The 288,358-nt window shown below is 41.5% G+C and overlaps 3 protein-coding genes across 12 annotated transcripts; all 3 read left to right on the top strand.

Annotated features, from left to right (window-relative positions):
- The first annotated feature begins 24,287 nt into the window (after nucleotides 1-24,287).
- Dab2 (DAB adaptor protein 2) lies at nucleotides 24,288-78,942 on the top strand. Of its 6 annotated transcripts, none has more exons than XM_057789650.1 (15): nucleotides 24,288-24,524; nucleotides 54,021-54,209; nucleotides 55,125-55,264; nucleotides 56,601-56,699; nucleotides 58,567-58,698; nucleotides 59,596-59,676; nucleotides 60,072-60,098; nucleotides 60,349-60,402; nucleotides 60,805-60,867; nucleotides 65,867-66,520; nucleotides 67,501-67,654; nucleotides 72,975-73,604; nucleotides 74,095-74,204; nucleotides 74,972-75,039; nucleotides 76,999-78,942. In XM_057789650.1, the coding sequence occupies exons 2-14, from the start codon at nucleotides 54,119-54,121 to the stop codon at nucleotides 75,032-75,034; spliced, it is 2,298 nt and encodes a 765-aa protein (XP_057645633.1). In that variant the 5' UTR covers nucleotides 24,288-24,524; nucleotides 54,021-54,118; the 3' UTR covers nucleotides 75,035-75,039; nucleotides 76,999-78,942. The 6 variants fall into 6 exon arrangements, with proteins under 6 accessions (XP_057645633.1, XP_057645632.1, XP_057645635.1 ...); XM_057789649.1 differs by having other exon boundaries at nucleotides 54,021-54,215; XM_057789652.1 differs by lacking the exon at nucleotides 60,805-60,867.
- Nucleotides 78,943-94,352: 15,410 nt separating this feature from the next.
- Nucleotides 94,353-120,769, top strand: C9 (complement C9). Its single transcript, XM_057789392.1, has 9 exons — nucleotides 94,353-94,418; nucleotides 95,053-95,197; nucleotides 95,448-95,595; nucleotides 103,607-103,745; nucleotides 108,129-108,404; nucleotides 111,612-111,852; nucleotides 113,510-113,659; nucleotides 115,018-115,196; nucleotides 120,542-120,769. Exons 1-9 carry the CDS (start codon nucleotides 94,368-94,370, stop codon nucleotides 120,767-120,769), a joined length of 1,557 nt encoding a protein of 518 aa, XP_057645375.1. The 5' UTR covers nucleotides 94,353-94,367.
- A 13,378-nt stretch (nucleotides 120,770-134,147) lies between these two features.
- On the top strand, nucleotides 134,148-264,750 carry Fyb1 (FYN binding protein 1). Of its 5 annotated transcripts, none has more exons than XM_057790178.1 (19): nucleotides 134,148-134,205; nucleotides 185,862-186,993; nucleotides 220,566-220,722; nucleotides 233,461-233,507; nucleotides 234,818-234,837; nucleotides 235,346-235,380; nucleotides 236,640-236,760; nucleotides 239,179-239,338; nucleotides 240,511-240,655; nucleotides 242,507-242,529; nucleotides 244,016-244,085; nucleotides 245,040-245,177; nucleotides 246,848-246,873; nucleotides 248,771-248,837; nucleotides 251,773-251,872; nucleotides 252,326-252,488; nucleotides 257,894-257,927; nucleotides 260,196-260,227; nucleotides 262,469-264,750. In XM_057790178.1, exons 1-19 carry the CDS (start codon nucleotides 134,203-134,205, stop codon nucleotides 262,489-262,491), a joined length of 2,496 nt encoding a protein of 831 aa, XP_057646161.1. In that variant the 5' UTR covers nucleotides 134,148-134,202; the 3' UTR covers nucleotides 262,492-264,750. The 5 variants fall into 5 exon arrangements, with proteins under 5 accessions (XP_057646161.1, XP_057646160.1, XP_057646163.1 ...); XM_057790177.1 differs by having other exon boundaries at nucleotides 240,511-240,673; XM_057790180.1 differs by lacking the exon at nucleotides 245,040-245,177.
- Nucleotides 264,751-288,358: the final 23,608 nt, after the last annotated feature.

Genomic DNA, 288,358 nt, shown 5'->3' with positions numbered 1-288,358 from the left:
ACACACAGAGAGAGAATAAATAAATAAATACAATTTGAAAACAAAAGCAAAAATGACTTAGGTTTACAAACAGAGTGACAGCCAGGCAAATGACTTCATATCTAAGATCCCATTAGGACTTCAGTTTCTCGCTAAAAGAGTTATTTCAATTACTTGGACTTAAACATATGTTGAGAGAGGTGTGTTAGCTTCCTGAAACAGTGAAAACACATAAGATATAAACTTCAAGCAGGGCATATATCTCAATGGTAGTGTGTTTGTCTAACATGTGCAGGGCCCTAAGCTACATGCCAAGCACTATAGAAGAAAAGAATATGAAGAATTTTTGCCAGGCATGGTGGTGCATGCCCATAATTGCAGCACTTGGAAGGTAAAGGTAGGAAGATTGGAGTTCAAGGTCATCTTCTGCTACTAGATCTCCTGTCTCAAAACAAAATTATTTCTGTCATTCTAAAAATAAGAAAGATTTGTTTGGGCTCCTGGCTTCTGAGGTCTCAATTTAAGGTCACTTGATCTACTTATCTGGATCTTTGGTAGCAGTGAATCACGGCAGCAGTGTGTGGTGGAGGACCCATGGTCACCCCATGACCTGTGGAAAGGGATGGGGAAAAAAGAGAGAGACACGCACACACAGAGAATGAGAGCAGGCCAGGATGTCAGCATCCTCATTACAGACAATACTGATACCTCAACTTCATTAGGCCCCTGCTCCTCTCAGCAGACAATGGGCCTTTCTTGATCTTATTCAAATCATAGTAATGGAGTGGTTAAATTTTAAAAATCCTATCTAAGAACTTTCTAAAATTTTTGAGCTTTATTAAGTCACTTATTAAACTTTGAAGCAAAAATAACTGGCTGCGTAATATTTTCTATAGAAAAAATTACTCTGGAGGCAAAAATATCCACTTACTATTTAACAAAATAAAAAAATTACTTTTTGAATAAAGACACTCACATTTAATAACTACCACCTGTACTATATCCTTATAAATTCAATACCACTAAGAAATACGTTTTTGTTTTGAAGGCAGGGTCTTACTAGGTATCCCTGACTGACCTGGAACTCACGATGTACATCAGGCTGGCTTTAAAGTTACAGATTCCTGCCTCCCAAATAAGGGGATTAAAGGAGTGTACAAGAAAAACATTTTTAAAGAGGCTCCCACAGTACCTGGAGATGGTTCCGTAAGTGCCTGACATGAGAGTCCAATCCGCTGTGCCCATGTAGCAGGCTGTGGTCCCAGGCCTGGGCCCCAGAGACAGATGGATCGCTGGAGCTCACTGGCCATCTAGACTAGTCAATCAGCGAGCTCCATGATCGGGGGAGACTTTGTCTAAAAAAAGAGAGACAGAAAGATAGACAGGGATAGAGGAGATGCTTGTACTACACACACACTTGTACTACACACACATGGAGAGAGACACAGAAACACATACAGAGAGAGATAAAGACAGAGAGAGAGACTGAGAGAGACAGAAGCAGAGAGAGACAGAGAAGTTCTTACACACTAATAACAAGCCATTAAAAGCTTGGCTACCATGTAAGAAAATGAAACACAAATAACCAAAAAAAAAAAAAAAATAACAATCTATACTCATCATTTATAAAGTTTAAGAAAAGGCAAAAGTCAAGTGTGCTTCCAAGATCCAGAGCATGGTTTAGTAGTGTAACACCCCCCTGGCTTGTGTAAAACTCTACCACTCAGGGTCAGCAACCACCCTGAGAGATAAAATCACCCTCATTTGTAAGTAAAAATGTGAGCTGGGCTGGGGGATAGGCTGGGAGATACCTCAGTCACTAATGCAATAGTCTCAGTCTTGATAACTTGACAACCTGAGTTCTCTTCTCAACACTCACAAAAAAAGCCAGGTGTGAGTACCTGAACTTGTAATCCAACACTGGTGAGGTGAAGATACGCAGGGCCCTAAAGCTCAATGACTTGCCAGCCCAGCCTTACTTGGCAATCTCCTAGTCAGTGAAGGAGTCTGTGTCAACCAAAGGTGAATGTTGCCCGAGGAATGACCCCTGAGGTTATCCTTTGACCTCCACACAAATGGACACACACACACACCCATACACAAAAGAATATAAGCTAGAACTAACTTACTGGGAGGTGCTTTACCAAAACTATCATGTTATAAAGCATATATACTGTTGGTCTTGGTATTCCCATTGCAGAATTAAATATGCACATGCTTCTGCACATAGACACGAAATCGACCATCCACAATGGCAACTGTAGTGATGTTTGCTTTATGAAAATTGGGTTTATTTAAAGAGGAACTCCAAAGTTCATGTGATGCTGGAAAGAATAAAGCACTTCTGTCTATTGATACAAAAATCTAAATCATATTAATTAAAACTTAAAGAATAAAGCCAAGTGCAGAACACTTTGTGAGACATTCCCACATCAGAGACAGGGGGAATCCCTGAGTTCACAGGTCAGCCAGTCTATCATATTTGTTGATCTCTAGGACCATAAGAGACTTGAGCCTTTAGAGACTCTGTCATGAAGAAAGTTGATGGTATTTCTGTGGGGACACCCAAGGTCCTCTGACGTCCACACAAATGTGTGTATAGGTTCATGTGCACCCTCACATATTTGTAAAAGATAAAATGAAATGTCTACATTCTCACTGGTGCTGATTTTCGAAAATGTGTTTGTCACCAGAAAATGTTTATTATGTAATTTAGCTGTCACTTTTGCAAAGAAAATGTCCATAGAATTATGAGTTCTGTAACCTTTCTTTGATGGCTCAAGTCTCATTTCCAGAATGTCTCAAAAAGAAATATTTTATCCCGAGAAGAATTTTTTTAAAGACAATTTATTCCATGTATAAGAAAAACAGAAAACCTCAAAAATAACAAAAGAAATATTACAAGAATTTTGTCTAAGAAATCTGGTAAGAACTGAGGTTTTCCAGACTGCCTCAAGAGAGGCACAGGTTCTGTGTGTCAAAGGGTGCCACAAAATCGTGACAATTTGTTCCATTCATAGTTACTCTGCCAGATTTTGCTACACAGTATGAGAGACGTTAATAAATATATGTCACCCTGTCATTCCATCACAAAACGCTCCCCTCACCAAACAAATAGGCTGGTTCACGATTACAATGCCCGTCTGTGTGCAAGAAACATTCAGTTTGTAGGTGTATGTTGTCTACTTAAGGCACCATTTCATACAATACATCATAGCTGGTTTGAACAACCATGTGCCTGTGTGGAAACTCTCTGGAGTGCTGATCTGATGGATAGGCCACTGAATCACCTGGACTCACAGCCACCGTCAAAATATCAAACGGAATCTGTGTTTAAGATGAAGTTCTAATTAGACGGACCGACCTGGGTGTTGGCACCATTTCTGACACCAAAGCGTGTAGTGAGGTGGCTTAGGAACGTGGAAGGTCCAAATGTGTCCCAAGTGTCCCATTTCTGGCTCTCGGGTTGTCAAGGAAAGCATTCCTATCCTTATCTCTCCAGTTTAAAGGAAACTTCTGTGATACTAAAAGCCTATAAAAATTCACAGTGAAGGATTAAAATAAATGCATCATTTAAAATGGGGAGCTCTACCTGTCCAGGATAGTATAGACACAACAGGCTAAAAATGCCTAGTTAGAGGATGGCAATGTAGTTCAGAGGTGAAGTATATGCCCAGCATGTGCAATCCCCTGGTTTTGATCTCAACACAGCAAAAGGAATAAAAGCTCACAGTTAACATCTGTATTTATTAACAATGTCTCCGGACAAGCAGCAAGTCAAGAGCTTCCTGTGTACTTAGGTGGGATTTTCTTAGGAGGAAATACATGATTCAGTTCCTGTGGATGAGTATTTTAATCTCAAAGATCTGTTTACTCCGCATCAGGGGTTTCTAATTGGGTGGACCAACATGGGTGTTAGCTGCATTTCCAACAACAAATTGTGTGGTGACGAATTAGACCTTTCTGGAATCCATGTTTTGAAAGTGGCTTGTTAACTTCTCTGTTTTCATAATGACTTTTTTTTTTGAGAGTCTCTCATGACTGTTCACTTAGAATTTAACAACCCCAGAGAAAATGGAGGATAAGAAAATTAAGATTCATAGTCCTCAGCTCTGAAAAACAAATTAAAATTTGAGATCTTAATGAAAGAGGTGTGAGCAGAAAAGTACATGCAGCCAGAATATCAAGTGAATTCTATTTAGGGCTGAGTCTTCTGCTTGCTGTTGTCTCATGCAGACCAGGTAGATCATGAGAAGATACTTTCATCTATAGATCCCCACTCTGGGTTTTCTTACAAGTCCCCAAAGGAGAGCTTTTAAACACAAGTGAGCGTGTGATGTTGCTAAAATTCACTCTCTCTGACAGTCACCAACAGGGGTTATTTTTTCTCTTAAACTTAACATTCTGCAATTATAAAATAATAATAATAAGTTTGTAAATATTGACCCTTTCTTGATTGTACCCACCTTGGCTGGTTTGGGCCTGGGTTTTGCGAAATCAGGGATTTTACCCAACAATAGCTAATTTGGGTTTTGGTTTTTTTCACTGCGGCCAATAAGAACACAGAGGCCTTCCACTTTCCAAGTTTTCCTGACTGACCGATGACACATTCTGAAACAAGAGTCCTTGTTTTCTCTTCTCAATAATTTTTCCTCCTTCTGGCATGGTGGCCTATGAACCCTAGCTGAGACATGTAATGTTAATGCAACCAAACAATGGGTCAAATTAGCTTTTTTCTCTCAACTTTATCATAAACTGGGTCAGTCTGTTAAAGGCCTCAGCAGTCTGCCTCACTCATTTAGAGAAAAAGCCGGCATTGCCTACACTGCTCTCATTCTTCCTCCATGAATGTCTCCCCCCTTTATCTCCTAGCCAAAGGAAAAGCTTAAAATGCTTATAGCTCTTAGAGTTATTGCCATCCACACTTAGTCTAATTCTCATTCAGAACTCCAGTCCCTCTGTCCCTTCATGTAGTGTAGATGTTGTATCTGTTTATTTTACTGTGCCCTGTTTCACTGACTCTAGGACTCTTATAGTTCTGAGATATCATTATTTTTATGTACCACTAAGGACAAAAAAAACCCTACCAATTAAAAAATCTATGCAAAGGTGGGCATGAGGGAGCACAATCATAATCCCAGGACTTGGGAATCTGAGACAGGAAGATTGTGAATTTTGAGCTTGCCCGGGCTAGCTGCATAGTGAGACCTCATCTCAATTGAAAATTTTCTAGTTATCATCAAAAGTGCAATATATTTTAATTTACAATACCAAAGTCATCCGCTTATCTCTCCTATTGGGAACATCTTCCTGGCTATGGTTTTCTGTACCTGCAGAGAGGGAGGAAATTAGGAAAGGATGCAATGACGTCAAACTACACTAATCATTTCTATGATATTTAGACATATAAAAATTCTCTTGTAATATGCTGCATTCCCTTTACCCTTTATTATGTTTCATATTTTTGAACCTCTAACCATTTTATCCACTTACATAGTTAATATATAAAGTTCTTGTCAGAGTAATACAGATGCTATGTAGGTGGAATTCCTCTGTATCCCAGTGGCAGCTGCCAAATCACCACTCAGAGGCTTAATATTAATTATAAATGCTTGGCCAATAGCTCAGGCTTATTACAAGGTAACTCTTGAATTTTAAATTAACTCATTTCCATTCCTTTTCTTGCTGCCACGGGACTCATGACTTGTTACCCTATTTTGTTAACATCCCGCTTCCTCTTCATCTGGCTTGAGACTCCTCTGCCTCCGCCATCCTCCCCAGCATTCTCTCTGCCCCCCAAATCCTGCCTAGCTACTGGCCAATCTGCTTTTTAGCAACACAGTTTCACAGTATACAAGAAGATTATTCCACCGCCATGTTACTGCTCCATTTTTGGTGTGCAATGGGCGCTTGGAAGGACCAGGTCATATGAATTCTAAACCACAGGGAATATAATTTACTCCCTGGTCTGTCTTGCCTCAGTCCTTGTTTCCATCACACTAGCTGTTTCTGGGATTTTCCTTAGTGAACTGCTTCTACCATGCCTGTGAGATTCTGATTCCTTTGTCCTAATGAAGGGATGGTTACACTTTCACCCATGGCCCATCATTCAATGGTGTCCTCAGGTAGATACCTGCTAAAGCTCCGACCCTGTTACTTTGCCTTCTAAGCTGATAGCATTTACTCACTTGATAAGTTTGGTGGGGGCTTTAAAGAGACCCAGGGCAGGACAAGCATATGAGTTCAATCATTCTTTTTTCACTAAATACTGTATTTACAATTTAAATTCTCACTTTAAGTTCAAACAATTCTCATAGCTCATACATAAACTGAGCACATTTTCTGAACCTTGAATTAATAAAATGATATAAACAGAAGGAGAGAAGCTAAGACCAACCCTCTACATTAAGAGCCATCCTGAAAAGTCCAAAGTAGAAAGCTTATGTAACATAGAGTCTTTGCTTTTTTCTGATTTTATATTTGTAGTATTAATCAAATTTCCAGGCATAAGGTAAAACAGAATAGCAATATATAAGGAAATCTAGAACCCATGCAACACCTCCATCCCACCTTTCTCGGCTATCTCAGTGTGTGTTTGACAAAGCCTCCAAGGATTCATTAATAGACTCCCAGACTCTATCAAGCTGTAAAGACTAGTGATCCCACTCTTAGCTCAGGAGGCTGTGCTGCTCCAGCCTGTTGTATCTGTCACTGCACACAACAGAAATAACAGCTGAGGCTGCAGGCATCTGCACTAGTAAGTAGTTGCCTGGGTAAGTGATGTCCCATGTTCTTAGACCCAATTGAACTCTTCCTTTTCCCTTGTAAACTTCATAAATGAACTCAAATTGGGACCATCCTCTGAAAGATTGTCAGTCAGTACAAAGACATTATATGAAATTCTCAAAAAATTAATTAAATAATAATAATAAGTCAGGCAGTGGTGACACACACCTTGAATCCCAGCACTCAAGAGGCAGAGGCTGGCAGGCAGGTCTCTGAATTGAAGGCCAGCCTGGTCTACAAAGTGAGTTCCAAGTCAGCCAGGGCTACGTAGAGAAAACATCTCTCAAAAAAATACATATAATAAACAAACAAAAGCCAAGAACAGTGTAACTGAGGACAAAACATGAACCCAAGCTCTGGTCTCTATACAAACACATACACATAGACAGAGAAGACAGAGACAGCGACAGGAACAGAAAGAGAGAGATAAAATGAAACAATAAAATATGTCTAAAAATAAACTAAAAAAATAATAAGTAGTGACTTTGGATGTCAACTCATAGTAGACTACTTGCTAGCAAGTGCAAGGTCTAGCGTTCAATCCCTTTCACAGAAAAATAAAGAAAAATTTTAAAAACATATGCATAGTGTTGGTATAACATAAACAGCAAGATAGCTATATGTGGCCATTTTCAATTAGCGTGTAATATATAATTGCATGTACTATACTTTCATATAATTGTCAGTGCAGAGGTTTGCTTGAATAGGCATCACAACCATTGAGACATCAGTCGGAACTTCATTATAATCTTTTCGTATCACTGGTTTGTGTGCATCCTGTTGTCTACCAGAAAGCACTATGTATATCAATGTATGTTTGCATTTTAAGATACATTGAACGTTCAGTTTACTAGATGCATGTGAACATGGTATTTGTGGGCATGCACGTGTGCAAGTCAGAATGAATACCATTCATTTCACACTTTTGCATAAGACTAATACAGGGGCTTTCTCAGATGATTTTCATGCGAGGGTTTAGAGCGTATTGATCGAGAAAGGAGGTTAAGTTTGGTGTGTTGTCAAATGAGGAAGGCAGGCAAGGAAGAACACAGAGAAATACACACTGAAAAACACATTCATAACAAATAAGAGCCTTGAGCCATCAATGTCAAGACAAATTCTAAATTATTCACCCTAAAGAATTCCCAGGGAGGCCGGGCGGTGGTGGCACACACCTTTAATCCCAGCACTCTGGAGGCAGAGGCATGGGAGTCCCTGTGAGTTCGAGGCCAGCCTGGTCTCACACATACTAGACAAGCATTGTGCCACTGCACTTTCTGGGTCCCCAGCCTGAAGCTGAGTTCTTTAGGATCCCAAGATTCAGTGGCTTGGGATGTAATTTTTTAAATAAATTATCTCTATTTATACTGCTTAAAAAATATTCTACAATTTATTTGGCCTCCACCCATTTTGAGTTTCTCCAAATGTAACTCAGGCTAAACCAATTGACAATCTAAGGCCCCAAAGCCTTTTTAGAGGAACTCAGTAACCACCCATGCAAGTTCCAATAATACTGTCCCAGACAGGGATGGGGAAATGGAAATCTTACAAAAACTATTCCAGTATTGCCTGCTGGACAAACTCTGCCGTCCTCTAAAAACACTGAGAGGGGAAGGAGGTCTGTGGAGTCTGATGTGGAAATATTTTTCAAAGCTGGGACCAGATGGACCAGGTTGGGAGAGCAGAGCCTGCCTCTCTCACAGAACGTGGGACGGGACGGTTACTTTTCTGTAAAAGGGGCTGCATGCTCGCTCACTATTTGCATATCTGCTGTGGATTTGTGCTTCCCTTCATAAAACAGTCCTTATTGAGGGGGTGGATCAGTAGAATGGGTCTAACCTACCATTTTCCTCATCTATTTTGAAACTCTCTGTATGGGAGTTAACATCTCCTCAAAAAGCATTTGGAAAATTCCTGGCTAGGCCGCTTGCTTGTTTTGTGAATGACGTCTGTGGTCAGCTATAATGTATCTGGCATGCTTCCTCTTATTGCTGCCTTTTTCAGGCATGTTTTTAAAATTTGGGCATTTTTATGGAAGTGATTAAGTATTTTTTGGCTTCAAGCTGGTGCAGAAACTGTGGAGACAGAGAGGATCCTCCCTAGCTAGGGTCGAGTGTGTCCGTACCCTTGTTCTCATAAACACGCGCATATGAATGCAGCATTCTCAACATGTTTCATGGTTTCTCTTTGAATCAGCTTTTTTTTTTTTTTTTTTTTTTTTTTTTTTTTTTGGTTTTTCGAGACAGAGTTTCTCTGTGGTTTTGGAGCCTGTCCTGGAACTAGCTCTTGTAGACCAGGCTGGCCTTGAACTCACAGAGATCCGCCTGCCTCTGCCTCCCGAGTGCTGGGATTAAAGGTGTGCGCCACCACCGCCTGGCCCAGCTTTCTTTCTTGATAGGCATTCTCTCTCTGTCTCTCTCCGTCTCTCTGTTGAGAGAGAGAAAAGAAGAGAGAGAGAGAGAGAGAGAGAGAGAGAGAGAGAGAGAGAGAGAGAGAGAGGAGAAGGGAGGAAAGGAGAGGAGAGGAGAGAGAGAGGGAAGGAGGGAGGGAGGGAGGGAGGGAGGGAGAGAGAGGGAGAGAGAGAGAGAGAGAGAGAGAGAGAGAGAGAGAGAGAGAGAGAGAGAGAGAGCAGAAGAAGGGAAATGAAAGCCCCTATGATTTCCATCTCATTTTAGGTTTGCTTCTAATAGAGGCAGCATTGTTCACATGCCCAAGCCTCCTGCTTTTCCCCAGAGTTAATGTTGTATAAATGTTGTTCCAAGTCTTACTCGGGATGATTGAGGTATTTTTGTAGCATGTCACCTCCCAAACCATCATTAGCGTTTACAGTCTTAACAGCATGTGGGCTCTGCTTTACTAGCCTGTGTAGGGGTGTTCTTTCCCTGGCCCAGCCTGCCTCCCCCAAACACATAAAGCTGAAGGGAAAGTCAATTCTGGAATGTAGATCAAAGCTAGCCTTTAGTAGTTCCAAAGAGGATCTCCCAAAATGAACTGTTTCTTGCTTCGTTAAGTCAGTTTTATACGGTGTTTTGTGACCAAAATGAACAATTTTGAAAAAAATTAAAAAGCTGTAGTTTCCCTTGCTGGAAAATTCTGTAGTGCTGAGAGAAAGGGCAAGAGAAGAGACGAGCACCGGGGTTTATGTTAAGAGAAACTTTATGAGGATTTCTACAGATATTAGAAAAAATAAAGATGTCTATTCAGGGTACCTTAAAAAGAAACAAACAATCCTTTCTGTGTAAACACTTCTCAGGCTTCTCTAGGCATCTGTCTGTACTGTTATGATCCAGTAGTTGGGTCTGTGGATTGCACACAAGTAAAAGTGGCCATATGTAGACACACGTTAAATAATATAATAATTATTCAATAAACATATATTAGGAGCTCTTTTTAATCTGTTTATGTTAGCTACTTGCTAAAACATAAGCAGATGATCTAAGATTATTGAGCAGATTATAATCTCCCTTCAGTTTCACATTGCCAGATGTTCTGGGGTCTATCTATTCCAGCTCCATAGACACAGTATAGTGCAAATACCAACATCTGATTCTACTGGAGCCTTCATTTCCAATGTGAGTGCAGCTGAAAACCATGAACTGCGCCAGGTGTATCAGCACACGCCTTAATCCCAGTACTCAGGAGGCAGGGGCAGGTGGATCTCTGTGACGTCAAGGCCAGCCTGCTCTACCTAGTAAGTACCAAGACAGCCATAGCTGCATAGTAAGAAACTGTGTCTAAAAAAATAGCATCAAAAAAATCACAAATGGTACAAAGAAACATCAAATTATGATCTTTAACTCAGAGACTTGAGGTGTGGCTCAGTGTTGAAAGGTCCTAGGTTCAATCCCTGTCATCTTATGAATGAATTGAAAGCAAAGCCCTGAGACACCTAATTCTCATTTGTACAACAGAAAATGTATCATAACATCAAGTATTTCAGAAGGGAAACTTTTTCATGTGTATGCACATGCAGTGTGCATACATGTGTGTATGTGTGGTTGCACATGTAATGTGGGTGCAACTGCACATGTGTGCATGTGGAACCAGAGGTTGAAGTTGGTTGTCTTTTTCTCTCACTTGAACCCGCAGTTCACGTTAGCTCCTCTGGCTAGACATTTTGTTCTGATAAGGCTATCTCCACTTCCTCTATGCTGGAATAACAAGGGGTCCATGGCAACAAACAGCATTTAAATGGGTTCTGGGCATTCAAATTCAGGTCCTTAAGTCTGCACAGCAAATCCTAACTGTCGAGCCATCTCCTCACAGAACACAGAATTGAGTGGTTCATCATGAGTGGTTTTACTTCCTTTATTATGATCTAGAAAGCAGGTATTTCCAAATCAGCAGAATGCTAATGTGACATTTTATTTTAAATCTGTTGTTTGCCGCAGGATAGGCTGTGTGGGTATGCCATTATTAGACAACAGATAAACTACAACTCGGTCCAGTGTGGCCTCTTTAGCAAAGAGAAATAATTGTTCCAAAATGAGGAAAGTCAAACTTTCACCTCCCTTCTTATGAATATGATTTTATTTCCTTACTAGTGTTTGTCTTCTTTTCAGCATCTTAGATTGTATTTTTAAAAGATCTATTCAGTTAAGTAATGAGTATTTTTTCCTTAGCTAACATAATATTTTTGGCTTTCAAAATACATGATTTTTTTTTTTTTTTTTTTTTTTTTTTTTTTTTTTTTTACTGAGTTCAGATTTACAGCGCAGTGCAGCCTGGAGACTACTCAATAAAAATGAATTGCACAAATTCTCCAAAAAGAATACATCAGCACCAAAAATTTTCTGATCGAAGGGGTGCCTTTACCACTTGGTTGTATCCAGATTTACTTTCTCATAAGCAGCCTCACCTCCTGTCCCTCACAATGCCAGAATGGAAGGTTGTGTCTTTCTCTGTTCCACTCAGCAGTACTATGACCGCTGGGCGTTCCTCAGCTAAGAAGAACCAGATGGCCATGAAACACTAGTGTTCTCTCCAACTCTCTTCTGGATGAGTCTTTGGCACAGGGCACAAGTGTGCTGGGTTAATACTACCATAAGACTTACATACTTACTTACTTAGCTGTAAGCCAAACATTGCCCCTAAGCCAGATCACCTTCACATCACAAGGAATCAATTTTCTTTTTCTTTTTTTTTTTTCTAGGAATCAATTTTCTTAAGAAGAGAAAGTTCTAGGGACAAGAAGAACTAAGGCATATGATATGTTGCAAAAAATAAAACACCAAAATAGTTTGCTGTCTTAACTAAAGTGTCTTAGGCAAATATGCCTTATAGATCTCACATTATAATGATTTTTTATTATAACACCTTAGAAATACTTTGAGATTACACATTCAGAGAAAAGAACAAAGGTCCAAACATCTTAATAAATGAACACATTTCAGATCATTTGGAAACTAGAACAGATAACATTTACAACCTTTTTAAAAACTGGATTGTGCCACACACTGGTGGCACACACCTTTAATCCCAGTACTTGGGAGACAGAGGCAGGTAGATCTCTGTGAGTTCGAGGCCAGCCTGGTCTACCAATTGAATTCCAGGACAGTTAGGCCTGTTGGCACAGAGAAACCCTGTCTCAAAAAATCAAAAACCGAAACACAACAAAACAACTGGGTTGTTCTTCTGGGTCTGGCAGTCTTTCCACTCCTTCTTCTGCACTGATCCCTGGGCCTTAGGTGCAGGAGTTGTGTTGTGATGTCTGTTTGGATTGGGTTCCACAACTGCGCACTTTGATCAGTTGTAACTTTCTGGTGTGGAAAGATTGCAACAACCAGATGAATGGAGTGTTTTCTACACAATCGTGTGTCTCCTAAGATCATCAGAAACTCTATCCATGAAGTCTCAGCAGCATGGCTGCCTAAACCTGACCTGAGAAATCAATAGAAAAGTTAACGTGAATATGGACAATGGAATGCTCAGGTAGCCTCAGCCATAGAAATAGCTTTCCCCAGGGAAGAGCCCAGCAATTGGTTATCCAATACCTAATGCTCAGCCCTGAAAACATGCACAGCAACATTATACGGACTGAGAAGATTGCATGTGGTCATTCAGAGGGGGATTTGGAGGAAAGGGAAGGGGGGAAATGATGCATGTATATATATATATTATATATATTATAATCTCAAAAGATGTTTTTAAAAACTGAATTGTCTGGTGTGTGTGTTTGTGTGTGTGTATGAGACAGGTTATAGCTCACAGTAACCAGGAATTCATCACATAACAAAGATTGGCCTCAAACTCCCAATCCCTCAGCCCCATCTTCTCATCTAGAATAGCAGGTGAATGCTACCATGCCCTGTTTCTCCATTTATGAAATGTTTTGCAGATCACATCTGTTCTTTAGATTATTTATTTATTTATTATTAGTCACAGCTCCCCCTCCCTCCTCTCCTCCTACTCTCCACTCCCCCCACCTTCGTCCTCCTCCCCCACCCCCATCTGCTCCTCAGAGATTGTAAATTCTCCCCCTGGAAGTCAACTAAGTCTGTCCCATTACCTCTTTGAGGCAGGACCAAGTCATCTCGTTGTTCCCCCAACCCCAATCTCTCCATTTGCAGGTCATGTCTCACAAGCTAGAAAGATCGTGGATAGGATAAAAGAGTCACAAAACAATGTCACAATGAGGCCGGGCGGTGGTGGCGCACACCTTTAATCCCAGCACTTGGGAGGCAGAGGCAGGCGAATCTCTGTGAGTTCAAGACCAGCCTGGTCTACAAGAGCTAGTTCCAGGACAGGCTCCAAAACCACAGAGAAACCCTATCTCGAAAAAAAAAAAAAAAACTATGAACATTGCAAAAAACGTTCTCTAACTGGGCGGTGGTGGCATACGCCTTCAGGAGGCAGAGGCAGGCAGATCTCTGAGTTCAGGGCCAGCCTGGTCTACAAGACCTAGTTCTAGGACTGGCTCCAAAGCAACACAGAGAAACCCTGTTTTGAAAAACCAAAAAAAAAAAAAAAAAAAAAAAATCTCTAACTTCTGAGATCCAACTCTGTCATCTGCTAGATAGAGACATGATGATCTAATTTGCAAGACAGATACAAGGAATACAAAGATCAAAGTTACACATGAGTAATTCAAAATCAGAGTCCTCTTTATCAAGATCAAACTTGTCACCAAGTTCTATCTGCTTCCTGTTCCTGCCCTGCCATACAGGTGCTTCTAACATTTGCACAAGGAAATAAAGAAAAGTTCCATTCCTTCTGAACGTCCGCAACACAGTCAAAATGTAGAACCCTGACTTCCAACAATGCCTTCGGAAGCTGGTCTTCTTGGAACTTGGTTTGAACAGTGGGATCCTGGCTTCCTGAAGCCAGAAAAGCAAAAAACAGGCTCCGGAACATCTGCTCAGACAAGCATGTGACAGCGACGCCGGTCCCTTCCTAAGGCCCAGAAACCAGCAGACTTTGGACCTATTTGTTCCTCGCCCTCCATGTGGTGTGAACCAGACAGGAAAGCCTGGGTCATCTCGTAAATCACCTGACTTCAAACTGAAATGAGTAACCCAGAGAAACAAGCACTTCGGGAGCACAGGGGCACCCAAGGGGCTTAACCTGCCTGTTCTGATAAGACCTGATGTTGAATGATTAATATCACCTTATTCATCCTTGACCCCAGGAAGTGCTCCTTGGCACACGTTCAAACTTCACCTGCGAAGGAGAACCAGGAAAGAAAGCCAAACGCACGCTCAGTCAGTGGGCAAATGCATAAACTTTTTTGAGATAAATCAATCTAAGAAAGTCTAGAGAATGGGGCTACAAAAGCATCTGTAGCATCCAGTTGATAAGGCGGCAGCAGTAGGTAGGGGGTAGGAAACGGCAGGGAACAAATGAAAGAATGAATGAGTGAGTGAATGAATGAATGGGCTCCATGGAAACAATGAGAGCATGATCTTGATCTCCTATTACAGAACACTTTGATTATACACAATTGTATGTTGACTCCAATTCACAAAAATCAGTCATTCTGCTTTGCCAATCTTGGGTAAATTTTTGTTTATTTTCCTATTTTTTTTTCTTTTTCTTCTATTCCCTTTAGATTTGGGGTGGGGGCTGAATTAAGAAAATCCAAAAGTTTAGGGTTCAGGAATTTAACTCAGTGCTGGAGTACTTGTCCACCAAGCGTGAAGCCCTGGGTTCAGTTCCAGTGGAGGTGTGGAATTCAATATATAGCATTCCACCCACAAATCCAATCAGTCTCTACTAAGTAAATATGATAAATTAATAATAATCCTTATTATCTATTCACATTTCAATTTCTCCTTCTCAAAAATACCTTTGAGCAGTTGGTTAGAATCTTCAAGAAACACAACTGTTCACTTTTGCCTCTTCTCCGCTCCCTTTGGTGGACTCCCTCAAGCAGTTGGAGGAGCAGATGATTCCTTCTGGAGAACATGCCCCGTGCTGGATTTGGGTGGAGTGCATTCATTGAATTTGCTCCTTTCCCCGTATACTTACTTCCTCTAAACAGGCAGGTAATCTGGAGTTTGACTGAATAGATTCCACACTATTTTCACAATTACCTGTGCAATTTCTCCTTTCTCGCAGAAACACTCTTTTAAAAAGCATAAAGTATAAGGAATCAGTGGGGCTTGTTCATATGCCAAGAATAGACTATAGCAGAGTTAGGCAGTAGGGTAGCTCAGTGGTAGATTTCACATTTCATGCATGAGACCAAAACCTTGGGTTCGCTGTCTAGCACACACACACACATACCCCCAAAAGAAAAGAGCACAGCTGTTCTACACTGTAAACCTAGTAGAAATCGGATTTTCAGATTGAGCAGTATTCTCTCACTCTTTCTTCTCCATGTTCTTCTACCTACCATCACTTCCTCTTCTACCTAAACTCTTTCAAGCCTTTATTGTTCAGCTCCATTCTATGTGCCAGTGCATGACTATCTAAAATGTTGCTGTTGCTTTTTGTATTTTAAACCACATGCAAATGGCTCCATGCCTTATTTCTCCCTCTGTAGCTTGATCTGCCAACTCACTGCAGCTATACCCACACAAACAGCTCGTGGCATCGTCCATATCATCGCTGCTACTTCTAAAGTGTCTCCAATGGGGAATACACCAGTGCCACGATTTGCTTCTATTTTCTGTCACCACGCTCAAGCTGTTCTTACTTTTGGCTATTTTTACCCCTAGTTTATTGAGATGGAGCCTGATAGTGTAAAGTTTATTGAGATGGGGTGGGATAATGAAAAGCAGGCTGGCCTTGATCTTGCCATGTGGGTAAGGCTGGCCTTAAGTTTGTGGTCCTCCTGCCTCCACCTCCTTGGCACAGGAATTACGGGAATGCGTCATCATGCTTTGGTAGAATTCGTAAACGTATTTTTAGGAAAACGAGAGGGAATTCTTCCAAGGCTGTTTGAGAAATGAAATTTCTGAGTTTGGGGGTAAGCTTAATTTCAAATGCACTTGATATTTTTAAAGATTTTAAATATTTGGAAAATGTTGCATTATCATCAGCATAGCACTAGGTGTTTGCTAAATACCATTAACCCTTTCCATGCCTTAGCTTATCTAATCTGAAAGCACCTTGGAAGGATGCTTCAGAATTTCTCGTTTTAGAACTCAATGCTAGTTCTTTTTTCTTTTTCTTTCTTTTTTTTTTTTTTTTTTTTTTTTTTTGCTTTCATTGGTTAATGAACAATGCTAGTTCTTGAGCCACACAATTGCTAAACCATGGAGCCAGAATTTGTGTCAGTATATTGTATCTAGAGTTATACTAAACTTGCCCGGCAAAAATGACACATGCCTTTAAGCCCAGCACTAGGGAAGCAGAGGCAGGCGGATCTCTGGGAGTTCAAGGCCAGCCTGGTCTACAAGAGCTAGTTCCAGGACAGGATCCAAAAGCTAGAGAGAAACCCTGTCTCTAAAAACCAAAAAATAAATAAAAAAATAGAGTTATACTAAATTCAAAATACAGTGTGATAAAAAGGCCAGATATTCTAATCAAAGAGCACTATAGAACACACCAGAGACTTCCCAGAATGGAGTATGACTTCCTCCTCACTGGTCACACCTGCAAAGACCCTGTGTCCAAAGGAGCATGCTGCAGCTCTAAGGAGACATTATTTTTAGGGAGACATTAGTCAACTCAGTTAATCTCCTCTTGGACAAGCAGAGGAGCATGATCCCCTTGTTCATATTCAGGAGGTTTACACAGTTCTCTTTCCTAACCCACTGCCCAGGCCTGAGACCAATCTTGTCCTGGCTACCTATGCCCGTTATGATAAGGCCACACTGGGAGATCTCGTGGCAGTTCTTATTGGCATGACTGTCCTCTTGCTGTCCCTATGGCTCTGCTGTGGACATCCTTTCACTTGGAAATGTCTTTCTCATGAAAGAAAATTCATTCCTGGGCTTGGCACACAAACACTGAACTTTAAAATCTTCTGTTGACCACTAGAATTATGGTTTGTACATGGGAGTAAGCGCAGAATAATTTTAGATTATTCAAAGACTTGGATCATGGTCGAGCTCTGTCCTTAAGTCTGTAAAGGAAGTAAATCAAGGTGTCTGTGCTAAGAAAAAAGAACACTTGGACTAACCTGTTTGACCATGATGTTGTGAAGATATATATCAGATGGGAACAAAAGACCCAGATAAAATCTTCAGTTAAAATGAGCAGAAAGAATGTGGAATGGCCGTAAACCTACAGTACTGTGAAGTTTAACTTTATTTTATGGTATGAGGTCCTTTGATGATCTAGTAAAAGCTACAATATACTTTTGCTAGGCAATGTGCCTGTCTACACTCACACGCACACACACACACACACTCACCACCTGTGTTTCTAAACATGGGGGAGTTAAATTGCTCTGGAATACAAAAAGTGGCCTATTCCCACCCTCTAGTTACACCGTGACTTTTAGCTGAATGCAGGGGTATACACCTGCAATTCCAGCACATGAGAGACAAGAGCAGAAAGACTGCCATAAATTTGACACTGTTCTCCTTCACATAATGAGTTCAAGACCACCCAGCTAGGAATATAAAGTTGAGATCCTGTCTGAAGGACAGGAACATCTTTTAGCTAGGATCGGTAGTATGCCCCCACAGTCTCAGCCCCTAGGCAGGACGGCAAAAGAGTACTTGGGTCCAAGAGTTTGAACCCATTCTGGTAGCATGGAGAGACCCTTTCTCAAATTTAAAAAAAAAAAAAAAAGTCTCTGGAGTCTTTTTTGCAATATGCCCATTTCAGCAAAATTTACACATTTCTCTCCCCTCCCCGCCCCCCGGGTAAAACTTATCTGATGAAATGATTTCATAATGATGGCTGTGTGGTATTAGTAGTGGAAATAATTTCTTTCTTTATTTTTTCTTTTTGAGACAAGGTTTTTTTGTAGCCCTGACTGTCCTGGAACTAGCTCTTGTAGGCCAGACTGGCCTTGAACTCACAGAGATCTGCGTGTCTCTGCCTTCCAAGTGCTGGGATTAAAGGCACTCGCCACCACCGCCCTGCTGGCAAAGGCTTTCTGATAAAGAAAACGTTTTTAGTGAAAAAAAAAAGGGGGGGGGATTTCACATATTTTCTGTATTATTTGCTAAGCCCTTTTCACTCTAAAATCCTTTCATGAATATAGATCTACTAGACTCTCACTAAAAGCCAAAATAGGATCAGGAGTTAGGGGAATAACTGCTTTACAATGAAAAGGTAGGCTAGTCACCCTTCCAGTAAGAAAAATGTGGAACTAGGGCGTTGCCCCAGACCTGATGCCAAATCCTCGCCTTCTTTGTTAGAACATGGAGGCCATTGTGTGTCTAATGCTCTTCCAGTTTTGAAGCTGCCATTGGGTACTTGGCGGTCAAAATATAGTGTGACTTCAGAGAAAGCAGAATTGTCCCATGTATCCATTGATCTGCTTTCTGGGTAGCTTTAAATTGGGAACAAGGTGGCGCTGACAATTCCCTTCATCTCCTCAAGCAGAGAACCAGCTCCTTCCAGGTCTTACAAAGATGGCTGGGAGCCCTGACCTCTGAGCTTTGTTGGTTCTTCCATAGCAAGGGCCAGGCTGGAAAACATAAACCCGTGGGTTTATGTCAACACAAATGGCTACTGTCAGCTCTTTTTTTTTTTTAAAACAAACATTGATAGGTGAGGGGGCAGGGAGGGAAGTCTTAGCCAGAGCCAGTACCCTGCCTGAGGCCTCAGAGAGCCAAAGAGAAAAAGAAACCTGCCTCTCCAATCTCCACTGTTCTCACCTTGCAGAGAACAGCAAACTCCATATCCTCTTGACCTCATGGGGAAAAAGTACAGTGTTTCTCAATGTGTTGTCCCCAAGACCACAGTACCAGCAGAACCACACCAAAGTGCTATTGAACAAATAAATTTCAGGCCTTCCTCACGCCTTGGATCCCTGAGCCTGCGTGGCATGTGTGTAGGATGTATATGTGTGTGTCTGAGGGTGTGTGGGTCCATGGGCAGACATATAGAACTGTAACACTGTTTCAGCTAGGCTTATTGGCTGCTGAGCTCTGCTATCTGCCTGTATCTACTCCCCAACCCCCAGTGCTTGAGTTAAAAGGACTCACACCCATGCAAGGCTTGTTTTACTGTGTGTGGGTAATAGAAATTCGAACTCAGGTCCTCATGCCTACATACCAGACATTCCATCCACTGAGCTATCTCCCAATCCCTAATAATCCCTTTCGAAAGACCTCAGACAGTATCTTCACAAGAACCATTTTAGGAGGGTTTCTCCTCAAGTTCTTCTTTTTCTCATCTTAAAGTTATATCATATATTCTTTTGATTGCACGAACCTATACATCTACAATTTCTTTGATGAGCCAATGAATCTCAGTCTGTGGACTTTTTTTTTTTTTTTACTTTTGTACCTGACTCTCACCCTATCCTTTCCCCTCAATACTTCCCCCTCTACCAGAACTCTGGCAATATATATATATATATATATATATATATATATATATATATATATATCTCAGACTACTTAGTTTCCAGTCCTTTAATCTTCAACACACGTGAACACAAACTACACTTGACACACACACACATAGAGGTACTGCATTTTATATGACTAAAATAGAAATCCTTAAGATTTCTTTCCGATTTCTGCTTTTTCACTCAATAAAACCCAAAAGGAAAGGTTCTAAACTCTAAGAATCAGTTTCAGTTTGCTCTTTTAGATGGTTTCGTATGGTTCTGCAATGGGTATGAATCATAACTTAATCCCTTCCTGCTGACGGATGCACTCTGTTCCCAGCTCCCTATTCCTGTAAACATTAAAGAAATTAGCAGCCAGGTGGTGGTGGCACACGCCTTTAATCCTAGCACTCGGGAGGCAGAGGCAGGTGGATCTCTGGGAGTTTGAGGCCAGCCTGGTCTACAAGTCTACAAGAGTTAGTTCCGGGACAGGCACCAAAGCTACAGAGAAACCCTGTCTCGAAAAAAAAAAAAAAAAAAAGAAAGAAATTAGCATCTTTATTCATCACCATAAGATAGAGGACTGTGCAAGTGGTTGCTATCCATATTCTTCAAGGATTATATGCATTTCATCATTGGATTTGCAACGTTAAATATATTTTTATTTTTGATAACTCATATTAGGTTGCTTGCTAAATAATATAATGCCTACTTGAGTGATAATTCATATTAAAGTACTCCTCCCTTATTACCTGTTATATATACAAGTGTATAGGTATAGGCCTAGGTATACAGGTAGGTGTATAGGGAGCGAAGTGTGACTGGTTATAAAAATGTATAATATATTGAATTTTATTCATTTATTTGTGTACGTGTGTGTGCATGTGCACACGCTCTTGCACGTGTGTGTGGAACCCAGAGGATGACATTTAGGAGTTGGTTCTCTCCAATCTCGGTGAGTCCTGGGGATGGAACTCCAGTGTCTGCATGTGTGAGGTACCCAGAGGACAATGTTTATGAGTTGAGTCCTGTGGATAGAAGTCCAGCTGTCCGGCTTTGCAAACAGCCCTATCTTGCTGACCCAACATTGAATTTTAAATGATCTCCATTTCATGGTGTTCCAATTTCCCCAAGTACCCTGGTGTTGCACATCAGAATCTCTCTATGACTACACGACACATGCAAAGAGTGATTTCTGCAGCATTGTAAGGGATGTAAGGAAGAAAACAAATGACAGTAACTAGCAAAACCACCAAGAATAACCCACCTTTCAAATCTCAGAAAATCTTAGAGAAAGAGGGAGAAGGATGGATAGGGAAGGAGGGGAGGGAAAGAGAGCGAGGAAGATGGGGAATGAGAGAGAGAGAGTAGAGATGGATGGATAGATGAATGGATGAATAGATAAATGCATAATCAAAACAAATACACACTCCTTATATTTGGCCATCCCTGGCAGCAGCTGAATCTGGTGGGATCTGTTTTTCTGCAGTGTTAAATATATAGGATCAGGCAGGGGCAAGGGACACTTTAGGGAAGGAACAGCTTTTTTTTCTCTTTTCTCTTCCTCACTTGACAGCCTTTATTATACATATATGAAAAAAGGAAGGGTCTCTTGCCAGACACATCTCAATCAATTCTTGTTTCCCTTTTGAACTTATTTATCCTCCTGCCTCAGCCTTCAGAGACGGTAGAACTACAGACATATCCAATCTTGCCAAGCTTGATTTGTTTCACTTGATCATGTCTGTTTTTAACAAGCATCAAAGTGTACAACTTCTTTGAGGCCAACTCCAAAGTCCCATTTACAGTTCATGAAAAAGAGCAAGATTCAAAACGGGCAGCTGAAGAAAGGCCTGAGCAGTAGAAAGGGACAGAGCGAGGTGTAGGGGAGAAAGGCCCAGCCGTTTGAGCTAAGAACCAACAATTGAATCATGGGAGAAAAGACATGCATAGGATAGCCTGCATAGGCAGCGCTGCTGTGGGAGCACATTCCAGGAAAATCTTAAGAGATTACTTTAATAATAAACCATGCATTCTTCAGCAAGCTGTCACGGGATTAACTACCCCTGTCTAGGCTGGGAGCACAGTCCAGATTCCACCCTACCCCACCACAAGCAGGTTTTGTGCAAATGACAGTCATTACGTGGGGACCGTGGTTTTTAAAAAACATCGCATTTCATTTTTTTTCCTACCTTAGTTTTCTAAACAAATTTTGGTGGTGATAAAAAAAAATCGTGCTTTCCATAGTTGAACATCTGGGTGGGCTCTGACGTGCTTTTCCTTATGTGGAGATGTTCATTTTAGACTTATTGAAAAGTTAACAACATAGAGGTGACAGGAAACATCACCTCCTGGGATAAAAAGAGTTAAATTTATTTTCATTTCTTTCTCCCCCCCCCCCATAATGTGAGCAGGACATTGAGCTACTGCCAAGACCAATATCAGCACCCTAGAGATATAAAAATACACTTCAAACCAGAGTTCTTCAGTGCTGACTCTTTAGATTTCTGTATAAAACAAGGCTGTCCGTTTTGAGTTGCAACTTTGAGCCTACTGCGCTCAAATGAGCTGTTTGGGCCCAAGTCTCCTCTTTACGATGCAGTTCACAGCAGAAGAAATCATTTTCTTTCTCTGGTTTCTAAGGTAAATCGCTTCTTTTTAGTGGTAGCAAGTTAACACATCTTAGAAATAGTCTTTGAACTATTCTGATAAAGATAGAGAGAGACTTGGGTGGGTGCTTCCAAGCTGAGAGATAATACATGCTTTTTGGAGACCTATTTCTTTTGTATTCTCAAAGCCCCTGTTTCCTTGAATGGACTACTTTTTTTCTAATTTCTGAGCCTTTTGAAATGAAATCATTTCTCTAGACGTCTGGATGTGAGACATCAAGTAGGATGTCCTCAGAGGCAGCAGAACTAAGCGTAATGCACTCACAGACCTCTAGTCAGTCACAGAAAACCTTTTCTTTTTCTTTCTACAATCATAGGGGAATATTGAAAGTTGCCAGCACAGCCCCGTCTACTGTGCATACCCAGGTGTGGAGGGAACACAGAGGTCAGGAGGGCAGCATACTGGCCCAGCTGTGCTGTTCTGTGTCTCTTGTTCTCCCTGCACATGGGCCTTTCCAAGCCTGACCTACTTGCAAGCAGAAACTGCCACTCACATTGAGCTACCTCAAATTACACAGTGGCTTTGCAGCTGGGGCTAGACACGGACCACAAAATACATCCTTGGTGTGCCATAAGCCCAATTTGAACCCTTGGTTTGCAGTGCTAAGATGCATATCCATTGTGTTGCTTACTCAATAAAATCAATAACCCATTCCCTCCAAGTGACAATTTGTCATTTTTATAGTTGGTATATTTTGCTTCCAACAAATGGGGTAACAGGGAGGTGAGGGAGGAGGGGGGAGAGGAGGAGGAACAGGAAAACAGACAAGAGGAGGAGGTATAGGAAAGACTAAATAAAATAAGAAAGCAGGGAAGAGGAGGAGGAAAAAAGAGGAGGTGGAGGGAATCTTCCCAAAGTGTAATTTCCTAAGTTCTTAAAAAGCACCATACTGTTTTTGCAGATATTTGACAATTGTTCCTGGCTTTAAAATATGCAGGAAAGAAGTCGCAAGCTTCTATATGGTTCCTAGGGTTCTCTCTGCCATGTGTCTATAGCTCAGCATTGATAGGGACATTTTTCAACGTCTCTTCTCATAGCTCGTTTTTCATGCAGGGATAAAAAAGAAAAGAAAAGAAAAGAAGAGAAAAGAAAAGAAGAGAAAAGAAAAGATGTATGCTGGGCAGTGGTGGTGCACACCTTTACAGCCAGCACTTGGGAGGCAGAGGACGGCTGATCTCAGTGAGTTTGAGGCCAGCCTCGTCTACAAAAGGGAGTTCCAGGCCAGTCAGGACTGTTACACAGAGAAACTCTAGAAAAATAAAAAAGAAAGAAATGCTATAGAAACTAACAGACGACGTCATGCTGTCTGCATGTGGGTGGATAAGCACTGAAAGATCATTGGATCGTTAGATCACTGGATGTGTTAGATAGATGGTAAAGTGTTTCATTTAGGCCAGTTTCACAGAAAGAATATGGTCTTGCATCTGTATGAGTGGTGTTAAACTTCAATATTAACACATCTTTTCCCCGGGCACCCATAGTTTTCCCTCCTATTTAATAAGCACGTCCACATTTGCAATTAACAGACACTGATTTCTTTAAAGGTGACAATCCAGTCACGTGCTCAGCTTAAGAAAGGACAGATGGAACCTGGGACCCATCATCCCTTGAAGGAAAAGTCCGGAGTAAAGGCTTCTCTTTGTTCAAAGGCCCCAGGCGGTTTAGGATGGGTTCGCGTGCCACGCCACTTGAAGTGGCAATCCAGAGAACGGATCTGTGAAATGCAGTTTAGCGGATCCCACCCCTTTCAGAGTTTCCCTTTCCTGTCCTTACGTGCACCCTTCCTGGCCCCCGATAGTGTGGGGCTCCTGGCCCTGGCGGTTGCACAGTCCTTTCTCCAGGTCCGGGCGATCGCCCCCAGCTGGTCGGACGCACGGAGCGCAAGAGGCGCCGGTCTCTGCGGCTGCAGCGCGAGTTAATAAACAGTTAAGTTTGGAAGACTCCGTAGCACGTTGAGGGGGAGTTACCAAGCCCAGGCAGCAAAAACATCCCGCCACATTCCTGGGGAGTCCTCAGCTGCCAGCATCTGATTAGAACCATATCTCTCTCTCCCCGGGAGTGGCCGCGCGGCACCGAGGCTCCCTGCCGGCGGCTATTTAAGCGGGGCCCACCGAGTCCCCAGCGCTGCAACCTAGAGGCTCCGGACACGGAGAAGTCATGCTGGCTCCGCAGAGGCACTAGCTAGCCCGTGAGTAGCTCTGCCATCCTCCTTCCCTTTGGTTCCATTTTTGCCGACCTCCTTCCCTCCTTTGCACGCTCCTCTCTTCCCACCCCTGTCTTGACTGCCGACCTTGGGCGATGAGGGGAATATTACAAATCAGACGGTGTTCTCCGGGGAAAGCAGCGGTTTTGTGGCCTGACATCTGTGGAATGCTTCCAAGGAATGCATTTTACCTTTGGGGTCGGACTCCAAGACGCCCATCCTGTGACATTTAAAGAGCCCATCCGTGTGAGTGTGGGGTGTGTGTGTGTGTACAGGGCGCGGAGTGCTTAAGGGCTTTGGGGCCATCCCAGGGAGAATGCCGGTGTGGCCGCTGACCACCTAATTAACTGCTGAGGGGTGTTCGGTTTTGCCTTGTGACAAAGGCTGTACGTGGTCTGTGCCTCTAAGGAGCTATTTTCTGCTGACTGACAGCACAGGGCATTAAAAATGTGAACTTTGTCTTAGACCAGCATTCCTAGGAAAGTATCTGCCCAAGCGACTTAGCAAACTTATTTTAAATCCCTGAAGCGTTTAAACGCTGTTTTCTTGATGGTTGGAAACTAGTTGGAAGGATTAAGTAAGAATTCGAGAAAAAGGACGAAAAGCATGTGAAAACCTTGGAGCCGCAGTCAACGTAGCGGTTCTTTTAGCAGCATAGAGCAGAGGCTGTTATTTCTTCCTGTTCCCTCTTCTTCACTTAATCCCGAGCTTGGAATTCTGCTCCGTAGTAGGTTTCAGTCGGGAGCTGCTTGAATCCAAAGGGAAATTTAACTGGATTCAAAGAAGCTGGACGTTATCTCCACCTCCGGGCACCCCCACACCCTTTCCTCTTTCTTCTTAGCTTGTGTTTGGAAGGAAGGGAGCCACTGTAAACCGAGAGGAGCAGAAATGAGCCTCCAGACACATGGAAAGATTTAAAAATTATGAAAGGGGCAACTTCATGAATAGTAAATGTTGCTGTAGCTCTATAAAGTGACTTGATGAAAATATTTCTGGGCCTCATAAGGCAAAGGCAAAGCGGGAGCATGAAGGGGACCAAGGTAGATACAACTTGAACGTAAAGTAGTGGCAGAAAATTTGCCAAAATATCTCATAGATACCTGGTATGGATGCTGGAATAGTCCCGATGAGATACATAATCCGTCTTTCTTGCAATCGTGAGGCCTGGGCTCTGCACCCAGAAGTATTGACCAACTGTTCCAAAAGGAAGGAATAGCTAGAATTCAGGATTTGCTGCTACTAAGTGGCTTGTCAGGGTGCTCCCCCATCCTGGGGTAGGCTTATTCTAGCCAGGTACCCCACCCACCCAGGCATCTACCACTCCACGCCCTTCAACTGAGGCAGGGCACACACCGGAGCTGAAAGGAGTTAACTGGCTTGAGAATCCGGGCATGTGGGGAATTCAGGCTTTCTTTGGGTAAACAGCTCGGGGTCTGGGAAAAGCAATGCTACAGCAAATGAAACTCAGAAGGTGAGACAAGCAAGATCCCTGGAGAAAGGAGGTATTATGACCTCCTCAAACACGTATTCCAGACACACACCATGTCTTCCATGTTCTCCATCTCTTTGGCCTCCAGCTCACCGGATTCCTCTGCTTCTTACTAATAGCAAATCCCTTCTCTCTCGACCGCCAACGCCAGTCCTTTAGTGCAATCTTTACCCTAGAAAGTGTTTCTAGGCTGGTATGTTCTCTCTTTCCCCTGAAGTCTTAGAGGAGTCCCGGACCTTTGACACGCCTGGCAAGCCACTGAGCTGCCTCCCTAGGCCCTGAGTAGATGGCCTTCCTTTGCTGCACCTTAGTCTAGATTAAACTCCCCAGCCTCTGGCCTCTGTCCCCTGCATGCTAGGATTATAGGTAGAGGCCACCACACCTGGCTAAACTATGCCATTTTAACTGTGGCCAGACGAGAGATAGTGGGGGAATGGGAGGAATCTCTTCTTCCTTAGCCTCTAGTGCAGATGTGTTTACTGGGCTGGTAATGCTGACACCAGGGTGGTTTAAATCCATCTGAGGCCGTGAAGGGCTGGGAAGGTAACCACAGCGTTGCTTTTAGGCCTTGCTGATTTGTGAAGAAAGAATCAAACACAGAGGTAGGTTCGTTCATTCATTTTTTTTCTTTCTTTTTTCCTTCTTTCCTTTTTTTTTTTTTTTTTTTTTTGAAGTTTTGAGGCAGCGTCTCAATGCATTTCTCTTCCCAGGCTGAACTTGAACTTTTAGTCTTTTGAATTCTGAAATTATGGGCAAGCATCACCCCCACCTGGCTCAGAGTCTGGATTTATGCTAATGACGTATTATAATTTTAAGGGTCAAAGTCTAACCTCCTGTTCTTCAGGCCTGTTTTATTGTCTTTCTCCACAGGTTAGATGGATTTTAGTTGGCTTTGTTGGGGGTGAAGGGTATTGATTTTAAGACACTTGTTGGGCATGGTGATGGTGTAAAGTCTTCTGGGAGCTGCTGACCAGTTGGTCTGGTTTGCTCAGTCATATCCCTGTTACCTAAAATTTAAAAGACAAGGAAAACATGGCTTGCTGGGTGGCTCGTGGCCCTCAGGAAGCACTGTGGGAAGCTGTTCCTGATGAGACTATGAGGAAGTTGCTTCTTCGTTTCTCTCCTAGTCTGAGCCTAAGCCCACTACTGCTGTGATCAAGCTAACTTGGAAATGCCATGTGTTTCTTTGCCTCCTTCTCTCCACTTGGGGGATTACTCATTCCTTTTCTTGAAGATAAAGCGGGGATGTTGTCATGGGTGAAGGCCGCTGAAAGGAGTTCACCAGGGGCATAAGTTGCCCCATCTGGAAGACTGGCAAGGGGACTAGCCTAGGGGTTATATAACTGATCTACACTATAAGGTTTCCTACAGCGGACAGAATTAGAATGGGAAGCAGACTGGCAGTGTGAAACACCTGAGGAGCAGGATGTGGTTTCTTTGTTTTGGTTTGGTTTGGTTCTCCCTGGAGTTGTAATTGTCATATAGTTGAAGCGCTATTGCTGAATTGCAGAGGTTGGCCGAAGTCTCATTTAGAAGACAGTATTTCCATCAGATAAGTGTGTTTAAGGGAAACCTAAATTATGGGAAGATATTCTAGAGGGTTGGTTAATCTTGTCAATCAGAAGCAAACTGTCAGGTCTCTTCTTAGAGAAAGCCCAAAGTCCTGCTTAGGGGCACAAATGATGGTGGGTGTCTTAAAGGGCCAGCAGTTCGTGCATTCATACGCTAGCTGCTGTTCATCCTTCCGCCAACAGCACTGTTGGGTAGTGGTTAAAACTATTTGTACCATTGCTTAGTAAAATGACCTTGGGCACACAGAATAACCTCTGTAATTCTGTTTTCTGAGGAAGAACAATAGTACTTAGGGACCCTGGGAAGATAAATTAATCTTTATCTTTGGGATACTTTATCGGCTTATTTCTGCCCCCTGAACAACTGATAAGGGACTTTGTGAACACTGAAGGCAATTGGAGAATTTCTTAATCAAAACTGAACACCATTCACCCTATCTGAAAACACTGTTAATCATTCAAGTACTTGATACTAAGGGAGCTTGTACGTTTGCTTGAGTTCACGCTAGAACAGACAGTTACTCTCTGTTCTCAGCGTGGAAGCCTGCTATTTGGTTTGGTCAGAATGACCTCTGGTCTCTTTTCAATCTTCCCTGCACTCTCCCAGACTCCCTACAGAGAAAGAATGGTCCTTCTGAAGTCAGCATTCTAGCCAAGGAAGTGAGAAAGGGAGGGACCACCCTGACTAAACTAGTGACTAGGCCAGGACATTGGGGCCCCAATACTATCATGGCCCACATAGCTGGGCAGGTTGCCATGGTTATTCCCTTTCCTGCATCTTTCCACCACCCTGGGAGGAAACTTGCCTCTCTAGGGCAAGCAGAATCAGAACAAATTGCTTCCTGGCCTAAAAATGGAAGTTATTCAGGAAAGTAGAATCTCTCTCTGCTCGTTGCCCTTCCCTCACCCCTCAAACTTATTCTAATTCCAGTATAAACTTTTTAATCTTTGCTAGCTCCTCTACACCATCTAGATAACAAAATGTGCTGGCTAATAACATTTCAGTTATTACTTCAGGATGGAAGTTGCTTGGCAATTTCTGTCTCTCTTCTAACCTTCTCAGACTAGCTGGGGGCAAGTGGCCTTTGGCTGATTAAGCTGGTAAGAATTCTCAGTAATGGGACATGCCAGCTTAATGTTTAGTTCTAGGGAAGTGACCAGGAAGCAGAAAGTATGACGATCATCTCAGATTTTCAAGAAATGTCAAAGAAATGTGTAAGGGAAGAACAGGAAGTGAGAATTCTAGAATGTTGTGTCTGTAATACTGTAAGAGGTAAGACTGTTTTGCTAGGGTGGGGCAGGCACCTCTGTGGATAAAACCCTGGATTCAACCTACAATGCTACAGAAATGACAGAAAATGAAATTAAAATGCTATCAAACCTGGAAGAAGCTTGAACGACAGGCAGAAGGTTTAAGATGTTTCTCTTGGTAAAAGCTGGTCTGTTTTTTCTTAGTAATATGATGAGATGCATGGGGCTAAAACACGCTAGGATCTGCAGAGTACATACACTGTGCCGTTGGTAAGCAGATTCATAAAAACCAAAGTCTCCCTCTCAGGATTGGGCACTTGGTTTATGTTTCATAGCTAGAAGGAGCTTTCCTGAGACAGTTTCGCAGAGTGAGGTCTTTCTCCACTCCGGATTGATTGAACCAAGATGGCAGGAGGCTTTGCCCAGTTACATTCTACTTACCTTTGAGTTGACCTAAGAGTAACATTTGTAATTCAGGTTGGGCTTTTGTTGTTGTTGTTTGTTTTTCGTTGTTGTTGGTTTTTTTTTTTTTTTTTTTTTTTTTTTGGTTTTTCGAGACAGGGTTTCTCTGTAGCTTTTGGTGCCTGTTCTGGAACTAGCTCTTGTAGATCAGGCTGGCCTTGAACTCACTGTGATCTGCCTACCCCTGCTGGGATGGCGTGGGCCACCAACGCCCGGCTTTTATTTTATTTTTTTATTTTTTGCTTTTGTGTTGTTGTCTTTTCTTTTTCTTTCTTTCTTTTTTTTTTTTTTTTTTGGTTTTTGTGTGGTTTTTTGTTTGTTTGTTTTGACACAGGATTTCCCCAGCCCTACCTGTCCTGGAACTTGCTTTGTAGACCAGGCTGGCCTCGAACTCAGAGATTTGCCTGCCTCTGCCTCCTGAGTGCTGGGATTAAAGGCATGCACTACCACCTCCTGGCTTGTAATTCAGTTTTATGATTCAGATATTCAATAGAAAACATAACAATGTACCTCAGTTCCTAGAGTCATAGGAATAATAGAGCAAAATTACTTAAATATAATTATGTTTAGCTACATCTTGGATTGCAAAAAGATGAGAAAGCACATATCTACCACATTTTATCCATGGCTTTCTTGATCTGAGGAAAGTGAGTATAATCCTTAGTTTTAGCACAGTGCCTCACTTCTAAATCCTTCTACCTAGGCTGAGGTTTTTAAAGAGTATCATTAATCTCCATGTATTAGGAGACTGTCTCGGCCAACATCTTTTTAAAAAGGACTCAAGTAAGCTACACCATTACCCTTAAACCAGGGTTTTCTCTAGCCCACATAACTTTTACATTCTTCTCCGTGCCATGTCCAGAAGTGCAGACAAGAGCCTCCACTCTAAATCAATCTACTTCAGTTGGGTTTTAGAGAGCTCTGGGTCTTAAGAAAGATCAATCCATTCCCCCATTTAACTTTCATTATACATAACTTGCAAGAAGACAAAAAAAAAAGTCTGGACTGCAAAAATAACTCTTTTCCTAGAGTGTTTTTGTAACATGCCCGAGACCTGTTCAATCTCCGTTCTGAAATAGTTGTAACTCAGGCAGCTAATGCCAGCATTGGGAAGTGGAGGCGGGAAGATCAGAAGGTCAACCGCATCAGAATTATGCAGTGACTTTGAGGCCATCATGAGTTACTTATCTCAGAAAAAGATGCCCCCATTTCTTAGCTCCGTTTCTTAGCTCCAACATGATTAGCTTGTTCCACATCAGATCCCGAGAATGAATTGAGCTTAGGTTGTTTCTCTGAATATTTACAAAGGATCCAAGTAACGCATGGTGCTGAGTTCGCAGCGGAGAAACAGCAACCCCAGCGAGTAGGAATAAGGAAGAAGTCTGCTGCAGGTGAGGCCACACACACAAAGTCTAGAGTTCTGCCAACCTGCAATGGAGTGGCAACCCTAGAGTTTCTCAGAAATGCCACTAAAAGCCATGCATGTGATTTATTGGTAGAGCTCTTACCAAATATGTGCGAGGCTCTGGATTTGATTCCCAGGTTTTGTTTGTTTTTGTTTTTGTTTGTTTGTTTTGAAAAATAGCTGTTCAATGTCCCTAACCCTTAATTATCACATTCACCTTGCTAAACAGTCCTAAGAATGACCGGTATGGGTAGAGATCCCGCCCCGACCAAAGCACACCAGTGTCCTCAAGAAATGAGAGTGCTGCTTCTGAGATGGGCAAGGTTAGTGGTTCAGAACACGGGGTCTGAACTACAAATGACCGTGTCCACAAACCAGCTTTGCTGTAACACAAGAGGTACCACATCTGAATTTCATTTTCCCTCTCGGTAAAGCGAAGGGACTCAAAGTTACAGCTAAAGGGAAGTGGAAAGTTCCTGAGAACGGCTGCTGACGCAGACGGGCAAACCCTTCTGAGGCTGCTGTCCTCAGTCAAAAAGCTGGGCTAATGCTGGGAAACGGTCTCATCCTCGTTGTTGGTGTAGTTCAGATCTGCTCAATTCTGACATAACACATAGCGGCTGAGAGGTAAACCAACTTTCTTTCATGTTTTGAAAGCATTTAATATGGGGGGGGGGTCAAGCAGTAGAATACGGCAATATTTTATAGTCCAAAGAGACGAGCAACTGTTAACTTCCATGGTTCCACTTTGGTCTGCTCGGGACAATAGAGACTTTTTGAAGTTGAGTTAATGTATACATAAAAATCTGGAACATAAAAAGTAACCCTTTCCTTCCTGGGTCCATGCCAGACATAGATGCTCTCCTACATAACCTCAATTTTCCTTTTTCTCTCTCCCTTCCCTCCGTCCTTTCTCCCTCCCTTCTCCCACCCTCCCTATGGTCTTCCCTGTAACCTTCTCTATCCCCCTCTCACCCTTCCTTTTTTCCTCCTTCCTTCCATTTCTCGGTCCTCCCCCCTCCCTCCCTTCTCTCCTTACTTTCTTTTATGAGACAGAATCTCACTCAGTAGCCCAAACTGGCATCAAACTCCTGATCTTCTGCTTCAGCCTCCCAAGGGCTGCATGGATGATAGGCACTGAAACACCCAGTTTTTACATTTTGTGTTTTTAACTGCTCTATTTAGGACCAAAGTCTGTTCTGATCGCCTAGATACATAATTCATAAATTAATATGCTTCTACGTTATCTTTTAGTGTTTTAGAAATAAGCCAAATGCATTCGCAACTCTGTCAGAAGTGTTGGTTAGTGAAGAAGGCTGGACCCATTTGGCTTTGGGTTGCCATGGTCAAAGGAGTTATTCACTGTGCTGAATCAGGATTGGAAATCACAATGGATATACACGCTAAGTCTTCTAATCTCTGTGCTTTAAGCAGGGCACGTTTTAGCTGTGCCTTAGTTACATCACCACTGATGTTGTTGCTATTGTTGTCATCATATTTGTTTGCTCCCAATCCCCTACAAAATTAAATATTATAAGTGCAGACCCATTTCTGAAGTGTAAAACAAAAGTATAACTGATAAGATGACTCTTCCATCAATAGTTAATGATGTTCAATGTTGATTTCTACCAAGATATAGGTTGAACTACAGGTAGGACTTTTCTTTTGGCGGCGGGGGGGAGGGTTCCTCTGTGGCTTTGGAGCCTGTCCTGGAACTAGCTCTTGTAGACCATGCTGACCTCAAACTCACAGAGATCTGCCTGCTTCTGCCTGCCAAGTGCTAGGATTAAAGACGTGCGCCACCACCACCCGGCTTCAGGTAGGATTTTTCAGAAAACATCTAGATAGATAGATAGATAGATAGATAGATAGATAGATAGATAGATAGATAGACAGATAGACTTGAATTGGAATGATAACTGATTTTACTTGGAATCCAAATTGTCTTCTGAAGTATAACTTGATGCAGAGATGTTTAATTAATTGCTTCAAAACCTGTTGGGGAGATGGAATTTATTTAGCTGTCTGGAGTTATAATAACTAAACATTGGTTGAAATTCACAATTGGATACAGCTATTTACCTTATGCAGGCTAGCAGACACATGTTAATTACCATCCACAAAGAAATTTAGCTGAGAGTGGCACATGCCTTTATTCCCATCTCTAGGAGGCAGAGAAAGGCATTTACCTGTGAGTTCTAGGACAGTCTGGTCTACATTTATATGTGTGTGTGTGTGTGTGTGTGTGTGTGTGTGTGTGTGTGTGTGTGTGTGAGAGAGAGAGAGGGGGGGGGGTTAAAGAAAATGCTCATGTGATGACACATGCCTATGGTCCCAGCACTAAGGAAGCAAAACCAAGAAGAGCTTGAGTTCAAGGCCAACCTGGGCAATATAGTGAAATCCTGTTGACAATAAAAATGAAATTTAGAGAAAAGTATAACCAACCAACAAAATTTTGTTTCAGTTGAATGGTGTGGGGTATTTACACAGGTCCAGATGAAGACAAAACAGTCAGTGGTTTGTAATAATGGAATTAGCCTTAAAGGGACTAAAGGAAATTAAATATGCAAAGGTAAAATGAGAATATACAATGAGAAAATACGCTGAAGGAAGAAGTAGACACGGGAATCGTGTAGGTGGGAAGGAACAGGGTGTGCTCAAATCACTGTCTATTCTGACCAAGAGAGTACATGTGTACAGCCAAGTGATGACAATGTGTAGAAGGAAAACATGGAGCACAGCAGTCAAGGAAGTGCGGTCTTTATTCGCTAAGAGGATCTCTTCATTTAAGCAGAAATACATGTTGATTCAGGCAAGTTAACCTGTTTAAGCTAGCAAGAGAAGTATGAGTGTGGGTTGATTAGCAGTTGAAGAAAATCTGACCATCAAAGTAGGGCAAAGATTTGCCTGAATTAATATAAAGGAGCAAAGGGGAAGTGAGTATGGTTGTCATATACTTATTTTGATTTTTTTATGAGACAGGTTCTTTCTATGTAGTTCAGGCTAGCAACTAGTTCACTGTTTAATCTGAGCTGGATCCAAGTTTATCAATCTTTCCCGCAATTGACCTGGCCAACCCCCAATCTCTGGTGCTGGAATCACAAGCCCATGCCACCACCTCCCATCTGTGCACTAGTCTTAGTGCTTGAAAGTACTATGCTCTTTACCAGGTTCTATAAAGCTTAGAAAAGTGGAGTAGAAGCCAGGTGGTGGTAGCACATGCCTTTAATCCCAGCACTCAGGGGGCAGAAGCAGGCGGATCTCTGAGTTCAAGGCCAACCTTGTCTACAAGAAGTAGTTCCAGAACAGCCACCAAAGTTACACAGAGAAACCCCTGTCTCAAAAAACAAAAAGTAGATAATTCCCTCACCTCAAACGTTTTTATTAAGTTGAGGGAAACGTTCTATATGACTCAGAGCAACAATGAGTCATGGTCACTGTGAGAAAATGATACAGCGAGTGAGAGACCGGTAGAGACTTCTGAGACCGTGAACCTTGAGTAGCCTTTGAATGACAGATTGTAATTTAACTTGGTGAAGGCTAGGACAGCAGCATCTGAAGCCTAAGAGCATGACACAACCATATCACTGTTATGGGAAACAGAAGAGAATAGCTCATCTAGACAGCTGGTGGCTATGACTTTGATTGACTACAACCTGGTTAAGGACTCTGAAGCTTGCATTGAGTACAAATGTAGGTATTGTGCTTGATTAGTACAAAATCAGGCAGCCTGATCCAGTTGGCACATCTACATAAGTCCCCCATAAGAGTTGACCTGGCACAACTAGAGTCATTTAAAACATGGGCTATCATTGGACTCCTTTGAAAAGATGGACAGTATTAAATCACTGCACCCATTGACTTTAAGTATTTTAAGTATATTAAGGAACAGCATGGTATCTGTGTAGAGAAGGTAAAGAACATGCCATGAGCCAGGCACACACAGCATCTATTGACTGTGACAAGGAAGCAAGGTTGGGAAGGAACTCTTGGCTGGAGCTCAGCAAAGAGGGAGAAAAGTGGGAGATGAGAAAGAAGCAGGAAAATAAAAGACAACTATGAGAAGGGAATCAGAATTTTGCCAGATCCAGTAGACATGTGAACGATCCAGGATGAAGTCTGCCTCATTCCAAGTTGTAGACTTTGTAGAAACATCCAGGGACAGAACAAATTCTCTGTCTCTTCCCAGTCCATCCACAGTGACGCTGACACTCAGCTTCTGGTGTGAGAACTCCTCTGCAGAATAATGGATGCAGGCACGTTCTGTTTGAGAGTCTGCATGCAGAGGCTTCCTGCAACCAGCACCTATGAGGTACCAGGATAAACTACTTTCTTGATAAAGACAGTTATAACGTGAGGTTAATGTTTTCGTGAGGTTAATGCTTTCGTGACTAGGTAGTGCCCTGAACCAAAGCTAGCTGGAGGGAAGGGGAGGGAGAGAAGGTTGTATTTTCGTGATACCTGTTTCGTTTAAGTAAGGAGTTTGCTTCATCTGAAAATGTCTTTCTTGAGGTCCAGTAACATGTTTGGGATAAGATGTAGACATTGATATCCCTCCGAGTGGTTCATGCTTCTCCTGGGTGAAACTGAGTTCCAAATGGATGTAATATTTCCTTCTGTTTGATTATGAAACTAGGGATGACTCAGAACCCTGGATTTTAAGTTAAATTTTACAGAAAACACCACAGATACTCTTAGTGAGCCTACCTTGCCCAGTTCTTCCTTCCAGAGGTCATTGTCACAAGGTGTTCCTTGAGATTGTTGCAGTATGGCTACAGGAGATTTAAAAATCGATGGAGAAATCGTCTATACATTAAAGTGACCTCATATCAATAAGATCAATTCATATAGAATTTCTTGAAGTAGTATTAAATTTTTTCTTACTAAATGCTAATAGCAAAGAAGATTTTCGTGCTAACTAGAAACATCTCCAAAGCATTTAGCATCAATTCTAACAAGCATTTTCTTGTCCTATGCTACAGGTACCTTAAGAGTAAAGACCACGTCTTCTTTGTCATTGTATACATAGCATAACACAATGATTGGCACATAGTTGGTATTCAGTGAACAGCCAGATGGCCAAGTGAATAAGTAATTCAAACCACTCTCATTTATGACTTTCTCGTCATTTGTTATAGATTGAACATAACAGGAAAATATCAGCTTCCCTTTATCTATTAGTATAAATGAAACAATTCTGAACACTGGCAGTTTATAATAAACACTATCCACATGTGTCATGTGTCCCTGGTTTATATCTGCTTAGGTCCTGAGAAAGACAGACAAGGTGTTAGAAAACTTCCCCAGATGATGCAGCTGGCATTTTCATTATTTTAACTCCCTTCATACATACATACATTTATTTATTTATTTATTTATTTATTTATTTATTTATTTATTATGTATAAATATTCTGTCTGTGTGTATGCCTGCAACCCAGAAGAGGGCACCAGACCTCGTTACAGATAGTTGTGAGCCACCATGTGGTTGCTGGGAATTGAACTCAGGACCTTTGGAAGAGTAACTCCCTTCTGTCACTGAACTATTCATCACTCCTCAAAGGCCTGCTTTACCTGGTGGATGGAACCTCCTGGCTAATCACAGTTACACCTTGTGGTTTCCAGGCTGATATTCCATCCAAGGACAGCTTTTCATTCTTCCTTCATTTAGCACCTACAGACGCCCACCAAATGGTTTATTAAATAGCCAATCAAAATTGAATACAGGTGACCTAAGGCTCAGAGCTGATTACTGCTTTGACTTAACATAATTTCTGTCCAAAAGAAAAAGAAAACTTAAATTTATTTATTTCATTTTGCTTTGCATTTTTGAGACAAGGTCTGGAGCTGTGGCTCAAGATGGTCGGGAACTTACTATGTAGCACAAGCTGACCTCCTCCTGCCTTAGCTGGTCCCACCCGACTCCACTGTTGGGATTATAGACATAAGCCACCACACCCAGTGAGAAACTTAATTTTTAAAATGTGCTTGTGCAGCTGAACTGTTATTTTAAATGCATTTCCCACTAGCCTTTCTAAAATGCTGATGACGTTAGACTGCCAACCCAGTACTCCCTAGACTGCCCCCAGTGTGTCCAAGAACATAGCTGGAAACCAAGAACAGGTCCTAGCTTGGCCAGCTTCAAAGTCCCACCATTAAAGCAATTTCCCAAAGTTTAATTATTTGATTCAAAACTTACTGCTCAACGGTTAAGATGCTTGCTTATTCATCTGAAGTTCAGACCCAGGCAGCCATGCCCAGCAACTCATGGACACCCGTAACGCCAGGTACTGGGAACCAATCCTGTGTCTTCTAGCCTCCCCAGGCATTTGCATCGTTCAAACACCACACACACACAGGCACACACAAACACACACACATGCACATGTGCACACACACACAGGACACACGAATAAATCAGAATAAAATAAATTCTAAAAAATCATCTTACTATTGAAGTTTTAATTTATCAGGAGTTTTCCTAGAAGCTTTAGGTAGGCATGAGTTAAATGGTGTCCAAGATGACATTTTAGGCTGACTCTGGGCACTGCTCAAGACATCCAGATGCTCTTGGTGGGTGTCATGGAATCCTAATTATCTCTCTTAGGTGCTAACATCAGTCTCAGTACCTGATCTATGCTTGCATCCTAGCCGTGTTCTCCGTCACTGCAATGCTCCAAGTTCTATGTGAATATTTACTTATTTATTTATTTTTGGTTTTTTGAGACAGAGTTTCTCTGTAGCTTTGGAGCCTGTCCTGGGACTAGCTCTTATAGACCAGGTTAGCCTCAAACTCACAAAGATCCTCCTGCCTCTGCCTCCCGAGTGCTGGGATTAAAGATGTGCATCACCACCACCCAGCTCTATCTGAATTTTAAATATTGCTATCTGATACATGAACACACACTCAGGAAATATGGTTTTAAAATAAAAGCACATATATGTCACATTCTAACTATGTAAGAATTAGCAATGGTCTACCTTTCCATACTAATCTTTCCTCAGTACTGACGTTTCTAGATTTTCTTTTGGTTTTTCAAGACAGGCTTTCTCTGCAGCTTTGGAGCCTATCCTGGAACTCACTCTGTAGACCAGGCTGACTTCGAAATCACAGAGATCTACCAGCCTCTGCTTCCCAAGTGCTGGGGTTAAGGTGTGCACCACCACCGCCTGGCTAGATTTCCAACAGTTATAAAAGAAACACAGAATGGGAAAACATATTGCTTCGAATAAGTCATAGTGATGTGGTTATTTTAGTTTATAGCTGCCTTTGACAAAAGATATCCTTGTTTTGTTTTCTAAGATGACACTTCAAAATGTCATTTCACTTCTAAAATGGGCATTAAGGAGACTCCTTTTTAAAGATACAGTGGGTCATGAAATAAAGGGCATAATATATAATTGACCTTTGGCTTTTATAAAAGCCACATTTAGGACGCAGTCTATTTGAAGTCTGAGGGTCACTGGCATCATTGCTCCTTTAGAAGGGATGACCTTGAATCTGACATTTGAGATAGTTAGACCTTAACCTTTTGATGAAAAGGCCTTCCCAGGAGATTAGTCAAGTTCTTAAATAAAAGACTCCGGCAGTGTCGAATCACATTCACGCGGCTCTCATACTACAAAGCTCTCTGACTCTTTGATGCCTTCCTGCGAGTACTCAGATTTGTCACTACCACAACCTCGAGGCCATCACTCAATCTCAAAGTCTCCCCAGTACTGTCTAGACAAAATAGAGTGCTGTAAGCTCACCGTAATCCAGCTTGACCCGACTCTCAACCTTTCCCCCTGGCATCAAGAGCACCCAGCCCTGTATCCCTACTCAGTTGATATAAATACTCTTTCTTCCTTGCTAAGAATTCTTCATTCCCAGATAGATTTTCTGTACAAGTTGCACCCAGCCGTGGGTGGTTGGGGGGTGGTGGGGTTGGCTTAATCCTTTCTTTTGACTCTCGCTCCCAGGCAAAGATTGGGGCAAAAGCATCAGAAGCAAAGATTTTTAATTATACAAGTCAGCTTTTCCGATCAAATAGGAATAATACCAAAGCATCACGTGACAGCATTCTGGTATTTGATATTTGATACCTCCAAACCATCCCCAGTGATACTCTGCACAGTTCTTGGGCTGCTCCGATTTTCCTTAACAAATCCCCTTTGGAAAGCTTATTACTTAATATTCCATTTACTTTTTTTTTTCCTTCTGCAGTAGTGCAGACTTGTCAGGAAAGAGATCTCCATATATCCAAGCTCTAGGAGAATTCCCACCGTACAACAGGAATACAAATTTGTTATGTGATTTGCTTTCCTGGTGTGTATCAGAGGCTTATTCAAAGGGATGCACCCCCTATTTAAACAGGGTTGTGTGTGGCTCCAACTGGTCTCGAACTCACGATGTAGCTGAGAAGGTTGTTGAACTTCTGATCCTCTACCCTCTTCCTGTAGAGTAGGGTACAGATGTCCACCACCACACTGCTTTAGCGATGCTACCAACCACCTGCAGGGCCTTGTGCATGCTAGGCAAGCACACTAGCAACTGTAGTAGGGGTAGACTAGAATTTAGTATAGAGAACCCCAAAACCAGAGAGATTGATTCTGGGAAAGAAGCTTTTTTCATATCCATGTCTAGTAATTTTCTTGAAATCAGAATTTTGCTTGTTTGAGAAGGATAAAGCAAACTAAGCCTCTCTCTCTGCTTTTCCTGGCACAGCTAATTATTTGCATGGTTCTACAAAATGTACTGAAGACATTGTTAGTTAACACAGGAACGGTAAACATTCACCAAATTTTTCAGACTTCACCCAGTCTGTGGAGTTTGGAAGGGTTCCATCCCAACCTTAGAGATTCTGCCTTAACCTCCTTGTCTATAATTTTGAGCCTTTTTAATAAAGATTGGATTAGGGACTTAATAGTGGCTTTCAAAAGAGACTTCTCTTTGAATAGGGCTATAGAGTTCAGCTAAGGAAACAAGGCATGGAATTGCATTCTTGGATACTAAAAGTGCCTACACACACACACACAAGAGTCACATCAGATGCTACATGGACAGGAGACTTCAGCTAATGCTTGCAGACCAACTCAAGTTACCTTGATTTGATGACCTTAATAGAGATGACAAAGAAAAGCTACAGACGGAACACCAGTCTATCTGGTCCAGGATTCCACCTCACCCCACCCCCATTTTTTGATTAAATATGGAAGTACCCTTTGCTTAACAGGTACAGAATCTTGCAACTTCTCTTTAGCAGAGGACAGGGCTGTGACAAAGCACTCAGGCTAGTGAGCATTTGTCTAAGCCCTGCGTGTTTTACTGACCAAGGAAACCCCATTTAAAGTGAAGCTGGCATTCCTGTGGGCTCTAGCTAGCAGCCCTTTCGGTTCACCACGAACAGGCCTATCTAGATCATCAATGGCCAAGAGGTCTCAGCTGAAGCCTAGAAAAGTGGTCTTCAATAAAGAATTAGTATTATTATAATACTATGTACTGAAACCATATACTTAGTAGACCCCCATGGATAGTTCCTGGGATCCTAAGGAGGTAACAAACCTGATCAACATGGGGAACATTCAACAGCACAGAGAAAGAAACACTTCTCTCTATCTACGTATTGTAGAAAGACACAGGGCTAAGTCAGATGTGTGTGCTGTGGTGTGTGTGTGTGTGTGTTCTGGTGCTGTTTTGTTATTCTGATTCTTTTGTTTCGTTTTGCTTTGTATTGTTTTGAGAGAGTCTCACTGTGTAGCCATGGCTGGTCTGAAATTTAGAGATCTGCCTGACTCTGTCTTCCAAGTGCTAGGATTAAAGAAAGGCATATGTCACCACACCCAGCAGATAAACTGTTTATTAAAAATAGATAAAAAAGAGATAAAAAAAATCTCTTCTTTCCTAAACCCTGGAATACTGCTAGAAGAGATGGTTTAACAAATGACTTAATACATTGACAAAAGATGAATATATATATGTATATGTATATTAATTCATATATTAATATATATTCTTATATGTGTATATGTACATATACATTTATATAGATTCAGTCTATTTCTGAACTCTGGGGCAAACTTGGTGGAATTTGTACAGAATAAGGTTATTCTTGAGGTTCCTAGAAATTTACAATCAGAAAAGGAAGCCCGTAAACCCTGCCTTCATTTCCTGGGAAGCCTTAGTTCTCTGAAACGCTTCCATCCATTTCCCTCTTTCTTGTTGAGATTATACAACCACGTGGCCTAAGGTGACAGAACTGGATCCCTGGCGGCCACTGTAGGTGCAGCAATTGTTTTAATGATTAGCACCTCGCAGGTCCGACTCCGCCCTAAAGTCACCCCTTCATAGGGTCCCTTCGGTCACCTTTCCATTCCTGCTGATTGTGCTTTCGCCACCCTGCAGTTCATCTTGCACTCACTCTGAGAAAAATAATAAGTTTATTGTTTTGTTTAAATAACCATAAGCACAATTCAAAGGCAGATAAGTTAGCTATTTCAGGACATTTTTGTATCATGCATTCTAAAATTTAAAAAGACTGGGATAATATTAGTATATTACCTCAAGAAGCAAGTTTCTAAAGCAAAACCTATCCCAGAACCTGATAGAAAATAACCTTCTTATTTCACTGGGGAGAGGTCTCCTGAATTTTTAGGTAATATTGTGGGAGCTTTCTAACCTTAAGTGTGCTAGGACACTGGTGTTAATATAATAGGAAAGAGGACTGGTTCTCAGGTCCCTGGTTCCTCTAGAAACCTAACACTCAACAAATAAATACAAAGTTCCTTACTATTTTATTTTATTTTGTTTTATGGAGATGAGTTCTCTCCCTTGCCCAAGCTGATCTCCAACTTTTGGGCTCAACTATTCCTCTTGCCTTGTCCTCAAAGAATCTGGAGCTGAAGGTGTACACCAACACCCCCAGCTCCTAGATATTTTTAAGTGATACCTTCATTCATTTTATTTAAAAGCAACAAAATTTGCTCTAAACGAAACCAGCTGAATCACTGTAAGCCATCTCGAAGGTGATATTTAATATTCTGAGCACACAAGATGACAGTAAACAGTAGGTTAATTTTTAAAAGCTATCATTAGCCATTGAAGTCAGCACAGTCACCAGTATTCTTGGAGATGAAGCTTAATGCCTTGTTGGCAAAATCTTACCCAGCTAGAATAGATTGTATCAAACAAGGAAATGTGGGCAGGGCACATTTCTCATGGAAGATTATTGCCAGCCCTAAGGGTAGACTGAACACCAAAACAAAGGGCATATTCTACCCAGGAGGCCACCTAGAATCCGGAGATGGCGCGTCTGAATCATACATAGCACTTAAACCAGTCTTGGGTTAAGTCTCCTGAGACTTAATGCTGCCTTCTTCCAGAAGTCTGGTCTAGACACAGATGTGTAGTGGGCACACAACTTAGTCCCACTGACTATAAACAATTACTGCACACATCCCAGTTTGACTGCTCGGCACTGACGCGACCAGGCAGCTGGACCCTTCCTCTTTTAACATCTTAAAAACTCAGCGTGTGTCTGAAACTCGAGTTGCAGAAAGGTGGAGTCGCACAAGCATTGGCTTTCTGGATTACGTGAATATGGGCCTCTGCCTGGGAAGGGAAATCTCCTTGGGATTTATATCATTCAGCCAGAAAGAAACCAAATATCAGGCAGTATTTCTTGCGCTGGTTTGTGGAAGAGGAGAAGCTTAAGATTACTTTCCCCTTTTAAAGCACCCTGGTGTGGTTATAAAAGATCATAATTCTGCTGGGGTGTGTGCCTCTGCCTTTCTAACCTAAGGTTTCAAATACAGATTTTTATAAATAGCAGGCTTTCTTTAACTCCTAACACTGAGTAGAGTTCCAGGATGACTAATGGAACTGGAATAGAGTGAAATGTGTTTACTAGGATTGTGCACGCGCACACCGTAAGAGAACCTCCAAGAGGTGAGCTTTGGTTGTATCCTTAGGTTCACAAAGGTGGGAGGCTTGTCCTTCCAGGTTATTTCCTAAGGGAATGAACACATACACCTTTGCTAGCCTTGGAAGCCAACTGTTAAGTTTCTTTAATAGGATTTTGTTCAAAAACTAGCTGGGAGCTAGGAAAATAAGCTTTGGCAGCAGCATCTCACCTAACTTAAGGATAGCCACAGAAACAATAAAACACTAAGTATGCAAAAGGACTGTGAGAAAAAAATGCAAATGCTCTTACTTATTCCCAGAAACTCAAAAGTGGTATGATTGTGTCTTTTTCCTCATCTGACTCTTTGGTTTCATTTTATTTTAAGTTTTGAGATTGCAATTTAATCCCTTTCCTTCCTCCCGCATACCCCTGCCCACTCTCCTTCAAATTCATGACCTCTTTTTTTCATCAATTGTTACATGCATTTGCAAATATATATATCCCTAAATATAACCTGTTGTGTCCATATAATGCTACTTAATAAGTATGTCTTCAGGACTGACCATTTAGCACTGGACAACAAATTGGTGAGCTCTTCCCTGGAGATTTACTTCCCAGCTCCTAGCTTGACATGGTTGCCTGTAGTCCTTTGTGTAGGGTTGAAGCCTCAAGGGTTTCCCCCGACCCCTATAGTTTGGCATGCCTATTAGTGTCTTCCTTGTCCAGCTCAAGTTTGAGCTGTCATTGATGGCACTTCATTGATAGAGCTTGTGATGTAACTAGGAGAAACAATCTCCCTGAGTCTTCAGCTCTTCAGTCTTTCTGCCCCTTCTTCCTCAATGAACCTCAGGGGTGGGAGTGTTCTGTAGATGTCTCCCCAGGGACTGAGCTCCACAACACTGCATTTTGATTGGCTGTGGTTTTTAGTAGTAGTCTTCTGTCTGTTGAAAAGAGAAGTCTTGCAAAGTTCAAGCACAATATCCTTGTGACATTTAGTTGTGAAGTGCAAAGTGCTCACTGTGGGCTTATATTGGTCTAAGAGACTTTTATTCAAATTACTGCTCAAAAGCACTGTGATAGATTCTAAAATGTGCATGCCCATAGTTACATTTTTTTTTTTTTTTTTTTTTTTTTTTTTTTTTTTTTGGATTTTTCAAGACAGGCTTTCTCCGTAGCTTTTGGTTCCTGTCCTGGAGCTAGTTCTTGTAGACCAGGCTGGCCTCGAACTCACAGAAATCCGCCTGCCTCTGCCTCCCAAGTGCTGGGATTAAAGGCGTGCGCCACCACCGCCCGGCTCCATAGTTACATTTTTAAAAAAAAAAGTAGGAAAGCATTAAAATTCTTTATGTAAGTTGTTCGCTCTTCAGAAAACTTTCTGCCAGGATTTAGGATGAGGACAGCACAGAAAGAAACAGCATTACCATCTGATGATACAAGATGGAGTTTTTCTGTTCAGAGTCTTTTTGTTGGTGGTGGGTTTGTTTGCTTGTTTTTTACATTAAGGTGGGGTTTCACTAAGTAGACCAAACTGGCTTCCAACTCAAAAACCCCAGCTCAGTCTCCAAAGATATTCCAATTCTAGGCATGCACTACATAGCAGAGTTGTTCTAAAGAAAGGATTTTAAAGTTGGTTCAACTCACCCATCCCGATTTTCCATGAACAGTTTTACTTTTTGAAAACCCTCTTATCAAATATGGTTGATACCACTTCTACAGCAGTCACTGTGGCACAGTGTCTCCAACCCTATTGCAGCTACCAACGACAAGTGCCTGCTAGATTTGTATTCCCCAAAGAAAGCATTGAAGTGGCAGAGGTCGATCTGCTATTGCTGGTTCTACGATATCGTCACAGGGGTAGGAGAAGGACTCAGGAGCATTCTGGAACATGGGCTTTCTAGTCAAAATTCATTCCACATGGTGCTTCCTACCTATTAATGACCATATTAGAGGGTTCAGCGTCCTAAAGGCTCATTTCACTGGGGTTAGAGAGAAGTTTGACATTTGAGGAAAGTCTTCCCTATTCACATCTACCCTAAAAGAACTCTCCCTTCCCAAACTCCTCCCGCAGACTGCTTTAATTCATTGGCCTCTTCCCAGAAATGCTTTGGCTCAAAGTCCAAACTTGCTCTTCAAGTTCCCAGCCACCGTTGAGTTCCAAAGTTCAAAATACACAAGGAAGAGCAGTCTGTGTTGAGCCCCCATCTCCCCAGAAAGCCATGCTCTCCTTTCTCCCAGAGTCTTAGACTTCTTTCTTGTGGTCCTTTCCTCAGAATTCACAGGAATCACTCACTCGGGCCTTGTCGCAGAAAGAAAGACAGAAAATAAAGGAATGATGTAGTTTAAGATCATTCCTAGTCTGAGCTCAGAACCCTTGAGTTCCAAGACACAGTGATTGCCTTGCTGACCCCTTTCCCTGTAGTGCTGCTGATATACAGTGCAAAGGTTAACAATAGCTTGTAGGAAAAGAAATACTGCATTGTCAGCCATATTTATTATTTGTGTCCAATAGTCCCAAATGCAGAGTTCTGGCACAGTGTAGTGTCCACTAGATAGAGAGCCCCACTATGCTCACCCTTGAAATACGCCAAGTGCATAAACCATATCCTGGGTGTAGGGGGCAACTATGAGCCCAAACAAACAGTGCTAGCAACGTGAAACAATGACAAAGGTGATTTTTGAAGCTCTCTGTTTCCCAGAAGCCAAAATTTCAATACCACTTCCTTCTCCTTGTAGAATTGAATTACAGGACAAGGCTAGATTCCGGTTTTCCTGTTTCACCTAAGCAACAGGAGGTCAGGCTTGGGAGGGGTAGAATGTTGCTTCTCCTACAATGATTGGTCAAGACAATTGAAGCTAAGAGGTATGCACACAATGCAAGTGCTTTATTTGTTTGTTTATTTGTTTGTTTGTTTGTTTTGAGATAAGGTCTCACGTTGTAGCCTAAGTTTGCTTCAAACTCAAAGGAATCCACCTCAACCTGCTAAGAGCTACTCTTACAGGAAGGGATATCTCACCTGGATATGGAAATACTTCTTAACTTAAACCTCATGTCCATACTAAAAACATTCCATATGAGCAGAAAACCAGAGGGACATTCCACCACTACCCTCTTAGAATCTCAGTAGGTGATGCAGCCCTCCTTGCTGGTTTCATAGAGGTGTGTTAGCTGTAGCCAGGTTTCCCAAGGTACTAAAGCAGACTGTGATTAGTGAAATTACTTGTTCTGTCGTCCCCCCCCCCCGCCCCCCGCTAATAGGGAGAAGCATTTAAGTGCATAAACAACAGTCCATGCACTGATAAAACTGACTAAAAAATACTCTTGAAAACTAATCATAAAGTTGAGACTTTGGTCTCAGCTGTGAATGCGCTTCAGATGCTCCCAGTGAACTGGGTGGCCTGGCTAGTCTAGAGAATGGGCCTTAATATGGGTACACAAAGCTCCCTTAACACTTAACCCTCCCAAACACCAATTATGATAATTACTTCCTCCAGCTTGAAAGGAAGATATTGCTAATACAAAATTGTTTTTAAAGTAAAATGGTGGGGGGGGCACAAAGTCGGGAAAGGTCAAAAAAGCCAAAATTATTGTAAGTTACCAATGTCACAACTCGGATTTCCATTTCATGCTGGAGAGAGAGAGAGAGAGAAAAGAAATCAAAAGGCCAAGGTGCTGCACGGTAGAGAGTGTACCGAACTAAGAATAAATTTCAAGTCTTTGATCTGTGAGTTGTGTCTCAGACCTAGCCAAAACAACCAGATCCAAAGGCCAGTTTGACCAAGTATGATTTCTGCTGCTTGGGCTGGGGGTGGGAAAGAATCCAGGGACAATGTAGAATAAGAAGGTGCAAAACTTTTAAATTATTTTTCTGTTTTGGTTCAAGACTATGAAACATTTAGCTAAGTTGTTTTCTTGGTCTTTCCTTGATGTGCCTACTAAACGGCTTGGGTTGGGTTGGGTTGGCTTGGTTTTGTTTGGTTTGGTTTGGTTTGGCTTGGGTTGGGTTGGGTTGGGTTGGCTGTAGTGCAGTGGGAGGACCCTAGAGACTTGCATGCTGGCACCCCTCTCCAACTGAGACACATCACATCCCAAGTCCCAGAAGGCTCTCTTGGTAGAGCTTCCATGTAATAATGAGCTTTGCACAGTCTGCTTTTAAAAAAATTGAAAACCAGGCACAGTATACTCTCTAGGAATAGTGCATTCTGGGAACTAATTTTCTCCTGGTGCTAGCTCAATCCTAGCCAGCTTTTTAATTTTTTTACATTTTTTATACCCCGTTTCCTAATCACTTAAGAAAAAGAATCCACTAGGCAGAAGGAACTCAGAATAAGTCCTGTCTCTGTATGCCATGAAAACATAAATTTACAGGTTCTTAAGCCAGAGTGAGGTGGGAGAGGGCTGGTTTGTGCTTTGGTGCACCCACTCACCTTTTCACCTGTATCACTAACTAAAGTGTATCTCTCCATGTTTCGAGTTACTAACCATCAGAACACTTGCTGTGCAAAGAGCTGGTGTTGGCTGCCATGTGATATTATACAGTACACAGTATTGGGATCATGGGCTATGGCTTAACCATAGTTGTGTTTGTTGAACACTGGCTTGTGGTTCTGTTGTTTGTTTACTAGTTTTTAATAGACTCCTATATGCCTCTGGCTGACCTGGTATTCATGTAGCCCAGGATAATCTCAGGCTCATAAGCAATCCTACCTCAGCAGGGAAAAATGCCTCAAACCACACAGTTAAAAAAATTAAAGGCCCCAGGTGGATGAGACATTGAATCTTAAACTCTGAACTAATGTGCCATCTCTCCTCTACCCCAAATTGACTGTCTAGGGAACTAGGGCACATTTAATGTAAGTTTGACTTGACTCTAAATAGAAAGAAGTCTTCCTAGTTCAGGGCTTTGTAATCTGACTCTTACACCATCACCTCTCAGAGTACATGCTACTGGAAATGCATAACCTGTACAGAAATGCCTAACTTGTATATTAGCACAGGTATGGGGTCCCTACCAGAGTCAATATTTACAAGAATGCCTCCCCAGGACTCTTTTTGAGTGTACATTAACATGGTCTAATTACCCAAGTCAACAAGACACAAAAATCTTTTGGCACCTTTATTTTTCATTCTCATGCGTCTGTGTGATATGCTTTCACTTGCCTGCACACTAAACAGCGTGTGTGGCGGTCAAAGAATGACTCCATGGAGTCATTTCTCTCTTTCCACTTTGGGCATGGGTTCCGGGGATTGGATTTGGGCCATCCAGTTTTCCTGAGCCATTTCTCTGGTCCACAGAAATCTTACTGTCTGCTCAATTGGCCTTTGAAGAGTAGACTGACGTGTTAAAAATCATAAAGATGGAAGCAGCTAAGGGAGGAAGTCATTCAACAAGTGTGAGACTTCGGAGCTGTGTCTCAATGCGTTTTCTCAGAGGTTACTTCAGAGACAGTGGAGAAGGTGTCTGCTGCCTGTTGGTCTCAAGGTCTGGCCTCCAGGTTAAGACTGTCCTGTTCAGTACTCCAACTGAAGCAGGCAGCGTGTGATCATGGAAGCAGTACCTTCCTTGTCCAGAACAAAGTGCTGCCTCAAAGCGAAGATGTTTATGCTGCTTTCTTCTTCTTCTTCTTCTTCTTCTTCTTCTTCTTCTTCTTCTTCTTCTTCTTCTTCTTCTTCTTCTTCTTTTTCTTGATTTATTTATTTATTATACATAAGTTCTGTCTGCATGTATGCCTGCAGACCAGAAGAGGCACCAGATCTCATTACAGATGGTTGTAAGCCACCATGTGGTTGCTGGAAATTGAACTCAGGACCTCTGGAAGAATAGCCATTGCTCTTAGTGCCAGAGCCATCTCTTCAGCCTGACACTGCTTTCTCCTTGAGTCTCCTTCATTCCCTTCAGTATGTCTATTTCTTGCTGTTCTTGGTGGCAACTATAACTGGTATGTTAAAAAGTCCTTGGGATTGTGAATTTTTGAAAATATGGGTTAAAGGTAGGTGGGATTTAAGAACAGCAAATAACTAAAGAAAAACATTTTATAAGGAGGAAAACAAATTCAGTTTTGAGTTCAACAGTTTACCAAAAACAGTTAGGTTTTGGGTTAATGAGTACATTTATTATTCCTAAAACAGAGGCATTTTTTATACAGTTTTCAGGATAATGGTTTTAAGATCTTGGTGGACAGACATTCCCCTGCATCTACAATGTCTTGGTTCTAATATCCTCCCCTCTCACATAAGTCCAAACATTCTTTGATGTTCAAAACCCTATGTATATTGTTTACTTCAAATCATCTAGCATATTTCTCTATTATATTTCAAATAATCCCTAGAGTATTTAAGATGCCTAATATAATGCAAATAGTTACTATGCTGTTGTATTTAGGGAATGATATTTTTTTTAAAGTCTGTACATGTTTAGTACAGATTTTTTCTGTGTATTTTTGTTCAGCAGGCTTTCGAATTCACAGTTGTAGAACATTTGGATGTGGGGTGCTGAATGCATTAGGTGTTTATACCATATTACTCTGAACTTTGAAATAAGATTCTCTACTATGTGTGAAATGGGGCTACTGTCAAGTCCTTAACTCAAGTTATTCTAGCATTTTGAGACAACCAAACAAACTTCTGCCTGTCTGTATAATCAGAGTAAGAAGGTAGGTGAGAGGTGCAGGTCAGAGGACCTGATAAATAGTGCCATGATGTTTCTTCAGAACCTCACAGTCATTAAGGAGTACCAGTGAGACACCAGTACAAGTCCTACTGACAGAAGGGCAAGCAACTCTAAGAAGCTCTCCATTAAATTTATTTGCCCTTATAAAACCTAGACTAACTATTGCCCACTATGCTGATTTTTTTTTTTCAGGTTGCAAAATGCTATGAGTCACTTTAAGGACAAAACAAACTATAGCTGACTTTTATTAGTGCCAAGGACACAGTCATTCAAAGATGACTCACGCATCCTTCCGCTGTACATCTCTTAGAGCCCTCTCAGAAACCAAGAGAGATGTTGCAAGCTCCACAGTCATCTGACTTCAGTGCCATGCAAGGAAGCCATTTCCACATTCCTTCAGGGAGTTTTGTTTGAAGTTCAAAATCCAACTTAGATGTCTTCACTCAAGTGGAAGGAAGCTAGTCTCAATGGCTCAGCAAAGCGTCACTTACCATTTTCTGTTTTACATGTTGCTTCAAGGAGCCCAGGATACAATGTTTCTCCCAGATATATATTCTTATTTCTATTTTCAATCTTCTAATGAAAAAAAACGTCCTTTTCTAGAAAGCTAGAAAAATCAACTCTGTTTAGATATGACCCATGTATACATGTTTGGGATTTCATCTGTAATCTTTGTCTTTTACTGATTATTATATGTTTTTCTTAGATAACCTCTTCCTTCCTTGATCACAAATCGTATAATCATGCTGCAAATGAAAGACTGAGTAATTCAAAGTACGCATCCATTTTATTTCAAATTTATAGTAGTCTTTCTTCCCTATGTTTCTCTTTGGTTACTATAACTGTCATAGTAAAGGATATACAATAAAAAGAAGCCAAATACCTTTGGAACAATAGCAATGCCACCAAAGTTGTGGTGGCACAAACCTGTAATTTAACACTTGGAAAGGTGACAGTTTCAAAGCCCACAGTGTGTTTGAAGCCAGCCTGAGCAACTTAGTGAGAATTTGACTCAAAATACTACAGTGAAAAGGACCAGAGAGCAGGGGGTGAGATATCAATGAACACTTTCCTGGTGTATGTAGGGTCAATCCTCAGGGACTCCTCCTTACAAATGTTGTCTTTGGTGTCTGAGGAAAAGGAATTGTTAAAACACATGGCCAAATAGTTCTACTCACCTTCTGCTCTTTCTATTTGACACAGGCAGACAAAGCGTGAGATGGTCATGGCCTTGAGTTATATCGTGACATGTCTTATGTGTCTACACCCACTTGTCTTGCCACCGTCCCCTCTCCCTTAGGTGGACAATTGTGCTTTGTGAAACTTATCAGATCTCTTTAAAATATTAAAACCTTGGGATCAAAAATGCTGAATTGAATGGGCTAAGTCCTTTTTTTTTTTTTTTTTTTTTTACATCCTGGAAGTAGCTCTTATACACCAAATTGGTCTCAAACACACAGATCTGCCTGCCTCTGCCTCGGGAGTGCTGGGATTAAAGGCGTGCACCACCACCACCCAGAGTGGGCTGAGTCTTTTTTTTAAACCTTATATTAGCAAAGTCTTTTCTTGTCAGAAACAACACCCTGATGTAGGGTGTGACAGTACTTTCTGCGATGGACAATGAATTCTGATGTCCATGATTCTTTCCCAGCCAGTGATTCCACCTGGTTTGGATGCCTCCTACCTCTGTGGTCCATGGAAACACTGTTGAACTCAGTGTCATAATGGGAGCAATAGAACAGGTGTTTCCAATGGAACTCTTCATCCAATGGAAGTTTCTCACCTCATCACACCCTGGAAAGCGGTGAAGTCCAAAAAGGTTTCCATCCACTCCTAGAAGACAGTCTGTGTCTTTGAGACACATTAGCTACCCTCTAGAATTTAGGGCCCTCAGACAAAACTTCTCATTACATTTCTAAAAACAAGCCACAGATACTAAAGGGAAGGTAGAGAGTTGGTGAGAAACTAGAAATTGACAATACACACATTCACACACATGATAAGCAAGGAAGAGAATTTAAACTGTTCCAATAGCCCAGGCTACCATCCATGTGCATGGCTCCCACATGCCAAATGAGTCTTTTCCCTTCAAGGGCTCTGTGGTCCTGAAGATTTGGCAGACAGGCATGAAGTTAATCTGTGTGAAACCATACGATGAGCATGCACGTTTAGAAGGGAGAGTCGAGAGCTTCATTCAGAGGAGACTTTGGCCTACCTACTGTCTTCAGGGACAATAGGTACATGAGGGAGCAGGATGTACCTCAGAAGATGGGAAAATGTAAGGAAGCAAACCACTCACTTTAAGGCCATTCGGAAAGAAACAGTGGAAAGAGCAGAGGGTAAAGATGATCAGGAATTAAACACTCAAAGGCATTACACGGGAAATGAAAATAGCTGTCCATTGCTAAATTCAAAGGAGGGCTTCCACAGGAAATTTTACAACTTTTTTTTTTAATTTAGAGAATATTCATTCAACTCATTTAAAAAATATCCTGTGGCAGCCTAATTAAGTAAACACAAGTAGGATGCAGAGCTCCAAGAAAGGCGTAGATGTATGGTGTATGCAGTAAGGCCACTCTAACTGATGGAAAGCAAAGTAATTAATTGCATGTGTCAGGAGACCATCAGCAAAGTGAGTGGCTTAATGCAAGAGAAATGTATTGATCTAGTACTTCGAAAGGCAGTAAGCCCAAAGTCAGGACATGACATAGTTGGTTACTTGTGGAAGCTTAGAGGTAAACCCATGTTGTGCCATGCTCCTAGCCTCAGGTAGATGTGAGCCGTCACTTAGCTTTTCTTGGTTAGCAGACATATCAAATTAAGCTCTTATTTGGATTTATATTCCTATTTGCTTTGTGAGTCTCTGTCCCTCAGACCTCACTCTGCCTTTTAAAAGTAAGGACATGTGTCATTGGATTTAGATCCCTTGCCAAATCCAGCACAATCCCGTTTTATTGCAAAGACTATGGGTACTAGGTCTTAAGACATAGTTTTATTGCCCACTACGTAGACATAATAGGCACCTTTTGTAACAAGATTGTGATTTCTAAGATAAGATTCATCAATGGGATGTCAAGGGATTCTGACACTGAACCAGACTGTGTGGGATAAAAAACCGGTTCTGTCGCTTGGCAGGCAGTAAAAAGTCTGTGCCTTGGTTTTTCGTGGGAAGATGAATTAATGCTGTAATACGTGTTGAGGATTTTTAGGAGTTAAACAGGAAAAACTTCAAGGCTCTTTCTTTATCTGCCATGTCTACGAAACAGCATGCATCCCCATGGGTAGGTTCGGACCGTGGTGTTGTCATACATGGGGGACATAGTGCAGAAAGACGAAAGTTCCTGTGGTAAGGGAGTGTTCCTGTCTAGAGACAGTGTTATAGTAAATTTTTAAAGGAGAGTGTCTTTCCTCTGCCTTTGGTCTATAGTTTTAGAATGTTCACCCTCTCGGGTTCCTCTAGAGTATATAGGAACAGAAGACCATGTGGTGCAAAAACCTTTTGAAACATTAGTTTACGCATGTGTGCTGGCTGTTTTCTCTACTGTAATCCACAGGGGGGCGCTATCGGAGCCTGGGGAACAACTGTTTTGAAGATGTTTGTGTTGAATGATAGCATAAAGGCATTTATTAGTGTGGTCAGTGAATTGTGCAAGAGACACCCTTAAGCATTCTGATACACTAACATATCGATGGAGAAAATGGAAATGATTTATTTATAATACTAATTTTTCAAATAGCATATGAAATGTTTCATTATGACATTTTGATACATTGTGCTTTGTTTATATCACTCCCACTACCTTTTTCTCCCAATCTTCCCCACCCAATCTTCTCCTGTCTGCTCTTTCCCCTTCCTCTTTTACATATTTTTCCTTATGCTTTCATGAACATATGTATGTTTTATGTCATATATATGATCTAGCCCTAATATATTTAAATATAGACTCCATATACAAGAGAAAGGTGTGATATTATTTTACCCTCCATGTTCCTTCTCATGTTTCCATCCTCCTCCTTCCCCAAAGTCCCCATTCTACATACATGTCATAACCACATATGACAGAAGATGCAGTGTTTACCTTTCTGAGTCTGGCTTATGTTGATTATCAGGTTGATTCCCAGTGCTACTGAGCCCCGCCCCCAGCACCGCCATCACACACCATAACGCTATTTAAAGTTCAGAGCTTATACAGCCCTGGAGATCATATGTAGAATCGTAATAGTGGCTTATTAAATGTCTCAGTAAAGTAGTAACTCTGCTCTTTTCTACTTTGGGGGTGTTGGGGATAGAAGCCAAGCTGCAGGTATTCATATACCGCTGGAGCAAACTGCCTTTCTAAGCAGTTTTGTGGATAACTGAAACTCTTAACACCCATTTTCAGACATCAATTACCACCTAATCGAGTTCAGCAGGTATGTTTCTATTTTGCTATGAACTCTAACCAGTTTGCAATCCCTGTCTTTGATACCGGAGTCTTATGCCAAAGTTCTAACACAAGTTGCTGAGCTAGGTAATCATTAAATGCTACCAGAAATCAAATGCTTGAAGAAAAATTTACCAAACAATCTTTTCCCATTCTGGGGAGCTTCAAAGGGAACAACCCTGCCTTCAGAGTTCAGCGTGATGGAGAAGGATTGGCAAGCGTGTGCAGCTACCAAGTCTATACCGGCAACAGATGGCCCCTGTGGACACGGATGTGTGGAGTCTGGGTTTGCTGTAGTTTGGTCTCACCGAGCCTTTCCTCTGCCTACAGGTGTGTGCCGAGGGTTATGTTCGTTTGAGACCTGCGCGTCAAGGATTGCTTGGTGTCAGTGAGCGTCTGCTGCTGGGTTTTCTGTCTGCCTTCTCGTCATGTCTAACGAAGTTGAAGCCAGCACGACCAATGGTCAGCCTGACCAACAGGCTGCCCCGAAAGCTCCATCAAAGAAGGAAAAGAAGAAAGGTGGGGGTGAGTGTCTCCTGTTCGGCTGTCAAATGAGCTTACTCTCAAGTTCTAAGAAGGGAACTTTTCTTTTTTGGCACAAGTGATTGGCATGTCTCTTGTGTGGCAGTCCTTATCTCTGCACCTCTGATTATACCAACTTAGGTTCAGTTAGGAAAATTTCATGGCATTTTCTTTAATTATGTGGGGTTTTTTATAATTATTTTGTTTAAATGCATGGTTAATTATACACCCATAACTATTGTGTAATTATCTTCCAGTCATCTCTTTACCATCTTGTTTTACTAGCACCACCAGTTTTGAAAAATCAAAACTTTTGTTTTCACTAAAACACTCTTGGCTTTACGTAGTAAATAGTGCTCACGTCTTTAGTGTGCCAGAGCTGGAGAAGGGGCCACGAGCTTCCTGCTCTGCTCTGGCTGCTGCCTTCAGCTCCAGGAATGAGACAGCATGGGAAGGGTTAATTATTCAATTACAGCCATGGTAATTTACCCTCAATTCGCTTTTGTTTTCTGATGGTTCAAAATGTTAGAAAATAGTTTTGTGCCTTATTTTCTTTTCTCTTTCATTAAAAGAATATGCCATTTTTCTAAAATTCACTCAAAACATTAAAAAAGCTTCGATGAAAAATATTCCCAGCTCCCAATTCATGTGTTCTCATGAATTTCTCTTCTGCATTTTGTATCTTAAGGAAGTAGTTTTCTGGTTTTTTTTCCCCTTTTACTCTCAATTCTATATTCAATATTGAGAGATTTTGCTCAAAAGAAGTAAGAATGAGACAGTGGAAATTCCATGTGTGACCAATTACTGTGTAAAGATTTATGCTATTTGGGGGGGGATGCTGAGCACATGTGATCATACCTAAGGGGGACATTTAAATATAAGCTTTATCCTGCATTGCTTTTTACTTCTCAGGCTCCGAAAAGACAGATGAGTATCTGTTGGCCAGGTTCAAAGGTGATGGTGTAAAATACAAGGCCAAGCTAATTGGGATTGATGATGTGCCCGATGCAAGAGGAGACAAAATGAGCCAAGATTCTATGATGAAACTCAAGGTAAAGAAGCCATTATCTGTCTCAACCATGCGTCTAAAAGGGGATTCTATTAGCTCCTTTCAACCCAAATGTTTCCATTCACATATTGATCCACCAGTGTTTTCTTTTCAGAGAAGTCGTTCATTACTTGAATCTGTTGAGTCTTGTTGTAGACTTCCCCTTTAATCAAGGGTCACAAGATTTTGGGTGCCCTTTCATTTGGGTAAACTCAAAACTCAGATGAGCAAAACCCGTCCCTAAACTCTCCATCATTAAATGATTTTTAAAAGCCATGGGCAGTTGTGTGTGATATGTCTTATTCTGCATAGAAGACACAAAAGAGGGACTAGGAGGACGACTCCATGGATAAGGTTCTTGCCTTTATTTAGATCTCCAGCACCCCTAAAAATGCTGCATAAGTGGGTCAGCCCATTTGTAATCACAATCATCAAGGGTAGAGACAGTATTCCCATTGCAAGCTTGGCTAGAGAATCTGTGAGCTCTGTGCTCAGATGAGTCCCTGCCTCAGTATATGAAGAAAAGATCAACTAAGAAAAATGTTCGCTAGCATCTTCTGGCCTCTATACACATGCATACCATGCACATACATACCCCAAAGTAATAAAAACTAAAAACATTTAAAAGAAGTCACAGAATGGCTATTGGCTGAGGAAGTATGTGTATAAAATGCATATGTGTCCATGTTCATGTGTATGTGTGTGCACATGAATGTGGCCAGAGGTTGACATTGAGTGCCTTCCTTAATTGTTCCCTACATTATTCTTTGAGACAGAGTAGCTCACTGAACCTGGAGCTTATCAATTTGGCTAAACTGCCTGACCACAAAACTCCAGGGATCCTCCAGTTTCTGCCTCCCTGGCACTGAGATTACTGGTCTGTGTCATAGCATCCAACTTTTTATGTGGGTTTTTGGTGATCAAACTTGGAGTCTTCATGTTTACATAGCAAACATTTACCAAGTGAACCATCTTCCCAAGCCCAGTGTTTCAGAATTTTTCATTTCTATACTATGCTCCTATGTGGACCTAATTAAATAATGCAGGGTTTAGGAGCCATCTTCTGTGTATGTATGTTTGTGTGTGTGTGTGTTATGGATATTACATTTATGAGTTTGCATACACCAGACAAGCATGCTTTCACAGAGCTACGTCCGCAGCCCTTGAAGAAATAACATATATCTTCTACTGTTTCCATTACCCTTGATCAAAAATGCTCCCTCCTTTCTCCAATGCCATCCAAGCTGAAAACAAAGTAGTTCATCTTCCAAAGTTTTTGCCATCAAAAGTATTCTAGGATACTTTACCATCTATTTCCCTTATTCTCTCAATCTCTCCAGGGAATGGCAGCGGCTGGCCGGTCTCAGGGACAACACAAGCAAAGGATCTGGGTCAACATCTCCCTGTCTGGTATCAAAATTATCGATGAGAAAACTGGGGTAAGAATTTGTGCTTGCTAGCAGTAGCTGACCACCTGAGTCTGACCTGGGGAAAATTTCCTTTTCTTCCTCAAACAGAGAAAAGAATAATATCACACATGGCTTCTTTAAAATAGACGATAGGAAGAAAGGAATCAAGATATCCCATTTTGAAATTCATTTCCTATAAAGATGTGAAGAAGCCCCTAAACACAAGGGTGCAGCTGCTGTTGCATGCTATTTATTTTGAGTTTCAGACTAAACGAGGTTAATCTCAATATCTGACTTATTTTAATGGATTGGTCATGTGTGAATTTGGTGACTAGTTCCAAACCTCTAGAATGTTTTCATCTCTCTTTCAGCTCTGTCCTTCCCAACCTTCAGATGTCAACATTTTTGGCTGTTGTTTTAGTTTTGTGTGTGTGTGTGGTGGGGGGGGGGGGGGGTGGCAGTGGTTGATCTATCATGTGGAATCAGTTTTGCTTCTTTATTGCTTGTTTAGTTTATTCTGGTCAGTACCCCAAAGCTATAGTATTTCAGGCCTCCTGTGGCACTTTCCCTTTTTTTCTATAAAATGTTGTCTTCTGTAACTCTGCTGCTCATATCAAGTCAACATGACAAGATCTCTATTCATCCCTTCCAAGAGGCACCTGTTATCTAACATGAAAAATCTGCCTGCAAGACTTAGGGTGAGGGCGCCATGGTATATGCCCACTCAGCTCTCTGGTCCTTAGTTCCTCGGGTATCATTGCCTTTTATCATTATTCTTCTGCCCTTAGTAACTTTTTATCTCAAGCCCCTCGGACAATAGTTGCCAGTTTCTCTCATAAGCATTATTTCTTTCTTTTCCAAATATGATCCCTTTGGTACATTAATTTTAATATTCATTTAAATGATAAATATAGATTCATAACATTTAATAAACCATATGACATTTTAATTTGTTTCATAAAAGCTTCATTTGGCAAAAATGTCTTTGAGACTAAAGACCCGCTGTCAAATCAAACTCAATGGTTCAAGAGTATCTGTTGACTTACCTGTTCAGTGATCTTAGGCATTTGGAAATAAACTTCAAGACATATTTTGCCACCTACAGATTTCTTTCAAGAGTTGAACTCGTATGCAGGCTAGAAAGGATCAAGAGAGATGGGGAAAATCAGAAAATTAACTAGAGTCTCTGTCACATTTACTTCTCATAGCAAGGTCCCTCCAGGACAGGATGAAAATGCTTATCAGTTGCATTTCATAGCTCAAGGGTTTACTGGGTTCAGTCATTTTAATAAAATACAGGAGCCCGCTGGACAGTTTTCCAGCTTAGGCTGTTCATTTAAGTTTGTCATTTAGTTAGGAAGTTGGACCTACTTGAGTTTTGTTTGACTTCAGTTTTTCATCTTGCTGTTTATTGTGGTAGTAGCTCTGATTTTGGTATGTTCTCACTTGGTTCTTCAGTTGGTCAGATGGTTTTGACATACTATTTTGTTGTGCTGCCTGGGCTGGTCTTGAACTCATAGGGGAAACTGATGACCTGTCTCAATCTCCCAGGGACTATAAAGGCCACAACACCCAGATTCACTTGGGGTGATGATGATTACATATTCCTCCTTCACTTTAGAAATTCTTGAATTCCCCTCAGTCTTTCCTTGTGTATTATGTCTTTTGGATAGAATGAGAGTCAAGTACTTAGATTTTTAGAAAGAGTGATCTTCTACTTTTGTTTTCTATTAACTCTTCCTTTTGGAGCCCTTTTTAGCAGAAATAAATCAGATCTAGCCTTGAACCAAAGGCTTTACCCTCTTGGTGTATGCCTTCTTATAGCCCTCTGCTAGGTAGCTGTGATAGCCAACAAGTCTATATCACTCACTGTTGTTCTTTTATGTTCCCTTTCTAGGTAATAGAACATGAACATCCAGTAAATAAGATTTCTTTCATTGCTCGTGATGTGACAGACAACAGAGCGTTTGGATATGTGTGTGGAGGAGAAGGCCAGCATCAATTTTTTGCCATAAAAACTGGCCAACAGGTAAGTTCTAAGACATAGTACACATGAGGACTAGCCCTCTGTTGAGAGTAGGGGTGCTTGTTTCTTAACAAGAAGAATTACTCGAAACAGTTCATTAAGTCATTGGTTCTTTTGGTCAATCACCACTCAGACTGTAGTGGGGAGCTGTGGGCTGTGTTCCTGCCGCCCCAGCTCCTGGTCGCCTGGCTAGCTTATGCCCCAAAATAACAACACACAACCTCTATTCATTTAAACACTGCTTGACCCATTTCTCTTCATGTGTGTAGCACCCCAAGGTGCGCTTACTGGGAAGATTCTAGCCTACGTCCATCCTGGGTCAGAGCTTCATCGCATCTGCTCTGGAGCACACACCAGCATGGCGTCTGCCCCAGAGAGGAGAGAAATGGCATCTGAGCTCACTTCCTCTTCCTCCCCGCATTCTGTTCTGTTTACTCCACCCACCTATGTTCTAACCTATGAGGGCCAAGCAGTTTCTTTATTTTTAACCAATGACCTTCCTCCATCATCAGACAATGACTTATGCCTAAAGAATCTATTTAAAATGTCACTGATACTCACATGTGTGGCAAAGAAATTGTGATAGACTTTCTAATAATGCTACTAATAAATTTAGAATAATATTGAATTATTCCCAGAAACCTTGAAGAAACTCAGACTGTCGTGGTTCCTCTTGTTTTGTCTTGAGAAAAAAATTCTATTGTGATAAATATATTCTTAACGGTGGTGAAACATTTCTTAACCTTGTATCCTTTAGTTATCTGAGGGTGGTGATCCTCTATAATCCAGAAGATAATTATAAGGAATCTCAATAGGAAATAGAAAGTATTAATGGTAACTGAGTGTGGTCAAAGAATAAAGATGAGAACAAAACGCTGTTAACCCTTTCTGTTGCTTCAGGCTGAACCTTTAGTCGTTGATCTTAAAGACCTTTTTCAAGTTATCTACAATGTAAAGAAAAAGGAAGAAGAAAAGAAAAAGGCAAGTTCTGTTTGATAGAAGTTCTGCTGGATCAATACTATACTCAGGGTCTATTTAGTGTCATATTCATAAGCCCTGTCTGAAGAGATGGACTTCTTTCCTTTTAAGTATAGACCTGTCTGTCGTTCTTAGCAGGGCAATTGTGGGATATCATGTTTAGGAACATCTGTTCTCAGCCTCTGGGTCCCTGTAACATTCACATTAGTTAAAGGACTTGACAGAGCAACCTAGCTTAAATCTGGAAATCTCGTATCTATGTGAAGGGGGAAAGGGAACATATAGCAAAATATACAAGACTTCCCCTCCCCCTTTAACTATGAATCTGGCAGTATTTGCTCCTTTATTAACTCTCATCCCAAATCCCAAGCTCAGTAAATCTTTGTCTTTCTTTTTAGGTCGAAGAAGCCAGCAAAGTGGAAGAGGTAGAGCTGCCTCTTTACTTCTCTTGTGTTGTGTGTGATGTGTGGAAGCCATGCTGGCTCCATGCAAGAGCATTCTCCCCTCCTGACTTGATCCTCTGGGCCAGTGACCACTCTTCTCATGGAAGCTCAGTAGCTAAAGTTATTGGAGAACAAGCTATAACAGCTTCGTGAAATAGTCAGGCGTGGAAATGAATGTTATGGGGTGACTTCATCAGTTCAAATCCTTTTAATAATTGCTTGTTATTTTCAGAATGGGAGTGAGGCCCTAATGACCCTTGATGATCAAGCTAACAAACTGAAGCTGGTATGTTTGGGATGTTTTGTGATCCTTTGAACATGGGTTTCTACCTCCTGCAAATGTTGCTAATACTGGACCTATATTGAATCCATAGTAAAATTCAATTAGGACAAATATTTTCCTATGCATTCAAGTAATATCTACGTTAGTCTACCACATAGTCTTTTGAGTAGATCAGCAGACTCTAATATAGTTCTTCTTTAAGGTGTTGGCCAGAGTGATTGATGAGCTTGGAAACAAGCCTTCACTTTCTGACATATGGAACTTAATATCAAATCTGTGTGAAATCGATCGCAATCCAGTTGTTACAACTATTTCCCATAGTTTAGGACACAAACAGCTACAATGATAGACAAAGTCATTGTTTTGAGTAGACACATCTGAATCTAATCCAAATACTTTTTTAAGGGTGTTGACCAGATGGATTTGTTTGGGGACATGTCTACACCTCCAGACCTAAATAGTCCAACAGTAAGTGTTTTGCTTTTAAATTTGCAATGTAATTGAAATAACATCTATAATCCCAAATTTACAATTAACTAGAAAGATTGAGCATTTCATGGCAACTTGGAATGTCTTGACTTTTCCTCATGAAATAGAAGTGGCTACTAGAAAGATCATTTGATTCTTAAGTCACCATAAGAAGCTACCACTACTAATTCAGATATATTAATATAACATAGAGGTTAAATCTGTGCTACTCAACCATTGTGCTTCTTCTTGGTAATAATTTGGGATCAGAAGGAAAGACTAAATTATAATTCTTGGCATAAGTCTACTTGAAAGAAGTATATGTGTTAAATGATAAATCCTAAATTGTTTAAGTTTTATTATTTCTTTTTCTTTTCTTTTTTTGCAATTTATCCAGCATGAGTTTGACATGAAATCAGAGTTAAACAAGGAGCCAGGCATGGTGGCTCATGCCTTTAATCCAGGTACTTAGGAGGCAAAGTCAGGCAGATCTCTGTGAAGTTGAGGCCAGTCTGGTCTACAAAGCAAGTTCCAGGACAGTCAGGGCTGCACAGAGAAACCTTGTCTTGAAAAACAATAAACAAACAAACAAAAGAGTTAAACAAGGTTCATCTTATGATTAACAAAAGTCTTTTCATTTAGAAAATTGTGAGTTTTTATAGAGCATTACCATAGAGCAAGTCTTCTCAATATTAATGAATCTGTGTCAGTCATGTGAGCATATAGCAATATTTTCCTTTATTGATATGAAAATGTTGATCCACCAAAAAAAAAACCTCATTTATGCTCAGATTGAAGGTCATATTCTTCAGATCTTCTATAAAACAGGCTTCACACAGAAGTAGTCATGTCATTCTGAATCAACGTTTGTTATTTATATCCTAGTTTCCTGAGCACCTGCTATTGGCAAAGCATAGTGGCAAAAAAGACACACATTAAGTGTTACCATCAACCATTCTGTCTAGCAGGGACAGTGTTGAGACTAGTGACAAAGCCAAGGGAATGATGCTCACCAAACATGCAGGCTCAGATAATGTTTCTTTTTATTTATTTATTATGTATTCAGTGTTCTGCCTGTGTGTATCCCTGCAAGACAGAAGAGGGCACCAGATCTTGTTATAGATGGTTGTGAGCCACCAGGTGGTTGCTGGGAACTGAAGTCAGGACCTCTTAACCTCTGAGCCATTTCCCCAGCTCCCATTGCCCCGCCCCATAATGTTTCTAAGGAAGGGAGTTAATAACTTGAACACCAAGGATAAGAAGGCAATGGCTAGGCAAACAGTAAATTATTGCATGTAGAATAATGGAGGAAATGTTTGCATAAGACTCTTTTCAAATCAGGAAATTATCAAGTAAGTTTTTATGATGTGCAGAAGATCTCAGGAACTGAAGTGAATCAGAGAGAAACTGAGAAGGATTCTCACTTCCCAGAGTACTACAGAGAAGCCCAGCATGTACACCCTCACTGCATAAACCCACAAGTCCACTGAAGGATGGACTGTGTACACTAGTCTCTGTACCCATGAGTGAGAATCACACTGCGCAGCATCATAAAGTCCTTGCAGAACCTACAATAGAGGAGATAGAACTCCTGGGTAGTCTTTCAGAGTGAGTCTTTCCCCTCTTGCTTGTCCATGGAACTTTCATTTTTATAATCCTTCTTAGTGTTTTCAGGGCAAGATTTTTGACATCTTAGGTTAGCTAAAGCTGGAAGGACCATCCTAGTTCTGGACTCTTTTGGATCTCTCAACAGTCTTGGCAATTCTTTATTAGTAGATAAAAGAAATCAATATCTGTACAATCATCTTTCAAAGTGACACACCGAAATGGGCCCTCCAAGAGAGTGGAAAGCTCTTGAGACACAAGTGGAATTGCAGAAGAAGCAAGAAGGCACTTACTGTTTAATTGACTTTTGTGGACTTCTGAAGCGTTCCGTCGTACCAAATGAGAAACAAAATGGATGATCCTTATTCCTATACTAGAGTTCTCACAAACTAAAAATGTTTTATTTGTAGAAATTCAAGCTTTAGTTTAAAAAATAAGTTAAGATGATAAATTTAATTAAAGTAGATACTATCTGGTAAGTTTTTTTAAAAAAAAATGGTTAATAGGGCTAATTATATGTTGGCTAGACATTGCCAATATATTCTGTTGCATTGAATCCATATGCAGAGGTCACAAAATAGATGTTTCTCCGACTTATAAAACTAGCATGCTTCAGAGGTTTTCAACTCTTACAACTGCTCTGGAAAATGTAAAGTATAGAAAAATATATAAATTAGGCTCTCTCAGTTATCCCTAGTGGCTATGGCTCCTACCAAACTGATGAACAAAACTTTTATGCACTTCAAATAATATGCTGACATCTCTTAGAACTTAAATTTTTTTGCAAAATTTCTGGAACACTATGTTTCACGGTGCTTTAGAAATAAAGAGAAAGGGGGGAGAAGGAGAGGGAAGACAGTACAGAGACCCAGAGACAAGAAAAAAGTGAAGGAGGAAGAGTAGGAAGTATGATCTTTTAGTTTTAAAAACCTGACCACTTGAAAGACTACAGAAAATGATCCACCATCATAGAGGTTAAACCTGGCATAAGAGGATTAAATTTGGGTACGAAGTTTAAATAATATGTGTATGTATACACATTTATACCCCCAGAAATGGCATGGGGTAGACGCAGGTAAAACTGAAATAGAAATATTAATAAGAAAAGTATAAAGAAAACTCTGAAGTAGAGCTGGTCACTGAAGGGTATAGAGCAATAGACAGTAGCTAGGGCAAATCAAGTGGGGTTCTGCCATGCAGCATTCCGAAAGTGGCTCTAAAGACACTGGTTTTAATGCACGTATAGAGTGGCAGGAAGCCAACAGCGGGGTTGAGGCCTCAGCTAGTAACCATCTCTGGGAGGCTAGGTACCCAGAGAAGAGCTGTAGATCTGTGTCCCAAGGTTGCCATCTCCGCACCCCCTTGCTGAAGCGGCTTGAGCCACTTCCAGGCCTGTCTGAGGTGCTCAGGTGGTAGCCCAGCGGAGTGTTGACAGTCTCCAAAGCACTCCGGAAGCTCTGACTGTGGGAATAGACGAGCCTTCCCTCCATCCAGTTAGTCTTTTACTTAGACTCTTATGCTTGGATTGACAACAGCCCTGACCTGAGGAGAGCCTTATACATTTTGCTCGTAGGGTGACTCTTCAGAAGTCTAAAACTGTGGCTCCTGTTTGGTGTCCTAAGACCTTGTTCTGAAGTGTCTGGAAAAGAGAACTCTACCAGCTGGGAACACCCAACCATGCTAACCTAGAGGTGGCTTTTAGAAAACAAATAAATACTGAAATCAAGCTTCCGGAATGCATCTTATCCCACCTTTTGATTGCTTAAAGATCCACTCATTAAGAAGCCTTCCAATTCATTTGTTTGATTAAAAGCTTTTCAATTTAAGCTCTTTCTTGTGATGAATTCTTCTAGGTATAAAAAGACAACCAGGCTTTAAAAAAAAAAAAAAAACAAAAAACAAAAAAGCAAAACCTGATTTCATATTTTCCAGTAGAGAAAGTAAAAAGAAAAAAATACAGCTTGAAAACCTGATTTTGTGGTCTCTTCTATGGTCACAAAAGAGAAACAGGACTTTTTTCTTTTCTTGAAAAGACAGAGACTTTTGAATGCTTTTTATCCTTATTAGTTGAAGAAGTTCAGATTTCTTTTGAATCGTTCTTGTCCCAGTGATGAAAATGGTACTCTACCCAGGTTACCACTAGATATCTACTTTAGCTTCCTTCCAGCTGGACAATGTGTATTGTTTCTAGTCTATGGCCGGCATAGTTAAGTATTTAATGGATCAAAATCAGACAAAAGTCTTTTCCAGTGTTTTAAATCGCAATTACTTATGAATTAGAATAAAAACATGTCAAATTGATTAAATTGGTAGCTTTGATGCTAACAATTTTCATAAAACAAATGAAGAAAACTGGATAGTTAACATCTATATTTTTCTAATGCAATAGAGAAAGAGGAGAATTAGCAGAATTGTGCGTTTTGCATGGTTTGATGATTGTGTCCTAAACCCTCATTAAACCCTTTCAGTTATTAGCTAACTGACTTCAATACTAAATAGGCGAGATCACTCCCACAATAGAGGAAATCGGGTAATATATTGAAAATATGTACATCGACATGAGGTTAGTGTGTGTGTAATTGATTAGATGTGCACAGTATTTTGCGTGTCACACAAAAGGTGTGTCCAAGAAGGGATGAGGATGGCAAAGTTGAGAGGTCCAACTTGACCATTACCATTAGTAAGATCTTAGTTCTTTCAGACTCACAGACCGAGATAAAAATGGAGTATCTCGTTTTTCTCCCTCAATTAACTTTCTTGTCACAGCCATAACCATGAAATCTGGAGCCGTGGAGTATAACTTAGTGGTGGTAGAATGCCTGAGATACTCAAAACCCTGGTTTAATTCCCAACACCATACATGCATGCACGTGCATGTACACACACACACAAACACACGGTACACATATGAATATTAACCAAGAATTTGCTCATTTAGAGAGGGAATGTTAGAGACTTCTGGAAAAAAAGGACTATGAACTGCGTGTTTCACAGGTAGCAAGCTGGACTAGGTATTTGAAATCAGTTCATAGGTTCAAACAGTATATTCAGATAAGCATTTAGAGTGAGTCCCAATTAATTCAAAGACGTCAGTTAAACCAACGCAGATAATGAACCTAGCCCATTTGAATGTATGGACTAAGGAGAGGATGAATTTAACAAGATTTCACTAAAGGAAGGGCAGACCCCATGGGGAACTTACAGCTCACAAGCCCAGTGAGGAACTAATTCCCAGCGAGTAAACACTCTGGGGTTCATGGGAGATGGTAATAGTCCCAAATTCTAATAGGAACCCCGGTAATCCTTGTCATTTTGATGTAGTTTTCTCATTTGAAGTTATAACATGGACTAACACTGTCTCTCTCTCTCTCTTTTTTTCCCCCAAATGTGCTAGGAAAGCAAAGATATCCTGTTAGTGGATCTAAACTCTGAACTCGACACCAATCAGAACTCTTTAAGAGAAAATCCATTCTTAACCAATGGCGTCACCTCCTGTTCTCTCCCTCGACCAAAACCTCAGGCATCCTTCTTGCCTGAAAATGCCTTTTCTGCCAATCTCAACTTCTTTCCCACCCCTAATCCTGATCCTTTCCGTGATGATCCTTTTGCACAGCCAGACCAATCGGCACCCGCTTCGTTTGATTCTCTCACATCTCCAGATCAGAAGAAAGCGAACCTGAGTAGCTTGTCTACTCCGCTGAGTAAAGGGCCCCTGAACGGTGATACCGATTACTTTGGTCAGCAATTTGACCAGATCTCTAACCGGACTGGCAAACAGGAAGCTCAGGCAGGCCCGTGGCCCTATCCAAGTTCGCAAACCCAGCAAGCAGTGAGAACTCCAAATGGGGTATCTGACAGAGACCAGAATGGCTTCCATATCAAACCTTCCCCGAACCCTTTTGTGGGAAGCCCTCCCAAAGGACTCTCAGTACCGAATGGCGTAAAGCAGGACTTGGAAAGCTCTGTCCAGTCCTCCGCGCATGACTCCATAGCAATTATCCCACCTCCACAAAGTACCAAACCGGGAAGAGGCAGAAGGACTGCTAAGGTGAATTGTCTTTTCCGCATCCCCATTAGCAGAGTGCATGCTCGATACCAAAGGGTGGTGTGACGCGAGCTCTCTTCCCCGCTGCTCTTTTAGTTTCCCTGTGTGGCTGTGAAGTAGAAGGTGGGATGAGACACACCGACCCTCCAAGAATATGCCCCTTTCTAGTCAACATTCTTCCTCCGCTTCCTGGCAGTGTTTGTCACATCTGCTTTCCGTTTGCATGTCTTGTCACTTAATACTAAACTAAACACAAGTTGTTTTTTGTTTTCCATTGTTAATGCTGCTATGCTTCTGTGCCTCTGGTAAGTTTGATTGTCACGTTCTGGGACGGGAGGGGGAGAGGTCTTGTGATTCCCTTGGTCCTGCCCCCACACTAACACACCCGGCACACCCATAGTCTCGGATGTCCATGGTGGCGGTATATACAAGTCTCCAGTCTGTCTCCTCTTTTAAATGTAAATGTTGATTTAATAACCCATTGACTTAGAAGCTCACACAATCACTATTACCAGCTCCGTTCAAAAGCGACTCCAAGTGCAGTATCTGTAAGCGATTCCTCAAAGCTCTCATAGGAGGTGCAGACGTACCTAATGCTGAAGGTAGTCACATCTCTATGGAAACTGATTTAGATCTAATGGAATGATAGAAAATTATTTAGGATACTTACACTGCCCTTCCTTTCCCAGCTGCAAATTTTCGCCAACAAGGAGACCAGACTAACATGAAAGGATAAAATAAGAAAAATAGATTTGATTTTGCAAGTCGAGGTGGTATTATCCATTAATCTGCTCACTACAGCCGTCTTATTCCCACCCCTACACACCTCACCTTTGCTCTTTTATTTGCTAGTAGCCGTAATCATTTGCCAGTAATAAAAGATTTTCCTTCATGCGGAGGTTAGTTTTGGGGTAAAGAGTAGGAGACAGATGTGTCTGCCTCTGGCCTGAGTAACTCTTCTCCCTCCTTCCCCTCCTTGTCAGTCTTCAGCAAATGACTTGCTTGCCTCAGACATCTTTGCCTCAGAACCTCCAGGCCAGACGTCACCCACAGGACCACCTGCGGCCCCTCAAACCAACCCTTTGGATCTCTTCAAAACAAGCGCTCCTGCCCCGATGGGGCCCCTTGCAGGTCTAGGTATGTTCCCAGGGTTGGAATCAGACATGGCTCTGCTACTATCACCCACAGTGATGATGCACAGGAGGAAGGCACTTCCTGTGCTGGTGGCATCATAGGGGAGGCCTCCAGCAACGCCCCCCTCACTTTAACCCCTGCACAGATCACATGCCGTGACATTCCTGCCTGGTAACTGGAATTCAGCTCTCTGCGCTGCCATGGGACAAGAAGTCCATTTTCAGTATTGCATGACCCTGAACAGCTGGCAGTGGCTTTCGGGAGACAGTTGTAAGGGATTCTGAAGTCAGACTGGCTTCAATGGTGAAAAGGAGATGAACTGAGGGAGCCTTGTGTGCTGTCTGCGCAGCAGAAGCAGGGGCGTGCATGCTTTCCATACCATTTGCCGTGATAGGTGGAAGTCTGTCTCCTCTCGAGGCTCAGCTCCTCTTATGTGCCCCAGAGCGGGTGTTGGTTAAGCAAGAAGCAAGGCTAAATTATAAAGTCAAATTCTGGGCTCAGCTCTGCCCCTAGCTCTAAGTAGGCAGGGAATGGGCACGGATTCTGATCTGTTTTTGAAGACTTACCCCTTAGCAATTCATAATGAGTAATTTTTCTAGAAGTGCATCTAAGTAGATCTAGGAGAAAAGTAAAGCTAGAAAGAGCATAGATGGAGTTTTCTTAGACAGCAGGGTATGCTGGGGGTTAAAATCTGTTTCTGACTTTTTGGCTCCCCTGAGTTTTTGCTGCAGGATGACGGTAGAAGCAAGCACATTGACTGAGGGCTGGTCCTGTTACTCTGCCTGCACAGCCTCTGGTTCTTTTCAGGCTTCATAGCTCAGTTTCAGGACCCCCAGCAACAGTCTGTGCCATCCTGCCGGGGGTTCCCTTTGCTTGCTTCTTGTCACCTGTGCAAACTCAAGGAGAATCTGCCTTGGGAGGTGGGGGACCAAGGATCAAGGAGGACTCTCTGACCCGTTGGTAAGATCTGAACGGAGATCATGGCTTTCCCTACCCTCTACAGAATCAGTCACCAAGATCCCTTTTCCTCCTTTATTTCCCGTCTTCTCTCCTTTGCTGTTTTCCTCAAAGAGAATTTCTGTCTCCCACAATAAGTCTGTCTAAACATGTCTGGAACAGGGCTGAGAAGGCAGCTGTCACCAATGCTGAGTGGTTGAAATCCAGGTGAAGGTGGGAAGTCAGTGAGTTCCAGGCTTCTGCTTGATGTTAGAGCACCCAGAGACACTCGGAATACGCTGTGCCCTTCAGAAGCTGCCTTTTCTGGCATTGCTCTTTTCCCTATGCCCACAGTGAAGCAGCTGGTGTCTTTTCCTTCATAGAAAGGCAGAGAACTTGCATTCAGGGTCTGTGACTAGATCACATCCCAGAGCTCTGGAGTTTCCTATCAATGCCTAGAAGAATTCTAGCAGCCAATATTTAACAAGTCAGCCTGAAGATACAGCTGGACCCTATAACTGTTAATTTATTCAGACGAAGTGAAGCCTTTTGGCGATATGCCCCTGTTGAGGCCTTGGGGTCTACAACGGCAGAATACTGATGATTCTTCCAAGTTTGGACGTGGAACTCAAACTGAGCCCCACAGTGTAGCCCCTGTCCATTGGCAGTGATCCTCAGCCAAAGCCTGGAAGGTAGTAGGTCTGGCTTCCGCTGGACCCAGCTGGGGGACTGCCTCCTCTTGAGATCTGGGGGGCGGGGAGAAGGCACTACAGGAAACTGAGCCCTCGGCTTTGACTTGAACCCTGTGTTTTGATCTAGATTCAGAAGGTAATAAAATTAATGCTTTATGCCTGCACTCTCTTTTTCCTCAGTCCTTGCCCCTACTTTCTCCAGCTGGGCCCATAAATGTTTTAGAAACATAATGGGCGGAGTCTGGGAGATGGGAATGAAGGCTGGCACAAAAGCAGACTTACCAAGCACTTCCTAGCAAATGAAATATTTTTCCTCTTTTACAAATGGCACTCCCATTGATACTATCTATGACTAGAGTTCAGAGTTTTTCAAGGAAAGACAAGTAATTCAGGATGAAGGATGGTAAATGGGGGCTTCCTTTCATATCTTTATTTTTGCACTTCGCAATGTTTGAAACGATTAATAAAATGACCCTTCCATTCACAATATTAATGTGTTTTGAAACATTGTCAATTACTTTGTTTAAACTAAACCCACTTTTTAAAAAGACAAACAGCTATGCTTTTATGCTTTTATTAATCTTGAGAAGTAATTCAAACATAATCAAAATTAAAAACTTTTACCTACAAATAAATTATATTACTCTAAGATCTTACAGATCAAAGTCTTGCAATGCATCTGCACAAACATAAATTTAACTTTCACAACAACTATGTGAGTTAAGTGTTTCTTCTCTTTTTTTCTTGATTTTTATTGAGCTCTACATTTTTCTCTGCTCACCTCTCCCCCTCCCCTTCAACCCTCTCCCAAGGTCCCCATGCTCCTAATTTACTCAGGAGATCTTGTCTTTTTCTACTTCCCATGTAGATTAGATCTATATATGCCTCTCTTAAGATCCTTATTGTTGTCTAAGTTCTCTGGGATTGTGATTTGTGGGCTGGTTTCTTTACTTTATATTTAAAAACCACTTATGAGGGAGTATATGTAATAATTGTCTTTCTGTGTCTGGGTTACCTCACTCAAAATGATGTTTTCTATCTCCATCCATTTGCCTACAAAATTCAAGATGTTATTTTTTTCTGCTGTGTAGTACTCCATTGTGTAAATGTACCACATTTTTCTTATCCATTCTTCGATCGAGGGGCATTTAGGTTATTTCCAGGTTCTGGCTATAACAAACAAGGCTGCTATGAACATAGTTGAGCACATATCCTTGTGACACAAGTGAGCATCCTTTGGGTTTATACCCAAAAGTGGTATTACTGGGTCTTGAGGAAGGTTGTTTCCTAATTTTCTGAGAAATCGCCACACTGACATCTAAAGGGGCTGTACTAGCTTGCACTCCCACCAACAATGCAGGAGTGTTCCCTTTCCCCCACAACCTCTCTAGCATAAGTTGTCATCAGTGTTTTTGATCTTGGCCATTCTTACAAGGTGTAAGATGGAATCTGAGTTCTTTTGATTTGAATTTCTCTGATGACTAAGGATGTTGAGCATTTCCTTAAGTGTATTTCAGCCATTTTAGATTCCTCCGTTGAGAGTTCTCTGTTTTGGTGTGTACTCCATTTTTTTAAATTGATCTTTTGATGACCAGATTTTTGAGTTCTTTATATATTTTGGATATCAGCCCTCTGTCTGAAGTGAGGTTGGTGAAGATCTTTTCCCATTCTGTGTGCTGTTGTTTTGTCTGGTTTCCCATGTCTTTTCTTTTACAAAAGCTTTTCAGTTTCAGGAGGTCCCATTTATTAATTTTTTTCTCTCAGTGTCTGTGCTGCTGGGTTATATTTAGGAAGTGGTCTCCTATGCCAATGCATTCAAGTACACTTTCCCACTTTCTCTTCAATGAGGTTCAGTGTGGCTGGCTTAATGTTGAGGTCTTTGATTCATTTGGACTTGAGTTTTATGTGCGGTGATAGATATGGATCAATTTTCATTCTTCTACATGTTGATATCCAGTTATGCCAACACCATTTGGTAAATATACTTTCTTTTTTCCATTTGGTATTTTTTACTTCTTTGTCAAAAATCAGGTGTTCGAAGGTGTGTGGATTAATATCCAGGTCTTTGATTCGCTAAACCCACTTTTAAGGCTTAAAAAGAGAAGTTATGTCACAGTTTCTGTGAATGTGTCCCATAATGCAAATAAGTCCTGACCCCCATGTGTCTGTGAAGCTAGTATGTGAATTAGCTTCCCATTGCACAAGTAATTGTTTCTTGTGCCTTGCTGTGAAGAGGCCAAAATGGGAGAATAATGTGCTGGGGTCAGGGCCAAGGTACCTGAGTTTATCCCTATGGGCATGGACTGTGAGCTTCCCATGTTTCATTATATATGTTCTTGATTCCGTTCCCTCAATGAGAAATGCTGATCCAGTAAGGTAGCCATTCTATGGGAGTGGAGCAGGTGTGCTCCTGACCAGATGCCAGCATTCATGATAATGAACGGATCAAAAAAGAGGACCCTATAACAGCCCCTAACCCCATTTCAAAATTCTTCTCACTCTGGGGAAAAAAAAAAAACCCAACAGCAATAAATCTTTTCTATCCCAAGTTTGAAGCCTTTTCTTGGTTGGATAGTGAGAGAATGTTGTGCTCTGACCCTCAGAACAGGTAGCACCATCCATGACTGAGGGTGAGGCTGGACTGGAGTTAGCGGGTGGTTACTGCAGAGAGAATGAATGACCTGTGTTAGAATAGGATGCAGGGCATGGATCCACCTACGGAACAGAGGCTGGAGAGGCCTGGGTTCTCGTGAGGCAACTGCATTCTGAAGAACATGACAGGGAGGCAGGCCCTGGAGATAGTATTCTGACAGGAGACCACAGTCATCCACAAAGGGGCTGCTTCTCCTATCTTCCAACTACTCTGCTCTAACTTCGTTTAGCAAGTGACACATGGCAGTAAGCATTTTTATTGGAAGAAGCCATCCCGGGATAATAGTCTTTCTTCCATTTTTATGTGTAAAGTCTAAACTATGTGGATCTCGGCTATGTTTTATCTTCCCTTTATGGAGCTGTGTCAAGTCTGACAGCATTAAAAAGGAGGGACCCTTTAAAATAGGAGAGATGCTTTTGGAGAACTTGTGTCCATCCATGATAACTGGCTCCCATAAGTCCTCAGCAGGAGCCAGCTGTTAAATGCAAAAACTAAATAGTGACTCCACAGTGAATTGTCTTAATTAACTACTTGATCATCACTGATTTGCTTGTTTGTCCACTTGACAAATCAGTTCTTACTGTCCGCAAGTTCTGTTCAGGGTGTTGGAGGTTCATCGATGCATTTTTGGTAAGCATCCATTTATTCATGAGTAGGAACTTACAGGATGTATTACTCTTCTAACGAGGGAAGAAGTGTGGTCGAAAGAACAAGCCACAAGCATTCGAATTCCAGCTAAACGGTGCGAACGAGTTAACCGTCAGAGTGATTTAATCTCTTGAAGCCATTATTTCTGAGTCAGATTCACAACTTCACAGAGTAGTTTGCCTTGGGAGTGGTCTACAGATACAGCCAGAAAGTCATGCTTCTTAAAAATCAAGAATTCTTGTCAAAGGGACAAAGACAGCCAAAGTATGTTATACGGATGTTTGAAAAGTCACAATTAAATTCATGATTTCATACAATTAGTACATCATTATAAAAATAAAGTAATTCTCTTCAAGCTTGCCTCTTGATAACATCTCTCTCCCTCTTCCTTCAGGTGGTGTTCCAGTAACACCCCCTCAAGCAGGACCTTGGGCACCTGTCGTCTTCAGTCCTTCTACAGCTGTGGTCCCCGGAGCCATAATAAGCGGCCAGCCTTCAGGTTTCGGTCAGCCGATCGTTTTCGGTACAACCCCAGCGGTTCAAGTTTGGAACCAGCCTTCGTCGTTTGCGGCCCCAGCTTCCCCTCCGGCCCCCGCAGTCTGGTGTTCGGCTGCGCCCGTGGCACCGCCCAATGCTTGGTCATCCACAAGCTCCCTGGGGAATCCTTTCCAGAGTAACACCTTTTCACCTCCTGCCATGCCCATTCAGCCCTCGCCTGCGCTGCCCTCTGTTCTGGCCACGCCTCCTCAGCCACCTCCCAGAAATGGCCCGCTAAAGGACATCCCCAGTGACGCTTTCACTGGCTTAGACCCACTCGGGGACAAAGAAGTCAAGGAAGTGAAGGAAATGTTTAAGGACTTCCAGCTGCGGCAGCCACCTGTCGTACCCTCAAGGAAGGGGGAGACACCTGCCACAGGGACTTCAAGTGCCTTCTCCAGCTATTTCAACAATAAAGTTGGCATCCCTCAGGAGCATGTAGACCATGACGACTTTGATGCCAATCAGCTGTTGAGCAAGATTAACGGTAAGTTTGCTCACTTATCTGCCGACTAATGTTTCAGCTGCCTTAAAGTCGCATGGGAAACTCAGAGGACCCTTCTATTTTCATCAGTAGTCAGCCTCCTGCTTGCTCTGGTGTTCGGGCCTCTGGTGGTAATTTAACCTCCTTTTACCTCCGCCAATCCCAACGACTGGCCCAATGCTGCCCCCCAGTGACCGTTGTTGAAAGGGCTTCCGAGAGCTATAGAAATGGCATTTGGAGAGCTGAATGGTAATTATATATATATAGCCCACATTCATGGCCAACAAGCAAGGGACTTCTGAGAGTCCTCCACTTTAGATAAAGTATAAATGTAGCTCTCTGTTCTGATAGATGAATAGAGTCCTGGTATGCGTGGTGATTTTTTTCTTTCACCGGTGTAAAGATTTAAGTTTCAAAGGTAAGCCAGTCAGGGAACACGTGTTGTGTGGGAGCAAAACTTGTCTACTAACTGCTTGGGTCCCTTGCCTTCCAGAACCACCAAAGCCAGTTCCCAGACAGGGTCTCCTCTCGGGTACCAAGTCTGCTGACAATTCACTTGAGAACCCCTTCTCCAAAGGATGCTTAAGTTCATCACAGCCCTCCGTAAGTACCGAATGCTAGAAGAGCGTGCCACATACCCCTGCAGCTTCCTGAATCTACCTGTCCCATGCAACAACTCTTTGCTGGGAACGCCTATTTGCCTATGAGGTGTTCTTAGGAAACTTCACAGTGTGAACATCCAGTCAAGCTGGAGTGAGATTTGTCTTCCACAGGCTTTCCCATCTCCTGAACTTGAGGAATAACACTATCAGAAACCTCCCCTTGGATTTCACTGAACTGGTCTTGTGAAAACATGGGAGAAGCGGACTCAAAATAGTCTCTTAAAGACCTTTAAAGATTAATTTTTTTTTAATCTCCCATCAATAGTTCTATACCTTTTCCAAGCGATTCTTCCAAGTAGAGGGAAGCAAATGCAGAGTCTCCACAGCTTTGACTTTGAACAAACAATATGTACTATCATCTTCAAGCAAGTAAGACAAAGGTCTCTGTAGACACGTACAATGTCTGATTGGCTTATGGCCCAAGTCAGTAGTTCTCAACCTATGGATTGCGAACTTTGGGGGTTGACTGGCCTTTTCACAGGAGCTATATATCAGACATTTATATTATGATTCATAACAGTAGCAACATTTCATTTATGAAGTAGAAATGAAATAATTTTATGGTTGGCATTCACCACTGCATCAAAGGGTCACAGCATTCGAAAGGCTGAGAACCGCTGTGTTAAGTGTTGCTTAAATGAAACAGGTTTAATCACATGTTTTTTCTTAAGATTGTAATAGCGTTTGTTGTATTGTTTTATCTCTTAGGTGGCTTCTCAGCCCGCATCTTCTGATGCCCGCAGGAGCCCTTTTGGAAATCCTTTCGCCTAGCTTCTGTAAGTGGATGAACCTACTTAGCATTTTCTTGCAGTAGGGTGAATGGGGAGAAACTGTGATACAGAGGGTAAAGGATGAGGTTTTGTTTTTAGAATTGGAAAGAGGCTACGTATGTGTAATTTGGGAGTAATAGGTATGAAAATCAATACTCTGATAATTTAATAATAATAAGGCTGAGCATGTAGGAAATTAATTCTTACAAAGAGTAGTCAAGCTTGGAGATAAAATCTTCTGTCCTGTGTTTTTGATAGTTCAGGTCTATATGGAAATAAATTCAATAGAACATTGCCTCAAACTCTCTTTTTATCAGAGAATGACCTTGTTCTGAATCTCCTGCTTCCACTTCCTAAGTGCTGGGGTTAAAAGCACGTACCACTACATCAAATTTTATGTAGTTCTGGAGATCAAAACTGGGCTCCGTGAATCTGGGGTTAAAAGCACGTACCACTACATCAAATTTTATGTAGTTCTGGAGATCAAAACTGGGCTCCGTGAATGAAGCTCCTTCCAGCTACATTCCCAGACTTACTTTAAAAAAAAAATTCCTGTTGGCCAGGCGGTGGTGGCACACGCCTTTAATCCCAGCACTCGGGAGGCAGAGGGAGGTGAGTTTGAGGCCAGCCTGGTCTACAAGACCTAGTTCCAGGACAGGCTCCAAAGCTACACAGAAACCCTGTCTTGAAAAACCAAAAAAAAAAAAAAAAAAAAAAAAAAGAAAGAAAAAGAAAAAAAAATCATGTTGAAGGCAAAGCATCCTCATAACAATTTGGCTTTTCTATAAAATGTCCAGGTTTAAAGGACTTTCTGAAACCAATGACAGTACAACTTCTTTCATCTCTTTCCTCAAGAATAATCTCAGACTGGTCCCTGAGCTGTGATGTGTTCCTCTGACCCCAGTGACAGCTGTCAATGTTGTCTTCAGAAGCAGTAGAAGTGCAAACTAAGTGAGAGACTTGACCATCCTGACTCTAGTGGACTTATTCTAGGAAAGCTGAAGGCTCTGCCAGGGCTCCCTGTGATCTGTTCTTCTCACCAATAAACGACACCAGTTGTGTTCTGATCTCATGACACCAAAGAGAAGGGAAAAATTAAGCTAAGTCACATGACATTAGACAAGGCACAGCCAGAAGGGTAGAACAATAAACATGAATGAAATGAATCCAAGCCCGTTTTATTTCAATATTTCCTCAACCAATCAAGGCTAAACTCTTTCTTCAGTTATCTGTAATAGATAACTTCCTCACATCTAATAATAATAATATTTGTTTCTCATTATCTATGGAGAATGCATTGTGAAGTTCCCTGAGGATTTCTGAAACCATGAATTACAACTTAGTACCAACCTGTTTTTTTTCATTATACATAAATGACTAAAATGTCATTGGTAAGTTAGGCACAGATTGGGTGATGTATCATTTACTTGCCCTGTTGCTGCAACAAAATACCTAGCAAAAGCAACCTAAGAAAGGAAGGGCTCATGGCTGATGTCCATCAAGACGAGAAAGTCATGGCATAAGGTCAGCTTGTCTCATTGCATCATCAGTCAGTAAGCAGAAGCTCATGGATACTGGTACTCAGTTTGCCCCTCCTTCTTACTTAGCCTAAAATCCCATTGCATATTTAGGATGGGTCTTCCCAATTCAGTTGCTCCGGTCCAGGTAAATCCTTGCAGGTATAGATGGTTTGGTATAGGGCCTCCCTCATTAGTTCTGACTGGTCTTGGCTTTGCTATATGATTTTGGCTAGCTTTGAAATCTGGTGCCTCCTTCCCCAGCCTTCTGAGTGCTGAAGTCATCAGCACACACTATCACACCTAGTGGATGGATGGTACTTGTCTATTCTATCTTGCCATCAGCTCTGGGACGTCCTATCCCTAACATTTAAAAATGATGGTGTCATCTGTAATACACTGTTATTCAACCCCAATATCCTAACCATTCTTCTCCATGTTTCTCTAGGACATTGTCAAGCTGACTACCCAGAGGGACAAAAGACCGGCTTTAGCCAAGGACAAGAGCTGAGAGCCAGACACGTGCGGACCTCTGTCCTTGTTCCTTCCACCTTTGACATATTATCTGTTGCCTTACTTGTCTTTGCCTCTTGTAAAATGCCTTATACTTTCTGTCTAGGCTGAAGCTAAACCGAAACTATGGTTTTACATAAATTAAGCTCCTAAACTCTCTATACTATAAATGAAGTAGCTTCCCTGCCAAATTCTTGTCCTTTGTGCCCTGCGACCCTCTCAGAATACTCCCCCTTCTACCCTCCACTTGGGAGGTGCGGCCACCTTAACCCTTCATTTGGCGCTCCCCTGAGGAAATGCCCAAATCCTCATAGCTCCAAGTCATTTGGTGTTCCTGGTGGGCAGAATAACTTAAACATTCTGTTACTAGGACAGCAAGATACCTTGCTTCCCATCCCTACTCAGAAAGGTTTTTTTGGGTAAAATGAAAGCAAGACTTCTCAATCACAAACGAGGACCTGTTCAAGATGACCATTTTGTCATTATCAGACAAAATCATGCCCTCAGAGGTGCTTATCATCGATTTGAAACGGAGAAAATTCTAACACCAAACATCAGGCATTATTCAAGGTGAATAAAACAGTTTCTCCCTGGGGCCTCACATTGTTTTCATTCCAGACATTTTGCAGCTGTTTGACCCTGCTGACCTTATGGCCTGAATTTTCCTTGATGATCCTAATTTCATATCATGTGATTTTTCTTTCTCAATAAAAATGATTATTGTGGCAATTACTTTTTAAAAAGTATAATTTCTTTTTATTCTGATGATGTCTCCCAGGACCTAGGAGATCCCATTGTTAATCTCCTGCTGGTTATTTTAAAAGAGAAAAATGTATTGTTTATCTCTCCCTGTCTTTGTCTCCCATCCGCCTTTGGGTCCATTTTGCTCCTGGGTTTGTATAAACAAGACCCAGGAACAGATTTTCCATAGGTCAAAAGGCGTTGAACGGCTCATCGATTTGGAACACACACACTCGCCTTCAGTCCTTGTTAGCCCAATGCCTAGACTTTAGAAGGTACACCATCCTCATCCTCCATATGGAATAGGGCATCATTCTCTTAAACTTCCAGAGAGCAATTTAACACAGGAAAGAAACTGGACTCCTCAGCAATGAAGGACTATATTCTGAAAGCTAAATGTGACTGTACCCAACACACTGGGTCCTTACTGGAGGTTGTTCTATGCCTTTATCAGGTAACTGCAAACTTTCTTGAAACGACAGTAATATAGTTAACTAAGACAATAATTGAAGAGAGGAGAGAGGGTGATGAATGAATATTTGAGGTTATCATTGAAAATCTGCCTGCAATATTTTCTGCATAACCTTGGAAACCTATGCAATGCGTTTTCATTTTCAGTCCTTTTGTTATACAGTACTGAAGGGCTTTTTCCTGCCAAACTCTTTAGTTTTCTTTAGTTTATGTTGAGGTTTTTTTTTTGTTTTTGTTTTTTTTTAATTCTTGACCTTTAATGCTCAGGTCTTATGGGTGTTGATATAATCTTACCTTTTGGTAGAAGAAAATGACTGCTCAGGATTCAAGCAAGAAGCTGGTCTTGTGAGCCTCTGTTGATTAGCCTCAAGTAAACCAAGCTGAAGAAGTCCTCTGGGTTTCTGTTTAATGCTAATCGTTACTTATCTACCACATATGGGTTTTTTTCTGTCTAACTTCCTATTCAGTTATTATAAACAGAGACTTGAAATCATACTTTAAAATTCCAAATACATAAAGATGTGCTAACCTGGAGGTAACTATTTCTAGATGGCCGAATTTTTGAAAATGATGATCAGCCACACAACTGTTTTGTATGTACCTGTCTTCTTGTGCACTTTTCTGTATGCAAATAAAGCTATGAATTTACTCATTCAATAAACTGGAATCACAAAAATCTCATGTCGCTGTTAGCTCCTTCTAATATTTGACCCCTGATTTAGATCGACTGTCATCAAGGTATAAATCTCACCAGCTAGAAGGTGGAAAGCTGCTGGTTATGCATGTTTCGGGTTTTCACAGTGATGAGAGTGTAAATCCATGATGTAGAAACACAAGCAAATGATCCAGTCTCTTTCAATGTCTTATTCCCGCTCACATCCAAGTGCATCTCCTTTCTGTGGATTTAATGGAGTCGGTGTTGCTACAGATCACGTGGTATTCACTGGACAGTGTCGGTCCATTCCTTTTGTCCTTTGCCTCTCTGTTACTTGGTCATGTTTGACCCCACCAAAACACGTGTGTTGGAGTTTGTCTGGGTGGGTGCTAGCCATGTAGAAGACCGGCGGTGTCAGGCTGGCAGGCCAGTGCTCAGTTGAGGACACTCAGTCATGGTGCCCTGGTTCAAGTTCAGGGATCTCATTTCAACAAAGACCTGGAACAAATCCTAAAGTGGGTTCTGGGAAATACAAAAGACTGGGTTTTGAACCTAAGAACTCTAAGAATAGGATTCTAGGGAGGAACCATTTTGTAGTGCACACGTTCTATTATGGGATGTTTGGATCGTCTGCCTTCTTTCCCCCTTTTACGGAAAACAGTTGGTGACTGTTCTGACAACCGTGAGGTGGAATGTGGAGACACACGAGGCTGAGATGAGCCCAGATGAGGGTGAGCTGATAGCGGGCCAGTCCAGACACCCGAATACTAACACACACCACAGGTCATCTGGTTTATCTGGGGTTCTGCTGTGTGTTTAATGATCTGAACACACTCTCTTTGGTGTGCCTCCATGTGTAAGCACACGCTGAGGTTAAACATTGCTCGTGTATGAGGAGACATTCAGGTAGTGCGGTAAGAACCGCTGCTGGAAAAAGGGGGATTACTGAAGTAGCCCTGAAAATGAGAATAAATCTATTCCATACACGCTTTAGTAGAAATGGCATTCAGATCTATCCCAAATGTGATATTTTCTCGTAATCCTAGAGCTTCATTTAAGCACTAAATGTGCCTAAGAAAAGATTGGGTGTTAACAGCCAGGACACCCTATGATTTCTTACACACACACACACACACACACACAAACCCACAAAAGGAGAAGGTACTGATTTTTATTACAATAACCACTCATTGGGGAAGTGCTATGCTCATCATGAAAAATAATTCCACTCAGCTGATACATAATCCAATGAGTTAAATCTGTAGCCATTATAGCTCCTATGAAGCTGACATCCAGGTTTTAAAATGACTGAAGTTGCTCTAGAGGGTAGGGAGATTTTCTAATAGGCATTTTGTGGCAAAACCGTTGTAGGAGGCATCTTTTCCCACCGTGTCGGACTCCTGCATCAAATCAGGCAGCATTGCTACATCTTCCTGTGCTGAAAGCTAGGCAGGAAAGAACAGGACGCTGGAACTCAGAAATGTGGTTCTCTTTGGGACTCCCTGCTGAGTGACGACTCTGACCCAGATGCCTGGATTAGATTCAAAACAAAGTCTTTTTTACTGAAAGGTGGGAGTTGCCCAAAAGTTCCTGGTAAATATTTAAGCTATCACCATTTAAAGAGATTGCTCAACAACAAAATACCTGGTGCTTTCCGGGAAATGGCATGTTTTTAGCTAATTCTTTTTTGCTAAAAAATAACTAGAACTCCTGTTCTAAGTTTAGCAGACACACATGGCTATGAAGAAAGCTCCAGGTCTGTTAACATGTCCTCATTACAGTGATGCTGATGGATCAGGGCCAGCCGCTTGTCATCTCACCTCCTGAGTACCCCAGCCTGTTTGTCCTTGCTATACTGGAGTTACAAGCTGAATTACAAACTTGTACCTTCTATTGAAGTCATAGCAGTGCTGGGCTCTACAGAGACACAATGTGGGTTTTGCGGTAACCAAAGACAACTGCAATAGTTAAAAGGAAAAGCAAACTAAAAGTCAAAAAAAAAAAAATCCAATTCTAAAACCCTCATGACTGTGGTGCTGTTTGTATAGGTTTTATATCAGTACTTTCTTCAGTCACTGATATATACAATGGTTGACTTCAGCTATTATTTTAGTTTGATGTTGGTGGGTATTTTTGGTTTTTGTTTTTTGGGTTTTTTTTGGGGGGGGGGCTTTTTGAGACAGGGTTTCTCTGTAGCTTTGGAGCCTGTCCTCTTGTAGACAAGGCTGACCTCGAACTCAATGAGATCCACCTGCCTCTGCCTCCTGAGTGCTGGGATTAAAAGAGTGCACCACTACTACCTGGCCTGTTGATTTTTTTTTTTTTTACAGGGTTTCTCTGTGGTTTTGGAACCTGTCCTGGAACTAGCTCTTGTAGACCAAGCTGGTCTCGAACTCACAGAGATCCACCTGCCTCTGCCTCCCGAGTGCTGGGATTAAAGGCGTGTGCCACCACCGCCCGGCTACTGATTTTTTTTTTTTTTAAAAAAAAAAAAAAAAAAGAGGAATAGACTGGATGAGAGTAGAAGGCCTTTCTCCAAATCTGTGATGGAGCTATTGAGAATTAAACTCATTTGCATATGTAGATAAGTTGGCATGTTAAAAAGTTCCCATTTTCATCTCTGGTGGCCTTTACATTATTTTTGCTCCTCCAGTTTAACTCATTCTAACTGTCCCTTTCTCTAAGATACACACAGGGCACAAGTTTCACTTCAAAGTGTGTCAGAGGCTAATAGATGTCAGGATCCAGGAAGAGCTAAAGGCATCGTAAAAATAAAAACTACGTTATTCATAGAGTGTACACATTATATCATATACATCAGCTTTTAGGTTGTTATTATAATTTACTATTCCCATCATATCCCTATATTGTATAACCCGACGATAAAATCAAATAGCAATCTGGAATATCCTCCCGTTCAAACCAATCAACCAAGAACTCCTTTTGCCCTTTACCCCAATCTTCCAGAAAGAGGTGATTTTACAGTATTTAGTCACAACAGCTTACCAAATTTAAGACTCATGATCTAATCAACTAGCATCATCTCAGTAACATAAAAAAGCATCCTACGCTAACTTACTTCCTTAGGTCCACAGACATCCTGAGAGGGTCCACAAAGATGATTCAAGAGTCCGCTGTGCACTGTAACATAGCTGATAGATCTGGCATCATTAGCTAAGGCTCATGGGAAATGACCCTCTGACATGGATTCACTCACTGACTTAGCTACAAGCACGGTACCTATAAGAATCATCTTAGAGCCTGACAATTTCGGATGGCCTACATGTCGGGCAGGCACATGGTCTCCACAGTAAGCTCACAAGAGGGGTAAAATTAGTTCAGTTAGTTCTCAGGCTCTGACTGTAAAAAGGAGAAAGACCAGGAAATGGTGATGACATCCCTGTACTACTCTTTGTGGCACAGGTAAGATGGTCCCAAGATTGCTAGCTCTGTGACCTGTCATCCCCTCAGCCAGATGCCTGTTTTACCTCTGCATACGCCAATGCTTGAGATTTTCTCTTTTGTCTCTGGAGAATTCTGTCAGCCAGGTGTGGTGCTGTGTGCCTTTAATCCCAGTCCTCCAGAGGTAGAGGGAGGCAGATCTCAGTGAGCTGGAGATCAACCTGTCTATGGGGGCTACACAGAGAAACCCTGTCTTGAAAAATAAAAAATAAATTGTGTCAGAGAGCCATGCATAGTAGTGTGTGCCTGCAATCCCAGCCCTTGGGAAAGGGATGCAGATGAATCAGAAGTTCAAAGTCATCCTCAGCTGTAAAGTGAGAGGGTTTAGGTCAAATCTGTCTCAAACAAAACAAATGTGTTAGGAACAGCAGGGTATGGGCTCATGCCTATAATTCCAGAGCTTGGGTGGAGCCAAAATAACTGCAGGGAGTTCTAGGCCAGCCTGGGCTGCCCTGGCAGACCCTGCCCCAAACAAACAAAACAAAAGATAAGAATGGTGTCCTGCTCACATTTTCAAGTCACGAAACATGGCCCACAAAACTCCAAATTACATTCTCTCTTGCTCCTCAGATTGTGCATTCTCAGTCCCGACCCTCACTAGAATGATTTGAGAGGCCCTATTAGTTGAATCTGAGTAAGATAGGGAGTAGCAGACTTCCCCGTTTGCAACATCCCAGGTCATTCTCTTGTGCAACCCGCGTTCTCAGAGAGCTTGCCTGACCCACATTTTTCCGTTCTTCCAGAACCTCTCCCTCTCCACAACTCTGGGAAATGTGGAGATTCTCTTTTACGGCAGAGGAAAATTCTATTCTTTTAGCGTGTCCTTCCATTAAAACCAGGCCCAATCCTTTTAGGGGCTGTTGCTAAAGTCTTGTGGTGCTCACACTGCAGTTTCAGAAGAATCCATTACACATCTAAGAAAGAGACGTGTGAAATTTACAAAAAAGCTTTCATTTCCACACTTCACCTCGCTTGTGTGGGAGCCAGCCGCACATCAGGATTTCAGAAGGAGGGTTGGTGAGAGTGTCCCTTTTAGAGCCTTGTCTTTCACGATGTCATTCCTGTAGCTATTTTGAGTTTAGGCTTCTTAGAATAATCCACAGGCCTCTCCGGCAAATTATACCTCTCTCTTCAACTTTCCTTCCAGAGTCTCCCAAGGAAAGAACTGCTAGGATTTTGTTTGATTGATTACTTTTATTTTTACTGCTTCTAGTTTTTAACCTCTCTAGCCTTTTTTTTTTTTTTTTTTTTTTTTTTTTTTTTTTTTTTTTTTTTTTTTTTTTTTTTGGTTATTGCACAATGACACCTGTCAATAAGGGGAAAAATAGCAGTCAGGAATTACAATAAATGACTCTCCATTGGTTGGACTTTCACCTAGGCAGCACAAACGGTCATGTACAAATAAAACCCTGAACATATACCAGCAAGAATTGTTCCCTGTCCTCTGGTGGCAAAGCCATGCTTCACAAGACCCTAGAGCTGCCTAGGAGGAGCAGCATGTCTCCAGGGAGGGCCATCACCTTAGCGATGGCCATTTTCACCTTGGAGATCAGTGCACAGACCCCAGAATACACACTAAGGTGAGTTCACGACTTGACTGCTTATCTCTGGAATTCCACTGTGGAATCTGCTATCTCAGGGTCCAGTTCTTAAACAGCAAAGGAGGAAAAAAAGAAAGGTTAAATAGTGATATATAAAATGTTCAGGATTTAAATTTTCTGAGCAAGTGAGGAAAGCCAGGGTGTGTCTGCCAGTTTGCAATGGAAGCCTGCTGATGCCTCTGGGTCTTTGTTCTAGAAGGAGTTCAAATGTTAGGACTGAGATATTCTGTTTAAATATTTAGAATTAGGAAATAAAACCAGTTGTCACCAGTTTGTGAAGATCAGTGCTGACCAGGGTCTACTGTTTGAGAAGTTTACAATGAAGGAAGTTAATCTTTCCGTCCCTTATCTCAAAACCTAATACTTTTTAACTGTTGGCTAAGTCGGTTGTGGTGACCCATGCGGGTAGGATTTGCTAAAGGAAGCAGAGGCGCAGGAGGTCCACAAGGTAGTTCGAGGCCAGCCTGGGATACATTAACTGTTGGCTGTAAGGCCCTTTGACCCCCACATTAGGTAGAGGTTAATGATTTGTCTCCTGTGACATACCATATTTTGTGTCCTAGATGTTAGGGTCTACTTGCTCTACCCAAGAATTGCCGTGGTTCTAGAGCCAACAGCTATGGCTCCATCTCTGCCTCTTAGTTTCTTTCTATCTGATACTACTTGGGATTACAAAACCCGTAAGTTATGGTTTGCACGTGGTGTGAGGATGTCTTCAAACTGCATTACTGGAAGCTCAGTCACCTGAGTGGCATGAAAAAGGGCCAGTGGAGCCCTTAGGGAGTACAAGATAGTTAGGTCTCAGGACTGCACAGTCATGAACGGACGGACTATCTCTGAGGAATGGACCAAGGCTAGCAAAAGTGGCCCCTAACAGATCTGTCTGGCCAGGCCCTTCATCAAACCCTTGTTTCCTTACCTACACACGTGCTCCTTCTGAAGACAGGGACTTCCTTTCCTGCTCTTGGTGACCATGTTATATGATACAGCCACGAAACTCCTCTCCAGATGCCCGACCATGCTGTTTGTGGTTCGTGGCCCTCAGCTTGTGAGCCGAGTAAACCCCTCTCCCTTTGTACATCACCCATGACATGTACTGTGTGTCAGCAGCACAGAGTGTGACACCACATTACATACACCCAGGAAATGAGAGAACAGGACATTAAAAGCTTCCTGAATATTCTTGCACCTAGGACTGCTGGAGATTAAGACTACACGAGGCTCCCTTCCTTCCGTCTAGATGTCACAGGACAAGACACAAACCTGTGAGATCCAACGTGCCATGATCATCTCTGAAGGTAGAACAGAAACACCCCCAATGCCTACATCTGCCTAGACACGGTTCCCAGTTCCCATCGGTTTAACCAAAGTCTGTTTTGACTTTGCTAGCCCACTTCCCGCATCTTTGCCTGCCTTCTGTCTATGTGGGTTGCGTTCAGGATTGCATCTTCCAGGAGAACACTCAAGAAGGAGATGCTCAGATCCTCATGAGCCCTGGGACGAGTGCCGAGCCATCTCCTCTCCATTCCACCCACTTCCTCTGCCGATGTTAGCTAAGTGGTATCACTCTGCTCAGAAAACATTTTCATTTGGGGGGTATCTTAGCTCAGAAGGAATGTGTGCAAACACAGTCACTGAAAGCCACTTCGGCTTTCTTGTACTTAACCTGACCCTCTCTTGGGTTTTTTTCCCCCCTTTTAATTAAACAACTCAGATTTCTGGACTGTAGCTCAAAATTGAAAGGCTGTAGGAAGACTACAGTTACTTTGAAGTTCACACTCTAGGTCTGATCACACTCAGCTCTTCCAGGAAGGACCAGAGGGACTCCTGGCTGGCCCCAGATCCTGGCAATTGCACTCCCCAGTTCTGCTGAGCACCCTACCCTCATCCAACCATGCCCTTCAGCCTGTGCCAGAATGTCCCCATTCGGAAGACGCTATACTGTGCCCTTGGGTGGAGGTTGAGGTTAAGATGGAGGGTTCAGAGACGTGGGTAGCTACATGAGACCATTTACTTGAATATCGGCAGCAATATTTCTCATGCTTTCTAAGCATATGTACATATGCCTACAGCTCACATCAAGCCCCCTTTGTAGACCAGTTGTGCAGGTTGGAATGACTGACTCATATTCTCTGTTATTTTTCCCTGGTCCATAAGACACAGGTTGTGGTTAGTTCCTATGGCTGCCATAGCAAAGTCTGAAAACTAATTTTGTTTAAACAAGCCTTCTGTCTCCCAGGTTGGAGGTCTGAGATCAAGATGTTGAGAGAGACAAGATCCACCCCTCTGCCATCATTCTGGGCCTTTCCTGGCTTCTGGTGGTGGCCTGCCATCCTTGACTTTCTAATCCTGTCTCTGTCACCACAGGGCCATCTTTCTTCTGCATAGATTTTCCTGTTTTATTTCCCCTGACCACCTTCCTGCCATACTGGGGTTGAATCCCGGGGTTGATACTTGCTAGAAAGCACTCTACCACTGAACTATATATATGCCCAGTCCCCAAATCTGCCCCCTCTTCCCTCCACATATGCCACCCAAACAAAGCCTTTTCCCATAAGTTCTGGAGATCAAACTCTGACCTTAATGCTTGCTGAGTCATCTCCCCAGAGTCCAGATTTCTCTTTTTATACGGACACCAGGCTTATTGGTGGTAAGGCCTACTTCCATGATAATCATCTCTATCCAGATCCCATTTACAAGTAAATTCTCAATCTCAGGCATCAACCAGGTTTTACCAGAATATCATTTGACTTTTGGAGGGAACACAGTTCACTCCATACACTTAGGATGGCAGACTCTACCCAGCAGAGTTTTCATGTGAACATTAGCTATCACGTGTGTAAAGTACTCAGAGCTTCTGCCCCCAGGCCTATGGAAAGGATTCAATAAGCATTGGGTATATTTTATAATGATTTCGTGGCTCTTTTTGCTTTGAGCGCCCCCCTTGTTCAGGAAAAGGGATTGGAGTTACAACAGCCTTCCAGGATGTCACAAGGTTCTTGGAGCTTTGCTAACAGTAACTACTAGGGATTTCTAATCTCACTGCAAGGTGAATTCCCAGGAGAACAGGTCCTGAGCGAACCATCATCTCAGTCTCATGTGTTTCTCTGGGTAGAATGGAAAGTTTTACATCCTATCCGCGAGGGAAATAACAGCTCAGAGTTTAGCTTTGGGAGCCAGACTTCTTTCAGAGCCCGGTCCCCATGGCTCCAAGGCTGTGCACTCAAGGCAGACCCTGCTTCCTCCAAACTCAGGCGTCTCAACAGACTTCATGTTACATTTGTGTAAACGTGTTCCTTGTGTCTCAGCCACTAGTGTATGACAACCAAAGCGTCTGTCTCGTATCTGTTGCTGCTAGAGCTAATCCTGGTGTCTAGCAAGTCATCAGTAAAGGCTGTTTTCTGCTGAGTCTTTGGAAATGCATAAAATAAGTCTAGTAAACTCAGGGATGAGTCTTAAGTGGTTAACTCAGGGCAGTCGGCTAGATTATCCTTTTATCTTGCACACTGTGTGAATTTAGCAAACAGTCCTGATTAGCGAAACTTTACCCACAGCTAACGATTCCTCATACTGGAATGTCTTCCTGCGTGTGCCAAGCACACTTCCTTGAGTGTGAGCAGCTACAGTGGTTGCCCTTCTCTGTAAACTTCTCTCCCTGACCTGACCAGAAGATGGAACCGTCCTTCAATGCATTCCTGGCCCAGAGTTAGAACCCCTACCGGGCTGATGTACATTGCTTTGATCCAGGGAGTGAGTGCCTTCCTAGCTGAGAACACTCAAACACTTGCTAGGCTGCCCTTGATAAGCACAGTTCATCTGAGAAGCCAGAAAGTGTTTGGGGAACACTTCTGTACTCAGCCTAATAGCTCAGCAGGATGACAGGCAGGCACTGCCTGCTGGGCACACGCAGTCCTCAAGCAACACAGGGTTATCTGCTGAGTGAGTCAGAGGGGCTGGCAAGGCAGTGCTGGGCTCAGAGGGTGGGAGGTAGGCAGAGTTATTCGAGGTCATTGATCTCCCGTCTGAATATTTATGCAGCATGCTTATTCAATAACACTGTTTGCGCAACTTTTTAATCTCCCCCACTAATTCCTAGGAGTCCTGCTTTAACTGTGTAATGGGAGAGCCAGGCACCTGACAGAATGAAGACAAAATAGCCAGGAACTAGCACAATTTTCCCTTTATTTCTGCCCCATTTGGCATCGTTTCATTTTGTAAGCTTGCTGTTGTTCCAGGTAAAAATTAGGCTGTCCAGTTGATGAACTTTATCTAGGTGGCTATATAAAAATAAATTGTGTTCTTTCTTACTATGTCTCAAAATGTCTAAAAATCTTGAGGTTATTCCACCTAGAGATTATTGACCAAGCTATGGCTGCTCAGCTTATTTCAAGGATGATTTGTATTGAGGGAGGAGAAAAACAAAAAGTCAGGAGCAAACTGCACTGAACCAAGCACAGCAATTGTTTGCTCTAAGCTAATAACAGTTTGACGTGGACGGAGTAATGCAGTTTTCCAATTTTATTTCCCATCTGTAAATCATAATAAAGAGCACCTATTATTCAAAGTCAAAATAAAATGCTTATGAGGAAAGAGCCTAGAAAGCCGTAATAGAAAACACACCCTGACTAAGAAGGTAAAGGTACTTGACCCCAAACCTGATGACCTGAGCTGGTTCACCTTAACCCACATGGTAGAAGAAAACAAACGACCTGGAAAGTCGTCCTTCGTCCTCCATATACACACCGTGGCAATACCCCCCTCGATAAATAAATAGCCAGGTATCTGTCCCTGAACTTGAAATACAAGAAATGGAAGCTACCAACATTAATTTGAGGTTTAAATATTAGGTTTATTTGCTTCGTTAAAACCAGTTGAAGTTTATAGCTGAATTTTGTTCCCATACAATTGATATACTGAAGTCCCGATGCTCAGTATTTACTGTCACTGTATTTGTTCCATTTTAAAATATAATTAAATTAAAATGTGGTTAAGAGTGAGACCCTATCTGATATGGATAGTGTCTTTAAAAAGAGTAAATTTGAACCCAGATGGAGAGAAACTACATGAAGAAGATACAGGAAGTCTAGTCCCAAAGGATACAGCTACAACACAACTCACAAACATGAGGTTCAGGGCTCATTGCAGAGCAAGGGCAGAAAGACTGTAAGATTCAGAGGAAGGTACTGTCTTTTGAGAGATTGTGTCTCCAAAGAACATCAGAAGCTACAGCCATATAGTCTCACCAACAGGACTGCCTTAGCAAGGACACTGGCGAGCAAGCTAAAGTTTGTGGGGGAGAGCTCATGAGGTCTTAACCTTGCACACTCTCAGTTGCCATGGGTTTCCATCAGGTTTTGTCATGAAGTATTTCTGAACATTGTTTGAGCATGAGAATCACCTGGGTAGCTTTTTCCCCAAGCTTGGTTATCTCGAACGCAGTTCTGAAGAAATTGATTTAATTAATAATATAATAGAGGGCTATAATTTGATTATTTATTTATTTATTGTGATTATTTATTGGGAAGCCAAGCTCGGAAGCTTGCACTTGCTAGCAAAGCACTCTACAATTGATTTATATCTTCACCACATTTCTAGTTTTTTAATTTAATTTATTTTTATTTTACATATGGTTATTTTGACTACATGTGTGTCTGTATCCTACCTACGTGCCTGGTGATCTCCAAGACCCGAAGAGGGCAACAGATCCCTGGGAACTGGAATTACAGATGATTGTAAGCCATCATGCAGGTGCTGGCAATTGATCTAGGGTCATTTGGAAATGTAAAACCTGCTCATAACCACAAAACCGTCTATCCACACTCCCAATTTACTGTCTTTAGTATCTCAAGGTTGTGACATCTAACCAGTATAGAACACAGAGTGTCTCTGCCACGGCTTGTTGAAATCCATCAGGTATAAATATACCTGAGTACTCATGTCATCATTGTAGCTCATGATGACTGGGCGAGCATGGTGGTCACTTTTCCTGTTTTGTGTTTAACACCTTCCAGGGCTATAGATGCTAGCCACCAAAGACAAAGCTTCTGACTGGGTATCATCTAGACTTCTCCATGTTGTAAACATAAGTTTGTAGGGTTTTCAGCAATAGGGTCTTACTGCCAAGTCGTGGAGAATCACCAAGAGCATTGGCTACAACCTAGAATGGTTTAGAGGTTCTAGGAGACCCCATTGGCCAAAAACAACTCAAAATATTTTTTTTTGTTTTTGAAGCAATATCTTTATTATTTCTTCAGCAATTCTTCATTTATGAGTTTTTTCAGACTATATTTTGAGTTTTCAATTAATATTATCATGACACATATAATACACAATCAATATCCTTTAGTCAGAAGCACTGAAGAACAAATAACAGGATCTGAACTGTGCATTATGTTTGTTTAAAAGACTTGATTATATTGAAATCCATGTCAAGGAATTTTGGGTACTTCATTATTATCTTTAAAACAGGTTAATGATAAAGATAGGCAAATAGCAATTCTTGCAGTCTTACGTTGCTTTAAAAGTGTATTTTTTAATCTCCCTGAGAAGGCCTGCAAATGTTTCAGTTTCTTAGAGTGAAAAAAATATTTTTTATCATAATGTACTGTGACATAAGTATCATAAGCCATGCAGCTCAGAAGAAAAGTTATCCTTACAGTCAGGAGCCAAGGAAAATCCTGAAATCAGTGAAGGGATAGCAGCTTTCAGTTCTGCTGGAGGGAAAAGTTTCCCAATGAACATGTAATAACTCTACTCCCGCAGGGGCTGGTATCCCTGTGGATGTTGAACAACTCAAAATCTATAACCCATATTTAGTACTGACTACCTTTATTTGGTCATATATGATATTTAGTTGAGCCCTTTCTCCCTATTATAGGGTAACTCCACTTGCATTTTTTTTATATGTTTATATATTTTAGGAAGCTTCTGCAGTAGTGGGTTTCCATATGATTTTTTTTCAAAAGACTTTAGTGTTAATTATTGTCTCACTCTTCATATTTAGAGCTGGTGGTATGGATGAAATCTCCTTCAGATCTTGGGTTTCTCCTACCTCTCTTTATTCTCAATGAACAATTCTTCTTTAAGATCTCACATGATTGGAATGATCCCACTAAAAAGCATAGGATAACCTCCCATGCAGCATGTCTGCAAAGTCTCTTTTGCCTTGTAAATAATATTCATCGGATTTTAAACATCTCTGGGAGTCATTCTCTACACTGCATTGAAAGATTTGAGCCTTGTCACACAAGTAGTCTCTCTAACTATTGGAGAGTTTACAGAAGGAGCAGGGTCACATTAACTTTGCTTTTCTAAAAGATCCCTCTGGATGCCATATGTAAACTAAGTGAGAAAGAAATTACCAGAGTCAGCTAGAAGAGATGTTATAATAGTGCAAACCAGAAGAACATCTGGAAGATATTAGGAGGTAAGGATGGATTGGAAAATCATTTACAAGACTGCCAACAACAGGTTTCAGTGCTCGATTAGATGTTAGAAATGGGGGGGGGGATAGAGAATGAGACATGTACCACCAAGTTTCTGGCTAGGATAACACATAAATGAAAGAGCGGCCTTGAAAGAAAAGGAAAATAATAAATTCCTTTGGGGAAACATTGAGGTCAATGGGCCATGAGGATGTCCAAGTACAGATGTAGAGTTGAGAATTGGATGTGAAAGTTTAAACTTCAAGAGAGATGCCTGGACAGCACATTTATCTGTCTGGGTATCGTTAGCACACATGTGGAAACCATGGATCTGGAGAAAGTATAGGAAAAGAGGGAAAGTAAGAGAAGATAGGAGGGGAGGGGAGGGACAGGGAAAGGGGAAGGAAGAGGAGGGGGAGAAAAGAGGAGTAGAGGGAAGGGGAGGGGCAGGGGAGAAGAGGAGAGGGAAGGGAGGAGGGAAAGGAGGGGAAGAGAGGAAAGGGGAAGGAGAGGGAAGAGGAGAGGAAGGAAGGAAAGGGGAGGAGAGGGAAGAGGAGAGGAGGAAAGGAAAAAGGAGGAGAGGGAAGAGGAGAGGAAGGAAGGAAAGGGGAGGAGAATCTAATGACAGCACCTTAATGAATAAATAACACTTGAGGAACTACAGAGGAGGAGAATCCTACAGAGGAGAGGAGAGGCGGTAAAAATAGCAGAGAAAGATATAAAGAAAAAGAAGTCTAGTGTTGTTCAGCCTAATAAAAGAGATGGTGGAATACTTGGTCATAAAAGGGATGTCTATACCATCTCCTTCAGGAGATTGTGGAAATTACAGAAAAAAAAAGAGGAAAGAATGTAGAAGTCAGAGGATGGGGGGTATACAGCAAAAATAAGTTCTTTAGACCTGACATGAGCTCACTGCAGCTGTGATTACCTGCACAAACAATACTGGATACACTGAATGGATGTACAACATCAACAGCCAGTAGCTAAGTGCTATGTAGCTAGTGTTCCAGAAAACAACCTCCCACCCACACTTGTCAAAGCAACTGTAATTAAACTGAATGGGTCCCACACAAGAGAAGAGATGAAAGCACAGGAGGGTCAGCTGTAGAGAGTGGGGATGAGAGAGGAGAATGGAGCTTCATGGACAGCTATGAAACTGTCAAGGAATTAAACAGAGGAAAAAGGGAAATGCTGAATACGAGCAGTCAATTGCAGTAGATAATGAGGGGAAGCCAAAAAGATAACCGCTGAGAGGAAGTGATGGAACCACATGACAGTGATTGCTGAGCAAGGGCACTGCGCGTGGGGCAAGAGAGTTAGAAACGGGTTGGGAGGTAAAGGGCTAGATCAGAGAGTGGGGTACTTTTTCAGGAAGTTTGCAGGAAAAGAATGAAAAGCATGGAAGAATTTGAAAAGGCTCAAGGAGCACAGATGGCTGAAGGAGATGAGACTAAGTGGGGAAGAGAGAGAGATGGCATTTATTGCAATGTTTTTAATAATGTGTTGTCATGAAGGGCAAGAGAGTGATGAGAGGGCTGGCAAAAGAAAAAGCTGGAGTAGTGGAGAGGGAGGCTTACCTATTCATTCATTGGCTTATTTAATATAATATTCTGTATTACAATTGGAGGGAGATAATTATGAAAAGGAGTTTAAAGTGGAAGAGACACTCACCTGATCAACTTCAAATTGGAACTGAGCTCTAGAACATTCTTGTGAAGGGATTGACCCTACCTGGGCCTCTTCCTGGTGTGAGAGTTTTGACAGAAGGACAGATGACAAGTAGGAAAACAGAGGTAAAACATCTGTAGGATCTTCTTGTTGGATAGCTTCTTCCTTCTTTTACTTTGTCTCTTATTATTTAATGAGTTAAGTACCCAAGGCAAGGATGTGATAAGAAGAGACCCAATGGTAAACCAAATGGGAAAACAGTTCCAAACTAGAGTGGCCGAGAACTAAGGTTGAGCACTGTGCCTAGGGATGGAAGGAGAAGCTGTAAATGCTAAGATACATAAATGCTGAAACTCAAAAAGAGCATGAATAAGTCTCGAAGTGGGCTGTAAAGCAGAAAGCATCTATTTTCAAACATTAAGCATGAAATTCTGGGGACAGAGGTCGATTTATGAAGTGTTCGCTATAGGAATGGCTGGACTGGCTGGCTTAACTTTGTATGAGAGCCAGGCAACTCCAGGTTTTGCCAGCCTCACAGGGGGATAAATGAGATTCACAAAAAAAAGTGAAACAAGATTTTAGCTTCAACGAGTCCATTACATACTTGGAAAAAGGCGAGTCAGGGTCAAACATCTGTTAGGAGACCTTGATGATTGTCCTTGATACCATCATTACTGTTACTGGTGATAAGTTAGAACTGGACAAGAGAATGGATAAAAAATACAAGACTCCATGTGCTCAAGTGTCATGGGAGACAAAGGAAGGAATCCAGAGTGATTTGGTAAAGGAGACATGTGCATAAAGATTTGAGTACAGATCTGCCGGACAGTACTTACAACCAGTCATAGTGGGATGTGTCTGTAAGTCAAGCGGGCGGAGGAGGGATGGAAACAAATGGATTGTTAGAGTTGGCAGGTTACCCAGTCCAGCTACATCGACGAGCTCCTGATCCACTGAGAGATCCTATCTCAAAAACTAAAGGAGAATGACTGAGGAAGGCATCTGAAGAGCTCTTGCCCTACCTACATGCACAGACATGTGCATATGCACATATACACACATACATACTCATACATGTTTGATATAGAATGTGTGCATGTCTATGTGTTGAATAAACACTATGACTTAGAAAGTAAAAAGTAGTAAATATATGAATTTGGTTTTGCAAGGCTCCTGGGAAAGAGGTGTACGGAATGGCATTTTAAAATTAATACCTTTTAATCTTCATTATAGGGAAGAGTTGACACACAGAGAAGACTCTCTGTCACCCATAGACTGCAGAATGAGCCCGTGGAGTGAATGGTCACCGTGCGATCCTTGCCTCAAACAAATGGTAAGTATTTGCATCCATCCATCCGAGTTCTTCAAATGAAAGCTGGCGTCTTCAGGGAAATGGACAGGAGGCAGGGACCCCCAGGAACAAATCCCAACCCAGAAAGAGGTAATCATTGAAATGAATGTGGCTGATCTGACCAGGAGACCTGCATGGTGAACAGCAGACTGGGTAAGTGTTTATGGTATTTCATGTGTGTAAGAGACTCCATAACCTAGAAGGCCAAGTACTCTTGTTAAGTGATAGCAGTGGTGGTTTCTTTCGCTTCTCTGTTATAATCATGAGCCTATTGGGTGTGGGGTCTACAGTGATGGAGATGTCGCTTTATTCCAGCAGTGCCCAACCTGTGGGTCTCGACCCCTTTTGGGGGCTGAATGACTCTTTCACAGGAGTTGGCTAAGACCTTCTGAAAAGACAGATATTTACATTATGATTCGGAAGAGTAGCAAAAGTACAATTAGGAGGTAGCAACGGAAGTAATTTTATAATTGGGGGGTCACCACAAGAGGATGAACTGTATCAAAGGACAGCAGTATTGGAAGGGTTGAGAACGAAGACCTTAAATCACAATCCACTTTCGCATTAGGAAATAGAATAATTTTAGCTGTTCTTTTGTTTGATTGTTTGTTGGCAGTTTCGTTCAAGAAGCATTGTAGCCTTTGGACAGTTTAAGGGAAAGAGCTGTGTTGATGCTTTGGGTGATCGGCTACCCTGTGAACCCACTGAGGAGTGTCCGGAGGAACAGACCAACTGTGGGAACGACTTCCAGTGTGGAACAGGTGATCTGAGAGTCCAGTGGTTCTCTGTGGGCTTCAGTGTCCACTAGTGAGCATAGAAAAGTAAACACATTTTCATAAATAGACATTTCCAAGTCTAATGGCTCCCAATAAAGGCTAGCTATGTAGTCTATAGAAAGAATTCAACTGTATCCATCATTCACTTCCAATGCCAAAGTGCCCATAGTGACTTCAGCAAATGAAAACATTTAGCATTACACACATGATATAAGAGTCCTGATTTTGACTACAGGCAGGTGCATAAAGAGGCGACTTCTGTGTAATGGTGACAACGACTGTGGAGATTATTCAGATGAGGATGACTGTGACAGAGATCCACGCCCCCCTTGCCGCGACCGAGTGGTAGAAGAATCTGAATTGGGACGAACAGCAGGCTATGGGTTTGTATTTAATGTACTTCTGTTGAACCTGTCCAGGTGAGATATGACTGGAAATGGCCTCTAACTCTTTCACAACGAAGAATATACAGAAGGGCTTTTACAAATGGCACCGTTGATGCAAACCTTGATCTGTATTCATTTGAGGACCCCAGAGTATTTAGCTGGTATGTAGGGATATCACCCAGCCTCAGTAGGAGTCTGTTGAATGAGTTTCACTCTCAGTCAGTAGGAGACAAAGCATCTCATGTACAAATGTCAGGAAGACCACAGAAAGACTGACATGACCACATTTCGAATTTCCATAGCAGGTGTGGCAGGTGCATTAAGACGTCTGAGTTCCCAACATGGTTACCCTTCATTGTAATGCTTTTTGACCTGATAACTAATTATAAATTCTGAAAAGGTTCAAGCATTCTGGAGTTGGGCTGGAAGAAATGGTATCAAAAGACTAGGTGATGATGCCAGAGGGTAATAGGGTTTGGGGTCTCACTGTAGCGAGTTGACAGGTGACGTATTTTCCACACAAAATGTAGGGGCCCTGGGCTGTGAGTGCTAAAGGAAGTCTAAGAGTTTCGAACTTGGGACTATATAGAGAGGAAAGGATTCTGCAGACATCTGTGCTCCAGGCATTGGGAGAGGATGACAGATCTGAGGTCCCGATAGATCCCATTCCAGTTGCAAGGCAGTCCAGGGACATTTACTGGTTAGTTTGCATAACTGTCTTGAGCTGGACCATTTTGTCCCTAACAGAGATGCTGTTGTTCTCATGTCTTGCTGTGCACTGACAGGAGTACATGGTTCTATTCACCATCTATCATGGGATGGGTTTCTTTATCCATATGATTTCATTCTTCACTCAAAATAGATGCTCAATAAATACTTGGTGGGCAGATAAACAGGTAAATTGCTTAACAAGTAAAAGCCCCATTCATAGGTACCTTCTGAGACCCTGGTTAATATCCAGTAAGATAGAAACTAGGTCCCTAGGATGAAACTCGGGGACAGAAATCCAGAATTAGAGAAAAGAAAAAAGATGGCAGAAATGGGAAGAACAAAGCTGACAGAGGAACTAGAGTGACAGAATTTCTTGGATTTGGTGACTCCCCCACGGGAGACATTTAGGAATGTCTGAAGAGCATTTGAATCATCAGTACTGCAGAGGACAGCACTGGCAGGTGCTACGGACACCGTTAGAGGTGAGCAGTGGTGACGCTGAGCATCCTGCTACCTACAGCCTGCTTTGTCAGTGGTACTGAGCCAGAAGGCCCTACCCTGAGGACTAATTCCTCCATACTGGATTTGGCTGGAAGTAAAGATGCCTTTTCTCTGAGGTCAGAGGAAACATCCATTTAGTGAACATAAGTACAAAATTCTAGGATACCAAGAGTCACGCATGAGATAAATGTTTCACACAGCATTTATTCACTTCATAAAATCTTACTCAAATGGCTTTCAAATATTACCCGCAGTGCCTTTGGCCCTTAGCTTAAAAGCTGTGTTTGTGATTCAAACGGACTGTCTTAGGCCAAGAATCTCAGTAAATGGTAGTTAACAGTGTAGGGTTGTCCAAAACCCTTCTAACCAGGTTGCTATGGATTCAAATTATCCTAAACCTCTTCTGCATCTTTCCTCAGGGGAAAGAAGTTTTATCTCTAATCTCAGTGAAAGAACTTGAAACAGGAATCACATATGTTATTTATTCTCACTCAGTGCAGATTTATAGTTTGTCTTATGGGAAAGGAATACAGAAATGTTGGCCTACTTAACTGAAAAAAAACAATCATTCATAATCTATTGGTTTCCTTTGTTCAGGGAAAAGAAAAAAATTAACATAGCATTTGCTGGCAAGTTTCCTAACGAGGCATCCTAGAGAATTGGCAAAGAAGTCTTAGGACCTCACACTTTATTACAGTCAGGAGTGGTGTTGGGGAGCATGAACATGGCTGAGCAGGGGGCCCAGCTATGGGAAATATTAGCTGCAGACATGGAAAATGAGGTGGGTCCTGACAGAATCAGTCCATCGTCAGGTTTTATTGAATTCCCTACTATTAGGAGCAAAGACCCTTAACAAATTTAGTCTTTATAAAAGCTACTACTGTCCTTTGCATAATACCTTGAATTTTTCAGAATCCCTTTGTACATTCCATCATACAGATTGTCATATGACCCCTTGACTTTGTCAGGGATGCTACCATATTCATTTTGTAAATAAGAACTAAGTGAAATAATTTAAGCCCTTTGGTGAGTGTTTCAGGGAACTAAACCCAAGTTTCTCTGTGTCACATAAAACCATATTTTCTCCACCACACCACTTTACCCTTCTCCTTTTCACCACACCCACCCAAGCCCTTCTCCATGTTGCTTTAAAGACCCAAAGTCAATGCCTTGTCTGGAAACAAAACTAAACTTGCAAAATGATAGTCCATGGGCCAATGAGATGGCTCACTTGCCACTGAGTCTGACATTCTAAGTTTGATCCCTGGGACTCAGCTTCTCCAGGTGGTTCTCTGACTTCCACACTTGCCCCCTGACACCTGCATCCCCCCCACATGCTAAACGAATAAATGTAATGAAAAATAAAATGTCTTAGGCAACTATTTATTATAATGTCTATAATTCTAACACTTGGGAGGCAAAGAGAGGAAGATCATTCAAGAGCAGCTTTGACTGCACAGCCAGGCTCTCTCTCTACATATAAATATATTACATATTATATAACACAACACATAAGTATATTAAATATTATATGATATATGTTTATGTATATTAGAATACTTTGATTAGCAAATCATTTATATCTAGAAGCTTTAAGATATTTTGTTAAATGATTATAAACCTCAATTCTAGGACATTTGGATACTTACAAAAAACCTTCATTATTCTCACAGAGCTTTGAACTATATGTGAAATAAAGGTCATGGGGGTTGTATCAGTCACGTTTCTGTTGTGATGATAAAATACCAAGACCAAGGTAACTTGCAGGAGGAAGAGTTTTATTTTGGTTTACAATTTCAGACACATAAGAGCCTGTTGTGGCCCAAGGACATGGCATCAGGCAGGCGTGGTGGGAGGAGCAGGAAGCCAAGAGAAACAGAGGGAAGGAACTGGAAATAGTATAAAGCTATATATCCTCAAAGCCTGACCACAGTGATGTTATTTCTTCCAGCAAGGCCACACCTCCTAAACCTTCCCAAGTAGCATCACCCAGTAGAGATCAAGTGTTCAAATACCTGAGCTTATGGGATGCGTTTCTCAAGGAGACAACCACAGGGATGGAGAAGCCAGTCGGAGCAGTATGGTTAGGAACTGCTTCTCCACACTTCAGTCGGGGAAACCACAATAGACCCAGTCTCCTGCTTCTTACCCAGACTCTGCGTGGGCAAGCCACGGGAACTTGACGTCATGTATTCATCTTTATCCACTTGAAGGACTCTCTCCTCTAAGTCCCTACTCTGGCAGAATTCCATTATATTACAAATGCTTCAGACTTCTGTCCTGTAGGCATCTGAGATCCTCCACAAATGTTCAGGGAAGGCCTCCAGCCCATCTTGCATTCATTGAAAAAGCGCAAATCAAAGCCAGCTGTAAAGGATGTACAATATGTAAGGAATGACTTCTTTGTGATCTAAGCGGAGCTCCACCTCTGTGAAGGGAGCTTTCCTGTCAGCTCACCTAGTGAATTAGAGCTGCCTGTGCTTCTGGGGCAGCTGTGGAAGCAGCCATCCCGAAACACTGCCAAAGAACATGCTTTTCTTAACATTTCCCAGGTGACGACTTTTCTACTCATGAGCACTTTTCATGTTCCTTGGCAGAAAAATATTGGCTCATTTTAGAGCAGACTGGCTGTCTCTATAGGAGTGGAGTCAAGTCAAAGGTTTTTGAAACATTTCTCCCTTAGTGGTGCTTTAGACTTCATTGGCTTCCATAACTTTCCAGATGGTTCCAGCCAGCTGGTCAATGGACTGTTCTATGAAACAATATCCTTCAAACTAGGCTATGCATAGCAAAGGGCATACAGGACCCTTCCAGGAGAGTGGCAAGTAAGCTGCAAGGTAACAGTTTCCTCAACTATTAAAATTATGGAACTGAACTAACAACAAGACTCAACCCCCATATGTACTTGTTTTTCATGAAATTGATTAGTACGATGACACAGCTGCTTCTTCCTTTCTTGAATCTCAAGACAGGAACTTACTATGTAACGGAGGACTGCAGGTCTGTTCCACCACATCAAGGTGTGTGTGGTGCTGGGAACTGAGCCTAGGACTTCGTGTGTGAGGCAAACACTCTACCAGCTGTGATGCATGCCGCCAAAACTCTACAGTTTTTTTTCCACACCTGTCATCTGCCTTCCACAAGCCAAAGCCCTCTCATCCACCTCACTAATACTACATGTTAGAAAACTCAAGATCTAATTACAGGTCCTAGGGCTCAACTAGACTCTAATGCCTTTGAAATAAAATGGTCTCCACTTTTTAAAAATTTTTAACCAATAATCAGCAAATGGTGTGTAAAATAATTTTTTTACAAAAGGCTATTATGTGTGCAATCTTTTTAGTATGTAAGACCAAAGAATTGAATGGCGTTACTATTGTAATGAATTAGGTAAAATGCTGTGGATCCCCAGTGGCTGCAGAAGCAGGTCCCAGAGCAGTAGCAGTGGCCATGTAGCAGCAGGTAGTGGGCAGGGGGTCCTGAGAGCAGTCAGTCCCAGGCAGGGACGGTGCAGTTCCCCAAGTGGCTGCAGTGAGCCATGAGGGGCAGCAAGTCCCATGAGGAGAGACAGACAGATGGGCATGCCACAAAACCATACCGCTGGTCTCCAAAGGTGGCTGGCCCCAGGCAGTGAGCCAAATCGCAGGTGAGAGACAGAGACATGGATAGGTATACCATGCAGAGTGAGGTTGGATATTTATTTAGTGGGTTATGGAATGGAAGGGGGAGAAGGAAAAGAGCAGAGAGAGAGAGAGAAGAGAGAGAGAGAGAGAGAGAGAGAGAGAGAGAGAGAGAAGAGGAGGAGGAGGAGAGAAGGGAGACAGAAGCTGCCTCTTCAAGAAAAGAAGAGACTCAGGCTGCAAGCAGTAAAGAATATCTGCCTGCCTCAGTGGACAGGGAGGAAGTGGGCGTGGCTTGACTCTTAAAGGGATAGGACAGATCATTACAACTATAGCAAAATACCTTCTACTCTTATCTACTTATGCATGTGAGTGAATTTTTCCTCATTTATATCGATAAAATGGGAAGTGAAAGTGAAGCAATACTGGTGCTGAGCCCTGTATCTTAGGAGCACAAAACAGCATTTATCCACAGATATAAAAATTTATCTATTTGAAAAGAAACTCAATCCATTTCACTGGAATAGCTTTCCAATACAATTTTACTTGGTTTGGTAATGACTTAAATTTTTTTTATCATGCTTATATATACCACTTACAATGAGCTTCAATACTTAAACTTTATGGTCAAGGAACATGTAATACTTAAAATTAATTCATTTAATTAATATATTTTGATACAACAAAGCATGAAAAGGTGATCAATAAGATTATTCGATATAAATTATATTGGATCTTATATTAAGTCAAAATTCTGTGGAAGAACCATATGCACCTTCACTATACCATTAATCTATATTAGATTTATTTTTCCATATAAAGCAGTAATTATGTTTTTAGTAAGTATTCATAGCCTGATGAGAAATTATATCTTTTGCAACTATTTAGGCTTAAGATGAAAAATATTTGGTGCCTCACTAAAGTGTTTACAAAAGCATAGCTAAATGCCTTTAGAAGACACACAAGTAAGACCAATACACCCGAAGTGTGCCACATGTGGGATCTTGCCATTCCTCCTGAGCTTCCAGCACCTCCCAGTTTACACACTCACCAAAGCCCTAACCAAATCTTCTATTTTTCAACTCCTTTTATGATCTCCCCATGATGATCACGTCCTTGTGCAACACGAACCTTATACTGCATTTATTTATACTACTTGTTTGACACAGTATATTCTTTCCAAACTAATTTTTAAATAGATAATTATATTCCGATCCTCCCTACTTCCAAGAAAACTTCCTGGGAGCCAATTGTGTTTTAACTCTCTTCATTTTGCTTTCTGTTTATTATAAGCACATAGATGTGGTAATTAGTCATCCAGAGGTTCCTCATTATACAGGAAGGGGAGTTCCATTGTTCACTGAAGGAGTCTATTTAATGAAGGTGCATAGCGAGACAAGGTTCACTGTCCCTTAACATGTAGCTGAACTTCTGTTCAGAAACAAAGACATTATCTGTTCTTTCCACTGCTGCATGACCTCAAGGTGGATGAATTGCATCCAACCCTCAGTGAAATGAAGTCAAGAAGCAATTCCTCGCAAGACTGGGCTTGACAGGCTTCACTGCTTTTGAGCTGTAATGGCTAGCTAGGGTGGCACTGCTTTCCATGATGGTTTGATGAAATGCTAGTGCTGCAGGAGCAGCAGAGCTAAAGAGAAGCAGCCGCCGCCATCAGAAGCCCTTCTCAAGGTGACTGCAGAAAGAAAGGAAAGCAAAGAGAAACACACAAGGCCCCTTCATGTCTAGAGGTTTCCCTCCACAACACGCTACCAGCCGAAACTACTTGTGACCTCACAGGATGCACAAACAAGTCATAAAATGTTTAAGAAAGTTAAGCAGCTACAAGGTCTGGGCATTTGTTTCTGGGACTTATTTGAGCCCATCACTCTTACTTTCAGCTCCGTATTGGAACAGCAGAGCCTTAGCATTTGCGGGGAAAGGTCTTTTGGGCAGATTAGGCAGTGAGTTAATTTCATCTTGTAGCTCAACCTTTACAAATAAGTTCCCCATTTGTTCTTCCGTTACAGAGCCCCAATGTTGCTTTCTTGGTATCTTCATATTAAGTTAAAATGTGACGTAATTTTGAAGCTATTTTAACCCACCCATTGGTAATATTCTTGGTTTTATTCTTTTGTTTTGTTTTATTCAGCAATGGGCTCATGGTAAGTCGTCTATACTCTGACAAACTGTTCTTCAAAGTAATATACACGTTTATAATCCTGCTAATTGGAGTTAGGTATGTGATCTAGAACAATAGATAAAGTTTTGTTTGGGGAGTTATAGGTGTGTGGAAGAAATTTCCATCTTGGCATCCCGGGCTCAGAGCCATCTATTGTATGTACTGCCCACGGAGCAATGCCTGTGCTCCTCAAACTGGCAAAGGTGAACTTGACAAAGAGCTAACAGTTTCTCGTGCCGATGCTGTCTTTAAGCCTAGAAATCAGACTTAACTTTTCTTAAAAGTTTGTTAAAACTTTTGTTTAAAGTTAAAAACAGATAAAGGATATTTCTGTCTGTGAATTAAAGCTTGCAAAATAAAAATTTTTTTTCTGATTGAGTGGTGTATAGAACTTTTGAGAATACCTTACTCAGATGCCGAATTTTTTTTTGAATGTTCTTCTTGGAAAGTCTAACAGGAATAATATAATCCTGGGGAAGGGGTGGGATTCTTGACAAGCAGGGAGACAGCTGGAGGAAGGTTTAAGTTGAAAGAGAATTGGGAGAAAGAGAAAGAGCCCCAATGTTGATCCACAGATGAAAGATTACATGTATATATTATACTGCCCCCCTGGGATGTTCTGCTCTCAAATAATTTAAATTGTTGGTGCTATAGTGTTTGGCATTTAGTTCACTCAGGAATGTGAGGTAAGAGGTGCAGCCTTAGAGCTAAGACTGCAGGAGCCAGAGAGTCCCATGCCGCCTACTTTACTGCCTTTCTTTCCTGTGCTCTAACAGTGCCCTAGGTGCCAAAGAGTTTACAAGCCCCTCCTAAGGCATGCGTTCTGCCAAGACACTGCACTAAAGTGAACGGGCCCCGACCCCTGTTCCTGATTAAACGGCACGCGTGTTGGTTGACAATGGCATGGATCGAAGCTGTCCGGCTCTCCCCGCTACAGAAGGCTGCCTTGCATTAACAACGATATTTACCCATATGACCCCATTCTTCTTCTTCTCAGGATCAATATCTTAGGGATGGATCCCCTGAACACACCTTTTGACAATGAGTTCTACAACGGACTCTGTGACCGGGTACGGGATGGAAACACCTTGACATACTATCGCAAACCATGGAACGTTGCTTTTCTGGCCTATGAAGTAAGTTGCCATGAAGGAAAACGTACTGTTTTGTTTTGGTTGGGGGAAAGTGCCTTGAAATATTTAATGGTAGATTTGGTGAAAATTTCAATACAGTAAGAATTTAAAGTGAGCGAGGGGTTCAGTTAAAAGGAGAATGTATCTTAGACGTGTTTAGAGACACACAGTAGTCTTTCATCCAGCCTGACTATACACACCCAAGGATAAAGATTTGGTAAAATATCTATAGATATAGACTCACCCAGAGTTCTGAAATGACTAAAAACAAAATTAGAGCAGATTTTATGTGTGATCAAAATGATCAAACTGCTTCCATGTCAACTGTTCCTTGAATTAGTCCTTTCAGTGAAGAAGTTCCATTGTGCCCCTCTTCATTCCATTTCTGGAAAGTTCTTTTTGCTGATGTTACTCCCACCAGACTAAAAGACATACAGACTTTTTAAAAATTATAACTGGTATTGTTTGAAAAGCAACATCATCATAAATAAATCCCTACCCATTTTCAGCATGAAACCATTCTGTTTGCCTGTTAAGGACTTAACAGTTACGAGCTAGTTAAGGATTCCTATCTGGACCAGATGGGCACTTCGCTCCCAGATGATTCCATTGTCATATTTCTTGCAACTGTAGAGCTAAAACAAAGTCACCAAATTCCCACAATTCTGAGGTACATTTGGAGGTCATGGTCCTTCTCCATAGTGCCATGCTTGCCTCATTTAAGCACAAAATTCTGTGAGTACAAGTCAACAGTCTATCCGAAATTACTCTTCTGAGCTTGTAAGATGGTTCAGCTGGTAGAAACACTTGCCACCATGCCTGGATATCTGAGCTTGATACTCAGGGCCCACATCGTGGAAGAAGGAAACAGATTCCCCCAAGTCGTTCTCTGACTTCTCCACAAGCACCATGGCACACAGGGCCTACCACATACATACACACACAATGTAAATGATTTTTTTTTGAGTTGGACTCTTACTATATAGACTTGTTCAGAATAGTACACACTATGTAGACCAGGCTGGCCTCAGACTCACAGAGATCTACTTGTGCCTGCCTCAAAGGTACTGTGATTAAATGCATGAGTCACTATCCCTGACAGTAAAAAATTTAAATCCTTTTCTAAGTGGAATATAGAAAACATGGCACCTTTAGCCGTTAATGATGGGTGAAAGTTGATTGGCATGTTGTCTTCTTTTGTTTTCAATTCTCCCATCTTCACTTTATGAAGTCTTTGCCATGAGCTCATGTTTTTGGATACTTGATGCCCAGAGGGTGCTACTGTTTGGAGAAATTAGATAGCCTTTATGGCCTGAAGCCTGACTGGAGGAAGTGCTCACTAGGGGAGATCTTTGAAAATCTACCCCAACCCTTGTTCCAGTCTAAATGTCTCTGCCTCTGCCTTCTCAGGAGGAACAGGCTTTCGGCTGACGCTTCCATTGGTATAGTCAGAGCTGTGCCCATTACTGGGCACTATCCACCGTTACGTGCCAGCTGTAGCCATGATATACCCATCACAATCTCAGACATGATGAGACAAAATCAGCCTTTCCCCTCTTATGTTTGGGGAAATATGTTTCCCCTCACATATTTTGACCACGGTGATTAAGCAACAATTAATGTAACCTCTGTGACCAAACCTGCAGTGCCTTGTAAAGGCGAAACTTGTATGACACAGACTGGTAAGGGTCACAGGGCCACCCAGGATTAAACATCAACCTACCTCAGGAGAGTAAACACACTGGGTCCCCTTGCCCCACCTCTAGAAAGACATGAGGCTCAACGTTTTAGTATGTTTTACACTTTGGAAAAAGGCATAGTTTCTGCTCTGTGCATTATTTACACCCCTGGGATATTTGGAACACTAAGCCATAATCAAACACATTAAGCGTTCTGTTGCAAAACTAATCTATGTTCACACAATGTGGAATAAATGAAATCTATAAATCACTGTTTATTAGTGTGGGTGGGATTAGTGCCTCCAAATGAGTTTTTCCATGGAGCTTATAAAAAAGCAGGCAGGAATGTAGACTTGAGTTCTTGTTTGGTACCAATCAGGGAAGAGAGGTGTTTGAGTTGAGTCCTCGCTAAGTCCCCATGTCTCCTTGGCACTATGACTGCTGGTGGTGACCTTGGACAAACCTGTTATGGGCTTGGAAAATAAGTTGCCAAGCTTGTCTTATCATAATGAATAAGCTTGAATTCTTGTGAGTAGAAATCTCTATTTTAACGCACAAAGCTTTTCCTCCGTTTCAAATGCTCAGGAAAATAAATCATCCATCACACGTTCTATATCAATACAAAGCCTGAGTTAAGTATACTTTCTTATTGCCCATTATCAGCCGCATGTACAGAGGGGGTACTCACAGATTGATGCCTGATGAATGACTTTTTGTTACATTGTATTTATTTATTGTTGGTGGTGGTGTACGCACATACTGTGGGTTTCATACGGAATTCAGAGGACAACTTCCAGGGGTCAATTGTCTGTTTCTACCATGTGGGTCCCAGGGATGGAACACAAGTCATTAGCCTTGGAAAGCAAACACCATTACCCACTGAGCCATCTTGCCAACCCATATGAGGTGGTTTGGAAACCTTGTTTGGGTTACTCATTGGCAATAAATTATTGCCATTTGCTATTTGAAAAAGTAATGCTGACCTGTTATGGCATCTTGATCTTATCCCTCTCCCCTCACTTGATGCATCTTATCTCAAATGTGCTGTGGTTTAAAACCCATCCTTCATGGGTGGGAACCCTACCTCAGCCTGAAGCTATGAGATCTTTAGTAAAGTAGTTCTCATATGACTCAGCGTCCTCATGTAGAAAACAGAAATAGCCAAGCGGTGGTGACGTACGCCTTTAATCCCAGCACTCGGGAGGCAGAGGCAGGCGGATCTCTGTGAGTTTGAGGCCAACATGATCTACAAGAGCTAGTTCCAGGATAGCCAGCACTGTTAAACAGAGAAACCCTGTCTCGAAAAAAAAAAAAAAACAAAAATCCCCAAAACCAAAAAACAACAACACAGAAGTGATATTGCACATCTCATTGCTATACAGGGATATAAATTTGGAAATCTCTCCCAGGGTCATTAGCACATAGCAAACACTCAATAAACCCTTGTTACTACTTATTTTTAAAGCATAATTAATGAAAAACTTAGCCAAAGCTTGGAACTTCATTAGTGATATTACGTCATAGACTGGCAATGCGCTGCGACCTCTTTTATGACGCAGAGGGAGTGCGAGAAGATCTGAGGCCATGGAAGTGGGGATGAAAATGGATCATACTTACAGCACAGGTCCTTTTCAACCTGCTGCTCCTTGGCTATCTCTCTGATGCTGAAATCAATGCTTTGTTAGTCTGAGTCAGGTTTTGTGGGTGCATTGTACTATTTAAACCTGGGTCTCTGAACACATAAGACTTAGGAGATGAACCATGGATGACAAAGAGCCCTCTGGCTGTAACTATCCCTTTCCAATGGTATTTCAACCAAAAATATATGGCTTTATTCTACCTGTGACCTGAGACTCTGAGTAAAATGGAATCTAAAACTAACAAATTAATTCTTTTCACGGAGGACCCATCAAGGAACCCTGGTACTCAGGTTGGTGCTGCCTTTGTGGAGAAGGTCCCATGCTTCCCCTGGAGCAACAGAAGTGTTTCCACAGGGTCAGTACTCAGAAGAGAACACAACTATGGTCCAAGAGGAGCCAGACTAGGTCGTAAGAGGCTGGCCCCAAACTTGGCAGTGTGGTAAACATCATTCATATTATGCTGATTTTGAAACATGAAACATGCAAGATTGAGGGCAGTCATGAGGAGCTGCTGAGGCTAGGCACTGTGTGGCGGGGTTGGAGTCCCTGCAAAGAGGCCCTCATAGGCTGTGGATGAAGCTATAAAGGGGAAACCTTGTTCGCAATAGAGACCCCAGCATGTTTGAAGTGTTGGAACCATAGGACACTGGCTAGGGAAAGCTGCAGATGTCAGATGGATAGGGCCTGAACCTAGGAGAGGAGCTGTATGTGCTGCTGACAGTGGGACTTGGGGGGTAGGCCTGCTAAAGCCTTTCGGACCCCAGATTATATTAAAACCCCAGATGTTGGATATGGAAGTTTAGGCATTGCTACTTTTCCTTGCTGAGGTTTCTAGAAGGTGTTCAGGAGACAATTAAATGTGATTGTTTTATGTCCCAGTTCATTTATTCTGTGCCATCAGATGTTAGAGGACTCTGCCTTGATTTTTGTCTGTATTCGAACCACAGAAATTTAACCCCAGCACCCTTCACCTAGAGAAGTCTCTCCCTTGCTCTACTGTTTTTTGAATAGCTGTCTGATTCCCATTTGTTTTTAACAGCTCCTTTATTATTATCATACACTTTTAGACGAAGGCTGATAAAAATTTCATAACTGAGAATTACGAAGAGGAGGTTCATATAATCAGAGACTTCTTACGAGACAGGACCTTGAATGTTAATGTAAATTTGGCTCTAAAGTTTAAAATCACCGAAGTGCCTATGAAAGTCAAAGGAGTTGATTCAGTTTTCCCAGAAGAAAACTCTTCAAAGCCGGAGGAAAAGAAGGACAATTCAGTTGGTCTGGAGTTTACTTATTCCAAGGAGGAAAAGTTTCAACGAATATCAACATATTTTTCAAAGTCGGTAAGAACTGGGATAATTTATATAGAGACTATGATAGAACTTATTTCAAACCGACCAAGCTCTTTGTAAGGTAATAGGAAATGACAGTAAAACCCAGGAAATCTTCACAGAGATTTCTGCAACAGGCAGCAAACTGCAGAGGGCAAAGAACTCTCAGATGCTGGGCAGTAGTCGATGAGTCAGACCCTGGGTGTTAGCTGGCAGAAAGTGTTCTAAGGGTGGAGAGTGTGCCGTTTGACTGAGACCTAAGTGCCAGAGCGTTCCGCTTACAGAGGGCCATGATTGTTCATACAAGAACTCAGTTGGAGGATTTTTCCTTCTCTACCACATGGCCTCTCAGAATGTTGTCTATGTGCTTCCTATAGAGCCTGTCTCCAAAGCAACGTTGCTGTGCTCTTATACATGTTGCACATAAGATTAGTCTGCCTATTTTGGAATCACACTTTTAGGCTGAGACTTTAAATATGTGTGTGCGTGTTTATATTTAAGCCAGATTCCAACGTTCACTTCGTCACTGACAGAATAAATATAAAATTTTTTTTAGCATCGGTGTGATGCCGATCAAATGCTTACTCTTCCTTTCCTGACATCATCATTACCTGCTTAGATGCTTCACCTGCATTCATAACAATAACCGTTCACTCTCCATATTTATATGTGCTCAGTTATTCAATTAGTTTGTGTTGAGAAGATGACGAGAGAGCAAATGTGTAAAGGAGTCTCACCAAACAGCTGAATTAGGGAGACAGTATCTGGAAGAAGGGCTATTAAAGTTGGGGCTTAGAGGCAGGAAGAGTCTGATGACATGATTGTGTCACATGGAGCTGGAAGGAGAACGGATTTGGGAGGGATTTGAATCCCACAGAATGTCAGTGATCACCGCTAAAGGGTAGATTTTCTCTCCGTAACAGGGGTTTGGTTTCAATTCTTGACATTCATTGTCAAATCGAAAATGGCCACTCTGGGTACTCTGTTGGGAAAAGGTTGGGTGTGTGAAGAACAAGTGTAAAAATAAAGTTTAAAAGCCAACGTAAGAATCCAGATGGGACATGGTTACAGTTCAGAAAGGATAGTTCCCATCAAATCTGATTCTCGTGCTTGGAGTCTAAGCCATTGAAGGGTGCAGTTACTGATGGAGAATCTTTCAAGCAAAGCAAGCCAAAAAGAAGACAGGGTTAGGTTCTAGTTAGATGAAGTGTGAGAGTCTGTTAAGTGCTCAGTTGAAAGTTCCAGGTAATAAATCAAAGCTAGGAGTCTGGAGTTTGGGAAGGAGATCTGGGTTCAAGATAGAATTTTAAAATGTTTTGATATCCAGATGATGCCTAAAAAATCATAGGACTTTGTGGGATGAGCACATGGTTATCATATATTTATAAGTGCAAGAATAAGTGCTAAATTTGGGAAACTTTAATATAAAGAAAACTGCAAAAGGAGAAACCCACAGAGAAAACCAGAAAGCATGTAGTACAATGTCCTTGAACCTTGTTGCTCTGTGTGGTCTCTGGACCAGCAGCACCTATATCAATGGGATATCAATTCCACCGAGACCTGCTAAGTCAGAACTACATATTAACAAGACCCCAGGGGTAATCTGTTCATCTTCTTTAGCTTGAGAAGCTCCACTCTCCAGCATCAGACTCGAAACTCTACTGAACAGAGAACAACTGACTGTGTCAAATATGCTAAAGAGTCAACGAAGAGGAGGGTGATCACTGGCCTTAGATTGATAAAGGTCATCAGAAACCTTGGCCATAATGGTTTTGTTCTTGTGAGAGCAGCAGAATACCTGTATTAGATCTAAGGAAATGGGGAGCTAACTTAGGAAGGGTGTCTGCATAGCATGTTCAAGGCTCTGAGTCATTTACCCCACACTTTTTCTCCTCTAAGAAAAAAGGTCTAGCCTGGCGGTGGTGGCGCACGCCTTTAATCCCAGCACTTGGGAGGCAGAGGCAGGTGGATCTCTGTGAGTTCGAGACCAGCCTGGTCTACAAGAGCTAGTTCCAGGACAGGCTCCAAAACCACAGAGAAACCCTGTCTCGTAAAACCAAAAAAAAAAAAAAAAAAAAGGTAGATTACAGAGAAACTAGGAAAAGAAAAGTTGGAAATAGAATGTCTATTTAAAAAAGTTTTTCATGCAATGCTGTGTCTAATGAGGGCTAGGAAATGGGTAGCAACTGGTAGGGCTCACAAGGTCAGAAGAATCATTTTTGTTGTCTTAAGATGAAAGAAAGAACAACCAGTTTGGATAGCAATTATCTAAGACCAACCTTTGAAATCAGTTGAGCCAAAGATTATCACATCTATTTTACTCCAAATCCCAAGATACACTTCTAGTTTTGACAGTACTGAGAAAGAATTCCTGTTCCGTTTTGTTCATCTCTGAGAATTAGTAGTATGTGGGTCAGAAGATGAAGAACTCACTATGGTTTGTGATGTATGAAGTGAGTTCCTGTAAGATTCTTGTCAATAAAGTTCTGGCACTCACCACTGAGGGCTCAGAAGCCACTCCAAAATATAGAGAGCACACACCTTCAAGCATAGAACATAGGTCTTCAAACAAGATGTAGAACTTTCTACCACTCCAAGAAAATTCCATCATGTCCTTCACAGTCAGTTCCCTACTGAGTGAGAAGCAGTCACTGACCAGATGAATCCCATGGCCGCTTAGTTTTGTCTGTGGCTGTGAGGTGGATCGTGCAGTGTGCACTACTTTGTGAAGGGCTTCTTTCAATCACCATGTGTTTGAGATTACTTGTGAAATGGGTCAGTAGTTTGTTTCTTTTGACCGATGACTTCAAACCCCTTGGTGTGGATGCAACACTAAAATGCTCAGCAACTTCTTTGTTGATGGATGTTTGAGCTTTTTCCTATGTGAAGCTATGCTGCTGAATGCTGCTCAGAAATCCTGAAACAAATCCTTCGGTAAGCACTTAAAAGTGGCATTATTGTTTAGGAAGGCAGATGAGTGTCTAGTTTTACGAGAAACTACCAGGTATGTCATTAAAGTGTCTGACTGAGCATATCTGAGAACTTCAGTTGCCAAACGTTATCAACAACAACAGCTTATGACTATCCATTTTGATGTGGTCTACTGTAGCGGTCACTGCTAAAATATCATTCCCTTTGAGTATTCTAGGTTTTATGGTTTTGTTTTATTGACAGTGATAAACGTCATATTTCTCTCTTTCTGCTGCTTTCTCAACAAAGGGAAAGGTATTCGTACATGTGAAAGGAAAGGTTCACGTGGGTAGATTTGTGATGAGAAATCGGGATATTGTGCTGACCAAAACTTTCCTGGATGACCTAAATGCTTTGCCAACCTTCTATGAAAAAGGAGAGTATTTTGGATTTTTGGAAACCTATGGCACTCACTACAGTAGCTCTGGGTCTCTGGGAGGACTCTATGAACTGATATATGTCTTGGATAAAGCTTCCATGAAAGATAAAGGTAATACCTGGAAACACAATTCTAGTTACAAATGTGATTCTGATTGAATATTACTACTTTCATTGCCCCTTTTGAGCAAACTCTTAGAATGAAATAATCTAATAATCCATTCCTTTGAGAGATTCTGCTCTTACCTTTGACATCTAAATGTCTATCAAGTGGCTCATTGATTTCCACTTTGAATAGGCTCACTTGCTCCCAAAGTACCCAACACTATTACTGAGAAATTCACCAAATCATACTATAATGGAATGGCTATCAATGGGAATACAGCTTCCAAGGAAACATTAGTTAAGATGTGGAAGAAGGTATAAGAAACAATGTATATAACCTATCTCTTAATCCTCAGACTTGCTCAATTTATGTATGATGACTGTCTTCTAAAATAGTCTTCAGTGTTGGTGGAAACAAATTGTTATAAATGTTGGCTTTGAGAGGAAGAAAGAACCATTACTATTGTACAATGTGTGTTAAAATAAGGTTTAAAAGTTAGTTTGCCTTTTCTGGTGATCATTATAATCTTATGAGGGTAGTTTAGTTGAGGCCATGTTGAGTAAGACTGTTATGCTAAAAACTATGGGAAAAGGGTAATATGGTACTTCATCCATGCATCCCCTATAGTTGGGAGATGCCTTGGACCTAAAGGTTCATCTAATCCTCTCAAGAATAGAGTAGAACAGTCTGGTACAGCAATACATGCCTGTAATCCCAGCTTCTTAGGAGGCTAACATAAGAGGCTTGCTAAAGACTAGGAGTTTGAGGCCAGTCTGGGTATCACAGAAAGCCTCTGCTTCATAAAAATAAAAAGAATAAAGTAAACTCAAAATGACTGTGTTAACAAATCATAACAATTGCAGGTCGTGGAGGTGCTATATAATAATGTAAGTGTAAGATAGATAGATAGATAGATAGATAGATAGATAGATAGATAGATAGATCTTTTTATTTTCTATTTTCATTTATTATTTATTTTCTATTTATTTTATTATCTATTTAATTTATTTTATATATTTATTATAGAGTTATTATTTCTATATAATATTTACATATTTTACATATATGAAAAGACAATAGATAACAAACTACAGACTTCACAGAATTTATGGCTATAACTGCTTGGGTAGGCATATACTAACCACAGTGAGTTAACTTCCAAGATTGTTATTTGTGAGCTAAAACGAAGTTCAAATATATATTCAAATCATGTGTCCAAAACAATTGGGTATTGTTCTGTAATTCTGTAGACTCAACTGAAACTGAGTGACCCCTCAAAAGGTTAATGTGAGGATTGAATTATTTAACTCATGCAAAATGTTCAGAATAATGCCACGCATGAAATTACCATTCAATGCATGTTGGACATTGCTGTCTTCCTTGGGTATCCCAAAGGATTTTCCTATAACCACCTTGACTGACCTAAATCCTTTTCAAACAGGGGGTAAAGTTAATACATCCTCCGTTATTAAGTTGGTAGCCAAGTGAAAGGATGCTACTAGATATCAATAAAAAGAGAATGGAGTGAAGACATGATGTTACGATTGAGTTAATAATGGTGGCCAGAAACATAGGTATATTTGTCACAAAATAGTAAAGTTTGAATTCATTTCTGATGTTGATAGACCATTTCAAATAATTTTCATATGAATCTCTAATGCAGGTGTTGAAGTTAATGATGTAAAAGAGTGTCTTGGGTTTAAAGTGGATGCATCCTTAAATACCCCTCTACATACCTTCTTTGATGAAGCTACCATGACAGCAACTGTTAAAACAAATGATTGCACAAAAATAGGAGGAGGTAATTTAACAAGTAAGTATGGACTGGTTGGTTAGACTGGGGAAGGCAGAGCCAATAGCCAAGAGCATTGCCTCCCATGATCAGCACTCTATCATCTTGAGGGAGAAAACCTGGAATCCCTTAAGAACTATTTAACTCCTCCCTAATCACTATGAGCACAAGTAGCCCCCAGACACATATCTGTCCATGTCGGGACTGTGCAAGGGAGGCACAGTGCTCATGGGCTGTGTATCTTTCGCAATGACAGAAAACCAGTCACTGGCAGCAAAATGTCTTGAAGACAAGTTTCTTTTTCTCCTAAATTTTCACAAGGCCTTACATGGGCTAATGTGGGACCTTGTGTCCACTACAAAAAACAAGACCTAAGTCACTTTCCCAGATCGACTATCCGCTTGGCTTGATTGGTTAACCTTTCCTTAGCCCTCAACCAGTGCAGTGCCTTGCAAACATAAAAACAGGCTGCAGACGTCACATCTAATCAGAAATCCTTGAAATTACTTTTATTTAAAAATTGTATTAAACTTTTTATTTGAAACCCAAAACACTTCTGATTCACCTCTAAAGAGCCAACTGATGGTGAAGGGACTATCGAAGGGAGATCTGGATATCGTTTAAAATCTGTCTTCTTGTGGATGTGATTGGTACCAACAAAGGGACAAAGCCCTGGAATTGCCATCTTGCAACATTAATTAATTAATTGTGTGACCTTACACTAGCCTTTCTACCACATCTTTCCAGATTTCTCATTTGTACAAATGACGCAGGCTAAGCAAAAGCATCTTGTGATACCTTTAAAACTCCATGACTCTAAAAGTTTTAGACATTTTTAAAGTGGTTCAGTTTAGAGAAAGTGGAATAGGATTCGGGATGGGAGCAAGTTTACTTTTATCTCAGTCTTTTTAGATATGTTTAATATTTCTATAATAATAAGATAATTTAAAGCATACTATACACAATATAAATATGAATGAAGTTTGAAAGTTTATCTTCATTCATATTTACACAAATATATAAATATTTGTATATTTTATATATTCGTCATTTGTACAAATATATAAAATACATACAAAGTCACATTAATTTCCCTATATATACTTGTATTTATATGATGAGCTATAAGTTATCAATCTACCTGGATCGAGTGTACAACCATTATTTTTCAAAACAAAGATGGTTGAAATTTATAAATTGACTGCTGAGAAAAATTCCCCTCTTAGACTCTGGAGGTGAGATTTATATGCATCACATTTACACGGGAGTTCAGCAGATACACTAAGCTGTCCTAAAGAGACATAATACGCATTCGTCAAGGGAAGTGACCACCAAGATGCAAATGCTTCTTTCTTCAAGTCTTCCTTGTTTTGTTCCAGTAAACCTCACCAGTGACAGCATCATAAATGGTGTTATTGCAAACATAAGAGGAGGAGCAGGGAAACATGCAGTTCTCCTGAAAGAAAAGCTTCACAGAGGAGACAAGATACTCGAAGCGAGTGATGTTGCCAACTGGGCCTCAACCTTGATTGATGCTCCGGCACTCATTAGTCAAAAAGTAAGGACTGCTTCTGCCTTTAGAAGACAGAGATGGCACTATTCAAATGCCCGCACATGACTTCCTTGGATAAAAGAATTGCAGAGAAGAAATAGTGTAATATCAGGCAACCTAAGAGGAACTCCTGGGAATGCCTGTCACTCACTGGGTGTGGGACATTCTGATTTTACAACACTAAATTCTGCAGATCTCCATGTGGTTTTGAAGGCTTATTAAGATTGTTCATATAGAGTGTATAGTACGGGTTAGCCCAAAGTAGTCGTTAAGAATGGATGGTTCTCTTCTGTTGGCCTTTGGCTCGCCTTGTCTTCTCTGGGTATCGCACAGCAGGAGACCCTCATCTCAGAGTCATTGTGGAAAGGATGTTCATATGTCAAACATTAAAACAAGATGAGTAATTCTTGTGATCAGAGAATTAACGCCCTCCCATTCTCTTTCTCATTGTCCAGATGGGCTGTAACTCCTGAACTTATTTTTGTTTTTGTTTGTTTTTTGTTTTGTTTAGTTTTTCGAAACAGGGTGTCTCAATAGCTATGGAGCCAATCCTGGAACTCACTCTGTAAACAAGGATGGTCTCGAACTCACAGAGATCTGCCTACTTCAGTCTCCCGAGTGCTGGGATTAAAGGCATGTACTGCCAGTACCTGGCCTAACTCCTGAGCTTTAATGATCCTTCTGCTTTAACCTTTTGAGTAGCTGGAATTATAGACATGCCCCCTTTCTGATTTTTTGTTTTGATGTTTTGTTTTGTTCTGTTCCATGAGGCTGGGTCTAACTCTGTAACTTGGCCTAGGCTTGAACTCTCAGCAATCCTTCTGCATTAGTCTCCCAACTGCTGGTGATACAGATGGGAATCTGTCTCTCTCTTGCATAACGGTAATAATAACATCCACTCCAGGAAACCCTGAGAGTCTGTTGTCTCCTGCTTACTCTTGAAGGGGAGGCAATATTTTCCAGTTGTAAAGATGTAAACACCGTGGCCATTCGGCTGCATCTTTTCATTTACTAAAATATGTATGCATTATTCACTACTTCTTGTTTTCCTGGCACTATTGAAAAGTAGTTTTGCTTGCCTTTATAGCTTTCCACTTTCTGTGCATGCCTTATTGTTTCTTCTCTCCAGTTATATTTATCTTTGTTCACAATGTCAGTTTTATTACATTTTAGAAAGGCTGACATTTTTTATAGTAATAGTTTCCAGAGAATTTTACTTCCTCACTTTATTTTACTGTCTTTAAAGAGTTCATTAGAGCTACCCAAACTATCTCTCTAATGTGAAGGAAGAACCCAGAAATTGAAAATTGCAACCAATTCTGCATGTTGGCTGTAGAAATAAAGCCTTTAGCATATGTGCATACATAACTTTATATAAAGTGTGGGAGCCAAGACTGTAACTCTAGCTGCTCGGGAGGCCAAGGTAAGAAGACCTCAAGGTCAAGGCCTGCCTGGGCAACTTAGAGGAACTCTGGCTCAAAATTGAAACTAGAAGTGGGGAAAAGGGAGGAGGAAGAAGAGGAGGAAAGAAAGAAGGGAGGGAGGGAAGGAGGCAGAGGAGGAGGGAAGAACGAAGGAAGGAAGGAAGGAAGGAAGGAAGGAAGGAAGGAAGGAAGGAAGGAAGGAAGGAAGGAAGGAAGGAAAGACAGAGAAAGACAGATATTATATATATAGTTCAATGGTAGATCACTTGCTTAGCTTATATTAATTCCTGGGTTCAACTCCCAGAACAGTAACAACAACAACTTATAAATTAAAGGTATTCTCCCCAAAATTAGACAAAATAGAAATGAAAAAAAAACTGGCTTGTATAAGAAAATAAAAATCAAAGGAAGCCTATTTGTTAAATATAAATTTTATTTAAATCCATTATCATGGACTCAGTAAATAAAATCTGTGACAGAGGATTTTCAATAAGGGAAGAATAGAAGATGCAGGCAGAGGACATCTAAGCTACCTTGTTCTCTCAGCCCTGTAAACCAAGCTCAGTTTGTCCTGTACAAAGGGATCTAAGACTGGTCTCTGGGAGGTTGTAAACGGTGAGGCGTGCTTCAGAGCTGGCATTTTATATCTGGGGAATAAAGTCTCTGCTACAAAGTCCCAACTGTGTTCACTAGAATATTCGAAGACTTTCATCAGTCCAGTCAGCATGGTGCTCTGGGTTCAGTATGTGGTGAATCCTGCTTACTGTTCAGATCATTAGCTCAGGAAGATTCTGTCTGCTCTAGTTGTCTGTTTCATCCTCCACAAACCGAAAGTCTAGTCCATCCACATCAATGTCCCATCCAAGGAAATGGCAGCTGCTGCACTGTCCCAAGGACCACTTTGTAAATGTATCTTCTTATAGAGAATATTTTGAAGGGGAGAAATGGTTATTTTCTTTAAATCGACTTTCCCTGCCTGTTTAAATCTCTAAAGAGAAATGTGATACAGTTAAGTTTAACCTTGTAGCCTAGTGTGGTAACACCTACCTGTAATCCTACCTATTTAGGGCGATGATGTAGGAGCGTGGCAAGTTTAAGGCTTAAGGCAACTTAATAAGACCTTGTCTCAAAAACAAAAATGCATCTCCAGATACATCTCAATGGTAGAGCCCTGTCCTAGCCTAGACAAGGGCCTGTGCTCAAAACTCTGGTACCACAAAACACATACACACACACACAAACACACACACAAAAAAATTATCAAGTTTGACCTTGAAATATATTCTAAGGAGTTTCACTCTCATAAATCTTATAGAAATGTACCTTTGGGAGAATGGTTACTAATTTCATCAGGTAATCTGTCACCTACAATCACTAGCTCACCTTTGGGTGAGGAGAAGGATTCTATTGTCTGTAGACAACATGGCAAGCCCTGGGGATGCTGGAACGATTATCTTTCTACATGATTGTTCAGAGACTTATGGATTCTCTCCCTACCACCCTAAACTATTAAATTGTTTGCATTTAATCCTCTGTTGCAAATTAAAGCAGCAATCTTCATAGTTAGGTTGTAAAAAAGAGGTTCATCTTGGAAGAATGAGGAAGTCACATTATACTAAGTAAAACAATTGATAAATATGATGGTAGTATATACATTGCAGTATATACAAAGTATACTACAAAGACCATGGTGGTACTATACTAAATAGAGCCTGTGGCTTTCAATATCCCAATGTCTTGCTCTTGGCCTCCCTCCATACAAAGAATACAGGCTAACTACTGTCATAGTCTTCAATTTTCAGGAAAAGATGTTAATCCCACTTTCAGCTTGCTTGTAGACTGTCACAAATAACCTACGTCTTGTCTCCTCAGATAGCTGAACACTGTTTATTTTTCCCTTATACCCACTGTTACAATCAAATCCTTAAAATGTCAGCAGAGAGAAACTATGTCTTTTACAGATTACCAGAGAGATACAATGCTTCCAACTTCTGCCAAAGCACAGGCATCTAGATGAGCGTAGCTGTAATTTAATACACTGGCTTCCTGTAAGGTTTTGTTTTGACACTATAAGAAACAAGATTATGTAAGCCCACTTCATTTTCTGAAAGGATGTTATGTAATAAGTACTCCTTTTATGGGAACTCATGGGAAATATTAGTCTTTAATCTCATTTTGGTTCTCCTGGAAATCAGGTGCACTTTCTTATATGCACGGGATTGATAAATCCCCTTGTGTGTTATTTCAGAGGACTAGCAGATGTAGCCAAATTCGTGGCTCACCTGGTGCAAATGGATGTGTTCTTCTGACTTGAATCTTGCTCCTTAGCGCCACCTCTGCCCCTCACCTTTTCTGTTCTCAGCGTTTCTTTGCCACTTCCCCATTTCCAACTCTCATTCTTCCCTTTGATGGCATGGGCAATCTACGTTCTGAGCTTCTCAAATGCCATGAGATAATAATGAATGGAGAACAAACCTGCCACTTTGTTCTGTTGTATAATTCTGAGCAGACGTGCACTGAATGGTACCAACCACCCGTGTTTTAAAGGGCTACATGTTAGCGTTCTGTAGGCAACAGCCATAATGGCACAGTGCATGCTGTGTCTATCTCTCTTCCATAGGGGTAAAAAATAATTTTCATTCCATTAAGGAACCACATTTGGTCCATTTCCTTGATGACATTGTTAATTATTTTGGATGACTGGCAGAGATCTAAATGTGATTAATATGAAACTTGGTATTTTAGCAAGTTTCATGATAAACTGTCTTCTTAAATTTGTCTACAATGACAGGAGAGCTGGTGAGTATAGGAGAAAAACCTCAAAACCTTTTGTACTTACTAGAAAACAAAACTGGTCATGCTAAGGTAAGCTGAGCAGAAAGCCTTCAGGGGCTGTGCTGACACCAAGGTTTAGGCCTCTTTGAAACTGTCACTGCTGCGTGGCCTTCATCTTTATCTCTTTGAACACTATTTTGATAGCATTATCCAAACTGTTTCCTCCGCGGCCCTCCATTCCCATATCTTAGATTATCTGGCCTTGACTTTCTTTTGAAGGCAAAACAAGATAATTTTTTTTTTCAAAATCCAAAATAACTCTGCTACGTGCTTACCCCAATTACACCGCTGTGGCAGAGTTGGGAAGAGGTTTCTTTCTTCTAAAGGGATAGAACCAACTTGAAATATGAGTAAGGGCACTGTCTTGGGGTTTTATTGCTATGATTAGATGTCACGACCACAGCAACTCTTAAAAAGAAAAAAAATTAACTGGGGCTGGCTTACCATTCAGAGGGTCAGTCCTTTATAATAAGAATCACGGTGGGAAGCATGGCGGCATGCAGGCAGACATGATGTTGGAGAAAGAGCTGAGAGTCCTCCATCTGGATCTGCAGACAGCAAAGAGAGACTGAGCCACACAAGAAATGGCTTGAGTTTCTGAGTCCTCAGTCTCCTTCTTCCCATGGCATACTTCTTCCAACAGCACCTACACCAACAAGACCACACCTCCTAATGGTGCCACTCTGTATGGACCTTTGGGGGGCATTTTTATTCAAACCACCGCAGGTATTAATTTACCAAAAATGTATTAGTGGACGGTTGTGAAGCCTTGGTAGATGTTGGTATTTTCATTTTAACAGTATTGCAAATAACATCTCCCACCTCTGACTTCCCACTTACTTGATGACAGTTTTGATATAAAAATGACCTTCTCACTCTCTTTATTTGTAAATGTCACCTCCATGATAGCATGCATTGGGACTACTTTTGATCACTAAAGTAACGTCAAAAGCTAACATTGTATCTGGCAACAATAACTATTGAATAAGCTTCCAGAAAATCAAAGAATTTGTGAGTCAGTGATTGAGTGAAGGGTGTTTTACAAGTTCCTTTGTAGAAAAAGACACAAGACTGAATCTTTTCTTCTTACAGCTCACCCCTATATATAATCTGGTTCCTTTGAAAATAAAAGATTCATACGTAAAGAGACAAAACTTGGAAAGAGCTATCGAAGACTATATCAATGAGTTCAATGTGAAAAAATGCCATCCGTGTCGAAATGGAGGCACAGTGGTTCTCCTGGACGGACAGTGCCTGTGCTCCTGCCCACCCACATATAAGGGGATCGCCTGTGAAATCAGTGAACGAAAGTTCACTTAAGGTGAGATGAACTTATTTTGATTTTTTTTTTTTTTTTTTTTTTTTTGATTTTCGAGACAGGGTTTCTCCGTAGCTTTTGGTTCCTGTCCTGGAACTAGCTCTTCTAGACCAGGCTGGCCTCGAACTCACAGAGATCTGCCTGCCTCTGCCTCCCGAGTGCTGGGATTACAGGCGTGCGCCACCACCACCCGGCTTATTTTGATATTTTTAAAGGCAATAATATTCACCGCGTGGTTAGATAATATAAAAATGAACTCTTAAATTTTTTTGTCATGAACTCCTATACTATATCATATATAGTCTAAATATATCAGTACTTACTAAGTAGTACAGATTGACAAATCAGCCCTCATGATCCATTTTAACATCATCTATCTCTACATATTATTTAAACAGCAATATATACTATAATATATAATATATTGTAGAATATATTATATATAAGCAAATTGATTATATAATTCCCTCTCCCTACCTCTCCCTTCCTTACATTCTTCTGTACTTTTATTGTTTCCTTTCTTCTCTCCTTCATTTCTTCTTTTAGTCTCCTGGTTATGCTAATCTATGGGCATGATAGAGACATGCAATCCGGAACCCAAATCAATTAATATCTCCACTGAATGCTTTATAATTTCCCTAGGAATGAGTTTTCTGATTGTGTGCACCCCAGACTTTCCCTTAGTTGTTCCATCATCCATTTCCTTGGCCCTCCCAACACAAGCTAAACAGTTCCTTCCACTGTGGAAATGGGCCTCATATTTGACTCTAATGCATCATTTTCATCCTGGTGCCTGGACAAGTGTGCTTCATGGTGACACAGACAGCAGTGGAGAGAACATACGAACGGTATATGGTCCCAATGTTGAAGCCCGATTCAACATGAAGATTTTACATCTTTTTGTTTTCTATAGGGAAAAAAAAAGCAAACCTGGGTTCACATGGAAAGGGGAAAAAATATATCAGGACTTTCCAACTTCATATCCCACCCTGAAACGAAACCTCACTGCCAAGTGGAAAGCTGTTTGCTTCATGGAAATCTTACCAAGCTCTGAAGTTTTCTCCCTTTTAGGTCCACAGTGCCTCCCCCCCCCTTTAATGCCTATAATGCTTCCATTTCTTGTTCCTTAATGAAGAGTCAGCAGTGAGATACGCCAGGACTGCTTTTTCCCACAGGCAATGCCAATCTCTTGTTAATAAAGCAAAGTTAAATTAAAAACAGAACGTTGTTCTAAAAGGCTTTAAGTAATTGCCAAGCTGCTTTGTATGAATAATATATTCCACCAGTCCCATTACCGAGTCTGTACCATGTAATTTCGCTCTTATTTACGTGGTTGTTTCATTTGCCTGTGCGTTTATATGTGCATGCATTCATTCGGCAGATGCTGAACGCCTACCACAGGCGCAGCGCTCTTCTCCTATTGGGTTTTAACTCTGCGTGTCTGGGAGGGAAGACTGTGATATGTACACCAAAAACTGCTGTGTTAAGACTTGTGAAATGGCCTCTGTTTTGCAAACAAAACAAACTCAATCAATTTCATACAGTTTAGTTTTGAGTTGTTAGGCTTCTGAGCTGTGTAGGGTAAGGCTGCCCAGAGAAGGAGTTGATAAAAACTGGCTGTAGTCTTTCATGAAATGGCAGTAGGGTCTGAGGTGAGTGTGTGTGTGTGTGTGTGTGTGTGTGTGTGTGTGTGTAACACAGACACAGAGACAGAAAGAGAGAGACAGAGAGAAAGAGAGACAGAGTAGGGAAGGGGGCAAGACAGTAATACTGAGCACACGTGTGGACCACCACACATGCAGAGGGCAAGAAACAACCTCGGTGCTGGTCCTTGCCTTCCACCTTAGGACAGGGTGACTTTGTTGTTTGGGTTTGATATTTTCTACTGTACACATCCAGCTAACTGGTCCTCGAGTTTCTGGGGATTCTTCTGTTTCTGATTCCCAACTCTCCTGAAGAGCTATGGGATTAGAGATGCTCACACCAAGTATAGACTTTTTACATAGGCCCCCAAGATCCAAACACAGGTCCTTGTGCTTACACAAAAAGTAATCTTATAAATCAAGCAAGTTCTCCTAGACCTGAGAACTCTTGGTTTTAAAAGGGTCTGAAGGAAAGGAGGGTGAAGGTAATAGAGGGAAGGAGAGAATGGAAAAAGAGACAGAGAGATAGTCAGAGAATAAAGAAATGGGGTGGGGATGCAAAATACTAAAAGGAAAATGTAAAATCAAAATTAGCTACCACATAATTAAATACAAATATCATATAGCATGACAATTCCACTGCTGCTCTTACTATTAAATATTTCACACATCTATAAATTTAGATTTTTTTTCAGTTCATAGAAATTCTCAGTGATTACTGAATACATGAATTATTCATAGGCAAATAATTTCAAAGGTGGAAGTTTAAACTAAGCATCAAGACTTTTAACAGCAAACAAAAATGTTACTAGCTATGAGATGCATTGTGATACAGAATAATATTATTAAATTTATTATGGGTACAATACTCAAAGTGCCAGGCTTCCTGGAACTTAAATTGTGTCCGGTGAGTTCACAAGAAGTTCTCTGCTCTGCATATTCTGTACCTGAACACTGAGTTAATTAAAAAGAATTGTAATTTGTTGGATACACAAACAAATTCTAGACTCTGTTCTTAATCTGCTGTTGAGAGGTTTTGACTGGGAACCTTTGGATCAAGGGAAGTTACTGGAGTAACTACTAAGAATCCTTTTAATGGTTTTGAATCGCAAATGTCAGAGGATAATAGGGTGACATGACTGCTCCGTCTGTCACCCCACTTATCGCCAGGTCTGCTTCGGCTGATCTGGCTCATCGAATGTCCTCTTCCTCCCTCAGCACTCCATGTGAGTCCCTCTGAAACTCAGTCAAAAAGAAAAAGAAATGACCATCCCCAATTAAAGGAGAAGTGGCCTTCATTCAAGGGTAAGAGTAGCCGCAGTCCCCTGCTAAAACCCCTAACAGTTTTTCAAATGTCAAATGGAAAACAATAAAAACTTGGTCAGGCCTCCTAGGTTCGATTTATTCATTTATCATAGTCAGGAGAGGAATGTAACTGTGGGGATGGTCTCAGTCCATTTACTCATGTTCATACTCACACTCATTCTTTCTTTCTCCTCTCTCTTCTCTCCTTTCCTCACCCCTCTCTCTCCTCCCCAGAGCTATCTATAGACCTAGTAATTCACCCCCAGGTTCATTATTGGCAGCACAATTCTCTAACTTCAAATGTAAACTGTCTGGCAAACTACTTTTCCAGCAGGGTGCGCCCTTGAGACATCAGAAACAACCCAACAGTGCTCAGTGCACAGCAGAAAGTCTCTAAGTCTAATGGAGGGAAGACAACTAGACAGCAAGAGTGACAAACGACCTGCTGGGCAAGAGGCAGTCTATGCCTTCATTGGTCTGTTTGGAAAAACCAGTGTACCTTTGTTTACGCAATGGCATGCAGTGTGGCTGCCTCACCCCACATGCCCTCTGAAGGAGCACACCATCATTCTGGGAGAGACATGTATGAGGATAATTGCTCTCTGAAGTTCACACTAACATTAAAAACTGTCACACTAAACCACTATTGAAAGAGGCCGTTATTGGGATCTCTGTGAGTTCAAGGCCAGCCTGGTCTACAGAGCTAGTTCCAGGACAGCTAGGACTATACAGAGAAACCCTGTCTCGAAAGAAAGAAAGAAAGAAAGAAAGAAAGAAAGAAAGAAAGAAAGAAAGAAAGAAAGAAAGAAAGAAAGAAGGAAGGAAGGAAGGAAGGAAGGAAGGAAGGAAGGAAGGAAGGAAGGAAGGAAAGAAGGAAGGAAGGAAAGAAGGAAGGAAGGAAAGAAGAGAATAGGAAAGAATCAAGAAAAGAAACCATTATCAAAATGACTCAAGTTAATTAGATAGGTGTTCATGTTTCTTGGTGCTTGGTGGGCTAAGGAATGGCCAGAGATTTGCTGGGTCTTCACACTCTGCCTTTTATTGTACTCAAAACTTGGGCTGTTTTTTCTTATTTGTTTGTTTGTTTCAAGATGGGGTTTCTTTGTGTAGCCCTGGCTGTCCTAAAACTCACTCTATAGACCAGGCTAATCTTGAACTCACAAAGAGCCGCCTGCCTCTGCCTCAGGAGTGCTGGAATTAAAGGCGTACACCACCAATGTCTGGTTTGTTTATTCATTTCTTATCACTGACAGTTAAAAGAAAATCAATATTCTGGGTGTGAAAAAGTATCCTGACCCCAGCGTTACACCACTATCTGTCATTTACGATAGTGTTTGTCCTAAATAGTTACTTATGAGAGAAAACCTAAAACAGTTGGCTCAACATACAGTTAAATTTTATTTTGATGAAATGATTTTATTTTACATACTCATAATTCCCAGAATAGTTAACATCTACCTCTCCATTTCCCCCACCCCTTTCCCGTCCAACCTAATCTTATACCAAGTAAATATTACTATGCTAAGAACAGCAAATTGTTCTAAGAAAAGAAGAGTGTGACTGCTTGACAATGGACAAGTTATTAAACCTTTAAGCCCTAAATAAATATGTTCTGGGATAGTAATAGGTCCTTCATGGAATTGATGTACAAATTCATTGAGGTCAAGGTCCCTCGAGATCTTTGCACCCAATAGGCAGCCTATAGTAATGATTACTATTGTCATCATGCAAGGTTATTGGTCAAAATGTACTATTTGTGACATCAGATAAACAAGAATATTCTGTCTGAAAATTGAGAAACTCACCTCTAAAAGATAGATTGGTGGCCTGGTTTTGTTTTGAAGATTGTTTTACTATGGGCTTCTATAACAACAAACGCGAAACAGTGGCTTCTAGCAACAGAGCTGTGTTTCTTGCCTGTGTAGAAGCTGGTGTGACAAGATCAAGGTAGCAGCAGACACCATGCCTGGAAAGAATGATGTGTGGATCACAGGTGGCATCTTTCCGCGGTGTTCTTAGATGGTGGAAGGAGAAAATAAACCCATGTTTATGAGCATTTTAATCCATTTCACAAAGGCTCTGTTCCCATGACCTCGATGGTTCCCAGAGTCCCTACCTGTTGTTGCCTTCACATTTAGGATTAGGTCTTATTTTATTGATTTGGGGAAAATAAGCATTCATAGCAAGTAGTTCTTGTTTTTTTTTAATATTATTGTGGTCAAATATTGGTAATATTCAACTTACTATTTTGGCTGGGCATGGTGACAACCTTAGGAAGAATTCTAGGATGACGGAAATGAGGGCAGCCTGGGTTACATTCAGAGGCGCTGTCCAAAATAAAAAATAATTTTAGATATCCGGCAATAAAAGTTTTTTAAAGCCGGGCAGTGATGGCGCACGCCTTTAATCCCAGCACTTGGGAGGCAGAGGCAGGCGGATCTCTGTGAGTTCGAGACCAGCCTGGTCTACAAGAACTAGTTCCAGGACAGGCTCCAAAACCACAGAGAAACCCTGTCTCGAAAAACCAAAAAAAAAAAAAAAAAGTTTTTTAAAAAACTATTTTAAGTATTTGTAAGTGTGCGGTTCAATAGTATTAAGTACATTTACAGTGATGTACAACATCCCCTGAATTCCTTTTACTGCAAACTGAAGTCCTGTGCCTATTAAGCAATGACTCCGATCTCCATTCTGCCAGCTCTGGTTGCAGCTCGTCTGTTCTCTGTTTCTAGAAATTTGCCTACATTAGGCATCACTTATAGATGGGACAACAGAACAGTTGTTCTTTTGGGAGTGGCTTCTTTCACTTAGCATAACATGTCAAAGTTCATCTCTATTATAGAGTACGTTAACATATAACTTGTTTTGTTTTGCTTTGCTTTGGTAATAGTCTCTTGGAGCCCGTGGCTACCTTGAATGCTTGATCCTCCGGCCTTTGCCTCCTGAGTGTTATGACTAGAGACCTGCGTCCCAGCACTAAGCCTCATAATTGTATTTTGGGGTGAGATAATACGACATATATACATTATGTACATTAATTCTCCATTTCTTCATGATGGACACCCGAGTTGCTTTCACATGAATAATGGTCTTCTGGCAGTGAGTGTGTAATTATCTCATTGAGTCTCTTTTAACTTCACTCTTAGGGGCTGGGTGTAGCTCAGTTGGTAACGTGCTTGCCCAGAACGAATGAGACCCTGGGTTCAATCCCCGGCACTCTGTAAGTCCAGGTGTGCCGGTATACACCTGCAAAACCAGGAGTTGGGAGGTAGAGGTCAGAGGATCAGAATTCAAGGTCATCTTCACTTGCGCAGTCAGTGTAGGACCAACCTGAAATACATGAGACCTACAACCTAAATAAACAAAACATCGCACATGGATATACCTAGAAGAAATGTTGCTGGGTCTTTGTCACTCTATGCTGTTTGTTGAGGAATGCATTGTTTTTCCCATAGCAGTTGTATCATTTTTCAGTTTCAGTTATAATAATGACCTGTTTCAATTTCTTAATTTCGGCCGGGCGGTGGTGGCGCACGCCTTTAATCCCAGCACTTGGGAGGCAGAGGCAGGTGGATCTCTGTGAGTTCGAGACCAGCCTGGTCTACAAGAGCTAGTTCCAGGACAGGCTCCAAAACTACAGAGAAACCCTGTCTCGAAAAACCAAAAAAAAAAAAAAAAAAACAAAACAAAAATCAATTTCTTAATTTCTAACCAATATTTATAACCTTCTGCTCTTTTTATATAATAGAAATCCTCATGAGTATGGAGTATTATCACAAAGGGGCATCAACTTGAACTCTCCTATTAGTGATATTGAGTATTTTTAATAGACATTATTGGGCATAAATACATTCATTTTCTGTGCCTATTTTGAATCAAGTAGTTTGCTGTATTGTTTAGTTATAGGAGTTCTTTATATATTGTGGATACTAATCCCTTGTCAAGTGTTTGCTTTAAAAATGTGATCTTCCATTCTGGAGTTCCATTTTTAATCTCTCGATGGTGTCCTTTGAGAGACCAAAGGCCTTTAATGCCATTAAAGTTCATTTTACATATTTCTTCTTTTGTTGGCTGAGATACTGAGGTCATACTCAAGAAATTATGAAACCCAAAAATCAGTGTTCCCATACTTTTCCCAGTTTTTTCTAAGTGTTTATAACTTTATTAGTTCTGATATTTGGGTGTTTAGTATATTTTATCAGATATAATGTCAGCCTCCAGTCCACTCCTTTGCAAGTGTACATCAAATCTTTCTAGTATCATTCAATGACTTAATGGTTTTTTTGTTCAAACCATACGGTAGATTACTAAAGTTAATAACCCAAGAATAGATCAAAGAAAAGACAGCTAGAATGACATTAAATTGCTTGAAAAATCAGATTTAATAAATTTGTTTTCAAATAGACATTATGGTTTCTCCTAGTAACATTAAGTAAAACCACTGACTTCCAAAATGCCTTGGTGTTGGGTGTAGAGACATGGCTCAGAAACTAAGAACTACATCTTCTCTTCTGGAGGATCAGGGTTGGATTCCTAGCCGCCACATGGCATCTTGTTGTAACTCCAGGTATGACGTTCCAATGCTCTTTTCTGGCCTCTGTGGGCACTGACCACACATGGTACATGGATATGCGTGCAGGCAAAACACTTATGTGTAGAATAATAAATGTTTAAAAAGAATGTACTGGTGGTATCGAGAGGCAAGCACAGCTGCCTTCTAAAATGTACCATACAGTTAAATACAGAAGCATTCCCATTCTGACCACAAGGAAGATTGTCAGAAAGTTACAGCCATGTATGGATAAGCCAATAGCAGGTTGAATGATTCCATATGTAGAGGGACTTCCTGCTTAGCGGATCCTAGCCCACAAAGGGAGAGTTGGGGTGGCTCTAAGCTACAAAGAGTGAGGATATGACAGAAGATGGAGGGAAGCTGATGGAAAAAAGAAAAAAATTAAGATTGTTCTAAAATGTGCTATTTTAAACAAATTTGTGAAAACATTCTAAAAGGAAATAAGAGCTCTGGTAACTAAAAGGAGACAAGATATGCCTCTGGTAATATTTACACTATTTTGAAATGAAATTGCTTCTATCTTTAAATACTGAGATAAAACTAAGTTTGCCCCTTATTTTCTCTCTGTCTGTAAAATTACAAGACATGGCTGCTTATTTGCCTACTCCTCTTAATGATCCTTTCTGCAGGACAAGAAACTTCACAAGGAAGGAGCCTAGGAAAGAAGAAGAAGCAGGAGGAGGAGAGGAAGAGAAAGGTGGACAAACAAGGACAATGCAAAGAGCCACTCTGTGTGGGGCTTTTCCTTTCCTCTGCGCGCTATCCAACTTAGCAAAGGCAGAATCCAAGCCCTTGAAGTTGTATATGCCAAAAGACACAAAACTACGACGAAGAAATTACATTTAGATTGTGTTTCTCAGAAGAATAAGCATGAACTAAAGAAGTAGAAAATGAGCCGGGCAGTAGTGGTGCACGCCTTTAATCCCAGCACTCGAGAGGCAGGTGGATCTCTGTGAGTTTGAGGCCAGCCTGGTGTACAGAGCAAGTTTCAGAACAGGCTCCAAATCTAGGGAGAAACCCATCCCCAAATAAATGAATAAATAAACAAATAAAAATTAAAAGAGGAAGAAATGGAGGACAGAGCCAGCAGACTCAGAGAGATTCAAGTCCCCAAATACCCAAGAAAGGATAAGTCATGAATTAGGAACAAAAGAGCAAAACCACAGAATACAGGAATTGCACACAAACTGTGTCCTTTGTCTGCTCGTTGTCCACATTAGTTGGCTTGATGAAAGCCTCCTTAGAATCCGAGTTCCTTTTCCGTAGTCCTGCTACCTCTTAGTAAATAGTCATTCAGGTTTTCATGGGAAGGGTAGCTGTTCCTTGCCCTTCTAGAGTTTAAACATAACTTTCGCTTCTTATTGAAACATACTAAAAACTCTCCTTTGACCAAAGGGTAAATACATTTGAAAGTTACTGAAAGTATAACATTCTTTCTTCCAGATACTTGATGTTCTTAATCATTTTTTAGACTTTTATTTTAATTGTATGCATTTGAGTGTTTTGCCTGTGTGTATGTCTGTATATCATGCATGTCTGTGACCAGAAAAGGGCACTGGGTCCCCTGGAACTGGGGTTACTGATGGTTGTAAAATAGCTGGGCATCAAACCTGGGGTACTCTTCAAGAATAAAAATTGCCCTTAACTGCTGTGCCATCTCTTCAGCCCCTTAACAGCGTTGCTTTTATTATTTTCGATTATAAACACGCGTGTGTACATTTGGGTATGTACACAGAAATCTAAGTGCCTGTGGAGGTCAAAGGCTCCAGATTCCCCTGGAGGCTTAGTTATAGGTGATAACTATATGTATAGGTGAGCCACCCTACATAGGTGCTAGAAACCAAATCAAGTCCTCTGAAAGAGCAATAATCGCTCCTAAGTGCTCGGCCATCTCTCCAGTCTCCAGATCCTTGATGTTATGAAACACGACCTGCTTTCCTAAAAATAGGAAGAAAGAGAAAGAAAAAGACCCATGCTTTGAAAACAAAAAGTACAAGAATGGAGGCCCGATTAAGAAGTGCCCGCTCTTCCCCACTTGCCTTCCCTAACTACACCGGCTGTCTTTCTCTCTTCCTGACTGTTCCCTATCTGACCGAGCAGAAGCCTTAATTTCCTTGAACTCCTGAGACTCTACTTCCTGAGTCAGAGCTGTCCTTGGCGGGCACAGTGTAAATGCACGTGAGTCCAAGATACAGACGCTTATAAAATGGTGGTTTAAACTGATCTTGCCAGTGGGTTTGGCGTGGGAAGCCGGGTCACTAGTCATGTCTGATTTGGATGCACGTCAGAGGGCAGCAGCGCCACCGTCCCAGCATGCACTTCTGTTTCAGTCGAGCAATTGCCCATGGCGGGCTTTGTGGGATGGCATATGTATGCAGTATCAGCATACAAAGCCATATCTGTTTTAATCAGATTCAAAAAAGAACACAGAAGTCCCAAATAGGTCTGAAAAAAAAAAAAAAAAACCTAATTTACAATGTAGGGGTCGGGGGTAGAGGGCAGTGTGAAAAATAATTCTCACTGAGGAGGTACAATTTAACCCAACCCACGTAACACCATTGAAGCAAAAAAGACAAACACACTGAAGAGCATCATCGTGGGTGTATTCGAAAGACTCCAGAAAGTCGGGGGTGGTGCCTGAGGAAACTCCCAGGAGGAGGTGTCATCACAATCCCTGTGTTCTCCTCTCTCGTATCTCCTATCCAGGCATGTTAGTGTCGGGTACATGGAATAGCTGTCTGTTAAAATGCTAATCTTCCTGGTTATAAAGAAGAAATGGTGTGAGAAATCATGTCTCCCCGACCTTCTCTGCAATGTCCGCCACGCTCCTTTGACGACATAATTGATAAAGCATTAGCAGTGTTTAAAAACATGATCCCTAGTGGAACTTAAATTCGGTCGTTGCTCTTTCCTTCATCTACTGTAAACTGACTTTATCTTTTATGTGCACTTGGTTCCTTTCACACATCCATGTCTCTGGGCTTCACCATTTCCATAAAGTCACCATGGTGACCACGGGACATGCATGCTCCTTTCTCCTTTGCCTGAGCAGAAAAAAAATTTATTTCCTGCAATGCAAATGGGAAGAGAGAGCACAGACCGCACTGTTTGAAGAACTATCAACACTCTGCATTCCCTGGGCGACTCCTCCCTGACAGGAGCAGGTATCGGTTCAGAGCTCAGGCTGAGAAAATGCAGCTTGCTTTACCTTTTGAAGATGATCCCAAGGCCTTGATGCATGTCTCTGGTGTATTTCCTGTCTCTTCGCGTTAATCAGGGCCTGGTGGACTTAGCTGAGTTCACAGGAAATATGATCGCTTTATTTTCCCTCATAGCAAGGTGGAATGTTTCGCATAACCTCTATAGTTCCAAAAATAAAAATAAGAACCGGTTGGGTGTTTAGAGTTAGGAAACACAACTCCGTTGCCTTCCCTGTCTCAGCCAAAGTGGCTTCCTTAAAACTTCAGCAGTAACAAAAATTTACCTCACCCTGCATTTAGAGACAAGCCCAGGTTCAAATGGGATTCAGATAACTGTGATGATTCTGCAAGTTTCTGTACCCAGAGGCTGGTCTAACTGGCTACACTTTTAACAAACAACTGCTAAATTTATCATGTCATTTTTATTCAGTTTTGGGTATAAAGAGTACGGTGATACTAAGAATAAGACATCCTGTAGCATATAATGAAATGCCTTCAAAAACTTGGGGCTCACCTGGGAGGTTTAAACAAATCCTGATGTTTAGGCTTCAACCCAAGAGAGCCTGGTTGAGAGGCTGAGGGGGTTTGCACATAGGCAGGTTTTAAAAGTTCCCCAGGTGAGTCTGGTGTGCAGCCTCGCTAAAGGCTATTGTTTCAGCCCTAACCAGTACATGTTCTGTGATACTCTCCGTTCCAACAGAGCGCTTCTGGACAGTTCCACCCGAATGCCCTCATGTCCAAATGTGTCACATCTAAAAGCTTGCTTTCCATAGTGCTGCTTTGCCCTGAGTGTCCTCCTGTATTCATGGGTTGTTTATAGGATGTCAAAAGCCAGGCAGTTTCCAGTTGCTGCCCACCACCCTAGATTAGGACCACACCTTAAGTTCCACTCCTCTTCATAATGCCTAAAAATGTCAGGGCAATCACCAGATTGCTTTGTAGCCTGGCCCTGGTTTCCCAGTCATATCTTGCTCTTTTTCTCCAGCAATAATGCTATTTACACTTATTTATCTATTATTTATTTATTTATTTTTATTTATTTATTATTATTATTTTTTGGTTTTTCGAGACAGGGTTTCTCTGTAGCTTTGGTGCCCTTCCCGGAACTAGCTCTTGTAGACCAGGCTGGCCTCGAACTCCCAGAGATCCGCCTGCCTCTGCCTCCTGAGTGCTGGGATTAAAGAAGTGCACCCCCACCATTCGGCCCCTTTATTAATTTTTTTGGCTATCTACATTTTTAATTGCAAACTGTTTCTTAGAAATATTTTCATATTAAGAAAGAAATAAGAACTGGGCGTGGTAGCGCACTCCTTGAATCCCAGCACTCAAAAGGCAGAGTCAGGCAGATCTTGAAGAGCTCAAGGCCAGCCTGGTCTACAAGAGAATTCCAGGAAGTCAGGTCTGTTACACAGAGATTCCCTGTCCTCAATAAATCATAAGGGAAAGGGGGAAGAAAAAGGAAGAAATATCAGAGAATATATTTGTTGTTTAAGGTTTATTCTGTATGGATATGGTAGTGACTAAAGATAGCTCAGTGTCCTGTACAGAAACTTAGTGACCTTGGGCTTAATAAACAAACACCCCAGAACTAACAGAAGATCTAGAAGCCTGGGGCCCAGAGCTTAGGATTCAGCTGCCTTTCTTTGGCTGTGGAACAGAAAATTACCCATGCCCTTGAACTCACTTTGATGGCAAACTTTGCACTCAAAATAAATGAGCTAAATCATGCATCAGGATGTTCTTGGAGTGGCTGATTGGGAATGATGAGGTCTGAGAAAAAGATAAAATGCCCTGAACTGTAGCTAGTTCAGAATGTATCTCTTTAGCAATGTGGGTGTCAAAAGCAGCCGGCACTAACAAGCATTGCTCCACTATTAAGAAACCCATCTCTTAGCTTAACGTTTACTGCGCTTTCCGAGTGACATGAATGACATTCTGGGATGAGCTTCATGAATAGTGCTGCCGCTTAAGTTTCACAGCAGGGGCTCTAATGTATTTGAAGTTGTTGAGTGAATGCTCAGGTTCTTTTCATCCTTTTTTAATTTTATAGTTATTTTTTTTTACTAAACTGGTATGCTTTCAAACTTGAAAAACTAAAAAACGGCATAAAACAAAACAAGAAATACTTGTTATACCTCCAATTAAGTCAATAAACTATTAGCATTTTATTGTGATCCTTCATAAATGGATGGGTAGATGGGTAAATAGATGTGGACAAACAATAGATTGATAGATATAGATGGATGGATGATTAATAGACATAAGATATTAGATAGACACAGATAGATAGATAGATAGATAGATAGATAGATAGATAGATAGATAGATAGATAGATAGATAGAGGCAGATAGATAATCAAAAGGTACATTCACATGTATCCCAAAAATAGAGGCTGTTAAGTATAAACAGGTTAATAATCCTGAGAATTCAGAATCCAGACCCATTTTAAATTTGGTGTTAATCTTTCAGCCTCAAAGTTTCCCCTTTCTCTCGGGTTGTTAACTATAACAAAGAGAAACCTGGCCAGTCATACAATGTTCCTGGGCTGAGATAAAATGCAAATAGAACCTTCCATATCAACGTGTGAAGGCTGGTTAGACCACACTGCTCAGAAAAGGAAGTATGCTCTTCACAGCTAACTTGCACACTCATTGCCGGCGTCACAGCCTTTGCAGGGTCACAGAGTGCCAAGGCGTAGCAGCTCTTCCCAACAACCATGGTAAGTCACCGATCTTCTGGCTCTCTGGTCTCCTGGCAAGCATGCCAGTCTTCTATACTGGGGAAGACGGGACTTATGGTCAGGTTCTCACTGCCTGTAGACTTGTCCCTTGCCCACTGCTGTCCTTGTGTGGAGGAAGCTGCTGCGTCTATGATGCCCTTTGAGATCGAGGCTTTGGGAGTTCCCTTTTCTGAGGCTAGCTGTCAGAAGGAAGGAAGGTATCTGACTCAGAACCAAGAGTTGAATTCTTTGTCTTTGACACCGAAGAAAATGGTTGAATGGGGCAGTAACATAGCCACGGCTCCCCGGTGAGTGCTTTGGGTCTCAGACCGAGATCCCAGTGATGTACCTCTGGCAGCCTTGCTGCTGAGGGGTGCCACTTGGCAACGACATAGGGGATGTTGGAAAAGGAATTGCTGTGTTTGAAAATGCATTTTATTATTTTAATTAAGCAAAGAAAGCAAAGCTTGAGTCGTCCAAACCTTAGGGACAGGCTGTGTTCCCAAAGTTATTCAGCAATCATTATTGGAGCCCATTAAAACAGTGAGTGGGTTCCCAGGTGTGTCGCAAACCCTAGCTTAATTTACAGCTCAGCTAAGTTAAAACACTGGCATTCTGCTCCACCAATTTCCCATTATTTATCTAAAACAATTTAACTTCCTCCAAACGGTGTGGGACTGTACTCACTGACTCAGGAAGAGAGCCATTTTTCTTTCATGTCAAGACCATCTCTGTACACCACCAGACACCCAACAAAGACTGGGGATATGCCATCCCTTGTTCCGATACAGACACAGTTGGTGGACTACAGTTGGTGAACTACATTTGTTGTCATGGGGAAAGTGAAGGGTTTGAGGCAGGATGAAGAGAGGGTAGAGGTCAGTGCAGTGGGGGTGAGAGTGAGCAGGAAGGGAGATGGGGTGAGAGTTGCAGAGTCAGAGGGGAGGGGTGCGCACACACTGAGGAAATGGAGGTGCACAGCCCTCCCAGAAGCTATGTCTGAGGTGTCACCCACCCCGCAGTCTCTCCATGCTGAGTCTATTGGGTCCAGGATTCTTCGAAAACGGCCTGACTTTGTTACTGATGCCATCTTCCAAACTAAAGGGGAGCATTGTGGTTTACAGCTGCAGGTGGGTTTCTACAGAGAAACGGTGTGACAATTTCGGAAAAGAAAAGAAACTGAACTGACTAGCTATTTCTCCAGAAATGCCATTTTCTTACTGTAAAAGTAAAACTATTAGTTGAAGAGCTTCTTAGAAACATAGATCTATATAAATGAAACAATAAAGAATTCTATAATCCTAAGGAACAATCTATACATTTGTGCATATTCTCCTAGGATTTCATCAGTTTAAATACATATTTTATAAGTATAATTTCCTGTGCTATTGTAACGTGTAAAGTCATTTCTCACTGCATTTTAATTTAAAATAGCTTGGCTAATATCTAAGTTACAATGTCATTTTTAGTGACAGGACATTTCAAACTATTATGTGGTATCCGTAATTTATGTTAATCATTTTCATATGATTGGAGATTTCTGTTATGTTTTCCTCTTATTTCTATTTCTCTCTCTCTCTCTCAGTACAAGTGGACATTTCAGTTATTTTTGTTTCATTCCTCCTTTTCCTTACTGTAATATAGAAAAGCTCACCATAAGCATTGATGATTTTTCATTGACAAAACTATCAGAAAATGACCAAGTGGGGAACACACACACACACACACACACACACAGTTATTAAAGACTTCCAATACCAGTTCCTTTCTTATGGATACATTTAAAGTTTGCCTCTTGACAGTGACAGACACATAAGTAACCCCTCTGCAATACTGTAAATGCATGCCTACCTTTGTGTGTGTGTGTGTGTGTGTGTGTGTATGTCTTTGCAGATTATCAAAATTATACTTTGGCCAGAATTATCTTTGGCACACTACAACCACATTATAATGGGCAGACCCTGAGAGACTGTGTAGTGTAATAACAAACATCTGCACTTATGCTCCTGATCCGTTAACTTTCCTTTCCACTCCTATGCTTTTTTTGTAAGTCTCTTAAACTCCAGGTTCGTTTCTCCGTCTAGTGGCTCCAGTGCAGGTAGGGATTTTACACCTGAACTGACGGGAATAGAAAAGCATAATTAAAAAGCGGCCATCACAGCCCAGGCACATACCAGACACTGGGGGAAGCTGGTCTCCTTCCTTCCAATCCCCAACACACTTTCTTAAGCAGATATAGACACTTCCCAGGAGCCCAAGAAGAAAGTGATATTAGCAGCTAACATGGGTGAGCCAGAGATACGTTATTAAATCATGTAATAACTCCTAGAGATATCAACTGCCTGTGTTAGATGTATCCCTTGTCACTCTGCTACTGAACAACCTAAGGGAAGCAGAGCTTATTCTGGGCCATCGTGTAATGGAATGCTGTTCACTATGGTGGAGAAGGCAATGGCAGTAGGACCAGCTCTTGTCCCTGGCAATGGGAGTGTGAGGCTGTGGCTCAGCAGATCAGCAGATCAGGAAACAAAAACACTCTGGCTGGAATTGGGGTTAGTGTGTATGCCATAAGACCTACCCCCCACACACACACCAGTAACCCACTTCCTCCAGCGAGGCCCTACCTCCTAAAGGCACCACAACTGCCCAGAACCACTCCAGCAGTGAAAACCACGTGTTCAAGTCTATAAGCTCTGGGAGGCATTATTTTAAACAATAATACACAATACCTAAGCCTTTGTGCATTTTACAGCCCAGTGAGCTAAGTCTCAGAGACAGAGTAGATAACATGTTCACAGGCACACAATCATTAAATATTGGAATTGGGTTATGATCACAAATCTGTCAGTTCTCAGAACTTGGGTTTGTTTTTTTTTCATTATGCAACATTCTAGAAAGAGCAGTTCCATGAGAAAGAAAGGACTGTCTCCTGGAGTTGAGGGCAGTTCTTCACAGAGATGGTCATGCTTATCAGTGGCCCTGCCTACTTCTGTCATGACTACCATGAATTTCCTTGTTTTCAGAGGGCTAACTCCAGGGAAATATGTCAGGTGTTCCTGGGATGGGAGCCTGAAAGGCTGGGCTCCTGACTTTCTCTATCTTTGTTCCAGAATTCAGAGGCAGAGATGAAGTGATTAGGCATCTCTAATCCTCACCCATCCCCTTCCCCAAGCTCTTCTGCTGTGTTACTCCGGTAACACCAGCCTCCTTCAGGCAGGAACATCCAGGCGAGACACCATCCATATGTGGGATCATTTGATAACCCAAGTGGTTACTGGGAAATTTGCCTTTTCTTGTGCTCGCCCAACAATGTATTGGTAAGGAAACTGAAGAAATTTGTAGAAATGAAGCCCAAAAGCACTTGCGGCGGTTGAGAATGAATACTAGATGGCTTAGCTCTACAAACTCACAGCGCTGAGCTCATGTCTCACCTAGCAAGGGGCACTGGAATCCAGGTTCATTCTCCTCATTTCTTCATCAAGAACTTGACCCAAACCCTCTCCAGGAGCTAGGCAAAGATACAGAGCTGGTCTAAGAGTTTTCTGATGTTGTCCCTCATAGTATGATTCTGGACTTTTAAAGGGAAAAGACAAAAGCAATAGATTCAACCTCTCAAATATCTGGCCTTAGACACAGCAGATAATTCTGCAGTTCTAAATAAAAATATTAGGATGATACATTGTCAAATAGTTTGAGCTATGCCCAATTTATAAAATTTACTAGAAAAAATGGAGAAACAGAGATTCTAATAATTCACAAAGTTTTTCAAATGTTCATGATGTGCAGAGAGATATTTTATGCATAAATTTGGGATATAAAGTAAAGACTGTGTTTGGGCTCCTTGGCTTGTTTTATTTCTTGCCTTTAACCTTCTGTCTACATGTGAGCTTTAACAAAGGAAATCTGCTTAAGATGTTAGCGCTCATCCATCCCTCAAAGGCTTGCTGGGCCCTGTCTCCACATCTGGGCTCTGCTCCTCAGCAAACAGTGTGTGAACAACGCAGATGGGGATCTTGTCTTCCCCAAGCCTCCCCTCACTGCCTTAGTTCTCAGACTTCAGTTCATCTCAGAATCCTCAGGAAGGCCCAGAGTGGGGCCTGAGACTTCGCATTTCTGACTAACTCCCCGTTCTGCTGAAGAGGCTGCTAGACCACACTCACAGAGAGAGCCATTGCTCTGGGAGGTGAACAATCCCAGACGAAACAAATGAGCAATGTATCGTGCTCTGATGTCTAAAGGAGATAATCAAGACGATGAGTTAGAGAACAGAGGGGAGGTGGTCTCTTTAGGCTGCTGTCTGGTCTCTAGGGGGCTGAGGGTTAAGACAGAGCTGGTTCTCCACTCTAACTGCACCCTGGATCCCTCACAGCAGCTTCGAAAGCTCAAGGGTCCACCCCAAAATGTAACATGGAAACCTGGGTGTGGGGCCTGGTGAGAAGAACTTGGCATGGGGGAGGGAGTTAAGGATTTCCAGTTGAAGAAACAAGAGATTAAAAGCATGCAAGCGAGGTTGAGCTTGGGTCTCTAAGGCCTGATGGATGGAAAGAAGGGAGATTGGCAAGCTGTAATTAAGGAGTAGGCCATAGACACGTGATCACTGGGCCATGAAGGCTGTCTAGTCTATTTTGACTACTCTAATGAAATATCTCAGCTGCGTGGTTATGAACAGAAATCTGTACACATGGTTCTGGAGGTTATAGAGTCCAAGATCAGGGGATCACACACCTAGGCTCTGGTGAGAGCCACTGGACAGATGGTAGACTGCTGGCTTCCTCTGGTACGCTCCTGTGTTGGCAGGGACAAACAGGTTCCTTTAGCCTCTTTCATGACAGTCCTACACCTGAGGGACCCCTCAGGCACGAACGCCTCCCAAAGGCCCTACCCCTTAATACCCACACTTTTAGCGCTTTGGTTCTCAGCATTCCTAATGCCGAGACCCATCAATACAGTCTCGTGTTGTAGTGACCTCCCCAACCATAAAATCACTATGTTGCTACATCATAATTGTAATTTTGATACTGTTATGAATAGTATTATAAATATCTGATATGCAGGAGAGCTGATATGCAAGCCCCACAGGTTGAGAACCAATGCTTTAGTGGCTAGGCTGCCTGCAGATGAATTTCTGAAGGACACGATGATTCAGGCCATGGGAATTGAGTTTATCACAGGGCAGCACAGAGTCACTGAAGACTGCTGAGCGAAAGGGTACATGCTAGATGGCTGACTCACATTTCGAGGGGGGCTCCTTCGGTGGTGGGCATGCATCAGCTTTATGGGAATCCTAGGTCCTGGCTTAAGGCTTAAATACTACCAGTTTTACCTCATAGTTCTCGGCATGATGCCCCTCCCAGTTTGGAACATCACCAAGTTAGAGAGTAAGCATATAGGTTGTGATGTGCTAGGACAGTCCAGTAGGTTAACTTGAGGGACTGCAATGGAGGCTTAGGGGAAAGATGGCATTCCAAGGAATCAGAACTGGAAGGTTGCCATGACGGCTGTTCTCCAAACTCCCTAAAAGCCAAGTATGTGAAAAATTAAAACTTTCCGTGCAACCCCCAACAAGTTTTAAGCCACAGATAGGCATTTCAATTTTCAAGTGACATCTTTCAGTCAGTTATTTTGCCAGTGCCTGTGGAATGAGACAAGGGCCACTTCTCAGATCTTAGGTTGAGACACTGTATTTGTTCTGAAGTGATAGGTGTGGTCTTCTAGTTCTTACTTTGGTAACTTCAATATCACTTCCCCAGTTGGTACTGTGCCTTCTCTCTGACCTTTCGTTCCTGTGCCCTTCTATTAAATATAACACCGTGCAATACAGTGGTCCACGTCTGTAATCCCAGTAGTGGGGAGGTAGGAGCAGCATGGATGAGCATGTCCAAGGCCACCTGGGGCCACATGGGAAGACTCTATCTCAAACATAAACAGATAAATACAAATTAAATACATATTTAATTTAAGAATATAACTTCCCATTATTGCCTCCTATATTTAATTCATAGTAGCACTATGACACTTGCTTAATAAATTGAAAAGAAGTAATTAAATTCTGCTTTTAGTCCCTTTTCGGTTCTGTATCTTTCCTTCCCTGCTTCGAAAGCAGCATCTAGCCTTCATAGTCATGGTTTTATACTTTTGTTTCATCTGTGAGTGCCTATGAAATAGCATATACTAGCTATTTGGCATATATAATATGAATACAATAACGCTTAGTTTTTAAACAGCCTCTAAGGATTGTTTTTCTTTTATTGTGCATTGTGATGTTGTCAATATGTATTCACCACCTCTCAGCGGTGGCTCTGCCCACTGAAATGCTGCTGTAGAGTCCAATTGCAATTCGTTTCTCTAGTCTCAAGAAGTGTTTCATTTCTTGCCACTATTTCCAGCCTTGCTAGTGTGAGGGTATACATTCTTCTACTCTGTTTTCACAGATAATCTCTTTGCGTTAGTTTATAGAGATTCCCATCTATTTTTAGGCTCTAATCTCATGTCAACTATGTGCTTTGCAAAATTTATTCTCTCAGAATAAAACTGACTTCCTTCCTACTTTCATATAGACATCTGAAAATCTTTTACATTATGAATATTTGCCTATGTGTGCCTGGCGGGAAAGGGTATGCACATGCCACAGCAGGCCTGTGGAGCTTGGAGGGCAAACTCGTGGGAGTTGGTTCCCTCCCTTTAGTATGTGGGTCCCAGAGATCAAACTCAGAGAGTCTGTCTTGGCAACAAGCGTTTTGCTCAGTGAGCCATCTCACTGGCCAGACATTTAAAATGTTAGTCTATGTTGTCAAATTTTAGAGTAAGAATTTTATTATTGTCTGGTTTTGTGTGGTTTTAAAGAAGTTATTACCCCTAAGTAATAAAGCCATTTTCTTAGTTTTTCCTTGAATATTTTTTAAAACACTTGATATGGACATTTAAACATTTTCTGTTTGTTTGTTTGTTTCATTTTGTTTTGTTTTTCTAGAGGGGATTTCTCTGTGTAACAATTCTGACTGTCCTGGAACTCAATTTGTAGACCAGGCTGACCACAGACTCACTATGATCTGCCTGCTTCTGGCTCCCAAGTCCTGGAAACAAAGATGTGTGCCACCACCACTCGACCAGACATTTAAATCTTTAAGTGTGAGGATTATTTTTACATTTGTAATGCGAGCTGAGCATCTAATATGTTCCCATATAGGTAACTAGGTGATTATGTGTGTGCGTATATGTATGTGTGTATCTATATGTGTGTGTACATTATACACACACACACACATATATACATACATATTAGACTGGCCTCATCCTTACAAAACCCTTCTCGTCTCTGCCTTTGCCTCATGAGTGCTGAGATCAAAAGTAAATGCCAACACATACCTGCTGCGTTACTGATTTCACTCTTGTCTGCAGTGAGATCCTAATTAGTCTTATCAAATAAAAGCCCAGAGTCAGATATTAGGGTGAAAATGAAAGATCAGAGAAGCAGAGTAGCAGCCACTAGGCTTCTTACCTCTATGAAATCTCAGACCGAGTGAGGGCTCCTGTCTCTATGAATCCTCAGACTGAAAGGGCGAGATCCTGTCTCCACCTCCTGATGCTGGGATTAAAGGCGTGAGCCTCCTCCACTGCCTGGCTCTGTTTCTCTTTTAGACTGGTTCAATCTCAGTAGCCCAGGTGGCCTTGAACTCCACATCTTCCTGCTTTCTCCTCCCAAGTGCTGGGCTTAAAGGTGTGTGCCTCCACTGCCTGGCCTCCATGGTTAACTATTGGCTAGCTATGCTGGTCTCCAAGCAAGCTTTACTTGTCAGAACACAAACAAAAAAAAATATATCATACAACACATGTCACCTTTACCCACCTCTTTCTGGTACCGCCTGTTTCATGCAAAAGCCCATTTCCCACACAGCCTGACTCCTCTAGACTCCTGACTCTATGCAATTCATAAAACCCCATGTTTATCATAGTCTTTCATATCACATGCTTCCGTTCTAGGCTCCTGCATCTTCTTACACAAATACTTATCATTTTGGACTGGTGTCTCAAAATTACCGTCTTAGTCACTGTTCTATTGCTGTGAAGAGACACCATAACTAACAGCTTCAGAGGGCTAGTTCGTTATCTTTACAGCAGGAAGCCTTGCCGCACACAGGCAAGCAGGCACGGCCCCTGAGCAGAGAGCTGTATATCCTCACCACAGGCAGCAGGGAGAAAGAGAGGGGGAGGGGGGACATTGAGCCTGGGTGGGCTTTTGAAACCTCAAAGCCCACTCTCAATGACCCAGCTCCTCCAACAAGACCACACCGCCTCTAACAAGGCCAAACCTAATCCTTCCAAACAGGTCTTCAATGCAAAGAACCCTCAAAACAGACCTAAATTAAAGTGTCGGAGGCAGGGGGATTTTAAAGAGGTTAAAGAATGCTTCCCTGTCTCTTCATATATATTGAGAGCTTTTGCTTTGTAAAAGGTCTTCTCACCTCCAAAATGTCATATGCACTTTTAAAATATAGACAAAAATGAACTTGCCTCACCAAAATTTTCAGGATTTTGTCATGTGTCTTAATCCCAGGCGTGAAATTCTAAAACCTGAGTTGAGAATCACTATTCTGTCCCTGGAGTTCATCTGTAAATACTGATAAGACGGCAATAAATCCAACCCTTATGTAAACCCTGGCAGAGACAAAGAGCAGGAGAGGTAACATAAACATCTGCACCATATGATTTACCACAGATGTTTCTATGAAAGAATTCCGGTAACATCCACTAAGAACACACTTGGGAGGCTACTGCGCATGCACACATTTTGATTTGCCAATGTGTGGAAGTGGTCCATTGAACTTGTTGCGATGCTATTCACTACAACATGGGGGTGGGGGGGGAGGGACAGCTGAGTTTATCACAAGAGGGCATTCATACAAGAGAAACTAATTTTGTTGCCTGTACCCCTAACCACATGAGACAGCAGTTGAGAGCAGGGCAGAGTTTCCCTGTGGCAGAGCACGGCCACCCCAGCACAGCAGGCCTGAAAGAGGCACATTGTTCAGATTAGTCACCTAGGAGGTGGAGAAGGTGACTCAGGGAGTTTCCAAAGAATGGTTCAGCCAAGAAATGACCAGAAATGAAGGAACTATAATTTCTGATTTCTAAGCAGAGTTCACCTGAAGCTACTGAGCATGCCTACTGGCTCTCAGAGGCAGGAACCGACTAACCTGGGCAAGTACAGTCAAAGTGATAAGCAGAGCAAGGCAGGAGAGGAGGAGTGACATCATTGTTGGCCTCACTGGTCCACCTTCCCACATGGTAAGTCCCTCTACCTTGTAATCCACTCTCCCTGTATGTAGGCAGCAGGCACATTCCTGGGGACTGATGCCAGACCCACCTTTTGATCAGAGAGAAATGGGTTTCTCTTTCCCTTGGGTTTATTGCACACAAGTGGTCAAACTGGACTTGGGAGGACAGTATCTTCTTAGGCAAAGACACTTAAAGAACTAGAAACTAACGCATCTCTGCATTTGTAATTACTTACTGGTTTCATTGTTAACATCTCTGTTTGACTAAATGGCAATAAACTGTGTATTTATAGATATCTATAACAGAAGTTTGTCTTTGGCAATATACACTGTTTGCTATTCTAGAAAATGTTTAAGAGAACTTAGCCCACAATGGAGAAACATAGAGGGGTGCTTGATAAAAGTTAGGGCTCCTGGGAACTATAACTGGGCGGAGAAGCCTTGCCTCCATCTTCGTTTCTTAGCTTTCCCATGCAGAGAAACTCTATTCCTCCTTGTTGCCCACCCCCGCACAGCCAGGCTGAGTCTATCTTCATCAGCAAACATGAATAGCGATCCTACACAGTCCATTCTTTCTGTTCCATGATTATTTCCTGAATACAGTGGACCCGATGACCCCTAAGCAGTTTCTGTTTCTGGATCTATTCTTTAGTGAACACAATGTGTAATTCTGGAATATAGAAAGAATCAGGTTGAGGTTTAAGAACTTTGTCCCTTGAAAAGGTTGCTGATTTGGAACATGTTTGGAGTAGAAGTCGTGTCTAGAGTTGACAATTAGATTAAATATATACCAGCCTCCTGGAAGGTTCTGGGCTAGTATTCAGTATATGTGTGTGAAAGGAATTTGGGGATGGCTTAAAAGTGGTAGCAAATGGGATACTGAGGTCTACAATTTACTCTGGGATGCATCTATCTCCTCTAAGGAAAGATGGGTGATTAAATGGATAAGTGGGCTGAAACAAGAACCAGCCTACGGAACTGAGCAAGCTGGGTGGCAGATGTACAGGCATTCACCTTCAACTTCAATTAAAAAGCTCATGCATGTGATTTAAATGTTTTACACTAAAATGTTAGGGAAAGTTGAAATGTCATAGACTCAGCAAGAGGAGCTATAAATTCAATAGCCTTCATATTCTTTATATTCTATACTCTCAACCAATGCATGTATATAGTTGCCATCTATACACCAAGAGAAAAAATAAAGCAATAAATCTTTCTCCCTCAAATGTTAAGAAAAAAAAAAAAAAAAAAAAAAAAAAAAAAACTTCATTATTTTCCCCTCCTGTGAAAGTGGAACACGCAGCAATGGTGATGTACTTTTCAGAAAACAAAAGTCCAAGTACCCAAGCATCTCTATTAACATTTCGGTAAATGTCTTCCTAAGCACAACACTGGATGGAATGCATGTCATTGCTGCGATACCTCCGGCACTGCATCGTGCCTCTTCCACTCCGCCTGACACTTCCCTTAGCAGACGGCAGCGACTTCACTGCTCCGTGAAAACTTTCACTGCTCATTTACCTGCCCTAATGGCTCTTGACTGGCCACAGCCTGCCGGCAGCCTTTCCCTTCTCCATCGGTGAAATTCTCATCAGAAGCCTTTAATATTTATTTGGTTATGTGATCTTGCATATGTTAAGATGACAGTATATACGTGTGTTGGTGGGCTCCTAATTTTACAAAAGCCTAATCTAATTAAGGGAAAACTGCGCTTCTACGTTAATAAGTAATGACAACATTTAAAACAAAATCCTCCCACTCCAGATGGGAACAAGGGTACTCGTGTTAATCAGTTTATGTGAAATGTTGGGAAACACTAAGCCCCTGCTTATGGCACCACACTTATTTGATAAAACAAAAGCATCATCATCCTCAAACTGGTGCTGATGCGGTTTTGCTTAGGTTTATTCACTGATATGTCCCAAGAACTGACAATGAGTGATAGGTATGGTGTTCAAAGAGCATGGAAGGTTCTGGGTTCCCCTGATTGTGGACATCTTAATTCACAAAATAAGTGAGATTTCATTATTTAAAAGGGGAAAAGAAACACTCATGTTCAGAGTTGGAGAGGGAGCTTTGTGTATCTGAGGGCATTTGTGTGAGTTCACTTTCTGGCACTAGACTGTTCTAATTCTATAGAAATAGCGTATTCTCACTCCACCACTTTATGAGAATGCCAGAAGACAGACTGACAGATGGGATAACCTGGGGAATAACAAGTGTTCATTTCCTTCGCAATAGAAAAATTATTTCTTTTTCCTGTAAGCTTAGCATTGTCCTGAGATACAAAAGGTGCAAGTCTTTCCATGCTCTTTCAAAATTAGACGTACAATAACAAACAGTAACTAATGAAGTGGTTGTCAGCCGCTTCCTTTATGCTAGGCACTATTACATTGCGAAAGTTTCAATGCATTGAATTCTCTTAGATTGTTCCTGGAGACACGGTCATTGATCTGGAAAGACAGAGAGAAAGAAAAGGGACAGGGTGTTAAGTAATTAGGAACCAGAAATATCCAGGTCAAACTGTGCCGCCGAAAGTGTGGCTAATGTGCTTTACTCTGTTCTCTAAGGTAAAGAAAAAGCCACTGACCTAGTGAAGCGAACACAAAGTGAACTCGCTGCTGCGTGTTTAGTCTTGCTGATATCTCTGCCTGGGTCTCACTAGGTTGGTTGGTACAAGGTTATTGGTGAATTGTGATAAATTGATACTATGACCCCTTCTCTTTAGACATATAGTTTGAGAGGGTTTTTTTTAATCGAAAGAAATTTATGAAAATTGGTTCTACTTCTTTGACTGGTCTTCCATATTTTTGTATATATATTATCTAAAATATATCAAAGGTAACTTGAAAATATCCACTGCCATAGCTATTTCCCTTATATAACTTAGCCATTCAATCTTTGTCCATAACCATATTCATTATCATATTTTCTTTTTGTCTTGTCTTACTTTTCAGACAGGGCTTCTCTGTGTAGCCTTGGCTGGCCTTAAATTTGCTCTGTAGACTAGGCTGGCATTGAACTCACAGAGATCTGCCTGTCTCTGCCTCCCAAATGCTAGGATTAAATGCATGTACCTGTACATTATCATATTTTATAAATCTTGTCACCTTTAACATAAGAGTAATTCATATTTCCATGTTGATACCCACTGTTTGAAACTTATTATTTATTTGCTTGTTTGTCTGCTTGCTTTTTATTTATTTGTTTATTGGGTTTCTAGAGATAAGGTTTTTCTGTGTAGCCCTGGTTTTCTTAGAACTAACTTTGTAGACCAGACTGGCCTTGAGCTCAGAGAGCTGCTTGTCTACCACACCCCACACTGTTCACAGTTCTTGTATTGATTGTAACATATTCTGTGATGATACAGTAGTTCTCTTAGAGAGTTGTGACTGCCAGAAAATCTGAAATACTCACATCCATAGAGTTGATCATTTCCTTAGGTTAAAATCCAAGAGGCAATCAAAGAGATTAAATTTTGTTAGTTTATGCATATATAGACTAAGAAAATGAAATTTAAGGTTTCTGTAGGTTTACTTCTTAGTGAATAAAATAAGGACTGCTTTAAATCAATTTCCCTTAATTGCTATCGAATTACTATTAAACATTCCACTCTGTTGGGTAATTTCTATGATTCCTTCCTCTAAATTTACAGTTAGGGCACTTATTTATTGCCATCTAAGTAATATTCTCTAAGTGATAAATTCTTAATTTATTTTTTTTAATTCATTCAGACACAAATTGTCAATCTATCTCTTTTGGGATTATAGTCATTTATTTTAGCTGGTCTTCTATGTTTTAATTTCCTTAAAAATCATTACATTTGTGTGTAAATACTGTAGACTTTAGTCTGTTGATTTTTCTTCTAATCACTACAATCTATTTAGTATCTGTTCTCAATTATGGAAAGAATTACTTGTGAAACTAAGACAGTACCCGTTTATATTTTCTTACCCTAATTTTGTTATTGTAAGATTATGACAGATGGATTTTTGAGTCACTTCATTTGGCATCTGTATGATTATCATGCCTTTTTATTATTATAGTATATAATAATGAATCATAACAATGTATCTATTGATTTTATGTAATGTAATATTACTAACGTCTATGGATTTTCTCCACCACCATTTCTATTATTGCTCCTCTTTTTGTGGTTTTACTTATTTGTTGATATGTGATGGTCACATTTTTAAGTTCTTACAAAGCTCTGTGTGTGAGTCTACCTCTATTATCTCAGAATCACAAACAAGGAAGAGGTGTACAGTAACTAGCTTTTACTTTCAGCATTGCTTAGTACAGAATCAGCATCTTTCAATGCTTTGCCCTTTAGAGATCTTTCCGCCCATGCAAGAGGAGCTACGAGCTCTCACAATGACTTTTCAGATCAGAGCATGGTGTGGCCAGGAAGTTCAGAGGAGCCCCACCTGAGAGCAAAGTCACCCCTGAGAAAACTGTGTGGAAGTTGCAACTGCATCCCAGTTGCTCCTGGAGACCCAGTAGTTTCCAGGATGCAGGAGCTTCTTCCTTATTGCTCCTGGAATGTGGCTCATATGGATGAAACAAAACTGTACCAACGTCAGGTGTTCAACTTTCATGCTCCAAATTAAGCGATTCTTTTAGGATCAAATAACTTCTAGAGGAAGAAGCACTTCCTATAAACCATGAACTTTGTCCATTTTTTTCCAAGATTAAAAAAAATAGAAGCACATTGATCTACATTTGGTGAGATACATTCATCCAGAAAGCATGTGAAATATTTGTCTGCTATCAACCTTTTTAAAGGTGACTATAATTCATTTAAAATGTTTCCAAGAAGCATTAACTAATCTTTTGACCATTAAATGATAAAAACAGAACACTCAATCCCATGATTCTATATTAAATATGCTGCTAGTTAGTTTTTATTAAGATAGCTTCAGGATAAAATATTTATATGTAATTAGGAATTTGTATGGATATCTTTCTTAGTTACGGTTTCTATTGCTGTGACAAGACATCATGACCATGGCGACTCTTATAAAGAAAACCTTTAATCGGGGTGGCTTGCTTACAGTTTCAGAGGTTCAGTCCGTTACAATCATGGCAGGAAGCATGGCAGCATGCAGGCAGACATGGTGCTGGAGCTGAGATTCCTACATCTTGCAGGCTACAGGAAGTCTACTGACACCACTCGGTGGTGTTCTGAGCATAAGAAACATCAAAGCCCACCCCTACAGTGACTCTCCAATAAGGCCACACCTACTCCAATAAGCCACACCTCCTAATAGTGCCACTCTCTATGAGATTATGGGACCAATTACATTCAGACTACCACAATATCTGTATTATATTTTTTATATATAAGAATATTCATATTTCTATATAAGAATATTCATACAACAATGATTAGTTAAAAAAAAAGAGGCCATGGATTTGTTTTTGGTTTATTTATTTATTTATTTTTTTATTTTTTTATTTATTAAAGATTTCTGCCTTCTCCCCGCCACCACCTCCCATTTCCCTCCCCCTCCCCCATCAAGTCCCCCTCCCTCATCATCCCTAAGAGTAATCAGGGTTCCCTGCCCTGTGGGAAGACCAAGGACCACCCACCTCCATCCAGAGGCCATGGATTTGAAGTAGAGTAAGGAAGGGTATGGTTTAAAGGGAGGAAAGGGAAGGGAGAAACAATGTAATTATAATATAACTTCAAAAATAAAAAGCTAAAAATTAATTTTAAAAGGAATGGTTATTACAAGAAAAGTAAAGCCCCCTTTAGGATCACTGGCCTAAGATTCTCATTTTTCTCTCATTTAACCTAAAATCTGAATTCCAAATGTAAATTTGCAAAGATTCACAACATGAAGTCATTCTAGGAAGCTTACAAAGTTTCACCTAGAGTGACAGAATCAAATCCCACCTGCCTTCCTGTCCACAGAGTGATCGCTGCATATACTTTATATAATGAGCTTTGGAAGATGCTCACTGCCCGCTGCCTTCATGCGATCCTAACAACAAAGGAGAAATAAGTCGTCATTCTCGTTCTGCTCAACGTGGTTCCCAACAAGAAAGATCCAGATTTCGGATCTTTTTTTTTTTTTTTTTTTTTTTTTTGGTTTTTTGAGACAGGGTTTCTCTGTGGTTTTGGAGCCTGTCCTGGAACTAGCTCTTGTAGACCAGGCTGGTCTCGAACTCACAGAGATCCACCTGCCTCTGCCTCCCGAGTGCTGGGATTAAAGGCGTGCGCCACCACCGCCCGGCTTCGGATCTTTTTTTTTTCTTTGCAAAATCAATTTTAGGTGATGTTCAAACCGTTTCCCGATTGCCAGATCCAATGGTATCTTCTCAGTCTTTCCAGCGTCATTTGCAAAGTTCTTGACTCCCCCAGCTCTATCTTCCCCATTTGCCTTTGCAAACCTTTAGCAGCTGCCTCCCAGGCTCTTAATGTACCTTCCATCTGGTAAGGCTCCCAGCACATCTTCATCTTCCTCAAACATCTCCTGACTCCCTGGGTCTTCTTTGCCTCTGCAAGTGTCAGCTGCTACGTCTTTGCTGATGACTCAGATGCTCAAATGTCACCTGACTCTAATGAAGTCATCTTTCTCAAATCTGTTCCTTTGTGTGCACTTTATAAGTTGGTGAGTGCAGTCTCTAGGTTCTCTCATTTTATATATTCTCCACTGCCACCAACACCCTGACATTGCCTTTTCTCCAGTCACATGTCATAAGCTATGTTCAGAACTTTGGTCATATCCTCATTGACCAGACTGCTATTGTCTTGGATCTTACACTCCCTGAATCCATCTTCACTCAGCTACTGGAAAGTACTTTCTAGGCACACAATTATATAATATTCTAATCATAACACACATATGGCTTCCATTGGCCTCATGCAGGGGTCAACAAAATATAGCTTGTGAATCAAATCCAGCCCATTGTTAAGTTCTTCCCCCTCCCTTCAAATAAAGCCCAACTGGAACACAGCCAAGATCACTCATTGTCTGAAGTTGGTCTCATGATACAGTAGCAGAGTTATATTGTTTTTGGCAAAATTCACGTGGTCTAAAGAGCTCAGCATATTTACTATCCGGTGATTCATAGAAAAAGATTGCTGTCTAGCCTAACGGGTAAGGTCTAAACTCATGATGTGGCATGAATGAGCTCTTTCTTTGGACATAATCTCTATTTGTGGGCACAGATCTTACCAAATATTTGTTTAACCTCCCTCTTCCTCTGCAGATCCCTGTTCAGTAGGAATCTCTCCCCTAATGGAGAGATCATGTGTCTATACCACCACTGCATACATGTGGCCACTGAGGTCATGTGTCTCCACTGCCAAGTGCCACTGCCATTAAATGTGTGTGGCTATGGATTTAAAATAAGGCTAGCATAGCCAAGGAATTGAAATGTCTTATTGCAATAAATTTTAATTAACACGAATTTAAACTTAAATATTCACAAGTGGCTAGGGGCTGCTCCCCTGGGTAGTGTTGTGCAAGACTGTATCACTGTGATGGTTAATTTTTATTGTCATTGCAGCTGAATTTAGAGTCACCTAGGAGACACACTTCTGGGCATGTGTATGACGATATTTCTAGAGAGGTGTGGCTGAGGAGAAAGTTTCCATGGTAAACATGGGTGGCACTGTACCACAGGATGGAGACCCAGACTGAATATAAAGGGAAAAGGAGAAAATTTAGGGAATACTTGCACTGTTCCTCTCCTTCTGTTTCCTGACGGTAAAGGAATGGTCACTAACCACCTCCTAGTCCTGCCAAAAACCCTACCTTGTCATGGTAGACTGTATTCCCCAAAGTGTGAGCCACAACAAATCTTGGTCTCTTGAGTTACCAGGTACTTAGTCACAGAAAGAAGAAAGTAACAAATCCATTTTCTAAGGATACCTTTGTTTATAGTTAAGTTATTTAGCATTCCCTTTTCTGGTAAGCACATTTCAGCAGCCAAAGCTCTCTGGGTTTATTTTGTTTTGTAGATGTTTGTTTGTGGCACGAGCGAACCCAGGGCCTCACACATGCCAAGTGCTATACCACTGAGCCCAGAGTCAGTTCTCCAAATAGGCTTTACTACTAAACACTGTCCATGTGCATCCTAACTATACCAGTACCTTACCGTAACAAGCTCTTATCCGTCTCCTGCAACCATAAGAACCACCCTTAGAAGGCAGGTCATCAGCCAGCTTGTTTCTAACTCAAAGACCCCTAACCCTGGCCCAGTGTGTCAGAAATTTAATCAATACTGATTTGGGTGAAATAGGTTCATCAATGCTACATTCAACTTTTTTTCTAACATATAAATCTTGGGCAAATTAAGAACAACATAAGCCGGGCGGTGGTGGCACATGCCTTTAATCCCAGCACTTGGGAGGCAGAGGCAGGCGGATCTCTGTGAGTTCGAGACCAGCCTGGTCTACAAGAGCTAGTTCCAGGACAGGCTCCAAAACCACAGAGAAACCCTGTCTTGAAAAAAAAGAAAAGAAAAGAAAAGAAAAACAACATACAAATAAAATAGCCCTCCTAGTACATGTCCCCATGTCCCTCCAACACATGCATACAATACACTCATCTTCTCTCTTCTCTGTCTCTCTCTCTCTCTCTCTTCCCCTTTCTCTCTCTCTCTCTCTCTCTCTCTCTCTCTCTCATCTCTCTGTGTGTGTATGTCTCTTTCTCTATCTATCTATATCTCTCTCTATTAGCTGTTTACTACCTGCTTGGAAAAAAATCCCCTAGACAACTTGATTTTGTTCACACATTTAAAGTTCACTTTAATATAACTGTCTTTAAGATGTAGAGTCAAAAATGCTACATTCCACTAAACAGCCATGAAGAATTTGCAGCTGTTCTACCAATATGCTCGGTCTCTAGAAAATCGATTTCGTCTTCCTTTTTTGAAGACGGCTAGCTATTTGTGGTCTACATGAAATCTGAGCCACTCTACATTTAGTAAAACTTCATGTTTTATATGGTCTACACTGCAGACAGGAAACTCCAGGAATTTCCAGGCAGCCATAAAAACAGCAGGCCTGCGGAGACTTATCATACCCCTCGCAAGGAGAAGCCAAGACATTCACATAGCAGTTTTGTTTTTTTTTTTTTTTTGGTTTTTCGAGACAGGGTTTCTCTGTAGCTTTAGAGCCTGTCCTGGAACTCCCTTTGTAGACCAGGCTGGCCTCAAACTCACAGAGATCCACCTGCCTCTGGCTCCCGAGTGCTGGGATTAAAGGCGTGCGCCACCACCGCCCGGCAACATAGCAGTTTTGAGAAGGTCCAAGGGCTAGCCTAGTGAGGTGGATTTCAGAGTTGGCTGAGAATCTATAACTACATGTGTTCGTGGCATTTAAAGTATTAAAGCAAATCCTCTACAGTCCTCCTTTGTGAAGCTGGACTTACATGTTGGCATGTGTGGAGCTCTGTGTCCATGTAAAATAAGATCTCTGGGAGGTGACTCACCTCGAGAGGCTTATCTCTCACTCAGCACCAACAGTGCCTCAGCTATGGAGATGAAATCAGATGGTTGTCATGCATACCAAGTACCTTATAACCCTCTGATGTTGCATTCATATACTAGCGGCATATACTCTGCTTCAGTCTCTAGAATGAGATGCTGCTGCATTTTTCTAATGTGTCTTAGGTCACATGACTCTGGAACTGTTACGTCTTTTACTTTTGCTTCACATGGGTAACACCCTTCTGGCATCCAAATAATATTCTCATGCCTGGGTATGCTCCCCATGGGCTAACCTGCTCCTCCCCACGGAGACTGTTTGTCCTTTTCCGTTGTGGACGTCTCCCTCACCTTTTCAAGTCCTTGTCTGCTCACACAAGAGAGGGGACATGCGTAGCCACTGTGTGGTGGGATGTGTTGGGTCTCTGGTGGAAAGAAAATGACATTTTCACTGTAATAGGAATTCGGACGGCTTAGAATACTGATGGGGGGATACTAGGTAATCAGGCCAAGTTGCCACTGTGATTAAAAAAAGAATTAGTGGGAGTATCCCTAAGTTGTGGATACACAGCGTGGTGTTTATTACACAGTGTCTGTCCCCACGTTTGCTGCATAGCAAACAAGTGACAGGATAGTTCTTATGCATGAGCTTTAGAAACTGGCACTCTCTGGGCTGGAGAGCTGGCTCAGCAGTTAAAGGCGCTGGCTGCTCTTCCAGAGGACTTGGTTTCAATTCCTGGGACCTAGGTAAATGTTCACAACCATCTGGAACTCCAGTCTTCCTGCCTCCACAGGCACCAACACAGCCATACATGCAGGCAGGCAGAACACGTACGCATAAAATAAAAAATTAATTAAAACCATGGAAGAAACACACTCCTATTTTGTGAAAGAAAGTTGGGTGTTTGGGCCTCCCCTTGGCACCAAAGCTCCACCTGATTGCCTCGGGTCCTCTTCTGATCTGCGGTGGTCTCACGTTCCTCCCCGTTCACCTGTCTGCCTGTCCCCTCCACATGGAGATATACTGACTTACTTTTTCCTTCTGAATCAGGCATGGGACAGATGAAACAAAAGGCAAAACATCAGGCCATCTCTTTCTTTGGCAGAGTCAAGTTACTGAACTTGTAAAGTTCAAAAAAAAAAAAAAAAGCAGAAACAAACCCTAGGTTAGCCTATCCCAGAAGCCTCTTTACCTAAGGACACAAGTCTACTGTTCAAAGGCCCGCCCTCCCACTCCGCTGGACCTGTCAGACAAGTGCTTCTCTTCGGCCTCCCTCCCCCGCTTTAGTCTCACTAAATTGTATAGGCCATGTGGGGTAATAGCAAACCCTCCGTTGGAGCCTGTTCCACAACCTGCAAGAATAAACCATCAACCAGCTGTTGCGTCATTCTCAGGAACAGTTAAACAATTATGTTCACCCTCTCTTCCACCTCAACCTCCCAAATATGTGTCTCCCTTCACGGGAAGACTGTCCCATTTTTGTTGACTGCCCATTTATCCAAGAAATTAACAGTGTGTGTGTGTGTGTGTATCTGTGTCTGTGTGTATGTGTCTGTGTGTGCATATGTGTCTGTATGTCTGTGTATGTGTGTGTCTGTGTGTCTGTGTGTATATGTGCATGTGTGTGTCTGTATGTCTGTGTGTGCATGTGTGTGTGTACATGTGTATGTGTGTGTCACTGTGGTCCCTGTGCACATAGGGACATTTCCCCATCTCCCTCTATCTCTTGCTCTCTCTTTCTCTCTCAAACACACTTTTTTTTAAACATTCATGACAAAATGCATGTCTTTTATGATTAAATTTTTATTCTGGCATTTCACAGAGTTAAAAAATTGAAATGAATTGCAAACTGCTAGCCCACTTAAGAGAGCTGAGATGATTTAACTTGAGAAGATAGAAACCATGAGGTGGTGCATGTTTCGGAATGTAAAGCAACACATAGGAGCCCTGAGTCTTCCCTCTCGGGATGACTGGAAAAGGCAGGAGGCTGGGGTCAGTGGGTCCTGAGAGGGAAAGGAAACAGAACCCTCATCCTGATAAAACTCCATTTGGGCTTTACTGTAAGTTTACAAGAAACCTGTGCCTCATATAATAAAGTCCCTGAACAAATGGTCGAAAACTGAAGCCGTCCAGCAGAAAGAAAAGCTTTAAATGTGGCAGGAGGAAGCCAGATGAACCAAAACCCCGCCTCCTTCCCATTGGACCTTCTTTTCAGATGGGGTGTCATCTGGATCCTATACCACAGCATCAATGGCCCCTTAGTTTTGTGCAAAGCAGAGTTGACTTAGCCACACCCATTTTGGGGAACACAGAAACCCTTAGAAATGAGAACTCAGGGAATAGGGTAGCACTCTACTGCCCCACCCAACATGACCTCACTTCCCTAGGGTTTTCCAATTACCCTTCACTCCAGATTTTAAGAGAAAGAGAAAGTGGAAGAGATAAGAAGATGTGTGTGTGTGTGTGTGTGTGTGTGTGTGTCAACTTGGAATCACCTGGGAACAGAGATTCCCTGTAGAATTAACACAGTCAGGTTGGGAACGTTTAGGGGTTCGTATTGATTGTTGATTGGTTGTTAAATAATTAAATTTATATACTGTAGCATTTTACAATTTAAAAAATATTGAAACAAAACAAAAACTTTGAGACCACTCAAGAGACCTGGGTCCTTAAATGTTGAAGAGTAAAGAAAGTTAACCTTGTGGGCAAATAGGCTGCCTGTGTGAATTCTTCTCTCTCTGCCAGCTCTTGTTGTAAGTTCCCATTTAACTTCCCTGAAATAATAGACTGGAACCTAGAATTGTAAACAAAATTAAGTCCTAGAACCTGTATTGTTTTTGGTTAGGGTTTTTTTTTTTTTTTTTTTTTTTTTTTTTTTTTTTTTTTTTGGATTTTTGAGACAGGATTTCTCCGTAGCTTTTTTTGGTTCCTGTCCTGGAACTAGCTCTTCTAGCTCTTCTAGACCAGGCTGCCCTCGAACTCACAGAGATCCGCCTGCCTCTGCCTCCCGAGTGCTGGGATTAAAGGCGTGCACCACCACCGCCCAGTTTGGTCAGGGTTTTTAATCACAGAAATTAAGCTCAGATTGTGGGAAAACAAGGTGGGCTAGGTAGATGCGTCTCCAGAGTCGTGGATTGGTATTGGAGCGTATGCCTCCTTCTGTCTCAGCCACATGGCAGAGTTACACATCTTAGAGACCCTAGGCAGCAATGCTTCCTTGAGAGTGATTCAGTGGTACCCCATCCCCCGTGAACAAACTGAGCAGTCCACCAAGACACATGACAGGTATAGGAACGCTCAGTGTGTTCTACCCCCCCCCCAAAAAAAAAGAAATGTTTGCCACACATTCAGAAGGGCCGTGGTTCAAAATTTAGCTGTCAACTAAAGGAAGTGAACATGAACTCCCATCCCTAACTAATAAATAATCTATAACTGATTCCCACTGGGAAAGGAAAAATTCATTTTCCCCATGGAGTTTCACTGGGTATATCAAACACACTTCAGGGCATGCTCTGTGCCCAGGAGAAGTTGGCCAACACACAAAAAAAAACCTCAATGGTATTTTGTAGATTTTTTGTGTCCTTTTACTTTGTTTGTTTGGGCTTTTTTTTTTTTTTTCTTAACAGCCTTTTGTTGTACATCTTGGTTTCTAGGATTTTTGTGTGTGGGGGGGGGGATTTTGTTTGAATGTATTTTTTGGTTTTGTTTGTTCTTTAAAGAAAAGAAGCTGGGAGTTATGGCGCATGCCTTTAATCTTTAATTTGTCTCTCTGTGAGTTCAAGGTCAGCCTGGTTTATAGAGCAAGTTCCAGGACAGCCAAGGCTAAACAGAGAAATCTTGTCTCAGAAAACCACATATACGTTAAAGAGGCAAACAGATATTCAGAGAGAGACAGAGAGGGACAGAGAGAGACAGAGACAGAGAAAGAGACAGAGACAGAGTGTGTAAAAGTGGACGAGTGGGGAGGTGTGGAGGTGGGGAGGAAGGGAGGATCTGGGGAGGAATTGAGGGAAGGGAAAAACATATTGAAGAAATATATTGTACAAAAAACTTTTTTTCAATTAACAAAACTATCTGTCAAGGCAAAAGTGAGTAAGACAGGTGCTTCTGCCTCGATGTCTTTCCTGGGGACTTAATAAACTTTCTAAACTGTCTTACTCATTCAAGCACTCAGTCTCTGGACAGACATGGCGCTGGTCCAATGGATTTTGTGCAGACATGACCTGCCCACATGCTGGGGCTCAGAGCTCTAGTTTATCTCTTCCCTTTTTGACTACAGAGACCTCATTGCCCTTGTGCAGTATTTCTTCCTACAATAGCTGTCCCTACTGTACTTCAAAGGCAGGCAAATGAGTTAGCACAGCACTGTAAACGCATGGCTCCACCTTAAGTAGTTAGATCTTTGTTCATTTCCAGCTGGATGGTGATTTCTCTACATAGGGAATTTCTCAAAGGAAGAAAATACATATTTGTTTAATAGGGCTGGGAATGTAGCTCAGGGGTACAGTACTTGCCTGCTATTCATGAAGCCCTGGATTCGATTTTCTGCATTGCAAAAAACTCATGTGACAATGTAAATCATTTTCCCTCTCGGGTTTTATTATTACAAACCCCACAGTAATTTTATAGATACATATGTTGGTGGAGATTGCTCATTCATTTCCCAGCCACCCAGATGCGAATAATTACACAGAAACTATATCAATTATAACACTGTTTGGCCAATAGTTTATGCATATTTCTAACTAACTCTTACATCTTAAATTAACCCATTTCTATTCATCTGTGAATCACCACGAGGCTATGGCCTGCTGGTAAGGTTCTGGCTGGTGGTTGGTGTCTTTCTCCTTCAGCAGCTACATGGCATCTCCTCAACTCAGCCTATTTTCTCTATGTATCTCTGTTTGGATTTCTTGCCTGACTTTACTAAGCCATTGGCCAAAAGAGCTTCTTTAATAACCAATGGAAATAAAACACATTCATAGCATACAGAGGGAAATCCCACATCATACATACATGCATATATATGCATATATTTTGCATATAATACAAACAATATGCATATACATGTACATAGGGAATTCACAATAAATATTTACTTATATTTAAAAAGCAACGTTTTATTTTGTGTGTGTTGATATGTAACGCATGTGTACAGATTCCCACAGAGACCAAAAGCTATCAGATCCCCTCAGAACTAGAGTTACAGAGTTATATGCAGTTGTAAGCTACCTAATGTATGTGCTGGGAAGTAAAGCTGAGTCTTCTGCAAGAATGCTATGTACTATTTACCAATGAGCCAACTCTCCACCCCTAATCTTTAAATTATAAGATGTAATATTAAATTTTCCACCTTACCCATTCTTAAGAATGTAGTTCAGTGTCCTTACATATCTATTCTTGGTTGTGGGCACTGTTCATTTTTATCTTTTGACAACAGGGCAGCAGATCATCCTGATTCTAAATTACATCAGTCAAGATAGCAGTTAGCCTCCCATATCTGTAAAACTTCTAAAAGTCAGAATGCTTCCATATCTTTGTTTAAGATGAGGATTATGATAATTAATCCTACAGACTTAAAGCTAAAATAGAGAGATAGGTTCATATCCACCCAATAATCCACATCATCTGAGAGGTATTTGAGCCAAACAAAGTTGTTGTATTCTACTGTGGGTACAGATGACCTCTGTGTGCAAGGAAACCCCATCTTTGTCTTCTTTGTTCTGACGTTTTGCTGTGCTGTTTATTTCCACGAATATTTCATATTCGCAGTGACTGAAACCTTTAAAACCAAACCCACTCATTCTCTATCAGCAAAAGGCACTGTCTTCTTGTTGGCTTTGTTTCTTGGCTTGGGTTTTGCTTTCAGGGCAGGATCTCATGGAGATGGCCGCACTCGGTTTAGGCCAGAATGCAGACCAAGCTGGCCTTGGGCTTCTGATCTTCCTGCTCCTCCTTTCCAACTGCTAAGCTTACCAGTGTGTGCCACCCACACCCAGCACCTGTTTCATCTTAAAGGACAAGTATTGTAATCATTTTAATGATTTGCCTTTCCTTCTGTTCAGTCTGGTACCAAGTCCCTTTACTTGAAGTGACTGCCAGAACACCAGAACACCACACAGGAAATGATGGTCTGACTGATGAGTTGACAAACAAGAAGTTTCTTGTACCTGGGAGCTTGCTGGGAGGAGAGAGTTCCTCGAGGCCTTACTGGATCAAGATCTCTACTCCCCTTAACCCCTAGTCACATAGCTTTAGGAGTTCGGGGGGAATCCACTCTTTCTTCAGTTGCACGAGTGAAACTGAAATCTCTCTTCCTCACTTCTGCAGCTACTGTCTTTTATTCATGGCCATAAGCTCACACCTGCCTCATTACTGCAACCACTACGTGCGCCCTCTGCCTCTCCCTGGAGTTTACTTACTGGCTAAAACACTGCTGTTTTCGGCATTAGGCTTCAGTGCCTAGGATGGATAACCTAAACCCTTCCTTGGTCAGAATTTCAGGGAAAGAGACTAGACAGATCCATCTTTACCTGGTACATTTATTTCCGATTATTTCACCTGGCGGCTTACATTCCAATTACATTCACGTACTGCCTAGCACAGATATCACTATTCTTCTTCTGTTTGTTCTGCTCACCGAAGGTCTGATAATCAACAGTCAGAACTCTTTGAGGATTCCTGCAGACTTAGTGCCTGCTACATGAGGCCCACCACTAGTCTTCTCAGCATTAACTGGTGTCGTCCCCAGAGAGCAGGCAAAAAGATAGAAACTGAAGACAAGTAACTGAGCCAAAGAAGAAAATAAACTTAGCTTATGAAAGCTTGCACTTGGAAGCTAAGACTGACTTCAAACACCGCATTCTTTCTGCTGCATTATCAGATGTGAGCTCAGCTCGCTCTCAGTTCCATAACACTTCTTTCCAGTCTTCTAATTCTGGTTGAATTGAAGGTTTGCTATAAAGTGATAGTTCTTTGAGTGTTCTTTATAGGTCTCTGATTCTTCAGCTATTAAATGCTGTCTGCATCTTTATGTCCAATTGCACTGGGAACTTTTGACTATACACTCTACCCCTATCCGTTTTTAGACTTTGCTTTATCTCTGTGAACATGAGATTTCGATTTCTGGATTTTCACCGAGGCAGTGTCGTTTCTTTGACCCACATGAGCCACACCACAGTGCTTCCAAGGGATTTGATGGGCGTTTCTTATCTCGATATTCTTCTGCTCTTCCTTCAGGCATATGTAGTAGCATGATAGTTCAGCCCATAGATTATTACAGCATTAAAAAGCTCCTGTGCTTCCTTTAGTTATTAAAATCTTAGAGTTTAATGTCTCTTCAAAGTATATAAATCTTCCACCTTATTTAAAGTCTAGAATGTCCAGAGGTTTTTCTCAGACACATTGATCTTCTAGCAATTATCTTCAGATGTATTCTTAGCTTTGAACAGAAGGCAGTTGTCAGTTGTCTATTAATCTTTCCATCAATGCAAGTCTGAGCTTTAACAACAAGATGAATGAATTTACTTATTATAGAGGAACTTTTAAAACCTAGTGGCACACCTAAATTTCCTCTCGTATCTGAGTGGTTTTGATAACAAATGATCCTGGGCTCTAGAAGGGCATTCATTAGCCAACAATGTAGACACTGGCCACCTGCAGCCATTCGAATTTTAAATAACTGATGGTAAAGAGCTAAGTGGGGTGGCATGTCGCTGAAGTACCTTAATTAGGACGCAAATGAGGCTAAGACCACTTGGACCCAGGGCTTCAAGACAACACAGCAAGATACTGTCTGAAATATGCTGCCAATGAACCTCAGATTCATTTCCTCAGCTGCATTAAATACACATCAGGTGATCCATGGTGGGATGTGGTTGTGGCTACCACACTGAGCCACATGGCTGCAGAACATTTCTATGTTTACAAAACGTACAATCTGGCCGACAGAGTGAACGACATTGCCCAAAAAGCTTATCCCTGGTTTTATTGAGAAATGCGCGTTTGATGTCATTTATGGCAGCTGATCTTGTGTCTATTTAATACTTCTCCTTTAGGAGGACTTTATTCAACATTTATTAACCGGCCACAACACACTTTCTGCCTAATATGTGCTCAAAAGCTGATTAATGAGCTTTCATTGCATAAAATTGGCACTCCTATCTAGCTGCCCAGTTTTGTGGTGCCGTGACATGAATTTAAAAAGTCATCGTTGAAGAAGCAGAAAGAAAAGCAAATGATGCTGAAACGGGTAGTCTACACTGCATGGGTTCTGCCAAAGGCTAAGCGTGGCAAACAATAGCCACCGCTGGCTCTGCCCCTGCTTGCACAGCTGTGGATGGCAGCTGCACAGAATCAGTCAAGAGAGAGTTATTTTTAAAATGTGTGCTGAACCCTTTCTAGACCCACAGGAGGAAAATGTCATCTTTGTTCATTTCTCAAGAAAACTATCAGAGTTCTATACCGGCTACAAAGGCAAAAGCTGTTCCTTGGGGAGTTGGCTGTAATCCCCTCTTTAAAGGTGCCACCTTGTCTCTAGTCCCAGTTATAAGATGAATAAGAAATCTACCACCCTCTCGGTCATGTTAGCCTCTTACAGGGAGTTTAGGCTGAACACTGAATTTGTATTGATGAACGGTGTGATTCTATACTGGTTTCTTTGGATATCAAAAACCGTGGGGGCTAGAGAGATGGCTCAGTACAGTGTCATGTATGTTAAGAGCACAGACTGCTCTTGCAGAGGACCTGGGTTCAGACCCGGGGTCCACACTGTGCAACTCACAACTGCTTGTAACTCCAGCTCCGGGAGCTCCAAGGCCTTTAGCCTCCGTGGACACCTGCATGCATGTGCGCACAACACACACACACAATAAAAACAAATCTTTTTAAAAAAAACTGTGAACCCCTCCTCACAACAGAACTGTTAGAGTCAGGCTTTAAACCCCATGACCCAGGAGGTCATGACTCACATGGAAACAAATAATAAATACATGTTTATACATATAAATCAACTAAAATTCACAAATGAATCTCCCTGGCTGGATCTTTTAAGATCTTTTAAGTATCAATAATATTCTAACTTTATTTGAAACTTTTTAAATTACACTTATTTGTTGTGTGTTTTGTGCATGTGCGTGTATGTGCCATGACTCATGTGTGAGGTCAGAGAGCCTGTAGGAGTTGGCTCTCTCCTTCCACCTTGTGGGTCCTGGGATGAAACTCAGGGCAGCAGCAGCAGCCAGTGCCTTTATACTCTGAGTCATCCTACTAGCTGGTTGACAATATTATATGTGTACACACACACAATGACCATGAGGAAGGAATTTTGCTCAGATTTTTTATTGTTCCACATAAAATCTCAGTAGCTAACATGACACTGGTGTGATGGGCAGTGGAACTAAGATGCTGGTCACAGAGCTGGAGGAAAGCCTCTGCAGTCTGTAGATGGTTCACATGAAGATACCACAGGAAACAGGAAACCTCATGCATCCTGGAAAGCCAGGGACTCACACCAACTAGAGCAGGGCCGGAGAAGCCCTGTTCCAAGTTAAGTTCCAAGACTATTGGGAATTACCTACTTCCCCTCTATGAGATCCAGAATGTTGATGTATTCTGGGTCACTTGCCTTCTGGATTCTCGATCCCATGACTGCTCAGTGGGATTCCAGAGGCTATATGACCATCTGAAAAAGCAAGTAAGGTATCCTTCCATTTCCAACAATGTATCTGATCTGTGTGAGGTCATATCTTCAAATACACCATGCAAAACAATGTCAGGACAGAGTAAATGCTGAGCAAACATGAGGACCCAGCTGTTTTCTGTCATACGGGACAGCAAAGACATTGGCAAACCTGTAAAACAAAGCCATGCCTCCTAATAAAGTATACGTATGAGGAAATACAGTTTTCATAAAAGTGATAATCTTATTACTACTTAATGATTTGTTGTTTTAAATGGATTGATAACAAACAGAAATGTTCTCAGCGATTTTCCATACCATTAAAAATTCTTTGCGGGCTCCCCGTAAGTTTTAAGTATTTGATGCCAACTTGAGACCAGGCAGTTTAAGACCAAGGCTCTGCAATGCCGGATGTTCAAACAAGGTAACTAGCCTCCCAAACAAAAGCTTACTGAAGAAGGGGGAAAGCGGAGATAACTGTTTCTCAGGTGGCCAGCAAATGTGCTCTTCATCCAATCAACTAATCACTCGCGGCTTTACTGATGGTCACATCTAAGACTTACATTTCCCCCCTCATACACCAAACTATTCTTTTGCTCAGCCAAATATTCACTAGCTCTTTCCAGTTGCATACAAACTGGCTTGTTCTGCAAACCAGTTACTTTAAGATCTTGTGTTTACAGTAGTTTTAAATGAGGAATTAACTTTAATTTGAGAACACGGCTGAAGCTGCTGGCAGCCTGAGCTGAGGCTGACTGTGTGGTAAAGGTACATGAATATCGTGTGTGTGTGTGTGTGTGTGTCTGCAAGCGCGCGTGCGTGTTGAAGGTGGGGGAGGGTCATGCAAGGAACATGAGTAACCTGCTTAAGTCAGCTCTGTCTCATCCTTCTGGAAACTTATTGGTTTATTTACTTTCACATGACTTACCTTCTGGGCTTAATGATGCCAATAAAATTTACATCAAATCAATGTTTTAAATATAATGATGCAAGTGATTTTGATTTCTTATTTATTTCTGAAACCTAGGGGTGGGACGTCTAGCAAGCAATCTGCCCATTGAGCTAGAATGTTAGCCACCGCAGTGTTGGTTTGGATTAAAAGTACTACGGAAGAGAATGGAAGGGGCATGCGTGCAAACATGCATTCTTTTAAACAGCTATCATCCCGCCTCCTCCTCTCAGTAACCCTATCTACTCAGAGAGAGTTCACCGTTGATCAGTATTCTCTATCAGTCCTCTTCCCAGCAGCCCAGAGCCACTCCCTTGAATGGCATCTCCTTCTTCTGTGCCATTACAGTCTCCTTCTGTCTGAGGCAGGTTTGCCATCACTATTCAAGTCTTGTCACCACTGGCAAACTCTGCTACGACTTCAGTCACCCAGCCTTACTCAGACATCCCTCCAAAGCTTCATGCACAGCCTAATGTCACAGCAGTCCACATGGCTGAGACTGAGACCAAAGAGAGAGCAGCTGAGATGTGCTGACTCCATGAGAACGTAGACTTCTCTGTTTCAGTTCCCCCAGATCTGGCGTTGGAAGAATTTTGAAACTATTAGGTCCCTGGACACTTCCTTATTAACACTTTCTCCCAGTCACCCAACCCTACTCATCGTTCAAGCGGCATTTCAGGCTCCATCGGCTTGTAATGACTTCTCATGACCACTCTCCTCCCTTGAGGCTTACAATATATTGTGCTCTAATAAACGTTGCACTGTAAATTACTTTAAACTTCAATCATTTTTCTACAGTCCCCATATGTCATATAAAACAATATACTTGTACTTCCTGGGGTCCAAAGGTGGACATTTTTGTGGGCAATATTTTGCGTGTTTCACTGTACGATGGCTAAAACTGGTTGTGTCAGAAGCTGGGATGTGGAATTGATAGTAGGAGAGATGGGCAGCATACTGAAGAAGTTGCCCCACGAGCCAGACTGCCTGAGTTTGGCTCCTGTGACACATATAAAAGCCAGATCTGGTGCTGTGAATCTGTCTTCCCAGCGCTGCTCCAGCAAAGACAAGACAAGAGACCTTGCAGGCAAGGAAAAGAGACCCCTCAGAAGCTCATAACCCAACAGCTACGTTATGGCATGTGTGTGACCTAACACGTGGACATGCACTCTCACATGCACAAAAATAAGTGTTTTGTTAAAACTATTTGAGAGATAATTAATTCCTAACGAATTCTGCATGGATTCTCTGCAAACCACCTAGGAGAATCATTCGTTCAGTTGTCCTTGCCTTTGGATATGGACAATGGCTAATTCCTCTGATTTCTTCACTGTATGTATTTGTCAGCTCTGCACAGAGAGCATGCTTTTAGAACAGATGGAGCCGAATGTTACAGCAGGTAGCCGCGTGTCTGCCTTTCTTCCCCCAAGGAATGGTGTATCCTCAGCCCTGTCTAAGCCAGGCTCATAGACTTTCTCCTCTTCAATCTGTCCTTAACAATACTAAAACACTCAGTCTATCATTCTAGAATATTGAGTCCCTAGATTCTTCAAGAAGTCCCAGGCCTTGTGACCACCCTCACACAAAGATAAGACTTTCCACGGTTACAGAGAGCTAAATAGATATTTTACTCTCATGCATTTTATAGAGGAAACTGCATTTAGCTAAAGGTACAAATGAACTATCAATTGTGGTGCTAAAATTGTGGTTTTGAAATGTTTTTAGCTCCCAGAAGCCACAAAGCAGGAAGACTATAAGTGGGGAAATTTTGTTTTCTTAGCTTCTAAAATGAGAAGAGGGCGGAGAGAAATCGCTTCTTATGGAGGAAGGACTGCATATGTTTTCATTGTCCTGTATATAATTTGCTCACCTCTTTCTGCTGCTGCTGGGAACTAAGGGGAAATACTGTATCCAAAACATCAGAGTTTGGCAATTAAAAATTACAATGAGTGGTTCTTTGTCACCAAGAGGACCTCAGCTTTGGAGTTCTGCTTCCTCTCCCATCAGTACTGAAGAAAAGACTAACAGTCATTGCTACAGACAGCAGGGTTGGCATAGCCATGTTGGCATAGCCATTGTACAAGTCTAAGTGGAAATCTTTGTTCCATGAGAGGTTGAAAGAGCACCTGGTTCCTTGATCTGATTTTGAAAATAGCTAAACCATCATCTATAACAAAAGACAACATGTCCATCACCAAGAATTGGCAAAGATATATCACATCTCCTCGGCTATTTATTTATTGATTGATTCAATGTGTGGGTGTTTTGTCTGCAGGTATTCCTGTACCCAACATGCATGCAGTGTCTGTGGAAGCCAGCAGATGGTGTTAGATTCTCAGACAGTTGTGAGCCACCCTGTGGGTGCTGGGCATCAAACCTGGGTTCTAGAAGAGAAGGAAGTACTCTTAATTCCTGAGCCATCTCAGCAGCCCTTTGGTCTTTCTAATATAAAAGAATATGCACTTAAAGTCAGAACTCAGTCGTCATTCTTCCTGGGGCCCATTTGCCACCATTACCTGCCAAAGACTATCATAACTTTACTGGGGTTTCTCTGAGGTTGCTACTTTACCTATCAAAATCAATCTTACTCATCGTGATGGTGTGCCCAGGCATCAAATCCTGAAAGAGAGAAAAGCTAAATCTGCAGGAAAAATTCAACCCTGATTCTCCTTTTTATCTGGCCACTGACCTGGGAGCCATTTGCATGTACATCAAGGACAAGATCTTTTTCTTATTAAATTTTTAATGAATTTATTTTTTAAATTTCATCTTACATTCCAACCACAGTTCTACCTCCCTCTCCCCTTATCCCCTATCCCCCAGCCCATCCCCCACTCACTCCCCCCAATGGGTAAGGGCTTCTATGGGAAGCCCACAAAGTCTGGCACATGAAGTTGGGGTGGGACCAAGCCCTTGTTGGAGCCCATTCTCTGTGGTGGAATGCTGTGCTCAGCCTTAATGCAGGTGTATCTTACAGCTTCTGCAACTTTTGTTTCCTGGTTCCCAGTGGGCTTCTCAAGGTCAAGATTCAGGTCAGTCTGTAGACTTCAAGAGAAACAATTCCGAAAAGGAAGAATGAGTCAGAAGGAGAATTCCAAGGGTTCTGGTGAATTCGATAGCATCAGATTACAACATTGATTGCAAAGTCATTGCCAGCTGAGGTCAGGCAGGTGACTTTAATTACAGGAGCAGTTAGAGAGCAGTATGGCAGTTCTTCAGACCACCATGGGATTAGACTCTTCACAGAAGACAGAGGTCCGTCTGGATGTGAAGACACTCCAGTCTACATTTCCTTTTTCCCTGTCATTATTGGTCCGTTTTTCTTTAAGCTCAATTCTACAGAAAAGTTTTAATAATCCACAAAACCCCTCATCCTCATCACTTAAATATATTCAAAATTTTAACATTTGACATATCTTCTGTGCTTATGTAAATTCTTTCCTGAGCCACTGGAGTGTATAAATTATGTGAAGTGGGATAATTAGTTTCTTAGGTTTTTTTCAGTATGTACCTCTTACAAATGATTTTCAACCTTTAAAACGTAACAATTTTATATTTGATTGCTTATCTTGAAATTTTCTCATCTGAGTCCAAATTATTTTATAATCCTTGTTTTTTTTTTTTTTCTCCAAATCAAAATCTAGTGACGAGCAAAACCTTGCTTTCATTATGTGGCATTAGGATAGAATCTCCCTAATGCTTTAAATACACATTTGTTATTATTTGAAATTTTTATATGTGTATACAAAGTATCTTGATCATATCCCCACTTCATTCCACCTTCAGTTTCCCCCCAGGACCCTGTAGCACATCTCCTTCTCAAATTTATGTGCTCATTTTATAATTAATAAATTTATTAATTTAACCCCGAGAATCCAACTAGTGCTGCTCAAATGCATATGGGTGTTGTGGCATCCACTGGAGCATGGGGAACCTACCAGCAGCCATATTCTGAAGAAAGGGATTCTCCCTCTTGCAGCAGCCAAGAACTGTCAATGGCTTCTCAACCCGGACATGGGGCTTCACAAGCTCCTCCTTTGATACCCTGCAGGTCCTAGGTAGGTAATCATAGATGCTGAAAGCTCATGGATGCAAGGGCCATTTTACACCCAGAAGACAGCACTTCACAGCACCCCTCCCATTCTCTGGATCGTATGTTCTTTCTGTCCCCTCTCCCATGGTGGTCCCTGAGTCTTGGAGGATGGTTTGTAGAGATGCTCCGTCTGTGGTTGAGCACACACAGTACCTTATTCTCGCCACTTTGAACAGCAATACGTCTCTGTATTAACCACTACCCACCTGCAGTATCCCCTGGCCAAGATTGGAAGTGGCACATATCTATGACTATAACATAAATATGTAGATGGCAGTTAAGAAAACATGACTGTTTAGAAAGAAAAAAAACACTTCACCTGTTTCTCTTCTAGGGTGTATTACTTCTTCACTCATGGTTTTTGACCATGTTTATACTACCAGTTCCGAATTCCCTTCAGAGGAGTAGGCCTCAAATCCTGTCAAGGGAGTGGTTAGTTATTCCCATAGACAGTCTTACTACTATTACACCAGTGAGCATGCCTTGCCTGGAGGGTTGGTATTATCACACTCCAGGGCCAGCACTAGAGGGGATCACTGATATCTTTTCTCTCTCAGCAGCCTGCCTAGCAAGCACCTTTCAGAGCTGTGAAAGCTAACCAAAAGGGAGAGTTTCCTGGTCCCTACAATTCTTATCTCTCTGGGTCCTGCAATCAAAGCGAGTGGCCTCTTCAGCAATAGGATCTTACCATCCAGTTGAGGTGGGCAACCAATGGTGATAACCTGTCTTGTTCTGGGGTCTCTCTGACCAAAATCTCATAGGGCAGTAACTCATGAAGTCCAAAGACTACTCTTCTAAAGACACAGACAATTTAAGAACCATAGTCTGACAATGTCTAATGAAACCAAGACCTAAAGATGTGACCATGTGGCATAGCAAGTACTCTGTTGGGGAAAAGGAGGCAGGAGTTTGAGGGTGAAGTGCAAGCTGAACTTAAAACAGCAGATGTCAGGCGCCCCACGTGAGGACAAGGGGGAGGCAAGCAGGGATGTAATGGAAGAGGGATGTCATGTGTGACTACAGATGAAAGGAGACCCCCCTTTTCTTTAAGGACTCCAAATATAGTCCAGTGACGAAGTGCTTGCCTAGCATAAGTAAAACCGAAGGTTCAATACCCAGAACTGCAAAACACTGAAAAAAGGAAGGGAAAAAAAAGAGTTGGATTACTTTTATCCTGAGGGTTGGAAAGTCGCTGAGATGCTTTAAGCAGATATGGTTCATTTATCAGAGGACGATCTTGATGACAGTCCTATGGGGAAAGGGTCTATTTGAAGAAGAGCAGTTCGGTAACAAGTTATGGCTTTGTCACCCAGGAAGTGAGAGAGGCAGGACTCAGTGGGGGGAGGGGAGGGCTAAATTCCAAAGATCCTTGGGAGGCTGAGGGGCTGGGACAAGCTGACAGGAGGTGAGGATCTGAGCCAGGGATCAGGGAAAGGAGTCTACAGCAGATGCCCGGCTCAAGCCTACTTCACATGTCTCATGCGTACCGTGACTGTCGGGACACTGACGAAAACTTACCTCTACTGTTCGCCTGATTAGAAAAGCAGGAATAAGACTCTCAGCAGGCAAAGGAGACATGAGGACCCATAGAGGACAAAAGGCTAACAAGGAACACGGTAAGCTGTGGGGGTGGGGAGGGGGGCGAACCAGACTGGGCCTCTTGGTGCACGCTGGTTGGTAAGAAAACTTGCTAACCAAATCAAAAGGGTGGAGCCAGCAGGAAGGGAAGAGAGTGTTGTGGTTTTGTTGCCCATCTCTGTGACCTCTGCTGACCTTCAGGATCCCCTCTCCCCACTTTAAAAAAAAAATTCTGGTCAAGACAATTCATTAAGAATGAAGAAAAAAATGTTACGATTCTTGAAACTTCTATCTTAAACACTTTATCTTTTTATTTCCTTATGCTCCCAATCAAATGTTGTAGTCATAAAGTAGTACATATTTTGTTGTAAAAAGATAAACTCTAGATAAAACACATTAAACAGTTCATGGGGGATCATAAGTCTGATATTAATCCTCCCGTATATTCCCCCTATTCTCTTTCAAATCTATAGCTTCTTGTTTTTCATCATTGCAACTTGCATATATTTCTAAATACATAAACACAACCTTCTCAGCCTGCATAATGCTACTTATATCCATATATTTCAGGGCTGAACATTTGGTATTGGATAATCAACTTGTGCTTTCTTTGGGAAAGACTATTTTTTTTCCTATTCTCAGCATTCCATAGGGCCTGTCATTATTTGTGTAGGGTGAGGTCTCACGAGCTTTCTTCTGTCCATGATATTTATGTATTTCACCTGCATGTTGGGATACTGTGTGCATTACCCAAAGAAGCCAGAAGAGGGCACCAAGATCCTCTAGAATTGGCAGATTGTGAGCCACGATGTGAGTGTTGAAAACTGAACCCAGGACCTCTGGAAGAACAACCAGTGCTCTTAACCACTGAGCCATCTCTCCAGCCCAGACCTCTAAGTTCTGAATCTTGTTCTCCAGGGCAAATGTATTTCTAGGATCTTTAAACTCCAAAGTTGTCCAGAGAGTTCCCCAGCTTTCTGGAGAAGCAAAAGAGAGAACAGATTAAAAGGATAATGTTGAGGTCAGAAGAAAAGGCAAAGACAGTAGAGAAGAGCCACTGGTTTTTTTTGTTGTTGTTGTTTTCTTTTTTTGTTTGTTTGTTTTGTCGTTGTTTTGTTTTGTTTTTGGTTTGTTCGCACATTACATCTGAGACAGTCCTGCATGGTGTGAGTTGTCATGTTTCTCTTTATGCAGAAGTTTTGAGGAAAGGAAGAGGAAGTGGCCACAAAAGTCAAAAGAAAATCAGCAGAGCCCATGTCTGCTGTGCACTTTCATATGACCCACTCTCTTCTTCATTGCCAGGGGGTCTGGGCATCTCGCAGCCTAACATGGCAGTGAGGAAGCCCAGTGGATGGATGTGTCTCTCTGATGAGCTGTGATCTGAGCACACTTGGCTCACACAGCTGGTGAGCAGCCTGCAGATGTTGTGAGCTTTCACTGAGGCATGGATTCATTTGACCATCGTCTTCTGCTAATGCTAATCTTGGTGGGGGAAGGGTGTGGCTCTGCTGCCAGATCCCCTTCTTTGCTGAGCAGCTAGAGGAAGGAGATCAGTGCTATCAATCCACACTCAGATCCCTGGCACAAAGGAAACCACTGCCTCTGGACCAGATGACTTTCCATGCTCAGACACAGCCGTGGAGGCTTTAACGGCACAGTAGAGCTAATGTGGTCACCAGCACCAGATGACCACACTTGAAACAGGACTGCCTGGGCTCTTGGTTTCTAGGTTGGTTACCTATTTTAAGACCCAGAATACTAACTAGTATTTTTTCAGTGGAGTGGAAATGTTATCATTGCTAAAATGAAACAGCAGTAATAAGCTCTACTTCTAATGTGGAGACATAGCAGCAAGCATATTGACAGGCAGAGGGTGTGAACAGTAATCATTTTCCTGGCCAGATAGAATAGGTCTGAGGGAGAGGTAGAAGAATTTAGCAGGGTGATAAGGAAGGGATGCTAAAATCTTAAACAGGCATTTGATCCTGGGAGCGATAATGCTGGGAGGAGAAGGGTGGTGCCGTTCCCACTGCACACCTTCCCAGCTCACTAGCTCTTCTACACTGGCTTGCACTGTGCGATGCTGCAGCACAGGATGGGATGGGGGGGTACCAGCTCAGGTTTCCGATCCGAGCATCAAGCCAATCATCGTTTGTTTGAAATCACTCCTGTGGGAGTGGAAGCCCTGAACATTTAATAAAATGTCCGGAAGTATTGAGGCGTTACCTCAGATTGCGTGGCAGATAGGAGGTCTAATGCTGGATTTGAGAAAACTTTGAATGGTTTTGTTTTTATTTAATTGCTCAGATTTCCCAGTGATTCATCAAAGCTTTCACTGAGAAGTAACCACAAAAACAATGAAAACCTTATATAGTATATCAGTTTCTTTATTTTAATTTAAGATTTTTTTTTCGTTTTACATACCAACCTAGTTCCCCCCCTCCCCTACTCCTACTCCCCCACCTTCTCCCCATCCCCCCCATCACTCCTCAGAGGGGGTAAGGCCTCCTGTGGGGAGGCAACAAAGATTGTCACACCATGTACGAAAGGACAAGGCCTGCCTCCCTGTATCAAGGTTGAGCAAGGTATCCCGCCATAGGGAATGGGCTCCCAAAAGCCAGCTGGTATACCCTGCCTGGATAAGTCCTGGTCCCACTGTCAGCCCCATCCCCAAAAGATCAAGCCATATAACTGTCACCCATATTCAGAGGGCCTAGTTTGGTCCCATGAAGGTTCTTCAGCTGTCAGTTCAGAGTCCATGGGCTTCCACTAGCTCAGGTCAACTGACTCTGTGGTTTTCCCAATCATGATACTGACCCCTTTGCTCATATGATCCCTTCTCCCTCTCTTTGATTGAACTCCAGGAGTTCAGCCCAGTGCTTCGCTGTGGATCACTGTATCTGTTTCCATCAGTTACTGAATGAAGGTTCTATGATAACAATTAAGGTAGCCATCAATCTGATTACAGGGGAAGGCCAGTTCAGGCACTCTCTCCTCGTTTGCTAGGAGTCTTAGTTGGGGTCATCCTTGTGAATTCCAGGGAATTTCCCTAGCACCATGTTTCTCCCTAACCCCATAATGGTCCCTTCTATCAAGCTATCTCTTTCATTGTTCTCCCTCTCCATCCCTCCCCCAACTCAACCATATAGAACTCTCGTGTTCCCATCCCCCATCCCCTCTCTTCTACCCCCTCCCAATTTACCCAGGAGATCTTGACTATTTTCCCTTCCTGGGGCCTTCCATGTGTATCTCTCATAGGGTCCTCTTTTTTTAACCTAGCTTCTCTGGGGTTGTGGATTTCGTCTTGTTTGAGACATGGTCTCTTTTCTCTTCGCCATCGTATAACTAGGCTTGCAGAACTGTGAGCTTCCTATGTTACCATAGGAACTTTAGGAGTGCAGGTACATGCTGACACACCTGACTCTATCTGAGTTCTGTGGATTTCAACTCAACTTCTCATGATTGTATGACAAATGCTTTACCCACTGAGGGTTTCCCCCAGCCCATCGGTTTCTTTTTAAGACATAATGCAATTACGGTTAACAGAAAACATGTTCTTCATGATGCATTGTCTTTCTTGATGGAGGAGGAAGTGCTACGGCTACATGTTATCCTGAAAGACTCACAGTGGAGGCACTCTCCCTTTTCCACATCGAGTGTGCAAACAAAATTCATTTTCAGACTGCTACAGCCCAGGAGGTGTCAAAACGCCACACTAAAGGGATGTTTTATGAGGGTAAAGAACCCCAAATGCACCCTGTGGAGGAACATCAGCCCCATGAGTGTAGCTCTCAGTTTCCTTAGAAAGAACAAGAAAAGGATCGTGTCTGACAACTGATGGGGAACACAGAGGGAAGGAGTAACTTCCACTCTATTTTGTTTGTTTGTTCATTTTACAGTCCTTTTTAAAATGTAAGAAATTCTCCTGTTTTGAGAGTTGTCTGTGATGGCAGGTACCTCTAATCCCAGCACTGGAGAGGCAGAGAGAAGTGGATCTTTGTGAGTTTGAGGTCAGCCTGGTCTACAAGAGCTAGTTCCAGGATAGGCTCCAAAGCTACAGAGAAACCCTGTCTCAAAAAAAAAAAAATGAAATAAAATAAAATAAATAAATAAACAAATTAATAAAGGAGATCTGTCTGAAACAGGTCACTGACCAGAGAGGGCAAGTGGGCTGTGTGGTTCACTAACCTATAAAGGACAGACCTCCCTGAAGGGACCTCTACATGGTCATAGCCATGAAGAAAAACACAGCCCTGTTCACTGGGCTCGGGATAGTTCTTGATTTTCATGTTTGTCCTTAAGATCACGAATGAAGAAAGAAATTAAGTGAAATTTGTAAAATCCTGACGATAGTTTCTTACCAAAGATTATCATCTAGGACCTTGTTTGCCTCTGAGTTTGAAATATCACAAGAACATTAGAAGTGAGTCCATGGGGCTCTCCAGCGTACATGCTGCCTACACGCACCCCATTTCATCTCTAGACCACAGCCAGAGTTAGGCCCCAAGTATTGCACACGTTAGTTGGCGGGACTTTCCCAATCAAGAGTACAATTCGGCCTCCACCACAAAGTGACAGGTCCGGGAGTACAGACAGATCTTGGGAACAAAATCCTCGCTGAGTCCTCGCCCTCTTGTACAATGGTGGCCGCTGGAGCTTTGCTTTCACTCTTTTGAATATCACATGCTTGGTGGGAAGGTCAGCAGAAGTAGATGGGCTGAATAGACACTTTTCAGTTCCCGTCTTTTCCCCTTCTTGCTCAACATCCTGAGGGCGTAAGTAAACTTTTCTGTGTGTCAGCCTGGCACAGGGAGGAAGGGGCAGCTCATCCAACCATTCCCCTACACACAGCCCTGCCAGGCATCAGAACGTGCCGCTATTTCTTGGTGTTTGTATGCAGGACAGACACAGCAGCTAAAAGCGGGGGAAGCCGAGGCATGGCCCCCAGGAAAACCCACTAACTGAGCCTAGTTGCCTTCCTACCTTCTTCTGCAGCAACCAGATAACAAGGATGCCCAGGTCTCATCTCTCACATCAGTGCATGGACTTTTACAGCAGGGAATGATGCCACCTCTAGATTCTGGCAGGACAGATTGTCCTGGCTGAGTGAGAGAAAGACACGTTCTGTTGGAAAACAGGAGAGGAGATGGACATCAGATGCTAAATCTCAGCTGTATCTTAGCTAGGAGGGAGAAAAGCAGATAGAAAAGACAGCTGGGAATGCGTCTATCCCTAGCTGTGACTGGATGGGTCTCTTGTGCCTTGCAAACCTCTAGCCTTGCAACAGAGCCAGAGGCACGATCCTACCGCCTGCAGAGCCGGGCACCAACGACTTGCCTCATTCCCTCATTCTCGCGCTTAACAAATGTGGGTTTGTCCTGCTGATGGGGGCAGGGGGAACTACATTCGGTTTCCTTCAGACTTTAAGATATGGCAGAGCATGGTGTTTCTGTGAGATTCCCACAACGACAAAGGAAAGAAGCCATAGCCATGACCCTCCTTCTCCAAGGAGGCCCTGGCACACTGGAAAGATAATGACTAACAGCTACAAGTCAGCCAAGGAAGATGTTGAGAATGGCCAGTAACTACGGGTTTGGGTCGCAAGCTTTGGTTCTCTTGCATGTGCGGCTGTTGCTTTTGAAGAATGTATTAGGCTGTTCCCCCTCCCCCCCCCCTATACTAGATTTATAGTGGAGTCATTAAAAGAGAATGGACTTTAGACTCTGCTCCTATTGCCATGTAACTCTGAAAGGGCCATATGATGTCTGTAAGTCTTCTTCTTTAACAAATGGATGCCGCCTTTAATCCCAGCACTCGGGAGGCAGAAGCAGGCAGATCTTTATGAGTTTGAGGCCAGCCTGGTCTACAAGAGCTAGTTCTAGGACAGGAACCAAAAAGCTACGGAGAAACCCTGTCTCGAAAATAAAAAAAAAAGAAAGAAAGAAAGAAAGAAAGAAACAAATGGATGTAATGATTATTCTGGCCTCGTGGGTTTGTTGTGGGGATAAAGTTACATATTGAGTACTAATAGGTAGCATTAAGTTATTGGTACTTGTTGTATAAAATATATTGGCATCAGGTACAAGTTTGCTTGTGTAGAAAAATAAAGACTCTGTTGTCCCACAAGCAAAGCCATAGGTAGATACAGCCGCTCTCTTCCTGCTAGGAGGGAAACTGTCTGAGGAGACACATACATCAACACATACGTATATGAGATCAGGCACACAATGAGTCTAATGTCCCAAGAAACGAGCAACAGACAACAGGCAAAGGGGTGACTTGTTCTTTCCAACCTAATCCCATCTTTAAAATGCTCTCCTCAAGGCAATCATTCCTATCCAAGGAATTGTAGCCAGTTCCAGGAACCCTGTGAGAGAGCTGGCAGGGTATTTCAAAAAGAGGAAAGAAAGGTAGGGACGTACATCACTTTCGCAGGTTGAAGTCAGTTCTACTTCCTTGTCATTTCCATCTCCTTAACTTCCATTTGGTTCATAACACACACACACACACCACACACATTTCTTCCTGGGAATCAGAAGACCCTCTCTCCACTTCCCTCCAGAGGAGAAATGCTGGTCCTGAAAGTTGATACCGCCTCACAGAGCGGGTATGCTGACATCTAGTGGCCCAAAGCCTAAGTGCACATGATGGCTGGGAAGGTCTCAGCAATTTGGATGTTGTTTTCAGAAGTTACCAAGGCAGGGAAGTTCAGGGATGTGCCTGAGTTATGCATTTGTCTGAGATGGTGCTGGGAGCTGCCTCTGAGGCCATGTTTCTAACAACAAGAACACAGAGAAAGTAAACCGTGTCTCATTAGAAGGTTTGGTCCCTCTCTGGCTACCGAGATTGGTAAGAGCTGTTTGGTTTGTTAGACCAGGTGCCGTCTGTGAGCAGTGGGTAAATGAATGGGATGTCTGCGCCTCAATCGCTTTATTGAATTAAGTTTATATTTGTTAGGTGATGCCCCAAAATCTCCTGGCCCAGCACCCACAAGTTTATTTGCTGTCAGTGAAGCTACCAGTCCCACAGTGAGGAGCAGAGTGTGTGTACAAGACAGAGCTGCAGAGTGAGGTTCAATACCACACTGAGGAGGGCAGGAGAGCAAGATAGAGACACAGACTGAGGTCCTGGGGGGCATCAGGACAAGTCCCTTACTCTGCTACTTTTCCGTAAAACTGTGGCCACATGTTTAAGGCTTTGTTTCTTTCTCAGACACCGTGACTCAATGCTAGGGCCACCAATTCGACTGGGTTAGCTGTAAGGCCCAATTTTACCTCCTTGCTTGTGACTAAAGCTCAGGGCTAAGGTTGTTCTTAATTACTCTACAGTTGCTGAGTATGAGAGGAAGCATTGGAACAGCCTCTGCCCCAATCGCCAGAGCAAATCAAGGATGTGTCCATGTAGATATAAGAAGCCAGTAGGAAATGGTAGAAGTCAAAAGATATTTTCATATCAGAAGCTAGTCTGGGAATTCTCTGGTAATGCGGAAAGCCCCAGATTCACCCTGCTCATGTAACTCTGCTAACCAGCCTAGTTGCAGAAACAGGAAGTCAGGAAAGCCATGAGTCTGTATAAGCTCAGCATATTCTTTGGTTGGTGGTTAATCTTAGCTGTGATCTGAATGACATTCAGAGTCACCATGGAAACAAATCTCTGGAGATATATAAGTGTTAGGTTAATCGATGTGGAAGGACCTAGCCCAGATTGAGAGGGGACCATTCTGTGGGCTGAGAGCCCCAACCACCAAAAAAGATGGAAGTTGAGCCGAGCACAGGCATTCAGCATGCGGGTATAATGTGACCAGATGCCTCATCCTCCTGCCGGCATAACTTCTTAGCCATGGTAGACTATACCTTCAAAAACCATAAACCAAAATAAGCCTTTCTTTCTTTTCCCTGAGCTGCCGTTTTCTTCCGGTCTCTTGTTGCAGCAACAGTATAGTAACTGACTCACTCGAATAACTGGCTTGCTGGGGCAAGCTTCCTGACTACAGGCCAGAATAGCCTATGACCTGGCTTGGACAGGCCAAGTCCCCCTGCTGCTTGTCACTAATCACTAAACACAGCTGGATGCCACCTGGGGAGAAAAGGACAGCAATAAATGGTGACCCTGTAATGCAATCACAAGAAGAACCCTTCCTGCCCTTCTTTTCTAAACGTCATCTGTTTAAGTACTTCGAATCTCATAGAAACCTAGCACAAGGGATTTCAGATGATGGTACATGTTTTGGTTTCTAGTGATTTCTATTACAAAGTACTATGACTGTGACTTATAACAACAGAAGGTAGTCTTAAGTCAGGGTGTCAGACAGAACCAAGTTCCAATGGCTCGGTCCTTTAGCTGGTCACATCAGACCATGCTGGCATCGCGGTCTTTTTGCCAAGTGCCTTGTGAAATTAGTTGGTTTCTATATCCTCCATCCTTCTTTAGATCTGGTTCCCAAGTTCCACTCCATTTCCCCATGATTTGGTTTCTGTCTTTGGACTTCCACCACTATCTTCTATTAGATTTGTGGGTTTGGGGTGACACTCCTATAATCCCAGGAGCTCAATTCTGCTTCACCAGAAGCACTGAAGGTCAACCAGATGCTTCCATAATGTTTTGACACTAAAGAGAAATGAAAGAAAAAAGAAAGAAAGAGGGGAGGAAACAAAGAAAAGAAAGAGGGAAGGGAGGGAGGAAGGAAGGAAGGAAGAGTCCTCAAGATGATGCTGCCACCCCCTATCTGTGCTTCCTATCCTCAGATGTCCTCATGTCACAGGACACCATCCAAAATACCTGTATTTGCTATGTTGGCCAACAACTTTGGTCATTTAAAGTCATCTTTATACCACTCTAATAGTTTCTTGTTTGCCTTATCCATACTAGTATTTGACATTGACGCAATATTATCTATTACATCACATTTGATTTAACACTTCTCCAAGCCCTGATTTTAACTAACCTTACTGAATTTTTGTGTGGTTGTAAAACATAGTTAACAGAAAATTTGACATTTTTTCCTTTTTCATTTGTGTAAATGTGTATGTGTTTTGTGTATGTGTGAATGAGAAGGGGAAGAGAAATAAGAGAGTGTGTGTGTGTGTGTTGTGTGTATGTGTGAATGAGGGGGGAGAGAGCGGAGAGAAAGAGAGAGAGAGACAGAGAGACAGAGAGACAGAGAGAGAGAGAGAGAGAGAGAGAGAGAGAGAGAGAGAGTTTCAATAGGAATTTAAGGCTAGTGGGGAATCAGAGATTCATACTCCAGAGCTCTTCGATCTTATTCATTGAGTTAGTCTCACAATTGAACCCAGAGCTTAAAAGTGGGGCTGGTCTCAATACCTAGCTTGCTCTAGGGATTCCCCCCCGCCTTTGCCTTCCAAGGCTGAAATTACAGGTAGCCACCAATCCCATCCAGACTTTATATAGTTCCTCAGGTTGAGGAGGAAGCATTTTAAGCACTGAGGCATTTGCCCAGTCCAATTGTGTGTGTGTGTTTTGTGTATATGTGTGAATGAGGGGGGAGAGAAAGAAGTGTGTGTGTGTGTGTGTGTGTGTGTGTGTGTGTGTGTGTGTGTGAATGAGGGGGGAGAGAGAGGAGAGAGAGTGTGTGTGTGTATTTCAATAGGAATTTAAGGCTGTGTAAAGTCTACAATTCTGTATCACATATAGTCACATTGTAGTGCAGCCCTCACCATCTCTAGGAACATTTAATGTTTCCCATCTGAAACTGGGCATCTATTAAGAATTACCTCCCCATTCCTTTCCTCCCCAGCTTCTGGCAGCCTCCCTGCCTGTGTGAGTTCAGCTACACTGGGTACCTCATGTGAATGGAACCACAGAATGCTAGTTTCTAAGTGACTGGTTTGGTTCACCTAAGTGAATCAAAGTGTCCTCATAGGTTATATGATAGCATAGTCCAGAATTTTCCTTCTCTTGTATATAAAATCGTACACTTAATAATGTAATTATTCTTCCCAATCATAGAATTAGCAATAAGACACCAGAATACATAAACTTTTGCTAAATATAGGAGTAAATTGAGGTGATTCATACCCTGGAATAAAAAACAGGTAACAAACTAAGGAGTGTCAAAGTGAGATACACTAAATTCAGAGTGTACACAATGAATATCTAGAACTCTCAAGTAGGACGAACCACTATCTGGATGGATGGATGGATGGATGGATGGATGGATGGATGGATGGATGGATGTTTGATGAATAAATGAATGATTGAATTAGTGAGTGAAGGAATGAGAACCCTAAGCAGATGAAGTCATGAAGTCCCCCAGAAAGGTGAGGGAAAGAGGATGGCAAGGTACAAAGAGTAAGATGTCTACCATGGGAAGTGTGAAACAGAGAGCATCACAATTTTAATGAGAAAGGGCGTGGTTCAGTGAAGAACTCTATGACACCAAAGGAGAAGGAAGCAGCCAAGCTCCTCAGAGACTTGTCACTGGAGGGGGGGGGGGGAGAGCAAGAGGTGTCAGGTGATTGTGTTACTGAAGGCTAACACTAGAGGTGTCATTGAAGGTGATTGGTGATCGTATCATTGAAAGATGACATTAAACACTGCATGTGAAGGGGAAGAGACAGAATGGAATGAGGTAGGAAATGCCTGGGAAGTAATAGCTCAAAATACCATCTGTTTCTGCTCTGGAACTTTCCTCACACTTCTGTTGTTTACCTAGCTTAACACTCTGAATTCCTCCCCCCCCCCCCCCCCCCCCCGCCATGAGTAGCAGTTGCCGCCTGTCTCAGTCAGTGCGTTGCCATCTGAGCAGATCTCTCGCCTCAGCTGAGCTTCTGAGTCAATAGGATGTTTATATGTATTCAACAAACTGAATTTTCTCCTGCTGGTTTTAGTGAGCAATCACAAGAAAGAGTAACAGAAAGCTAAGACAATTGGAGACACAGGAAAAAACAGAAGGACTTATCCTGTATTATAGAATAAACAGTAATCCCCCAAGAACCAAATAATGTAAAACATATGTGTAAAAACTTTTTACAATTATCTCAATTATCTCAATAGTTAAAATGTAAATTCTTCAAGGACAATCTTTGAATTTCATACACTTTGATAATGTAAGCTAAAGGAACTTGAAAAATGCTAAGCTGATGTAGGCTGAGTTTGCTGTAATATACGTCATTTTATTATTTATGCCCACACACGTATATAGGTTAGAAAAGCAAAACAAGCAATTTTAGGACTGTTCATTGTTCTATAGTATCTATAGAATCTATACTACCATCCTCTGTGTTCTCTGCATCCCATCTCTGCTCACATCAAGAAGACATCCTAGTCTTTGAGGAAGCATATGAAAATCCTGCTGATTGCCACTTTGACAAAGCAAGGCAGTTGAGATCAGGGCCTTATGGCTTGCTAAAGTCTCTTGCTTCCCCCGCTCCCCATTTACAAAGCAGAAACAAGAGAAAGATTCTGGTTTTAACAGGTGCTTTGGAAGCCGGGCGGTGGTGGCGCACGCCTTTAATCCCAGCACTTGGGAGGCAGAGGCAGGCGGATCTCTGTGAGTTCGAGACCAGCCTGGTCTACAAGAGCTAGTTCCAGGACAGGCTCCAAAACCAAAAAAAAAAAAAAAAAAAAAAAAAAAAAAAAAACAAAAAAAAAACAATAACAGGTGCTTTGGGTAGGTAGCATTAGAACCAATGCTGCAGTGTGATACCCACACAAGTTTCCTGCCAGCGTATTCAGGCCAACCCACCATAAAGAAATAGACAAACACACACAGCCTTGGGAGAGCCCACGGGTGCCAGTTGTATTCTTCATGGGACATTTTCCCTCAAAGTGTAAGCCACTGAGGATAAGACATTGCTGGCTGGAGAGATATCAAAAAAAGCACATCCACCTTCATGTGTAGAAAGGATTGTCGCAACTAAGGCTGTCACTGCTTTCTGCTACCAGCTCCTCCCACCAATGCCCTGCCCTCTGAAGCACTCAGCTCCTGCTCTCAGGAACTTAAGTTTGCGGTGAGAGACAAGTTCCCACATCCTGTTGAGAAGGGGCCTTGCACTCACTCCAGCCTCAGAAGTTCAGCTGACTGGAACCCACTACAGTCTTTTTGCTATGGGATGGAGATGTAAGAACGGATTCGTGGCTGAGGTCAACCAAGAAGTGAAGAAATAATTTTCCAGCTTCTCTGTGGATGAGTCACAGAGAAAATCAAGTTGATTCAGTCCATCAGTGGGTGTATTTAATGCATATTGTGGGAGAAAGTTCCAGGCCTGAAGGGGATGTTTGCATGGGAGGAGACATGTTCCTAACGAGGGAAGGAAAGTAAAATCAGGTCCTTGCTTTTACGTCTCACCAAGTAGACAGTGTACACACTAAATATGCAAATTATCATGAGCTAAATGTTTTTGCAATGCTGTTGGAGGGAAATAAATCTCTTTGTATGTCTGTTGGTCTATACTTGGGCTTACCATCTTCGTATTTGTTTAGGGTTTTTTTTTTTTTTTTTGGTTTTTCGAGACAGGGTTTCTCTGTAGCTTTGGTGCCTGTCCTGGAACTAGCTCATGTAGACCAGGCTGGCCTCGAACTCCCAGAGATCCGCCTGCCTCTGCCTCCCAAGTGCTGGGATTAAAGGCGTGCGCCACCACCGCCCGGTTTTGTTTAGGGTTTTATCATAAGTATTATATTTTCATCTTCCACTACCTCTAACTTTATAACTTTATTGGGTAATTGCTGATAATAAGGAGTTTCAAGAATATTTATTTTAAGATTAAAAAAATACATTCTTCCATGTGTACCAGGTAAACCAGATGAAATACCTTCAAGGAGAAGAGACAGCATTCTGCTTCGTGAATGTGTGTGTTAGTGTGCATACACATGTGTGCATATGCATGATTCATGTTGGGTGTGAGTGTCTGTGCACATGTGTTGGGAAGAGAGAAGGGATTGGTTATACAAAATCTATCTGTCATTGTCTTTCTTCTACAAAGCAAACCACTGTGCCCGAAAGCTATTTCTCTACGTTAGTTTGATCTGCTTGAATCCATTACATTTCAATGACTTGCTTTCTACTTCAAGATGGAGAACTTTTGCAGGTTGGGGAAGGGTTTCTGTTTTCTCTGTGTTTAATTGCCTTACAGCCAGTCTTTGGCAGAGTGGCATCATTATCACCAGCATGAAAGCTGGGCCTTTCCTGTCCTTGCTCTCTCCGACTTCCTGCTCCTTGTGTGTAATCAGGTAAACCGTGGAAAGGACTACAACTGGATTCCCAGAGGTTTTTTTTTTTTTTTTCATTATGCATGAGCCCCTCACAGCCTCAGGTTGTCCTAAAACACCACTGTATTTGTGGTCCTGATATTGGCGATCACGCCAGGAGTAAGAAAGAATGGTGGCCAGTGAGAAGAATCAGGATTCAGAGCAAGAGAGTCAACGTACCAACAAAAGAGGGAAGACATGCCCCACAATCTAAAAATTATCGACGAACTTCTTAAAAAATCGCATAAATGGTTATTATTAATTTATGTTTCCAGGGATTAAGCACATTATAGACCATAACAGTAAGGCATTTTTTTTCTTTTGTGCATTTTGCCTAGGAAGGAATAACAACACCCACAGAGATGATTCATTCTCCTCTTGCTTTAATCCCAAGAATGGTGAACACATCTTAACAAGGTCAAAATTGAGCTTCCAAGTTACTTTTGATTTTTATTTGTTATCTATCATTCCGAGATCTTTTATTTCTTTTGCACTTTAAAATCTATGCAAGCACTTGTGATGTGGCTCAGTAGTAGAGAACTTACCTGACACTCACACTTCCTTTGGTCTGACTGTGGCATTTTTACTAAGCTAATCATCTAAGGTTATCAACCCTTAGCTTCAATTTTAACATGAATAGCTAGATTTTTTTGTCATTGATGAAAGAGGACAACAATGATTAAACATTAATAGTCTTGCATTCTGGTTTCATTACAAATTGAATATTTATACATTGTTTTTACTTTAAAAGGGGATTGGGGAGCTGATGAGATGGTTCAGTAGGTAAAATGCCTGTCAGCAAGCCAAATGGCCTGAGTTCAGTGCCCAGGAGCCATACAGTGCGAGGAGAGAGCTGACTCTCTTGTGTAGTTCAGGTTGTTGATGTGCCAAACACACCAGGGAGCCTGGCTACACTCACTGTTTCTTCAAGGGTCCCACAGAGGAACCCGTCACTCCTCCCTCCCCATCTTTCAGCATCCACTGAAAACGCTCAAGAGGACAGTGACTCAGACTCAAACACCATAACTCTGTGCGTAATTGATGAGTGTGTTTATTTGAAGATACATTAGTGCAAATAATTCAATTTTGACTCTATCTGGAAAAGACAATGCTATATTATGAATGAATTAGAAACAATTATGGTAGCAGAAAAAATCAGTGGTTAAGTGTTGCATTCAATTCTTAATCCATTTATTTATATATTTTTTTGTTTGTTCAGAGCTAAGGACCAAACTTAAGGCCTTGTGTTTGCTAAGCAAGTTACTCTACCACTGAGCTAAATACCAACCACTTGTATTAACCCATTTAATCTTTGCCAAAACAAACAAAAACAGAGTGACAAGTGGGATTAGAGTTCCGATTTCTGAGATTAAGAAAGCAGATCAGAAAAGTCAACAACTTGCTCGATGCCATGCTACATAGTGAAGCCAAGGTTTGTGCCTCAGTCAGATAGCTTCAAGGCCCAGACCTCTGTTAGCTCAGACACTTGCAAGGTCTCCTGGATCCAGATTAGCAGGCGAGACTAAAGTTTCCACCATACATCCACAACTTCCATATTTTCCAAGCTAAAAATAAGCATGGTGTTTGACAATGGCCAGGGGTATTTCAAGGTTTTTCCCCTCTACTGTGTAAGGCGCGAAGCCGATTGGCAGAGCCGGGCTCAATTCCCCAGCAGTGCAGGGAGGAGGGAGAAGAGATGATCTCGGTAAGGTTTCTTCTTTATACAAAAACAGGAAGCCGTCTGATGTGCGAGTGTTCTCTCACACTGTACACCCTGCCTGCCCTGCGGACTCATTTAATGCTCGTTGGAGCAGCACCATGGCATTGTTTGCACGAGGAGATAAGAAAGCTCATGGCTATTCCTTGTCACCTGGCTCCCAAGCCTAGGTCCTTAAATCGCTTGGCTATTCCACCTTGATTTTAATAATCCTCAATGAAATTATACATAAAGACTATAAATTATGCCTCTATAGAACTACAGGGATCAAAAAATTTGTTTTTAGAAATAAACTTCCTTGCAACCAGAGAGCAAACTTTTGTGAGTCTGCATTGTGCATGCTTGTGTGTGCGCAATGCATGTGTGTATGTCTACACACTGTGCACTGAGGATTGAGCCCCGAACCCCGCCCGTGATGAACACCTGCCCATCAGTGAGCTACATCTTCGGTCTAGTATCTCATACTGCTTTCTCTGTGAAGCTTCAGTCAGAGCACTGAGCAAGGGGCTTCTTCCTGCCTTTTAACTTTTTTTTTTTTTTTTTTTGAGGCAGGATCTCATGGAGCTGAGTCTTGTATCTGTCTCAGACTTGCTATGTAGTCAAGGATGACTTTAACATTCATAAACTTCTGATCTTGTCCCAGGCCTCCTAAACGCTGGCCGTGGAGAGTGTAACCCCACACCTGTTTTATTTCTATTTCATGCTAAGCATCTGAGCCAGGGTTTCATGCATACTAGGCAGATACTCTCCCAACTGAGCCACATTCCCCGCTCAAGCTCCGTGGTTTTTTTTTTTTTTAAAGAAAGAGCGAACACACTGTTAATTGTCCCAGGTTAAACTGGACTATGTTAACAAAGAAAGGGGAACGTCTGCTGTCTTTCCTGAGTAATTTCCTAATTCTCGTGACAGGGGCAGGTGAAGCAGGACCTCAGGGAACTGATAAAAGTCATTATGGAAGAGACAAGACTGAGAGAAAGATCTGGAAATGAGACCTCCCAGCTAGTTCTTACTGCTGGTCTGTTGCCTTCCCTAAAGAAGCCTACGCTTCCACCTCATGGTCTGTTAGTCTGCATACAGCCACACAGTAGCACTCTGCATTTATAGATGAGGAAACCTCATCCCGTTCCTTTCAGAAGGATTGGGATGCTCTGTAGCATCTCCCCGACAGCAGACAGACTTCAAATGCAACAGGAACAGGAAAGCTCTCGCCAGCCACAGTGAAGCTAACATTGATTTGCTGGGTCAAAGCATAGAGCCCAAATTCACAACGTCTTCTTTCATTTTTAAGTCCAGTTTCCACATGAGTCTCAGCTGTAAAATGTGGAAGAATTCATTGGTTGGTCACTTCCATATGTTTTTCAAGTGAAGCAAAAGTCTGGAAAAATATGGGGCGTGAGTAAGCCCAACGAGATAGGTAGGCAGGCAGTGAGGGGACAGAGAAACCTCAACACAAACGAGTGAGTCCCTGTGTGACAAAGAGAAGTTTATGCACAGCCACAGCCCTCCTTTTTCAAAAAAAGAAAAAAAAAAAAAAACCTCACTACTTATTTTGCCATAGAGGAACTTAAATGTTACAATAGCTGGCCAGCCAATCAGCGGCACCCCGACACTGCAGCACTCTGGCCGCAGATCAGGAAGCCCTTAAAGGTATAGTATTTTAAATTGCAAGTGAGACTTCTGGTTCTCAACTGGCTTTTGTTGTTCCCTGTGCTCGTAGGATGGAAAAACAGATGTGAAGTCCCTCATGGCGAAGTTCAACACAGGGACTAGCTCGACAGAGGAGGTCTCCACCAACAGCAGGCCTTTCAAAGTTGCCGGCCAAAACGCGCCTTCGGGAATACAAGCAAGAAAGAATTTATTTGACAACCAAGGAAATGCCAGTCCTCCCGCAGGACCCAGCAACACGCCTAAGTTTGGAACCACAAAACCACCCTTGGCAGCGAAACCTACCTATGAGGAAAAGTCTGACAAGGATCCCAAACCCCCATTTTTAAAACCTAGTGGAGGGAACCAAAGATTTGGAACACAGCCAAACTCGGCTTCTAGAGACCCCGAGATCAAAGCGGGGTTTCTGAAACCTGTAAGCCCCAAACCCACCAGTTTGACTAAAGAAGATCCTAAACCGGCGTTTTTACGACCTTCTGGCAATAAGCTTCACAATTTGAACCAAGAGTCGGACTTAAGGACGCCAGGACCAAAGCCAGGGCCTACTCCCCCGGTACCCGAAAACGATGTAAAGCCAGGGTTCTCAAAGGTGGCCGGAGCTAAGAGCAAGTTCATGCCTGCGGCACAAGATGCTGACACCAAACCCCGATTTCCCAGACACACCTTTGGCCAGAAGCCATCTCTGAGTACAGAGGACTCTCAGGACGAGGAAGGCACCTCTAAAAATGCAGCTGTCCAGAAAGGATCCCCAGTGCCACTGGGGGCCAAGGGCAAGGGTGGCCCTTTCAAACCAGCCAGGGAAGACACAGAGGAAAAGGACAGCGGAACGTCAAGTTCGCCCTTTCCTGGAGTGGTTCTGAAACCTGCCGCAAACAGAGGGAGCCCAGGGCCCTCCAGAAACTCTGAAGAGAAAAAAGAAGATAGGAAAACAGATGTTACAAAGAACATCTTTCTGAATAAAATGAATCAGGAAGAACCAGCCCGATTCCCTAAGGCCCCTTCCAAGCTGACAGCAGGGACACCATGGGGTCAAAGTCAGGAGAAGGAAAAGGGAGACAAGAATTCAGCAAGCCCCAAGCAGAAGCCTCTGCCTCCTCTGTCTGTCTTGGGCCCGCCTCCACCCAAGCCCAACAGACCACCCAATGTTGACCTGAGCAGATTCCGCAAAGCTGACGCTGCAAACAGTGAGTGTTTCTCATTGCTAGTAACTGTGGTTTGCTCACAGTGGAGAGCATTGCAGCTTCTAGGAGAAGCTTTAGAGCAAGGAGCGATTGCGTAACTGATGCTCGTGCGAGTATAGGGTCAATTTTCCTTTGGTGGTTTCTTCACTTTGTGTAGGAGGTCGGAGAAGGTCGAAAATCCAAGTTCTATTGGAGTATTCAATGAGAAAGTGCCTGGCGGCAGTGTAGGGGGCCACTGACTTTTTAGAGGGGAATAATGGGAAAGAAATACACCTATTTGACTAATAAGCGGTTTTGCTTAAGGATAACCATTGCGTTTATTCCCTTGTGTTTTATTTCTGTTGATTGAGAGAGATGTGATGCCCATCCCCAGTCGAAGAGAGAAGTGGGCAGACCTCTAAGTCAGCATTCTAGAAGGGCTCAAATGTCATGACCGAAGGATGTCTGCCTTGTCAGGAGGCATTTTCAAATGTCACAATGGACAATGCTAATGACATTTGGGAAGTAAAGCCCCTTCCTACAACACAATAGCAGTCTCTCATCCAGGTCAAAAGGTCAATGCTGCAAATGCTATTGATCATATTGCCCAAGCCCAAGATTTAAGCAGGAGAGTTTTTAGGAGATAGTATTTCATAGGTTTTTTTATTTTATTTTAGCTGTTTTTTAATTTCCCAATAATATCTGTACTGTTGCAGTTTATGAGGGCATACATAGCTAGTAAATGAAGGCAGACAAAGTGTGTTTTGCTGTCCTTCTAGAAGACTGGTCCAGTTTTCTTCCCAAGACGTTAATACAATATTACAGTGTATGGGTGGAATTAGATACTGAATATCTCTGTAAACACTTGTCACCCTGTGTTGTGATGAGGAAGGCTCACTCATGCCTGTGGTGATTAATATTCTAGCAAATGGCGAACGACTGCTGTCCCTTGTAAGATGGGAAAAAAAAAAGATAGTTACAAGTGATCATACCACTTTAAGTCATATGTTTTTCCAAATAAAATTATCATCATCTAAATCTATGTATGGTGGTATAGGCCTGTGACTCAGGAGTTGGCAGGTGGAGGCAGGCAGATCAGAAGTTCAAAGTCTTGGGACTGACTGCTTTAGAGAGTTTGAAGCCAGCCTGAGCTATGTGAGATTCTACCTTAAAAAGAAAAATCTTGTCTGATACAAGCAGGTCTAAGCATAACCATTGTCTCTGGTAGACCTTCGCGCAGGCTCCCTCTGCCTAGCTGAGCGAGAATGTAAGGTGAAGTCTAGGTGGCACAAGGCTGTCATCACCTCCAGACTGTGCCACCTGCTTCTGGCTGGGGCCAACAGAAAACAGCGGCTTCTACCAGGGATGGAGAAAGACCACAGAGCCAGGTTCCCATGACGATCACCCCAAGACTGGTATCGTCAAGTTTGCCCCCTTCTTGATTCACCAAGTTCACCCAATTTGATGTGTATCCTCCAACTCAGAATGGCGGCTTGCAGGAACAGTTCTAGGTGTCTGCTAGAGCCACCAAGGTTTTCTGAGTTCGCAGCTTTTCCTCCAGCGCTGAAGTGCCGGTGATAAACGTGCCTAGCTCGATATGAAGCCTCACACTGAAGGACTTTGGGTCCTTGGTGCCTGGGACAATTCAGAACATTAGCCATTCACTTGTACTAAGGTGGGAAAGAAAAGAGATTGTATGCTTAGAAAAAGAAAAGGTCTACCAGATGCTTATCAATGACTCTTTTCTTCAATCTACTAAGTTGTGAGGCTACTGATGGGAGTGAAATGCTTTGCGGTGAGCATAGAGACGGGCTGCAAGTATCCCATGTCTTATAGTTGCTTAAAGTAGTTACAGCAATTTCCAAATTACCGAAATTGCCTGTGTCATCCCCTTGGCCTTTAAACCTCTAGGACTCTTTCCTACTTTCCACTGCCTTGCTCCTTTTCTATTTTCACATCCAGATAAATATTTGCCATTTGTAGAAGACTTTCACATCACATCACACAATCCTACTCTATGTATTTGGTGCAAGCAATGAAATGGAATTCTATCCCAGCACAGTTAGGGAATTTGCCCAAATTGTAGCTTACCTACGCAGGGCCACAACTGGTTCTCGTGTCTCTCTGATTCTATAGACTGTGCCATCTCTGTCCCAGTCCCCATGCTGGCTGCCTTTCATGAAACATAGACCTCTTGAAATGATGAATCAGGTACAAATGGTACCCAAAGACTCTGCAACCCTGTCTTTTGTTCTGTCTTTTGGTTAAAATGTGTCTTTTTAAAAATTACTATCAGTAAAACTGTGAGCTCCCTTAAAGCAGAAATCAGTTTGTTTAGCATTCTCCTCTCATTTGTGGAACAGAAAAGGCATGAATTTTCATCACTTTCCTAGGGGTGTACTCCCACAGAAGGATATTAATATGGAGCTAGCTGCCCCCAGCTTTTTCAGTATTAAATTATAATGCTCTCCATAATTTACTAATAACTTCCGCATATTGTCTGTACATTCAGTTAAATGGAGCTTTGACACAAAATGAATTCTACACAAAGTGTCCCCCTCAAAGAGATCTTCTCAGTGTCTTGTCTGTAAACTGCAAACATGCATATGTCACACGGTTTTCTGAATGGGGAATAACAGTAAAATGTAATAGCTGAAAACATTTTTGGTTCCTCCACCCGCACCGACACTAGAACCATTTACAACTACAAAACCCTAAACACTTTCTTAAGTTGAAATGTCAAAACTCTCTCTTTCTTTTGACTCTCTTAAAAGACTTCTTTCCAGGTGTTCTGGTACAATTCATCGTAAGGTCTGGGTTCGTAAGCACCCCGCCAGGCCCAGCTGCGGGGTGGTAGGTAGGAGGTGGCAAAAAACAGCTAGGAAACATTCTGTTCAGCCTTCTTCCTTGTCTTGTTATTAACACTAGAAAGAAACACTAACTGTTCTGTGTGCTAACTAAGGAAATAATCGGTTAAGACCTTAACAGTTACAGGAATGAATCCCGGGGCCAGCATTAACCAAAGGCTGTCAGAATGCTGTGTCCCCTCCTTATTTGTATGTTTACTCCAACTAATCCAGTAGCCAGGAACTTGATATCCAGAAAAGTTGGAGTGGGGTTACAAATACCCATTGCTCCAATGGAGGACCTGGGTTTGGTCCCCAGCACTCATTTGGCAGCTCACAGCCATATGTCACTCCAGTTCCAGGGATCCTATTCTCTTTGCTCAGAAGAGCAAAATGGGCACCAGGCACACATGTGGTGGACAGACATATATGAAGTCAAAACAGTCATAAAATGAAATAAATAAGCAAAAAAAAAAAAAAAAAAAAAACTTGGGAAGAACTTGGGCTGTGGTTGGAGCAAAATTCAGCTGGAGAGCCCCCACCCTTAGTGCTTCCTAAGGGGGAAGCACAAAGGGCTATGCCAACAGCAAGTGACCTGTTTCTAGGAGAAGGTGACAATTTCCCCCACAGATTCCAGTGCTATCACCACCTCCTTCTGGTCCATCGTTATCCCTTTACATGTTCTTTTGTAATATGACCTTACTGGACTTTTATTTTATTTTATTTTTTTGCTTTGTTTTGTTTTGTTTTTCGAGACAGGATTTCTCTGTGGTTTTGGAGCCTGTCCTGGAACTAGCTCTTGAAGACCAGGCTGGACTTGAACTCACAGAGATTCGCCTGCCTCTGCCTCCCGAGTGCTGGGATTAAAGGCGTGTGCCACCAACGCCCGGCCTTACTGGACTTTTATAAGTGGAAAAATGATTTATCTCAGTGCCTAGCAGGATTTCTCACAACATTGCTGCAGGCCATTATAAAAACAGGGACCCAAGGCTCAAATGCATCTTAAAGACTTGAGGGTCAATAGTCTTCCAGAGAGCCAAGTTTCTCCACAGTTAGCTATGCTACTGTACACTTGGAAGTTGAGAATGAGGTTTACCTAGAGTAAATCCAATGATGTCTCAGTGGACTATCCCTGGGCACTAGCCCAGGATGTGTGTGAAGTGTGTGCACGAATGTAAACCCAAGGATGTCTCATTGGAATATCCCACGGCACTAGCCCGGATGTGTGTGCAGGGTGTGCACGAATGTAAACGCAAGGACGTCTCACTGAAATATCCCAGGGCACTAGCTCGGGATGTGTGTACAGTGAGGGCATGAATCAGAACTTACTCAGCTGTGTGGGTCAGCCTGAGGAGGCAATGAGGCCTTCTGCAAATTGAGCTAGGCTCGTATTCTCCAGACGTTTACACACTTTGAGACTGGAATCCAGGCTTAACTTCAATTCTCTCACCATCTTGACTCTGGGAAACCTGTCTTTCAGAAGATGTCTGGTCCTTATATCCTAGGTTGCAACCCTTGGGGAAGTATCTACTCTTAACCAATCAGTCAGCTCACCTGCGTTTAACTCCTTAATATAAATGCCTCAAAAAGGCTCCCTTCAATGCGCAACTCTTTGGTGAGATCTGCGCTACCCTATGCTTGGTCTTCCCTCACTAAGTTCTAGACATCTTTCCTCAGTGTAAACCCCGTTCCCTTGAGCAAACTATTCCATGGATGTTTATATCCCAACAGCCTTGCTGGACTTTGTAAAATCCAAACTCTCGTCATTACAGCAAGCATTTACAGCCTCTGTTTTCAATTTCTGCCAGCAAATTTTCCTCTGGGAAAGTCTGAGGCTATCCTGAGTTTACCCCTTTGAAAATTCCTTGTTTTCTGTTAGAATTCTCAGAGAAATCTCTGTCCTGGAAGTACGGATATTTAGCTAGGCCATGTCTGTTCATCACTTGATCATCAATTATTTCCTGAGAGACACTGGCCCTCTGTCATTCTCAGGCTCTTCCAGAGTTCTACATTTCCATACATATAGGGATCTCACCATCGTTTATGATTTGACAGATATATGATGGGAAAATCTAGACGCTCTAGTCTAGGGTGATAAACCTATTCTCCCCTCAAACTATGCTTTGAGGTCTAAGCATTGCTTTAAATACCGTTCTCCTCAGTGTTGGAAAACTGTTTGGGATTTGAAGGCAGCCCTTGCTGGAGACACAGATTTTGTTGTTCTCTGAGCTTTTGTTGAGTGTTCTGTCCCTGGCATTATACAATCAGCATTAACTGCTGATCCTTTTGTGGTATTTAGGGCATCTCTGTTGAGGATTTCTCTTGACCTCACCCAAGCTATTCGGTTACCCCTCAGTCTACTTTGGAAGTAAAATGTTCCTGTGAGAATTCACAGGCTTTTCTAGAGCCACTCTCTTCCACCAACAAGATGCTTCTGGACCCGGAGAACAAATCAGGAGCTTTGCTTAGCCTGAGAACTCTCTCCTTATTTCCTTACTCAACATCTTCTTAAAGTTTGTCTATGAGGTTATTTTTCCTTCCTTCCAAGGTGGCTAACCAGTAATTTTAGATGTCTTTCTTACTTTTTTTTTCTTTTTTTTATAACTATTTTTTATTTGAGAATTAGAGGAAAGGTATCCTGTAGCTCCCCTCCCTCACCATTTCATACCAGCTTATTCTCCAGATGTTCACACTTTGAGACTGGAGTCCAGGCTTAACTTCAATTCTCTCACCGTCTTGACTCTGGGAAACCTGTCTTTCAGAAGATGTCTGGTCCTTTCTTTTATCCTAGGTTGCAACCCTTGAGGAAGTATCTACTCTTAACCAATCAGTCAGCTCACCTGGGTTTAACTCCTTACTATAGATGCCTCAAAAAGGCATTGAAAACAGAGGCTGTAAATGCTTGCTGTAATGATGAGAGTTTGGATTTTACAAAGCCCAGCAATGCTGTTGAGATATAAACATCCATGGGATAGTTTGCTCAAGAGAATGGGATTTACACTGGGGATCAGAGGAGAGATGTCTAGAACTCAGGGACCAACCATCCAGTCCCTCATGAGTTAAACAGGCAGAAAGGAAACTATTGAGTGCTTACCTGGAGCTTGATACCACACCCTGTAAACTACTCAGGACCAAGGACACTCAGACAATACTCCCAGTACTGACGACTGTCCTGCAAACACTTTGTGGAGGGTCCTCATTTGACCAGCCAACCAGCTTATAATTTGAGAAAAACAAATACAGCAAGAATTGACAGTGTGACCAAGCAAAGAAGAGAGCCACTTGTGGGGAAGCGAAGTCGTTTCTTTTGGCGCCTAGGCCATGTTGTCCATGGTATATTTAGGTTTCTGGTTCTTTGCGTGGTCCTGAATTTGACCTTCACAATTCTCCCCTACTCCCATCTCAGTTATTCTTCTAGCACTGTCTTAGCTCAAGAGTCTGCACATGCCCATTAATTCACAGGAAAAGGTTTTCTTAGAGTGATATTCACCCTGTACGGAAGAGACTATCACTTTCTCATTTATGAAACAGAAGTTCCTATAAAATGTTATGGCAACATACCATGATTTCACATTGTAAAACCTCTTCCTGTGGTCCAAAGGCTGAAATTGGTGCTTTTCTGAGCTTTAATGATAGGTGGAAATAGTACCAAAATAGCTGGCATTATTTCAGCATTAATCACATTTGTGAAATGTCACCAACATTGACCAGTTCTGACTTAAATGAATGGTTTTCCAACAGCTGACTTACCTTTGAAGTGTGAAATATATTAAGAGATGATTCTTACTCTATTCCAGGTTTGACCAAATTCAGGTAATTCTTAAAATTTCAAAAGCATTAAAGTGAAATTTTTATTTTCTCATGGAAGACAGAAAATCAAAAAGAAAGTTCAAGAATCAAATACAAATTCAGCTAGGCATGGAAATGATATAGTTATTGCTCAAAGGAAAACTGTTCACCCAGAGTAGGTGAGCTCCTACATTTAATCTCTGAAACTGATAAAAAAATGGAGTATGAATCTGATAATGAAATATAAAAAGCTCTTCCCAACTTAGTTTTGATGTGTGTACCCAACTCAACCAAAATAACTAGCTAGGAATTCCAGACAGATGTGTTACATAATCCCTGGACAGGAGTTATCTTCTATCACACAATCCGCTAAAACAATCTCCAAGCCAACTTAAACAAACTTTTCAAATAGAGTTTGACTTGTAGGCTCTATGTAAATGGTACTAAAGGTTCTTTTGTCTCTCTGCCTTGATTAAAACAATTTCTGAGATGATGGATTCATAGGCCAACATCACATCTTTGTGCATATGTTTTGTATTTTGAAGACAAAATGAAGCTGGCTTCTAAAAACGAATGATTAACTGCAGCTGTTGGAAGAACAAAAGTATGCCCCAGGAGCAGAAATCTAGCTACCTGATTTCTCAAAATTTGTTGGAAATTTTTTATTCCTTCGTAGAAAGCATAAACATGATAATTATACCAAAGTTCCGGGAACTGTCTAGAACACTAGATTATGTATTTTTCCAATAGATGAGAGATAAAGAAGAAAAAAAAGCTCAAAAAGCTTGGCGAACCTGTTATTAAAACTGCTAGTAAACAGAAAAGAAACAATTTTCTATTTTGTTTTCATTGTCTTCAAAGGCAAATGGGATGATGTTTAATGCTGTCTGGCATGTCAAAGGTGGAAAACCCCAGCTAGAGCCCCCAGTAGCAATAGATACTATCAGCAAAATGTAACCGAACAGGCGACATCTGGTTTCAGGAAAAAAAAATATGAACCCAAAACCATATGAGGTTTTTCTTACCCCAAAGAAAGGAGCTGCATTGTGGAAGCAGCCGCTGCGCTGAAGGCAGCAGTCGGGTCTCTGCAGCTTCCAGTACTGATGCACACAGCGGCTCTTCAGCTCTTCTGGCAACTGCACATGTTTCTCTGCGGGTGGCGTAGGGCCAGTGCGCTAGGGAGACACACAGAACACCGCTCTCAATTCATTTTGAGACAGGGTTTCTCTATGTGGTCCTAGCTGTCCTGGAGCTCACTACATTAGACCAGGCTGGCCTTGAACTCACAGAGATTCTCTTGCTTCTACCTCCCGAGTGCTGGGATTAAAGCTATGTGCCACCATACCTAGACTAAGCACTCTCAACTCTTGACCTGAGTTTCTTTTAATTCTCAGGAAAGTGAGCAGGCTCAATTGATTTTCAGAATCACCTTGTGTGACAACATGACTAGTGTGACCATGCACCAAAAATTCCTGTCCAAACAATGAGGGCCCACGGATAAACATTGCAGACCAAGATCTGCTCACCGCATGCTCACTAGATGGTGCTCAGCTATATCAGAACGAGAAAGAAACCTAGATTCAGTGGAAAGGAGTTCCTTCTCAGTGGCTGACTAACTCTCCTGCAGGAACCCATAGCTCTCTCCCAAGTTGTCACCTTGAAGAGGGCGAGTTACCACACGTGACTTCAGTGACTGAGGATCTAGACTAAAGCTTCTCCAGGAATGCTGCTTCTGCCTGTTGTCCAGATGCTAGCTTCCAGTTCATCTACACACACACACACACACACACACCATACACACATACATATGTATGTATGCATTTGTATGTATGCATGTCTTTATTTCCACACATATAACTATGACCATGACTTATTCCTTGACCAGTTTTCTTTCTTTTTAAAAAATATGTCATTTTATTTTATATATGTATGCACACATGAGTTCATACACGAGCGTGTGACTCTGTGTGAGTGTATATGCACACGTGTGCCTGTGGAGGCCAGAGTAGGGCATCAGATCCCTTGGAGCTGAAGAACAGGCCTTTGTGGGCTCCCCAACTAGGTGCGGAGCGGAACTCTGCTCACCATGACTGAACTGCGTGGCAATGAGAAAGTTGAACAGGTTTGCTGAGTTCCTTACTGAGGAAACAGAAAATCTTGTTCGTGTGACTTGTAAATAAGAAAGGCTGAAGTTTTAGCTGTGTTCCGGTGCTCCATAAACTCTGAATAAATGAATTCCAAGCACCACCTGAGCGTTGATAGTGATAGCTACTGCTCTGTGCTGATTCATGAAGGAGCGAGAGGCTCAGTTTCTCAAGGGCGAGCCCAGAGTCTGTCTCCTGCTTCTCCTAACTTGGATAGATCTAGAGAGCAGCTCTTCCTTGCCCCGGGCTGCATGCTGCCACAACAAAGCAGGGGTGCAGGCCGAGTCCACAGTTGTCACTGCAGCCTAATTACTGCAAGCAGTCGCACGCAGGACAGATTGTACGGAAGGCTTCAGGGACCAGAGGCGTTAATGTTGAACATAGCATGGGTGGGCAGTGTCTACTCTGTTCTTCACAGACAGTGACAGCTTTTAGAACAGACTTCAGCCTCTTCCTGTGGCTCACCTCTCTTTCCCTTTCTGCATTTGCTTGACCCATACTTTTCAATAGCAAAACAAAACAAAACAAAGAAAAAAAACAAATAAAAAAATAAAAAAAATGTTCTTTCCATTTTCTGATTCAGGGTATTTCAACCGCCTGGAGCCCAAACCCTTCCAGCAGGCTTTGCCCCTTTCGTGCTCAAGCAGGTGTTTCTGACTTCGAGGTCTCTTCCCCCAGCAGGAGGAGATGGGAAAGGATGGCCAAAGGGGAAGTGGTTTATTCTGTGTTGTTATCAGTACTTGCTATTTTGCTAGAAACGGATATCTGATGGTCAGGACATACCTGGGAGATGTAATTCATCTAAACCCAAGGACAGGTAGGAGCTGTCCCCAAGGGATGTAACAAGCAGGCTATTTTTTTCTTTTTTCTACTTTTAGTACTAAATGACTAAACATCATTAAAAAAAAAAAAAAAAAAAAAAAAAAAAAACAAGAATGTTAGAAAGCAGCCTTCTGCTACCAGACCTGGGACTTGAAGGCTTTCGGGTTCTTTCCTGAGTTAAACTGTAACAAGGTTGTCCCCACCTAGCAAGGTTTTTGGCAAGACTTCCGGGTCCCTGTGAACCCTAAATGGAAAACAGAAGATAAAAAACGAAACAAGAAAACACTAAAGAGAAAGATAGCAAAGGTGGATTGAGGTTCCAACGGATGGCAGCTATGTCGTGTCATCCATTGAGAAGTAAAAACAAAACTTCAAACTGGGCTTTAGTCTTTCCAGTGCTGACTGAAAACTGCACTTGAAATACCCCTGCATTCCGAGATGAAGGGATCTTTGGTGGGCACAGGAGTTGGAGGTCTAGGGAGGACACAGGGGCTGGGGGTCTAGGGTGGACATGGGTTGGGGGTCTAGGGAGGACACAGGGATTGGGGGTCTAGGGAAGCACAGGGATTGGGGGTCTAGGGAGGACACAGGGATTGGGGGTCTAGGGAGGACACAGGGATTGGGGGTCTAGGGAGGACACAGAGGTTGAGGGTCTAGAGAGGACACAGGGCCTGGGGGACTAGGGAGGCACAGGGATTGGGAGTCTAGGAAGGACACAGGGGTTGGGGATCTAGGGAAGACACAGAGGTTGGGGGCCTAGGGACAACACAGGGGTTAGAGGTCTAGGGAGGGCACAGGGGATGGGGGTCTAGGGAGGACACAGGGTTAGGAGTTCTTATTGAGATCAGGTTCCTGGCCACAGAGGGATGAGGGAAGTGAGGGGCTGGGGAGAGGAAGAGTTTCTGAGCCATGGGTGTTTTTCTCAGACCAAAGAAATGACAAAACAGCAGTGAAACAGGATACTAGAAGTTGGTGTTTACATCAGAACACGCAAATGAGTGAGCAATGTATTTGAGCAAGCAGGTACTGCCTGGTGCCTGGTCTTCAACATTTGCTTAGCTAGAGCAAGCACAAAGGTACTATTCAAATATTATAACACCTAGGGGGGCATAGCTCCAACCACGGTGGTGGCAGAACACCAGTGTCTGAAAAGTCCTCCAGTTTCTAGACTGCACAGAGCTCCAGTGTGGAGCCCCCGGGCAGCTACAATTCTCCTTTAAATAGTTGGTGATTGAAATGTCAGCTCCAACCGCCTGGCAGCCTGGACGAGAGGACTAGCATGTCAATCATCAAGAACCCTTGGCACTCTAATCTGTCTTTCTTCTTTCTTCTGTTCTCTGGTCCCTCCATCTTTGTTATTCCCCTGTTTCTACTACGCGATGATCTTAAGGTTTGCCCTGAACAATGATTTTTTTGTTTATATAGCCAATATGATGGTTATTCATCAAACAAACAAAGTATAAGAAAACCACCTGTATTTACTATTGTTGGTGGTATTCAAAAAAGCATTCAAAGCAAAGAAATAAGTGGAAGTGCTAAGAACATTGACCTTGAAAATAAGAATAATCACACATTACTGTAAGAGGTGCTGCTATGTTGATAACTGTTCACACACATGTACACACACACACACACACACACACACCTTTGTTCCTTTGGGAAATCCCCTTGTTTAAGGAGAGCTCTTCCCATCTGATCAACTGATCAGCAGCATAAAGAGCTTAGAGAGTAAAAACATTGGTGGTTGCTTTGTCCAGATTCTGACCAGGGCCGCAACTGTAGTGACTCAGTTTTCTTAATAATTCATCCTTTGGCAACAATGTTCGTTTTATCTCTCAGTGATTTTCATATATCAAGCACCTAATCTTTAAAAGAGACCTATGTTTATATAATACTTTTTTACAAAATAGTGAGGCAATAGAAAACAAAGTCAGACAGCTGTCCTGAGATGAAGAGTCCCTTTCCTTTTGTGACACCCTTTGAGCTGAAACAAAGATAAGCGGGTTTGAAGGAAGGACTCTCAGACTTTGATGGTGCAGATAGGAACCAGTGCTTGTGTGCCTCACGATAAAAGGAGAAGATGGAGGTGCACTATGAAAACAACTTTTTTCAAGCTTGTTGCTATATTTTTCTAAGCTGTGAAGTTGATAGGTGTAGACAGCTTGTAGACCTTGCAGACAGCTCTGTGAACATCTACCTATCAAATGGAAGTTGTCTTATAGAGATGGCTGCACATTTTTACTTTGAAGATGCAGATTTCACAATCATTTTTTTCCCACAATCATTTCTCATCAGAGGGACCCGAGGATATTTTGTTGTTAGAGACAAGTGCCAGTAAAAGCAGCACCACTCACTACCAGACCCTGGGAGAAGTACTTGACCTCTTTAAGCCTCTTTTTGTCATGTTTGGGGAAATAAAATTTCTATGGTACATTGTATTATGATGGTGAAACAATATATAGAAAAAGCACCTAGTGTCTTGAAACTTCATACAGACTCAAATCATTGGTAGCAACATAATTGCGTGTGCGCATGTGTGTGTAAATGAGTGTGTGAATGTGTGTGTGTTTATTGTTATCTACCTTACCCATCATTTCTAGAGCCTGAGAACAAGCAGGTTATACCTCAGGAATGCAGCTCCACCAGCCACTTTTACTAGAAATTTATAATCAGCTCTCTGGACTTTGGTTGCAAGATATTTAACTTTTTAAAGCATTAACTGCAGAAAAATACTTCATGTATTATATGGAAATAATCCCCTCAAAGCAGTGATACTGCTCAATGGTAAAGCACCTACTTGCCTAACACGTGTGAGGCCCTAAGTTTTGCTTTTTCCCCAGCGTGGAGAGAAGGAAGACAACATCTAAGGTTGGGCTCTCAGAATATGAAAACGCCTGTGTGGAACAAGTAGAGACCAATGTAAAGTTTGCACTGAGTTACACGTAAGGCAGTTGTCCTACGAAGTTAATTGCTGATCTAAGGTTTTGCTTGAACTATGTCATAGGACAAGGACCATCTTGGCATAGTAAATAGCGTCCCTTTCCATAGTAACTGACAATGTCTAAAGAGAGAACTTTGTGTCACTGGGTGTGGGCACAATGATGCACACCTTTAATCCCGCACTTGAGGGATAGAGGTAGCTGGATCTCTGTGAGTCGGAGGCCAGCCTGGTCTACATCGTGAGTTCTAGGACAAAATAAGAACAACAACAACAAGAGCTTCATGTTCCTCCAAGGGCCTCAAAAGTAATTACTTGGAGGTTAGCAGTCAGGTGTTTTCCAAGAAGAATTTTGACAGAGCTCCATATTTAAAGTCCAAATACAGCATAGCAGCTAACGTCAAAGTCAACTGAAGCAGAGCCACAACAGATTTTACTTAAGGTACTGTACACTTAGAAGGAGGAAATGAATACATCAATATCCAAAGACACACATCAGAGAGAGGTTAATTCTTGTTTGATATTAAAAGATAGTGTGTATTTAAATAGTGACCTTAAATAGGTCAGAACAGTTTTTTTTTTCATCTCTTATTTTGAGAGGGCCTAGCTTGGAAATATTCACTTTCTCTATTATGTCATTGAAAGAAATAGGAGGAAAGAATAAATCATCAAGAAATACATATGTTGCTGAAGAGGATTTTTATGTCATGCTAGCAAACTGATGGGAAATCCTTCAACATTTTGATACAATGAACAGTATTAATGAAAACTCAGTTTTCAATATCAGGAACATATTAAGCCTCTTTTGGAAATGTAAAATTACTCTTTCCCCCAAACAGACTGTCATCCAAGGTAAAAATCCTTAGGGAAATTTTTTCTCAAAAAGTCAGGAAAATAAGGGTCTCTGTAATCTGTGAGTGTGATCGAGTAGTCTAATATTTTCATGTTGAAACTCATCAAAACAAACCATTTAACTGTGTCTTCACAAGTTCACATTGTAACAGTTCTAAGTGATTCAAACAGATAACCTTACTGAATTTATTAAGGAAAATATACCCTGTTGTAGAAGAAAACATATCAAACACTGTTTGGATTAATGTAATTGAGTTGTTCATCGTATCAGATTTTTGCTGTTCTGTCCCAAATATAACAGTGAAGGATGTTTCAGGCTCCATCCCTCATTTGGCTGACTTGTAATTCACCTTGAAAATCTGGCAACTAACTGTTAAGTAATTTTGCGGAAAATATGATTGTATTTTCTGATTATTTTCTCACAATTTGCCCAGAAGATCAACCTGTAATAATATGTTGCTCTTTTCAAAGAATAAAATGTGCCCTATAAATTATTAGATATAATTCAGTTTGCAGTGAAGAAAAGAAAACTTTTTTCACCTCACAGCAGTTGATCCTCGAGGCAGCACTTCTCCCGTGTGACCCACAGACCCCTTCCGTCAGAATGGCATTGGCATTTTCAAAAATGGAGACCCCTGCTCTTTTTCTAACTCCGTGCAGCTGCATTCCTCAGTTCCTTACCTGGGATCTAAGCATCTCCATTTTTAATGTCTTTTCTTAGAAATAATGCTTTGTTGATACTTAAATTCTATTTATTTGTTTGTTGCATATTTTTGATATATGGACATTTTTACCTGCGTGTATGTCTGTGTACCACTTGTATGTCTGGTGCCCATGGAGACCAGAAGAAGGTGGTAGACTCCCTAGCACTAGAATTGCAGATGGCTGTGAACCACCATTGGGTGCTGGGAAGCGAACCCAGGTCCTCTGGAAGGGCAGCCAATGCTCTTAACACCTGAGCCATCTCTCCAGCCCCACTAGAGGATTCTTATGCACACTTAACATCTAAACATTTTGTAAATCTTCAATTAGTTTCTCTTTAAATGGCATGTGATTTTTATATTTTATAATATAAAAATAACTTGTTTGGAGCTACCTTAAAACCACACTTTCCTTTGGTATACCTTGGGCTAAATAAGAATGGAAGGGTAAAGAATGAGGATAAAGAAGGGCCTATATATCACACATTGGCATGAATTGTTACAGAACTTCTTGCAGATCCTGGCCAGTTTAAGTCCCAGAGAGCTGGCCAGCATCCAGCAGTCTCCTGCAGAAGCAGGGAGGACACTGAGCAGTGTTCATTCTCTCATCATTCTAGGGCTTCACCTAGCTTCCTAACAGAGCCGAGCATCCTTAAGATGCTTCCAAAAGATCCAGGGCATATTCTGCTTGCTTCTACGGTGACCAAGGACACTGTGTCCAACCCCTCCAGGATATGGGTCTAAAAATAACCAAACCTGCAACCACAGATGCTGTGACCTCTCCAAGTATACTTTGTCACCTGGTTTGCATAGAGATAGGCTTTGGGGTATCTTGTTTCCTTCTTCCTAAAGAGATAATTCTGTCTTGAATTTTTTTTTAAAGTTAAACTCACCACAGTTTAAATAGTTCACACGTGACTATATTGTAGGCAGCTAAGACACTAGACTGTTTCTTTCATCATCTCAGAACACTAGAAAACGGCAATGATAGGTGACCTCCAGTTGCCTCTGTTTATATATTTCTTTTTTTTTCTTTTATTTATTTTTTATTCTTTTTTAATTAAAATTTCCACCTGCTCCCCGTTTCCCATTTCCCTCCCCTCCTCCCAAATATTGCCCCCTCCCCCCAGTCCCCTCCCCCTATCCCCACTCCTCTTCTCCTCCCCCCACACCATTCCCCCTCCCTCTCGATACTGAAGAGCAGTCCAAATTCTCTGCCCTGCGGGAAGACGAAGGTCTTCTATCTACGTCCAGGAAGGTGAGCTTCTAAACAGGCTAAGCTCCCACAAAGCCAGTTCATGTATTAGGATTGAAACCTAGTGCCATTGTCCTTGGCTTCTCATCAGTCTTCATTGACCGCCATGCTCAGAGAGTCCGGAATCAACCCATGCTTATTCAGTCCCAGACCAGCTGGCCTTGGTGGGCTCCTAATAAATCAGTTCCACTGTCACAGTGGGTGGGTGCATCCCTCGTGGTCCTGATATAGGAAGGATGGATACGGGAGCAGCGAAGTATATATCCTATCTAAGGGAGCCATCTTAGGGTTGGCAAGAGACTTGACTCTAGAGGGGTTCGCAGGTGTCCAGGAATATGTCCCCAGCTGGTACCTTGGGCAACTAAGGAGAGGGAACCTGAAATGACCCTATCCTATACTGATGAATATCTTGCATATCACCTTAGAACCTTCATCTGGCGATGGATCGAGGTAGAGACAGATTCTCAATTTGGAGCAACGGTCTGAGCTCTTAAGGTCCAAATGAGGAGCAGAAGGAGGGAGAACAAGAGCAAAAAATGTTTATATATTTCTAAACTGCATTGGCATCTCCCCCTATAACCATCATAGTATGTAGGGACATAGCCCCACCCATTGGGGGCGTGTTCGCCTCGGGCTAATGTTTACGGATAAATCTGCAGGGCGTGAGCCCAGCAGCCCTTTTTTCTTTTGCTCCGCTTTTCCGGTACACCGCGGGAACCTGTGGTCCTGTAAGTTTATTTCCTTATTAAAGCTGTATATATCTATATAATCTGTCTACATTCATTTGCGCCACCACAATAGTACATTCTGAACAGTGTTATTTGTATCTACAGATAAACCAAAGCTATTGTGAGTTAGAATCATGCCCTACTCACCCCCAAGTTTTTCATGAGGCCCTGCAAGATATGAGATGAACAAAGGACCCTCAGTCACCCAGTGAGCCAACACTCTAGCTTCAGTTCCAGAAATGTATATGGAAAGTATCATTTATTTAAATGCCTTAATTTGTACTGGAAAAAAATTGCTAAAAATAAGGAAAATGTGGAGCAGTAGAGGCTCCATAAAATAGTGTCAGTAAAGGGGTTTATTATAAAATGATAACAAAAGGAGGAACAAGAAGAGAAGAGCAGCCAATGGTACCCTTGCAAGCTGTCACCTGTCCCCACTGCCATCAGTTTTGCCTGGAAAATCATCCCTTAGAGGAAGCTTTTCACCACTCCATAGCGACTGTCACAGCAACTACATCTACGACAGTTCCCTCTCTTCTTCCATCTGAACTGCTTTCTGCCTCTTAAAAGTCAAGATAACTGGCTGGGCGATTGTGGTGATGGTGAGGGTTCTGTCCACACAGTCGTCTGAATCTGGTCATTTTCCCAGTACAGACTTCGCTGAGAATCCACCAACCCAATGCAGATGCCCATTATGGTTTCATTTCCAGGAACCCCTGTGTACATAGAAGGATGAGAAGAAAGGAGGCAGAGTGAAGTTAGTTATAGACACACAGAGGGATGGCAGACACACGGACAGGAAACGGGCAGGGAGGCGGTCCTCAAAGGGAAACACCAGCCTCACATCTCCCAGCAGGATCCTAGAGTCCATCATGAACCAGAAAGAAGGAACTTGTGTGTGAAGAATGATTATTTTGCACATAACAAGCCAGTGCGGAAAAGATGCAGCTGGGGGTGGCAACAAATACCAATCAAGTACCAAGAACGTGTCAGGTACTATCTTAAACCCTAGAGACCACCAGAGGTAGGATGGGTGGCTTGCTGCCTTCCTAACACATCCCTTCTAACAAGAGCCACAGATAAATAAACCAGCATTTTGACTGCCACGTAATGGGGCTAAAGCAAAAACAACACAGGGTATTGAGTACTTAAAGTCTCAGACAGTCCTAGAACATGGAGGAAAGCTTTCTTATTGGAATGGAAGCCTCTGCTGAGTGCAGAGACTGAGTGGGCATAGCAGCCAAGAAGGGAGGGAGAGGAGAAGGAAAGGAGCTACAGAGAAGAGCTGTACCAATACAAACGCTTGGGGAGAGTGGGCAGCTTGGAGGGGAACTTTTGCGTACCTTAGAGTCTCCTCTGGAGAAGGAGTGAGGCTTGAGAAGTTACTACAAAGATAAGCCCTCTTTACCTACTTCCTGAAAACAGAAAGGAAGATCTCAGATCTCACCTTGTTTTTGCTTCCTTACCTTACCCTCTGTTTCTTGAGCCCAGCATGGAACCCAAACAGAATCCACTGCTCAGCTACCTTATGGGAGAAGTACACAGTGTCCAGACACCAGACTGTCTGGGTTCAGAACCCGGCTCTACCCTGAGAAGCTGTCAGACCTGGGGCAAGTTAATGCATCCATTTTCTCTCCTAAAATAAAACAAATAATACAAATACCTTACTTCATAAGGTTTTGGAGAGATTCGGTAAGCAAATACTTGTCTACGTTGAATAGAACTCTGAAAAGGTTCTTATTTCATTAACAAAGGCTCTTGGTAGCTAGTGAGAGAATATTATTCACTGTACAGAACACTATACACAAATCAATTCTATAAGAGCCAAGGCTAAGGAGAAAAAAAACCTAGCCAATTTTCTATGTGTCCTATAAGAGGTTATATTTATCAAAATAAAGGCACTCAACAGAAAACTTACAAAAGAAAAGAAAAGGTACTACAACATTTTCATGTGAGAACAGGCCAGGTATGGTTGTCCATGCCTTTAATCCCAGCACTTAGGAGGCAGAGGCAGGTGGATTTCAGTGATGTGAAGGCCATCCTAGGCCCCAGAGTGAATTTATACCCAACTATGGCTATAATGCTAGACCCTGTCTCAAAACCAAAATATAATAAATGAAATAAAATTTTGAAGGGAAAAATATTTTAATACAGCCAATGGTAGATTTTTCAGGATGGCATTCTTTTAACGCTTTAAAAGTGAACTTCTTTACAAGAAACACAATGGCAGTACTTCCTGCTTATCTTCATGTTGGTATGGGTGAAAGTTTAAACATTGCTCACAGTTTTCCACTGTATTTGGAGTCTACAGCTAATTCTGGTCTTCTCTCCCACCCACACCATACCATAAGCTATTCCAATTCTCTCCATTTGGCAACAGAGATACCGAGGCTTGATGATCATGTGACTTATCCAACCGAGTTCTAGAATGAGACTAAACCCCGGGTGTGTTTGTGGAATCTATGTTTATATTACCATACCTGGTCCTTAAAAAACTTCGTGCTCATAAGTTGCTAAAACACTGTAAGACATATGATACACACTCAAAAACGAACATTAGTTTTTATCTCAGAATGAAGATTTTTGCAGGAGGAGGTGACAAGAGGTGGCTTAGCAATTTAGAGCCCTTGTTATTGCAGAGGGCCCAGGTTCAAGTCTCAGCACCCATATGCTAGCTCACAACCATCCATAACTGCAGTTCCAGAGGACCCAATGCCCTCTTCTGACTTCTATAGGTGCCAGGCATTCTTGTGGTACACACACATACATGTAGGCAAAACAGCTCCTCTGCCACAAAAACTTTAATAAAATTTTAAAAGATTTTTGTAGGAATACCTGTGCAAGGAAATGTCTGTAAGAAAAGTACATTTGGAAAATCCCAGGATAAGCTGAGGTAAATTTGTTTTTTTATTATAAGGTTTTTAAGATACAACTGACGGGTTCTATATGGTGGCACACACCTGAAATGCCAGTACTTGGGATCTTGTGAGGTCAGTGCCAGCCTGGGCTATGCAGAAAGTCCAGGGCAGCCCGGATAGTAGAGACTTTAGAGACTTCATTTCAGACAAACAAAACCATGACTGTACTGAGACTGTGAATATCAAAGCGACAGTGCTGTCTGCAGTCATCTCCAAATCACAGCTGTCCATCGGACTTTGTCTTTCTCTCCAAAATACCTCAGTAGGACCAGTGTCCCTCAGAACTACATCAGGGTTAATAACACATGAGAATTATGCAGACTGATGGATAATGCTTACAGTTCAAACTCACCAGAGACAAATGGTTCACATTTGCTGGGAAAGCCCTTTGGCTGTTCTGAGCAGAAGCACAAAAGGGAACTTGGAGTCATCGTTCTTAATCTTACATTTGCTCGTGATGGGGAAGCTGAGAACAGCCTTGCAAAGAGATTGTCGCCAGGTGAAGTAGGAAGTGGCTCTTACTGCAGCCTCTGACAGCTGTGTGGAGTTGTTCAGAGAGAAAGCTGCAAGGCACAGACTCTTACAACCCAGGGTCACAAGGCTCACAATGCAGAACGCTCCAGATTTGAAGCTGAAAAGCAAATCTATCAAATACCACATTTCAGGTTCAAAATGTGAAGTACACCAATTGCAAGGTCTGTAAACTCATTGGAAGGAAAAAATAAATTCCTTTCTTTCTGAATGATGCCCTGGTCCTACCAGAATGATTACTCAAACAGAATCTAATCAGGCCCCAGCTACCAGTCTGGAGAATGCAACTGTGTTTAATATCAAGAGAGATTCCATTCTAGACCCAATCATATCAATTTCAGGAGATACTGAACCAAATAACTTCTTTAATCACCTTCTCACTTTCAAAGGGATAAAGTTGAATTCAGCCACTACCAAAGAGTCTCTCAGAAGTAAAGCTCAGTACATTGAAAAGATGTTAGTTTACAGATCTCTTAGGTGTGTTAGTTCCTCTAAGGAAATAGAAGCCTCCCTCGGTAGGCAGGAGCACCATAGTAAGAAGGTAGGAACGAAGGCAATTAATTTGGGAGGCTAGTCACAGCCCTCAGGAAACTAGACAGGTGTCTAGTCTCCAGCCTTTGGGTCCTGTGTAACGTTACTAAATCCAAGTGGGAGTGCAGACGACCTTGAAATAATAAGAGTCATCAAATAGCCACATTCCTCCATTACCATGGCCCAAAGTCCAGAAGTAGGGAACCTCTTGCAGGTCAGACGAGCCACGTGCAGAGGTGGGGATGCCTTCCTCCACAGGTGTGGAACGCCTAGGTGAGATCCTAACTACTGCCTCTGGAAATTAGGAGGGTCTCTTGAGTCTGAGCCAGCCTCTTGAGGTCAAATCTGTTTGTAGTTTCGCCCATGAGTTGTTGTCTTCAGCAGCCTAAACCACCGTGGTTAAAATGGGCTTGAGGAGTCGAACCAGAAGACTAGAACTGAAGACATCTTGACTCGGAAAATTAGGAAGTTGCATTGCTATTTTTACTTTTACTTTTAACTTCAATGACAGGTCTCATTTCTGAAAAACTCTAATGTTATAATCTCTGTTTCCTCCCCCACCATTTGGGACTGTTTTGAGAGGTGAACCATGTTTAGTGCTTTAAGGATCGCCACGTCTAGCGTAAGGCCCTTCGTGGCAATCGGCATCACGACTGACCGTGTTGGTCATCCAGAGCAGAGGGTGCTGAAATATTTAGTTGACTTTAAAGTCTGGATTTGGACCTCGGCAGCACAGACCTGGTCATCATGATGGCCTCAGGTAGCAGTAAAAAAGTACAGCACTCCATGACTGATGGCTTCTGGCAGGGGTGTGGGAGAAGGACTCAGCTCCATCGAAGGGGCTGGCCACTGAGAGGCGGACCATGCTCCAGAGAGTATATAGGGAACACAAATTGGACTTGTTTGGTTTTTTTTTTCCTTATTTTTTTGGTTCCTATTTTTAACTTTTGGGGGGGGGGGTTGTATTTCACAGGGGCAGACATGGAAGAACTGGAAAGTGAGTGTGACCAGGGTACCTGATGGGAAATTCCTAGAGGATCAATAAAAAATGCTACGTTGAAAAAAAAAAAAAAAGTCTAGCTTTGCCGGTGAGAATGATGCTGTTCACGGAAGCAACAGTGTGGCTCCCTACAAGTCTGTTCTTAGGACAGATGCTGAAATGACATGAGATTCTCCCAGGACAAGCGTGAAGTCACCACTGTGCCCAGTGGAGTGAACTCCTGTAGAAGGGATGCTGTTACCTGACCATGCAGTGCTTGTGCCTCTGCATCTTTTATACAAAAGGAGTTGTTCAGTGTTGTAGAACACCACGCTATACTCTTTGTAAATCATGACTCTGTCCACCGCAGAAATTTTAGATTCCTTGAACTCTTGGCCTCGGAAGCTGGCAGCACTTACTGTCACACAAGCCCACCAAAAGCAACTTTTCCCCTACACTTACATGGGGTTCTAAATACTTCCTTAGAAGCTGGGGCTCCCCTGTCACAAATCAGAGCCACTAAGGTGAAGCTTGAGACTCCTCCCTGAGCAGCATCCTTTAAGGCGAAAACATACTGAAAGTTAGAATGTTGTTGTCTAAAACCTCTTAGGAACGTCACACACAGCAGGGACCTTGCATGTAAGAGGCACAGAAATGGCTGAGCATGTTGTGAAGTTAGACAGCAGTCCCACTAATGTTCACAGCCACGTCTCTGTGGCTGTGAACATTAGTTACAAGGGTGTTACAAGTTACAGGGTGTTTCCCAATGAGATGGAAAGAAACCTCTCACAACGTACACCAGAACCCACTTACTCCATTTTACACAAAACAGTCTCATTTCAGAATGGTGGCAACTTAAGTCAGCTCTGCTTGCTACCCGTACACACACGCGCACACACACACACACACAAAGTAAATGGTAAAATAAATCTTAAAACAGGCTCAACAGTCAATGTAGTAAATTTCCATTCTCGTCTCTCTTCCTAATGTATAAACTCTTTCTTTTTCCCCTCCCACAACCAGGGGTGTAACCAGCAACAGTTCTTCCCCCTGGGAAATGAATGATCAGCCTTACTCACCCCTAGAGTCAGCCAGTGTTCCCTGGCTCATACCAAAGTATAAGCAAGCAACACATGTGACTGTAGCTATCATGGAATCGGTATTCCTCTTCACACACACACACGCACACACACACACACACACACACACACGAGTTTTGTCTGCATTTATCCTTAGTATATTAGTTATTGATTTTCTTTTCTACTTGATCTCGTAGCTTCCTTCCTTACTGAGATACCAAAAAGCTCACTATAGGGAGATATTTAACTACAAGGGCTTTGAAAGAAACTAGAAAGAGGTACTTTGGACTTTGCAGCATGCTAAAGACAAACAAAACAAAAAAAACCTTTGAACTTAAACAAGGAAAACGGAATTTTATCATGGATCTTGTGATTTGGGCTTTGTGTCTGAGTGAATCATTACTCTTAGCCAGACTTACTTTGGATTTCTTATCTTTGGAACGGATGGAGGATATTTAAAGATTATCCTATGTTATAGCATCCCTAAGTCTAAATTATCTTCTTCCGCTGTATTTCAAAGTCCAATGCAGAGGCAGAAAGGTGACTCCAGGAAAAATCAATGCTACTGTTTGTGCCAAACACCGTAAGAACTACTAAAACAACATAGTGACAAGCTCTTCCAGTCCTTGGGTGCTGTGATTTGGTCTTCAGCCATCTGTCACACAAACAGTAGCGCACATGGTCAAAGGATCATTTCCTCTCTCAATGAATAGACCTACCTGTCTCGTTCTATTCCAACATATGAAAGTTATGTGCACATCCGAAGAATAACAATTTTTCCCCTGTTCTTGGACTCTACCGTCCCTCAGTCATCTACCTTTCCCCATCCCCTTCATCTCTCTCCACCCAGTCTGTCACTTCCTCATCCATCCAGTTACCAACAGGATAGCATCCTGGAAGGGCTTCCATGCCTCATAACCCCTGAGTTCTCTTACTTCAGTTACAGATGCTCAGAAATGCCTTGTCTCTTACAGGGTGGGCAAGTGAAGTTCAGGGGAACTCTCAGAGAATGAAATCCTAACTGAAAATATCAGAAAACAGTTGATACTGTCTTTTTAAGAGGACAAATGTGAGCTGGTGAGATGGACCCATGGGTAAAAGGGCTTGGCATGCAAGCCAGATAATGTGGGTTCACTCCATGGATCTCATGGTATTATGGAGAATACTGACGCCTGAAAGTTATTCTCTGACCTCCACACGTGTGTGCACCCACCCTCCCATGCACACACATCATATAAGCCCAGTAATAGTACATAAAAAAAAAAAAAGAGGTGGCGCACGCCTTTAATCCCAGCACTCGGGAGGCAGAGGCAGGCGGATCTATGTGAGTTCAAGACCAGCCTGGTCTACAGAGCTAGTTCCAGGACAGGCTCCAAAGCCACAGAGAAACCCTGTCTCGAAAAAACCAAAAAATAAAAAAAAAAAAAAAAAATTAAAAAGATAGGGAGCCACCAGAGAAGAGGGGGTGAAACTAATTTAAATGCAATATCCATGTATGAAATTCTAAAGGTAAAATTAAATTATATAAGTTAAAAAAAAATTAGAGAGTCAAAGGGGGGTATGTTTAAGAAGGAAGAGAGGGCAGTGGTGAGACTCAGGTAGCCAGTTGCACGCTTCTGCAGCGCAGACACTTCATGGAGCTACTCCTCTCCCGTAGACTTGGACATTCTCGAGCTGAGCACTGAGTAAAACACCGCGACCACAGAACTGCTGCCCAGACCTCAGTGTGTCTGTTTATCCATCCCCGAGAACCTGTAGGGCAAAGCTGCTGGCTCAAACATCGAGAGTCTCATCAGTGGACATGCAACAGGCCTGAGCTTTGGCCTTTCTCATAAGTTCTCAGTCGATGTGGATGCTGCCAATTGTGGTCCCAGAATTTGAGATTTATTATCCTTAGTATAGTAACATATAGTGGGAAAATGTTATTTCCAGGTTATTTTTAGTCATTTTGAAAAATATACATAAAATACATCTTTATACCTTGATTTATACTTCTATCATACTAGTGATGCTACTGTTACCTGACTGGGATATCTCTATTCCACAAAAGGAGAAAATGAAGTCGATGTGTGTCCCAGTGAGGTCTACAGGTCACTTACACTAGAACTCTCTGATCTTCTAAGCAAGACCTCTGAGCTTTATCCAAGAGCACTGGAAACCAGAATCCCTCTGTCTGGCTGTTAGGATGTGTCCATTAAACGTGCTTCTTACTCATGCCAGGTTAGGAAAACTACTGCCATAGACTTAGCGCCAATAACCTGTCTGATATAATTTACTATAGTAAAACTATGTTGTTCAAAGTAAGAGAGGATATTGCCAACAGAATTTGACTCTCCTCTTTCTTTCTATAAGAGAGTCATTTATTTTCTCATGTACTCATTCAACATTTCTGAGTCCCTACTATGTATTTCCACCAGGAAATACAACAATAAAAATGAAGTATGGAGGTTTTTACTCCTATAACAACTAAGTTATAGGAGTTGTTTTCCTCCTTCTAGCTGGAGAAATAGACCAAAACAAAAAAACCCAAATAAGCAAATTTGGAGAGTGCTGTAAACATTACAGGCAGAAGGATACCGGCTGATGACTGAAGATGCAAAGACACTTTTGATGTAGCAAAAGAGAAATATTTTTTGGTGGGTGGAGTCAAGGAGATAGAGCTAATGATGAATCTGGAGCAATAAGCACCAACCAAATGCAATGGATCCAAGATCACAGCTTGAATTTTGTAATCGCAGCAATTGACATTGAGGCTATTGTGATAAGGAGTATTATGGTCCGGTCTGCAGTTCAGAGCTTTTTTTTTTTTTTTTTTTTTTTTTTTTTGCTATAAATTGTAGGCAAGTGAAAGTAAGACAAAAAGGTTGGCTAGGGTTGTGGAGATGGTTTGTTGGTAGAGTGGCATGCAAGCGTAAGAATCTGAGTTGAGATCTTCAGCTGTGGTTATAATCCCAGGGCCAGGGAGGCTGACAAATGCATGTTACTAAGATCTTGATGTCCAGCCAGTCTCACAGAATCTGTGAGCTCTGGGGTCAGTGAGAGATTCTGTCTCAGAAAAAAAAAAAAAAAAGGTAGAGACTGATTGAACAAGACAGTCAATGCTAACCTCTGGTTTCCATATGCAAGAGCATTCATATGCACTCCTGTATCTATGTCCCATGTTTACACATACACACACACAGAGAGACACTACAGATAAACAGAAATAAATAAGTAAGACTAGCTAAAGGGCTGTTGTAGTAGTCTAGATAAATGACTTTACAACTTGAACCAGAGAAGTAGAGGGGAAGAAGCAGAAAATTATTTTCTCATTTTTTTGGATGTACAGAATAAAAGGTGGAAGCTGAGGATAGTAGATCATGCTTGTAATCCTAGCACTCAGTATGTTGAGAAGGGAAGATTGTGAGTTCTAGGCTAGCCTGAGCTATATAGCAAGAACCTGTTTCTAAAACAAAATGAAAGAAGGTGAGGGGCATGAGGGATAGAATATTAATATGAATTATCATCAAATACTTTTACTTACATGCTAATTTCACCAATTTACAATTATATTGGACTCCATATAGATGACCAACAGTAAATGTGGTGTTCATTTTTATAATGTAATGGCAGATTAAGTTAACTCTGGCTGTATAGATCAGGCTGACCCTGGACTCTTGATCTCTCTGCCTCAGTCTACCCAATGCTGGGATTACAGGTGTGAGCCACCATGACCTGCTTGATGTGACTGTCTGACTGCACCGTGGGCAATTAGGGCAGTTTATTTCTATATGAGCTTTTGTATACCCTCGGAGACTCCCAATTTCCTACACAAGTATCTCTGTGTGTGTTGTATGTATGGAGAGGTCATGAGAAATTCTAGCTTTAGCTAGAAATGAGTAAGAGCTTATTTGTGTAATTGAAAATGCTTGTTTGTTATTAAAGAAAAGGAGAGAGACCTGCCCAATGTGGCGCCTCAGGTCACCTGATTTCTCATTACTGCTCCCCCTCTGCCCTGCACTGTTACCTCCTCTGTCTTGTACTTCTCCTCCCTCTGCGCTGCACTGCTCCCCCTCTGCACTGCACTCTCTCCCTCTGCACTGCACTGCTCCCCCTCTGCACTGCACTGCACTGCTCCCCCTCTGCACTGCACTGCTCCCCTGCCCCTGCACTTCTTGGTAGTTTCATCTCCTCTCTTCTGTATCTACCCTGGCATTCTCTTTTCTAGGTCTTGCCTTATCAAGTGGGTATTTTGGGGTATCTTTTGACTCAGGGCTCTCCCCTTTCAACAGAGGTAAACTTCCAAAAAGAGCAATGATGGCAGCAGTCATTTTCATAGCAGAAGTAACAACTGCTTTTCAACTGAGTCCTTTGTCCTTGTCTAGTCTGCCACCATGATTAAGTCTTAGCTATACCGTTTATTGTCACTTCATCTAGCTTTCTTTGGAGCTGTACCCCAAATGTCCACTTTGTCCAGGCCTGAAAGGAGGCTCTATCTTCTTAGAAGGTCCTTCTGGTTCTTTGCCAATGCCTCTGGCTCTTTGCCTGGTCTGATGATCTACTATATTCCTGTTAAAGCCCCATATTTAGAATAGAAATAGACAGCCTTCCTGGATAAACCATTAGTCAGGCAATTTTCTTTAATAAGCATTTTCTTTGTGGCATTTTTTCTTTCTTTACTTAAGAAAAATGTATCACTCAGGAGGCAGAGGCAGGTGTATCTCTGAGTTTTGAATCAGTTTGGTCTACAGATTGAGTTTCAGGATAGCCAGGGATACATAGAAAAACCCAGCCTCAAAACAGACCAAATGTGTCAAAGTTGAGCTTGTTGAAGTAGAACATAAAATAGTGGTGACTAGAGGCTCTAGATGGGGCACATGGTGACAGGGGCTACAGGCACGCTGAGAAGAGTGAGCTCTTGTGTTCTGTTACATGGAAGGGGGCTCTTTACAAAACCAAAGAAGATGATTTAGGATCTCCTTATTACAAAAATAAATTATAAATTTGTGAGATCAGAGGTGACCTAAATATCCTAAGTTGGTCATTAATACAATGTATACATGTGCCAAAATAGCACATGTAAAAATTATTATCTGTCTGTTAAAAGCTATTTTAAAAGGTGTCTGCCACAAACTGATATGGGCTGAAAAAGGCCATATTAAAAAGCATCAGGCATCCTGTGCTCTCCCTCTCTGCTCTATTTCTTTGAGATGATGTCTCATTGAACCTGGCTGGAGCTGAACTGACAGACAGCAATTCCCAGAATCCTCTCTGCTCCTACAGGTGCACATAATCACACTCAATTTTTTTTATGTGATTACTGGAGATTTGAATGTAGGTCTTTATGCTTGCACAAAACACCAAAACACATTGAGCTATCACCCTGGCCCTAAAACAACTTTTAACATTAGAAGAAAAGATACTGAGCTACTGCTTTCCACCCAAATATGTTCTTAGAACAGAAAACAATGCTTTGCAATCTGCAAGTATCTAACAAAGAGCTCATCTTACATATGGACTTTCTTTTTAAAGTATTTAAGTATTTAACATTTTTAACATTAGCTAGTTAATTTTTAACTAATCCCTTTTTAAAGGACAAGATGCAAAAATCAGCAATCTCTTATTAAATTACTGCAAAATTTAAAAATCGTGTTATGTATTGAAAATAAAATCACTAGCAAAAAAAAAATCTTTCCTTTAAGTTGTTACTGGGAAAGGAATTTTCTGAGAATTAAATGGGGAAGCTGTCAAGGTGGATCATCAGGAAGAAAACGCTTGCTCTCAAGCCTGAAGACACAAGTCTTCGGTCCCTGAGACCTACTTACATAGTGGAAGAGAGATCAAGCTCTTGCAAACCGTTCTCTGACTTCCTCATGCGTGAGTGGCACAGTCACACACGCAAATAAATTTTGAATATTAAAAATAAATTCAATGCAATAATTGGACGACACTCTGAATGTTAAAGTCACTGATAAGATAAGGAGTTGAAGATGTGAGTGTAGAGTTGGTTTCTTTTCAGAATAATTTTGATCCCTCCTTCTTCACCTCTATCTTAATTTGCCCTTGACTGCCTATGTGGCACTAATGTTTCAGTATTACTTTTCTTTCCATTTTGATGGGCTGTTCTAAGCTGGCAAACATTGTCTTGGCACTTCGCTTTCAAATCAAAAGCTTTCTTACTAATATAGTTCCCACGTTCCGAGTTACCTAACCTGGTTTGCAAAATTTCCCATCCACTACAATTTACAAATCCTTTGAAGATAAGAACAGAAGGCGCGAAGTTAAGGAAAGCAAAAATAATGTAAAACCAGACTCCCTAACTCAAAGGTGCAGAGGTTTCAAGGCTGAAGGATGCTGGGTGTGCTCTGAATGTTTTCAAAGTGCTTTTAGATGCACAGCAGGGTCTACCTACATGCCTATATTCTGTATAATGTTTTATAGTCTATCAAATAAACTTATAAAAGGGAATGTGTGCTTTCTGAGCAGCTTATCTCAATAAAATGCTATATTTCTTTATAAATTAATATATGCTTATAAGAGATGTTCATGCTCACACAGATGAAACATCTTGTAAGCATGGCCAAACTCCTTAGCCTCAAGTATAGAAATGCAAATGCAATTTGTGATTTTATACTGTCAAAGGTTTCTCAAGTGTTTGCCCCATAGGCCATAATAGAACCAGGCTCCAGGGCAGGCCATAGGTAGCATCACACACCTATGTGCTGGGCAGGTGCTCATAGTTTTCAAATTCTCATAGCACTCTACAACTTGAGAATACAAAACCAAACGAAAACCCACAGAAACGAACTAAGTTGCCCTGTGTCTTAGGGCAAAGAAATGCTCATTCTGACAAGGCCGAGTCTCCCGACTCCAACACATATTCTCTCTATGAGATGCACAGATGCTTAGAAAACTTTCTTTTGGCGTGCCTAAAAGTCAAGAACGTGAATGTGGTGTCTGTTTGTTTATGGACACACGAGGGTGGATTTACAGAGAATTAAACTTTCAATTAATTCCTAATCACTAAATTCTAAAATTTTCTACCATTAGAGGCAGGAGTAAGCACAATTAATTTGGAAGGAAAGAGTCTGTTATTCTATTTATACATTTTAATCTCATCACATAAGATATTCTGTATTGCTATTATCTGAAATCACCCTTAAAGGCAGAGCCAGATGACAATGAACCACCTCGGACTCATGGAAGGCCTTCCCCACTCATTTCCTTTTGACAAAACAGCCCCAGTATCCCACCCACTCAGGTGTTCTATAGCAGGGATAGATGGCCTGTGCAAGGCCTCTTCTGAACTTTGGAAATTAAAAAGATTAAAAAAAAAAAAAGTTGGAACGAGGGTGGCTAGCTTCGTAGATGCTTGAAAGCTATTTCCACGTTCTAGAATGTTCTGTAGCTACTCTTAATCTTTTTCAGAGTAGACACAGTCATTTCTCCTCTACTTTTGCCTTCAGTTGCTAGGTTTATCATTAAGATGTCCGTTCTCTCCTCACCTCCCCTGAAGCCTCCAGTTCATGACCCCACTGTGTGCTCCTTCATCCGAGCCAGACGGATGAGAGAGGGGTGGGCTGTGAGGGACCTTACTAACACATTCATTGGCTCTCCAGAACACCAACCCCCTTTCAGTTTCATTCCTGTGAAAAGCAGGAGAGAATAGCAGGAAGGGCAGAAAAACAAGAAAATGAGCATAGTTGGTTTATCTCCATTTCATTGCTTACCAGCTCTGAACTTGAACAGTTTTTAACACTAAATAGAAACTAAATGAGAGCATATATCCCAAGGTTGTTATAAGACATAAGACAATGCCTAATAGGATCCCTGGCTCAAACTGAGGAATGAATTCTTACTCTGACATTACCTGCTGGTATATTTTTATATCTATCTCTCTTTATTTTATTGTACTTCAATGTCTATACTCTTCCTAACACAAGAAAACATTTTTTGAGAATCTCAAATATTTGTTATGTTTCATAAAGCCTCTAAGATTGAGATACCAGAGTCAGCCACATATACTGAAGTTAAGTCTACTTGTTTCTTTGCCCCCATGAAAACAAAGATGCTTTGCTTTGGAATAGTTTTCATACATGTAAAATGAGTTTTTGCAGTATTTGAAAGTGACCACAGATTTTGCAAAGCAAACTATTTCACCACTGCTTCCTAGTGCCCTGGAAGATGCTAACATCTGATGAGGAGTGGGAACAGTCAGAGCCTCCTTAAGTCTTACAGTTCTTTTTAACAATCTCCCAAAGCTCGCCTTCATTTCAAACCCAGCCTGTTTTTCTCTGTCTCTGAGTCCTGCCCTCCTTTGGCCTTGATGGCCTCCCAGACAAGCCCCGTCCTGCTGCCCCACAAGGTGCCATTACCTGAAACGCAACCCCTTCTGCTCCAAGTTCAATGGAAAAGCAAGCATGCCCTTCCAAAATGACCTTGGCTGCTATAACCAACGGACAGCAAGTGGAGGATAGGCAAGCAGAACAGCCGGTGTCTACCAGAGATGCTTCTTCAGAGAGGCCCACCAGCCTGGGCACAGGCAGAGAGGCCTAGAGGGTTCTGGGTACGCCCTCTCTCCATGCTTCCAATTCAGAAGACTGACATTGCCCAGCTCTTGTCTGTAGCATCTCACTTCCAGGTCTTAGTTCACTTGCATATGAAAAGGGCTCCTGCTTGATGAAATCTTTCTATGAAATATAAGTCACAGATAGCTAATAATAATTTTATTCATTTATTAATATTATTTATTATTTTATTATTTATTAATATTGTTTCTTAATTAATTATATTAATGTGATTTATTGGTTTTATTTATTAATATTCACAGCAGCTTTTTCTCTTTGACTACAAATCACTTATTAAAATAGCAAAACATCTTTACATCTGCCCAATAATCTAATATTTATGTTCTGGTGAAAGAGCCACTGCTAATTAATAAACATAGTCGTGGGCCATATGAAATCATGTCGTCAACACAAGGCTGCATGGACCACATTGGTTCTATAAGATTATCAGTTAAGAGAAAGTACTTCATTAGGTGTTGATCAGTTTAAATCAGTCCCTTACATACTTTCAAACTGATAGAAGGCTGTGCTCTTGTCAAAGGTTGTTCAGATATCTTTTGTGGTCAAGGTCGGTTTTAGATATTTTTTAAAAATATGAACAGACAAAAGCAAGAGTTAAATTAGCAAAATCATATTCAGTCCTGTCCATGTGAAGAACAAAAAGATTACTACTGTTTTAAAGTTTTTAATTTTACTTTTAATTGTGTGTGTGTGTGTAGTGTGTGTGTGCATATGTATATAAATGCAAGTGTGAAGTCAGGCGGCAACAAAGTTTAGAAGAGTCTGTTAGATTCCCTGGACCTGGAGATGCAGTTAGCTGTGAGTTGCCCTGAGAGGGGTGATGGGAGCTAGACTCAAGTCATCTACACGCTATTAACCACTGAGCCATCTCTCTAGAATAAAATTCCTAACAAAGACATTGTATAAATTGATAAGAACAAGCAAATGTTATGTAAAGCAAAGATGAAGAATTGAATAGATGGAGCATTTTAAAAGAAACATTACTATAAACATGGAGAAATTGCACTAATTGATGTAAAATTAACACATTTTTCAAGATGACATTCTCTTTCCCTCTCAGAAAAAGTCACCACAAAGCAAGGAAGATAAGAGACACAAACGCTATATTGAATGCAACTAGGTGGAACTAACAACTTAAAGCATAAACTATCAAGCCAGAAAGTAAATGGAGAATTAGGTAATAAAGGTATCTGTGAGAACTTCATTTATTTATGAATGAAGAGAATGAGTGTTTTGGTGGATTAAGAAATAACGATAAGCTGGGTGGTGGTGGCGCACGCCTTTAATCCCAGCACTCAGGAGGCAGAGGCAGGTGGATCTCTGTGAGTTCGAGGCCAGCCTGGTCTACAAGAGCTAGTTCCGGGACCGGCACCAAAAGCTACAGAGAAACCCTGTCTCAAAAAAAATAAAAAAATAAATAAAAAAAAAAACTCAAAAAGAAACAACTATAAATATTTGACTAAGAAAATAACTATAAATATTTGAGTAAGTACTAAAAAATTTTCCTTGTTGCGATGCTAGACCTAATATGATAGTTGGAGAAGTGGCACACTTAAGCCTAAATTTCATCTATCACCCTCTCAAAATAAAGAGTCAAGAAAATAATGAGTGAAGCCTGGTGCTTTCTGTGGAAAAAAAAAACAAAACATGTACTTACATGGTCCAATTCAATTCCAGTCTACCTAGGTCAGGGCATTACATGTAGGGTTAGAGGGAATGCCAGTCACACCCAGTTACCCAGTATTCCCACCTTTCACTGTGCATTAACAATCTATATGACAGTTTATATAGATTAAATGTATTTATTATATATTTCTTCAGAAATTGTTGTCTGGTGTATCTCTACTGTATTCCTAGTATGTAGAACAGAACTTGGCATATTGTAGGCATTCTACAAAGACTTATTAAATGAAAAATAAAACATTGAACTTACTCTCCACAGGACACTATCCTAACTGTTTCACAAATGTTGGGCCATAACATCCACAGAACCCTATAAGGTAGCACCATCATTACATTTTATAAATGTAACCAGGAAATAATTTATTTAGCCCCATGCACTTCAGTGCCATGCTCTTCCCTACAGAACATTCTCTTAAAATATCAGAGTCATCTTGCTGGCAAAGAGAAATCCCAGGATGAGTGTGATGTTGCAGAATTTTAAAGCAGCAGAGAGCTGGGTGTGTTAGGGTGTGCGTTTAATCCTAGCACTCGGGCAGCTGGGAATCAGAGACAAGTGAATCTCCGTGAGTCCCAGGCCAGCCTAGCTGACACAATGAGATCCTGCCTCAAAAATCAAAATAAAATAAAAGTCAACAGGGTCATAGTAAAAGAACTGAGCAGAGACAATATACTGGAACTGAGAGGTGTCATGCATTTGCATCAAAATGCTCAGAAATACACGCAATTTAGTACGCATTGCTAGGTGGTGGGAAAACAGGAAATTCATACTTTAATGTTCTTAATATCATTTTACAGCTTTAACAATGTATATTATTTACTTGTGGGATGATTTAAAAGGCTTCCACGTTTAAAAACCATAGCCCAAACAAAATATAATTTGTTAAAAGCTCAAAGAGCTTGTCAAAAACAGGTGTGTTGCTGTGAAAATAGATAGGAACTAGGTCTCTTTGGTCTAAAACACAAATCCAATGAAAAAAATAAAGTGTATTTCTAAATTCATAAAGAATGTGTACAAAGTTGATGTAGAATTGTTCACAAAGTCAAGAGTGTTAAAACTAAGGTTTATAAAAAGCTCAGAAAAGGTAATATACATAAAATATTGGATACTTTAAAGTATTCACTCAACAAGGGCTGTATGTCTAATGTTCCACCCAAGATTATACCTGCATATTTGAAATGACAAGTTCTTACATTTTGACGATTTGTCTTAATTTACCATCCTTTGCTTCTTAGGTACCAGCAAAAGCCAGACACCTTACTCAACAACCGCCCTGCCACCACCGCCAATGTCCCATCCAGCCATCCAGCCACCACTGCCAGCATCTCACCCAACACAGCCACCAGTCCCGAGCCTACCCCCCAGAAACATTAAGCCTCCCCTTGACCTGAAGTAAGTAAAGGATCATCTTACAATATTTCATCGCCAGGGATTTCCAAATGATTCATGACTGGGCGCTAAGAATTCTGTGGTACGTTAGTGGGCAGTTGGCAAGGAGAAGGGCAGGCTCTTTTAAAAGTTCAAAATCTCTCAACTGTGGGCTTCTGTAAAAGTCAAAATTAAGTTGCATGTTTTCTTACTTCAAGAGCGAAGAAACAGGGTATCGTCACAATCTGAACAAAGCAAAACCAAACTCCAACAGTATAAATAAGTCAGTGTTCAATTGTCTGTGATTCACTCATGATCTCTGGGCCAAGGGGCTTGGGTCACTTCTCCAGCTCTGCCCTCTGCAGAACACAGAGCTTGTCTTCTAGGCTCCAGCTGCTGCTGCTAGCCTTGGGAGTCATCTCCTGACACTGGCATCTCCATAACCGCTAGGGTCCCTTGCCACAAATGGCCTAGCATTGGCCTTTCTTGAGCTGGCTTCAGGGACTCCATCCCTGACATGCAGTGCCAGGCATCAGTTAATCTCCGTGACCCCTTCATACCTCCCAAAACGGGCACCATCTGCGTGGCTCTTACGCTATCAAGTTCAGCCACCAACACAAGACACAACCTTGGCCACATCTGGAGCACAGCTTCTATGTGCTAACTCTCAGGAAACACTTTCCAGAAACCTCAGTGGTGCTGGTCTCTTCTTAATCACTGCAAATTTCTCAGCTGCAGCTGACCAGCGTTGAGTATCCCAGCAAAGCAGAGGTTTCACTTTGGTAGTTCTGGTGTCTTATTAAACACAGCAGATTCTTCAGCTCCAGCCAACCAGAACTACAGATTCCTTGCACAAAAAAACCAGTAGAGTCTTTGCTTTCCTCTGAAGCCTCACAAGCCAGGCCTCCATCTTCTGCACTGCTCTCCGCGTTCTTTCCTTCCAAGATCCTACAGAACACTCAATGATTCCCCTAGCCCAAAGTTGCAGGGTCCATCACAACCCTTTCAAAACAACATGTCCAGGTCCATCACAGCCATGCTCCACTATCCTGCTACCAAACTGTTCTTAGGGTTACTATTGTTGTGATGAAACACCATGTCCAAAAGCAACTTGGGGGAGAAAGGGTTTATTTCACTCAGAGTTCCACGTGACAGTTCATCATCCAGTGCAGTGAGAACTCATGCAAGACAGGAACCCGGAGGCAGGAGCTGATGCAGAGGCCATGGAGGGCAAGCTTACTGGCTGGCTCTTCATGGCTTGTTCAGTCTGCCCTCTTATAGGACCTAGGACCATCAGCCCGGGATGGTACCACCTACATCAGATCCTCCCTCATTGATCGCTAATTAAGAAAATACCTGCAGCTGGATCTTACGGAGGAATTTCCTCAATTAACCTCCCTTTTCCTTAGTGATTCTAGCTTGTGCCAAGCTGACACACAACAGTCAGTACAGTGATAGTCTATGTGTAAGAGTGTAGTTTGATTTCACCTTAGTCCCCTCCCACACACACCATACGGTTTGGTCCTTTGTCCATGATCCACATAGTAGAATTTGTTAATTACAAAATCATGTTGAGATCTTCCTTAAGTGCTTGAAGATTCAATATGTTGAAAACCTACTTATTATGAGTACCCCTGACTATTTTTCACTTCGTAATGCTTCCAGAGGAGTTTAAAGTCAGTAACTAAGGATGTGTGAGCAGTGGGGTGAGCCTTATCTTCTCCATAGGCTGCTCTGGATGTCTATATAATATTACACTAGAAGAGTAATTTGAATCTGGGCATTTGAATCTGTAGATGTTTACTTGAAGACTCTAACACCCTGGGAGATTTTGCTACCAAATCAAAGTGTAAGACATCTGCTTACTATCATATTAAGGCTAAATAAATATTAGACTAATTAAAATAACTAATATATGTTCTCTTAAATACTTAATTTTCATATAACTTATTTCTTTCTACACATATAAAATCATATTTCTTATTCCTAATTTCTTTTTACCCTCTGGTAAATTTAACCCATTGAATTTAGATCTCAGAATTTCTTTTTCATGTGTTTATTTTTATTGTACTTTTTACTTTTTTGTTTTGTTTTGTCTGTACAAACCCTCACTGTACGTCCCTGGCTGACTTAGAACTCACTACGTACCCCAGGGTGGCTTTGATCTTATGAATGTACTGCTGCCTCTGCCTCTCAAGTCCTGAGATAGCAGGCCTACGTCTCCACACTGAACCCACAATCCTAACACTTCTCAAGTTTACTATATAGATAGCTCTGTCCTAGACACCAGCTTCAGTGAAGCCTCTGAGTATGGCATAGTTTTAGTATGAAATCTTCACAAATGGCTCAAACCTGGCTTCTGAAAATTGGTAAGGCTTAGAGCCGGGTCATCATTTCATTAAGGACATTAAGGAGTGGAAAGGTATCCGACACTCTGTCCACTGCTTCAGGGCCCCCAGACCTCCCGTGTGTCTGATGACTCACTAGAAGGACTCACAGTGCTCAGCTTACAGTAACATGAGAGACTGGGATTCAATGCAGTAAAGAAGAGGAAGGGACAGCCAGCAGGTGGCACTGTCTAATCAAGGTTTCCCCACAGAGAGCATAGCTGTGAAATTGCAGTGGGTGTCTCAGGCAGCCTCCAGCAGAAGCTGACCAGAGGCTGGAGAAACTGTAAGTTTTCCACAGGGAGCAGGGGAGCTGTCTCGCTGGTTCCTTGGGCCTGCCAGAAACCTAGAAAGAAAGCAAGCATCCACATCAATCACATGGTTGCTAAGGTCTCACACAGCAGAACACTTATCCACTGGGCCACTCCCACTGCAGCGAACAGTTGTAGAGAAAATGATTCTTATTTGTAAGTCACAGGCCAGCCGTGGTAGCATATCCTTCTAAAACAAGGCAAATCTGAGCCTGCTGTGTTAACTCTCTAAAAAATCCTCATTCCGAGAAGGCTCTTAAACAGGCTGTAGGAAGAAGAGGGCATTTCAAACGCATTGCTATAGCATGGGATGCTGGGCAACATGCCAGCTTTGCAAGGAATCACCAAGAAGACCAAGGGCTTGGATTCTTAGAGGGGATACTGTTGCCATCAGTCATTTACAAAGTTCACCGATGGTAATAGATTTTGCTTCATTTCAATTCCCACCATATTAGAGACTCCTCTTAGTTGGTGACTCGTATATGATCTGCCAACTTCATTTTTAAAAATCCGCTTAGAAGAAAAATGAAAAAGATAAAAGGGCCTTGGGTGTTTTACATTACCTGAAAAATCTATGCTTGAAATATCGGGAAGCTAATTGTCGCATGTGGGACAAGGGGAAAATGTGAACGCTAAGGATATCCAGAATGAATTTGTTCCTCCAAAAGAGAAAGGGTCAACAGTTTTAAAGTTCCCATCAGTAAATTCCGCAAGGAGGAAATATCTAGATTAGAAAATTTCCCCCGTAGAAGGGGAAGTTAGATAAATACATAGAGGAAACGAAAGCAGAATGGACATCCACGTTCAGGCTTAAGGGTTTATGGGACGTGTATGGGTTGGACTGGGGGTAGAGAAGTAGAAGACGCAGGTCTTCTGATGAATGTCTCCCTGAGGTTTCCCGGGTGTTGCTCTCTGCAGGCCGGCAACAGCTCTTCCACTAAGCAAAATCCGCTCTCAAGATCTCCTAGGCTTCTAAGATAGTCACTAAGCACATCTTTGAGTCACTCCTCTGGGATCTTTCAACTGAGCTCCAGGGAAGATCGTGTGCAAAACAGAGACCCCTCCCTGCCTTTATAGAAAGCAAGGGCCGGAGAAAGAGGAGCAGTCTCGCACGGGTAAAAGACAGGACAGTGATCAGCAGAGCAGAGTTAGGAAGGCCCGGAGGAGGGATTCCAGACCACGGATGGCTATAACTTTAAGCAGAGATGTGAGGTATCAAAGACGCAAGGAAACATGGGCATGAGGCCGAACGCTGTGGGGGAGAGAGAAGGAATAGAGGCTTCAAAGACCCAAAGGCTAAGGAGGAGGTTAGCAGGACACTAGAGACAGCCAGAGAAGGGGCGATTGGAGAGGAGTCAGCTCATGGAGGGCTCCATGCATTGTGACCGTCTGTGGCCATCACCCTAACTGAGATGAGGACCCCTGCAGGATGGAGCACAGCATCTCTAGGCTTTTTGACTTGTGTTTTTGTTAAAGTCACTTAAAGTAGATGGCCAAGGGTAGCAGCAGAAACAGTTAAATGTTGCAGAAATGCAGCCAAGACACTGAGGCATTCTAACCAAGATGGGCTGCTCTGGGTGTGGGCGGGGGGTTGGCAAGAAATGTCTGCACTATTCAGGGGAGAGACAGCAGAAGTTGGACTGTTATAAAACTCACGTTAAGGATCATTTGTGGCTTTAATGCCTTTGGTCTTAGCAACTGGAAAGACAATGATTCCTTCAAATGACAGAAGGAGGTTGCAGGTGAGATGTTTGAAACGAAGTAAGTTCTGACTGGGAAGTGGGGAGACCGCTCTGCAGTTAAGAACGCTTGATGCTTGTGGAAGAGGAAGTGGGCTCACTTCCCAGCAGCCACGTGGTGGCTTGCAGGCATTCATTTCCAAGGTCTCCAACAGTCAGGCACATTGTATATACACACGCATGCAGGTAAAGCATCAATATGAAGTAATATGAATACATCTAAAAGGTCTTTGTTAAGGCGGTTGTGGCTCTGATAAGTCTGGAACATTATTTAAAGTTCAAAAGGAACACCAAGGAGACAATTGGAGAGTTGAAAATGGACAGCTTCAAAGAGAGTTCTGGTAAAGACACAAGGGGAGAGACATCTGAGGTTGTCCCACACTTAAAGTGATAAGGCTGGTCAAAGTCGGCCAAGGAGAGAAGGAAGGAGTACAAACAGAAAAAACAGAACTCCGGGTCTGGCCTGTGTTGGGGAAACGGAGACAGAGGAGATAAAGAGGAAGGAGGAATAAAGTAAGCGAACTGAGGGACCAAAAGTGGGACCCCTGAACAAGTGCCTCAGATGCGCTGAAGGCCGAACGAGAGACGGACGGACGGAGGGTGGTAGGTGTGACAGAGTTAGGACCAAGCATGATGCGGCTTTCAAAGGGTGAAAGGTGAGGCTGCAGAGGCCTCTGTTGCTGTACCAGAACACTAACCAAAAGCAGAGCAGAGGAGGACAGGGCTTGTTTAATTTTATCCTTCCGGGTCACACTCCATCATGAAAGGAACGACGAGCAGGAACTCAACATAGAAACCTGAAGATAGGGACCATGCAGAAACATGGCTTCCCGGCTCACTCGCTCACGGGCTCGTGCTTTGATATGGTACAGGGCCATCTGCCTAGGGACAGCACCAGACACAGTGGCCTAGGGCCCTCCTTCATCAGTTAAAAACCAAGATAATTGTCGGTGGACACCCCACAGGCCACCCTGGTCTAAGCCATTTCTTAATCAAGACGTTCACACCAGACAATTCTGAGCTGTGACGAGCGGATGATTACGCTAACTAGGACAGATGGCTCAAGCGGGAAAGTGCCTGCCACACAAGCGTGAGGACCTGGGTTTGTCCCCCATCACACATGTGAAAAGTTGTGCGTGGCAGCGCGCATCTGTAACGCCAATGCTGAGGGGGTGGAGGCGTTACGGAGATGCAGAGACAGGTAGATTCCCAAGGCTCACCGGCCAGCTGGTGTGACCATATGGCAGGCTCTGAATTGAGTAAGAAAGACCCTGATTTGAAGGATAAAATGGAAAGCGGTAGAGGAACATGCCTGACTTCAACCTCTGGCCTGCGCACGCACATGCGTGCGCCCACACAGGTATCGAAAAGAAGCCGATACAGACACTGTTTACAACGCAGGGCAACGGCTAGCGTGGGAGGAATTTTTGTTTCTGTTTCTGTATCTGGAGACAGGCTCTCATGTAACTAGAACCTAGGCTGACCTCAGGTATGCTATGTAGCAAGGATGATAATGAACTTATATGGAAATAGCAACGTTTTTATATGGTGATTAAAAATAGCCCGTTAAAGAAGAAAAAAAAAGAGTGTAGACGGGAGAATTCCTGGAACAGAGTCTTCCTCAACTTCAGTCTAGAGAGGATGGGCTGAATGGCTGACAAGGTTAGAGTTCTCCCTGGGTACACAGCAGAATCTCCAGCTGGAGTAAAGGGAGGAATCTGGAGAGAGATGGACCTTGACCATGTGGGGCCTGGCCCACCTGCTTCTGAAGTTCCTCCCAGGAGTGACTCGTAATCATGCCGTTCAGGTCAGTTTACCTTGTAAGTATGAGAGGTCTGAAGGTCAACAGGAACCAGAAATTATGAATAATTTCCAGTATGGCGTGGTGGAAGACAAAGTTACGTGTATTTTAAATTGTATTGTCTCCTCACCTAGTGGTCAGACTACATACAGCTTATTGCATTTTCTTCTATGTCATTCAGACTTAGAAGGGAAATGGACCAAGAGATTGAGCTTTTCATTATTAATCTTCAACTCTTTCCCTGTAGCACATTTCTTAGTACCGTTTTAAAATGAATTAGAATTCCATCCGCGTAACCGGCCCTTCAGGTGAAAACAGAAGCAGCGGCTGAGTTTTTATATACAAAACACATCTCGTGGTTATAAATAGGAGTAAGACAGGAAAAGTGAGGTAATGAGAAGTACTCCAGAATGGGAAGTGAGTCAGGCTAGAAAAGGAAAGGGCAAAGTGTCCTTCCCCCGAAGTCCCTCCAGTTAGTATAGGGAAAGAATGTACCAGCGTAATTTCGTAATTAACTACAAGGGCTTCGAACTTTCCAGAACTTGAAACTTGGCACATCGGCAGGCCACTGTCAATAGCCTTACCTAACTCCATTTGGAAATGTTTTGGTTTAGGTGAGTCATAATTTTGAAATTTCTCGTAGGTTAAGGACAGAAAGATGTGTTCCGGAGTGAGGGGCTCGTTCCTGTTAAGGGCAGGTATAAAGCAGTTTCAGGTGTTGCTGAGATCACCTCTTCCTTCCAAAAAAGATCTGGCAATAAAAGACTAAAAGCTAAACTTAGGAAGAGCGAATCCAGATGAGAAAACAACAGTCTTACATCTTTCAATGTTAGGAGATGGAACCCCAGTAGCTTTTGTCTGTTTGTTTGCTTGCTTGCTTGCTTGCTTGGCTTTACCTACCCGGGAATTGAACCAGGGCCTCATACACACTGAACAAGCACCCTGTTACTCAGCTACAGCTCCCCCCACCCTAATAGCTTCCCAACAGGCTTACTGTTAAATGAACTTCATTCAGTACCATGGCATGAAAAGAAACTGTGGTGAAAGCCAGCTCCACTGATAAGCTTGCTGCTCTTTCTCCTCCTTTGCCCCTCCCTCTGCTCCGTTATCTGTATGGTTGGTTGTGACTAGTTCCTTTGTTCTCTTCTTTGCCTGTCTGTGGGGTTTTTCTCTTGGCCTTGAGCACTGAGAGCAGTTGGTGGCAGTTGGACTTGACTTGTTAGGACATCTGCACCTATTTCTTACCCTCATCCTTGTCCATTTTATTCTCCGCCATTGTGGTCACTATTAAATACTTACTGTCTTAACACGACAGATGGCATAAGCTCAGACCTATATAAAATGGCATCAAATTTTATGTGGCATAATATTGAGTATGTGTGTGCAAATAACATTCTCTAGGGTAAGAAATGCTTTGCATGAATGCGCTAGGATAATACCTTTTATTGTTATCATTTAATTATCATCTGTCCAGATGGTTTAGAAAGTAGACCAGTGGGTTGTTTGTTTGCTTGTTTTAATATCCTTTTACACAAATGGCAACAATCCATTTTGATGATAAAGGTTACTTAGTATCACTGATAGAGAGATAACCACTCTGTCACAGTCAGAAGCAACAAAGAGCAGGCTTAGAGCTGGGGAACCAGAGGAGATACTGTCAAGGGGGTCAGGGGACACAGCAGGGGATGACAAGAAACCAGAATACCCATGTGCGGCTGTCCTGGCCAGTTATGTGTTTACCAGGACAAACCTTCTACCTAATTTCAATCTCCTGGAATCTACAAAAAGGTGGAAGGAGGGACCCAACCCCTGAGCATTGTCTTCTGAGCTCCACTCATGTGTTCAGTAACTGTCCACAAACAGTTAACAGAAAAAAAAAAAAAAAAAAAAAAAAAAAAAAAACCTTTCTAAGAACCAGAGTGAAGGGAAGCATGGGCTGAGCATAGAGAAAGAGGAGAAACAGAGAGTACCCAGCATAAGAAGCAGAAATAACCCCAGGCGTGATGGTGCATACCTATAATCCCAGCACTTGGGAGGATTGAGAGTTCAAGGCCTCTAGGGAGAGCTACCTAGGGGGAGCTTGTGTGGAAGAAGATTGGGATCCCAGGGAGGGAGACGGGAGGAGGGAGGAGAGGAATTCCAGGAGTAAAGCAGTGGGAGAACAGAACTGACTACACAAGCCCTGAGCCCTGCTCACTAGGAAAAGAGCTAGTAGAAGTATGGTAAGATCTGTTTAAGTATATGGAAGATAGAGACAGAAATATAATGGGCCCAGTCTTTCCTACCGACTTCAGGAGTGGTTTATAACATGTTAATAAACACGACGTCCTGTGCCGGGCGCACGCCTTTAATCCCAGCACTCGGGAGGCAGAGGCAGGCGGATCTCTTGTGAGTTCGAGACCAGCCTGGTCTACAAGAGCTAGTTCCAGGAGAGGCTCCAAAGCCACAGAGAAACCCTGTCTCGAAAAACAAAAACAAAACAAAACAAAACAAAAAAAAAATGACGTCCTGTTTCCTCCGTACCTTCCCTTTCTCATGCTATTCTGAAACTATAAACATTATCTTATTTCGCCCATAAACATTTCATTAGATAGCCCCCCAAATTAAACCTTGTGTGTTAGATAAAATATCAACTGGGTCATCAGAATGACCCAGGCCTCTAATCCCAGCACTCAAGAAGATTTGGCAACAGGGAAGTTACTAGGTCAAGGCCACTGGAGTTATTATATAGTGAAACTTCCTCAAAAAAAAAGTTTCAAACACATTGTATGTATGTTTTAAGTTTGATTAAGGGCTCACAGTTTCCTCTGTAATTCACGTTCATAATTCTCTTTAACGTGGAGGTTTTCCCACTACCTCAGTTTTTCTTTATTCCTTGCAGTGTGTTTGTTGAGGTCATCAAGTTGTTTCCGGACAGTATGATTAGCATTGTCTGGGTTTTGTTTTCTGACTGCCCCTGTAGTGCGTTTTCATATTCTCTCCTGAAGATTGGTAATTGGATACAAGGTGACTTGATTGCATTAGGTCTTTCTTTCATTGTGTTTGATTTGGGGTTTGGGGTAAAACTTGTCCCTTGATTCTAGTGCATTCTTTTCTTGAGACTTACCTTTAGTTCATGTATGTGAGTGTTTCGCCTGCACATACGTATGTATACCACATGCATGCCAGGTGTCTACTGAGGCCGGAATAGGGTCTCAGATCCCCCAGAACTGGAGTTACAGCTTGCTACAAGTCACCATGAGGGTGTGAAAAACAAGGGAGGCTCCTCTGCAAAGGCAGCAGGTGCTCTTAACTGCTGAGCCATCTCGGTAGCTGCATAGTGTCCCTTTAACAGATGCTTGTAACAAACATTGGACTCTCCATAGCAGAGGAGAAATAGGACTCTTTGGGAAACAGGACAGACAGCAAGGCATATGAGCATACCAAGCATATTTTTCTTAGGCCAATTTCTCACCCTATCTTTACATCACTGAAAGGAAATGATTGAAAACTAAGATAAAAAAAGTTATATTAAAAAATTCCTTAAGTCAGAAACACACCTACTGAATGCTTTTTATGAACAAAGTGACAGAGAGAGAGAGAGAGAGAGAGAGAGAGAGAGAGAGAGAGAAGGATTGAGGGTGACATGTTTGTCTTCTTGTGTTATTGCATCATGTTATGTTAACATGTAATGTTAAAGATCATATTAGCAAAAATTGTAGGCAAGGTTTACAAGGTGGGGGATGAGGAAAAGCACTTCCAACAGTAGAAGAGGGGAAGAGCTTCTCCTAAAGATGGTGTTCTTACAGTATGCCGAGAGAAGGGAGAGATAGAGGAAGGAAGGCCTCAGGGGGCCTACTAACTATAGAAAACTGGCAGATGTTGATAAGTGTCTATGGAGCTGAAGAAGAGGAAGAAACAACGGATGACTTGAAGCTTCAGTGGGATGTATGGATGATGGTGCTTTTCCTTGATGTAGGAAAACTACTCGGGAGAGCAGGCTTAGGCTGCAGGGAAGGTGCTCCCTTCAGCAATGGGCTGAAGGACTTCCAAGCTAGAGCAGGGGAAGGGGGAGTTCCAGACTCCTATACCTCTGAAGGTACGAGACCACTGAGGTACAGACATGTCACTGATACTCAGTAGAGAGACCTGGCTTAGATAGAGATTTTACCATGGGACGTGACCAATGTAGAGCTAATACAGGGTGTTGTAAGAACTTATGGAATCAGTAACCAACAAATGTAGAGTAAGAGGAAATGAAGAAAGCCAAAACAGAGACAAAAAAAAAATCATTGCTTACAGGGGAATCAAAAAGAACAAAGTCACAAAGGAAACTGTAGGTTAGTGACCAGAGGGACAACAAGGAGGTCAGGAGGCATTTCCTATGTAAACAAAGGAGATTCAAGAATGGCAAAATGGCCATTAAGGTGAAGAGCTATATAGCAACTCTAGTGAACCTGATCTTTGGGAGTTTTTGGAGAACTTGGCAATACAAGACAGATAATAATCAATGAAGAAGAGAGGAAAGGATAAGAAGTAGAGGCAGTGAATAGGGGCCTTTTTAAAACCTGGCTGTGGGGAAAAGGATTATCTTGTGGTAATGTGGAAGATTTGGACAGGCAATTGTTGTGGGACAAAACTTTTCTTGAGGAGACACTACACACATATCTCTCCCTAGATAAGGAACCCAAGAGAGACCAAACTATAAATACCACCAAAGTTCAATGTGGTGAACCAATTGGATTACTTAGAGGAATATGCATGAGGGGTTACTTACAGGAGCAGAAATGATTCAAAGACCAAAGCCTACCCCAGCATGGGAGACAGCTCACAAAAGCTGGGAACCCGGAGCACACTGCACAGCCTGCAGGTAGCTCCACAGACGAAAAATGTCCCAAGGGTCTCAGCCATTGTAAACCTCTCCCAGGTTGGTTTCTGCTTCTTCCAGGCAGCTGGTCTCGTCTCAGAGTTTTCTTCACAGCTCAGTATGTCAGAGTCTTCTTTGCAGCTTGGCATGTTTTCTCTGAGGGAGTGGGGGTGAATTTAGTCAGTGTCAGGTACTTCCTGAATCGAATGGGGTGGCTTGCCTCCGTGAGGGATAGAATGTTTCAGAATGTGTCAACCTCTGAGGAACTGTTAGGCAACAGCAAGAAAAAGTCTTAGTCTTGCTATGGGTAGCAGCAACTTGCACTAAGGAGAAAAGCAAGAGTGAGATCTTTAGGCGTGAGGATGAAGAAAGGAGAAGATCATAACTACCATGACAACACGCGGACAAGGGAGATAGTGGAAGATGCAAAACTTCTAAGGAGGTGGATGTAACAGGGTAAAGGTAGAGAAACTGGTGGGCTGAAGGCAGGCGAAGCTCAGCTACAGATACCTTTGTGTTCTGAGGGGCTATATCTTAATAGAAATCATTTTTCAATTACTTCTATTTTATCAGTAGAGCAAAATACAAGGTTACCTGATTTCATAGGCGAGAGGATGAGATCATTTTTGAGGAAAAGTGGTCAAGGTTTTGAATGGTAAATGGTAAATCAAAAAGGACGACTCAAGAAAGGTGGGCTAGGAAGAAGAGTAAGTGAGATCATTAGAGGGAGAGCTGAGATTGGAAACCAGTTACGTGTAATGCCCAGAGTCAGAACGGTTGACTGTTTTCTACACACATACTCACTGGTCTCAGAACAGGAATGGGGCGCACAGCTGGCTATATACCGAGAGCTTGTGAGTCCCATGTACAGATGCTGGTCTTTAGCAGAGCTGGGGTAAGCACTGGAGAGGAAGGACACACATGGAGTTCAAGTGTTTGATGGAAGTGAAGCTGGTGTCATCTATTTTGGAAGGTGGATTAAGTCAGGGGTAGGAGTAAATTCTTCCTGTGTATGTGCCGGAGAACCAATCAAATCCTGGGAGAATCCCGATGTTGGGTAACTGACTACAGATGGGCCTGCTAGTCCCCAAAAGCAATGAACCCATTGAATGTGTCCACAGTGGTGCCGGTGAACAGTGGGTGGCACACGCCTTTAGTCCCAGCACGTGGAAGGCAGAGGCAGGCAGATATCAATGGGTTCAAGGCCAGTCTGGTCAACAAAGTGGATTCCAGGACAGGACAGTCAGACCTGTTACAGAGAGACCCTGTCTTAAAAAACAAAAAACAAAGCAAAACAAAAAACAAACAACAAAAAAAGAACGGATGGTGCTGAACTTGAGTTTCTTAGTACTCCTTTTTTCTTTTAAAATCCACAGTAACAGCAAAAACACAATATTAAAACCTTCTCCAGTGATGCGTGAATTTTAAGTCAGAGCAAATAAAATAAAATAAAAAACAATAATTCAATTGCTTTCTTTTTACATTTTTTATTTTTGAGACTATATTATAATTACAACATTTTCAGCTTCCTCTGAACCTTCCTGAACAACCTTCCTTGCTCTCTTTCAGACTCGGGGCCTCTTTCTTCATCAGTTGCTGTTACATGAAAATATATTTCATTTTTAAAATGAGCAAGAGTGTCTACTTTGTTCTCACCTTTTTTCTTTTTTGTTTTCAGAAATACTATAAGTGAAGAAAATCAAGATGGTGTCATGCACTCTGATGGTAAGGGGTAACTTTTTTCAAAAAATTCTGAGCTGCGTGTTTGAATTAGTCAAATGTCATGGAATCATTTATGGAATTATCATCGTTGGTCTATATATGAGCCCTTGTTTTATTCATGCCCCTAGAATCCTCATGATTCATTACCTTCTTTCTCTCACTGTAAGCAAACATCCTAAAGTATTAATGTGTGCTTGCACATATTCTTCTCGTGTGTGTGTGTGTCTGTGTGTGTGATTTATATAAAAACTATGTTATAGGTTTTCTTTTGCGAATACTCAGCATAAGGTTTTTCCCAGCCTCTCCCCTCATTACTGGTTACACATTTAGTCCCTTGTCCCTAAGTACTGAAGGGGAACCCCACACAGAGGGGGCTTCCTCCTGGACCCTAGATTAGGTACAGACCACACCTGTTTTCAGGCAGAAAACAGCAGTTAATGACCTTGGGGGTGTCATGTTTAAGAGAAGGAAAAGGGAGAACCTGTTTTAGAATGGACTAAGATAAGGTGGTAAAGGATAAGAAACCAAGGAGGAGGGGAAGAGGCCTAGCAGCTGCTGTTTGCAGCTAGCTCATCACAGCTTGTTCAGCCTGCTTTCTTATAGAACCCTCATGACTATCATGGTCCAGCAATGGTACCACCCACCATGGGCTGCGTCCTCCACCATCAATCACCTATTAAGAAAATGCCCTGCAGGTTTCCCTACAGCCTGATCTTGTGGAGGTATTTTCTTAATTTAAGTTCCTGCCTCTCAAATAACTCTAGCCTGGATCAAATTGGCATAAAACTAGCCGGCACTGTCCCTGAACTCTCTTTCCAATCCTCTTGTCCTTCTATGTGTATTATTGTGATCGTTCTTAATATTATTGACTTATTAACTATAGCATTATGTCTTGATATCTGATAGAATGTTTATTACACCAAACTCGAGTAGTCTTTTTCTTAACTTAGTCACCTTGACTTGATACATGATAGCAAATCCCAGAGAAAGAATGAGCCAAAAAGTATGGACAATTTGTGATTTTTTTTCTCTTGTGCACTTCACACAACCACGTACATCAAATGCACTATGCTTTATATACGCCAGTAAAACATAGCATAAATGTTTTTGACTTTGGCATTATCTTGGGAAAATTAATAAAATAATTCTATAATTAAATTACAAGTGTTAAAACTACCAAGTATCTAAGGCACATTTTTTTGTGCCTTAAAGTGTAAGTTCTATTATACTTTGAACTGATACGAGTATTTTATCTAATGACCACATGTTGAAGTACTTCTTAATTGCAATGTATTTTTTTTTTAATCCTGTAGGTCCTGGAACTCTAGAAGAGGTCAGATATTTTTATTTCTCTTTTTCTATTGCTAAAATTGGAGCTTTTAACAATTATTATGACTCACTTTCTATTGTTATCAACAGACAAATAAAAAGTTTTACAAATATCAATGGTATTTTTTCCATTACTAACCTTACTTAATTGGAATCCTTGAAATATTATATGCCAGTCGGTATGCTGACTCACGGTAGTGTAATGCTGAAGTTCTGTCTGACCGCACAGCTAATGGCTGAGCAAGACAGAGATGAAATCTCCTTTGTTTGTTCCTAAGTATCTCACGGTTTGAAAAAGAGAGAGAGTGAGAGAGAGAAAGAGAAAAAGAAAAAGAGAGAAAGAAGGAAAGAAGAAAGGACGAAAAGAAATAAAAAGAAAATTTCAAATAAGCCAATTTAGCCTCATATTATATCAACTCATAAACATTTATTTTAAAAATAAGTTGTCAATGAAATGCATGTATGACCTTTTGCAATAATCACAGGTAATAATTATCTGTTTTTCTTGCCAGGAACAAGAGAGTGAAGGAGAAACATACGAAGACATGTACGCATTGCATTTGTTACCATAAGAATTTTCTTCTACGTTGAATACAACATTTTATAAGAGGAAGTATGGGTGTGCAAAAGCACTAGGAAGAAAATGCTTCATTTACATGTGTGATTGTAATCGCAAATGGAAGTTTCTGTCTCACCTGGTCCCTCAGCCATTTAGCCCCAAAGAAACACACAGAGGATTATATTGATTATAAACTGTTTGGCCTATTAGCTCCGGCTTATTACTAACGACTGCTTACAGCTTAAATTAACCCAAAATTCTTATCTATGTTTAGTCACCTTTTATCAGTAAGGTATTCTCATCTTGCCTCCTCTGTCTGGCTGGTGACTGCATCTCAGCCTTTCCTCTTCCCAGAATTCTCTTAGTCTGGTTGTCCTGTCTATACTTTCTGCGTGGCTACTGGCTAATCAGTGTTTTATTAAACAAATATGGGTGACAAATCTTTACAGTTTACAAAGCATTATCCAACATGTAATGGCATCCCTTATTTCACTATGAAGGACTAAAATTGGTTTACCTCTCCACGCTACATAGGACTTTGGCGACAAACTGTCACGTGAGGCCTGCAAGCTACTCAAGAGACAGTCAGGGACTAGACTCAAGAATTTGTATTTCCCCCTTTCAGTATCCTGAGGAAATGGAGTCATTGTGTATTGTACCTTCTTCACTCAGACGCAGAGGTACTGTGGGCTGCCGTTGCCCACGTTCTAGTCTGCTGTATAGATATTAGAAACAACTCCATGACTTCACAATAGATTTCAAAAGAGGCTGAGAAATTCCTTGGAAATTGTGTCAAAGTAGGAGTTATCTTATTCAATCAAATGTTGAGCTCAGGTGTCTTAATTTTCCCTACCTAATGATTCAACCAGTTCTAACTAATCGCTACATCAAAATTAATACGAGTGCTTGTGAACACATGCTCATGCATGCCCATGGAAGTGAGAGTGAGAGAGGTCAACAGGCCATGAGGATGGGAATGGGGCTTCCTGATTAGTGCCTTCCCTATGGTACACATTGCAGTTGGGAGGAGCTGGGGCTGCCAGCGAATGTATCTGTGACTGAGAGCTTCCTGCTGGCTGTACACAGCATCTCGCACACCAGGAATATTCACATCTTTAGCTTGTTGCCCCCACCTCCTCTTTAGAGACATTCTTCCATAGTGGGTAGACACCTTTCTGTGTTGTAGTGGTTCCTGACCTACAGATACCTGCTCATTGTAGCCACAACTTAACAATTTCTATTCACAGAGAATCGTCTAAAGAACGAGACAAGAAACGGGAAAAGGAGGAAAAGAAGAGGTTGGAGCTAGAACGGAAGGAACAGAAAGAAAAAGAGAAGAAAGAACAAGAACTAAAGAAGAAATTTAAGGTAAAAGCTCACTTGCTGAAGAGGAGTGCAATAGCATCATTTTGAAGTTTTTTTGTAACATTACAAGAAAATTTGCCAAGTTAGAGAGTTTTTTAATCATTGTTTTGAAACAATGCTTTTTGTTCAATACACCACCTTAACTCTACCATCAAAAATGAAAGAGGATAAAAGAAATCCAAATAAAATTTAAGTAGTTTATAATTGGCGGGTACCCAGGGATTTTATGTTGATTGAGGAAATGAATACCTCATTACTGTGTGGCACGCATCTGGAACCACACACATAGATGTCCCAATGGCAAATCACATAGACCAATGAACACAGTGTTCCTGCATGAACTACATTTCCTTGGAGCTACTAGAGGTGCTGGGATCTGAATCTGAACTATACATTTGCCTTTAAGACTCATTTCTCATCTCTTACTGATTTCTGAGAGCTGCTGTCTCTCATGCCGCTTCAAATGCCTAAATTCCCAACCTGTATCTTCTCCAATATCTGGTAATTTTGTCACCTCTATTGCCACCACCACTGTGCTTCATGCATGGTTAAACTGTCTTAGCAATATCATATTTGATGGCATAACCCATCTGGTGTGTTCTGGTGCCTGCCTCTGAAGTATTTGGAGTGATGATCTGAATTACAAAACTAGTCTTCACTTTTAAAGAAATTCATACCATTTTATTTAAAGAGTTACTTCTTTAAATATTTATTTTACTAGAGGATTCAATGCATGGAATTATAAAATATGACTCGTGCCTAACTTCCCAGTACATTTGTTATGTTAAAACAAAAGTTCAACAGCATGATGCAAGGAAAATATCCAACTTGGAGTCATTTGGATCAACATGAATTCCAATCCCAGCTGCACATACAAGCTCTGTGCTCTTGGACTTACTACTTATCTCTTCCGAGGTTCAGATTCTTAGTCTTTAGAGTGAAAATAAATGACATTTTTCTATAGTTGGTTATGGGGTTGAATGAAATATTATATAAAAGCCACTATATCTACTATGAGTTTTCACAGTTTTTGAGAAAAAAAAGCTTTTTTAAGTACAAGTAAAGTTATGATTGCAATGTAAAAACTAAAACATTTTACTTATGCAGAATGCGTGACTACCAGGATGTATATTCTTCAAGTAAAAATTAATTTAATTCATATATATATACATTGTACTTTTCATGCAATATTGTTCATAGTTTTCAAGGATTTGAGATTAATTTGGAAAAATAAGTAATACAGTGTTTCACACATTCATTCACATAATATTGCTAATCACTAAAACAGAATGTAGAAGTCATATCAACAGGTAGGAACTCAAGCGTTGTCAAGTCTGGGACCTTATAAGCTACATCCCACCCAGGTGCTGATAGACACTGGGGTTTGTGAAGTGTGAGCATCCATCAGAATCATAGCACATCATAATTCAATGTAGATTTTTCTTTTCCTTTCCTTTTGCTGACATATCCATGTTTATTGACTGCTAAAACAAATTCAAGATAATTGAGAAAGTCTGCTCAAAAACTGGCAAGATGATATGTATTTCACTGATGTAGTAAGAAAATGCCAGCATGTAACCAGTTCCCATTCTGAACACTGTATGGATTCCAGTCCAGTGCAGCTGCAGGAGATCTGTAATTCAAATATTCAAATTACAGATTGTTCACAAATGGAGGCCAACTGGAATAAATCCAGCTTAGCCCAAAACCTTTTTTATTTGGGTCTGCTTTTACTAATAAATTCCATAACTGATATGGTAGTTGGCTATCAACCTATGCTTTAAAAATGTTTTTGATGGTACATAACTAATATGTCACACAATTGATGACAGCATAGACTCAACAAAATAGTTTCTCCCCCAAAATATCACAATCCATATTTTTTTTATCAAAAGATGAAAGACACCTTATCGAAGATACCAGTTTAGCAATAGAAAGTTCACGTCTAGGGACTTATGCTTAAGACATATTATACTGCTATTAATAAGCCACCATGCTATCCAGAATATTAGTTGCAAAAACGTTGCCTAGTATTTGTTTACTATTTTTGAAGCTATTTCTAAAATGCTACCTTATTTGTAGCAGATAGTATTTACTACAGGTTTATATTCAGCAAAAGAAAATACTGAAGGAAGGAAAGGACAGACGGGCGGATGTAAGAAAGGGTGGGCTAGGGTACATGAGGACATACACGGTGCCCTTTGATTAGATGTTTTCTCCAGGGTGCTTACGTTCATCAGATCCCCGCCACTCTCTCATGATCCACAGATACATGCTCTCCTGTTCTTTGTTGGTCTTGCTGCACCTAGGTGATTTTCCCTCGACTCTTTCACCAGGAATGACAGTTGTGGGATTGGATTATTGTCTTTCAAAATTGTATTCCTTAGTGGTTTACTGTTATGCTTTTCTGTCATCTTGTAGCTAACAGGCCCCATTCAAGTCATCCATCATGCAAAAGCTTGTTGTGATGTCAAAGGAGGAAAGAATGAACTGAGCTTCAAGCAAGGGGAGGACATTGAAATAATTCGCATCACAGACAACCCGGAAGGAAAATGGCTGGGCAGAACTGCCCGGGGGTCATGTGAGTGCACCTTCAAGGCTTCAAGGGCTGTCCTCTCTCTATCTCTATCTCTCTCTTTCGTTCTCTCTCTCATTCTCTGTGTTGTTTCTGTAATATTTTTGATTAGTTCTTTGAGAATTTCATATAACATATTTTAATCACATTCCTCTTCCCCCACCCAACTCTTCCTAGATTCAACCCCTCTTTCCTTTTCAACCAACTTTGTGTCATTTTGTTTCCTTTTTCTTTTTCCATCAATACCAATTGACACTGCCCGAATATTCTTGGATGTGTGGCCTTTCTCTGGAGTGTGGCCTATACCAGGGGCTATAAGCTTAGGGAAAACTGACTCTTCATTCCCCAACAACTAACAATGACTAGTTGCTTCTTGGTTAAGGGGCAGAACTTCATGCCTAACTCCTGACTCATGCTGGGATTTGATCTGGCTGGGTCTTGACAGGTGATCTCTGTCATAGCTGCTGTGAGTTACTACGCACAGCTGCCCTGCTGTGTCCGGAGGACAGTTTCCTCGTAATCATCCTCCACTTCCAGCTCTTACGTTCTTTCTGCTCCTCTCCTGCAATATCCCTGAGCCTTTGGAGGACACACACCACCAAAGGCACTTCATTAAACAATGAAAAGATGTCTTCGCTTGCAATCTTGGCTTACAGACCTCTGCATAGCCACAAGTTTTCTGTGCTCTGTCAGACGCTTACTCTGTGGTACTTTTAAGTGAGCCAAGAATCAATTTGAAGATTCTAAAGCGATTGGCATAACACATTTCTTCTAACAGAAGTGGAGGACATAATGGCCTTTGTCAAATTTTACATTGTTCCTCACTAAAAAGAACTACATTTGCCATTTTAGACCTTTTTTTCTCTCTACTTACTCAGTAGGATTCTTTTTCCTCTCGACATGCTCAGTAGCATGTTCCTAACATGAGGCATGTGGGTCTGAAAGGCTCTAATGTTAATCCAAAAAGAACATATGGCTAGGGAGATCACAGGCTCTAGGCGGGAACATGGGTGTGCGCATGCGCATAGCCTGTGAACCAAACCCAGCGTTTTGGGCATTCGTGGCTCCATTCCCACCCCTAAAGAGAAACATGCAAGAGTAGATGAACAACTGATACTTAAATTATAACTCTAAAGTGTTTAAGCTCTGGTTACCTGGACCCTTTTCCCTTTTGGTAGATGGCTACATCAAAACGACTGCTGTGGAGATTGACTACGACTCTCTGAAGCGGAAGAAGAACACTCTCAATGCTGTCCCACCGAGACTTGTTGAAGATGACCAAGAAGTCTACGATGATGTGGCTGAGCAGGAGGCTCCCAACAGGTGTGTGACACACAAAATGTAAGCCCATCACGGAATGCTCTCAATCGCTACACTAAATCACCATGTACCACAACCCTAGCTTGAGTGGAAGGCCATGGGAAACTCCATTGTCTTTGAATTTACTTGTTGTAAACTTGAAATATAATGGGCTGTATAGTTGTGTTAAACATGTTGTCTACTACAAAGCATTTTTAGAATATTTATTATGATTTGAACTTAGGGATATATCTAAATGAGTATGATTTGGGAATCTATGGAGTAGAAGATATAAAGTATAGTTCCCTTTTTTTCGCCCTTCAGTCTCTGAGTCTAAATGTGTTTTCTGTCATTGCTTGAAAATATAACAGAAAAAGAATGGCCTCCCCTCCATTCCTACTCCAGTAGACTCCTTAAAAGTCAAATGTCAGTCCACTACAATCCCTAGATAATGACTATCTATTTTCTCAGCTACATTAGAGCACCATTTCCTCCTACAAAAATAAGCACGCTTTTATAAAGCAGAGGAACAGAAACAGAACATCCTGTTCAGAGTAGGAAACAAAGGCCATCTTCTCCCTCGTGCCCATTATTGGTTTCTCATAACTAGACTGAAATAGTTGAGATCTTGGACTCATAAAGAGGAAAGGTTTGTGGATCGCACGTGCTGCATGTTCTAGTCTGAGATCAAGCCAAGTGCATACACTACATACAAATATAAATAAATTCACGCTACCGATGAAATGAGCAAATGGTAGCTCTGCTCCTAGCATATGACATTCTCGAGGCATTGGATATGAGACTCTCCAGGAGGAAACACATTCATTAGGAACACCAGTCACCCAGAATGCACTTGATTCTAAGTATTGCCTCATGCGCAGATGCGACAGGGAAAATAGAGATGAAGATGAAAAGCAGAGAGGGTGCATCAACTTCTCCACAAATCAGCTTCTAGAGTGTGGTGCACCAAGCCTTTCTACAAAGTTCCCTTGGCAACAGTATGCTTTTATTTCTAAGTTAACCAAAGATATGCATCAGGCTAATTCCTCCCACTAGCCTGTAAAAGTAATGTAAAGATTGGCACTATTATATGGTTGTCCTGTATCTTGATAACGTCAAACTTACTGGTGTTGCTGGCACTTTACCCAAAGGTCAAAACGGGGTTGGGGTTGTTGCTAGGTTCAAAAAGGGCTAAGCCCTTGGAGTCCTGGATTCTTTCCTGCAAGATGGTAGAACTGGACAAATAATGTCTAGGTTTTCCCAGTGCCCACGCTTGGCTCTCGCACGACTCACACAGGAGATGGGGGCAGAACACGTAACACTAGATGCTAAAACAGAAAAAGTTCTATTAGGGAAATAAGTTTTTTTTTTAAGGTGATCTGGAATTAGAGAAGTAGGGGACACATCTTATAAAAGTTCCATCAAGGTCACAGCTTAAAAGTTTTTTCATAAAATAAGATATAATGATACTAGATTAATAGTCAGATACTGTGGTTCTAAGATGCTGAAGAGAGTTGAATTAAAGGCAATAATAATTGTCCTAATTGACTCCTAAAATAACACACAGTAGTTTTTAAAGTAATTTCAAATTTAATGTGTAATTACAGAAAATTGCTTCTTGGGAAGTTTATTAAAAGCACGCGGCATAATTGCTGTGAACTATAGTACCCTAACCCATTGGTTCTTGCTCGTTGTGTATTGGCTATGTTATATTGCCTTGTCAGGATGCATCTACTACAATGAATGTCCTTGCTCTTCAAAGGTTTCATCCAAGTTTTTAAAAGAATGTTAACGTAAACAGTCGTCTCAGTTTTTGAATTTCTCTGCTTGAAAACTGAAGAATTTATACATTTATTATTTCTGCTTTGTTCTCAGCCACGGTCAGAGCGGAAGCGGAGGTGAGATGAAAGCTTTCTATGTCTGCGGTCTTGAACATGTTTGAGTATGCTCATGCAAACACTATTTGGCTAACAGTAAGAGGGATTTTTTATATTCCTATACATAAAGGATTTTAAATTAATTTTATTGCTCTATATCCGTTGTACATGGTACTGATTTCTATAAAAAAATTTTGTTCAAGTATATAATGAATTTATCATATTTCCCCAACCTTTACCTTTCCTCCTCTTTCTCTCTCCACCCCTTGGTCACCTTTGTTCCCCTAGACAGTTTCTCTTCTGCTTTCTTGTCATACATACATATATGATCTTATGTAGCTATATAAAGCCTAAGAACCAGAAATGAAAGAACTAGTGGAATTGTTTAAAGATTTATTTATTTGTTTGTTTGTTTATTATGTATACAGTGTTCTGTCTGCATGCATGCCTGCACGCCAGAAGAGGGCACCAGATCTCATTATGGATGGTTGTGAGCCACTATGTGGTTGCTGGGAAATGAACTCAGAACCTCTGGAAGGGCAGCCCAGAGTACTCTTAACCCCTGAGCCATCTCTCCAGACTCAACTAGGGGGATTTTAATGTGGAAAAAGGATTGACCAGGAGTCTACAAGCACCAGATTCCAGTCCTGGTCACCAAGTGACTGTGAGGCAGTCACTTCTGCCTTCCGGGTTTGCCAGGGATCCTAGCGTGACTCCACTCCCAGTGTACCTGGGAAAGTCCTGGTTTCTGCAGACTGTCTGAGCACAGTTAAGAATAAATAACGCCCCTTGCTTCCAGAACTCTCCCAGTGTAGATGGCAGACTTTATAGCTACCTTGGTGGTGCCTGCTAAAGACACAGGCAGCAAAATCAAAAGTTCAAATTCTCACACCAAAAGTTATATTTCAAGGTCGTTTTCCTGCACATAGAAGGTTGCCAACAAATACTCGTTGATATAACAAAGGTCCAAAGAACAAAACACAACAAATGAAACAAGAAAAGGGTCTGATCTGCTATTATGTATTAAAATGTGGCCTCTCTTTTCAGAGTTTCAGCTACTCTTAGTGTTCGTAGAGTCACCGTTCATTCCATTACCAGCAATAAAGATCAGTCTTTTTTTCAACGTCTGCTCACTGTTAGCTGAATTTTTCTTACTGCCTCCTCACTTCTCTCTTTTCACGAATTTGACTTCCTCTTCTGTTTTATAGGTTCTCCTATTAATTCTCACACATTCGTTTTTCATAAATCCAGAGTACCCATCATCATCACTTATTTCATTATTATGGCTTTGGCCCTAAAATGTTTTAAAAATAATCTATAAAGCAACTGAATTATTAACTACCCATGTGATGCTGGGAAATTTGAAAGTTTTCTACTTAAACAGATAATATGAAAGCATCCTGCATTCTGCATCCAAATAGGGGAGAATTAGTATCAAAACCAGAGTGACCTATATTTGAACAAATTGCGAAATTGACAAAAGGTTTCTTCCCTCATCCAAATGAAGGTATGTTCCCACCGCCACCACCAGATGACGACATTTATGATGGGATAGAAGAGGAAGAGGCTAATGATGGGTAAGAATAATCATGAATTGTCTTTTTTCTTGCAAAATATAACATCCATGGAAATCTAGTTTTCATTTCTAGATAGAATTAAATAGTAGAAATTATTGCTTTTAATCAGTCCTAAAATTGACAGTAAGAGTACATCAAGAATGATAATTGTATCACACTATAAATGAAATGGTAGATTGGAGAGAAATCTCAATTATGAAGAAAAAGATGAAATGAAAAGAGGGCAAATTAGAAGTGCAAATTAGTGTGAATATTTTTACAAACATTTTCCAATCACTTATCTATTAATAATTTACTTTTACAAACATCTCTGGAGTTCGTCAGTTACATGCCTAGAATGTTTTCTACATAATAACATAACTATAGCTGGATTCCAGGGCTCACATCTGTAATTCTAGCACTCTAGTAGCTTAGACAGAAGGATCACTACAACCCAGGAGTTCAAGGCCAGTCTGAGCTGGTCAATAAATCCCAGGCTAACCTGGGCTGCAGGGTGAGATCCTGTTGCAAGTATATTGGGACCATTTGCTATTTATGGTATTGAATAGCTAATCCTTTGCTTAATATTAAGTATCTTTATTTTGTAATAACAATTTAAAAGTCTTTTAAGTTAAATTTTCTTTCCATTTTAAAATACAGTTTTTAAGATGTAGTAATTATTTTACCCTCATCACAAGTAATATCAAGTAGACATTTTAAACGTAATTCTAACTGACTTGACCTAGCTTTACGTTTTAGGAACCTAGGTAAATCTTACTGGATAAGTAAAAAAATGACCAGCCTGATGAAAGAAATACTCACTCACCAGAATTTATACTTAGCAGCCCCATATTATTGGCTACAATGACCTACTTACTGGTCAGTATAGTGTAATTATTTGAACTCTGAATGCCCACACAATGTCTTCGTGGTCTGCTGACTATCCCATTCTGCTCGATGCCTGATGCTCCAAAGACCCAAGCTGCAGGGTGAAGAGAAGACTAACACGTGGTCCTGGGGGATTTTGAAGATGTTAAAGGGAAAGGAGGACAGGAAGAAAAGTGTCCGAGAGAAACCTAAAGTCTCTGAGTCAGACAGTAATGAAGGTTCATCGTAAGAGTCAACTGACCGCCTTCAGTGCACAATAACTACACTAATACCGGTTTAATTGAATGCTACTAATATTGTATAACCAATAAGCACATCCTGATGCACTTACACCACTTTACTGATATTTTCCATTAATTATCTTACATTCATCTCGTAGTGTGTATTAATTACATGAGAGGACCCCGGTTATGCTGAAATTATCATGTAATTGTAAGATATACTTTACTCTCCTTGCAAATTTGCACAAAGACACACACACACATGCACATACTCATACATATTCAAGCACAGATAGTCATTCATGAACATGCATGCTACTTAGGATTTCTCCAACCTGTATGACCCCATCTAAAACTTTATTACTATTGCAGCCTACATTTTACATTATACTGACCACTTTGAAAACTCATTATCTCGAGTAAAAGTTAATTTTGTTAAACTAAAGGACATAATTTAGAAATTTTTCTGAATATAATATTGAAATTTTTATAACTGTTCTACAATACTAATTTATTATCTTAACGATATACCTATATAGGCTTATTCTCAGCATTTCAATTTTATCTAAATAAATTTATCTAATTTATCTAATACATAAATTTTATCTCCCCATCCATCCCCAAAACAGCCTCTCAATATAAATTCTATGTATATAAATTGGAAGGATCGTAACCATGGAGAGCCTTTCTGTTTCGCCTTTTGAAAGTGTTCATCACATTTCACTGAAATCCTTTTGGTTGTTTTCACACTCGCATTCCTAATTTTATCTGTTTTGGTAGAGCACCAGAATAGCAGTCAATAAACGGCACACTTCAGAGAGTACACAGCAAGAAGTCTTCTCTTGAGCGACATTGCTCAAATACGACCTTTACCTGGAGTAAAGGGAGAGACGTTTTCCGTCCTCTCTTCACATTACCAAACTCTGAGTTGAGGTTATTTGAGTGAATATTCTCATCTTCTACTTTAACCGGTTATTTCTGTGCTCTACATGAATCTTTCAGAGGTGTGTATGTGTGTGTGTGTGCATGTTTGTGTACGTGTGTGTGCGCGCGCACGCGTGTGTAGCTGTCATACTTCGGGAAATAATAAAAACAAATGTCCTTTTCTGCTACAACTAAATACCACCTAATCTTGGTTCCCTCCCACTCCTCTCCAGAGCTCTCACTGCCTGGTTGAAATATACATTCCTTTCTTGTTCATCATTGTCCAGTTTGGTGTAGATCTGTGCATACCAGAGAAATGAGGTCACATGCCAATGACTGCTGTTGATTTTGACTCTGTAATTTCAGTTCTCAATTCAAATAAACAATTTGGGCCAGACCTATGGACAACATGAGGCTACAAAATACTGAGTCCACTTAACATACTCTGGTGTGAAAATATGCCCAAACTATAGAGCAAATCTGAAATATTGGTCTAGTGACTGGGTAACTGGTTGTTTATGTTCTGGGTGATTTTTGAACAACAAATTACTTCAAAACTAGTCTCGGTAAATGTCAAATTGATGGCTAGAGACTAGTGGGAAATGAAGGATGAGAAAGGTATGGTGCTCGCCAGATTAACCATTTCACACCTCTAGAATACTGACTCTCACACTTCTCTCACATGTAAAGGGATTAATGCCAAAGTTTATGTTAATTTGATTTTAACTGTGCTCTCTCTTTTTTTTTTAGTTTCCCTTCTCCTCCTAAACAACTGGGTATGTAATAAAACCTGTGTGTTTTACAAATTATTTCTTACACCTGAGCTAGTGAAGCATTGAAGGTCATCAAACATTGAATGTACCTGCTTTAAGTCCTGACTGCAAATGATAACTATGTCACATTGCATAATCATTTTCACCCTGGATGGATTCCAATGACCCAATAATAGAATAACAGACTCAAAAAATAAACACATAAAAAATAAAAAGATTCACCTATCAGATACTTCTCATTGTTGTGATAAAACACCACAATATTTCTCCCAGAAGCAGTATGGCCAGACCTGTCATAGCAGAACATCCCTTGCTATCAACCTCTGTATCAGATACTTTTCTACTACAACAATGTACCTTGGTGAAGGCAAGGAGGCACGAGCAGAAAAACTGAGGCCTCGCACCTTGAGCCTCAAGTAACAACAGAGAGTGAACTGGCAATGGTGCATATCTTTTCAACTCTCAAAGCCACCTCTAGTGACAAATCTCACCAAGGCTATACCTGCAAAGCCTGCCCAAACAACAGCACAAACTGGGGACCAATTATTCAAATGCCTAAGACCATAAGGTGCATCTTATTCACACCAGCATAGACGGCTTCAAAGTATTGATCTGAAAGGCACTGAGGCATAGAGATAAGAAGCAGGTGATGGACACCAGCATCAGCTGACCCCACCCCAATTCAGGCCATGCTGAATATACACAGTTGCTACTTGAAAGTGTGTAAAAACATGCAAAAGACACACGACCAGACACTTTCGGATAGTCTCCCTCTAACTCTTTGGGGGGAAAGGGTAACAGTGTCTTCTTTGTACAATTTCAGTCGTCATTTTGAAAATGCTGCTGGGACAGATCTTTTCAAGATTTTTTAAAGTTTCTCTGAATAAAATCTTGTCTCCAAAAACATTGAAAAGGCTTTTTAAAGAGTTTACCTACTTAGATTCATATTCTTTTAAGTATGCTGATGGTGGTGGCACACACTTTTAATCCAAGCATTTGGGAGGCAGGGGCAGATGAATCTCGATGAGTACAAGGCCAGCCTGGTCTACAGAGTGAGTTTCAGGACAGCCAGGGTTACACAGTGAAACCCTGTCTCCAGAAACGAGAGGAGGGGAGGGAGGGAGGGAGGGAGGGAGGGAGGGAGGGAGGGAGGGAGGGAGGGAGGGAGGGAAGATGTCCAGCTGGTGACGTAGCTCAGTTGGTAGCACTATTTGATCCCCAGCACTTCACAAGCCAGGAATTGGGGCCATTCTCATTCAGCCCGCCATACCAGTCATGGCAAGTTTTCTATCAGTGTTGTTTCTCATCACTTGATATATATTATCTGTAGAAATAAGATTTTCCTTTGAAGGCAGTACAATCATACTATCACTGTCAGGTGATAAATTAATATGGAACAAATCATTAAAAGAAGATGGTGGATGATAAATGATGCACACAGCTAGATGGGTAGATGGGGGGAGACTGACACAGAGCTATACAGATAGGATCAGTGACATAAAGAATTTCTGCCTACTTTCTGCTGCCAGTGGCCAAGAGAGTTGACTTTTTGGCCACAGTTTTTAAGTCTTGCCAGTCATCCATTGATTACACTTGTAGGATTTTATAGTCACAGCACTATTCTAGGGTTGTTGGTTTTTCCCCTCAAATAATGATAGTTGTAATCATATTCACTGGTTTCTATTGTTGCTTTGTTCACTTATTGATTGTAAGATAAGAATGTCCCCCTTCCTTCCTTCCTTTGAGAAGCAGACAATGCCTTTAATAGAAATATATACAGCCCCCGAGAAATCTCTCATTATCTTGGAGGCAGTCTTTGGGTTTTGATAACATTATTAAATGTTCACATCAAAATTTAAATTAGCAACACTTCAAAATTTGGTATTCTGTCTTTTAATAGATGTGGGAGAAGAAGTTTACGATGATGTGGATGCCTCCGACTTCCCTGCTCCACCCACGGAGATGAGGTCATTAAAACGTTTTGGTTACCATGTAATGTTGACGTGGAGACTGCTCAGCAATATTGGACTGGAGTAAAACTCCGGCGTGGTGTGTGTGTGTGCCACGTGCGGTCATGTGGTCTCTGCTCCTCTTTGCTCATGCTCTGCTTATTTCTGAACACAGCTCTCAGCTCAGAGCTAAGTCTGCTAGCAAGTTATCTTTAGCTGCCCCCCTCCCACCCTTCCCCGTCCTTTCTCGTGACCTCAGACACTGATTCTGCCCCCTGTTCCCTGACTAATCTCTGCTGGTTGCTGGTGACTCACTGCTGTCTGTATTCCCTAATTTACTGGGAATGTATACTTGAGATTCTGTTCACAGTAATTTCATGATTCATCTTCTCTCTTGTTTTACCCTTTTCCCCAACATTTTTCCTTGAATGTACTTCCTTTCTATCTCAGCCCTCTTCATTCTTCTTCCCTGTCCTCCATCAATGGTTACAGAATTTGTTGCTTAAAAGAACTTTCATGTATGTCCTTTGGGATTCTCTAAAGTTTTATGCACATTTCTTTTTTAAGTAAACAGTGATCACTAACTTCAGTTTATCCGAGGTCTGCATTTAACTTTAAGGTTAAAAGCATATGAAAAGTAGTTAATATCGGTTAACCCAAAAGGAGTGCCCTTTGAAAATTTTTCTGACGTAGAATATAATGTACTAAAATACTTGCTCATTTTTTAATAGCTGTGCGAAGTGACCTGTGTACAAAAGCTAGGAAACTCCAGCAGTGCCCTCAAGGAAGAGATGAATGAAAAAAAATGGTATACTTGATTAGTTAAAGGGAAAATCTTACATTAATAATTTGAGTCATGCCTGCTGAGCTGTACTTAAGAATGCATGAGAGAACATCAAGTATTTAGTCTCACCACGTTAAGCCAATTTTACTAAACTAGAAACAGTATCAAGATCAAAGAAACTGAAGGCAAAATATGCCACTGGTCACAAAGGAAAATCAAGTTCTCCAGGCAAAACAAGCAACACAGATGAAAGAAGGCCTGCCTCCCCTTAGCTGTCTGTGACAAGGAAATCTGCTCTCAGTAAATTGTTCATCTTAATAGTCCTCACCACCAGGATCTTGTGCCTGACTCTGATGGATTTCAATAGATTTTTCTGTCTTATATTACTCTGGAAACATCCCCACATTCCATGAGCTAGCTAGCTCTCCGGGAACCCAGAATTCTATCCTGGCCCTTTTCTTGGAGGAAAACAAACTCCAGCTGATTAAACTTGATAAAAGATGACTTTTTTTTTCCCTACCCATTGCTTATTTTCAGAAATTAAAACAATTCTATATTTTAAACACAGTATTCTATTTTGGATAAGTTATTTTCAAAAATAGTTTGTGGAGCATTTTCAGCATTCATCCATGCTCTGATCATCCCAGAGAGCTAATCTAGGCCAGCAATTTCACAAGTGCCCAGATCAAGAAAGGCAATAGATCCTAGGGATAGAAGCAAGACTGGAGGTAGAATGGCCCTCGTTCTTTTCACAGTGAACAAGATAAATGCTTAAAAAGAAAGAAAAAAAAATAGAACCAAACATTTTAAAGAAGCCACAAGCAATTTTTTCTAAATAATCAAAATGAAAATATCAGTGTCAAATTTCCACTATTCACAAATATTCTAATACTTTAAAAAAAAAAAAAAACCCTCCCTTCTACGGGCAGTCACACTTCTTCCTACTCTGCCTTGAACTTTTAGTTCCCAGTGAGCAATTTAATGAAGTCTCCAAGATAAAGCTCGACTATAGACTATATTAGCTATTATCTTTAAGATGCTCCCTTATGACCAGCACTTCCTGTCTTCGGTGCTGCCTCCATTTATTTCTGTAATATTTCTCTGCCGGAAATCAAGTCTAGGGTGTGCTATGTGAATGCTCCCCCACTGAACTCCATTTCCTCTCTTATAGCTCCCTTTTAATTAGATGTGAAAATACTAAGTTACATACATTTTATAAGTCATAAAAACTCAGTTCTTTAAAAAAGCATTTTGATCTTTTTTAGTAACATTATCTCTGCCATTCAGCTTTCTGCAAAGAACTAGGAAATGCATGGGGCTCAAGTACAGGTTTAATCACACGAAACCGTGGTATGAAGCTCTATTTCACCTTATTCGGTTTTATGATGGGTTCAATCTGACCTTTCACTTACAGTTTAAGTCATGTGTATTATTTAATGATGGACCCCTTCTACATGTCAGAAACCTGTAATTGATTATAACAATCAGTACTAAACTAAAAACAACATTGAACAAAAATTTATTATTATATGATGGGCATGGTGGCACATGCCTTTAATCCCAGCACTTGGAAGGCAGAGGCAGGGGGCAGATGTATCTCTGTGAGTTTGAGGCCAGCCTGGTCTACTTAACGAGTTCCGGTGTATATTGTAAGTCCTTGTCACAAAAAAAAAGAGAAGAAAAACAAAAACAAAAAACAAACCATTGAAATTTTTTTAAAATATTTATTTATTTATTATGTATACAATATTCTGTGTGTATGTCTGCAGGCCAGAAGAGGGCACCAGACCTCATTACAAATGCTTGTGAGCCACCATGTGGTTGCTGTGAATTGAACTCAGGACCTTTGGAAGAGCAGGCAATGCTCTTAACCTCTGAGCCATCTCTCCTGCCCCACCACTGAAAATTTTAATATTAAGAATTAAGTCTCAGGCTGGGTGGTGGTGGCACATACCTTTAATCCCAACATTTGGGAGGCAGAGACAGGTGGACCTCTATGAGTTTGAGACTAGTCTAGTCTACAGAGGAATTTCCAGGACAGCCAAGGCTACACAGAGAAACCCTGTCTCAAAAAAACAAAATAAACAAAAAAGGAGAATTAAGTCTCTACTATGATCGTTTATTTTCTGTTTCTCAAATTGTTGGTTTATGTATGTTCTGTTACCCTAGTCAAGGAATTAATGTTGGAAAGACAAAAACAGAAGAAAAAGATCCCAAGAAGCTAAAAAAACAGGAAAAAGAAGAAAAAGATCTCAGGAAAAAATTTAAGGTATGTATTATTTAATACCATTCAGAGATCGAAGTACTGATGAAAAAAATCCAAAAATTTCAAAATGACAAAATATATTCTTTCAGAGTATGGTAAACAATACCAGCACCATCTTTCATAACTTTTCTTTGTTCCAAATATGTTGTAAATTTAAATTAATTCCTACAATAAATTAAGCAAGCAAGCATCCATGCTAATATCCTCCACACTGTGATAACCATCTAAATTTAGATGTCCTTCAACCTTTGGTAAAGAGATAACCTATAAATTTTTGTTCTGTGAAGTTGGCGAGGTTATGAGGTATCTTAGTTGTTGCCTCATGGCTATGATAAAATCGCCAGATAAAAGCATCTTGAAGGACAAGGGGTTTCTTTTGGCTCACTTAATAAATTTGTAGATGAATGAATGACTGTAGTAATATGTATCAGTAATTTCAATGTTTATTTATTTCAGTACGACGGTGAAATTCGAGTTCTCTATTCAACTAAAGTTGCTTCCTCCATAACTTCTAAAAAGTGGGGAGCTAGAGAGCTGCAGATAAAACCCGGAGAATCGCTTGAAGTGATTCAAAGCACAGACGACACCAAAGTTCTCTGCAGGAATGAAGAAGGCAAATGTAAGTCCCCGCTGAAGCCACACTGTGTGCCTGACGGTGGGTGGGCTGCAGCGGTAGCTTATCTCTAATAACTCGCTTTGTTCTGCGGTTTATGGGTTGCAGGACATATTAAGAAACTGGAGATTCTCGTATGCTGAAATCAATAAATTCTACTTTAATGTCTATAAGGGGCTTTTGAGATTATAATAGAATTACATCATTTCCCTTCCTATCTTTCCTGTCTCCAATCTCTCCCTAATACCCCTGTTGTTCTCATTCACATTCATGGCCTCTCTCTCTCTCTCTCTCTCTCTCTCTCTCTCTCTCTCTGTGTGTGTGTGTGTGTGTGTGTGTGTGTGTGTGTGAATACAACCTGCTCAGTCTGGTTAACGTTATGAGCGTGCATATTTTCAGGGCTGACCACTTGGTGTTGGATAACCAATTGGTGTGCTCCTCCCTAGGGAAGATTATTTCTCTGGCCCTCAGCATTCCCTTGTCATCTTGCAACAACAACAGTGAGTGAAGGTTGTGAGTGCTACTCAGTGGCAGAATCCAGGCTTGAAATGACAGCAGAAACATTGCACAAGCTTTGGATGCATTCCAATCAAGAATTTCATGCAAATTTTCTTTCTCACTAATGTGTGTCTTTCTGATTTCTGAACTCACTGACAGCTGCTTCAGTTCTAGGTACTCTGAAAGTGTTAGTTCAGACAGAATGACTATGTAGCATCTTGTTCATTGTAAAGACTTTCTATAGGCTGTACTTTGTTTTAGTTTGACTTGCTCATTTTAAAGATGCCTACAGTGTGGGACAAGATTGATGACTCAGCAGTTAAGAGTTCGTACTGCTCTTCTAGAGGACCCAAGTCTGGCTCCCAGCATCTATATCAAGCAGCTTACAACCAACTTTAATCCCAGCTCCAAGGGATCCAACATCCTCTTCTGGCCTCCACAGGCACCTGAACCCTTGTGCACATAACCACATGCAGACACACATATACACACAGTTAAAAGTCAAATAAAGTAAATTTGAAATGAGAAGGTAGGAGAAGGCAGTGAGGAAAGTGTTATTATCCAACAGGCAGCACCTAAAGAATTGAGCTCTAATGCTGCTGTGTCATCTGCCAGTTACCAACCCACCAAGTAGGAAGCAAATTGGGTCTGTCTTTAGTAGGTTGAACAAAAGATTAAAACCCGATCCTAGAAAGGTGTGAAGGAATTCAGGATGTTGAGCAAGCCAACAGGGAGTTCTGGAAGCTATAGAGAAAAACCCTTCATAAATAGAACAAATGGTTAAATATTGGCAGAAACTTGAACCCATGGGTACTCAAGTCGTTAGAGACGGAGGGGCACTAAGAGTATTAGAGACTGACTTTCAGATTATTATCCCAGAATGATTGAATTGGTGTGCCTATTTAATTTTATTTTTTGACTTTTCAAACTTCCTGCTTTTCATAATATTTATGAAATTCCTTTCTTGGCTGGTATCCTTGACCATTCTTAATTTCCTTCATGTCTGATCTACTCACACCTTCACTAGGACTTGGAATGGTTGCTGTAGAAACGTATCCCTCCCTCCTCTCAGTCATCGCAAATGGCCTTGCAAATGGTATGCATCTTTCCCACATTCTCAGCCAGTCCACTCTTATGTGAGCCAAATGTTTTCAAGAGCCCACACTGTCTTTAGAATAGTATATACTAAATGCCCTTCATAATCCAGCCTCATGGACAGCAACTGCAGTTTGCTGTCTAGCATGGACATCCAAAAGGAAAGGACGTGTTTCTCATTCCCTGAACAAATTATGCTGGTTCATCCCACTGTGCTACTTTATTTGACTTGGAATGCATAACTGTCCATTGAAAACAGCTCAGTGACCATCTTAAATTGGAAGCATCCTTACTCCTTACTCCCAGCTCCCCAAGGAGGCTGCATCACTTTGACTTCTGAGTAGTTTGTTTCATGAATTTGCTGCTCTTCTTAGGCTTCGAGCTCACACAGAACCTCAGTGAAGTGTTCTTGATGTTGGATTGTTGGCACTGGTATAGTGTCTCAAACTTGGAGTTAGACTGGGTAGATTCAAAGGAACACTCTAGATGTCTAGTGTAACAACCAGATAAAAGTCCTACATAAACACTCACATAAACGTCTGCTGGATAGTTTGACTGGTTAGCAGACAGTTCTCAGGCTTGACCTGATAAGCACTGTTTGCTTGTGAATCATTAAAGACTCTAAATCTGTTCCTTCCTTATTTTTACATCTTCTCATGACCAGCAATGGTGTTTTGCAGTTCAGCAACAGCATGACTAATGTTTTCCTCCCTCTCCATTCTTCTTCAAGCTACCACAGAAAAGAACGCGACCTAAGGTTTATAGCAAGCAAACAAGAGGTTAAATAAAGCACAAAGGACAATCTCTTTGCCGCTATGTGGAGCAAGAGCCTCAAGTGTAGACATTATTAATTCAGTCAGGTCTCACCCAGAGACATTCGGCAAGTGTGAACTGTGTAGGCAGTGACATCTTAAATATATATATATATATATTTCTGGCACATTCTCAGAAGTCTAAAATTGCTAGCTAATATTTGCATACATTCTACAATCTGATGCTCATGAGCTGAGAGTTTTCCCACCTCCTGTCACTGGAGAAAACTTCCTACAAAAAAAGAAAGAAAAAAACTGAGGCATGAAAAAGGAGTTATTTGGGCTATAATATTCTCTTTCCTTTAGGCATCAGAGAAAGAGATTTCTGAGAGCTGGACGCTGTCACAAGCTAGTTAATAATTTCTTTTTTTGCTTTTTTTTTTTTTAAAAATAAAAACAAAGCATGCTCATTGGAAAAAATTTATTCAGAAACTTCAAAAGTCAGTCTGGACCAGCTGTGTGAGCACACACCTAAAATCCCAGTATTTGGGAGACTGACTGAGGAACAGCACTTGAAACCAGGAGTTCAAGGACAGCCTGGGCAATGTAGTGAAAACTCACCTCAAAAGTAGTAAAAATTAAATTGAATGGATTAATGAATAAATAAAATGTTTGAAGTCATTATGGTAAAAAGACTCAGAAACAATACAAAGAGAGAGAGAAAAAAAGGAGAAAGATTAGTTCTTGTGAAAACCAAAATAATAAATTACATTCAGTTTTAGACACCACTCACTGTGTCTCATTTCCTTTCAAGTTTGACATTGATTCACTTGCCTGAGCGAGTCCACACAATACGATTATATGTTTTTAACTGTGAGAGGCCAAATTCAGCAGCTTTACTTTCTGCAAATACAACACATGCAGTAAACAGGCAATAGATGCCATTTCAATTAAGGAAAAACTGAAAACTACAAAACCACGTTAGTTTCTATTTTTTTCAAGGCTATTATCTATTTCCTTAGAAATTTCACATTTCTAATGTCCTCTCACGGGTGAGTTGTTAGTCCTGGGACACATCTATCCCATGGCAAGCCAGCATTTTAGGAGGAAACTGACGGACACATATGGGGGATGGGTGTTCCTAACTGTTCTACCCCACCACATATCCCAAGACATTTGTTCCAGTCACTGTGTTCCGCTCCGTGAGCGGGAGTCTTCCAAATAACAACTTTATGTGTCACGTGAGGATCCTGGGCACATCAGCTTCCTAATATTGCAAGGCTAAACATAGTGACCGTTCTGCACCATAACCATGACTTTGTTGTGTTTTGTGGGTTCTTTTGTATTTTCTATTAATATTTCTTATTGGTAAGTGAACTCGAACCTTGTGAACAATGAGAAAATTTTCTTCCTGCATAAAAAAAAAGAATTTCTGGGAACTATACTGCCAAGATTACATGGCGATCCATGGCAAGTCACTCATTTTGACTCTATCATGAGCCGTCCTTGAATAGAATACAGTCTTAGCACTTGAAAGTGCTAGACAGCAAGGCCTATGTGACAATAAAAGTCAGTATTCCTGTAAAAATACTACGGAAGTGGTTTTATAGTTAGTGAGCCCTACATCATCACATGATCAAAGAACTAAAATAGGGTGGGACAGCCTCATCCCACATGTGACCACCTACATTTTCCTAAATATTCAGTCATTGATACCTCCCTTCCTCCCCTCACATATGCACAGCGAAGAAGAGACAGAGAGAGGGAGAGAGAAAAAACAGAATTAAACAATAGTATCTGCAAAGGAATCATCAACAGAAGATAAAGATGTACACTCTTGAGAGTATAAGAGAATATAGCTTTTATAATTAACTCATAAAGGTGAGCTAATTAGCTGTATATTATTAATTATTAACTTTGACCATGTAAGGGACTGTTAGTAGTGGTTTAACCAGGTCTGCGAATGTTTTATCATAATTGTGTTTTAAATTAAAAGTGATTTAATTGAAAAGTAAATTACCTAAAAACATCAGCAAATAATAATCTTCAAAAAGGTGGTTAAGTCATCTTTAGTTTTAATTTCACAAACTTTATTTCTCATAATCTTCCTGGGGATCTTTTTAATGAAGACATTTAATATTAGAAAAATGTCTAGTCTTTATCAACAGGTCATAACTTGGTGCGTATACCGCTAAGGCCTGGCAACCTGAGTTCAATCCCTGCAACTCACATAGGAGAGAACAGATTACTGCCCTTCATCTTCTGACCTCAAGATGATTATATCAAACAAAATAAACCCAATTCAGAAATACAAATGCCACATGTTTTCTCTCCTATTTAGAACCGATATCTGAATGTGTATGTGGAAGGGAGGCCTAGGAAAAGAGCATAGGAGGACAAAGGGGGACCTTGGAGGAAGGAAAGGGGTAATGGAATTCGTGTGGCAAGAAAGCAGAAGGGAGACTCTTTGGAAGGAAGGAAGGAATCATCAAGAGAAGGGCAGGAGACACAGGGAAGGCAGCCAGAGAAGGAAACAAATTAGACAAAAATGTAAGGATTTATGTGTGAAAATACCATAATGATGCTACCTTTTTGCTGTCTTTAAAAAATTAATAAAAAGAAAAACATAGGTTAGGAGAGAAATCAGTGATAGATGCTAAGAGGAGGGGGGGAAATTGTGGGTAATGAGGGCATAAAACATGATCAAATTGCCCCCTGAGCATGTTCTGTATAGATATAATTATTTAATATATTATCTTTTTAAAGATTTTTAAAAATCTGTCTGTGTGGCTGTGTCATGAGTGGGTTCCTGAAGAGTCCAGAATAGGGCATAAGATCCCCTGGAACTCGAGTTGTGGGTAGTTATGAGTTATTTGATGTGAATCTGGGCATCAGATTGTGTGCTGTGGATAAGAAGGGGCCCTTAATCTCTGAGTCATCTCTCCAGTCCCTTGGTATACTATCTTATTATAATTATTCCCTTGTATGTCAACTTTTGGAACTAGACATTAAATAACTTTCTAAGCTCTATCTGGAATTAAATACATTTCCTTTTTCCCTTTATAGATGGCTATGTTCTTCGAAGTTACCTGGTGGACAAGTAAGGCCATCATTTTCTTCTACTATTACTGTATTTGTTAAGAGAATCTTCTGGTTTCCTTAAGGAGTCATTTCCAGAATGCCATGGATTGAGCAATGTATTATATTTGTTTCAATATAGTAGTGCCAGTAACAACGCTGAATATGCTCGTCTGAATTAAGAAGAAAGTCTGGCCGGGCGGTGGTGGTGCACACCTTTAATCCCAGCACTCGGGAGGCAGAGGCAGGCGGGTCTCTGTGAGTTCGAGGCCAGCCTGGTCTACAAAGGGAGTTCCAGGACAGGCTCCAAAGCTACAGAGAAACCCTGTCTCGAAAAACCAAAAAAAAAAAAAAAAAAAAAAAGTCTGTCTCACCCATGGTGAATAGTCTTATATACTCATTGAGCTGTCTGTTCAGCAAACCCTGAAGACACACAGGGAAAACACTACCCTTTCCACTAATTGTTTGCATTCTGTTTATTAATTATATAGTATTACAACAGAACTAATTTGCGCCAAATGGTGTGTGTTGTAGGTACTAATATCATCAGTTAGTAGCTCGTAGTTTAGCTCCTAACTGAAGATTTTTCTATATTCACACCAAGCATAGTGCTCTCTTATGTTGCCTTATCGACAGTATGCCCCCTCAAAAGGGACAGTAATCAATGACTCTTGTATTCTTATGAATAAGACCTTTTCACTGTCTGTCACAGCCTGGTACTTGTAAGCCCTTGGATTCCTCTAAAACACTTTAAGATTCTGCAGCAAGACACCCAGAGCAGAAAATTAACCCCACTATATTTGTAAAAACTGACATAATGAAAGAATCAGGGATTCACAACCCGTTTACCATAAGCAGCAGGACACCCATGCGAATAGGGCATTGCATGTTAAGAGTTCTGTCCATGAACCAATAGAGAGTGGACAGGGGAACGGCCCTAACATCTGTGTTTCCTTCAGCATCTGTATTACAGTGGTGGGCACGAGATAGCTGAGAGGCTTTGTTCTAAGAAAGATGCAGATTTTCTGGGAAGAATGTGTCACAGATAGGAGCACATCTTCATCTGTGATGACTGCAGGATGGTTAAAAGAAAACCAAGAAAGGACACTTAGTGACTATTGGTTCGCTACCTGTTAAAATGCATACATCAATAAACATTTGTGGACTAAACAGCAGGAAAATCTGTCCTCTGCATTCACATCAGATTTCCACTAGCCAAATGCTCCTTCAGCCTCAGAGACAGGATCCAAACAGAAGATATAGGGAGCTCACGGCATCTGCCCCAGGAGGCAAAAACAAGGGACCTGCTGCTACTGCTGCTGCTGCTGCTTGCTGCTGCTGCTGCTGCTGCTGCTGCTGCTGCTGCTGCTGCTGCTGCTGTGATAAAGCCCAGAGATAGGGCAGGAACCAAGAGCATGTCCACCCTGAGTGATGCAGCTGCCTCACAGCTCTGAGCCGGGCACGCATCCTCCATTTCAAGATTATGGTCATAATTATAATATATTATTATATTGTTTATAAATCACACATTTGACTATGCACCCTTACAATCAAAGCTTACAATCAAAACTATCTGACTCATAGTTGTCTCCCAGCATATGAGAACAACTCAGTGTTTGTTAATGAAATATATCATAAAGCTGCAGGGCTAAGCTAACCTGAAAGCGTATAAAAGTAGCCAGAATTACTGCGGTGGATGTGATCTTCACAATAAATAATATAAGAAAATTCTATGACTATATATTCCATAGTTAGTATTTAAATACTTTAAACTTGATATTTATGCACCATAACTAGAAACACGTGAAAACAAGATAGCCATTTTCCATGCCAAATATATTGCATTCATTTAAAATTTGAAACATTTGAAACTCAAGTAAAGGTATAGATCTAGTAATAATAACTGTCAAAATTCATTGCACTTTTGGATTGAGGCCCCTGGATGAGGGTTTTGCCTTGGCAGTTCAGTTTGTTTAGTTCTGTACCCAGTTCTTAGGGATTCAGGGGGCCTATGCCCATGGCAGTGCTCAAAGTAGGGCATGATCTGTGAACTCAAAACATGTGTCTGTTTTTCGGTTTGTAGAATTAATGAGAAGTCAATAAAGCCAGGGAAAGGAGAGCTAGAGATTGATGTAAAATCTTTGTCCACTTACACATGCACATCATAGCCTCGCTTTACCTCTCATGGTTCTGATATACGGCAACCATATTACTGCTAGCTTCTATATATTAATGTTGGGAAGATATTCTCTATACAATAAAAATTGTGGTTTTTTTTCTGTGTTTACAGTGATGGAGAAATCTATGATGACATTGCTGATGGTAAGTCTTGTGCAGCTCCCACCACGGTAACTGAGAAAACAGCTTGCTGACTGAGAGCAATCAGATATGATCAGAATTTGAGTTTCTTTAAAATGTGAGGAAAAGTAATGGTCTGGTGTCGTAGAGAGAGGGAGAGGTTCATCTTCACACACAGTTAGGAAATTAAGTGAAAATAAAAGAGTATTCTCCAGAATGAGAAGTATAAGACAGCTCCGACCTATAATCCTAGCACTTGGGTGGTAGAGGCAGGAAGATCAGAAGTTAAAGGCCAACCTTAACTACACAATGAAAGTTGGGGCAAGCCTAGGCTACATGAGACCCTGGGTCAAGAACAACAGAACAGGAAGAGGCGGAAGGAGTGAAAAGGAGTGGAGTGGAGGGAGAACTCTGGTAAATTTTGTATTGTAGCATGAGTTAAGAGTTGCTGCGCTTTTTTTTTTTTTATCAGAGAAATGCATTCGTAGTTAATAGGTAGCTTGTTTTAAAGCTAACAATATTTATATCACAGCAATCATAATGCCCAAGAAGCTAACAATAGATTATTTTTGCAGCCTATAAAATACGAAATTAACAAGTCCTAAATGAACAAATGTAAAGCTGACAAATGCTAAAATCTGTGACTAAGAAATCTTTGATCAATAATCAGATATACATTTCATAACTGATAACACTACTAAAATCATCAGGTATTTTTAAATGATGATTTAAACCATTAATCTCAACAAAACGTGTGCAGTTGTCATGTTGCCCTTTGGCTGGTGTGTGAATGTGTGTGCTTGTGTGTGTGAGAGTTTGCTTGTGTTTGTGTGTGTGTGTGACTGTGTGTGTGTTTTGTTTTGTTTTGTTTGAGAAAAGGTCTCACTACCTAGCTTCTGCTGGCCTGGAAGTTGCTCTCTAGACCAGGCTGGCCTTGAACTCATAGAGCTCCACCAGCCTCTGCTTCCTGACTGCTGGGATAAAGGTGTTTGCCAAAATACCTGGCATCATCCAGGGTTTTATTGTTGTTGTTTTGTTTTGTTTTTTTTACATCAGTTCTGGCATCAAACCTATTCCCATAACTTACAAGCAAATGCTTTTCTGATAATCACCTCCCAGCTCTGATCTTTTAGTCTTTAGCATAAGAAACTTGTCAATGCTTAACTAATTTCATTTCCAAAAAGTGATGTGATGCCAGAATAATTAATCTTCAGTCTCATTTGATGAAGAATAAATCTGTCTAGGAATGTTGTTGAAACTGGACTATCAATGAAGGTGTCTTAGTTAGGGTTTCTATTGCTGTCTTGAAACACCATGACCAAAAGCAAGTTGGGGAGAAAGGGGTTTATTAGGCTTACACTTCCACATCATAATTCATGATTAAAGGAAGTCAGGACAGGAACTCAAACATAACAGAAGCCTGCAGACAGGAGCTGATGCAGAGGCCATGGAGGGGTGCTGCCTACCCATTTGCTCCCAATAGCTTACTCAGCCTGCTTTCTTGTAGAACCCAGGATAACCAGCTGAGGCTCCCTCCTCTGTGCTGACTCTAGCTTGTGTCAAGTTGACATAAGACTAGCCAGTACAGAAGGTGAAATATATTGCATTTCGCTTAACTAGTTTTGTCTTCTTAATATAAAATAAGTAAGTTTTACTTTTTTCTAAATTTTAATTTAGAAGAGATTGAATTTCCCAGATTTCTAACTTTAAACTCTTAGGACATGTTGTATATAATCTGGATTTAAATTTTTGTAGTCAGATGTGGTGGTGCAGAGCCAGCACTTTGGGATATGGAAGCAGGAGGCTCAGGAGTTGAAGGTTCTGTTTGAGGATCTATTGAGTTCGAGAGCTGCTGGGCTTCATGAAGACTTGTTTCCAAAACCTTAATAGGGAGCTAGAAGAATGAATGACTCAGTAGGTGAAGCTTCTATCGCAGTCATGAGGACCTGAGTCTGCTGGCTAGAACACACATGAAAATGACAGGCACAATGACAAGTGCTTGTAATCCCAGTCCTGGGGAGGTAGAGACAGGAAGACAGTCCCTGGGGCTCCCTCTGATTAGTGGGACTGGAACCAATGAGAGACCCTGTCTCAGAAAAAGCACATGTTCCTGAGGATGTTGCTAGAGATTGTCCTCCAACCTTCATAAACACATGCATATGTACCTGCACACACACGAACACACACACACACACACACACCCACACCCACGAACATATAAAATACTGAGTAAATGAATTAAAGTTTTCTTTTTTTTTCTTTCAGGTTGCATCTATGACAATGACTAGCACTCGGGTCTGTTCATTCTGCTCTGACCAACATGAATTTTAATTGGAATGTTCTTGGGTATCATAGAAAAAAAATCAATGTACAAAATGAAATTTCAATCTCTTTATAAAAATTTGAAATTTTAAGCTCGGAAAATGAACTCTTTACTATGTCTGAAGATTGGCAGTGAGATATAAGAATTCATCTCCTTTCTTTGTTTTCATTTTCTTTTGTGCAAGGGCTCTTACTTTGCAGTTCAGGCCATCTTCTGGCCTCAGCCTCCCTAGTGCTTTGACAACAGACATGAGCCACCACATCTGGCTTAAGGATCCCATTTTACTTCAGTTATGCTTATGAAAGCACTATTTTTTTTAGACAACCATTAGGGACTCTTCCCCTATCCTAACCCTTTTTAAAGAAATAAAGAAAAAAGAAGCCATCCCAGAGGAAGAAGAAAGAAGACCTTACAGCAGTAATTCTTATTTTTAATCCCACAAAAGACAACCTATTGCCTGTGCTGCCCTTACAGCACTTGCTCAAATTACCTACCCAGAAAAGGCGGAGCTAGCTCCTCTAGTTTCTGAAAGGCAATGGAACAGCGAGCGATACATCAGTCTCGAAGTGTTCCCTCTCTGTCCGCTGTGAAGTCAAGTCAATCATTCAGTAAGCATGCTTTACGTTCTGTATGCAGATCTAAGATTAACCTGTACAAGAGTCTAAAGGAAGTCTTAAATTTGTGGGTTCTGGCACACATGGTTGAATCCCAGACTCTGTTTAGATACCATTGTTAACTAGAGGTATGGAGGGAGACAACCGTGAACACTGTGAGAAGGTGATGCTCACTCTCCTTTACGGTAACTCCTTACTGTGACTCCTCTATGAGAGGTTTTGTGTTTTGTGGTCAACTGCTTCTGAAGGACCTAGTGATGTTTATACCCACTTTACTAGAAAGTTGTTCAGTGGAAGGAACACAATAAATCCCAGTAGTTGACCGGGGGCTCCCCCATTGAAACGCATTCCTCACCACCTCCTCCGGACTGTAAAGCACCAGCTTTTGAATGGTAAGGACATAAAGCACCAAACCAAGATGCAAAGCTCAACATCCAAGAAGATAACAGATTAGAGAATGTTTTTTTGAAATTAGTAAATCCTAATGCTGGCTCTCTTATTGATCATGATGCTACCTTGTCAATATTCATTACCCTGCAGTGTCCTTATAAGATAGGATTCAACTACGTTTATCTCAACATTTTCCACTACCAATTATTTCAAGCTTTTATGGTTCCCCCATCTCAGATGCACACTTCAGAAGATTTTTTCTTTTGTCTTTTAAATCATTGATTAAATACTGATTAATATTTTGTATATGTAAATTGTAATGGAATTTCTGAAAAGTGACCCCCCCCCATTGAATTTTTTAAAAGTCAAGACTTGTATGGGATAGAGAGATAACTCAGTTGGTAAAAATGCTTGTATGACAAGTGCAAAGATTGAATTCAATCAACACATCCCAGATGACAATCATGTGTGGTGACCAGTACTTTGCAATCCCAGTGCCAGGGAGGCAGAGATCGGAGGACCCCTGGGATTCACTGGTAAGCCTGTGTATCCTGAGTGGTAAGTTCCACACCAAAGAGAGATTTTTGTCCCAGGAGATGGACAACAACTGAGGAACAACAGTCAAGGTTATTCTCTGGATGCCACACATATATGCCCGCACATGCATAGGAACGTGTACACGCAGATTGAAAAATCTGTAAAGTAGCTCCAAGTCTTCAGAAAGTTAGATTCAGGGTTTCTATTAAGTGTTTTGAAATGTTAGAAATGTCAGCTTCTGCATCTCAGTTTATAGGCTGCAGGGCTCCTAGTCTCCTGGGTGAGAAATGACTCATCTCAGCGAGCCTTTGATTGGAAGTTCTTCGGTGGCATTAGTCAGCATGCTTCCTTGTGACGAACTTCTTTTGTCACTAGTTACAAATTTCAAGGCTCAAAAGTGACTGTGTTTTAACTTTGGAATCAAATATAGGTTAAATGCTGGCTGTATTTCCAGCAATTTTCTGTGATTAAGAGTAGCACAGATTCAATGAAAATGCTAGGCTTTAAAAATCCCAAATTAGATCAAGAGACTATTTCAGCTTTGGTTTATATTCAAAGAAATGGACAGATACTTGTAAGAGACTTATGTAATAATTATTTAATATATATTTGAAGTGTTTATTTTAATATACTAAATGTGATTTTGTTATAGATTGTGTGTGGAATTTTGTCATGTGAGAAGAGTGGCCAATGAAATAAATACCTTTCCAGCAAGTGACCCGGCCTCCCACTTTCTGTACTCATCAAGGTCATCAGCTTTCCTCTCCCTTGCCATGGTTCTGTCTACAGAAGAGCTCTATCTTCACCACCCTCCCTGTGTCTTGTTCAGCCTCCTATTCCCAGCCACTCTCCCAGCTGCCTCTTGATACATTGTTTCCTATTTTGTCTTAGTAATAGGTAACTAAGTACAATTCTCTCCAACTCCCTGCAACATAAACTTAACCCATGTTCAGAATACTAAGAAGACAAGACATCATGACCTGAATTCTAAGCCATAACCAAGCGTCCCCTTTCCTCCTAACTGCCCTCTGAGCTGCTTCCTCTATAAATTCTCCTTCTACCTCTTCTCTTTCTTATCTCCTCCCCGCTCCTTCTCTTTCCCTCCTCTGCCACATCTCCTCTCTCCTGCCTTCTTTCCCCACTTCCTTCCCACCTTTAACTTCGATGTGAGTAGTTTTCCCTGTATATTTAAAATACGCTAAAATATTCCTTAGCTGTAAGGAAACCCGCAATTTTAACTTGAACCCAAATATCACCTACAACCCATTTCAACATTCCCTTTCTCATTCCCTTATCTTAAAATGGTGAACTGCTGGCACCAGCTGCTACCACATGCCTCGGATTCCTCTAGTTGTTTGGAATTGGATGACCCAAAGGCTCCCAATACTGTGTTTAGGAGAACATCACGAGGTTTGTGTGAAGATCAGGATCCCTACAGTAGGTTGTCCTAACCAGTGATCGAGAATAACAGGGGTAGAAGGCACATACAGACTCTTCACAAAGCAAATCCAGTTCAGGCCTCTGCAACAACCTTGCTAACCCCTCCACGGAGTCCCAACCATCCTACCCCCTGCCTTTACTAGAGCAGGTGTGCCCTGCTGTCACCAGGCTCCTTCACCATCCTGACTGGCTCTCTCATGCAAACCTGTTCCTTCCTGTCCACTGAAAGAAAACGCCTGCATTTTCAGCTCACCTTGGTGTCAGGTTTCCAGGGAAGCCAGACAGAGCACAGTAAAGCTGAAAGATTAGTAAAACCTGTACCTGTCAGGGCAGTGGTGGCGGTGGTGCCTGCCTTTAATTCCAGCACACAGGAGGCAGAGGCAGAGTTCAAGGCCAGCCTAATCTACAGAGTGTGTCTCAGAGCAGCCAGGGCTACACAGAGGAAACTCTGTCTTGAAAAAACAAAACAACCAAATGCACAAACAGAACTGTATCTGAACTCTGTGGTAAACTGAATCAGAATTTGGGGGAGTAATTTTGGGAGACATTTTTAAGTAACCCTAAATATGAGTTTGAAGCTACTTTTGAGCATTCGCCACCCGGTTCATCCTTTGTCGTGTCCTCAAGATCCACTCAGTCTCCAGATGGCTCCAACTTGGCTGCTGTTACCATCACTTTAAAGCTGTTTCTATGTGGTGTCCCAAAAGAGCCTCATAGTAGTTCATCTTCATTTTCAACGTGGCAGAGTTTAGAATCACCGAGGACAGGAAAGATACCCAAGTATTTCTATGAGGGTGTTTGCAGAGAAGTTTAATCGAGGAGGGAAAGCACATTCTGACTGTGGGCAACACTCTCCCTGAAACCTCGGATAGAATAAAAAGGAGAAAAGAAGCTGAGCACTCATCTCTCTCTGCTCCCTGCCACAGACACACTGAGACTAGACACTTCACCCTCCTGCTGCCACGCCTTTGCCACATGAAGGATGCTCAGTATCTTAGCATTCTATTGCTGTGGAGAGACACCATGGTCACAGTCACTTTTATAAGGGAAAACTTTTAGTTGGGGCTGACTTACAAGTTCAGAGGTTTAGTCATAATGGGAAGTATGGCAGTGTGCAGGCAGACATGGTGCTGGAGAGGTAGCTTAGAGTTCTACATCTGGATTGGCAGACAGCAGAAAGAAAGCTCACCCTCATCGGCAAACTTCCTCTGACAAGGAAACAAGTCTTAATAGTGCCACTCCCTATGACCCTAAGGGGGGCATTTTCATTCAAACCACCACATTCTACACCCTGGGACCCACAGGCTTGTGGTCATAGCATAATGCAAAAATTCATTCAGTTCAACTTCAAAAGTCCCCACACTACACAGGAGTTTCAACAACGTTTATAAGTCCAAAGTCATCTAAGTCTCTTCCAAGACGCATGCAATCTCTTAACTTTAAACCCTTGTAAAATCAAAAGGTGGATCACATACTTCCACATAATAACAGAGACCATACATTACCATTCCAAAGGGATGGAGAGGAAGCACAGTGAGGAAATGCTAGACCAAACAAGACCAAAAACCAGCTGGGCAAACTCCAAACCCTGCATCTCCATGTCTGATGTCAATCTGCTCTTCAGATCTCCAACTCCTTGCTTCTCTGTTGACTACAGCACACCTTTCTCCCTTGAGCTGGATCCACTCCCTGTTAGCAGCTTTCCTTGACAGGTATCCCATAACCTGGCATCTCCAACATTCTGGAGTCTCCAGGACAATCCAGGCTTTACCTTAACAGCTTCATGCAATGGCTTCTCAAGGCCTCCATGAAGGGACATCCCTGACACACATCTGGCCTCAGCAGTTCTCCTTGGTCATGGCAGGATATTCTACAACCCCTTTCTTCTATCTTTAACTCTAAAGCCAGAACCATGTAGTCAAAGCTTCTATGTTTTGCTGCTTGCAGGGGCTGGGATACGTTCCCCTTGTTCAAAGATATTTTCACTAATTCTGGTTTTGATGGTTGCCTTCACTGCCTAAACTTGGCTGTCCTGGAACTAGCTCTGTAGACCAGCCTAGCTTCAAACTCAGAGATCTGCCTGCCTCTGCTTCTTGAGTGCTGGCATTAAAGGTGTGTGACACCACACTGGACCTAAACTTTTCTTTAATTTCCTGTCACAAGTTGGAAGTTTAGCTGGGTGGGGTCTTCCCCTGAGGATACCACTCCCTTTATTTCATTTAGCACCAGGCTTTTCTTTTGATATGCTTATCTCCTTGAATGCAGAACTTAGCTCCATGACAGTTCCTGGTTCCCCTTTTCTCCTCAAGCTGTACATTTTGTATTTTTCTTTGCTCAGCTTGCTTCTTTTCATTACATATCTGCCTAAGACCGGCCACTAATAACTACATGATAGTCAATACTAAGCTGTTTTGACATTTTCTCTGCCAATGCTGCTAATCCAAAAAAAAAAAAAAAAAAATCTTCAATATGGCCTGAGGCAAAATTTTTGTACAAAAGCAGTCACATGCTTCACAAAAACAAACTCTAGATGGCTTACTAATATTCTTTCCCTCTGAAACCTCTTGAGTCAGGCCATCATCATCTACACTGCTCTCAGCACCACCGTCTTCTCTGCTCCTACTAGTGTGTCCTATTAGTTCCCACTGAAAGCGTTCAACTTCTTTCCTAATCCAAAGTCCCAAACTCTACATTCTGCCAAGGAACAGGGTCAGGCCTATCAAAGCAATACCCCACTTCTGATACCAACTTCTGTATTAGTTAATATTCTATTTCTGTGAAGAGACACACTATGACAATGGTAACTCTTATAAAGGAAAACATTTAATTGAGGCTGGCTTACAGGTTCAGAGGTTTAATCCATTATTATCATGGTGGGAAACACTGTGTCACACAGGCAGACATGGTGCTGGAGAAGCAGCTGAGAGTTTTGGGTCCTCTGCAAGAGCAGCAATCTCTCAGCCCCAAAATTATTTTTAAAGACTATCAGAATGTGTTTTGTATACACATTAATCTGAAGATCATATTTTTCCTTTGTTTTCTTGAAAAATTCTGTCCTCTAGCATTCTGACTCACTTTTTGTGGATCTATTGACAAATAATGGTTGTATCCTATGAAAAACAATGGTGCTTATGATGATAAGATGGCAACTTGATATTCAGCTTTTGGTCTGGGCATGGTAGAGAGCAGTGAAGACTGTGGAAAATTACACAACATAAGTTCTGGGCACAGGAGTAAGTTGCTAATTGTGGTAGATGTTTTTTATTCAGTTCTCCAAGATGCTCATTTCCAACCTTCTTGCTACTGTTCTATGTCCTTTGAGCCTAACCTTTATCAGTTCCCTCCAGAGGATCACCCATGGGGAATAGCAGCAGTCTGTCAGAGATACCAAGAGTGAGGATTCTTCAGAATCTCTCTGGAGGAGTCCCCACAGCTGGTTGTGTCCTTGCTTCCCTGAAGTTCCAGCTCACTCAGACAGACCTTTCCATAGGATACTGGCTATCTGATTCCAGTGTTTCTCCTTCAACTGGCTCCTTCGGGATTGCAGACACACCCAGTAAGTGTCAGTCAAAGGAAATCCCTCTTTATTTTGTAGTTTCTACACACTGCCTATCCACCTTTAAACAAGCCTTTATTGTGTCCTCGGACTACTCAGTTTGAGTAACCATTTGTTTTGCACTTAATGACTCACTTATAATGGCTTATGAGTCCCATGTCACTATGTTTTTTTCCCCCAGAATCTAGATAGAAAGCTAGTTTCCCTGTTTCTTAACCATGCAAGAAGCAATTAAAGAATATTTTAGTGAATATTAAAAGGAAAAATTATGGCATCTGGAATGATGGCTTGGTGGTTACAAGCACTTCCTGTTCTTGCAAAGGGCCCAGTCTCACTTTCCAGTACCCACATTGCATGATTTACAACTGCCTTTAATTTTCACTCCAAGGGACCCAACACCCTCTTCTGTCCTCTTTGTGTATCTGGACTCACATCACACGTCTACACATTGACTAAAAACAAGAAAATCAGTTCTCAATGTAAAATTGGTGTTTTCACATTCTTCAGAGTCTAGAACATTGTAAACACCATGGCTTGAAACTAAATAGAATTCACACATCGGTAATCCAAGCACTCAGAGGTGGGATCTCTGTGAGTTTAAGGCCAGCTTGGTCTACAGAGCAAGTTCCAGTACAGTCAGGGACACAACAGAGAAACATTGTCTCAAAAAAAATTCTAAAATATAACTGTGGTTTGAGACACATCCAACTGAGCATAGTAGTCAGTAGCTAAAGGTCAGGTTCTTACCAAAGAAGATCAAAGAAATACCCTCTATGACATAAGTATGAACTCATTCAACTCAGTTCCTTGAAAAGAGTATTTGAGGGGAAGTAGAAAAAGACAAGATCTCCTGAGTAAATTGCGAGCATGGGTACCATGGGAGAGGGTTGAAGGGGAGGGGAGAAGAAGGAAGGGGAGCAGAGAAAAATGTATAGCTCAATAAAACCAATAAAAAAAGAAAAGGGTATTTGAGATATTGTAATATTTTTCAAAAACTTTCTAAACCGGGCAGTGGTGGCACACATCTTTAATCCCAGCACTCAGGAGGCAGAGGCAGGTGGATCTTTGTGAGTTTGAGGCCAGCCTGCTCTACAAGAGCTAGTTCCAGGACTGACTCCAAAGCAACACAGAGAAACTCTGTCTCGAAAAACAGAAACACAAAAAAACAAAAAAACTTTCTGATAAGTTGGTGAGTTATATTTAGACATGTAAGCCACGTCTTCCTTTTTAACTCAATGACCTTAATACATCTGTAATCAAATGTGAGGCATTACCCTATTATATCTCTAAGAGTACTTCCTAAAGCACTTTCTAAAGTCAGGATAGAATTCAGTCATAATACTTCAGTTAGTACAATGTGCTTGCTGAGCCTCACCCTAAGTGGGAGAAGCTATGTTAAGTGAAGCACTGAAATCCTGTTGCCTCCCACATACCTCAAGGGACCAGTGTTTTCTCATTTTTAATATGTAAAGATCTCAAGGAGATGTACTAAGCTACGGTGGTTACCTAACCTTCAAGATATAAATAAATACGCAATGCTAGAAAACCAGACCACAAAGTAATAATAGACACATAAAGCTTGTTATATATTCATTTAGAAGAGATACAACATTAAAAAAAAATCTCTTCTATTTGGAGAAGTCATTAGGAAGGAGTCTTGGGGTGCACTGGCTGTTTTTCTTGTTGTTGTCAAAAAATATCTAACAAAAGTAATTTTAGGAAGGAAAGAGTTATTTGGAGTTGTTGTGAGGTAGTCACCAGAGAAGACAGGTCTGACATGAGTTTAAGCCGATGGAAAGTCTTTGTTAGACAGTCAGAGACTACACTGGGCGCTGGAGATACCAGCATAGCCTTGACCCTCTCTCAAGGTGAGCTCTGAAACACAGAAACCATGTTCTGAGTTGACATACTTCATTTAACAAGAATAGTTATCCTGAAGTGGACCTATAGAAGCCAAAAAACAAGGTTGGTATATTTAGAGACTTTCCCAGAACTATGGACTTTGATGGATTTGGTCTTTGTTTTCATTCCAGTAGGTGGTACTGTCTATGTGCTGAGTTTTATGGCCTGAATGGTATTTCCATCATGCTAAGGTCTGGGGTCCTGTTACAGACACACGGTTTGAAGGTATAATCCACCATGGAAGGAAAGACATGGCAGCAGGGCCGTGAAGCAGTTAGTCATTCAGATTTGACCTGTGATCAAGAAGAAGAAAGAGATGAATTTTATTCTCTAAGTTTCCCCTGCCAAACTAAATAGCCTATTACTTTTAAATTCAGTTTTACTCGAGTTCTGAGGAAATGCAAATAATTAAGTCAAATTCATCACTAGACTATAAAATGAGTGGCCCTTAGTACAGGAATAATAAATAATAAATGGACCTTAGTCTTATTCCTGATAGAGTCCTGGTCAACAACTGTGATCAAGAAACAGAAAGATATGGATGCAGGTGCTCAGCTCACTTCCTCTCTTTTACTCAGTGTGAGACCCCAGTCTATGGATGATGCCAAATTTAGTGTCGGTCATCCCACCCAATACGGCCACTCCCTCGCATATATAGGGATTCTGGATCCTGCTGAGTTGATGATCAATGGCAGCCAATCAGTCAGTATCCTAGTGTAAGCTTGTACGGGCTGGTTGTGTGTCAACTTGACGGAAGCTGGAGTGATCAGAGAGGAGAGAGCCTCAGTTGAGCAAATGCTACCATGAGATCCAGCTGTGAGGCATTTTCTCAATTAGTGATCAGTGGGAGAGAGCCCAGCCCGTGGTGGGTGGTGCCATCCCTGAGCTTCTGGTCCTGGATTTTTTAAGAAAACAGGCTGAGCAAGTCAGGGGAAGAGAACCAGTAAACAGCACCCTTCCATGACCTTAGCAACAACTCCTATCCCCAGGATTCTGCCCTGTTTGAGATCCTGTTCTGACTTCCTTCAATAATGAACAGTGATATATGGAAGTATAAGACAAATAAACCCTTTTTCCCAACTTGCTTTTTTGGTCATGGTGCGGTTTTTTGTTTGTTTGTTTGTTCGTTTTTTATTTTTTATTTTTATTTTTCCATTCAAAAACTTACACTTCCTCCCCTCCTTCCATTTCCCTTCTGCTTCCCCACTGCCCCTCCTCTCTCCCCCTCCCTGGTCACGGTGTTTCATTGGAGCAATAGAAACCCTAACTAATACAAAGCTTCCATGACAAAGCATTATAGACACTGCATATCATACATATTTCTCATGGTTCTGAACACAGGAAGTCCATTATCAGGGTACCAGTATGGTTGAGTTTCAGAGACCCTCTATTCCAGGTGATACACTGTCAACTTCTGTGTCCATGTTTAGCTGAGGATTTCTCTCTCTCTCTCTCTCTCTCTCTCTCTCTCTCTCTCTCTCTCTCGCTCTCTCTCCTCGCTCTCTCTTCCCCCCTCCCTCTCTGACTTCTTCTTGTAAAGACTCCAATCCCATTTTGTCAAGGTCCCACCTTTATGACCTAGTCACCTCCAAAGGCCCTGTTTCCAAATGCCATCCCATTTCAGATTTTAGTCACCTCCCAAAGGCCCCGTTTCCAAATGCCATCCCATTTCAGATTTTAGTTCCACATCAGAATTTGGAGGGAAACGTTCAATCCATACTAGTCTGGTTACCCAGAATGCAGAGTTTCTGTGAAAGAGTTCTTGAGAGAGTATTCTCAGGAAAAATGTCCAAGGATCAGGAGATGGAGGATACAGGGAAGAAGTTGAACAAAAATATGAGTTCAGCTAATGCTCAGCATCAGCCTCGTCCTGGACCAAGAACAGCCCTGACTACACCACCCTGAGCTCAGGGAGCTAGGCATTTGTTTGCTCCATCTTAGTCGCTTGCTGGCTGGCTCTCTTCTCTACCCTCAGTTCCTGTGGATCACTTGGTTGTGTTGTTCTTTTGAGCCCAAAACACGTCTCTGGAATATTTTCTGGTGCAACAGATTTAGTAGCTACAGCCTACAGCAGCTGAGGGATAGGCTCTTCCAAGGAGACCAGGGATAGGTCAGGGATAGTTATCAGGAGTAAGTTGGTCAATTTCTGCAGAGATAGTGATTCACTGAGAATAAATAGGGCATGAAAGTGTATGTTTTATGAACCAGACTCTATAGCCAGCCCTATCCACATCACGTGGCTTGACTCGGTCCTGTCAGCATAACTTCAGCTGCAACATCACCTAAGTCATGGTGTTCATCATGATCAGAACTGAGCCCATTGGGGTGGCACTCTTAGTTAAACTCTTCACCCTTACACAGACCCAAACATCTTTTAAAACACAAGCCTCAGCTGGATGTGGTGCTATAGGGTAGAAAGGTAAGGCCTACCAGGCTGAGAGGTGAGCTAGCTTGGAGTCGGCCTGATACTGTCAAAGGTCCTGATCATGCCTAGCCAGTGAGGGGTAAACACACTGTGTCAACGGATCAGAACTCCTGGGTTCTGGGGGGATCTAGAAGGTTCTCCCCGTTGCTAAATAAAAGAATCTGCTGTTTCACTTACACCTGACTCCCAATGTCTGTGTCATTGACGTGACACCTTCTCACCTTCTCACCCCACTCCCAAGGAAACAACACTGTAATTCCTGCACTCAGAAGACTGAGACAAGAGAATTAGGACTTTGAGACCAACCTCAGATACCTAGTGAAATCCTATCTAAAAAAAAAATAATTTTAAAATGCACACAAAAGCAAGTAAACAATAAAATGCCTAGGCCTTTAGCTAAGTGTGGAGGGAGATGCCTACATGCCAGCCACTCATGGGGCTCAGGCAAGGGATTTTTCTCAAGCTCAGAAATGAGGAACCAGCCTAGGCAACATGACAAAATCCCATCACGAAACATAACACAATTATGGGAGACAAGGACAAACAAACTAACAATAGCAAAACCCTATGGAAGTGTCTTGGACATAAGTATTCTCCAATGACCTTGAAAAGTCACATGAGCTGCAGCTAGACATCCTACTTTCCAGCTTTAGCATCTTTTGACCCCAGAGGATCCCAACCCCGCTTTTGTGATATTTGCTATGGAAAGGGGCACAGAAGCAACCGTTGTTCTGTTCCTTAACTGCAGGTGAAATGTGACCAACTGAGTCAAGCTCCTGCCACTGTGACCCTCCCACAATGATGGACTACAACTTCAAACTGTGAGGGAACAAATCGTTCCTCCCTAAGCTGCTTTTGTTGGGATATTTTCAAAATAGCAATGAGAAAATTAACTAGCATAGCATCTGATCACTTTTCTTAGCACCATGCCTGCTTTAAGTTTGGCAGTAAAACACAAGCTAATGCTCTGTATATAAAAGTGGTACAAACACAGGCCTGAGACCATTAAGTACTGTTGGGAAAACCAGCTTGGGACTGGGATGGGAACTTGAATTGAGAGAGAATTCTAAAACCTTTTCTAGAACAGATAAGCATCACTTAATATGTTCAAATTCATTGGATGAAGAATATGATTTATGAACATTTGCTATCCTCTGGAAATTTGGAATTTTGGTACACACTAGGTCCTCATAAAATCAGCCCTCAATAAAATCTTGAACACCGGCCGGGCGGTGGTGGCGCACGCCTTTAATCCCAGCACTTGGGAGGCAGAGGCAGGCGGATCTCTGTGAGTTCGAGGCCAGCCTGGTCTACAAAGGGAGTTCCGGGACAGGCTCCAAAGCTACAGAAAAACCCTGTCTCGAAAAACCAAAAAACACATCTGTCATCACAAACCGTTGCTGGGGGCATGACACATAACTCTAATTCCAAACGTACTTTATTGTACAAACGTTCTCCAGAAAGAAGGGTGGAAGTGAGCATTCATCTCTCATTTTAAGGACATTTCATGTAAGATTCAAATAATGCATCTTAACTATCTCAGTGATCAGAAAATAGTTAGTTGACCACACCCACATGCAAGAAAGACTAGTAAATACAGTGTATTTAATTGATAGCATAAACTCAGCGAAAAACATTATCATTAAAGGATGGAAATTGGCTATTGGAGGTAATTTTTGTTCAAGAAGAGAAGTTATTGCAGATCTCATTCAGATGATATAATTGGAGGACCATGTCTGAAATCATTAACTATGATTCACTATATGAATATTCACAGAACAGATAACAAGAAAGCCTGCTCATTGCTTCATTGAAAACAATACACCAAAACCAGGTATGGTGGTGTCATGCCACCATACACTACCAATAAAAGGTCTGGCATGTGTTTTTGTTTGTTGGCTTTTTCTTCTCTCTCTCTCTCTCTCTCTCTCTCTCTCTCTCTCTCTCTCTTCCTCCCTCCCTCCCCTCCTTTCTTCCTTCCTTCCTTCCTTCCTTCCTTCCTTCCTTCCTTCCTTCTTTCTTTCTTTCTTTCTTTCTTTCTTTCTTTCTTTCTTTGTGCCTTAGTTTGGGTTTTTATTGCAGTGAAGAGACATCATGGCCGTGGCAACTCTTATAAATAACTGGGGAGGTTTGCTCACAGTTTCAGAAGTTCAGTCCATTATCATCTTGACAGGAGGCATGGTGGCAGGCAGATGTGGTGCTGGAGCTGAGAGTGCTATATCTTGCAGGCAACATGAAGTCAACTGACAGTCACACTGAGGGAAGCTTGAGAAAAGGAGAGCTCAAAGCTCGCCCCACAGTGATACACTTCCTCCAACAAGGCCATACCTACTTCTACATACCACATTTTAATAGTGCCACTCCCTTTGGGGACCATTTTGTCACCACACTGAGACAGGGTTTCTCTGTGTAGCTTTGGAGGCTGTCGTGTATGTAGACCAGGCTGACTTTGAACTCACAGAGATCGACCAGCCTCTGCCTCCTGAGTGCTGTGATTGATTAAAGGAATGAACCACCCCACCTAGCTCCCATTCCCAAAATTTTAGCTCTTGGAGGCAGAGGCAACAGGCCTCAGGAATTCAAGGCCATCCTTAGCCAAGTAGGAAATTTGAGTCTGACTTGGGCTATGAGATTTTATCTTTAAAAAAAAGCCCACAAAACTTCAAACAACAAAAATAATAGTAGGTCATTTATGACACAAGAAAGGGGACCATGAGAGAAGAAGAAGGATCTTAAGTGCGAGAAGGAAGATAGATAGATATATTTAAGATGCTCGTGTTGAGACTCCTTTTCGGTCTCATATGGTGCCTTCCATTCTTGAGTACTCTTTTCCTGATCTTCACTCTTTTCTTCTTCTTCTTCTTTTTTTTTTTTTTCTGGAGACTTCATTGATGGAATTTATCCTAGGCTTCCCCTACCCATAGGCAAATTCTATACACTATTGCTTGTCTGTTACTGCTTAGCATTATAATTTTTGCTTCACATTTCCTGAAACCTGAAGTTGATCAGACATGCTTCCCTCAAAACAATAGATGAGACATCAAGTGTGGTGTTTTGAATGAGAATGCACACACACACACACACACACACACACACACACACACACGAGAGAGAGATAGAAAGAAAAAGAAAGAGAGTACACGCTATGAATAACAAGTCCAAGAATCCCAGGAGTTTCTCAGTCTCACGAGGCTGGGTTTCTCAGCTGTTCTTCTGAATATACTGGAATCCTGAAGAAACAGACGCCAATGTCAGTGAAGAAACGAATATGCTGGCAAGGCAAGAGCAAGCAGGCGAACAAAAACACCCCACTTCTTTCTTCCATTGTGCTTCCAGCAGAAGGTGTAACCCCAAATTAAAGGCTGTGCCTTCCCATCTCAAGGTCTGGATTAAATGGATGTGTCATTCAGCCTCAAGATCCAGATTAATTCCTTTAAGTTTTCCAAATTTGCGGAATACAGGTTTTTGAAGTATGACCTGATGATTCTTTGAATTTCCTCCTTGTCAGTTGTTATGCCCCCTATTTTTTCTTTGCCTTTAGGTTAGTTTACATAAAGGTTTGTCTATTTTGTTGATTTTCTCTAAGAACCAACTCTTTGTCTCCTTGATTCTTTGTATTGTTTTTTTCCTATTTGTTGATTTCAGCTCTCAATTTGATTATTTCCTGTCGCCTAGTCCTCCTGGGTTTGTTTCTTTTTGTTCTAGAGCTTTCAGATGTTCTGTTAATTCACTAGTGTAGAATTTTTCCAGTTTCTTTATGTGGGCATTTAGTGCTATGAACTTTCCTCATAACACTGCTTTCATTGTGTCCCATAAGCTTGGGTGTGAAGTGTGGTCACTTTTGCTGAATTTTAGGAAGTCTTTAATTCCTTTCTTATTTCTTCCTTGATCCACTGGTGATTCATTTGAGCACTGTTCAGTTTCCATGAATTTGTGGGCTTTGTACAATAAGTGTTGTTGTTAAATTCTAACTTTAAGCCATGATGATTCGATAAGACACAGGGGTTTATTCCAATTTTTTTTCCTGTATCTGTTGAGATTTGTTTTGTTATCGAGTATGTGGTCAGTTTTAGAGAAGGGTCCATGAGGTGCTGAGAAGAAGGTATATTTGTGTGTGTGTGTTTGGGTGAAATGTTTTCTAGATGTCTGTTATGCCCATTTGAATCATTATATCTGTTATTTCCTTTATTTCTCTGTTAAGTTACTGTCTGGCAGACCTGTCCAGTGGTGAGAGTGGGGTGTTGAAGTCTCCCACTATTACTAGGTGGGTTTTGGTGTGTGATTTTTTTAAGCTTTAGTAATGTTTCTTTTACAAATGTGGGTGCTCTTATATTTGGTGAATAGGTGTTCAGTATTGAGACTTCATCTTGATGGGGTTTTTCTGTGATGTATATGAAATGACCTTCTTCATCTCTTTCGACTAACTTTAGTCTGAAGTCTATTTTGTTAGATATTAGGATAGCTACATCAGCTTGTTTCTTAGGCCCATTTGATTGGAAAATCTTCCCAACCCTTTACCGAGGTAATGCCTGTCTTTGTAGCTGAGGTATGTATGTTTCTTGTATGCAGCAGAAGGATGAATTCTGTTTTTGTTTCCGATCTGTTAGCCTGTGTCTTTTTATAGCAGCATCATTAGTAATAGCCGGAACCTGGAAACAGCCTAGATGCCCCTCAACTTAAGAATATAAAGGAAAATGTGGCACATTTACACAATGGAGTACTGCTCAGCGGTTAAAAAAAAATGACATCTTGAAATTTGCAGGCAAGTGGACAGAATTAGAAAAAAACCATACTGAGTGAGGTAACCCAGACCCAGAAAAACTAATATAGTATGCACTCACTCATAAGCAGATATTAGACATAAAACAAAGGATAACCAGCCTACAATTCACAACCCCAGAGAATCTAGACAATAAAGAGGACCCTAAGAGAGAGCCACCTAGGAAGGACAAAAAGACCAGATCTCCTGAGTAATTTTAGAGCATGGGGGGTGGGGCAGGAGGAAAGGTAGAAGGGGAAGAAGAAAGGGGAGTGGAAAAAAATGTACAGCTCAATAAAAACAATAAAAAATTACACTAAAAAAAATCCGGATCAAAGGCATACTGTCTTCTTGCCTCAAGATCCAGAATGCAAGTGTGTCCTTTATTTCTAGATTATAGCCCATCCCATATATAGTCAAGGTAACAACCAAAAACACCATCGATTTCTTTTCTTATATTAAAAAAAAACATTTAAGTATTGTGAGTTCTCTAGTCACTTGTATACAAGTACTTTATCAAATATATGATTAAAATTATTTCCCAGACTGAGGATATAACGCAATCATGTGATGTCCCAGACTTAATCTCCAGTGCCACAAAAGAGACATACAACAAACTACCCCAATACTTTTTAGAAGTCTACAGTTAGTCCTTTTATTCCAGCAGTGTCCTTCCGCGGGATATTCTGACTTTTGATAAAGCCATCAGGTTTATCACTTTCCCTTTATTGATCGGGCTTCTGCTATCATGTCTCAGAAATGCTTCTCATATGCAACATCATAAAGATTTTCTACTGTTTTCTTCTAGACATTTGCAGCTCCAGGCTTATGATTCATTTGACTCTGTTCTTGAGCAAGGTTTAAGGTATAGATCAATATTCCTTGGTTGTGGATGGAAATCCAGTCGATCCAGCACCAGTTGTTGAAAATGTTCTCTTTACAATAGATAGCTTTGTCATAATAATCAAAATTTAATTGCATATAAATTTTTCTGAAATATTATTTCTGTGCTATTAATTTATGTCTTTCCTTTCTCAAAAAAATGTCCAGTAGCTTTAAATAAGTCTTTACATCAGAATTCATGAGCTCTCTAATTGGTTTTTCTTTGGCACTATGTTGGCTATTCTAGCAGTCTCCCTTTATCTATTCCTGAGAGTCATTTGAACAATCGATTAAATAGCTTGAGAGCAGCTTTGGCATTTTTTTTTCTTTCAATGAGTTGATTAGTTTCATTTAAGTAGTCAAATTCATCATCATAAAATTAATATTTCCTTCCTTGCTTTTAGTATTTGTTATAATATCCGATGTTTCAAGCCTGATGTTTTTAATCAATATCTTCTCTCTTTATTGTCTTTGATGAGTCTGGCTGTAGACTTATAAACTTTAGCTTAGTTTAGTTTTTTTTTCCCTCGAGAAAGATTTTTTTTTTAATTTTTAAAAGTTATGTGTATAGGGGTGTGTGGGGGGCCGAGGATGTAAGTGCAGACGCCCCTGGAGCCTGGAGGGGTCAGGTCCCAACAGAGCTGGGTTTACACCCAATGTGAGTTTTGGGAGCCAAACCTGGGCTTTGTGATAGTGGGGTGCTCACTCCTAACAGCTGACCCTCCTCTCCAGTCTCAGACCAACAGATTTGGATTGCACTGTTATCTTCCGATTTCCTCCTCTCTATTTCTATAGCTGACTTTCTTTTGTTTGGTTTTGATTCGATGCACTGTTCTTTCCCTGACATACAAGCATAATAATACATCATTGGTTTTAGACTTTCTTCTTGAAAAAAAAAGTTTTGAACTATCTAATGCTTACAGTTATCCTGACAATTTTTGTATGCTATATTTTTTATTTATATTTAATTCCAAACAGGCTCTAGTTACCCATTTATCTACTTTATTCTATGTTATTTGGGTGCTTTTGCTGTTTAACTTTTACAGTCTGAGAATGTGTCACGCTTTAAAAATATTACTGATTGCTAATTTGATGTCGTTATTATACGGAATGCACATGCACTTCTCATTCCCACTTGTGGAAGTTTGTTCTATCCTCCGACAACTCTCTGCCTTGGTGAACAGAGTATGTGTATGTGAAAGGAACGTGCGGTCATTCTCTGACAGATCACTCTCTGAATGTCACTTAGGAATATGGCTGATAATACTGTTCGTGTTTTCTATACCCCGTACGGGTCTTAGTTCCTTTTCTATTGTTGTGCTAGAACACCATGGCGAAGGCAATAAAAGAAAGAGTTTAATTGGCTTTACAATTCCAGAGGGTTAGAGTCTCCATGATGGGAGAGTGAAGGCATGGAGACAGGAACAGCTGAGAGCTCACATCTGGACTTCAAGCACGAGGCAGATGGCAATGGGTACAGCACTGTGGCTTTGAAACCCCAAAGTCTGCCCTCAGTGACAAACCTCCTCCAATAGAGCTGCACTTCTTGAACTTTCTCAAACACGCCCACCAACTGGGGACCAAAGATCAAATATAGGGGCCAGTTTTTCATAATACTACCGTTCTTTGATTTTTAAACTGCTTCTTTTTATGGATTACTGAGACAGGGGCATTGCCATTTTCAACCTATTGGATATTTGTCTCTACTTCTTTGCAGTGTTATTACTTTGTGATTTGGCTTTTATTACTGCACATGCATTTGGATTGGCTCTTTCTCTTCAGTGAATTGGTTATCTTACTAACACAATCATTTCTCCATGTCCCTCATAATTGTTCTTCAGAATTGTCTGATATTAATATAGTCACAGTAGCCTTCATTTGATTAGTGTTTTCACAGAGTATCTATCTCTTTATGTTTAGTTTTCAACTAACATGAATTAACTATAAATATTAATAAGGCCCAGGGTAGTAGTTCAACATAAGCATACTACAAGGACTGGTTAAATCCACTTTTCTTTATCTATAGTCATTTGGCCACCCCCTCCCCGATCTCTTCTCATCAATCAGTAGTCTAAATGATCACTATTTAAAACAAAACTATAGGGCTGGAAGATGTGGCTCATAACAGCACTTGATGCTAAATTATAAGTATATACACTCACACAGACACATATATGCAGACACACACACAAAGGAAAATTAAATTAAAATGCCAGGTAATGGTGACATACACCTTTAATTCCAGCAACTGGGAGGCAGAGGTTGAGTTCAAGGACTGGTCAACAGAGCAAGTTCCAGGACAGCCAGTGCTACCTAGAGAAACCCTGTCTCGAAAAAAAAAAAAAATTCAAGGAAAATTAAATTAAAACTAATAACAGACCATATCATTTTCCATGTAGATAGCAAATCATTGAATGCTGTTTTCTAAGAACAAATTCTTTTTTTTTCATCCCAACCAAAGTTTCCCCTGCTCCTCTACCCCAGTTCCTCCCATCCACCTGCTCACCCCTACCCACTCCTTCTCTGTTTCTCTTCAGAAAAGGGCAGCCCTTCCATGGATATCAACCCCCCAAAGTACATCAAGTTGCAGTAAGGTCTAGGCACCTACTCTTTCTTCTATTAAGGCTAAATGAAGCAATCTGGTAGAATATATTCTTTTAACACAGCAATTTACCTTCTCTGCCCCCAACACACCAAGATATTAGATATTAAAAATCCCTCAAAAACATACATAATAGTAAACCATGCCAAACTTGCCAGAGTACTGCTCAAAGCTTTCAATGACAGGAAATAAGCAGGAGAGAGTCCATGTGAGAGGTTTCTGAGAAGCCCCTCATTTCTGGTATCCTGCTCATCAAACATAAAAGGTCTTGTTATCACTGAACTTCAGTCATTTTATTTGTTTTTTGTTTGTTTGTTTGTTTGTTTTTGTTTTGTTTTTGCTTTGTTTTTAGAGACAGGGCTTCTCCGTAGCTTTGGATCCTGGAACTCGCTCTGCTGACCAGGCTGACCTGGAACTCACAGAGATCCGCTGTCACCTCTGTGCCTCTGCCTCCCGAGTGCTGGGATTAAAGGCACCACTGCCTGGCGTACTTCCGTCATTCTAGTTCCTAGCCAGTGAGCCCGCTGTTGGGTTAGTTTCCACATCTGTGCGCTATGTTTAAGAAGAAAAACCCCAGGCAGAAAGCCAGTGAGAATGTGGATCAGTTTGTTTCTTTCATCTCAAGGTCCCGGTATCCATTGTCCAACCGAAGAACAGTTGCCTTACATTTCTACCTAGATTAGCAGTTCTGCGCTGTGAGAAGTCAAGTCCAATACTCACTTCTCCATCGTGGATGGTGTAAAAAATCCATCCCACCGCGCAAACCTAAAGTCCACTATCACTCAACTTTACGTGTAAACTGCTCTAGAGATGATACAGTTTGGTCAGTTTCGTCCTCCAATTTGTATTTGCCGTGACGCTTGCCTGAGGTTTTGAAAATGTTAGAGCATAAACTCTTCTCTATTGGATCGTGATATGTGATGATTCCATTTTTCAGTACATGCCAGACTTTTCTCCTAAAAGAACTTGTAGTTGCTGCTGATAGAGCTCAGCGAGCGGGTGCTGCCAACCTGGGTTCATGTTGATCCACCTCCTAACTCTGAGCTCAATGGAGAACGCAGCTCTGCTGCCTTATGTACTTCCTTAGTCTGTCTTATCTCGGCCAAGCCAGTGGTACTTACCCTCTACATAGGCCAGTTACCACGTCTGCTGTTTTCTATTTGGTTACTTTTCTTTATTCTGATTTTACTGTACTGTGCACCCGACTGTTCGTTGAAGACCAACCCCAAACTTTTTGCATCCCAAGTAAAAGCAAGACTGTATTCTGAGTTATATATCTTGAATCCCTTATTTATTTTTTTTTTGTAGTTTTTTGTTTTGTTTTGGTGGGACTTTTGAGGAGGTTTTTAAGCCTCCTTCCTTCAGCTAAGAAAAAGTAAACTATTGATATTCTGCAGATTCACAATTCATCTCGCATTTGGTCAACAGGTTAAATCCCGCATAAGGTATGCTAGAGGAAGGAAGAATTAGGGGTTCTATAGTTCCCAGGACTTCCTAGAGAAGCCTTCCACTTTGGCATATGCCCATATAATAATGTAAGTGAATTCACAGAGAATGTTATAAACTATACATCACAAAATGTATACATGGTCTAAAAACAGTCTCACACAGCCAGATGTGGTGGCCCAGACCTGAAATGCCAGCACTCAGGAGGCTCAGACAGGAATACAGATGCAAAAATAAAAAATCAGCACGTGTTACATAAGAATCAAAAAAAAAAAAAACCTTGCAAAGAAACTATTAAGTACATAACAAAAACAATTAAAGCAAAGAATGGAGTTTCCAGAGCTGACAGATCTGATGATTCTGATTTTAGTACATTAAGAGCTTTCTTATAAGAAAACAAAAGCAGCCAGGTGGTGGTGGCACACACCTTTAATTGCAGCGTTAAGGAGGCAGTGGATCTGTGCGAGTTCAAGACCAGCCTGATCTACAGAGTAAGTTACAGGACAACCAAGGCTGCAAAGAGAAAGCCTGTCTTAGAAAATCAAAAAAAAAAAAAAAAAAAAAGAAAGAAAGAAAAAACAAAAAAGGAAGGAAGAAAACCGAAAACAAAAGCAATAATGGTGCATGATGCAATTAGATGTTATGTCTAAAGATTGAAAATATTACCAAGATAGGAATTTACATGCATTATTCACTATTACTCACCTCTTAAGTATAAATTGTCCCATGAAATGTTAACCAGTGATACTACAAAGATAGTTGATTAGTAAAATAGTTTTAAGAATCAGCAGATTATGAATATAATATCTCTATATTTTTAGTGATGTTAGAAGATGTACAATATTGACTTCAGCGCTTTCCGAAAAGAAATACTTCTTTCTAGCTATTGACAGAAAGTCAGATTATCTTCAGGGAATATAGAGGTATTTCTTGTTACAATTAAAAAGAATAGCTGAAATAAAACACAAACAAAAGATCTGCTGATGAGCTAAGACAGAGCTCCACTGGTAAAAGAAGCAGAGAATATCTAGGAATTATGTAAGTTTTGCCACGAAGCTGGCAAGAAGCATAGTTGTTTGGAAACATGCCAGTTCGTGGTATCAGCTAAATTCTCTTCCATATCAAAATATCTCAGATCTCAGTAATTCCTCCCTGAACCCCTGGGTAACAAAAAGTATGAAAGACATGTATCCTTCTGAGCTAATAAGGTCGTTCATAAGAGCAGTGCTCTAGGAAAAGCAATAAAGCAGTTCCTGCAGTTGACATTTTAAAAGAGATCCAAACAGAAGTACAGAGACTGCTCAGCCTCCGCTCATTTATAGAAATAAGACCCTCACTGTAGTTTAACGTCCTCACGGTTTGAGACACGAAGCAGAGTGACCATGAAAGTGTGTGCCATGCAAACACTTGGAGCTCTCTGTCCCGCGATGACCAGCGTCTTCCAAAGGCATGTGACCGGTCAGATTGTTAGTATTTACTCTTGCTCCTCTGGAAAAATGTGCGAACAGACACTGAGCACGGTACTTTCAATAGAGGCTTGGGCTAGGGCAAGAACTTTTATATGTCACAGTGCTGTGCTTCTTTTCTTCTAGAAACGATTAAAATATATCACACAGTTTTACATATTTTCATCTTACAAATGACAGAAACAGTTTTCCTACCTGTGTAAACATCTTTCAGATGAAGCATTTTGAAACTGTGTTTGTTACCTTTGGCTGAAGGTTTCTAAATGCTCTTTCTTCTAGTTTCCTGGGGAAAACTAGTCACAGCCAAAGAAGACGGGCATTCATTAGTGAAATTACTTTTTCAAAATCCTGTTCTAAGTTCTGAAGACACTGGAAACACAAGGGATAGAGTTTAAAAACTTCAGGCAATAGAATGGTTTTCTGCTATTGACTTTAATATTAACTTGAACTTTTGCAAGTTTTATTTTTATTAAATTCCAATTTTTAAAATTAGACTTTTTGAATTGCTGTATCACAAGGTTAAGCCAAAATTATAGAAGAGAATTAAGCATAGTTTGATCCTATTGCGACTATCTCTACTATTAGTAAAGCAGTTACTTTAATAATTATTTTATCTTTGTTTTATTTTCACTTAATTATAGGTAAATATATGCATGTATGGATACATTTCTTAATGCTTTCTTTTTATTGACAGTGATACAAAACCAATTTTGATATGTTCAGTGCTAACCAAATTAGTATTGTAAAAAAATGTTTGCCATTTGCCTTTAAAATAGCCAAGAAAATTTCTCTAGTTTTCCTTACAAAAGATTAGCCAAGTAAAAAATTGTTTTAGCATAAAGTGATAAAAAAAATGAAGAAAAATATCACTCAGATTTCTAGCACCCCACAACCACTACTGAAATCAGGGCATATGCTTCTAGACTATGTTCTGAATGCACAGCTATTTCCTATTCATCCACAGAGGTTTGTTCTTCACTTAAAGCTGCTTTTGTAGGGGGCCTTGATGCCTTACAGAATTATTTAAAATAAAATCTAAATAATTATTTTTGGACAGCACCAAATGTTAAGGAATTCTCAACGTGCTTAAATCATCCTTAAACCTACCTTTGTTTTGATGTGATCTAACATGAATTCCCGTAGTCCACCTGGGGAAGGATGGGAACATTGGTCTCACAGACTTCATTGTTTGTCATTTTAATGGTCTTCATCTAGGTATTTAACATGTGGCTCGAACAAAGAGAAGTTACCAAGAAACAGTCACACCAAACTCTGTGGCTTTTGGCTTAGTTTATCTTCATATGGCCCAGGTAGCAAAGCAAGTAGATTAATGGGAACCAAGGGTTTGACAAGGAGGCTTTTGTTTCTGTTCAGTATTGTAACTTTGCCTCCAAGTGATAAAATACAGTTTTAGAATTATTAATTGTGTGCAGCAAGTTAGAGAATTGAACCCAGACAGTGACTATTAGTGAAGTCATGGTATCTTCCAATTCAAGTGAGCTGTCATTTAGAGGTGTGGTCTTGGACTCCGTCTCAGAGGACATTTTTTATCAATGACTAATATTAGAAAAAGAAATTCATTGACACAGTAAATGAAACCTAGCTGGGAAATGAAAACTAAGAAGAGGAAGTCATCTTCACAGTGACTAGATCAGAATCAAAATAAAATTACAGAAGTAGCAAGAAGTAAACAAAATGAGTGAGTCTTTGGGGGAGGCTTAAAACAGATAAAAGGAAAAAAAAACAAGTATCAAGGGCAACTTTTAACAAGTATCACAGCAAACAACCAGGCTTCACAAAAATAAGTATCCTATGTTCAGGGGCCAACTATAATTGATATTATTTAAAATTCAAACATAATGTATAAGGTATTCCCTGTTATAACTCACTAAAAAAAACTCCTCATTCCCAGTTGAGTGCCAATGCAAACACTCCTTTTTCTTTTGCTCAGAAATGCTATCCACTTTAAGAATAAATGTGAAGACCATAACTTCATCTAAATGGCTGAGGTAGTAGAAGCAAACAGCATCATTCATTGCTGCCTGGAAGAATGGAGTAAGTAAATACTGGACTTCAAATAAGAACACACAGTTAGGAAGATAATAGGTGCAGAAGTTCCTTGGCTAAAGTGGATCAGTTGTACTCACTTGTGGTAAATACTGAACAAGAAAAGGAAGTTAAAACAGTTTAGGAAAATTTGAGAATAGGCGAGGATAAACAATAGCATTAAAAGGATCATTTGAAAATCTGGTAGAATTTCTCTTTATTTTTATCTTCTTCGACAGATTTCTACTATTTTTGTTTCTAGCGATGGTGATGTGTGGAGGGACGAAAGATAAAATTTCCAATGTCCTGGCCAGGCATCAAGCTTTGTGGTTGTCGTCTGAGGCAGGAAATAGAGTAAACAGCTTCCACTGAGACTTGAAAGCTATAAAAAAGGAAGCAAGCTTGTTATTATCAAAGCTTGTACTGATAGTGTCAGGAAATATTTCTTTAAAGCATTATAATTGTGTTAGATCCTTAAATCTAAGAGCAGCAGCAGATGCCAGAATGCAGACCTCACCCTGAGGAACCTGGAATGTGCAGACATGGGGTAGTTCCTTAAGAAAGCAGCGAGCAGAGTTCATTTTCCTGGTGTTCTTTAACTCTTCTTTAAAAAACTTTTATTCCCACAACTGTCCTCGATCAACTATTATTTAAAAGGTGTATATGACCAAGCAAGAACAAAAAGCGAAGGTGTGATCCCACAATGGAGGGAAAAGAATAGCAGTAAACATTCAGCTACACATCTTGGATTTTTTTCCCACGTACGTGTATGTAAAAAGTGTCTTACAGTGGATCCTTTGAAATTTATATATATGTCAAACATTTATTAATACAGAAAAATTGTAATAGTTTACCTAATACCAGACACTAATTAGTACATAAGATCAACATAGTCATTTTAGATGGCCACTATATTTGCATAAATTGCACCTTTGGGCTTTTGTTTGCAATTGTTCACTATTATGAACAAGGAAAGTTTCTCCAATATTGTTTTTCTTTGTGTTTTTGGAGGGATTTTGTTTTTGGTTGTTTGTTTGTTTTGATTTGATTTAGAACATTATAACATAGAAGGAACCGAAGGTGTTTACTCCTCCAACAGATATTTGGTTTTGATATTTGTGATAAAAGAGAAATGGTTAAGGCAAGATCTCCACTACCAACTAACCTTTAAGTCTGGAATAGAGATGAGAAATTCGAGGAGAGAAAAATACCCTCACTTAAGTAATCTAGTTTAAGGGAGTTGCTGGGTTAAGGACCAAATGACTATGTAATAAACCGATTCCAGAAACCCGAACAACTAATAATTGTTACTTGTGTGTATTAAAAAAAAAAAATCTACCCACGACGACGTCTGCATTAGCCAGTGATGTAGGAGTAACAGAAAGCCAGGACGGGGCGCCCAACCTCCTCCTGGGGCTCCAGGCGGAGAGGAAACCCTCTCCGGGGCCTCCTGGCGCCTGCGCTCGCCCGGGAACGGTCCCGCGCGGGGACGCCCGCCCTGCACACCAGCTTCTGTACTCCTTTCACGTCCGATGCCAGGCGTACCGAAAACAAACCTCCACCCTGCCGCCTGCTCTCGGAAAAGCCTGGGGGCCCGAGAGCGGCTTCGCCTAAGATCAAGCGCGGAGCCGCTTAGCTCAATGGTCAGAGCGTGGGTGGCAAACAAACTTCGTTACGTGTTCACTTGGAGCACCGCGGTTCTGGGAAAGGATCAAAGCGACCTTCCTAACAGTGCGCAGAGCTTCCCTCCATCACCCTCCCCGCCCC

This window comes from Chionomys nivalis, chromosome 15, assembly GCF_950005125.1.
Source record: "Chionomys nivalis chromosome 15, mChiNiv1.1, whole genome shotgun sequence".
NCBI lineage: Eukaryota > Metazoa > Chordata > Mammalia > Rodentia > Cricetidae > Chionomys > Chionomys nivalis.
The sequence above is the reverse complement of the archived record's forward strand: the minus strand, read 5'-3'. Positions and strand labels throughout refer to the sequence as shown.

Excerpts from the sequence above, each read along its gene's own strand:
- Fyb1 (XM_057790177.1), top strand. Across the intron at positions 239,339-240,510 it reads CAGAACTGCCCGGGGGTCAT|ATGGCTACATCAAAACGACT; the intron begins GTGAGTGCACCT and ends CCCTTTTGGTAG. Across the intron at positions 260,228-262,468 it reads CTATGATGACATTGCTGATG|GTTGCATCTATGACAATGAC; the intron begins GTAAGTCTTGTG and ends TTTTTCTTTCAG.
- C9 (XM_057789392.1), top strand. The coding sequence starts at position 94,368 with ATGAGCCCGTGGAGTGAATGGTCACCGTGCGATCCTTGCCTCAAACAA. Across the intron at positions 95,596-103,606 it reads GGACGAACAGCAGGCTATGG|GATCAATATCTTAGGGATGG; the intron begins GTTTGTATTTAA and ends TCTTCTTCTCAG. Across the intron at positions 115,197-120,541 it reads CGGCACTCATTAGTCAAAAA|CTCACCCCTATATATAATCT; the intron begins GTAAGGACTGCT and ends TTCTTCTTACAG.
- Dab2 (XM_057789649.1), top strand. The coding sequence starts at position 54,119 with ATGTCTAACGAAGTTGAAGCCAGCACGACCAATGGTCAGCCTGACCAA. Across the intron at positions 58,699-59,595 it reads CCATAAAAACTGGCCAACAG|GCTGAACCTTTAGTCGTTGA; the intron begins GTAAGTTCTAAG and ends CTGTTGCTTCAG. Across the intron at positions 60,403-60,804 it reads AAGCTAACAAACTGAAGCTG|GGTGTTGACCAGATGGATTT; the intron begins GTATGTTTGGGA and ends TACTTTTTTAAG.